General features: G+C 37.9%; 3 protein-coding genes across 7 annotated transcripts in view; 1 reads left to right on the forward strand and 2 right to left on the reverse strand.

Moving 5' to 3' along the window:
* Positions 1 to 9,003: 9,003 nt before the first annotated feature.
* On the forward strand, positions 9,004 to 52,333 carry SATL1 (spermidine/spermine N1-acetyl transferase like 1). Of its 3 annotated transcripts, none has more exons than XR_014076005.1 (6): positions 9,004 to 9,866; positions 13,910 to 13,961; positions 36,456 to 36,536; positions 37,193 to 37,299; positions 37,889 to 37,929; positions 38,567 to 38,872. XR_014076005.1 is itself a non-coding variant. In XM_081566543.1 (6 exons), the coding sequence occupies exons 2-5, from the start codon at positions 13,931 to 13,933 to the stop codon at positions 38,732 to 38,734; spliced, it is 321 nt and encodes a 106-aa protein (XP_081422669.1). In that variant the 5' UTR covers positions 9,026 to 9,866; positions 13,910 to 13,930; the 3' UTR covers positions 38,735 to 38,737; positions 50,699 to 52,333. The 3 variants fall into 3 exon arrangements, 2 of the variants coding, with proteins under 2 accessions (XP_081422669.1, XP_081422668.1); XM_081566543.1 differs by lacking the exon at positions 37,193 to 37,299 and adding an exon at positions 50,699 to 52,333 and having other exon boundaries at positions 9,026 to 9,866; positions 38,567 to 38,737; XM_081566542.1 differs by lacking the exon at positions 37,193 to 37,299 and having other exon boundaries at positions 9,026 to 9,866.
* APOOL (apolipoprotein O like) lies at positions 44,711 to 133,673 on the reverse strand. The gene is made up of 9 exons (XM_081566541.1): positions 133,633 to 133,673; positions 97,026 to 97,130; positions 71,190 to 71,309; positions 65,678 to 65,732; positions 63,911 to 64,009; positions 57,800 to 57,891; positions 56,122 to 56,235; positions 55,827 to 55,938; positions 44,711 to 45,225 (listed from the first exon to the last, which is right to left on the reverse strand). The coding sequence occupies exons 1-9, from the start codon at positions 133,645 to 133,647 to the stop codon at positions 45,137 to 45,139; spliced, it is 801 nt and encodes a 266-aa protein (XP_081422667.1). The 5' UTR covers positions 133,648 to 133,673; the 3' UTR covers positions 44,711 to 45,136.
* A 14,665-nt stretch (positions 133,674 to 148,338) lies between these two features.
* LOC145536754 (uncharacterized) overlaps positions 148,339 to 288,358 on the reverse strand; it is a 507,944-nt gene continuing 367,924 nt past the window's right edge. For 2 of the 3 annotated variants that reach the window (XM_081566545.1, XM_081566544.1), the window contains 7 exons: positions 244,796 to 244,879; positions 196,097 to 196,218; positions 194,181 to 195,673; positions 165,391 to 165,480; positions 155,486 to 158,112; positions 152,293 to 152,375; positions 148,339 to 148,912 (listed from right to left, as the gene is read on the reverse strand). In XM_081566545.1, the coding sequence (XP_081422671.1) occupies positions 152,298 to 152,375; positions 155,486 to 158,112; positions 165,391 to 165,480; positions 194,181 to 195,673; positions 196,097 to 196,218; positions 244,796 to 244,879 (4,494 nt within the window). In that variant the 3' untranslated portion in view covers positions 148,339 to 148,912; positions 152,293 to 152,297. The remainder of the gene's footprint in view (positions 148,913 to 152,292; positions 152,376 to 155,485; positions 158,113 to 165,390; positions 165,481 to 194,180; positions 195,674 to 196,096; positions 196,219 to 244,795; positions 244,880 to 288,358) is intronic. The other variant, XM_081566546.1, reaches the window with a different exon arrangement.

Below are 288,358 nucleotides of genomic sequence, written 5' to 3' on the forward strand. Positions count from 1 at the left end.
CAAACGCTGGGGGCAGCTGGTTACACTTCAAGGAATCTTGAAGGAAAGAATCCCAAGACAGCAAATTTTTTGAGCTATTTCATATCCTAAAAGATGATGCTGTGAAAGTGCTGCACTCACTATGCCAGCAAATTTGGAAAACTCAGCAGTGGCCACAGGACTGGAAAATGTCAGTTTTCATTTCAGTCCAAAAGAAGGATAATGCCTGATGCTAGGAAAGATTGAAAGCATGAGGAGAAGGGGACGATGGAGGATAAGATGGTTGGATGGTATCACTGACTCAATGGACATGAATTTGAGCAAGCTCCAGAGTTCGTGACGTACAGGGAAGCCTGGCATGCTTCAGTACAGTTCAGTTCAGTCACTCAGTCTTGCCTGACTCTTTGCAACTCCATGGACTACAGCACACCAGGCTTCCATGTCCATCACCAACTCCCGAAGCTGGCTCAAACCCATGTCCATCGAGGCACTGATGCCATCCCCAACCATTTCAACCTCCTTCATCCCCTTCTCCTGCCTTCAATCTTTTCTAGAATCTGGGTATTTTCCAATGAGTCAGTCCTTCACATCAGGTGGCTAAAGTATTGGAGCTTCAGCTTCAGCATCAGTCCTTCCAATGAATATTCAGGACTGATTTCCTTTAGGATTGACTGGTTGGATCTCCTTGCAGTCCAAGGGACTCTCAAGAGTCTTCTCCAACACCACAGTTCAAAATCATCAGTTCTTCCGTGCTCAGCTTTCTTTATAGTCCAACTCTCACATCCATACATGACTACTGGAAAAACCATAGCTTTGGCTAGACAGACCTTTTTTGGCAAAGTAACGTCTCTGCTTTTTAGTATGCTGTCCAGGTTGGTACAGCTTTTCTTCCAAGGAGCAAGCGTCTTTAAATTTTATAGCTGTAGCCACCATCTGCAGTGTTTTTGGAGCCCAAGAAAATAAAGTCTCTCACTGTTTCCATTGTTTCTGCAACTATTTGCCATGGAGTGATGGAACCAAATGCCATGATCTTAGTTTCTTTTTGAATGCTGAGTTTTAAGCCAACTTTTTTTACTCTCTTCTTTCACTTTCATCAAGAAGCTCTTTAGCTCCTCTTCACTTTCTGTCATAAGGGTGGTGTCATCTGCATATCTGAGGTTATTGATATTTCTCCCAGCAATCTTGATTCCAGTTTGTGCTTCCTCCAGCCTGGCATTTTGCATGATGTACTCTGCATATAAGTTAAATAAGCAAGGTGACAATATACAGCCTTGATATACTCCTTTCCCAATTTGGAAGCAGTCTGTTTTTCCATGTTCGGTTCTAACTGTTGCTTCTTGACCTGCATACAGATTTCTCAGGAGGTAGGTAAAGTGGTCTTGTAGTCCCATCTCTTGAAGAATTTTCCAGTTTGTTATGGTCTACACAGTCTAAGGCTTTGGCATAATCAATAAAGCAGAAGTATATGTTTTTCTGGGACTCTCTTGGTTTTTTGATGATCCAACGGATGTTGGCAATTTGATCTCTTGTTCCTCTGCCTTTTCTAAATCAAGCTTGAGCATTTGGAAGTTTGTGGTTCATGTAATGTTGAAGCATGACTTGGAGAATTTTGAGGGCCACTTTGCTAATGTGTGAAATGAGTGCAATTGGGCATTACTTTGAACATTCTTTTGCATTGCCCTTCTTTGGGATAGAATGAAAACTGACCTTTTCCAGTCCTGTGGCCACTGCTGAGTTTTCCAGATTTGTTGGCATATTGAATACAGCACTTTCACAGCATCATCTTTTAGGATTTGAAATAGCTCAACTGGAATTCCATCCCCTCCACTAGCTTTGTTCGTAGTGATGCTTTCTAAGGCCCACTTGACTTCACATTCCAGGATGTCTGGCTCTAGGTGAGTGATCACACCATCGTGATTATCTGGATCATGAAGATCTTTTTTGTACAGTTCTTCTGTGTATTCCTGCCACCTCTTCTTAATATCTTCTGCTTCTATTAGGTCCATACCATTTCTTTCCTTTATTGTGCCTGTCTTTGCATGAAATATTCCCTTGGTATCTCTAATTTTCTTGAAGAGATCTCTAGTCTTTCCCACTCTGTTGTTTTCCTCTATTTCTTTGCACTGATCACTGGGAAAGCTTTCTTATCTCTCCTTGCTATTCTTTGGATCTCTGCATTCAAACGGGTATATCTTTCCTTTTCTCCTTTGCTTTTGCTTCTCTTCTTTTCACAGCTGTGTGTAAGGACTGCTCAGACAACCATTTTGCCTTTTTGCATTTCTTTTTCTTGGGGATGGTCTTGATCACTGCCTCCCATACAATGTCATGAATCTCCATGCGTAGTTCTTCAGGCACTCTGTCTATCAGATTTAATCTCTTGAATCTATTTTTCACTTACACTGTAGAGTCGTAAGGGATTTGATTTAGGTCATACCTGAATGGTCTAGTGGTTTTCCCTAAATTCTTCTATTTAAGTCTGATTTTGGCAATAAGCAGTTCATGATCTGAGCCACAGTCAGCTCCCAGTATTGTTTTTTCTTTTTGACTGTATAGAGCTTCTCCATCTTCGGCTTCAAAGATATATAATCAGTCTGATTTCAGTATTGAACATCTGGTAATGTCCATGTGTAGTCTTCTCTTCTGTTGTTGAGAGACGGTGTTTGCTATGACCAGTGCATTCTCTTGGCTAAACTCTGTTAGCCTTTGGCCTGCTTCATTCTGTACTTCAAGGCCAAATTTGCCTGTTACTCCAGGTAATTGTTGACTTCCTGCTTTTGCATTCCAGTCCTGTATAATGAAAAGGACATTTTTTTGGGTGTTAGTTCTAGAAGTTCTTTTAGGTCTTCATAGAACCATTCAACTTCAGCTTCTTCAGCATTACTGGTCATGGAATAGATTTGGATTACTGTAATACTGAATGGTTTGCCTTGGAAATGAACAGAGATCATTCTGTCATTTTGAGATTGCATCCAAGTACTGCATTTTGGACTCTTGTTGACTATTATGGCTCCTCCATTTCCTCTAAGGGATTCCTGCCCACAGTAGTAGATATAATGGTCATCTGGGTTAAATTCACCCATTCCAATCCGTTGTAGTTCGCTGATTTCTAAAATGTAGATGTTCACTCTTGCCATCTCCTGTTTGACCACTTCCATTTTGCCTCGATTCATGGACCTAACTTTCCAGGTTATTATGCAATATTGCTCTTTACAGCATTGGTCTTTACTTCCATCACCAGTCACATCCACAGCTGGGTATTCTGTCATTTCAGAAAAGTCATAATGAGAACTGGGTTTTCCTTATTTTGTCTGGACTTTCACTTGTGTGACTTAAATTACTTAACATCTCTGAATCTCAGTTCCTTTACCTGAAAAATGAACATAATAATATTATCTACCTCACTGGGTAAGGTAATCCTCACTTATTGTGAGGATTAAAAGAGTAAATTGTCCCTTAGAACCGTGACTACCACCACAGGAAGCATTCATAAAATTTTAGCTTTCATTATTACAGGTTGATCAGGATCAGGAATGTATCTGTATCTAATTTGTGTTAGGTTTGGCACAGTTTTGTGATGTGACTTTTATTTATCTGTCATGCTAAGAAGATGGGCTCTCTAGGTTCCATTTATAGCTAGTATGAGCCAAATGGTGATTTTACTCTTTAGTTCTATTCAAACATTATGTCTACAGAATGGACCTTGAACTTTGTCCCCATTCTGGCATGTATTAGATTTGGGAAAATTAATCTTTCTAAGTTTCAGTTTCTTTATTGGTAAAATGAGGACTGATAAAATGGTTGCTTTGATGATTTTTTTTTAAGGTTTCAATGTTTTTATCTTTTTAAATTTTAAATTAATTAATTTATTTAAATTGGAGGCTAATTACTTCACAATATTGTAGTGGTTTTTGCCATACATTGATATGAATCAGCCATGGGTCTACATATGTTCCCCATCTTGAAACCCCCTCCCACCTTCCTCCCCATCCCATCCCTCAGGGTCATCCCAGTGCATCAGCCCTGAGCACCCTGCATCAAAGCTGGACTGGCGATCAGTTTCAAATAAGATAATATACATGTTTCAATTCTATTCTCTCAAATCACCCCATCCTTGCCTTCTCCCACAGATTCCATAAGTCTGTTCTTTACATCTGTGTCTCTTTTGCTGTCTCGCATATAGTGTCATTCTTACTATCTTTCTAAATTCCATATATATGCGTTAGTATACTGTATTGGTGTTTTTCTTTCTGACTTACTTCACTCTGTATAATAGGCTCCAGTTTCATCCATCTCATTAGAAGTGATTCAAATGTATTCTTTTTAATGGCTGAGTAAGATTCTATTGTGTATATGTACCACAGCTTTCTTATCCATTCATCTGCCAATGGACATCTAGGTTGCTTCCATGTGCTGGCTATTGTAAACAGTGCTGTGATAAACATTGGGGTATATGTGTCTCTTTCAATTCTGATTTCCTTGGTGTGTATATCCATCAGTGGGATTTCTGGGTCATATGGCTGTTCTATTTCCAGTTTTTTAAGGAATCTCCACACTGTTCTACATAGTGGCTGTACTAGTTTGCATTCCCATCAACAGTGTAAGAGTGTTCCCTTTTCTCCACACCCTCTCCAGCATTTATTGTTTGTAGAGTTTTGGAGAGCAGCCATTCTGACTGGCGTAAGATGGTATCTCATTGTGGGTTTGATTCACATTTCTCTGATAATGAGTGATGTTGAGCATCTTTTCACGTGTTTGTTAACCATCTGTATGTCTTCTTTGGAGAAATGTCTGTTTAGTTTTTTGGCCCATTTTTTGATTGGGTCGTTTATTTCCATTACTCTGGGAGGTGGGTCATAGAGGATCCTCCTGTGATTTATGTCAGAGAGTGTTTTGCGTATGTTTTCCTCTAGAAGTTTTATATTTTCTTGTCTTACGTTTAGATTTTTAATCCATTTTGAGTTTATTTTTGTGTATGGTGTTAGAAAGTGTTCTAGTTTCATTCTTTTACAAGTGGTTGACCACTTTTCCCAGCACCACTTGTTAAAGAGATTGTCTTTTCTCCATTGTATATGCTTGCCTCCTTTGTCAAAGATAAGGTGTCCATAGGTGCATGGGCTTATCTCTGGGCTTTCTATTTTGTTCCAGTGATTTATATGTCTGTCTTTGTGCCAATACCATATTGTCTTTATGACTCTAGCTTTGTAGTAGAGCCTGAAGTCAGGCAGGTTGATTCCTCCAGTTCCATTCTTCTTTCTCAAGATTGCTTTGGCTATTTGAGGTTTTTTGTTTTTTGTTCTAGTTCTGTGAAAAATACCATTGGTAGCTTGATAGGGATTGCATTGAATCTATAGATTGCTTTGGGTAGTATACTCATTTTCACTATATTGATTCTTCTGATCCATGAACACGGTATATTTATCCATCTATTTGTGTCATCTTTGATTTTTTCATCAGCCTCAAAACTTCTCCATCCATACAGCTCCGATGATAAAACTTCTAGGTTAATGGTAAAAAGATTCTCCACAGTGAGGGGCACCCAGAGAGGTTCACAGAGTTACATGGAGACAAGAAGAGGGAGGAGGGAGATAGCAGTGACCAGGTGGAGAAGAGGGGGAATCAAAAAGGGCGAGAGCAATCTAGCCAGTAATCAATTCCCTTGTGCTCTCTGCCGTCTGGAACACTCAGAGAGGTTCATGGAGTTACATAGAGAAGAGAAGAGGGAGGAAGGAGATAGAAGTGACCAGGAGGAGAACAGGGGGAGTCAAAAGGAGAGAGACAGATATAGCCAGTAATCAGTTCCCTAAGTATTCTCCACAGCCCAGAATACCCAAAGAGAGTCACAGAGTTAGGTAAAGAAGAGAAGGGGGAGGGAGGAGATAGAGGTGACCTGGAGGAGAAAAAGGAGAGTCAAAATGTGAGAGAGCAATCAAGCCAGTAATCACACTACTAAGTAAAAATGGGTACTGAAGATTGGATTCTTAAAGGTACAAAACTGATAACAAATACCAAAAATCAAAGATTAAAAATCTAGAGGTTAGATTCTCAAAAATACAATATTAAAAAGAAACAAAACAAAATCACAAAAATTATAAAATATATATATATATATATGAAATTTGCTTTAAAAATAAGGTCTTTTTTGGCAAGGTAATTGTAGCTTATAAAATGAAAATTAAAGGAATAGTAAAAATCTTAAAAATAAAAAAATTTAAAATTAAAAAATGATAATAGTAAAATATATCTAAGAATTTCTCTGGAGCTGTTGAGGGCAGTGTGAGGTCAGTTCAGTTTCAGATTGTTTCTTGTTCCAGCTTATACCTCTTCTCAAGGTCTATAGGCCCCTTCCAATGCTTAGTCAATGTTAACTACAGGGTTTTAATCTGTTGCACCTGTCACTTCCAGAGCAGTTCCCTCTTCTCTGTTTATTTTGGCTTCCTCTGTTTGCAAGTCTCTTCGGTGTCTAATTTCCGCCCTGACACAAGGGGGCGAAGACGGTCGCTTATTTAGGCTCACTTGTTCAGTTGTGCTGTGGGGAACGAGGAACACTGCAAACAAATATTACTGGTGTGTGTGGGGATTGCTCACAATGTCTGAGCCACAGTGGGTTTCCCCCAGCTCATGGTGTGTGTGCTTTTCCGGTCTACACTGCTCAGGCTCCAGGTTGTTCTGCAGGGGAACTGTCTAAAGCGGGCCCTGGGTTGTGTGCACTTCCCAGGTCTAAGCCACTCAGGTTCCAGTTCTCAGGTACTCCACAAAGGCCCAGACTCGATTGGGTCTGCATTATGTCCCCTTCCCAGGTCTGAGCAGCTCAGGCAATCAGGTGCTTGGTGAGCACACTCTCCCAGGTCGGCAGTGTGTCTTATCACCTCCCCTGTTCCAGCCCCTCAGTTTCCTGGGTGCACTGCGAGAGCCCCATCTCAGGTGCGCTGTGTGTCTCCTCTGGGGAGCTGATCTCTGACTGCTACCCTCCTGGTGATGTCAACCTTCCAGGATCCCAGGAAGACTTGGTTAGCAACCGGGAGCCTGCTCACGGTTTGGTGGAGGGTGCCATCTCTGGGGCCGAGATTGCTCCTCGCCTTCCGGCCCTGGCTGCCACCCACCTGCCTCTCTGCCTCCACCGGGGGGATAGGCCTGTCCCCAGCTGGCTAGCTCACCTCTGTATTTGCTCAGTCCTTTGTTCTGTGAGCAGGCCCGGCAGTTCCTTAGGTTAGAGCTTTTTACGGGAAAGTTCTCTCTCTCTGTCTTTTTTTTCTTCTCTCTCAGGCTATCCCACAGTTTAGGTTGCTATCTCCTGTTAGCTCCTTCAGATTTTCCTCAGAGAATTCAGGCCTGGTCCTTACCCTAAGCATGCAGCCCGTGCCTCCCTGTTCAGCCCCCACTCGCTGCATTAGAGGTGAGTGTCTGGGCTACTTCTCTGCTCACGGTTGCAGTTAGGCGAGTAATCTGTGGGTTTGTTTTTTTTATTCTTTCCTCCCGTTATGTTGCCCTGTGAGATTCCAAAACTCCCCACAGACCTACCAGTGAGAGGGTTTCCTGATGTGTGGAAACTTCTCCTTCACGACTCCTTCCCTGGTACGGGTTTCTGTCAGTAACTCTTTTGTCTCTCTTTATATCTTTTATATTTTGTCCTACCTCCTTTCGAACAGAATGGGCTGCCTTTCTGGGTGCCTGGTGTCCTCTGCCAGCATTCAGAAATTGTTTTGTGGAATTTTCTCAGCGTTCAAATGATCTTTTGATGAATTTGTGGGGGAGAAGGTGATCTCCCTGTCCTATTCCTCTGCCATCTTGGGACCGCCCCCCCTGCTTTGATGATTAAATGAAGTAATGCATACATAGAGACCTATTAGCAAACTGTGAGACTTCACATTTTCAACCAACATTTTCTGGTATGTTTTAAAAAAAAATACAAGACACTCCATCTACAGCAATATTAGCACCAGCACATAATAAATGTTATTAAGGAAGTTATCCAACAGATAAAAAGATAGGAGAAGGAATTCTATGGGGGGAGATGGGGTGAAAGGACAACATACCTGATCTCACATATATGGGGGGGTGGGTGGAGATAAGTATAGTGTATATAACGGGCAGGATAATATGATGGTAAAAATCCTGGAATTGGAATCAGATAGACCTGGGTCTGAATTCAGGCCCTTTGCCAACTGTTCAGATCTTGGTTAGGTTACCAAATCTTTTGAATCAATTTCCTTAGAATTGGGGATAATAGGATAATAAGGTTGTTGGATCGAATGTGAAAATGTAAACAAATGTTCCCACTGAACATAACTCAAAAAATAACATAATTCGGAAAATAACTCAAAAAGTAGTAGCCACAGATATTCTTAATTATTTGTAAAGAAATATTTTCTTCATTAGGGACTTGAACACCTCTCTGCTGCTGCTGCTAAGTCGCTTCAGTCGTGTCCGACTCTGTGCGACCCCATAGACGGCAGCCCACCAGGCTCCCCCGTCCCTGGGATTCTCCATGCAAGAACACTGGAGTGGCTTGCCATTGCCTTCTCCAATGCATGAAAGTGAAGCTGCTCAGTCGTGTCTGACTCTTAGCGACCCCATGGACTGTAGCCTATCAGGCTCCTCCGTCCATGGGATTCTCCAGGCAAGAGTACTGGAGTGGCTTGCCATTGCCTTCTCTGGAACACCTCTCTAGGAGAATGCTTTTAAACATTCTACTGTCTATGGTGTGGGGAAAAGATAATAAGTAGAAGTCAGAACAGAAATAGGAAGTGAATTATTTCAGGGCTGGAGCATGGGGAAAGCAGAAAGGTTTAGGGCAAATATCTTTAAATTGGTTGGTTGAAACAGTGGGCACTGAGGGTGAGTGTCAAACATATGCTCTGAGATTCCTTCTAGCTTTTTGTTTCAGCCTTGTTGCTCTTGGGAGGAGGAAATAAAGTGGTCAAGCAGGCCCTGCCCCACCCCTCCCTCACCACTTGGGGGAGCACCTACACATGTAAATAAGGGCATTGTGACTTCATCGCTGTGAGGCAGTGACCAGTGCAAGGTGGTGTGGCAGTAGTAGTTTCCCAGGGTCATTTTCTTTTGCCCCTCACTTCCAGCCCGTTGGCAGGGAAAGGCCAGATGACAACCTGAAACCCAGATAAGCATACAGCTGTGATAGCTGGTGGGGTCAACTCCAGCAAATCAGAGGCATCAATAATCTTCTTTAGATAGCACTCCTTTATTTTCCCATTCTCATCTTGATAGAGGGATATCTTGAAGAACGAATCAAGTTGAGACAAAACAGAAACATCCTACAGCCTCCCACCACAGCACTGTAGTTAAGGGCTCCTATTACATCAAGGCACTTAGTCATTGGCCAACCAGTCCTCTGCCAACCCACAATCCATCAACTAGTCATAAGCCAACTAGCCCTCAGCCAACAAGACATGAATCGACTGGGTATGAATCAATCAAGCCTACCAGACATGAACCAGCCAGGCACGAGCTTACTTGGTATGAAGCAACTAGACGTGAACCAACCAAGCACAAGCTTACCTGACACTAACCAACTGGGTCAACTAGGCATGAGGCAACCAGGCCTGTGCCAAATAAGCATGAGGCAATCTGGCACATGGCAAGCAGTCCTGAGCCAATCAGGCATGAAGCAAACAGGCATGAGCCAATCAAATACAAGCCAATCAGGCACAAGTCAGCCAGGACTGAGTCAACTGCAACCAGGCCCAAGCCAATCAATCATGAGTCAACTAGGCCCGAGCCAATCAGGCAGGAGCCAACTAGGAATGAGGCAGCCAAGCTTGAGGCAACCAGGCAGGAGCCAATCAAGCATGAGGCAACCAAGTGTGGCTTCTTTTTGAGTAAGACCTGCGGAGGCTCAAGACTGCCTGGAAATCCTGCGTCTAATTAAAGTAAGCTGCTTTCTCTTCATTCCAGGGAGCTTCATGGCATTAGTTTAAGGCTGAGGGTATGGAAGGCATATTCTGTCTGAATCCTAGCTCTGTTAATTATGGCTCATTTATATAAATTTTTGAAAGTTACTTAAGCTCTATAAGCTTCTGTTTCCGCACCGAAAATCAAGATCATAATACTATCTATTCACAAGATTGTTGTAATGATTCAGAATATAAAATGATTACATATTAATGGCTTGACTTATAGTAGAGGGCTTAAAAAATCAAGGGGGAACCAATTCATGGATATTTCAGGGACCTAATGTGTTGTTCCTCCTGGGGAAATTTTAACTTTAAAAAAGGATCTTCAATAAAAGGAATGCTTAACTCACATGAATGAACTGTCAGTGATAGAATTTCAAGCTAATAATAGCTAAGATTTTAGGATAGGGCATCTTTGTTTGAAGACCACACCTACTTGTGGAATCTTATGATTAACTATCCAGAAACAATATTTGTCCACAACAGTTTTTCTGTATAATTTCAGACTGTTGTTTGTCTACTGAAGCCCATCCACAGATATTGTCCCAGGAGCGGGGTTAAAAATTTCTGATTTAAAAATTCATTTTAACGGTTTTCCTGGAAATCATCCCAGTGCAGTAAAAGGGACAAACAATTAGCCATAGCTACTGTGCTGGAGCTCTGTGGCACTCAAGGCAATCATTTATGTGATACACAACCTAAACAATTCCATATAAAAGCCCATATAAAAGCAGTTGATTAGATTTTTTTAAAGGAGTAAATATGTGGCTAGAACAAGGCACCCTTATAAAATATTTTTGTAGTGGAACTGTTTCCATCTAATATATAATTTAAATTAGGCCAAGCCTCTGTTCCCTTGGATCAGAGAATGTGTTTTCATGGACAAAATAAAATACCAGAAGTTTTCAAGTGAAATCTGTCTGTCAAAATGATGCTAGGCCTGGTTACAGATCTGTAAGAACTGGGTTATCTATCCTTCCATGCCTTCCATTCTATTCTATCACCCAAAGTTCCAACATCATTTCTCTAACTGGCATTAATCCACATGACTAGGTAATCAATCAAAATACTATGCCCAACATGTTAATTATTCTAGAACCATATTTTTCCAGGTAGAAAATAATTTTAAAGTTTTTTTAGCTTAGTATCTGACATTCAGTTGGCAGTTAATAAATTTATTATTGAAAAACAATGAATCTTTCTATCCATGAAACTTACCTTCCTTATCTTTACACACAGGGCCCGTTGTTATCACCAAGGGAAAAACATATCACTAGATTTTCTGACTTTAGTGAACCTGTATCTGTGAAGTTCCTAACCACATTTACTTTTGAATTTTCCTCTTGTGCCTGAATAAACACTATAGGTTTCCTGGAAATAATTTTAATGAATATTCACGTAAAAAATAATAGAAAATATAAATTACTCTGCACCACAGACATGAATATGATTAATTTGCTTTTAGGTGATCTTCTCTAATACATATATGTCTATTCATCCTAACTCCTGTTCATTGCTAAGTTTGCAAGGCATTCTCTTTGTAAATGAATTTATGAGAGTTTGGCATCATAACAACTCATTCCTTAACTGAGAGTTTTGCAGGTTTTACTTACTGTCCTGCCAAGACTCTTTTTAAAACTCTTCCAAGCATCCTCTGTATGCATCTGTTTTATCCTATTAATCACCACACCACAGCGTTATTTGGTGATCTAGCCACTTTATGGCTAGGCAGCCATAACTTCCTGCTTATCAGACTTTCCATTTAAAGCCTTTTTTATGGTGGTTCTCAAAGTGTGGTTTTTGGACCACTGGTGATCCATAAGAAGGACTGTGTACTGTTAATATCTGATTTTTGTTTATTATGCAAACATTGAGTATGTACTAGGGGAAGGCCATGTGCTAAGTACTATAAAGGATGTTCCTGTTCTTTAATCACTATCATGTCCAACTCTTTTGTGATCCCATGGACTGTAGGCTCCTCTGTCCATGGGGTTCTCCAGGCAAGAATATTGGAGTGGGCTGCAGTTTCCGTCTCCAGGGGATCTTACTGATGTAGGTATCAATCCTGTGTCTCCTGCATTGGCAGGTGGATTCTTTACCACTGAGCCACCTGGGAAGCTCCACTATAAAGGATACCAGATTATTAAACTATAGTTGCTGCCCTCAAAGAGCTTACAGTATCTTAGGGAAGGTGCTCAAAACAGCAGCCAAAATGCTCAAACTTCATTGGGCTCTGGTTGCACTGAGAATAAAATCCAAATTTCTTAGCAATGCTTTATATAATCTGGCCCTTGCTGTCTTCCTTATGTATTTTAAAGGCTTTTTCCATTATAAATTTAATGCAATTCCAGTCAAAAATCTCCAAGAAGAATAAATGTGTGACCATTTCTAGAAAAATTCCAAAAAGAAGAGTGATGAGGGGAGGTGTTTCCTACCATATACTATAAAGCTGTAAGTAATTAAAATACTATGGTAATCTATTACCATAGATGCGGAGATAGATCACTGGAACAGAATGGAGAGTCTAGAAGTTCTCTTAGGTATATATGTGAATATAGTACATAATAGGGCCTCCCTGGTGCCTTAGCAGTAAAGAATTTGCCTGTCAATGCAGGAGATGTGGGCTTGATCCCTGGGTTGGGAAGATTCCCTGGAGAAGGAAATAACAACCCACTTCAGTATTCTTGCCTGGGAAATCCTATGGACTGAGGAGCCTGGTTGGGCTACAGTCTGTGGGGTCACAAAAGAGTTGGAAACCACTTAGCGACTAAACAAGAACAATCATGGTACATAATAAAGTGGGCATTTCAATTCAGTTAATAAAAGATGGGTTATTAAATAAACAGTGCTGGGATAATGGGGAAAAAGACAAAGGTGAAATTCCACCTTCTTACACACAGTTAAAACCAAATTAATCAATTATTAATATAAAGAACTTAAAACAGATTAGTGGTTCCTAGAGGTGGGAGGTGGGGGTGGGGGAGATGGCTGAAGGTAGTTAAAGGGTAAAGACTTCCAGGTATATGATAAATAAGCTCTGGGGAATGTCATGTACAGTATAGTGGCTATAGTTAACAAAGAAGCCCATAGTTAACAAAACTGAAAGTTTTGAAAGTTATTTGAAAGTTATTAAGAAAGTAGATCTTAAAATTTTCATCACAAGAAATAAATTGTAACTATATGACATCATTAATGTTAACTAAACTTATTGTGGTAATCATTTCACAATGTATACATACATCAAATCATTATGTTGTGCACCTTGGACTAATACAATGTTATATGTCAATTATATCTCAAAAAAACTGGAAAAAATTAAAAAAAATTAAGAAAGAAACAAAAGTGACTATTTTTATAATTCCAAAGTGGGGATAGCCTTTCCAAACATGAGATCCAAACTGTGAAAAATTAATTTGAATGTGTAGAAAAAAATGATATTAAAAAGCCAAATAAATTCTAAAGTTAAACTGGAAAGAGCACATAATAAGCAAATACAACAGACTTCTCTGTAAAGTCTGTGAACTTTATAATACGTAGACTTTGTGACGTCTACCTTGAATACTCAGAAAACCTTTTAGCTTTACTTCCTGATTTCATTGTATTCAAGGCTAGTTACCTAGATAGTTACCTAGTTACCTAGATAGACCTTCATAGGAGTGATGTATTGACATAGTTTATCTCTCTATATATTTATTCTCTTGTTGCATATGCTATTTTGGATTTTAAGTTTCTAAATGACTGGAGAGAGTCTGACTCACTTTCAATACTACCCACGACATCGTATGTTAATAAATACTCAATAAAAACTTCATGCTTATCATCTTAAGAATTTGTTACTAGGAATCCCCTCGTAGTCTGCTGGTTAGGACTTGGCGCTTTTACTGCCATGACCCGGGTTCAATCCCTGTTTGGGGAACTAAAAGATCCTGCAAGGTGTGCAGCATGGCCAAAATTTTTTTTTAAAAAATTAAAGAATGTTTTACTAAAGCATAAACTGAAAGTTTTCTCTACTTTGACAGGAATTGGCTGCCTGTGAAAACATGCTAGATGCAGTGAAGTTAACATCAAAGGGTAAGATGTTTCATGGTATTTTCAGAGCTAGAAAAAGAAACATGGCATAATGTATGCACAAAGCATCACTTATACCTAGATATGTGGATGCTGCTGTCCTTGGTGCACAAATAAACTGTCATTAATAGTATCTATATGTACAGGGCAAAAATTTGTACGAAATGCTATTAATAGTTTTGTCAGTGCAGCAGTATATTATATTTTCCCCATTTTTAAAGTATGAAATTGATAGTTAAGTCATCTTTATAGCAGCAATGAACTTCAACTAATTTTCAATATATAAAATGAGAAGTGTACTTGATCAAAGACAGTATAATTTAATGCCCAATATGTTAGAAGCAGCCTGATAGGATGAAATGGATAAAAACAAAATGACTTAAAACTATTTTCATGCATCGAACATGGAATGGTGTTCTGTTTCACATATGATAATATACATGTTTCAATGCTATTCTCCCAGAACGTCCCACCCTCACCTTCTCCCTCAGAGTCCATAAAACTGTTCTATGCATCTGTGTCTCTTATTCTGTCTCGCATATAGGGTTATCGTTACCATCTTTCAAATTCCATATATATATGCATTAGTATACTGTATTGTTGTTTTTCTTTCTGGCTTACTTCACTCTGTATAATGGGCTCCAGTTTTGATACATGAGACAAGGGCTCAGGGCCGGGGCAATGGGATGACCCAGAGGGATGGGATGGGGAGGGAGGTGGGTGGGGGGTCCAGGAAGGGGAACACATGTAAATCCATGGCTGATTCATGTCAATGTATGGCAAAAATTATTACAATATTGTAAAGTAATTAGCCCCCAACTAAAATAAATAAATTTATTAAAAAAAAATTAAAGGAAAAAAATTATAACAGAAGAGAAGGTGGTGATGGTACATATATAGCCCATTTTTCAATAAAGTTGACATTTTCTAATGTAAAAAAAAAAGTGTCTGGCACCCTTGAAAGAAAAAAAAAACTATTTTCAAGGAATTTGTTACATGTTGATAGCCAGCAATATTAATAGGCTATTCAGTTCAACTGCTCAGTTGTGTTCGACGCCTTGTGACCCCATAGACTGTAGCACGCCAGGCTTCCCTGTCCATCACCAACTCCTGGAGCTTGCTCAAACTCACATCCATCGAGCCAGTGATCCCTTCCAAACCTCTTAGGCTCTATCATCCCCTTCCCTTCCTGCCTTCAATCTTTCCCAGCATCAGGTTCTTCGCATCAGGTGGCCAAAGTATTGGAGTTTCAGCTTTAGCCTCAGTCCTTCCAATGAATATTTAGGGCTGATTTCCTTTAGGATTGAATGGTTTGATCTCTTTGCAGTCCAAGGGACTCTCAAGAGTCTTCTCCAACACCACAGTTCAGAAGCATCAATTCTTCAGCACTCAGCTTTCTTTGTAGTCCAACTCTCACATTCATACATGACAACTGGAAAAACCATAGCTTTGACTAGATGGACCTTTGTTGGCAAAGTAATGTCTCTGCTTTTTAATATGCTGTCTAGGTTGGTCATAGCTTTTCTTCCAAGGAACAAGTGTTTTTTAATTTCATGGCTGCAGTTACCATGTGCAGTGATTTTGGGAACCCAAGAGAATAAAGCCTCTCACTGTTTCCATTGTTTCCCCATCTATTTGCCATGAAATAGTGGGACCAGATGCCATGATCTTCATTTTTTGAATGTTGAGTTTTAAGCCAACATTTTCACTCTCCTCTTTCACTTTCTTTTTTTTTTTTTTTATAAATTTATTTATTTTAGTTGGGGGCTAATTACTTTACAATATTGTGATAGTTTTTGCCATACATTGACATGAATCAGCCATGGGTTTACATGTGTTCCCCTTTCTGGACCCCCCACCCACCTCCCTCCCCATCCCATCCTTCTGGATCATCCCATTGTCCTGGCCCTGAGCCCTTGTCACATGCATCGAACATGGAATGGTGTTCTGTTTCACATATGATAATATACATGTTTCAATGCTATTCTCCCAGAACGTCCCACCCTCATCTTCTCCCTCAGAGTCCATAAAATTGTTCCATGAATCTGTGTCTCTTATTCTGTCTCGCATATAGGGTTATCGTTACCATCTTTCAAATTCCATATATATGCATTAGTATACTGTATTGTTGTTTTTCTTTCTGGCTTACTTCACTCTGTATAATGGGCTCCAGTTTCATCCATCTCAGTAGAACCGATTCAAATGTATTTTTTTTAATGGCTGAGTAATATTCCATCGTGTATATGTACCACAGCTTCCTTATCCATTCGTCTGCTGATGGACATCTAGGTTGCTTCCATGTCCTGGCTATTGTAAACAGTGCTGCGATGAACACTGGGGTACACGCGTCTCTTTCAATTCTGGTTTCCTCGGTGTATATGCCCAGCAGTGGGATTGCTGGGTCATATGGCAGTTCTATTCCCAGTTTTTTAAGGAATCTCCACACTGTTCTCCATAGTGGCTGTACTAGTTTGCATTCCCACCAACAGTGTAAGAGGGTTCCCTTTTCTCCACACCCTCTCCAGCATTTATTGCTTGTAGACTTTTGGATAGCAGCCATTCAGACTGGTGTGAAATGATACCTCATTGTGGTTTTGATTTGCATTTCTCTAATAATGAGTGATGTTGAGCATCTTTTCATGTGTTTGTTAGCCATCTGCATGTCCTCTTTGGAGAAATGTCTGTTTAGTTCTTTGGCCCATTTTTTGATTGGGTCGTTTATTTTTCTGGAATTCAGCTGCAGAAGTTGCTTGTATATTTTTGAGATTAATTGTTTGTCTGTTGCTTCATTTGCTATTATTTTCTCCCATTCTGAAGGCTGTCTTTTCACCTTGCTTATAGTTTCTTTTGTTGTGCAAAAGCTTTTAATTTTAATTAGGTCCCATTTGTTTATTTTTGCTTTTATTTCCAATATTCTGGGAGGTGGGTCATGGAGGATCCTGCTGTGATTTATGTCGGAGAGTGTTTTGCCTATGTTTTCCTCTAGGAGTTTTATTGTTTCTGGTCTTACATTTAGATCTTTAATCCATTTTGAGTTTATTTTTGTGTACGGTGTTAGGAAGTGTTCTAGTTTCATTCTTCTACAAGTGGTTGACCAGTTTTCCCAGCACCACTTGTTAAAGAGATTGTCTTTTCTCCATTGTATATTCTTGCCTCCTTTGTCGAAGATAAGGTGTCCATATGTGCGTGGGTTTATCTCTGGGCTTTCTATTTTGTTCCATTGATGTATATTTCTATCTTTGTGCCAGTACCATACTGTCTTGATGACTGTGGCTTTGTAGTAGAGCCTGAAGTCAGGCGGGTTGATTCTTCCAGTTCCATTCTTCTTCCTCAAGATTGCTTTGGCTATTCGAGGTTTCTTATATTTCCATACAAATTGTGAGATGATTTGTTCTAGTTCTGTGAAAAATACCATTGGTAGCTTGATAGGGATTGCATTGAATCTATAGATTGCTTTGGGTAGTATACTCATTTTCACTATATTAATTCTTCCAATCCATGAACACGGTATATTTCTCCATCTGTTTGTGTCCTCTTTGATTTCTTTCATCAGTGTTTTATAGTTTTCTATATATAAGTCTTTTGTTTCTTTAGGTAGATATATTCCTATGTATTTTATTCTTTTTGATGCAATGGTGAATGGTATTGTTTCCTTAATTTCGCTTTCTGTTTTCTCAATATTGGAGTATAGGAATGCAAGGGATTTCTGTGTGTTAATTTTATATCCTGCAACTTTACTATATTCATTGATCAACTCTAGTAATTTTCTAGTAGAGTCTTTAGGGTTTTCTATGTAGAGGATCATGTCATCTGCAAACAGTGAGAGTTTTACTTCTTCTTTTCCTATCTGTATTCCTTTTATTTCTTTTTCAGCTCTGATTGCTGTGGCCAAAACTTCCAAAACTATGTTGAATAGTAGTGGTGAAAGTGGGCATCCTTGCCTTGTTCCTGACTTTAGGGGAAATGCTTTCAATTTTTCACCATTGAGGATAATGTTTGCTGTGGGTTTGTCATATATAGCTTTTATTATGTTGAGATATGTTCCTTCTATTCCTGCTTTCTGGAGGGTTTTAATCATAAATGGATGCTGAATTTTGTCAAAGGCTTTTTCTGCATCTATTGAGATAACCATATGGTTTTTTTCTTTCAATTTTTTAATGTGGTGTATTACATTGATTGATTTGCGGATGTTAAAAAAACCTTGCATTCCTGGGATAAAGCCCACTTGGTCATGATGTATGATCTTTTTAATATGATGTTGGATTCTGTTTGCTAGAATTTTAGTAAGGATTTTTGCATCTATGTTCATCAGTGATATTGGCCTGTAGTTTTCCTTTTTTGTGACATCTTTGTCTGGTTTTGGAATTAGGGTGATGGTGGCCTCATAGAATGAGTTTGGAAGTTTACCATCTTCTGCAATTTTCTGGAAGAGTTTGAGTAGGATAGGTGTTAGCTCTTCTCTAAATTTTTGGTAGAATTCCGCTGTGAAGCCGTCTGGTCCTGGGCTTTTGTTTGCTGGAAGATTTCTGATTACAGTTTCCATTTCCGTGCTTGTGATGGGTCTGTTAAGATCCTCTATTTCTTCATGGTTCAGTTTTGGAAAGTTATACTTTTCTAAGAATTTGTCCATTTCTTCCAAGTTGTCCATTTTATTGGCATATAGCTGTTGGTAGTAGTCTCTTATGATCCTTTGTATTTCTGTGGAGTCTGTTGTGATCTCTCCATTTTCATTTCTAATTTTGTTGATCTGATTCTTCTCCCTTTGTTTCTTGATGAGTCTGGCTAATGGCTTATCAATTTTGTTTATCTTCTCGAAAAACCAGCTTTTAGTTTTGTTGATTTTTGCTATGGTCTCTTTTGTTTCTTTTGCATTTATTTCTGCCCTAATTTTTAAGATTTCTTTCCTTCTACTGACCCTGGGATTTTTCATTTCTTCCTTCTCTAGTTGCTTTAGGTGTAGAGTTAGTTGATTTATTTGATTTTTTTCTTGTTTCTTGAGGTACGCCTGTATTGCTATGAACCTTCCCCTTAGTATTGCTTTTACAGTGTCCCATAGGTTTTGGGTTGTTGTGTTTTCATTTTCATTCGTTTCTATGCATAATTTGATTTCTTTTTTGATTTCTTCTGTGATTTGTTGGTTATTCAGAAGCGTGTTGTTTAGCCTCCATATGTTGGAACTTTTAATAGTTTTTTTCCTGTAATTGAGGTCTAATCTTAATGCATTGTAGTCAGAGAAGATGGCTGGGATGATTTCAATTTTTTTGAATTTACCAAGGCTAGATTTATGGCCCAGGATGTGATCTATCCTGGAGAAAGTTCCATGTGCACTTGAGAAAAAGGTAAAATTGATTGTTTTGGGGTGGAAACTCCTGTAAATATCAATTAAATCTAATTTGTCTATTGTATCATTTAAAGTTTGTGTTTCCTTGTTAATTTTCTGTTTAGTTGATCTATCCATATGCGTGAGTGGAGTATTAAAGTCTCCCACTATTATTGTGTTATTGTTAATTTCCCCTTTCATACTTGTTAGTATTTGCCTTATATATTGTGGTGCTCCTATGTTGGGTGCATATATATTTATGATTGTTACGTCTTCTTCTTGAATTGATCCTTTGATCTTTATGTAGTGTCCTTCTTTGTCCCTTTTCACAGCCTTTATTTTGAGGTCTATTTTATCTGAAATGAGTATTGCGACTCCTGCTTTCTTTTGGTCTCCGTTTGCATGGAATATGTTTTTCCATCCTTTCACTTTCAGCCTGTGTGTGTCTCTAGTTTTGAGGTGGGTCTCTTGTAGACAGCATATATAGGGGTCTTGTTTTTGTATCCATTCAGCAACCCTTTGTCTTTTGGTTGGGGCATTCAACCCATTTACATTTAAGGTAATTATTGATAAGTATGATCCCGTTGCCATTTACTTTGTTGTTTTGAGTTCGTGTTGAAACATCCTTTCTGTGTTTCCTGTTTAGAGAAGATCCTTTAGCATTTGCTGGAGAGCTGGTTTGGTGGTGCTGAATTCCCTCAGCTCTTTCTTGTCTGTAAAGCTTTTGAATTCTCCTTCATATCTGAATGAGATCCTTGCTGGGTACAGTAATCTGGGTTGTAGATTATTCTCTTTCATTACTTTAAGTATGTCCTGCCATTCCCTTCTAGCCTGAAGGGTTTCTATTGAAAGATCAGCTGTTATCCTTATGGGGATCCCCTTGTGTGTTATTTGTTGTTTTTCCCTTGCTGCTTTTAATATTTGTTCTTTGTGTTTGATCTTTGTTAATTTGATTAATATGTGTCTTGGGGTGTTTCGCCTTGGGTTTATCCTGTTTGGAACTCTCTGGGTTTCTTGGACTTCTGTGACTATTTCTTTCCTCAATTTAGGGAAATTCTCAACTATTATCTCCTCGAGTATTTTTTTATGGCCTTTCCTTTTATCTTCTTCTTCTGGGACTCCTATGATTCGAATGTTGGGGCGTTTCATATTGTCCCAGAGGTCTCGGAGGTTTTCCTCATTTCTTTTGATTCTTTTTTCTTTTTTCCTCTCTGCTTCGTTTATTTCCATCATTCTTTCTTCTACCTCACTTATCCTATCTTCTGCCTCCGTTATTCTACTGTTGGTTCCCTCCAGAGTGTCTTTTATCTCCTTTATTTCATTATTCATTCTATATTGATTCCTTTTTATTTCTTCTAAGTCCTTGATAAACATTTCTTGCATCTTCTCAATCTTTGTCTCCAGGCTATTTATCTGTAACTCCATTTTGCTTTCAAGATTTTGGATCATTTTTATTATCCTTATTCTAAATTCTTTTTCAGATAGATTCCCTATCTCCTCCTCTTTTGTTTGGCTTTGTGGGCATTTCTCATTTTCCTTTACTTGCTGAGTATTTCTCTGCCTTTTCATCTTGTTTAGATTGCTGTGTTAGGCGTGGCCCTTCTGTATTCTGGTAGTATGAAGTTCCTCTTTGTTGTGGAGGTTCCTCACTGCGGTTGGGGTTGGACAGGTGGCTTGTCAAGGCTTCCTGGTTGGGGGAGCTTGTGTCGGTGTTCTGGTGGGTGGAGCTGGATTTCTGCTCTCTAGAGTGCAATGGAGTGACCAGTATTAATTTTTGAGATGTCTATGGATTTGGTGTGCCTCTGGGCAGCCTGTATATTGATGCTCAGGTCTATGTTCCTGCGTTGCTGGAGAATTTGCGTGGTATGTCTTGCTCTGGAACTTATTGTCTCTTGGGTGGAGCTTGGTTTCAGTGAATTTATGGAGGCTATTGGATGGTCTCTTATTAATTAATGTTTCCCCTGGCTTTCAGTCTTATTCTTGCAGTAACCTGAAGACTTCTCCTTCCATACAGCCTCAATAATAAAACTTTTAGGTTAATGGTGGAAAGATTCTCCACAGTGAGTGATACCCAGAAAGGTTCACTGAGTTACATGGAGAGATGAGGTGGGGGGGTGGGTTGAGGTGACCAGGAAGGGAAGAGGGGAATTCAAATGTGGAGAGAGCAATCTAGCCAGTAAGCACTTCCCTCTGTGCTTTCCACAGTTTGGAACCCTCAGAGTGATTCACAGAGATATATAGAGAGGGGGGAGGAAGGTAACAGAGGTGAGCATGAGTAGAAAGGGAGGAATTAAGAGGGGAGAGAGAGATCTGGGCAGTATCCTGTTCCTGAAGTGTTCTCCGGTACCCAGAACACCCTCAGAGATTCACAGAATTGGGTTTAGAAGAGAAGGAGGAGGGTGGGAGATAGAGGTTCCCTGAGGGAGAAGAAAGAGCATCAATAGGGGGAGAGAGTGATCAGGCCAGTGATCACACTCCTGAGTAAAAATGGGTCCTAAAGATTGGGTTCTTAAATGTACAAAGTTGATATCAAATATGTAAAACAAAGATTAAAAATCTAGAGTAGAGGTTAGACTCTTATAAAACTTACATTCTAAAAAAAAAAAGAAAAGAAAAGAAAAAAAGGAAACAGTGTAAAAAGAAAAAAAAACAGTAAAACAGTAAAAAAATGTAGAACAGGAAAAAAACTTAAAAAAAAAGAAAACACAAAAGGTATAAGATATATGTATGTAGTTTGCTTCAAAAATAGGGTTTTTTTTTTTTTGCAAGTTAATAGTGGGTTATGAAAATGAAAGTTAAAGGTGTAATAGAGGACTTGAAGAAAAAGGAAAGAAGAGAAAAAAAAAATTTTTTTTTTAATTAAAAAAAAAAAATTAAAAAAAAAAATTAAAAAAAAAAATAGTAAAAAATATATATATCCCGGACTTTCTCTGGAGCTGTTGTGAGCAGTGTGGGATCTGCTCAGGTTTAGATAGATCCTTATTCCTGCTTATACTTTTCAAGATCAATAGGTCCTTTTCAATGCAGTCGGTATTAACTACAGGGATCTTAATCTGTTGGCCTGTCCCTTCCAAAGCGCTTCCCTCTGTTTATTTGGCTTCTGTTTGGAGATCTCTTCAGTATCTAATTTCCGCCCTGCAACAAAGCGGTGGAGGTGATCTCTTTAGGTTCGCTTGTTCAATCGTGCTGTGGGGAGGAAGGAACACTGCAATTCTGGCGTGTGTGGTAAGCTCGCAGTGTCTCGGCCGCACTGGGTTCGCCCCCGCTCACGGCGTGTGTGCTTTCCTCGTCTACCCTGCTCAGGCTTCAGGTTACTCGGCCAGGGAGCGGGCCCTGAGCTGCGTGCACTTCCCAGGTCTAAGCCGCTCAGGTTCAGGCTCCCGGTTACTCCACAAAGGCGCAGACTCGGTTTCGCCCGCGGCTTGTGCCGTTCCCGGTCGGAGCTGCCCAGGCGGCCAGGAGTTTGGCGAGGGCGCTCTCCCCTGTTGGGGTGGTGCGGCTTATCACCTCCCTGGTCCCCACCTCGGTTTACGGGCGCGCCCGGCTCCGGTGTGCTTTGTGTCGGTTCTGGGGAGCTGGTCTCTGGCTGCGACCCTCCCGGCGGCTGTCGACCCTCCGGGATCTCAGGCAGTCTCTGCTTAGAAACTGGGAGCCTGTTTGCAGTTTGGTAGGGGGTGCCCTCTCTGGAGCTGAGTTTGCCCCTTTCCGGCTCTGGCGGGCCCCGCCTGCCCGTTGTGTCCGGCGGGGGATGGGGCGGTCCGCAGCCGGCTAGCTCTCCTCTGGTATCGCTCAGTCCTTTGTTCTGTGAGCGGGCTGGCAGTGCCTTAGAGTTGGGCTTTTCGCGGGATAGTTCTCTCTCTCTCTCTCTCTCTCGCTGTCCCACAGTTTAGGTTACTATCTCACGTTAGCTCCCTCAGATTGCCCTCGGGGCACTCGGGCCAGGTCCTTACCCTAGGCAATGCCGCCCGCTCCTCTCCGTTCAGCCCCCACTTGCTGGTGGCGGATGATGCGAGCGTCTGGGGTTCTTTGCTGGGAGTTGCTTTAGGCACGTAATCTGTGGATTTTATTTATTTTTTCCTCCCAGTTACGTTGCCCTCCGAGATAAAAAATCCTCCCCCACACCCGCCAGTGAGAGGGTTTCCTGGTGCTTGGAAATTCCTCCTCTTTTACGACTCCCTCCCCGGGACGGGTCTCCGTCCCTAACTCTTTTGTCTCTCTTTTTATCTTTTATAATTTCTCCTACCTCTTTTGAAGATAATGCGCAGTTTTTGTGGAAGCCTGACGTCCTCAGCCAGCCTTCAGAAGTAGTTTTGTGAAGTTTGGTCAGCGTTCAGATGTTCTTTCGATAAATTTGTGGAGGAGAGAGTGGTCTCCCTGTCCTATTCCTCCGCCATCTTAGCCAAAAACCTCCTCTTTCACTTTCGTCAAGAGGCTCTTTAGTTCCTCTTTGATTTCTGCCATTACGGTGGTGTCATCTGCATATCTGAGGTTATTGACATTTTTCCTGGCAATCTTGATTCCAGACTGTGCTTCATCCAGCTTGGCATTTCACATTATGTACTCTGCATATAAGTTAAATAAGCAGGGTGACAATATATAGCCTTGACGTCCTCCTTTCCCGTTTTAGAACCGTTTTGTTGTTCCATGTCCAGTTCTAACTGTTGCTTCTTGACCTGCATACAGATTTCTCAGAAGGAAGGTAAGGTGGTCTGGTATTCCAACCCCTTGAAGAATTTTCCACAGTTTGTTGCGATCCACACAGTCACAGGCTTTGGCATAGTCAATGAAGCAGAAGTAGATGTTTTTCTGGAACTCTCTTGCTTCTTTGATGATCTAGTGGATGTTGTCAATTTATCTCTGGCTCCTCTGCCTTTTCTAAATCCAGCTTGAGCATCTGGAAGTTCACAGTTCACATACTGTTGAAGCCTGGCTTAGAGAATTTTGAGCATTACTTTACTAGGGCGTGAGATGAGTGCAATTGTGCAGTAGTTTGAACATTCTTTGGCATTGGCTTTCTTTGGGATTGGAATGTAAACTGACCTTTCCTAGTCCTGTGGCCACTGCTGAGTTTTCCAAATTTGCTGGCATATTGAGTGCAGCACTTTCACAGCATTGTCAGTAGACGGTTAACTTTAAGGAATCCAATATGTTGTACTTTTCTTCCTTTGTGTGCCACTTCTCAAGGATTCTCTGTTCCTTATCAGTTCCTATTCTGGAACGAGTAGAACTGAACGCAGTTCTCAGGACTGAGATCATGGGAAAGGGTATCTACTTGGATTCCTTTCAGTTACTCCCTTCCGTGATTTCTTTCAGCATCAGTGACCTTGTATGTATTAGACTATTCATTGTGTTGCAATTAACAGCATTTCAGTCTGTGTAATCATTTCACCAAAGATACATAAACCTGCATTTCTGCTAATAAAACACCCTTGCTCCACTAGAGACCTGGGTCCCCCATGTCCTTCTTTCTGTCTCTCTTTCTTTTCGTCAACTCCAGTCCACCTGATCCTGGTCTGATAAGAAGACCACACAGCATCATCTTTTAGGATTTGAATAGCTCAACTGGAATTCCGTCACCTCCACTAGCTTTGTTCGTAGTGATGCTTCCTAAGGCCCACTTGACTTCACATTCAAGGATGTCTGGCTCTAGTTGAGTGATCACAGCGTCGTGATTATCTGGGTCATGAAGATCTTTTTTGTACAGTTCTTCTGTGTATTCTTGCCACCTCTTCTTAATATCTTCTGCTTCTTTTAGGTCCATACCATTTATGTCATTTATAGTGCCCATCTTTGCATGAAATATTCCCTTGGTATCTCTAATTTTCTTGAAGAGATCTCTAGTCTTTCCCATTCTATTGTTTTCCTCTATTTCCTTGCTTTGATTACTGAGGAAGACTTTCTTATCTCTCCTTGCTATTTTTTTGGAACTCTGCATCCTAATGAGTATCTCTTTCCTTTTCTCCTTTGCCTTTAGCTTCTCTTCTTTGCACAGCTATTTTTAAGGCCTCCTCAGACAACCATTTTGCTTTTTTGCATTTCTTTTTCTTGGGGATGGCCTTGATCCTGGCCTCCTGTACAATGTCACGAACTTCCGTCCATAGCTCTTCAGACACTCTATCTATCAGATCTAATCCCTTGAATCTATTTTTCACTTTCACTGTATAATCGTAAGGGATTTGGTTTAGTTCATACCTGAATGGTCTAGTGGTTTTCTCTACTTTCTTCAATTTAAGTCTGAATTTGCAATAAAGAGTTCATGATTTTAGCCACAGTCAGCTCCCTGTCTTGTTTTTGCTGACTGTATAGAGCTTCTCCATCTTTGCCTGCAAAGAATGTAATCAATCTGATTTTGATGATGACCATCTGGTGATGTCCATGTGTTGCGCTGTCTCCTATGTTGTTGGAAGAGGGTGTTTGCTATGCCCAGTGTGTTCTCTTGGCAAAACTCTATTAACCTTGCTCCACTTCATTTTGTAGTCCAAGGCTAAATTTGCCTGTTACTCCAGGTATCTCTTGACTTCCTACTTTTGCATTCCAGTCCCCTATAATGTAAAGGACATCTTTTTTTGGGTGTTAGTTCTAGAATGTCTTGTAGGTCTTCATAGAATCTACAAGATGATGAATTGCAATATTTTAGGCAGGGAATGAGAGAAGAGATGAAATGATTAAAGTGTACAGTCCCTGACTTTACTTATGGTATGACTTAAAGATTTTTGGACTTTATAATGGTTCAAAAGCTGTACACATTCAATAGAAACTGTACCTCATATTTTGAAGTTTGCCCTTTGCCTGGGCTAGCTATATCCATAGGATGCTCTCTTATGATGCTAGGCAGAAGCAGTGAGCTGCAGCTCCTTGTCAGCGATGTGATCATGAGGGTAAATAACTGATACATTTACAACCATTCTGTACCCATACAACCATTCTGTTTTCACTCAGTATTCAATAAATTACATGAGATATTCAACATCTTATTATAAAATAGGCTTTGTGTTAGATAATTTTGCCCCACTCTTCTTCAGTGGCACTAGTGGTAAAGAACCTGCCTGGAAATGCAGGAAATAATGAGATGTGGGTTCAATCCCTGGGTCAGGAAGATCCTCTGGAGGAGGGCATGGCAACCCACTCCAGTATTGTTGCCTGGAGAATCCCATGGACAGAGGAGCCTAGCAGGGCGCAGTCCATAGGGTCGCAAAGAGTTGGACCCAACTGAAACGACTTAGCATGCAGGCTAATCTAAGTGCTCTCAGCAGGTTTAAGGTAGTGAAGTGAAAGTCACTCAGTCATGTCCGACTCTTTGCGACCCCATGGACTATACAATCCATGGGATTCTCCAGGCAAGAATACTGGAGTTAGCTGTTTCCTTCTCCAAGGGATCTTCCCAACCCAGGGATCAAACCCAGGTCTCCCGCATTGCAGGCAGATTTTTTATCAGCTGAGCCACCAGGGAAGGCCAAGAATACTGGAGTGGGTAACCTATCAATTTTCCAGTGGATCTTCCTAACCCAGGAATCGAAGCGGAGTCTGCTGCATTGCAGGCGGACTCTTTACCAGCTGAGCTACCAGGGAAGCCCCAGGTTTAAGGTAGGTTTAGGTTTAGGCTAAACTATGATACTTAATAGTTTGGGTATATTAAATGCATTTTTGATTTATGACATTTTCCCCTTATGATGGGTTTATCAGGATGTAACCCCATCTTAGGTCAAGTGAAGTCTTGACCTAAGTAAAATTACACACTTGGAATTCCAAATGAATTTGATTATCAGCTTCATCACTCCTGTGAAAGAATATGTTAGAATTTTTATTGGGGTGGCAGTGAATCTTCAGATCACTTTGGATAATGTTGACATCTTAACAATATTAAGTCTTATCTATGAACACAGGATAACTTTTAATTTTTTTAGGTCTTTAATTTCTTTCAGCAATGTTTTATAGTTTTTTGTATGTATTTCACCTCTTTGGGTAGATTTATTCCTAGGCATTTAGTTATTTTTTAGGGGCGGTTGTAAATGGAATTGCTTTTTAAATTTACTTTTTGGTTTGTTCTTTGCTGGTGTATAGCAATACAACTGATTTTTGTTTGTTGATCTTGTAGCCTGCAATTTTGCTGAATTTGTGTTAGCAGCTTTCTTTTGGATTCTTTGGGATTGTCTATCAATAGGCTTATGTCATCAGAAAATAAGGGCTTCCCAGGTGGTGGTAGTGAAAAAGAACTTGCCTGCCAATGCAGGAAACATGAGATGATCCCTTGGAAGAAGGCGTGGCAAACCACTCCAGTATTCTTGTCTGGATAGAGATCATTTTACCTTTTTCTTTCTAATTTGGATGGCTTTTATTTCATTTTCTTGTATAATAGCTCTAGCTATAACTTCTAGTACAATGTTAAATAGCAGTGTTGAGAGTGGGCATCCTGTCAGTTGCCTTTTCTGTAACAATTGAGATGGTCCTGTGCTCTTTCCCCCCCTTTGTTCTGTTAACACAATTGATTTCCTTATATTGAACCATCCTTTCATTCCTAGGATGAGTCACACTTGGTCATAGTGAATGATTCTATTAATATGCTGTTGGGTTCAATTTGCTATTAATATTTTGTTGAGTATTTTTGCATCTGTATTAATAAGGGATATTGTTCTTTAATTTTCTTGTGAGTCTTTTTCTGTATTTGGTATCAGAATAATGCTGACTTCATAAAATGAGTTAGAAGAAGTTCCCTCCTCTTCAATTTTTTGGGAAGAGTTTGAGAAGGATTGGTGTTAATTCCTTAAATGTTTGGTAGAATTCCCCAGTGAAACCATCTGGTGGTCCCTGACTTCTTTGTTGGGAGATTTTTTATTATTATTATTGATTCAAACTCTTGTTATAGGGCTGCTTAGATTTTATTTCTTCTTGAATTTGTAAGTTTCAAGGAATCTGTTCATTTCTTTTTGGCTATCTATTCACAGTATTTATAATCCTTTTTATCTCTGTAAGGTGAGTGGATTTTAATTACTTGGCATCTTTTTTTTTTTCCTCTTTGTCAGTCTACCTATAAATTTGATGACCTTTTCAAATAACCAATTTTTGGTTCCATTGATTTTCTATATTGTATTTCTATCTTCTATTTAGCTTAATCTCCTTTCGAATGTTTATTGCCTTCTTTCTGCTAGGTTCAGGTTCCTAAGGTGTTAGATTAAATTATTGCTTGAGGACTTTCTTTTCTTTTTTTTTAATGTTGGCATTTCCAACTATAAGTTCCCCTCTGAGCACTTCTTTCACTGCATCTCATAAGTTTTATATGTTGTGTTTTCCTTCTCATTCATCTTTTTTTTCTAATTTCTCTTTTTACCTCTACTTTGAGCCATTAGTTGTTTGAGTGCATTGTTTAATTTCCACATATTTGTGAATTTCCTAGTTTCCTTCTGTTGATTTCTGGTTTCAATCTATTGTGATTGGAAAAGATACTCTGTATAGTTTTGATCTTTCAAAATGTATTAACACTTGCTTTTTGGCCTAACATGTGGTCTATCCTAGAGAAAGTTCAAGAAAAATGTGTATTATGTTTTTGGGTGGGGTGCACTATTTCTGTTAGGGGTCCAGTTGTTCTATAGTTTTGTTCATATAATCTAGCAGTATTAATGTATTTATCATTGTTCTGGTTGTTCAGTACATTATTGAAATTGATGTCATGAAGTTCCCTACTATTATTTTAGAGCAGTCTCTATCTTCAATTCTGTCAATATTTGCTTCATATATTTGAGAGCTCTGATGTTTGGTGCATAAATGTTTATAAATGTTATATCTTCTTGCTGAATTGAACTTTCTATCACTATTTAATATCCTTCTCTCCTGTAACAGTTTTCTACTTAAAGTCTATTTTGTGTTATATTAGTACAGCCACCCCAGCTTTCTTTTGGTTACTATTTGCATGAAATGTCTTTTTCCATCATTTCACTATCAACCTTCTTGTGTTTATTAAAATTGTTTTTCTTTTAAATAATTATTTTAATTGGTGGATAATTACTTTACAATATTGTGATGGCTTATGCCATATATCAACATGAATCAGCCATAGTCATATATGTGACCCCTCCCTCTTGAATCCTTCAAGATTCACTCCGCGCTCCTCACCCCATCCCTCCAGGTTATCACAGAGCACCAGCTTTGGGTTCCCTGCATAGAGCCTATTATACAGAGTGAAGTAAGTCAGAAAGACAAATATTGCCTATTAATGCATATACATGGAATCTAGAAATTTATTTTTAATTGGAGGATAATTGCTGTACAATATTGTGTTGATTTCTGCCATAAAACAACAGCAATCAATACTATATATTCTTGTTTTTTTTAAATCTAAAGTGAGTCTCTCTTATAAGGGTTTCCCTGGTGGCCCAGTTGGTAAAGAGTCTGCCTGCATTGTGGGAGAGCTGGGTTCGATCCCTGGGTCGGGAACATCCCCTGGAGAAGGAAATGGCAACCCACTACAGTATTCATACTACAGAAGCAAGGCGGCTGCGACGGCTCGGCGCAGAAGCGTGGCCGAGAGGAGCTAGGCCGGGCCGGGGGCCGGGGGCCGCAACCGAGAGGGGCTAGGCCGGGCCGGGGGCCGGGGCGGTGGCCGAGAGGGGCTAGGCCGGGCTGGGGGCCGGGGGCCGGGGGCCGGGGGCCGGGGGCGGCAACCGAGAGGGGCTAGGCCGGGCCGGGGGCTGGGGGCGGCGGCCGACAGGGGCTAGGCAGGGCCGGGGCCCGGGGGCCGGGGGCAGTGGCCGAGAGGGGCTAGGCCGGGCCGGGGGCCGGGGGCCGGGGGCGGCGGCCGAGAGGGGCTAGGCTGGGCCGGGGGCCGGGGGCCGGGGGCCAGGGACCGGGAGCCGGGGGCAGCAGCCGACAGGGGCTAGGCCAGGCCAGGGCCCGGGGGCCGGGGGCGGCGGCTGAGAGGGGCTAGGCCTGGCCAGGGGCCAGGGGCAGCAGCCGACAGGGTCTAGGCCGGGCCGGGGGCCGGGGGCCGGGGGCCGGGGGCCTGGAGCCGGGGGCGGCAACTGAGAGGGGCTAGGCCGGACCGGGGGCCGGGGGCCGGGAGCGGCGGCCGACAGGGGCTAAGCCAGGCCAGGGCCCGGGGGCCGGGGGCGGCGGCCGAGAGGGGCTAGGCCGGGCCGGGGGCTGGGAGCTGGGGGCGGCGGCCGAGAGGACCTAGGCCGGGCCGGGGCCCGGGGGCCGGGGGTGGCAGCCGAGAGGGGCTAGGCCGGGCCGGGGGCCGGGGGCGGCGGCCGACAGGGGCTAGGCCGGGCCGGGGGCCGGGGGCGGCGGCCGACAGGGCCTAGGCCGGGCCGGGGGCCGGGGGCGGCGGCCGAGAGGGGCTAGGCCGGGCCGGGGCCCGGGGGCCGGGGGCAGCGGACGAGAGGGGCTAGGCCGGGCAGGGGGCCGGGGGCGGCGGCCGACAGGGGCTAGGCCGGGCCGGGGGCTGGGGCTGGGGCCGGCGGCGGCGGTGGCGGCGGCAAGAGGAATTACCCAAGGCCCAAGGTAAGAGAAACCCAAGTAAGACGCTAAGTGTTGCGAGAGGGCATCAGAGGGCAGACACACTAAAACTAAAATTACAGAAAACTAGCTAATCTGATCACACGGACCACAGCCTTGTCTATCTCAATGAAACTAAGCCATGCCGTGTGGGGCCACCCAAGAAGGATGGGTCATGGTGGAGAGGTCTGACAGATTATGGTCCACTGGAGAAAGGCATGGCAAACCACTTCAGTATTCTTGCCTTGAGAACCCCATGAACAGTATGAAAAGGCAAAAGGATAGGACACTGAAAGATGAACTCCCCAGGTCAGTAGGTGCCCAATATGCTAATGGAGATCAATGGAGAAATAACTCCAGAAAGAATGATGGGATGGAGCCAAAGCAAAAACGATACCCAACTGTGGATGTGACTGGTGATAGAAGCAAAGTCCGATGCTGTAAAGAGCAATATTGCATAGGAACCTGGAATGTTAGGTCCATGAATCAAGGCAAACTGGAAGTGGTCAAACAGGAGATGGCAAGAGTGAACGTCGACATTCTAGGAAACAGCGAACTAAGATGGACTGGAATGGGTGAATTTAACTCAGATGACCATTATATCTACTACTGTGGGCAAGAATCCCTTAGAAGAAATGGAGTAGCCATCATGGTCAACAAAAGAGTCCGAAATGCAGTACTTGGATGCAATCTCAAAAACGACAGAATGATCTATGTTCGTTTCCAAGGCAAACCATTCAATATCACGGTAATCCAATTCTATGCCCCGACCAGTAACGCCGAAGAAGCTGAGTTGAACGGTTCTATGAAGACCTACAAGACCTTCTAGAACTAACACCCAAAAAAGATGTCCTTTTCATTATAGGGGACTGGAATGCAAAAGTAGGAAGTCAAGAAACACCTGGCGTAACAGGCAAGTTTGGCCTTGGAGTACAGAATGAAGCAGGGCAAAGGCTAATAGAGTTTTGCCACGAGAACACACTGGTGATAGCAAACACCTTATTCCAACAACACAAGAGAAGACTCTACACGTGGACGTCACCAGATGGTCAACACCAAAATCAGATTGATTATATTCTTTGCAGCCAAAGATGGAGAAACTCTATACAGTCAGCAAAAACAAGACCAGGAGCAGACTGTGGCTCAGATCATGAACTGCTTATTGCCAAATTCAGACTTAAATTGAAGAAAGTAGGGAAAACCACTAGACCATTCAGGTATGACCTAGATCAAATCCCTTATGAGTATACAGTGGAAGTGACAAATAGATTTAAGGGACTAGATCTGATAGACAGAGTGCCTGATGAACTATGGACAGAGGTTCGTGACATTGTACAGGAGACAGGGATCAAGAAAATCCCCATGGAAAACAAATGAAAAAAAGCAAAATGGCTGTCTGAGGAGGCCTTACAGATAGCTGGGAAGAGAAGAGAAGCAAAAAGCAAAGGAGAAAAGGAAAGATATTCTCATCTGAATGCAGAGTTCCAAAGAATAGCAAGGAGATATAAGAAAGCCTTCCTCAGCGATCAGTGCAAACAAATAGAGGAAAACAACAGATTGGGAAAGGCTAGAGACCTCTTCAAGAAAATTAGAGATACCAAAGGAACATTTCATGCAATGATAGGCTCGATAAAGGACAGAAATGGTATGGACCTAACAGAAGCAGAAGATATTAAGAAGAGTTGGCAAGAATACACAGAAGAACTATACAAAAAAGATCTTCATGACCCAGATAATCACGATGGTGTGATCACTCACCTAGAGCCAGACATCCTGGAATGTGAAGTTAAGTGGGCCTTAGAAAGCATCAGTACGAACAAAGCTAGTGGAGGTGATGGAATTCCAGTTGAGCTATTTCAAATCCTGAAAGATGATGCTGTGAAAGTGCTGCACTCGATATGCCAGCAAATTTGGAAAACTCAGCAGTGGCCACAGGACTGGAAAAGGTCAGTTTTCGTTCCAATACCAAAGAAAGGCAATGCCAAAGAATGCTCAAACTACCACACAATTGCACTCATCTCACATGCTAGTAAAGTAATGCTCAAAATTCTCCAAGCCAGGCTTCAGCAATACGTGAACCGTGAACTTCCAGATGTTCAAGCTGGTTTTAGAAAAGGCAGAGGAACCAGAGATCAAATTGCCAATATCCGCTGGATCATCAAAAAAGCAAGAGAGTTCCAGAAAAACATCTATTTCTGCTTTATTGACTAAGCTAAAGCCTTTGACTGTGTGGATCACAATAAACTGTGGAAAATTCTGAAAGAGATGGGAATACCAGACCATCTGACTTGTCTCTTGAGAAACCTGTATGCAGGTCAGGAAGCAACAGTTAGAACTGGACATGGAACAACAGACTGGTTCCTAATAGGAAAAGGAGTACGTCAAGGCTGTATATTGTCACCCTGCTTATTTAACTTATATGCAGAGTACATCATGGGAAACGCTGGGCTGGAAGAAACACAAGCTGGAATCAAGATTGCCGGGAGAAATATCAATAACCTCAGATATGCGGATGACACCACCCTTATGGCAGAAAGTGAAGAAGAACTAAAGAGCCTCTTGATGAAGGTGAAGGAGGAGAGTGAAAAAGTTGGCTTAAAGCTCAACATTCAGAAAACTAAGAACATGGCATCTGGTCCCATCACTCCATGGGAAATAGATGGGGAAACAGTGGAAACAGTATCAGACTTTATGTTTGGGGGCTCCAGAATCACTGCTGATGGTTACTGCAACCATGAAATTAAAAGACGCTTACTCCTTGGAAGGAAGGTAATGGCCAACCTAGATAGCATGTTTAAAAGCAGAGACATTACTTTGCCAACAAAAGTCCGTCTAGTCAAGGCTATGGTTTTTCCAGTAATCATGTATGGATGTGAGAGTTGGACGGTGAAGAAAGCTGAGCGCTGCAGAATTGATGCTTTTGAACTGTGATGTTGGAGAAGACTCTTGAGAGTCCCTTGGACTGCAAGGAGATCCAATCAATCCATCCTAAAAGAGATCAATCCTGGGTGTTCATTGGAAGGTCTGATGTTGAAGCTGAAACTCCAATACTTTGGCCACCTCATGCGAAGTGTTGACTCATTGGAAAAGACCCTAATGCTGGGTACGATTGGGGGCGGGAGGAGAAGGGGACGACAGAGGATGAGATGGTTGGATGGCATCACCGACTCGATGAACATGGGTTTGGGTAGACTCCGGGAGTTGGTGATGGACAGAGAGGCCCGGCGTGTTGCAGTTCATGGGGTCGCAGAGAGTCGGACACGACTGAGCGACTGAACTGAACTCAACTGAACAGTATTCTTGCCTGGAGAATTCCATGGACAGAGGAGCCTGGTGGGCTACAGTCCATGGGGTCACAAAGAGTTGGAAATGACCTTTTTAAGAGTCAGAGTCTCTTATAGATAGCATATAGTTGGATCATGCTTTTTTTTTTTTTAATCCATTCTGCTAATCTCTGTCTTTTGATTAGGGCATTGAATCCACTTATATTTAAAGTAATTACCGACAAGGAGGGACTTCTGACATTTCCCCATTTGTTTTCTATATAGTTTTTTGTCCTTCATTTCCACATTTCTACCTTCTTTTTATTTTTGCAGTAAAATGTTTCGATTCCCTTCTCATCTCCTTAGGTATATATTCTATAGATATTTTCTTTGATGTTATCATGGGGATTACATTTATTAGGTTAGCCAAAAATATTTGTTCAGGTTTTATGGACAAACCCAAATGAACTTTTGGCCAGATCAATAACATCCAAAAGTTGTAATAGTAAAATTTGAATTCACATTAGCTTAATGTCAATAGCATACAAAAACTCTTCCCTTATGTATCTCCATTCGCCCTTTTTACGTTATTGATGTCACAGATTACATCTTTATACATTTTTTTTCCAACAACAAACATTAATGACTAATTTTATGCACTTGTCTTTTAAATCATGTAGAAAATAAAAAGTAGAACTATAAATAAATTTAAAGTAACACTAGTTTTTTATAACTTCCCATATATTTACCTTTAACTAGGCACCATTACCTTTATTTCTTCATATGGATTTGAGTTATCACCTATTTTCCTTCCATTTCAACCTGAAGGACTCCTTTTAGCATTTTGTGCAGGGCAGGCCTAGTGATAATGAATTTCCTCAGCTTCTTTTTTTTTGAGTTTGGGGGTGAACTGGGGATATGTTAATTTCTCCATCATTTTTGAAGGATTTTTTGGTGGATATAGAATTCTTGGTTAAGTTTCTGCACTCTTCCTCTCCTGCCCTGTCCCCTGTACTGGCTGCCAAGGTTTCTGATGAGAAATCAGATGATAATCCTATTGAGGATCCACTGTATGTGACAAGTTATTTCTGTCTTGCTGCTTTCAAGATTTTCTCTTTAATTATGTGTCTTGGTATTGATCTTTTGGGGCTTATACTACTTGGAGTTGAACTTGGATTTGTAAAATTATGTATTGCATCCAATTTGGGAAGTTTTCAGTCATTATTCAAATATTCTTTTCCCCTTACTTTCTCTCTTCTCCTTCTGAGAGTCCCATAATACATATGTTGGTCTGCTTGATGGTGTTCCACAGACACCTTAGGCTTTTAACTTTTCTTCATCTTTTTTTGTTCCTCAAACTTGATAATTTTAATTATCCTGTCTTTAAGTTCACTGATTCTTTTTTCAGCTTGCTTAGAAATTTGGATTTTGAACCCCTGCAGTGCACTTTTATTATACTTTACAGCTTCAGAATTTTTTTTGGTGGGGATTATTTTTTATAATTTGTTTCTTTATTGGTATTTCTACTTTGTTTATACATCTTTTTCCTGTGTGCATGTCTCTCTTTAGCTCTTTGAGCACATTTAAGACGGTTGTTTAAAGGTGTTTGTTGATGATGGAGTGGGTGGGGATAGTTGGAAGCCACCACTAGGCTGATGGCTGAATTTCGCCAAAATTAACTGCAATTTACCAGCCAAGCTGTCCTCTGGTATGTTTTTATTGTTGTGATTTACTTTGTTCCTTTGAATGGGCTATACTTTCCAATTTCTTTGTATGCCTTGTGATTTTTTGTTGTTGAAAACTGGACATTTTAATCTTATGATTAACTGTTTTTCTTTTTATTATTATAGGGTGCCTGTGTCAGAGATCAGAGTTAAATATTTAAAGGTGTTTTAAGGTCTTTTCTAAATCTGTGTCTTTCCTTGGTCATGCATGGTGGCTTTCTAGATTTTCCTGTATACATGGTTGTTTCTAAATGTCTAACAAAACTGGTGTGACTCTTTTGAATCTCCTGAAAGCCGCTTTAGTTGGCGGAGGTTGGGAAAATGGCAGCCAACCTCCAAGTCCTCACCTCAGCATTCAGAGTAGCAATCTGCTCCAGCAATTCAGATTGCTGTCCCTACAGTTGTCTGCCATGAGACAAGGTAGGAGATGATGGGGGGGGGGGGGCTGTGCTTGGAAGCCACCACTAGGCTGATGGCTGAATTTCACCAAAATTAACTGCAATTTATCAGTCAAGCTGTCCTCTGGAAGCTGCAAGTACAGGTATTCAAATAAACTCTAGTTCCAAAATATTCACTTCAGGCAGTTTATGCCTGTACAATTGTTGTACAGGTGAAGAAAGGAATTCTGGCATTGCTACTTCCACTATCTTCCTTCTCTTTACTCTAAACTTTCTAATATATTTTATGTGAATTGATATTTCAGATTTACTAAGGGATGGCTTTGGGGACAATCCCTTTTTCTACTGTCTGATTGCAGAAGTACACAATCATCAAAAACCATCAGGTAAAATAAACGTCCATTTTTCAATTTAATCAGGAGTATATTTTCTCTACCCTGAAAACAAAGTACAGTTTGATAGCATACAATTACTCTTAAGCCAAGGAGACAAGTGTAAGTACATAAACTAAGTCTTGCTTTCTGAAAGAGAAAATGTGTGGTATGCATTTATGTTGGACTTTCCAGGTGGCACTAGTGGTAAAGAACCAGCCTGCCAATGCATGAGACATGAGAAACGGGTTCAATCCCTGGGTCAGGAAGGTCCTCTGGAGAAGGATATGGCAACCCACTCCAGTATTCTTGCCTGGAGAATCCCATGGACAGAGGAGCCTGGTGGGCTACAGTCCATGGGGTCACAAAAAGTCGGACAAAACTGAAGTGACTTAGCATACAGCACACATGCATTTATGTTTGTATATGCATAGAAAAAAATTAGGAAGAATATACTCCATGCTGTTAAAAGATGAGTTATCTCTTAAATGTTGTATTAAAAGGACTTAAACCTTCTTTATTATACATTTCTGTATTATTTAAAATTTTGTCCAGCAAGCTTTTATTACTTTAATAGATAAAAATAAACACAAAGATATCCATTTTGGAGGAAAGAACATTGTAAGATTCAATGTATTAACTTCTTTATACCCTCTCTTTCCTCTTCCTAGGTAAAGTGACTGTTGGATTTGCCATGTACTACTTTACATACGACCCCTGGATTGGCAAGTTACTTTACCTAGAGGACTTTTATGTCATACAAGCTTAGCGAGGTCAGGTAACACATAGTATTACTTATATTTTAAAAATTAAAATGGTAATATTTTAAGGAGTTTTAGTATAAATATGGTGTTTAAGTTAGTTTATGTAACTAATTTCTATTTCATGAGACTGATCACTATCCTAGTTATCCTTGCATATGGTGTAGTGAAGACTCAATCATAGATTAGAAAAGATTTATTAGTTCCCATCAAGGCTTGAGTAAGCCAAGTTATCAAAGCTATACTTTTATTTTTTTGTTTTGTTTCTTTTTTTAAAGCTATACTTTTATCTCTAAAACATGTTTTTACATTTTGTGTTGTTTTGTCTAAAATGAATAAGAAGTATATTCTGTGATAAGATGATAGTGACAAGGACTCATTTCCTCTTCACTGCCCTTTAAAATAAATCCAAAGTCTTTTCCATTACCTTTGGAACCACATTCCAATTTGGAAAAAGAGATAGGAAAAACATTCATGAGCTGAATTTCAACACAAGCTATTATGAATATGTAACAACCAGATAACAGGGTTTAAACTAAAGCAAACAAATTGTTAAGTGGAATTTTTCAACTTATGTTTTTTCATTTTGCATTATCTATTTAAAAGGTCTAGGTATTGGAGCTGAAATGCTGAAGAGGCTAAGTCAGGTATACATTACAGTTAGTATTGTTATTCTATATGTTATCCTGTTCTTCATCAAATGTTATTATTTAACATTGCATAAATTAGATACTTTAACATCGGAACATAATCTCAAAATATACTTAATTTTTTATTCCAATTAAACTGGTTTTCAAATTAGATATTCATACAGGTCTTATCTGACTTATGTTTAAAAGCTGATATAATCCACAACCACATTATATACCTTTTTGCTACAAAGGAGAAGCAAGCAAAAGGGAGATTAGAAGGCAATTTACCCATAAAATGTGTCTACAGTGTGAATATGAGAACAGTATAAAAAGATTCTTTTGCATTTTGGAAATACATATAGGTAAACTTTTTCTGTAGAATAAAGAAAAAAACTGAATTAGATTTATAGAAAAACCAATGAGTAGATTTTGCAAGTGTGTTTTGGACTTCTAAAGAAAGGGTTTTAAAACTCAACAGGACTTTTTTTCTTTTTACAGATTTAGAGAACTCCAAGAGATAACTATTGCATTATTATTTGGAAGTATTTTACACACACACAGTGCCTTGCATAGAGTAGATCTTCCATAAAATAAATGTGATAATGAATATTATACTTTCAAATAAAAGTAATGTCTGTTTGTTTTTAAACAGATAGCCATCAGAAGCCAGTGTAACTGCATGCACTTTCTTGTCGTCATTTGGAACCAGGCTTCTATCGACTACTACACTCGAGGGGCTTTAGACCTTTCCTCCGAGGAGGGCTGGCATCTGTTCAGGTTTAACAGAGAAGAATTCATGGACATGGCAGGGGAAGAGTGAAAGGTGACTTATTACTTGTCCCAATATAGGCTCCAACGTCTGAATGTAACAACTTGTCCCAATATAGGCTCCAACATCTGAATGTCGCCTGAGTCCAACAGCAGTCTGACTGTCGTATAATACAGCAAGTTAACAAACTCTGGTTTCAGCAGATCTTTGAAACAGATTTTGTAGATACAACTTGCCGTTATCCATATTGACACACTAATGGTTAGTAGCAGAGCTGATAACCCAAAAGAGCAGATAATTCAAAAATAACTTATACTTGGCTTTAGGATATTTATTTTTTTACTTACTGTATCCTATGAAATTTCAAATGCATATATTTTCATATTGTAACACATCTGAAATTTGGATAAGTATTATGATCAACTGGCAGCACTTTTCCCTTAGAGGTCTTGGATTTGATGAAATATTGTACATTTGATCACAAACAGATCTGAGGTAAAAAAAAAAAAGTATAAAATACTAAAGCTAAATTATGAAAAGCTTACCTATGAATAACTAGTAAATGAACTGCTTTCCCACCTTGAGCAGATCAAGGACCACTGACTTGACTTCATCTCGGAACTACATTCCATCTCTGTCTTTATCTTGGAACTAAATTCCATCTATGAGAAACCAACTTTTGTTGTACCTATCTTAGGGAAGATATTACATAGTACACTGTATCTGTGTATGTTTCTATCCTTTCTAGTAGGATATAAACCTTTTGATAGAATTATAATTATTTTTTCACCCTATATTACAACCAGCATGTGAGTTCCTACTACGTACCAGGTATTATGGATATAAAAACTATGAAGTGAAAGTGAAAGTCGCTCAGTTGTATCCACCTCTTTGCAACCTTATGGACTGTAGCCCGTTAGGCTCCTCTGACTGTGGAATTCTCCAGGCAAGAATACTGGAGTGGGCAAGTTGCCATGCCCTTCTCCAGGGGATCTTCCCGACCCAGAGATCGAACACAGGTCTCCTGCATTGCAGGCCTATCCTTTACCATTTAAGCTACCTGGGGAGCCCATTAAAAAAGTTATACAAAGATGATTCAGTTATACCACAAGGAGCCTTGTAAATGAAAAAAAAAATACTAATCTAGTTTTAGTTTTACAATAAATTATGTGGGCTATCACAGCCATAAATACCAAATGTAAGGGAATGTACAGGAGAGTATCTAAATCCTACCTTGGGGAACTGAGAAAGGGTGGGTTTGAAGAATAAGTAGGAAGCTGGAATGAAGCATAACGAGACAAAAGCAATTCTGAGACATTAGCATAGGCAGAGAAATAGGTAATAAAAGAGCAAAGCATGTTTACAAAGCAAGTGGTGTTATAGATAACATACTGGGCAGGCCAAAAAGTTTGTTCAAGTTTTTCTGTACAGTGTTATGGAAAAACTCAAATGAACTTTTTGGCCAACCCAATATAATATACTTGATAGTAGGGTGGGTGGGGAGAGGGAAGGAAGGATTAAAGTTTAGCTGGGATCATATATGAAGGCCTGGTATGTCATGCTAATGGGTCTTGATTTGATTCTGTAGACAATGTTGAGTCACTGAAGATCTCAGGAAGACAACTATGTCATAATAATCTGATAGATGGGTTATAATAGGGTAGCAGACACTATATATTAACTTAAACTCAACACCATTCCAGATCCCTTACCACTTGCGTTTCTCTTCATAGACAAAAATGTAATTTGTCAATTTTAAATTTGACTTACAAGACAAATTCTGGTTAAGATATAGACAGAAGTCTTTTGAGAGGGGTTCTAAGAAATCATTTAATTCTCTGATAATAGGGAGTCAGAAGCATCTGGTAGTTTTTTTGTAACCCCTTTTCCTACTTTGAATGCGTGTGTGTTCCCCAGAGGTATAGGAGCCATTCTGTGATCTTGAGGTGACAAATCAACATGCTAAAGAGTAGAGTAGAAAGATATATATGTCTAGATCCTTGATGACACCAATGAGTCACTATACAAACTCTGTACTGACCAATTCCAGACTTTAAATAGACTCATTTATTTAAGCTGCTACTGCTAAGTCGCTTCAGTCATGTCCCACTCTGTGCGACCCCGTAGACGGCAGCCCATCAGGGTCCGCCATCCCTGTGATTCTCCAGGCAAGAATACTGGAGTGGGTTGCCATTGCCTTCTCCATTTATTTAAGCAGCTACAGTTAACTGGTTTGCTGTTACTTATAAGCAGAATGCAATGTTAAGTGACAGAAAGCAAGACTGATGGCAAGCAGATTAACCAGAAGCATATGTAATAATCCAGGAAAGTGATGATGAAGACATGAATGAGAGTAAGGATTAGAGAAAGTAGAATCGATCTGAGAAACACAGAAGTGAGAGAGATGTACAGACAATTTAGTTTTAGGTCTTTTGATATTGGGGCTTCCCAGGTGGCTCAGTGGTAAAGAATTCGCATGCCAATGTAGAAGATGCAGGTAGACCTGGGTTCAATCCACTGGAGGAGGGAATGGCAACCCACTCCAGTATTCATGCCTGAAGAATCCCATGGACAGAAGAGCCTGGCCTCCTGAGAACCTTATATGCAGGTTAAGAAGCAACATGGAAAAACATACTGGTTCCAAATTGGGAAAAGAGTATGTCAAGGCTATATATTGTCACCTTGCTTATTTAACTTATGTGCAGAGTACATCATGCGAAATGCCAGGCTAGATGAATAAGCTAGAATCAAGATTGCAAGGAGAAATATCAATAACCTCAGATATGCAGATGACACCACCCTAATGGCAGAAAGCCAAGAGGAACTAAACAGCATCTTGATGAAGGTGAAAGAGGATAATGAAAGAGCTGGCTTAAACCCAGATCATGGCATCTGGTCCCATAAGTTCATGGCAAATATATGGGGAAACAATGGAAACAATGACAGACTTTGTTTTCTTGGGCTCCAAAATCACTGCAGCCATGAAATTAAAAGATGCTTGCTCCTTGGAAGAAAAGCTATGATCAACTTGTGCTGTGCCATCATTAGCCACTCAGTCATGTCCAACTGTTTGCAACTCCATGGACTGTAGCCTTCCAGCCTCCTCTGTCCATGGGGATTCTCCAGGCAAGAATATTGGAGTGGGTTGCCATGCCCTCCTCCATGGGATCTTCCCAACCCAGGGATCGAGCCCAGGCTTCTCGAATTGCAGATGGATCTTGTCTATTAAAAAGCAGAGACATCACTTTGCTGACAAAGGTCCATCTAGTCAAAGCTATGGATTTTCCAGTAGTCATATATAGATGTGAGTTGGACTATAAAGAAGACTGAGTGCCAAAGAATTGATGCTTTCGAACTGTGGTGATGGAGAAGACTCTTGAGAGTCCCTTGGATTGCAAGGAGATCCAACCAGTCAATCCTAAAGGAAATCAATCCTGAATGTTCACTGGAAAGACTAATTCTGAAGCTCCAATACTTTTGCCACCTGATGCGAAGAGCCAACTCATTAGACAAGATGCTGATGCTGGAAAGATTGAAGGCAGAAAGAGAAAGGGACGACAGAAGATGAGATGGCTGGATGGCATCACTGACTCAATGGACATGAGTTTGAGCAGGCTCTGGGAGATGGTGAAGGACAAGGAGGCCTGGAGTACTGCGGTCCATGGGGTCACAAAGAGTTGGACACGACTAAGTGACTGAACAACTATTGATATTGAGAAATTCTATGGGATATACCGGAGAAGGCAATGGCATCCCACTCCAGTACTCTTGCCTGGAAAATCCCATGGACGGAGAAGCCTGGTAGGCTACAGTCCATGGGGTCGATAAGAGTCGGATATGACTGAGCAACTTCACTTTCACATTTCCCTTTCATGCACTGGAGAAGGAAATGGCAACCCACTCCAGTATTCTTGCCTGGAAAATCCTAGGGATGGTGGAGCCTGGTGGGCTGCCATCTATGGGGTCGCACAGAGTTGGACACGACTGAAGCGACTTAGCAGCAGCAGCAGCAGCATGTGATATACAGCGCTTTCCAGGTAGTGCTAGTGGTAAAAGAACCTGCCTGCCAATGCAGGAGACGTAAGAGATGTGGGTTCGATCCTTGGGTTGGGAAGAATCCCTGGAGGAGGGCCTGGCAACTCGCTCCAGTATTCTTGCCAGGAGAACCCCAGGGTTTCTGGAGAATCCCTGTGGGCTACAGTCCATAGGGTCACAAAGAGTCAGACATAACTGAAGCAACTTAGCACACATGCACATATTGGATATAAGATAGATATGACTAATAATTAGAAAGATAGGTACACACTTCTGGAGAAATATGGAAGATGGAAATATAAATAATAAGGACATATAAATGATGCTTGAAGTCAGTGAAGTATGTTGAATGGAAATGAGAGAGCATAAAATGAAAAAAGACAAGAAATGTAAACTGAGGAGCCTTAGCATGTAAGGGATTCAGAGCAAGAGGAGCAGGAATGACACTAGAAAGAGGACTGAATTTCAGGAGGGAGTAGTTAAGAGTCAATCATTACAGAAAATTCAAGTAGGTACAGAGGAAGAGATTATTAGATAGCATCACTAACTCAGTGAACATGAATTTGAGCAAACTCCAGGAGATAGTGAAGGACATGGAGACCTGGTGTGCTACAGTCTATGGGGTCACAAAGAGTCAGACATAACTTAGCGACTGAACAACAACAACATAGAGGCTAAGGTGTAGCAAGTTATAGAGGAATTGAAAGTGAGGACATAAGAAAGTGACATTAATTACTGTCTTATGAAGTCTGAAAATCATAGGAAGGAGAAAGAAAAGATAGCTCAAGAGGAAGAGGGAGTTAGGGAAAGGTTTTTGCTACTGTTGTTTTTGGATAAAGAGGATTTGAAGCTGTTAGAGACTGAGGAAAAGAAATCAGTGAAAAGAGAAACAAAAGAGTGAAAGTTAAAAAGGATGGAATATGGTACTAGAAAAGATGGGAAGGAGATCAGGAACACAAATAGAAGCATTAGCTTTAAAAAAAGGGGGGACTGCCATATGACCCAGCAATCCCACTGCTGGGCATACACACCGAGGAAACCAGAATTGAAAGAGACACATGTACCCCAATGTTCATCGCAGCACTGTTTACAATAGCCAGGACATGGAAGCAACCTAGATGTCCATCAGCAGACGAATGGATAAGGAAGCTGTGGTACATATACACAATGGAATATTACTCAGCCATTAAAAAAATAAATTTGAATCGGTTCTATTGAGATGGATAAAACTGGAGCCCATAATACAGAGTGAAGTAAGCCAGAAAGAAAAACACCAATACAGTATACTAATGCATATATATGGAATTTGAAAGATGGTAACGATAACCCTATATTCGAGACAGAATAAGAGACACAGATGCATAGAACAGTCTTATGGACTCTGAGGGAGAAGGTGAGGGTAGAACGTTCTGGGAAAATGGCACTGAAACATGTATATTATCATATGTGAAACAGAACACCATTCCAGGTTCAATGCATGAGACAAATGCTCAGGGCTGGGGCAATGGGATGACCCACAGGGATGGGATGGGGAGGGAGGAGGGAGGGGGGTCCAGAATGGGGAACACATGTAAACCCATGGCTGATTCATGTCAATGTACGGCAAAAACTACTACAATATTGTAAAGTAAAAAAAAAATTAAAAAAAAATAAAAAATAAAAAAAAAATAAAAAAGGGGGATGCATGGCTGAAAAGAAGTAAGTCTTGAAGATAGATGGGAAGAAGTTGGGAAAGACTATGTCTAATAACTTATTTTTTCCTCTGTGTAATAGGAGAAATAGTCATCTTTGGCAGGTATAGGAGGCTTCAGAATAAGGTCTGTAAAACCTCTCCTGGAGACGAGAATAGGAAACTACCCAGGAATCAGTAGAAGGAATGCTAAGCAGCACTGAGGGGTCCCATGTAGCACATGGTCCTCTCAAACAGACTTATTTTTGGACATCTAAGAGGAGTTAGCATTAATTAAACAAAGAGACAAAGCCAAGCCCATGTCATAAAATATGTATATTTTATTACATCTCTGGGAAATGCAAAACAAACAGGGGGGAGGGAACACATCCTTCCACACACCATTCTAATTTAGCTGATAATAATTCAGAAAAGCTACAGCAAATATATATGTGTATATCTATATATATTTATATATACACACATATTTATTTTTTTATAAACACCCTTAAAGTCACCAAATGCATCCTAATACTTCTACCTCTGCCTCCTCATCGATCATTTAATGTTGTTTGGATTGTATTCAGTTTGTGTTTTAGTCACTTATGTGATTTGTCAAACTGTACATTAGAAGATGTAAGGGGAAAACTTGGTTTAATTTATACCCTATGCATCAGTTACCCATTACATGATTTTTTTCACCATTATTTGAAACTTCACACATCTTGTAGTTCTCTATGCAGACTATTTCAGCTTCTAGTGCTGTACATATCTATATCTTCTGGATGGGACTGCCCGTGATCCATGAGCTTTGGGTCAGGCATAAACTGTGTAGCACCTGATAAAGTATTAAAATGAAAAAAAAATTAGTCATTCATTTAACAAACTTCTTGTTGATATGGGGGACACATCAATGAGCAAAACAGATAAAAATCTCCACCAACATGGACCTATCATTCAAGTTGGGTGAAAGAGACAATAAGTTAAGTAAATGGTATGTCAGATGGTGGTATGCAGAAAAATAAAACAGGGTGGAGAGGCATATGGAGAGATTGGGTGACCTGCAATTTTAAACAAGGTGGCCAGGGAAAGAAAGCCTTCTATATTTGAGCAAAGAACTGAAGTTGGTGCAGGTATGAGCCCTGTAGCTATTTGAGGGAAATGCCTTACCGGAGGAGCTGATGGTAAGTGTATCAGACCTTAGGCATGTCTGAGGAGCCATAAAATGGCCAATATGGCTGGAGCAGAGTTAGCAAGATGTGCTGATGGTGGATGCAATGAGAGTGACAGAAGTCACAATCAGAAAACAGTGGAATGCTAGGCCACACAAGGTCATGGGAAAGTTATTCTCTTTTATTCTAAGAGATGAGAAGTCACTGGACAGTTTTGAGCAGAAGTGTAACGTGATATTATGTTTTTTAAAAGATTACTCTTGGCTATGGGTAGAAGAGAGTGTAGGGAAACAAGCATAGAAGTAGGGACCAGTTAGGAAGCTATTATAGCAGAGAAGACTGCAGTACCCCAGGAGGGAGATGATAATGGCTTTTATTAGGGCAGTGGAGGTGGTGAAAAGGTATTGAATTCTGGATAACTTAAGGACAGGATTTCCAAAATGGATTCGGTATGTTGTCTGAGTGAGACTCTTTAATTTGAGAAACTAAAGAATGGAGTTGACATTTACTGAGATGGGGGAAATGTAGAAACATGTTTTGTTGTTGTCATTCAGTCGCTCAGTCATCTCTGACTCTTTGCAACCCCATGGACTGTAGCCCACCAGGTTCCTCTGTCCATGGAATTTCTCAGGCAAGAATACTGGAGTAGGTTACCATTTCCTACTCCAGGGCATCTCCCCACATCAGGAATTGAACTTGCATCTCTTGCATTGGCAGGCAGATTCTTGACCACTGAGTCACCAGGGAAGCCGCAGAAGCATGTTTGGGAGAAGGTAAATGAAGTGTTAAGTTTTGGGTGCGCTATATTTGAATTGCTAACTAGATCTTTCTTCATGGCAAATAGATGGGGAAACAATGGAAACAGTGACAGACTTTGTTTTCTTGGGCTCCAAAATCACTACAGCCATGAAATTAAAAGACGCTTGCTCCTTGGAAGAAAAGCTATGACCAACCCAGACAGCATATTAAAAGCAGAGACATTACTTTACCAACAAAGGTGCATCTAGTCAAAGCTATGGTTTTTCCAGCAGTAATGTATGGAATACTAGAAAAGAAAGGCAATGCCAAAGAATGCTCAAAATTGTCCAAGCCAGGCTTCAGCAGTACATGAACTGTGAACTTCCAGATGTTCAGGCTGGTTTTAGAAAAGGCAGAGGAACCGGAGATCAAATTGGCAATATCTGCTGGATCAGCGAAAAAGCAAGAGAGTTCCAGAAAAACATTTATTTCTGCTTTATTGACTATGCCAAAGCCTTTGACTGTGTGGATCACAATAAACTGTGGAAAATTCTGAAAGAGACGGGAATACCAGACCACCTGACCTGCCTCTTGAGAAACCTGAATGCAGGTCAGGAAGCAACAGTTAGAACTGGACATGGAACAACAGAATGGTTCCAAATAGGAAAAGGAGTACATCAAGGCTGTATATTGTCATCCTGCTTATTTAACTTCTATGCAGAGTACATCATGAGAAACGCTGGGCTGGAAGAAGCACAAGCTGGAATCAAGATTACTGGGAGAAATATCAATAACCTCAGATATGCAGATGACACGACCCTTATGGCAGAAAGTGAAGAAGAACTAAAGAGCCTCTTGATGAAAGTGAGAGAGGAGAGTGAAAAAGTTGGCTTAAAGCTCAACATTCAGAAAACTAAGATCATGGCATCTGGTCCCATCACTTCATGGGATATAGATGGGAAAACAATGGAAACAGTGTCAGACTTTATTTTGGGGGGCTCCAAAATCACTGCAGATGGTGAAGGCAGCCATGAAATTAAACTTTCCTTGGAAGGAAAGTTATGACCAACCTATATAGTATATTAAAAAGCAGAGACATTACTTTGCCAACAAAGGTCCATCTAGCCAAGGCTACGGTTTTTCCAGGAGTCATGTATGGATGTGAGAGTTGGACTGTGAAGAAAGCTGAGTGCCGAAGAATTGATGCTTTTGAACTGTGGTGTTGGAGAAGACTCTTGAGAGTCCCTTGGACTGCAAGGAGATACAACCAGTCCATCCTAAAGGAGATCCGTCCTGGTCGTTCATTGGAAGGACTGATGCTGAAGCTGAAACTCCAATACTTTGGCCACCTGATGTGAAGAACTGACTCATTTGAAAAGACCTTGATGCTGGGAAAGATTGAAGGCGGGAGAAGAAGAGGACGACAGAGGATGAGATGGTTGGATGGCATCACCGATGTGATGGAGTTTGAGTAGGCTCTGAGAGTTGGTGATGGGCAGGGAGGCCTAGTGTGGTACAGTTCATGGGGTTGCAGAGTTGGACACGACTGAGTGACTGAACTGAATTTACTGAACTAGATATCTGAATACAAATACTGAGTAAGCAGTTAGAAATGTGAATCTAGAGTTTAGGAGTCGCCTGGGCTGGTTTATAAATTTTATGTTCTTAGGCTATAAATAGCATCTAAAACTATGGGACCGTATGAGGTCATCCAGAACATCAGAAAATGTCCAAGGAATGAGCCCTTTGGATACTCCAACTTTTTGAGGTTAAGAATATTAGGAGAATATAGGAGAGAAGACAGCGAAGAAACAGCCAGTCAGTGAAGTAAGAGAACCAAGAGTAAGTGATATCCCACAGGCCAAGTAAAGAGACTGTTTCAGGGAGGAAGGAGTAATCATTTCTGTTAGAAGTTACTGATGGATTACATAAGATAGAGATTGGGAATGGAACCTGGATTTGGCAGTGTGTGGATCAATGGTGATCTTGATAAGCTGACTGTGTACCAGGCAAGATGCCACATTATTTTCACGCATTATCTCAGAATACCACCGTGAGATAGATGACATTTTTATATTATCCATGTTTTACAGATAAGGACATTTTAATGTAGAGAGGTTAACAAACCTGACCAGTGTCATCCAGGTGATAAGTAGTGGAGCCAGGACTGAATCCAGTTTTGTCTGACTCCCAATACAACAACCCTGGCTCTTCTGTAAAATGGGGGTTAGAGTAGTCACAAATGTCACAAAATGTCACAAAACCCTGTCTCTTCTGTAAAATGGGGGTTAGAGTAGTCACAAAATGTCACAAAATTATTTTTAGTATTCAACATAATAATATATACAAAGTGGTACATATAATACCCTGTGTATGTTTAAGTAGGTAAGAAGAATTTTTATATTTATTTTGTGACATACACTAAATATATTTTTTCACATTTTTTTTAATTTTAAATACTTTTCAAATTCTGATTTATTTTGAAATGATTTTTTTTACATTTGAGAGACATACCTTTTTGCCACAGAGGAATTTAGTTTCTAGTTAAAAATGAGAAATAGATTTACATACAATTATTTATTTTACGCCTACCTTTTCAGAAATAGTTTTTGTTTTATAAACTGGTATAGATCTATATGTAACTTCACCACTAAGTATATTTTAAAAACAGCCAGATCTTAAATAATTGCTACCCATGACAAGAATACAGTTCTCCATAGACTTTTAACCTGGAATCCTTTTAGAGGAGGGGAGTCTGTGATAGAATTCATGTGATCTATGAACTTGGATAGGGGAAATTTGTCTTTGTTTTCATTAACCTCTGACTGAAAATGAATGTCTTCTTCAATAATGAATGCAGGCAACAAACCACAATACTATACTCTTAACAGTACCTTAGACTGTCACTAATAGAAACCATAGATATTTTCATATCACACTGCAGTTGCAGATATCTTGAAACATTTATACTTACTACTACTTCAAAATTATACCCTTCATCAGATATGTTGTTAAATACTGTTGATTAATACAATTAGGGAAGCTCATACATTACTGTGTATTTTGTTTATACATTTTAAAACATTCTGAGATGGGGTCTATAGTATAAGTAGGTTAAGAAACAGTGGTTCTGACTGCTCCTTTTCGAAATGCATCTTTCTGGTGGAAGTTTTTGGTCAGTACAAGTGAAAAATGTACTAAGAAATAGTTTTATCAAATAGACATACTATAGTAAGCATTGACAAATACTTATTTTATGTAAGTCTGAATGTGTTTAATTTGCTTAACAATGTCCATCAACTGACTAAGTTTTCTAACACTTCTACTAACTTTCTTAATTTATATTCTTGTCCAAAATCTGGTCAAATAGTCAGCTCACCTAAATTTGAAAGGCTCTGTTGCCTTTAGATCTCCATCTCTCAAAATTTGTTGAAAGGCTTCAGATTTTTTGTTTATTCATAGTTTATGTCAGTCATTATTAACTAGAGGAATGTGCATACAGAATTCCCTGTGGAGCTTTTCCTATAATCCACCTGCTTGGAGGCCTCACCTCTGGAAATTTTAATTTACAATTCTTATGTAGTGAATTTTAGAAAAAAAAAAAAACCTCAATAAATTGTGATGTGGATGCCTCTGGCTTAGAACCACTTAGCCTAGGTCATTTGATTTCTTCCTTTTTAAAAAGAGTTTGTCTCATGCTTTTCTGAGTAATTAAAGATTATATCTTTCTTCAGAAATTTCTTCATCCAGTTTGATAAAAGGCTCTCTGTCCTCCCAAAGAATTAGCAGTCATAAAACTTCTTGAATCTCATTCCTCTAATCATTAAAATGTTTTTCTTTGTACTTTATCATATTTTAAATCTCTAATGAAAAACTATTTATGCTTAGCTTTTTTAGTTGACTTTAAAAAAAGCTGCTGTTACAGCAAACAGGTAAAGAATAAAGATGTTTATAAAACAGCAATGAATTATTGTCTCAAATAGCCAGTAGGTGTTAATCTGTTCACTGATAATTTAGTTCACGCCTTGTCTCATTTATATTTTAAGCAAGTTAGGTATCAAAAATAGGACAGATCACTAATAAATTGCTGAGTAAAGTTATGAATATTAGAGATTTTATTATTGTTTCTTCAGTATAAAGTTGGGATGATATTCAGTATTCAGCTGTCTCAGTAACTGAAATACTTAAACATATTAATCATTGCAAAGTGTGTTCTCCCACTGATCTATTCTTTCCATTCTTTTTTCTCTCTGGCTTCAGTTTGTCTTTTTTATCCTATATTTGAGTTCATTATTTCTGTCCTCTTTTTGTATACAATCTGCTATTAAACCCATCCAATGGGTTCATAATTTCAGGTACGGTATTTTTCACATCTAGAATATTCACTTGATTTTTTCACAGGTTCCAACTGGCTGTGAAATTTTCCATCCTTTCATCCATTTTGTTCATCATATTTTCCATTTGATATATTAGTCATAGTTATTTTAAAGTGCTTTTCTGCAATCAATGCAAAGAAATAGAGGAAAAGAACAGAATGGGAAAGACTAGAGATCTCTTCAAGAAAATTAGAGATACCAGGGGGACATTTCATGCAAAGATGGGCTTGATAAAGGACAGAAATGGTATGGACCTAACAGAAGCAGAAGATATTAAGAGGAGGTGGCAAGAATACACAGAAGAACTGTACAAAAAAGATCTTCACGACCCAGATAATCACGATGGTGTGATCACTCACCTAGAGCCAGACATCCTGGAATGTGAAGTCAAGTGGGCCTTAGAAAGCATCACTGTGAACAAAGCTAGTGGAGGTGATGGAATTCCAGTTGAGCTATTTCAAATCCTGAAAAATGATGCTGTGAAAGTGCTGCACTCAATATGCTAGCAAATCTGGAAAACTCAGCAGTGGCCACAGGACATGAAAAGGTTAGTTTTCATTCCAATCCCAAAGGAAGGCAATGAAAAAGAATGCTCAAACTACCGCACAATTGCACTCATCTCACATGCTAGTAAAGTAATGCTCAAAATTCTCCAAGCCAGGCTTCAGTAATATGTGAACCGTGAACTGCCAGATGTTCAAGCTGGTTTTAGAAAAGGCAGAGGAACCGGAGATCAAATTGCCAACATCCGCTGGATCATTGAAAAAGCAAGAGAGTTCCAGAAAAACATCTATTTTTGCTTTATTGACTACACCAAAGCCTTTGACTGTGTGGATCACAATAAACTGTGGAAAATTCTGAAAGAGATGGGAATACCAGACCACCTGACCTGCCTCTTGAGAAACCTGTATGCAGGTAAGGAAGCAACAGTTAGAACTGGACATGGAAAACAGACTGGTTCCAAATAGGAAAAGGAGTACGTCAAGGCTGTATATTGTCACCCTGCTTATTTAACTTCTATGCAGAGTACATCATGAGAAACGCTGGGCTGGAAGAAGCACAAGCTGGAATCAAGACTGCTGGGAGAAATATCAGTAATCTCAGATATGCAGATGACACCATCCTTATGGCAGAAAGTGAAGAAGAACTAAAGAGTCTCTTGATGAAAGTGAAAGAGGAGAGTGAAAAAGTTGGCTTAAAGCTCAACATTCAGAAAACTAAGATCATGGTATCTGGTCCCATCACTTCATGGGAAATAGATGGGGAAACAGTGTCAGACTTTATGTTTTGGGGCTCCAAAATCACTGCCAGTGGTGATTGCAGCCATGAAATTAAAAGACGCTTACTCTTTGGAAGGAAAGTTATGACCAACCTAGATAGCATATTTAAAAGCAGAGACATTACTTTGCCAACAAAGTCCGTCTAGTCAAGGCTATGGTTTTTCCAGTAGTCATGTATGGATTTGAGAGCTGGATGGTAAAGAAAGCTGAGTTCCGAAGAATTGATGCTTTTGAACTGTGGTGTTGGAGAAGACTGTTGAGAGTCCCTTGGACTGCAAGGAGATCCAACCAGTCCATCCTAAAGGAGATCAGCCCTGGGTGCTCATTGGAAGGACTGATGTTGAAGCTGAAACTCCAATACTTTGGCCACCTCATGCAAAGAGTTGACTCATTGGAAAAGACCCTAATGCTGGGAAGGATTGGGGGCAGGAGGAGAAGGGGACGACAGTGGATGAGATGGCTGGATGGCATCACCGACTCAATGGGCATGGGTTTGGGTAGACTCCGGGTGTTGGTGATGGACAGGGAGGCCTGGCGTGCTGTGATTCATGAGGTCGCTAAGTGTCGGACATGACTGAGCGAATGAACTGGACTGAACTGCTAACTTCAATATTTAAATCACCTGTGGGTCTGCTGTAATTTTTTTTTTCTCTTTTCTTAGTCACATCTTCCTGTCTCTTTGCATGACTAGTATTTTATTTGTAGGAATTCCCTGTAGCTCAAATGGTAAATAATCTGCCTGCAATTCAGGAAACCAGGGTTCGATCCCTGGTCTGGAAGATCCTCTGGAGAAGGGAACAGCAATCCACTCCAGTATTCTTGCCTGGAGAATCCCATGGACAGAAAAGCCCGGCAGGATACAGTCCATGGGGTTGCAAAGAGTTGGACACGACTGAGCGACTAATACACGTTTTATTTGCATGGTGGACACTGTGTAAAAAAGAAATGTAGAAGCTCCAGATGATATCATCTGCCAGAGTGGGGACTCTTTTCCTTTCTTGGGGAGGGGTAAAGTATTGATACTTATCATCACTCCAATCAGGCACTGAGCTGAGTTGCAGTTTATAGAAGAGTTGGTCAACCCTGTTCCTCAGGTATGGTACTCTCTAGCTTCTGATTGACAGCTTGAGTTTCTGTCTCCCTCTCACTAAAAGACTGTAGGAAATTTTGTTTTGCCTTTCAGGATTTTGATTTTGGATATTTAGTGTCATGACCCATATAATAATCTGGGAAATATCATGAGAGGAACATGAGTCATGTATGTATGGCTCACCTCTTCCCTCTAAAATAGGAATCGGCAAATTTATTTGCAAAGGACCAAAGTAAACATTTAAACTTTGTAAACCATAAGGTCTCCATCACAACCACTCAACTCTGCCATTTTAGGGTGACGGCAGACACAGACAATACATGAATAAGTGTGGCTGTGTTCCAATAAAACTTTATTTATTTATGGATACTAAAATTTGAATTTCATACAATTTTCACTTGTCATGAAACATTTTTCTTCTGATTTTTTATAACTATTTAAATTACATAGGAACCATTCTTGGCTTGTGGAATGTGCAAAAATAGTTAGTGAGCCAGATTTAGCACAAGGTCCATAGTTTGCCAACCTCTATTTGAGAGGGACATTAATCTTGTGAGACTGTGAGAGATTTCATTCTGCTTTCATCAGATTTTGAAGAGGTCCATGTCACCAAATTTCCAAATTTGTGATTCCCAAAATAACAGTTGTCACCATAAATGTATATGGATGATAGAGGGCAATCGAACTCACACTCTGAGTCACAATATATTGTTGGACAGTATACACAATCTATTCTGTATGGTGAGAAGTGGTGGCCAGGGACGCGCTCCCCCGCTAAGTAATGTGCTCCCAAAGTGTGCTCAATGACAAATTTGTTTATTGGCAAAATGGATAATTACTCTAGGCCAATGATAATGATATCTTGTAACACTCATTGAGAATTTAGTATGTGCTTGACATTGTACTTTTCGCTTTACATGCAATATCTCATTTAGTCCTCATAACAATCATGTCAAAAAGATACTATTATTGACTCTCTTTTATAGATGAAGAGACTGAGGCTTGGGGTATTAGATAACTTGCCCCAGGCAATAGAACTAGTAAATGTTGGATTTAAGATTAAGATTCACATTCTATCTTAAAACCTATGCTCATGATCACTGGAGAAGGCAATGGCAACCCACTCCAGTACTCTTGCCTGGAAAATCCCATGGACAGAGGAGCCTGATAGGCTGCAGTCCATGGGGTTGCAAAGAGTTGGACATGACTGAGTGACTTCACTTTCACTTTTCACTTTCATGCATTGGAGAAGGAAACGGCAACCCACTCCAGTGTTCTTGCTTGGAGAATCCCAGGGACAGGGGAGCCTGGTGGGCTGCCGTCTATGGGGTCGTACAGAGTCGGACACGACTGAAGCGACTTAGCAGCAGCAGCAGCAGTATGATCACTACTGGTTTTCACATAATGGACTTTTGGGATTGCATATGAAATGTGGAAATAATGAGTCTCAATTCTGGGTCTACTATATAATCAACCCTGAATGATATATGATAAGGATGAATAGTACTGAGTATCTCTCTCCTCTACATGTCTCCTTAGAATGCTTTTCATATGCCACATTACCTATGATAGGCAGGCAAAAGGTTCCAGAATACAGATGTGAGAAGAAAAGACATTGGCTAGGGATGGTCTGGTCCCATTGTTAAGCTGTAACATCTCCACAAAGATCCCTGGAGTTGACAGGCATTTAGAGAAATGACCAGATATATTATATACTTGAGGGAATATGGTCAACTGTGGATTATTCAGAGAGTCTAAAACCTGTATAACTTATCTTGATTAGAAAAGAGAGGTGACAGGAAAATAGTAAAACTCAAATCAGGTTTGTTACTCAGTGAGAGCTTTTATAAAGATTAAGTGACAGGGGAGGAGACTAAAATCTCCTCAGAGGAAATTAGAGACTAAAATCTTGTTTTAAATTAGATAATCTATATGCAAAGGAGGAGCTAGGATTTCAGTGTCAGGAGTATCTAGACTATAAACATAACTCTATTTGTAAACTATAATTTTGGGCAAGTTACTTAAGCTCCCTGAACCTCAGTCTATTCATCATAAAATAATTATAATTACATACACACCAGAGTTTTTTATTTTGCTTTTTGGGAGAGGATTGAATAACACATTTATAGCTCTTTGCCCCATGGCAGTTGCTCAGTAAAGGGCAGATATTTTCATTATTCTCTAATTCTCTACCTCTGAGGTGGTTCTATTTCCTTTGTAATAAGATGACTTGATGCATAGTATCATTTACTTAGTACAAATAAACCTACATAAGCCAATGACTGGTGAGTTTATGTGAATATACTATTGAAATGATATCTGTTTCTTTTTGATCACAGTAAAACCATGGTAGTATTTGTTTAGAAAGTATAACTGTCACATTTTGATCTCGCATAGTTGCCTGTATCTAATACTAGCAAAGATATTAGTATTATAATTTGTGCTATTTTTACTATTTTATGCTGGAAGTTTTCCTAGTATCTAAACTAAATAAAACTGACAGTGAAAGCAAAGACGGATGGGGATAGAACAAGAAATGGAAACCTGGTATTTCTTCTATGTAGATGTGACATATTGTTATAGCCTGTAAACTAGAAGAATCCAGAAAGACACATTTTCCTCTACCTGATTGAGAACCTCATAACCTAAAAAGATACACAGACTACAGATATGAGAAGGACAAAACATTTATGAAAACACATAAATAAATTCAAACTAATTATAATACTATAAAGTTATTTAAGAAAATAATAAATTTAAAAAATGAATTATTCCAAACAAACCTGATATAGATTTGGTCTTTGTTTCAGAGCTGAGTTCTGTTGGCAAAGGCACTGAATGTTTCAGGTTGTGAATTGTTTCTGCAGGTGTTTCTATTTCATCAGCGCTTCCTAGCTGTTTACCAAAAAGATTTTTCTTTCATAAGTAAATCATTTTAGTAAAAGAATAAAATATCCTAAAAAATTATAGCATGCAAGGTAGTATATTCCTTCATCTCTTTTCATTCCATCCTTGACCTCTGTCTAGGATATCCACCTAAACAAAACAGTCTATGTTTTTAGTCCATTTAAACTCTACCTTAGTTTTTTCTTTATGTTCAGGAAGTGACTCTTTTTTGTTGTTTTTTGTCCACAGTGATTTAACTGCTTCATACATTTGCTGGCTTGTAGCATATGCCTTTTTCCCAGCTACCTAATTAAAACAAAAAGTGAGTCAAATAATATAAATTTTTAAAAGTTAAAATAACAAATATTAAAAAATTTATGTCTGGTATTTTATATGAAAAACCAGGTCAGAATCAACAGTAAAGCTATAAGTCTCTAGATCATGATAACACAAAGCCTCATTTACTATATCTTATGCAAAAAATTATTTGCCTCACGATACATATTATTTTGAGGTGTGATTTTTTTAAAAAGCTTAACAACATGTCACAGAGATGTTTCCATATCAGTTTATATACCAGAAGATCTGCTTCTAATAGCTGCACAGTCTGTATTCTATAATGAACACATCATAATTCATTTAACAAATCCCCTATTGATGGGCATATGAGCATTATGATTTGTTTAACAAATCCCTTGATGATGGGCATCCTTTTTTTCTTTTGGCAATTATAACCACGCTGTAATTAGCACCCTTCCACAAATAACTGGGATCATATACCCTTGTTGTTATTCCTTGGGTATATCATTAAAGATGATATACATTTTAAGTTTTGATACTATTGCCACATTGCCTTCAGAAATTCAGCACTATACTGTAGCAATTTACACTCCCACCAAGAGTATATAACTATTTTCCAAACCAATTTCTCAGCAGCAATGTTATGAATCTTTTAAATCTTTGTCAAATGGAAAGGCTGAAAGCCAATATCTAAATGATCTTTTAAAATTGCATTTATTTGGTTGCTGATGAAGTTAAGCATGTTTAATACATTAGGCCATCTACATTTTTTATTTTGTGGACTGTTTGTTCATATACTTTCTTCATTTTCTTAGAGGGCATTGATTGTTTTCCTACTGATTTATAGAAGCTTTTAATATATAGAATGATATTATTTAGTCCTGTATTATATATGTGCAAGTAACTTTCCCAGTTTTTCATTTATCCTTTATCTTTGTATATGGCATACCATGATCAACAGAAATGTATGACTTTGATGTAGTATAATACATTAATTTTTTTTCTTTGATGGCTTCTGGCTTGTGTTTTAAGAAGGCCTTTCCTATCTCAAGATTATACAAAAATACCTTTCTGCTCTTCTAATATTTTATAGCATTATATTTTCTCATTATATCTTTATTCCACCTGCAATATTTTTGCATGATATTTGGTAAAGGTCGAAGTATTTTTCTGAAATGTCAATTATTCCAACACATTTCTTGAATAGTCCACCTCTTCTTTACACACTTATCTGAAATGCCACTTGTAGCTTAATTCTCAAACCAGCATTTATATTGTTGAATTATATTTTAACAAATTAATCCTATTTATTTGTGATAATCATGTAATTAACAATGGCATTAACAAGCTGAGATGCTAATGTGATTTTGCCAACAGAGTTGACATTTTGCCAACAGATTTAATACCAACTATATTTCCCTGAAAATTAAATGTTACAGGTACTGTGTGACATTTAAATATTGTCACACTGAGAATTTAAACAAATACTGAAATGAAGCTATCACTGAAAAAGAGTATTGTAAAGTTAAAAAAAAGAAAATAAACTATTAAAAAAAAAAAAAGAGCTTACCTTTGCAATTATTACTGATTGGACGGGGTAGCAAACAGTTGCTCCCAAAGTGGCCAATCCCAATGGATAAGCAATTCTCTTAAACCGAGAACCTGTAACATTCAAACAAACTATTAAACTCCAAACAGATGTTGCCATAGACTTGATGCTTTTATAACTTTAATGTTCTCTTTGTTCCCCTTTAAGCCATCATCCTATGCTAAGTTATTTTTTAGGTAAAAATACCAATCAAGATGAGAGGTAAAATGTCCTTAAGTATTACAGTTCATTTAATATCCCTTAGCTGTCATGTTCAATTTAAGAAAAGTATTCTCAATCTAACATTGATAATTACCTACACAAAGGGGGTTGATGATTATATTCTTTTTAAAAGCTAGACATTTTTTCATGTCCTAAGAAACCCAGAGTTGTAGCCACAGTCTTTCCAAGTTTGTAACACCATGTTAAACTGATATGGACTCTTTTCAGATAACTTTTTTTTTTTAACTAAGTCTCTAGAAAGCTGAAATGATACAACTAACTAATAAAGTTAAAGATTTTAAGAGGTACATAACTCCTTCATGTCACTGCTTTAGAATACTGACGTAATAATAATTGCAAGTAACTTGTAATAATTAATTCATTTCCACTACTGCCTTAATTAAGCATATAGGAGTCATTTTGAAACTTTGTTTAAAAGAGCAAAATTCTTCATAAAAAAATCTTCCAAATAGAACCTCACTAGGAACTTCATATATAAAATCTATAGACTTGAAGTTACTCTAGTTAGCCTGAGGAAGCAAAGCTCATTATCAAGCCCTACCTACATGGCTTTTCTGGTATTCCCATACTACCCCTGAACACTTTCATGGAACCCTAGATTCTACAGAATAGTTTGAAACCCACTACTCTAAGCCATAGCTTAGTTCAAACAGACTGTTAGTTCAAGATAGTATGTACCTTAAATGCTTGTCTGGGTACCCTTGACTCTAAATATGATCTGGGAAATTATTATAGATGATGGGATTTCTATTATGGTAAGTACCTTTATTCTCTGGAATAGAATTTCAACTCAATTTAAAAATGAGACAGTTTATCTGGTATATCAGTGAAATATACCAGTTTATCTGGTATATCAGAAAAATATACCAGGCAACTTGACAGTTTAGGGAAGATAAAACAAGATGTATTTCTCTATCTGATTTTGACTATTAGTAATGAGGCCTTCTACGTCATGTCTACAATAGACTGAGCATTGAGGGAGGTGGGTAGGTAAGCTGCTTCAACCTTTAGTTTTACTTTCCTTTAGATATAGACTGGTTTTGGTGATATTGGGAAAGAAGGTCTAATTATATTGAACTATGTCTTGCTCACTATTATTCTAATATCTGTAGTTTGGTTCTTGATTTTACTGACCTAATATTTCTTAATGTAGGTTTCCTTGACTCAGCCAAATTCTAATTCTGCTGCTCCTAAACTTGGAAGGTGGCAGTTTTTCCTTGATGTGTCATCTTATTTTATTTTTTATTTACTCTTTTTGTAGTTGCTATACTTTTTAAAATAATTTTAAAATTGAAGTATAACCATTTCTTTATTGATAGACATTGAATAGTATACCATTCTCTAATCAACTATCCAAATGTCTAGTGTATGAATATTGCATATGCTTGGATTTGTTCTGTTTTTTCATATGAATATATATCTATGGGAAAAAAATTGAAGTATGGTTAATTTACAATGTTGTGTTAGTTTCAGGTGTATAGCAAAGTGATCCAGCTATATATATTCTCTTTCAGATTCTTTTCCATTATTGGTTATTACAAGATATTGAATATAGTTCCCTGTGTTATATCATTGTTGTTTATCTAGTTTATATATAGTAGTGTGTACATGTTAATACCAAACTCCTAATTTCCCTCCCTCCCTCTTCCCCTTTATCCCCTTTGATAACTATAAGTTTGTTTTCTATGTCTATGATTCTATTTCTGTTTGTTAAATAAGTTCATTTATATCATTTAGATTCCACATATAAGTGATATCATATGATATTTGTCTTTCTCTTCGTCACTTACTATGATAATTTCTAGGTCCATCCATATTGCTGTAAATGGCATTATTTCATTCTTTTTTATGGCTGAGTAATAATATTCCATTTTCTCTGTGTGTATACATACACACATCACATATTCTTTATTATTTTAAATATTAAAAAGATTTGCATTCATCCTCTCTTGATATGAAAGGCCAGTTTACAAGAAAATAAATTGCATTTGTGTTCAACTGCCCTACTCCTATAAGTAGGAAATGACTCTAGACATAGTCACTAACTAGCTATGTAATATGTACTATGTAATCATTGAATGATTTCCTTTCTCTAGACCTCTATCTGTAGCATTATAGGATTACACTAAACCAACATCTTTCATACTTTTTTGACCATGACTCACACTGAAGAACAAATTTTGACCTATCTCTCTTTGTCTATTTCTATTTCTCTTTCACATACACACAAACACACACACACACACTACTGAAACAAAAGTTTCACAATATTTATCCATACTGAGTACAAACCACTCTTATATTTGCTATCCTCCTCTACTTTATTTTTGAATAAAATGCTTCCTGAGAGTCACCATATTTGTTTCACTACCTACTTATAAACTGAGCTCTGTAATTTAAAAAATACTGGGTTAGATTATTCTAGCTCTGACACTTGGAGTCATTGTGGATGACCTAAGGAACAGTTTCTCTTATAAGTGGATTATGAGAACTGAGTGATACACTGTGGCCAGTTTCCTTTAAAATTGAATTATTTGTCTTATTGTTACATATGGTGATCTTGGTTTTCAATGTCTTTCCTAACAAATAATTTATAATATGTATGCAATTAGAGGTTGCATATAGTGTTAGAATAAAAACTATGATACAAGGAGCCATTAATATTATCTATAAGGAAAGTGTTAGATCTATTGTGATAGATATATGGGCTATAGTAGAATGCTGGAATGTTCTTATAACTTACAGAGGTTTTATATCTGATTAGGTATACTTGGGTTAAGGCTACTTTAAGGACTAAAGCTGGGTAAACCAACCATAATGTATCTGATGTCAAACTCCAGGCTGGTTCAGAACTGTAGTTCAGCTGGTTTTAACCACATGTAATTTAGTTTGGAGATAATGACTGGCATTGGGAGACAGAGGATAAATGGAAGGTGCTCAAAATGGCTACTGACCAGAGAACTGACCAGCTTAGTAAGGGCTTAAGTGAGGAGGGGAGGCAGTAATTCCTATTGAGAGAGATTTTCATACCAGAGATGGAAGATGGGCAAAAACAAAATTCACCATGTGCTTATAAGAGTTATTTAATGATGTGCAGAAAAGAGTTAACATATGCCCAAGACTGCTGTTAGTAAGGTATGCTTGCAAGACTGGCCATTGGCTGGCACATGGAAACCTGACTGGTAAGTAGTTCACTACACTAACAGAAAATGTTTCCTGAATCACAAGAATGGTTCACTTCAGTTCAGTTGCTCAGTCGTGTCTAACTCTTCACAACCCCATGGACCACAGTACACCAGGCTTCCCTGTCCATCACCAACTCCCGGAGTTTACTTAAACTCATGCGCATCAAGTCAGTGATGCCATCCAACCATCTCATCCTCTGTCGTCCCCTTTTCCTCTCGCCTTCAATCTTTCCCAGCATCAGGGTCTTTTCCAATGAGTCAGTTCTTCACATCAGGTGGCCAAAGTATTGGAGTTTCAGCTTTAGCATCAGTCCTTCCAATGAATATTCAGGACTGACTTCCTTTAGGATTGACTGGTTGGGTCTCCTTTCAGTCCAAGGGACTCTTAAGAGTCTTCTCCAACACCACGATTCAAAAGCATCAATTCTTCGGCGCTCAGCTTTCTTTATAGTCCAACTCTCACAAATAACATGGTTTATACTGAACAACTATTGATACTTTCCTTCTGGGAGTCTGGAATCTTGGTACATGCCAGACAGACAGTGTTTATATGACTAGCCTACAATAATAGCCTTGGTCACTCAGTCTCTAATGAGCTTCTCTGACTGACATCTCATAAGTATTGTCACAATTCATTAGTGGAGGAATTAGGTGCATCTTATGACTTATACTAGGAGCCTGGCGTGCTACAGTCCATAGGGTCACAAAGAGTTGGACATGACTGAAGTGACTGAGCACGCACACATGACTCACATGACTCTACTGGGAGAAAACTCCTGGAAGTTTGTAATTCGTTTCCTCTAAGCTTTGCCTGATGTATCTTTTCCCTTTGTTGATTTTACTTTGCATCCTTTCAATGGAATAAATCTCAGCCATGAACATGACTATAGGTTGAATCCTCTAAGTCTTCTGAGCTAACCATCAAACCTGGGAGTGGCTGTGGGGACTCTCTCTGTACAAGTGATATAGTGAGAAGGAAGGACAAAGTTGGTAGAGATACAGAGTACAAGGATGAAAAGAAATCAAATATATTAACCCTCATGTGCTGAATTAGAGTAGTGAGTGAGTTATCTACTACAAAATCTCCAATCCCAGCTAGCTGATGTCAGTTCCAACAACCTTGATCAGGATGAGACCAAGAGGGAATAAAATTTTTCTGAGATATATCAGTATCTCTGTCTCAATTTCTTAATATAGTCCCCCAAATATGGGTGTTCACAACTAAGCAGAGAAAAGCAGTTTGAGTGGTTAGTATACATTATTATATAAATGTAAAATTTTCAAGATCTTTTTTTAATAGCTAATAATCTTGTCAAAAATAATGTTATCTAAAAGATGAAAAACAAAATGATAAATTACAATTTTAATAGGAACAGCTATATATTTTTCAAATTTTATTTTTAAAAAACTATTCAGGAAATTCAACTTTTGGGGGGGGTTAGTTCTATCCATCTTAATATATGTACAGAGTCATGAAACCACTACTACAATCAGGATATGTTCTATCACTCCTAAAAAATTATCTCATGCTATCCCTTTGTAGTCACACCTTTTCCCCACTCCTAACCCCTGTGAACCACTGACTTATTTTTTGTCACTAAAGTTTTGACTTTTTGAGAATAATATCATTATTCAAATAATCATACATTGTGCAACTTTTTAAGACTGGCTTCTTTAACTCAGATTCATCAAGACTGTTGTACGTGTCAATGGTTCATTCCTTTTGTTCCTAAGTAGTATTCCTTTGTATGAATGTGCCATAGATTAGTTCATTGTTGAAAGACATTTAGGTTGTTTGCAGCTTTCGGTGGTTATGAATGGAGTTACTATAAATACACCAGGGAAGCCTGGCATGCTGCAGCTCATGGGGTCGCAAAGAGTCAGACATGACTGGGCGAATGAACAACAACAATGGCAACTATAAATATTAGTGTACAGGTTCTCCAGAGTAAATACCCAGTGGGAATACTGGATCTCATAGTAACTACATGTTTAACTTTATGAGAAACTGTCAGGCTATTTTCCAGAATGGCTATCTCATTTTGTATTCCCACCAAAAGTGTACAAAAGTGTCAGTTGCTCTACACTCTCAACTACATTTTGTATGAGCATTCTTCTTAATTTGAGATATTCTAATAGGTATGTATTGTTATCTCACTGTATCTTTTTTAAAAAATTATTTATTTTTTAATTGAAGGATAATTGCTCTACAGAATTTTGTTGTTTTCTGTCAAACATCAACAAGAATCAGCCATAGGTGCACCCATATCCCCTCCCTCCTGAGCCTCCCTCCCATCTCCCTCCCCATCGAACCCTTCTAGATTGTTATAGAGTTCCCTGAATCATACAGCAAATTCCCACTGGCTATCTATTTAACATATGGTATTTAAGTTTCCATGTTACTCTCATCATACATCTCACTCACTGTAGTTTTAATTTGCATTTCCCTAATAACTAACTTCTTTTGGAATCACTGTATTTCTAAAAACACAAAAAAGTCTTTGTGAAAGTAAACTAAACACACGGTACTATAGAATCTAAAAAATTTTTACATTAGCCTATCCTAGTAATATTCAATAAGGGATATGAGGTTTTCCTGTAGCTGTAAAATTCAGAAATTAGTATAATAGCATTGAAAGAGGGAATATATATATTTTAACCTTACCTTTTCTTGCTGAAATGAAGCCTGCCAATCCTGAAACTGTAATCACTCCAATTTTTGGAAGAAAATCTCGAGGTGGATTCTTCAGATATACATATGCATCTCAAGAAATCAGTTAAAAATTAATATGACTAACTTACTATAATTAAGCATTCATATCAGTATGATGAAAAGTTAAGAGATTTGCTAAGATAATAGCAGATGATTTAAACATTCGCGAGAGCCAACTCATTGGAAAAGACCCTGATGCTGGGAAAGATCAAAGACAAAAGGAGAAGGGGATGAGAGGGGATGAGATGGTTGAATGGTATCACTGGCTCAATGGATGTGAGTTTGAGCAAACTCCAGGAGATACTGAAGGACAGAGGAGCCTGGCATGCTACAGTCCATGGGGTTGCAAACAGCTGGACAAGGCTTAGTGACTGAACAACAACAAAAAGAACTACACAAAATAATGATTTGAGCAGCAACTTAAAAAGCCAGTTATAATAGTTACCTGCTAGAAAATAAAAATCTTCCTTCCACAGCTTATTTAATAGCATTTGTTTTCTTAATAGAGGTGATTATTACACTTTAATGAAATATAATGCTAGAGTGCACACCTTAAGATGGATTACTATAAAGTAAATTCCTGATTGTGTATGCACAATAATGGAAATGCTTCTGGGCTTATCTATTTAAACAATGGTAGGATCAAGAAAGAATTGAAATAGATACTTTATTAAATAACTTTGAACAAGGCTCTAGGAAAACATGCAGCTACTACACTCTGCTTGTCACACTACTCCTCAGTAACCTCAGAGTAGTTGTTGCTCTCAGTTAAAACCAATGGTCAGAGTACAGACAGAAAATAGATGGAGAGTGGGTAGAGGTCCAGATTTCTTGACTTTTTTATATGTTTATATGGTTTCTGGCTCCATGCAACCCCCAAAAACACTCTTCTATCATAATTATTTAATTATTTAATGGAGTCCATTTATTTAATATTCCTAAAGGCTGATGAGGCATATAACTTGGAATTGATTGGAATTAATCTCTACACACTTTATATGATGATACATATACAGGGTATCAATATCAGCGACATTTAAAAATTTTAGCTAATTTTTCTGTCCCTACCCCCCATACACATTTATTTTGACAACTGACTTAGGCTAAGAAGGGAGCTATATCTGCTGCCAAACTCCATTATCAAATTAACAAGTCAAATACAATTGTTTTCCAACATTAGCTCAAATATTCTAGGGTGACTAATTGAAGTACCGTTTCCGAGCAATTGGTAGCAAATTACTATGTATTTTAACAGCAAACAGTACTTATTTAAACTAACTAATAATAATGGAGATAATATTTCTAGTTTATGGTTTATGAGTATGCAATATGGGTTTTGTAGCCAAAACAGTTTGAGTCCAGGTGTTGCCACTTACTAGCTATGTGACCTTGGTAATCCACTTAAACCTTCTAAACCACAGGTTCCTCATCTATAAAATGGGAGTAAGTATAATACCAACATTCACAGGTTTGCTACAAAATTAAATTAGATAAATTATGTAAAATGCTTATTATAGTGCCTCAGCATATAATTAATAATTGCTAAATAAATAATGGACACCATTGCTTTATTATTGTCATAAAGTGCTATCTGGAGTATCTTCTGAGTTGGTAAAACATGATAATGGATAACATTTCAAGTTTGTTTTCTCACATGTAAACCCTGAAAGTTAAGAAGACAATAGAACATTTCAGAATAGAGATGGTTCACTCACCTACCTTTTCCAAATTGCACTGTATCCATTATCCCATTTTTCACAAAGACATAAACACCCTAAGTAAAAAAGGGGGGAAAAGGACATCTGTATTTTTGAAGATGTTGATAATTAGATCAAATAGCCCACATCTCTGAGAGTGTATGAAATTTCACCAAAATAAATCTAGCTTCTCTATTTATTATCTATCAGGACACTTGAACTTAGCTTCTCTTGCTTTTCATCTATTTAACATGGATAATACATGTTATTATTTTCCTCATATAAATGGGTAAAGTAATGCCTAGAAAATAATCAGAGCAGCTGACAGAAAAGTTATTACAGAAATACAAAGATTTATCATCTTATGTTATGACAGTTTAGAAAAATGAATGGAATTTTTAAAAAGCATGAAGAGAGGTACATTTCAGCTTAGAAGCAACATCTGATTAATAAACATGTAACAGCAACAACATTAATGATTTGTGGAGAAAACAACAAAAAGCCTAAACAAAGTGCTTCATCTTCTCCCTTTTTCTTAGTGTACATTCAGTTCAGTTCAGTCACTCAGTTGTGTCCGACTTTTGTGACACCATGGACTGCAGCACGCCAGGCTTCCCTGTCCATCACCAACTCCTGGAACTTACTCAAACTCATGTCCATCGAGTCAGAGATGCCATACAACATCTCATCCTCTGTTGTCCCCTTCTCCTCACTCCTTCAATCTTTCCCAGCATCAGGGTCTTTTCAAATCAGTCAGTTCTTCGCATCAGGTGGCCAAAGTATTGGAGATGCAGCTTCAGCATAAGTCCTTCCAATAAATATTCAGGACTGATTTCCTTTAAGATGGACTGGTTTGATATCCTTGCAGTCCAAGGGACTCTCAAGAGTCTTCTCCAACACCACAGTTCAAAAACATCAATTCTTTGGCGCTCAACTCTCCCATGCATACATGACTACTGGAAAAACCATAGCATTGACTATATGGACCTTGTCAGCAAAGTAATGTCTCTGCTTTTAATATGCTGTCTAGGTTTGTCATAGCTTTTCTTCCAAGGAGCAAGTGTCTTTTAATTTCATGGCTGCAGTCACCATCTGCAGTGATTTTGGAGCCCAAGAAAATAAAGTTTGTCACTGCTTCCATTGTTTCCCCGTCTATTTGCCATGAAGTGATGAGACCGAATGCCATGATCTTAGTTTTTCGAATGCTGAGTTTTATAGTGTGCATTAGAAAAATAAGACATTTATCTTACGAGAGAAATCATCCTTCACAGACTGCTGTCCATCTTGTTTTTTCAATAGGAACATAAATTCTCTGCAAATCAAGATCATATCAACCCATTGGAGAGATTAAAGCTTTAAGTCAAATTACTCCTAAATCAGAAAGAGAAATTAAGGAAACAATACCATTCACCATTGCAACAAAAAGAATAAATACTTAGGAATAAATCTACCTAAAGAAACAAAAAACTTACATATAGAAAACTATAAAACACTGATGAAAGAAATCAAAGAGGACACAAACAGATGGAGAAATATACCATGTTCATGGATTGGAAGAATTAATATAGTGAAAATGAGTATACTACCCAAAGCAATCTATAGATTCAATGCAATCCCTATCAAGCTACCAATGGTATTTTTCACAGAACTAGAACAAATCATTTCACAATTTGTATGGAAATATAAAAAACCTCGAATAGCCAAAGCAATCTTGAGAAAGAAGAATGGAACTGGAGGAATCAACCTGCCTGACTTCAGGCTCTACTACAAAGCCACAGTCATCAAGACAGTATGGTACTGGCACAAAGATAGAAATATAGATCAATGGAACAAAATAGAAAGCCCAGAGATAAATCCACGCACCTATGGACACCTTATCTTCGACAAAGGAGGCAAGAATATACAATGGAGAAAAGACAATCTCTTTAACAAGTGGTGCTGGGAAAACTGGTCAACCACTTGTAAAAGAATGAAACTAGAACCCTTTCTAACACCATACACAAAAATAAACTCAAAATGGATTAAAGATCTAAACGTAAGACCAGAAACTATAAAACTGCTAGAGGAAAACATAAGCAAAACACTCTCCGACATAAATCACAGCAGGATCCTCCATGACACACCTCCCAGAATATTGGAAATAAAAGCAAAAATAAACAAATGGGACCTAATTAAAATTGAAAGCTTTTGCACAACAAAGGAAACTATAAGCAAGGTGAAAAGACAGCCTTCAGAATGGGAGAAAATAATAGCAAACGAAGCAACAGACAAACAATTAATCTCAAAAATATACAAGCAACTCCTGCAGCTGAATTCCAGAAAAATAAACGACGCAGTCAAAAAATGGGCCAAAGAACTAAACAGACGTTTCTCCAAAGAAGACATACAGATGGCTAACAAACACATGAAAAGATGCTCAACATCACTCATTATTAGAGAAATGCAAATCAAAACCACAATGAGGTATCATTTCACACCAGTCAGAATGGCTGCTATCCAAAAGTCTACAAGAAATAAATGCTGGAGAGGGTTTGGAGAAAAGGGAACCCTCTTACACTGTTGGTGGGAATGCAAACTAGTACAGCCACTATGGAGAATACTGTGGAGATTCCTTTAAAAACTGGGAATAGAACTGCCACACGACCCAGCAATCCCACTGCTGGGCATACACACTGAGGAAACCAGAATTGAAAGAGACACATGTACCCCAATGTTCATCGCAGCACTGTTTACAATATCCAGGACATGGAAGCAACCTAGATGTCCATCAGCAGACGAATGGATAAGGAAGTTGTGGTACATATACACAATGGAATATTACTCAGCCATTAAACAGAATATATTTGAATCAGTTCTACTGAGATGGTTGAAACTGGAGGCCATTATACAGAGTGAAGTAAGCCAGAAAGAAAAACACCAATACAGTATACTAATGCATATATATGGAATTTGAAAGATGGTAACGATAACCCTATATGCGAGACAGAATAAGAGACACAGATGCATAGAACAGTCTTATGGACTCTGAGGGAGAAGGTGAGGGTGGGATGTTCTGAGCGAATAGCATTGAAACATGTATATTATCACATGTGAAACAGAACACCATTCCAGGTTCGATGCATGAGACAATGCTCAGGGCTGGGGCAGTGGGATGACCCAGAGGGATGGGATGGGGAGGGAGGTGGGAGGGGGGCTCAGGATGGGGAACACATGTAAACCCATGGCTGATTCATGTCAGTGTATGGCAAAAACCACTACAATATTGTAAAGTAATTAGCCCCCAACTAAAATAATTAAATTTATTTAAAAAAATTAAAAAAAAAATCAAATTACTCCTTTTACCTGTTTCTATTTTAATAAAACAAATATTGTTACACACATTTTTTTCAATAGGTATTATCTCAATTACATCAGAAGAAAAATGAAGGTATGGAAAAATTTACCAGTACCAATTGCCCATTGTCATGCTGTACTCTATCAATGGAACTACAAAACACAGTGTAAATATATAGTCTCCTTCTATGAACTAGATGCTATGAAATCATGGAATAAAAACAACAAAAGAAAACAACGACAACAGTAAAAGATTTTCAAAGCAAAGAAAATAGAAATAATTATATTAAATAAGAAATAAATAAGTTATTGCTATTGACAAAGAATTCGTAACTTTGTCTCAGATACTTCATGATTATCCGGTGCAGAACCTGTTCATTGTGTTTTAAAACTGTACAAACCAACAAGTACCGTAATTGCCACTGAGCTATTTCTCCTTAGGGATTGTCTCTTGAGAAAATGTTACCTTCGAATTTATAACACTTACTGACCAGTTGATTGGGAATCATGTAACTGTTGAGGAAGAAAACTAGTCACTTCTTCTGGGAAGTTTTCCTTAGCTGTGTTTAGGAATTCACTTTTACCACTGGAGGTCACTGCTACCTAAATTTCAAACACTAAGGAACAGGAATAGAAAATGAATTTGCCCTCCATTATTCTAAGTTTAATTCAGGACGGAATTTGAGTTCGAGGTAAGTTTTAGAGAGTAGATTATTTTTTAAGGGAAAATTAGAGAGGAAATGTTTACATTGAAGATGAAATGCATTTGAAAGCACCCTCCTTCAACCTATTCAGTTCAGCATATTAACAGAATAAAAAGTTATTTTGGTCTTAAATTGGGTGACGGTAACAACAGCAATTTAACGATCTCTCAGGAACAATTTCCCTCACTGAAAACAACTTTGAGAACACTATGGAAAATGAGCTCTCAAGAGATTTCAGTCTGAATCTTCCAGATGTTGACATATAGCCTCAGGGGCATGATTCAGACCCTATTAGTTAAGCTATTTATTGCTAAGACCAAACTATAGTCAAACTATTAAGAGTGTATTAAAAGTCTATCAGAATTGTTTGACAGGCATAAAATAAAACACCACATATTCATCAGATGTTTGAAATACCAGCTGAAATAACCATAGTTCACAGATTTGATATTTAAGAAGATTAGAATTTTCTTTCTAAAAAGAATGGATTAGAAACAAAAAAGGCACAAGGGTTCACAGTTGGATAGGTTAGATTTGAGGAAAAGTTGTGTGGTTATTAGGTCACAATGATTAAAATAATAGTACTGACATTATCCCTATGACATTGACACTGGAAATGTTGATGCTAGCACATATCTATGTGGATGTGATGATAATGAAACAGCAGAATGCACTAGCTTATTCCACCATTCTACTGCTGGATAGTGTTGATTCAAAGCTAAGTATTAAAATAAGGTAATTCTATTTTGCCCAATATATGACTACAGTCAGAAACGTCTTATGAACCAAACCCAAGATGTGAACATTTTGCTCAGTCAAATAAAGAACAGTGCAGAAGTAACCTCAGGACTTCATGTAAAAACTCAAGCAATGTTTTGTACATGCCGTGTGACATAAATGCTTGTTGAACTTCTTTAATCTATGTAGTAGTGGTAGAGTACATTTTATATGGCCACAAATTTTTGGCTGCTACTCATACTGAGAGATGGTATCTAATTTCTCTCCCATAAAAATTGGGTTGGCCTTAGTGACTTTATTTAACAACAAAATGTTGTACAAGTAACCTTCCTGGACATCTTAAGATAGGTAAGAAGCTTGGTGAATTGTGACTAGGGCCTCTTGTAACATTTTCTCTAGAAGCCCTGAACTGTCCATATAAGTTATCTGACTACCTGAGGCTGGGTGTAGACCAGCCTTATAGCCATCTGTGACAAGGTGCCAGCGATGAGAATGAAGCAGTCTTGGACCCTCTAGATCAGTCCATTCACCCGATGAATACCACTGAGTGACCTTTGTCAATACTATATGCAACAGAAGAATCAGCTACGTGAAGTATGATTAAATTTCTGACTCACAAAATCATGAGTTAGAATAGTTACTATTTTAAACCATTAAGTTTTGGGGCACTTTGTTACACATCAGTGGATAACTGGAGCAATTGTTATGTAAGACAAACGAGAACCCTCTGATATAAAACCACTGTCAGAATTCACTTACCTTGCACCAGCCAATATAACGACCAGTTGTAGTGCGAATGGATGCAAAGCCCATTTGTAAATGACCAGGCTGCTCTTCAACATATTTAGACTGGAGAGGTGGTGCAGTATATATGGGGAGCTAGAAGGGAAAAAATTCATGTCAAAAATATAAAATAGCTGGACTTCTTCTTCCAGCATATGGCAGAATAAGAATCCTTATCAACTTTCCTACTGAAAACAACTGAAAAATGCTGATAAAATCTATTTTGTGTGTGTGCTAGGTCACTTCAGTCACGTCCGACTCTTTGCGACCCTATGGACTATGTAGCCCGCCAGGTTCCTCCAGGCAAGAATACTGGAGTGGGTTGCCATGCCCTCCTCCAAGGGATCTTCCTGACCCAGGGATCAAATCTTCATCTCTTATGTTTCCTGCATTGGCAGGCGAGTTCTTTACCACTAACACCACCTGGGAAGACCAAAATATATTTTAAGCCATCTTAAATGCAGGAATAACCTGGTAACCTGTTTATAAAGACTATTCAAAAGCCAGACATTAAGTGAAGGCAAAAATGCAGAGATGAACAACAAAACCAGCTTTTACCTTGATGTCATTTGCTGTGAAACAGATGGTTAATGGATCAGAAAACAAAACCCAGAATGAGCTTGAGGTGGGCAATCTTACTGGAGACCCTTTAAAAACGGGCATCTCAAGGTGCTGCATCCCAAATTAAGATTGAGCTAGAAATAAACATTTCACTGCAAAGGACTGTTAGGATAACTGATTGTCTCAAAGACTGGTCACTGAGTAGAGAAGAAAGAACATTTCCTAAGAATTGGCAGTCACAAGTGAGAACTCATCAACTACAGCATAAAACTATTTTTATAATCTAAGAAATCTCAAATCAAGTATACATGTAATGTGCTCCCAGGCTGGTATCCCCCACAGATATGTAGCAGATGCAAATGAACAGATCCTCTCTGGAGGAAGCCACCCAGATCTCAAAGAATTAGACTTTAAAGGTATAAGAAATATGAAACCACAATTTTGAAAAATTTTAAAAATTCAAAGAAGCAAAATTAGGGATTCTTGCCCACAGTAGTAGATATAATGGTTATCTGAATTAAATCCACCCATTCCTGTTCATTTTAGTTCACTGATTCCTAAAATGTTGATGTTCACTCTTGCCCATCACTATTGCCATATCCTCCTTGACCATGTCCAATTTACCTTGATTCATGAACCTAACATTCCAAGTTCCTATGTACTATTTTTGTCTACAGGATCAGAATTTACTTTCAACACCATACCCATTCACACCTGAGCATCGTTTCTGCTTTAGCCCAGACAATTCATTCTTTCTAGAGCTATCTCTCTGCTCTTCCCCAGTAGCATGTTGGACACCTACCGACTTGGGGTGCTCATCGTCCAGAGTCATATATTTTTCCCTTCTCATACTGTTCATGGGTTCTCGAGGCAACAATACTGAAGTGGTTTGCCATTCCCTTCTCCAGTGGACAACATTTTGCCAGAACTCTACACCATGACCCATTCATATTTGGTGACAAGAGTCCGAAATGCAGTACATGGGTACAATCTCAAAAATGACAGAATAATCTCAGTTTGTTCACAAGGCAAACCATTCAGTATCACAGTAATCCAAATCTATGCCTCAACCACTAATGCTGAAGAAGCTGAAGTTGTATGGTTATATGAAGACCTACAAGACTTTCTAGAACTAACATCAAAAAAAAAAAAAAGATGTCCTTTTTACCGTAGGGGATTGGAATGCAAAAGTATGAAGTCAAGAGTTACCTGGATTAACAGGCAAGCTTGGCCTTGGGAGTACAAAATGAACTAGAGCAAAGGCTAATAGAGTTTTGCTACAAGAAGACAATGGTCATAGCAAACACTTCTTCAAACAACACAAGTGATGACTCTACACAGGGACATCACCCGATGGTCAATACCAAAATCAGATTATATTCTTTGAAGCCAAAGATGGAGAAGCAAAAACAAGACCAGGAGCTGACTGTGGCTCAGATCATGAGCTCCTTATTGAAAAATTCAGGCTTAAATTGAAGAAAGTGGAGAAAATCACTAGATCATTCAGGTATGACCTAAATCAAATTCATTATGATTATACAGTGGAGGTGACAAATAGATTCAAGGGATCAGATCTGATAGAGTGCTTGAAGAACTACGGATGGGGGTTTGCAACATTGTATAGGAGGTCGTGACCAAAATCATTCCACAGAAAAAGAAATGCAAGAAGGCAAAATGGTTGTCTGAGGAGGTCTTAGAAACAGCTGAGAAAAGAAGAAAAGCAGAAGGCAAATTAGAAAGGGAAAGACATACCCAACTGAATGCATAGTTCCAGAGAGTAGAAAGGAGAGGTAAGAAAGCCTTCCTAAGCCAACAATGAAAAGAAATAGAGGAAAATAAATGGGAAAGACTAGATATCTCTTTAAGAAAACTGGAGATATCAAGGGAATATTTCATGCAAAGATGGGCACTACAAAGAACAGAAATGGTAAGGACTTAACAGGAGCAGAAGAGATTAAGAAGAGGTAGCAAAAATACACAGAAGAACTATACAAAAGTCTTAAGACCTGGATAACCATGATGTTGTGGTCACTCACCTAGAGCCAGACATCCTGGAGCATGAAGTCAAGTGGGCCTTAGGAAGCATTACTACAAACAAAGCTAGTGAAGGTGATGAAATTCCAGCAGAGCTATTTAAAATCCTAAAAGATGATGCTGTTAAAGTGCTGCACTCCATATGCCAATAAATTTCAAAAACTCCTCAATGGCCATAGGACTGGAAAAGGTCTGTTTTCATCCCAATCTCAAAGACAGACAATGCCAAAGAATGTTCAAACTATAGTACAACTACATTCATTTCGCATGCTAGCAAGGTAATGCTCAAAATCCTTCAACCCAGACTTCAGCAGTACATGAACTGAAAAATTCCAGATGTACAAGCTGGATTTAGAAAAGGCAGAATTATCAGAACACAAATTGCTGACATCCGTTGGATCATAGAAAAAGCAAGAGAATTCCAGAAAAAATATCCACTTCTGCTTTATTGACTACGCCAAAGCCTTTAATTGTGTGGATCACAACTGTGGAAAATTCTTAAAGAGATGGGAATACCAGACCACCTTACTGGTCTCCTCAGAAACCTGTATGCAGGTCAAGAAGCAACAATTAGTACTGGACATAGAACATGGACTGGTTCAAAATTGGGAAAGGAGTATGTCACAGCTGTATATTGTCATACTGCTTATTTAACTTATATGTAGATTACATCATATGAAATGACAGGCTGGATGAATCACAAGCTGTAATCAAGTTTGCCAGGAGAAATATCAACAATCTCAGATATGCGGATGATACCACTCTAATGGTAGAAAGCAAAGAGGAAATAAAAAAACCTCTTGATGAGGTTCAAAGAGGATAGTTTAAAAGCTAAATTGATCCACAGATTCAATGGAAGCACTTTGAAAATTCCAATTGCCTTTTTTCCCCATAAAAAGAAAAATTTGATGCTAAAATTCATACAGATGTGAAAGGGACTCAGAATAGCCAAAACAATCTTGAAAAATAAGAAAAATGTTAGAAGACACATACTCCCCAATTTCAAAACTTGTTACAAAATAATAGTGTGTTATTGTTATAGGGATAGCCATATAGACAAATGGAGTAGAATTTTGAGTCTAGAAATGAACCCATGCATTTATGGTCAACTGATTTTCAACAAAGGAACAAAGAAAATTTAATGGAGTAAAAATAGTATTTTCTATAAATAGTACATGGACAAGTGCAAACTCACAACAAGACAAAGTTGGATCCTTATCTCAGGCCACAGACAAAAAATTAATGCAAAATGGATCACGTAAATAACTATAAGAGCTAAAACTATAAAACTCTTAAAAGAAAATATAAAGGTGAATCTCCATGACTTTGGGTTAAGAAATGATTTCTTATATACAACATTAGAAGCACTAGCAACAAAACTAAAAAAATAAAAATAAGTTGGACTTTATTATAATTAAAAACTTGTGTTGCAAATGATATCATCAATATAGTAAAAGGACAAACCATAGACGATACTTACAAATCATGTGTCTCATAAAGAACTTGTATCTAGAATATATAATCTATATATATTCTGAACTTGCAATTCAGCAATAAAAAGGCTAATTACCCAATTTAAGAAATGACAAAGAATCTGAATAGACAAGTCTTCAAAGATGTACAAATTATCAGCAAGCAGATGAAAAAAGGCTTGACATTATTACTTATTACAGAAAAGGAAATTAAATCCCTAATGAAGTATCATTTCATACCCACTAGGATGGCTACAATCAAAAAAAGCATACAATAACAAGGACTGGTAAATATGTGGGAAAACTGGAACCTTCATACACTGCTGGTGAGAAGATAAAATGTGTAGCTGCTTTGGAAAACAGCCTGGCACTTCCTCAAAAAGTGAAAGCTGAGTTACTATATGGACCAGAAATTCCACTCCTAGGTCTATACCCAAGAGAAATGAAAACAAACGTTGACACAAAATTTATACACCAAAGGTCAGAGCAGCATCAGCCATAATAGCCCCAAAGTGGAAATAACCCAAATATCTATCAGCTGATACATGGATAAATATTTGCTGTATTTACAGAATGAACTATTACTCATCAATAAAAAGAAACTATATAATGATACATTCTATAACATGGATGAAACTTGAAAACATTTTGGTAATTGAAAGAAGCCAGTAACAAAAGGTCGTGTATTATGTGATTCTGTTTATATGACATGTCTAGCATCGGCATTTTCATAAGGAAAGTAGATCAGTGGTTACCAGGGGCTTGGGAAACAGTAGAATTGAAGTGATGATAATGGGTATGGGCTTTCTTTTTGTAGTGATGAATTTTTCTCCTAAAATTAGCAGTAAGGGGATTTCCAAGATGGCAGAGAAGTAGGAGGATGTGAAGTTCATCTCCCTCTACAAACACATCAAGAATACATCTACATATGGAACAGTTCTCACAGAGCACCTGCTGAACACTAGCAGAGGACCTTGGACACCTAAAGGACAAGAAAAATCCCCACGTAACTGGGCAGGACAAAAGAAAGAAGAGAAAAGGAAGAGAGGAAGCAGGGTGGGACCTGAGTCCCTGGTGGGGAGCTGGAGGTTAGAAGAGGCTCCCACATGTGGGGAAGCCCCTTTATCAGCAAGAATATCAGATGGGACAGAAGGGGAGATTTGGGGTCTTGGAGGAGAGGCCAGCAATTGGTCAGTGGCAGGGAGGACAGAGGGAGACCTACAGAGGGTTTGTCCCACAGCATTGTGCACCTCAGTCTGAGATGGGTGTCCTGGGGCTAGGTTCTGTAACGTGGGGTTTGGAGAGCAGACCAAAGGAGGATACTGCTGCTGGCTATGAGAAGACAGCATGAGGGGATGAGAGTGAGGAGCTCTGAAACCTGGAATGCCTGTGGAGGAAGCCCTGACCACTATAGAAGCAAAGTGCCACTGTTGAGTGACGCAGAAAGAGAGGGGCCACCATTCCAGCCTTTCTCCTCACACATGCACATGATGAACCATGTCTCCACAGGTACTAGGGAGGGCTCCTGCAAGAGAAAGCTCATATACCCCTGCCACTATCCTCCACTACCTCCCTCACCTTCCCACTTGGGCAACATGCAAGCTCTGACCGCTGCCAGACCAGCTAGTTCATTCCAATCGCTACCCCAGAACCTTCCCACCTGGGGAGCCTGCTCGCCCTGATTGCCACCTCAGCTCCTTCCTGCCTGATGGGCTCATGTTTTCTGGTAACCTCTGGAGCAGACACTGGTGGGGCTGAAACCACAGCTGGACCCCAGGGGCTGTGTAATTAAGGAAGAAGAGCTGAAATCTCTCTTTGTGGCGGAATGAACCACAGAGTTACACCTCTGCTAATGGTTTCTTATATTCAGCTACTACGAACTGTCTTAAATTACAATGAGTGCTTCTACAGCTGGGATGGGTCTGACTTTAGCAGCTTCAGACTTTATAGGCATGTACATGCAGGGGTTGGGGCAGGCCAGAGCCTGAGCTGCCTCCACAGCTTTCAGTGACTCCAGGTGTGCAACTACTGCAGTCCTGGGACCTGACCTCAGTGGATCTGCACAGGTGGTCTGGTGAAAAAAACACCTGAGAGTCACCAGGGCCAATTGCTGTCATACCCACAGTTAAGGTGGGGCCGAGAGCAGCACCAACAACAGTGTACTTTGTGAGCCAACACAACGGGCAAAAGGGGACACAACAGAGCACACTGACAAGTGAATAGCTCCAAAGGAAGAATACTCAGTGGCTTCTCTCCCAGCAGGAGTGCTTCAATCCCACCTATATTGTACCATAGATCAGAAACACAGCTAAAAAACAGATCTGGGGGCCTCTATTCCAACAAATAGGGAGCAGACCTCACACCTGACCAAGCAGTGACAACCAAACAGCAAAGAGGAGGCCCAGCTCAATATCCAGTCCCTACAACATCAGTCAAACCCTCTATCAAGGGAATAGCAGCAACAGCAGCAGCAGGACAAACCTCATCCACCAAGAGGAAGACTCCAGAAGCAAGAGGAACTACAATCCTGCAGCCTATGGAAAGACCACAAACAGATTAAGTTTGACAAAATGAGACAATAAAGAAGTATGTCGCAGATGAAGGAGCAAGATAAAAACTTACAAGAACAGCTACATGAAGAGGAGATAGGCAATCTACCTGAAAAAGAACTCAAAGAGTAATGATAGTAAGATGATCCACAATCAGAAAAGGAAATGGAGGTACAGATTGAGAAGAAACAAGAAATGTTTAACAAAGACTTAGAAGAACTAAAGAGGAAACAAACAAGAGATGAACCACACAAGAACCGAAATAAAAAATACACTAGAGGGAATCAAAAGCAGAATCACTGAGGCAGAAGAACAGATAAATGAGCTGGAAGACAAAATGGTGGAAATCACTGCCACAGAACAGAATAAAGAAAAAAGAATGAATATAAATGAGGACAGTCTCAGAGACTTCTGAGACATTAAATACACCAACATTTGAATTATAGGGGTCCCAGAAGAAGGAGAAAAAAAGGGCCTGAGAAAATATTTGAAGAGATTTTATAGGAAAACTCCCATACCACAGGAAAAGAAATAGTCAACCAGGTCCAGGAAGGCAGGAGTCCCATCCAGGATAAACCCAAGGAGGAAATGCCAAGACACATATTAATCAAATGAAAAAAATTAAATACAAAGAAAAAATATTAAAAGCTGTAAGGGAAAAGCAACAAATAATATATAAGAGAACTCTCATAAGGCTATCAGCTGATTTTTCAGCAGAAACTCTGCAGTCCAGAAGGAATGGCAGGATATATTTAAAGTAATAAAAGGGGAAAAAAACCTACAACCAAGAATATTCTACCCAGCAAGGCTCTCATTCAGATTTGAGAAAGCAAAAGCTTTACAGGCAAGCAAAAGCTAAGAGAAGTCAGCACCACCAAACCATCTATACAACAAATGCTAAAGGAACTTATCTAGGCAAGAAAAGAAAAGATGCTACAACTAGAAACAAGAAAATTACAAATAGGAAAGCTCACTGGTAAGGGCAAACATACAGTAAAAATAGGAAATCATTCATACAAAAATATGGTATCAAAAGAAGCAACCATGAGAAGTGGAGTACAAATGAAGGAAAAGAAAATTGCATTTGAAATTAAGAGACCAGCAACTTAAAATAACCTATATATAGACTGCTTTATCAAAACCTCATGGGAAATACAAACCCCAAAACTACAACAGATACACACAAAAAAGCAAAGCAACCCAAACACAATACTACAGATGGTAATCAAATCACAAGAGAGGAAAACAAAAGAGGAAGGGAAGAAAAAAGACCTACAAAAACAACCCCAAAACAATTAAGAAAATGGCAATAGGAACCTACATATCAATAATTACCTTAAATGGAGATGGATTAAATGCTCCAAGCAAAAAGACATAGACTGGTTGAATGGATACAAAAATAAGACCCGTATATAGCTGTCTACAAGAGACCAACTTCAGACTTAGGGACATACACACATTGAAAGTGAGGGGATGGAGAAAGACATTCATTCCACACAAATGGAAATCAAAATAAAGCTGGAGTACAATACTTATGGAGAAGGAAATGGCAACTCACTCCAGTATTCTTGCCTGGAAAATCCCATGGACAGAGGAGCCTGGCATGCCACAGTCCATGGGGTTGCAGAGAGTTGGACATGACTGAAGCGACTCAGCAGCAGCAGCAGCAGCAATACTCATACCAGATAAAACAGACTTCAAAGACTGTTACAAGAGACAGGAATGATTGTACATAATGATCAAGGAATCAACACAAGAAGAAGATATAACAACTGTAAATATATATGCATCCAACATAGGTGCATCTCAATATATAAGGCAAAGGCTAACAGCCATTTGAGGGGAAATAACAGTAATAAAACAATAGTGGGGGACTTTAAAACCCCACTTACACCAATGGAAAGATCATCCAGACAAAAAATTAATAAGAAAACACAAGCCTTAAATGACACATTAAACCATGACATGCCATCCAAAAGCAGCAAAATACATTTTTTTCTCAAGTGCACATAGAACATTCTATGGGATATATCACATCTTGGGTCACAAATCAAGCCTTGGTAAATTTAAGAAATACAAATAGGATCAAGCGTCTTTTCTGACCACAACACTATGAGATTAGAAATCAATTATAGAAAAAACTGTAAAGAAACAAACATGTAAAGGCTGAATAACCAATAAAAACTGAAGAAATCAAACAGGAAATAAAAAAATACCTAGACAAATGACAACAAAACACCACAATCCAAAACCTATGGGACTCAGCAAAAGTAGTTCTGACAAGGGATTAATCTCCAAAATATATAAACAGCTCATGAAGCTCAATATACAAAAAACAAAAAATCAAAAATGGGCAGAAGATCTAAATAGACATTTCTTCAACAAAGACATACAGATGGCTAAAAACCACATGACAAGATGCTCAGCATCACTAATTATTAGAGAACTGCAAATCAAAACTACAATGGAGTATCCTCACGTCAGAATGGCCATCAACAAAACGTCTATAAACAATAAATGCTAGAGAGGGTGTGAGAGAGAAAAGGCAACCCTACTATACTGTTCTTGGGAGTACAAACTGGTACAGCCACTATGGAGAACAGTATGGAGGTTCCTTAAAAAAATAGGAGTAAATCTACCATATGACCCAGCAATTCTACTACTTGGCATATATCTCAAGAAAACCATAATTTGAAAAGATATGCACCCCAATATTCATTGCATTGCTATTTACAATACCCAGGACATGGAAGCAACCTAAATGACCATCAACAGAGGAACAGATAAAGAAAATGTGAAATATTACTCAGCCATAAAAAGAATGAAATAATACCAATTACAGCGACATGGATGGACCTAGAGATTGTCATACTGAGGTGAAGTAAAAGGGAAAGTGAAAAGTTGCTCAGTTGTGTCCAACTCTTTGTGATCTCATGGACTATACAGTCCATGGAATTCTCTAGACCAGAATACTGGAGTGGGTAGCCTTTCCCTTCTCCAGGGGATCTTCCCAACCCAGTGATCGAACCCAGGTCTCCTGCATTGCACGCAGATTCTTTACCAACTGAGCCACAAGGGAAGCCCAAGAATACTGGAGTAAGCAGCCTTTTCCTTCGCCAGTGGATCTTCCTGACCCAGGAATCGAACTGGGGTCTCCTGCATTGCAGATGGATTCTTTACCAACTGAGCTATCAGGGAAGTCCAAGATGAAGTAGTAGAAAGACAAATATATGATATCACTTATATGTGGAATCTAAATAAGGGTACAAATGAGCTTATCTACAGAACAGAAATAGAATTACAGATATAGAAAACAAACTGATGGTTACAGAGGGGGAGGGGGAGGAATAAATCAAGAGATTAGGATTTACATATACACAATGTACGTGCGTGCATGTGTGCTAAGTTGTTTCAGTCATGTCCAACTCTTCGCAACCCCATGAACTGTAGCCCACCAGGCTCCTCTGCCCATGGGATTCTCCAGCCAAGAATACTGGAATGGGGTGCCATGCCCTCCTCCAGGGCATCTTCCCAACCTAGGGATCAAACCTACCTCTCTTATGTCTCCTGCATTGAAAGATGGGTTCTTTACCACTAGTGCTACCTGGGAAGCCCACATATACACGTTACTATATGTAAAATAGATAACTAATAAGGACCTGCTGTATACTGCTGGGAACTCTGGCCTATATGGGGAAAAAAATCTAAAAAAGAGTTGATATATGTATATATATATAACTGATTCACTTTACTGTACATATGAAACTAACACATTGTAAATCAACTATATTCCAATAAAAATTAAAAAAATAAAATTAGCATTAAATCTAAATATACTAAAACCCAATTATTTCTAAAAAATAACTGAAACATGAATAAATGCTTATGACTTTTGATTAGGCAAAAATTTCTAGACATGACATCAAAATCATAACCCATAAATTCAAGAATTGACAAATTAGATTTTATAAAAATTAAAATCTTCTCTTCCTCAAAAGACACTGTTAAAATGAGGTAGTGTGTGCAGAACAATGACCCCCACCCAAAAACATGTCTTAATCCTTGGAAGCCATGAATATGTTACGTTACAATAAATGAGAGTTAAGGTTGCATATATAATTAACATTAATCAGTTGACCTTAAGATAGATTTTCCTGGATTATCTGGGTGGGTTCAAAGTAATCCTAAGACATTAGAAATAGAAGGGGCGCTTGGAAGGGTAATGCCAGAGGAAGATGTGACTGTAGAAGAATGGTCAGAGCGCTGTGACACGAGAATGACTTACACTAGTTTTCCTAACTTTGAAAATGAATGAAATGGGCTATAAGCCAAGGAAAGTGGTCCAGTCTCTAAAGCTGAAAAAAAGAAGAAAACAGATTCTCTCAAGAGCCTCCAGAAACAAATGAAACCCTGCCAACACCTTGACTTTTGCCCAGTATACTTGTGTTAGAATTCTAGCTTAATAAAAACTATAAGATAATAAAATTGTGCTGTGTAAAATCACTAATTTCCTGGTAGTCTGTTACAGAAGCAATGAAAAAGTAATATAAAAAGAAGAGATAAGTCACAGTTTAGGAGAAAATATTTGCAAATCACATACCTGATATAGGGCTGAAAGTCCAGAATATATAAAAATTTTTTAAGCTCAATAATAGCAAACTAAACAAATAACCTAATAAAAATGGGCCAAACATTTTAAAAGATTATTCACCAAAGAAGAATGGCAAATAAACACATGAAAAGATGCTCAAGATACTAGTTATTAGAAAAATACAAGTGCAATGTTATACCTGTATATAACCACTAGAATAACTAATATATAAAATGATGTTCAACTTCATTAATAACATGGAAATGCAAATGAAAACCACAGTGAGATAGCATTTCAATTCCACCTATTTGGCAAAGTCTGACAATATCAAGTTGACAAGAATGTGGAGCAACCTTGAACTGGGCTATATACACACAACGAAATATTATAAATTAGGGGAAAATACATACATTATAGCTACATGGAAAAATCTAGATGAGTCTCAAATGTTGAGCATAAAAAAGTATTTGTAGAGCAAAGGAGGAAAAATGAAGAAAATTATATGCAGGTATATTTCCATCAACATATAGTTCAAAAACTTATAAAACCAAAAACACTGTTTAGTAATATGGACATACAAGGTAAAGTTAAAAAGTAAAGAAAGGAAGCAGTAATCAAAATTCAGGATAGGGTAATGGTTATCTCCATATGGATAGGGAATGCGATAAGAACAAAGGGATTTTATTTTGTTTTTCCTTTAAACTAGATGGTAGGTATATGGTTGTTCATCATGTTATTATTTTTATACCTTTCATAAACTTATTAAATAGTCTTTTAATTCTAATCCATATTCAATAAAAACAAATATAAAACTTAAAAGAATTATGAAAACTTAATGAGGTAAGGACTTAGTCCCTTCAAAAATACATATTACCTGCTTTATATTCAGGGTGTATCATCTTTCCCTAAGATTTGAGAAAGACATATTTGGGAAGAATCAAGTTTAGCAATCAACAGCAAGGGAACTAGATTATTAATAACTTTAGATCTGATCTTCAACCAGCAACAAATATGAGACAGTTTAGGTTTGGTAAAACTTTACAAGTAATGGGTCACAAAATTCTTGTTTTACCATTAGACAGATCACCCTTTGCTACCTATACCAGGATTAAAATGTTTCTCTTTTCAGGCTAATGCTTGAAAATTAAATTCACTACATTAGCAACTATGTGTAATTAGGAAGGTCAGAGGTGCATATTTTATATTAAGGGAGTGTACCATGCATAAAAATCAGGTACACAACAGGTAAGGAAGTTCCTCAGCTCCCAAGAAAGGAAGAATATATGTGGATGTATGGGTGTTAAAACAGATAAAATTATTTACTTACATGTTTATTTTTTTAACATGTACATGTTTCTTTTTACACTCCCCAATTCAAACTTTATGAGTCATAAAGTGTTCTTGTTCTCTCTTGTATCCTAATCAAAACTTGCTGATTTTTCATTTATACCCCAGTGTAAATTAGATCAACAGTTTAAAGAACAGGTTTGCTTTTTGTGGTCTATTGTAAGCAAAATTTTGAATATGCACTTTCCTAGGAAGAACATTCAAAGTTTTCATCAGATTCTCAAAGGAGTCAAAATGGGTAAAATCAGTGCTTTAAACTATTTTCCTTCTTAGATATGGGCATTCAAGCATACTTGAAAGGTTTATGATAAAAGTACTTCTTGAAATGATAAACAAAATTGACAAACTCTTAGCTAGACTAACTAGTAAAAAAAAAAAAAGAGAGAGTAGATTCAAATAAAATTAGAAATGAAAGACCAGACATTATAATTGGTGCCTCAGAAATAAAAAGGATCATAAAAGACTATCATGAATAAGTACATGCCAACAAATTGGATAACTTAGAAGAAATCAATAAATTTCTAGAAACATACAACCTACCAAGAAGAAATGCAAAGTCTAAAGAGACCAGTTAGGAGATTGAATCAGTAATCAAAATCCCCTCAACAAAGAACCCGGGATGAGATGGCTTCACAGGTAAATTAAAAATTCAAATACCAGTTCTTCTTGAACTCTCCCCCAGAACGGAAGAAGGAATACTCCTAAACTCATTTGATTGTATCACTCTGATCAAAAACAGACACAGAAACTATAGGAAAATAAAACCACAAACCAGTATCCCTAGTGAAGTGAAAGTGAAAGTTGCTCAGTTATGTCTGACTCTTGCGACCCCATGGACTATACAGGCCATGGAGTTCTCCAGGCCAAAATACTGGAGTGGGTAATCTTTCTCTTCTCCAGGGGATCATCCCAACCCAGGGACTGAACCCAGGTCTCCTGCACTACAGGCAGATTCTTTACCAGCTGAGCCACAAGGGAAGCCCATCCTTAGTAAACACAGACGCAAAAATTTTCAATAAAGTAACAGCAAACTAAATTCAACAGCATATTAAAAGGACTATACAACAGGAACAAGTGGACTGTATCCCTGGAACGCAAGGATGATTCACCATGTGCATATCAACGTGATACACCACATTAACAGAATAAAAGATAAAACCCATATTTGTGATCATCTCAATAGATGCAGAAAAAGTATTTTACGAAACTCAAAATCCATTCATGAGAGAAAGCTCTCAACAAAATAGGTATAGAAGGAACTTAACTCAATAAACATTATATATGAAAAGCCCATGGTTAACATCAACTGGAAAAAAAACTGAAAAATTATTCTCTTAAGTCCACTCAAGTCAGGGATACCCACATTCAAAACTTCTATTTAATACAATATTAGAAGTCCTAGCTAGAACAACTAGACAAGAAAAAGAAATTAAAAAAATTCAAATCAGAAAGGAAGAAATTAAGGATCTACACAAGACAATGATGTATGATGAAAACTCAAAAGAACGAACAAAACTTATGAGAATTAATAAACAAAGTCATTAAACTTCCAAATATAAAATCAACATACAAAAAATCAGTGGTGTTTCTACACATTAATGGTGAACTATCCAAAAAAAAATTAAGAAATTAACTCCATTTCCAATAGCAATAAAAAGAATAAAATAGTCAAGAATAAACTCAACCAGAGGTGAAAGACTTGGACATTGAAAATTATTAAAAAAAAAAACTGATGGAGGAAATTAAAGAAGACATAAAAAAGGAAAGATATCCCACATCCATGGATTGGAAGAATTAATATTGCTAAAATGTCCATGCTGCCCAAAGTGATGTATAGATTAAATGCAACTATTAAAATCCCAATGGCATTCTTTACAGAAACAGAAAAAAAAAGTCCTAAATTTCAAATGAAAAAAAAAAAAGAAACCCTGAATAGAAAAGCAAGTCTTGAGCAAGAACAAAGCTGGAGGTATCACACTTTCTGATTTCAAAACCATTACCAAGAAAAAGAAATGCAACAAGGCAAAGTGGTTGTCTGAGGAGGTCTTACAAATAGCTGAGAAAGGAAGAGAAGCAAAAGGCAAATAAGAAATGGAAACATGTACACATCTGAATGCAGAAGCAACAGTTAGAACTGGACATAGAACACGGACTGGTTCAAAACTGGGAAAGGAGTATGTCAAGGCCGTATATTGTAATCTTGCTTATTTAACCTATATGCAGAGTACATCATGCAAAACGCTGGGCTGGATGAAGCACAAGCTGGAATCAAGATTGCTGGGAGAAATATCAATAATCTCAAATATGCAGATGACATCATGCTAATGGCAGAAATCTATGCAGATGGTGACTGCAGCCATGAAATTAAAAGACGTTTGATCTTTGGAAGAAAAGCTATGACAAACCTAGACAGTATATTAAAAACTAGAGATATTACTTTGCCAACAAAGGGCTGTATAGTCAAAGCCATGGTTTTTCCAGTAGTCATGCACAGATGTGAGAGCTGGACCATAAAGAAGGCTGAGTGCTAAAGAACTGATGCTTTCCAACTGTGGTGCTGGAGATTCTTGAGAGTCCCTTGGACAGCAAGGAGATCAAACCAGTCAATGCTAAAGAAAATCAATCCTGAATATTCATTGGAAGGACTGATGCTGAAGCTCCAACTCCAATACTTTGGCCACCTGATGCGAATAGTTGACTCATTGGAAAAGACTCTAATGCTGGGAAAGATTGAGGGCAGGAGGAGAAGGGGGCAACAGAGGATGAGATGGTTGGATGGCATCATTAACTCAATGGAAATGAGTTTGAGCATACTCCAGGAGATAGTGAAAGACTGGAAAGCCTGGTGTGCTGCAGTCCATAGGATCACAAAAAGTAGGGTATGAGTGAGTGACTGACCAACAACAACAAATCACACTTTCTGATTTCAAAATATATTACAAAGTTATAGTAATCTAAATATTATTATATCAGCATAAAACAGGCATATAGACCAATGTAACAGAACAGACTACACAGAAATAAATATATGCCTTTATGGCCAATCTTGATCTTTGACAAGGGTGATAAAGACAGTGGGAAAAGGATAGTCATTTCAATAAATGGTGTTGGGGGGCTTCACTGGTGGATCAGTGGTGAAGAATCTGCCTGCCAAGGTGGGAGACACAGGTTCAACCCCTGATCCAGGAAGATCCCACATGCCACAGTGCAACTAAGCCTGTGTGCCACAACTACTGAGCCTGTGCTCTAGAGCCTGGGAACCACAACTATGAGCCCACACGCCACAACTACTGAAATCTGTGCACTGTAGAGCCCATAATCTGCAACAAGAGAAACCACTGTAATGTGAAGTTCACAACTAAAGAGTGGTCCCTGCTCACCGCAACTAGTGAAAGCCCACACCCATGGAATGAAGACTCAGCACAGCCAAAAATAAATAAATAAATAAAAATATTTTTAAAAAATGGTGTTGGGAGAACTGGGTATCTAGATGCAGAAGAATGAAATTGGACCCTAATTTCACATATCATACCATATACAAAGATCAACTCAAAATACATGAAGCATGGCTCTCAAAGCCAGTGCACTGGGACAACCCAGAGGGATGAGATGGGGAGGGGGGTGGGAGGGAAGCTCACAGTGGGGAGACACATGTACACCCATGGCTTATTCATGTCAATGTATGGCAAAACCCACAATATTGTAAAGTAATTAGCTTCCAATTAAAATAAATAAATTAATTTTTAAAAAAAGGAAAACATATTGAAGACTTAAATGTAAAATTACTAAAAAAAAAAAAAGGCACAGGGTAAAAGCTTCCTGACACTGGTCTTAGCAATGCCCAAAAGCACAAACATAAGCAAAAATAAACAAGTGAAACAACATTAAACTAAAAAGCCTCCGTATAGCAAAGGAAAAAATTAACAGGGAAAACCTAAAGAAAGGGAGAAAATATTTGCAAAACTTATATCTGATAAAGGTTAATATCCCAAACATATAAGTAACTCATATAACTTAATACCAAAAAATAACTGATTAAAAACATGGGCATGCCAGAGGCAGAGAGGCAGGTGTGTGACAGCCAGACCAGAAGGCAAGGGGCAATCTCAGCCCCAGAGACTGGCATCCCCCACCAAACTGTGAGTAGGCTCCCAGTTGCTAACCAAGTCTTCTTGGGATCCTGGACGGTTGACATCTGCCAGGAGGGTCACAGCCTGAGATCAGCTCCCCAGGGAAGACACACAGCACACCTCAGACAATGTTCTTGTGGCACACCTGGGAAACATCGAATAGCCAAAGCAATCTTGAGAAAGAAGAATGGAACTGGAGGAATCAACCTGCCTGACTTCACACTATACTACAAAGCTACAGTCATCAAGACAGTATGGTACTGGCACAAAGACAGAAATATAGATCAGTGGAATAAAATAGAAATCCTAGAGATAAATCCATGCACCTATGGATACCTTATCTGTGACAAAGGAGGCAAAAATATACAATGGAGAAAAGACAATCTCTTTAACAAGTGGCACTGGGAAAACTGGTCAACCACTTGTAAAATAATGAAACTAGAACACTTTCTAATGCCATAGACAAAAATAAACTCAAAATGAATTAAAAATCTAAATGTAAGGCCAGAAACTATGAAACTCCTAGAGGAAAACACAGGCAAAACACTCTCTGACATAAATCACAGCAGGATCCTCTGTGACCCACCTCCCAGGGTAATGGAAATAAAAGCAAAAATAAACAAATGGGACCTAATTAAACTTAAAAGCTTTTGCACAACGAAGGAAACTATTAGCAAGGTGAAGAGAGAGCCTTCAGAATGGGAGAAAATAATAGAAAATGAAGCAACTGACAAAGAATTAATCTCAAAAATATACAAACAGCTCATGCAGCTCAATACCAGAAAAATAAATGACTCAATCAAAAAATGGGCCAAAGAACTAAACATACATTTCCAAAGAAGACATACAGATGGCTAACAAACACATGAAAAGATGCTCAACATCAGTCTTTATCAGAGAAATGCAAATCAAAACCACAATGTGGTAGTACCATTTCATGCCGGTCAGAATGGCTGCTATCAAAAAGTCTACAAACAATAAATGCTGGAGAGGTTGTGGAGAAAAGGGAACCATCTTACACTGTTGGGAATGCAAACTAGTGCAGCCACTATGGAGAACAGTGTGGAGATTCCTTAAAAAACTGAAAATAGAACTGCCATACGACCCAGCAATCCCACTGCTGAGCATACACACCAAGGAAACCAGAATTGAAAGAGACACATGTACCCCAATGTTCATCGTAGCACTGTTTACAATAGTACAGTAGCTAGGACATGGAAGCAACCTAGATGTCCATCGGCAGACAAATGGATAAGCAAGCTGTGGTATGTATACACAATGGAATATTACTCAGCTATTAAAAGCAACACATTTGAATCACTTCTAATGAGGTGGATGAAACTGGACACTAGTATATAGAGTGAAGTAAGTAAGAAAGAAAACACCATGTATATTAACAGATAAATATGGAATTTAGTAAGATGGTAATGATAACCCTATATTGGAGACAGCAAAAGAGACACAGATATAAAGAACAGACTTTTGGACTCTGTGGGAGAAGGCGAGGTTGGGATGATTTGAGAGAATAGCATTGAAACAAGTATATTACCATATGTGAAACAGATCACCAGTCCAGGTTCAATGCATGAGACAGGGCACTCAAGGCTGGTGCACTGGGACAACCCTGAGGGATGGGATGGGGAGGGAGGTGGGAGGGGGCTTCAGGATGGGGGAAACATGTTCACCCGTGGCTGATTTATGTCAGTGTATGGCAAAAGCCACTACAAAATTGTAAAGTAATTAGCCTCCAATTAAATAAATAAATAAAAACATGGGCAAAGAATTTTAATAGACATTTCTCAAAAGAAGACATACAAATGTCCAACAGGTATATGAAAAGGTGTTCAGCACCCATAATCATCAGGGAGGTGCAAATCAAAACCACAATGATATACCATGTCAAAACTGTCAGCATGGCAAAAGTCAAGAGATAACAAGTGTTGGCATGAATTTGGACTTAACGGATCCCTTAAACACTGCTGGTAGGAATGTATATTTGTATAGCTATAATGGAAAACAAAATGGAGGTTTCTCAAAAAGTCAAAAACAGATCTACCATATGATCTGCAATCTAACTTCTGTAACTATATCCAAAGAAAATGAAATCTGGATCTTGAAGAGATATTTGTACCTCCCATGTTCACTGCAGCATTATTCAAAGAGCCAGATATGAAAACAACCTAAAAGTCAATCAGCAGATGAGTGGATAAAGAAAATCTGGTGTATTATGAGTGTGTGTGATACTGAATACTGCAAATTTCATGGCTTAAAAATGTATACATACATGTGTGTGCATGAATAGAATATTAGGGTATCCCTCATTTTTGACAACATGCCTGATCCTAGAGGACATTATGCTAAGAGAACTAAGGGAGACACAGAAAGAGAAATATCACAATCTCATTTATATGTAGAATCTAAAATAGACTCAAAACCAGAGGTAGAATAGTTATTACCAGTGTGGGGTGAGGTAGAGGGAAAATGGGGAGGTGTTGGTCCAAAAGAGCACAAAGTTTCAGTTATGCAAGAAGAACAAGTTCTAGAGATCCAATGTATATCATAGTGACTACAGTTAATAATGATGTAGTCTATATTTAAAATTTGCTAAGAGGGTAGATCTTAAATGTTCTCACCACATGCACACACAAGGAAAATGGTAACTATATAAGATGACAGATGTTAATTAGCTTGACTGTGCTCATTTCACAATGTATACATATGTCAAAAAATCAAGCTGTATACTTTAAATTTAAGAAGGCTTTCTTACTTATCCTTGCTATTCTCTGGGACTCTGTATTCAGTTGGGTATATCTTTTCCTTTCTCCTTTGCCTTTCAATTCTCTTCCTTCCTCAGCTACTTGCAAAGCCTTCTCAGACAACCCCTTTACCTTCTTGCATTTCTTTTTCTTTGGGATGGTTTTGGTCACTGCCTCCTGTACAATGTTCTGAACCTCCGTCCCTAGTTCCTCAAGCACTCTATCAAATCTAATAAAGACAGAAATGGTATGGATCTAACAGAAAAAAAAAAAAGTGAAGTCGCTCAGTTGTGTCTGACTCTTTGTAACCCCATAGACTGTAGCCTGCCAGGCTCCTCCTTCCATGGGATTTTCCAGGCAAGAATATTGGTGTGGGTTGCCATTTCCTTCTCCAGGGGATCTTCCTGATCCAGGAATCGAACCCAGGTCTCCCACACTGAAGGCAGACTCTTAACCATCTGAGCCACCAGGGAAGCCCATGAGAAGATATTAAGAAGAGGTGGCAAGAAAACACAGAGGAACTATGAAAAAAAGGTCTAATGACCAAGATAACCACAATGGTGTGGTCACTCACCTAGAGCCAGACATCCTGCAATTTGAAGTCAAGTGGGCCTTGAGAAGCATTACTATCAACAAAGCTAGTGGTGGTGATGGAATTTCAGCTGAGCTATTTAAAGTCCTAAAAGATGATGCTGTTGTAGTGCTGCACTCAATATGTCAGCAAATTTGGAAAACTCAGCAGTGGCCACAGGAATGGAAAAGGTCAGTTTTCATTCCAATCCCAAAGAAGGGCAATGCCAAAGCATGTTCAAACTACAGTGAATCTTCAGTCATTTGACATACTAGTAAGGTTATTTTCAAAATCCTACAAGCTAGGCTTTAGCAGTATGTGAGCCAAGAAATTCCAGATGTACGCACTGGGCTTCAAAGAGGCAGAGGAACCAGAGATCAACTTTCCAGCATTTCTTTTATTTCTTTTTGTTCTTTGATTGCCATGGCTAGGATTTCCAAAACTCTGCTGAATAGTAGAGGTGAGAGTGGGCACCCTTGTCTTGTTCCTGATTTTAGAGGATATGCTTTCAATTTTTCACCGTTGAGGGTAATGTTTACTGTGGGTTTGACATAGATGGCTTTTATTATTCTGAGGTATGTTCCTTTTACGCCTGCTTTCTGGAGAGTTTTTCTTTTATCATAAATGGGTGTTGAATTTTGTCAAAGTCTTTCTCTGCATCTGTTGAGATAATCATATGGTTTTTAATCATTCAGTTTGTTAATATGATGCATCACATTGATTGATTTGCAAATATTGAAGAATCTTGCATCCCTGGAATAAAGCCCACTTGGCCATGATGTATGATCTTTTTAATATGTTGCTGGATTCTGTTCCCTAGAATTTTGTTGAAGATTTTTGCATCTATGTTCATCAGTGATATTGGCCTGTAGTTTTGGTTTTTTGTGGCATCTTTGTCTGGTTTTGGTATTAGGGTGCTGGTGGCCTCATAGAATGAGCTTGGGTGTTTGTCTTCCTCTGCAATTTTCTGGTAGAGTTTAAAACTGGTGTTAGCTCTTCTCTAAAATTTTGGTAGAATTCACCTATGAAGCCATCTGGTCCCGGGCTTTTGGTTGTTGGAAGATTTTTGATTACAGTTTCAATGTCCATGCTTGTGATGGGTCTGTTAAGATTTTCTATTTCTTCCTGGTTCAGTTTTGGAAGGTTCTACTTTTCTACTAATTTGTCCATATCTTCCAAGTTGTCCATTTTATGGGCATATAATTGCTCATACTAGTCCCTTATGATCCTTTGTATTTCTCTGTTGTCTGTCTGTTGTGATTTCTCCATTTTCATTTCTAATTTTATTGATTTGATTCTCCCCTTTTTTTCTTGTTGAGTCTGGCTAATGGTTTGTCTATTTTATGTATTGTCTCAAAGAACCAGTTTTTAGTTTTGTTGATTTTTGCTATAGCCTCCTTCATTTCTTTTTCAGTTATTTCTGCTCTGATTTTCATTATTTCTTTCCTTCTGTTAACTTTGGGGTTTTTCTGTTCTTTTTCTAGCTGCTTTAGGTGTAAAAGTTCAGTTGTTTATTTGATGTTTCTCTTGTTTCTTGAGGTAGGGTTGTATTGCCAAGAATCCCCTCTTAGCACTGCTTTTACTGAATCCCATAAGTTTTGGGTTGTCGTGTTTTCATTATCACTTGTTTCTATGCATATTTTGATTTCCTTTTTGATTTCTTCCATGATCTGTTAGACATTAAGAAGCATGTTGTTTAGCCTCCATCTGTTTGTGTATTTTTATAGTTTTTTTTTCTATAGTTCATATGATCTTACCATTCTGTTATCAGAAAACATGCTTAAAATGATTTCATTTTTTTTACAATTTACCAAGGGTAAATTTGTGGCCCAGGACATGCTCTATCCTGGAGAATGTTCCGCGTGCACTTGAGAAAAAGGGGAAATCCATTGTTTTGGGGTGGAATGCCCTGTATATATCAATTAGATCTAACTGGTCCATTGTATCATTTAAAGGTCTGTTTCCTTGCTAATTTTCTCTTTTGTTGATCTATCCACAGGTGTGAGTGGGGTATTAAAGTCCCCCAGTATTAGTGTGTTATTGCTAATATCGCCTTTCATAGATGTTAGCATTTCCCTTACATATTGAGGTGATCCTATGTTGGGTGCATATATACTTACAATCGTTATATCTTCTTGGATTGATCCCATGATCACTATGTAGTGTCCTTCTTTGTCACTTCTACATAGAAAACACTAACAATACCACCAGAAAATTACTACAGCTAATCAAAGAATGTAGTAAAGTTGCAGGATATAAAATTAATACAAAAAAACCCCTTGCATTCCTATACACTAACAATGAAAAAACAGAAAGAGAAATTAAGGAAACAATCCCACTCACCATGGCAATGAAAAGAATAAAATACTTAGGAATAAATTCACCAAAAGAAACAAAAGACCTATATATAGAAAACTATGAAACACTGATGAAAGAAATCAAAGAGGACACAAACAGATGGAGAAATATACCATGTTCATAGATTGGAAGAATCAACATAGTGAAAATGAGTATACTACCCAAAGAAATCTAAAGATTCAATGCAATCCCTATCAAGTTACCAGTGGTATTTTTCACAGAACTAGAACAAATAATTTCACAATTTGTATGGAAATACAAAAAACCTCAAATAAGCAAAGCAATCTTGAGAAAGAAGAATGGAACTGGAGGAATCAACCTGCCTGACTTCAGACTATACTACAAAGTTACAGTTATCAAGACAGTACGGTACTTGAACAAAGACAGAAATATAGATCAGTGGAACAAAATAGAAATCCCAGAGATAAATCCATGCACCTATGGACACCTTGTCTTTGACAAAGGAGGCAAAACTATACAAAGGAGAAAAGAAAATCTCTTTAACAAATCGTGCAGGGAAAACTGGTCAACTCTGTGTAAAAGAATGCAGCTAGAACACTTTCTAATGCCATACACAAAAATAAACTCAAAATGGATTAAAGATGTAAATGTAAGAGCAGAAACTATAAAACTCCTAGAGGAAAACATAGGCAGAACACTCTCTGACATAAATCACAGAAAGATCCTTTATGACCCACCTCCCAGAGAAATGGAAACAAAAAATAAATAAATAAACAAATGGGACCTAACTAAACTTAAAAGCTTTGGGGCAATGAAGGAAACTAGAAGCAAGGTGAAAAAGCAGCCTTCATAATGGGAGAAAATAATAGAAAATGTAAAAACTAGCAAAGAATTAATCTCCAAAATAACAAGCAGTCCATGCAGCCCAATACCAGAAAAATGCACAATCCAATCAAAAAGTGGACAAAAGAACTAAACAGACATTTCTCCAAAGAAGACATACATATGGCAATGTGGGAGACCTGGGTTCGATCCCTAGGTTGGGAAGATCCCCAGAGAAGGGAAAGGCTACCCACTCCAGTATTCTGGCCTGGAAAATTCCATGGATTGCATAGTCCATGGGCTCACAGAGATGGACATGACTGAGCGACTTCCACATACATACATATGTGGATAGTCCCTAGCACTTAGCTGGCAACTTTGTTTAATAAGTAATTCAATTGGATTCTGTTTAAAATGTACTGGGGAACACAATAAATGCCAAGATATCTTGTTCATTCCATAACACAGTAAAGAGCACAGATTTATTTTAAAATTCAGAAATATGTAAATTAAGCTATTAGGGAAAAATGCCAGTTTCCTATTATCCAACCTAGATTTTAAGCTTTCCAAAGATAGAAGTGCCGAGGTAGGGTTAAAAACATCATCTCACTAAGATTAATAAAAAGGAGAAAAAAATACTGAGTCAGCAAGTATACAGGAGAGTAAATCTATTCTAGACTGCTAATGAAAATTAATAAAACTTTACCCAGTGCTTTGTATATGCCTCACATGTATATAAGAGGATCTCAGGAAATATCAGAGAAGGCAATGGCACCCCACTCCAGTACTCTTGCCTGGAAAATCCCATGGACGGAGAAGCCTGGTAGGCTACAGTCCATGGGGTCGCTAAGAGTCAGACACGACTGAGCGACTTCACCTTCACTTTTCCCTTTCATGCACTGGAGAAAGAAATGGCAACCCACTCCAGTATTCTTGCCTGGAGAATCCTAGGGACGGCAGAGCCTGGTGAGCTGCCGTCTATGGGGTTGCACAGAGTCGGACATGACTGAAGCGACTTAGCATAGCATAGCATAGCAGGAAATATATTTTTTTTAATGAATAAGTAAATACTACCTTTATACATGTCGGTTTGGCAACTTACTGATATTTTTCATGCTTTCTCACCTACAATTCCATTTCTAGAGATTTATTCTAAGGAAACAGTTACATATTGTACATAAAGATTCAGGTACAAAGTGTTTTGACAAAGTACTGATTACATTAGCAAAATAATTGGAAATACACTAAATTTCCAGAATATATGAAAAATATACATTTGATAACGATGTATTCATACAATTCTGTCCAATGCCATCCAACAGTTAGTGACGGGGTCAAGATTCAGATTTAGGCCTGTTTCCCTCCAGTATATATTTCTAAGCATGCAGATATATCTTAAGGGTAACTTGAGGCTAGAAAAGATGAAAAGTACCATGCTGAAGAGAATGAGTTACTACAATGAGACATTAAAAGGCTGGCATGATAGACTAGATTAATTAGATGTAAGTTAAAAAGACATAAATGTACTTGTAACTAAGTCTAAAATGTATATATGCATAAGTACAAACTGGGAAAAGACATTGCTTACTAGTAGCCTATATTAAAAAGTTTAATGAATTTTAGAGAACTGCATGTTCACTATGTCATGGTCAAAAGCTGATTTTAATCAAGGTTGATTGTGATGACCCAAAACAAAAATAAATATAAAAACAAATGTGATCTTAGACTGACACACCAGGGAAGCCTAGGCAGCATTAAAACAGAAATAAATTATCGTGAACAAGAGAAGTCAGAGTCTGACTCTATCTTGCAGTATTCAAAATACTTACACCAGAAACACCAGAAAAACCAGAAAAACACCAGAAAAACACCAGAAAAAACAAATCCTGAACATGTTTGGCAGAAAAAGATCGTGAAAGTGAAGGAACTCAAAGCTTTGATCCAAGAGTAATTGTTAAATTACTAATATGTTTACCCAGGAAACAAAACTAAATAAAGTGAATGGACATCTGAAGAGTTGTTTTGTGGAAGAGAGATGGGAATTGTTCTGGATGGCATCAATGCAAGAGATACAGGGCCAATAGGTAGAACTTATGATTATGAGACAGGTTTGTGTTTGATGAAAGAAAGGACCTTAAATTGAATGAGAGCTGCCAGAAAATGGAATGGACTGCTTTAAGTTCCTTTATCCAGAGTTTTATTCACGTTGATGAAAACAGCCAGTTAGTGTGCCTATTGTAGAGGGGATTACAATACTATAGAGAAGGCTGAATTAGAAAACATCTAAGATTGCTTTCAAAACTGAGATCTTAATAAATTTCTTAAACTAAAGCTTCCAAATATCATGTGCACCTGTATAATTTTTTCCAGAAACAAAAATTAGACTGCTTACAAGAACTAAAACCCTATACTACTCATCGATTATTCATTAAGAAAAATCACAAATTGTTTTTCATTGGAGTTAGTATTTTAGATGTTTGGGCTAAAAATAATACAATATTTACTTTGAGACATCTTGTAACTATTTCTCTCAACTTAAAAGACATGCCTAACAAATACTTCAAAGACATTTTTGATGAACAGAGTTAACAAACAAACCTCACAGTTTTTACATCATATTTATGTCATACAAAATTCACAAACTTTTGTAGGCAAGTTACCTGCTCTGGTTTCACTAGCTGCTTTTTGGACTCCTCTTCTTTGGCCGCATGCACACTTATAGATCCATATATTAGACCTGCTGGCATGGTTGTCAGCTTTCCCATCTGAGAAAATATATCAAAATGTATTTTTAATTGAAATGCTTTCCACCCTCTATTTCCTGATAAATTTCGGGGAGGTACATTTGACGAACACTATGGGTTTCATTTAAATGTATTAAAAACTCAAGCATTCCAAACAATTCATACCTTTTTAGGATATAATTCCTAAAATTCTCCTCTCATGCTAGATGGTAGAGTATTATTTTCACCAATTTGCTAACTACTTACTTCATATGGAATATAGTGATATAATAATTAGCAGGAAGAAGTGAATATAAAATTTAATGAGTGAAGTAAGATAGATTATGATATTCACTCAGTTCACAAATATTAACTGAGCAATTACTATATGCCAGACCCATTGGAAACAAAACAACAATTCTTGCTTTCATGGAGCTGACATTCTAGTGGAGTAAGAGACAGAAGATATACACAAAACATAAATTATATGGTATATTACAATTGATAATGCTAAGGAGAAAGTAAAGGGTAAGGGTGATCTGGAGTACTAGGTGATTCAGGTTGTATCTTGAAACTAAATTTATAATCACATTATTTATAAAAATAACTTCCTACCATTACAAATCTTATGTCCCTAACTAATACATTCCTTTTTAGCTATTATATTTAATGCCTGATCTAAAGCCAAAAGTGACCTTTGTTTTTGATATAACTTGATTTAAATTAAGAATGCAGGAAAACTACTGGCTCTAAGAACAAAGTGCTCCAGTGTTTATCCAGTATCAAAATAATTCCCAAAGATTATACATTCAACAAGGCCAAATGAAAAACTTTCCAGGGAACAACTATTTTAAGAGCTTTATTCTTTAGACTGGAAAGGAGGGCCTGCTGAAATTGACAAAAGACACCCACAGGGAAAAGGTTTCTCTGGCTTACACATAAGTGGAATTTTTCAAGAACCGGAAGAAACACCAGCCAAAGGATTCCAAATGTTCTCGGATAGCAGTGATAGTAACTGCATTTCATTTCTGACATAGTTTTCCATAATTTCTGGGCAGAATAAGGGAAACTACAGGTACTAGTAAAGCAATTTCCTGTTTAGGCATGACTCTGATTTAGATTGAGACTCCAAATATATACAGTAAAATGAAGACTCAACACTAATAAAGAGAAATTGTGTTCACTGTTTTTCTACCTTCCACCTTTCCTCTAGTACATATGTCAGCATCACAGAACAATTTATCTAGCCCTGGCTTCCCAAAATACATCACTTTTGATTTCTTATACATAGTTGGTATTCACTAATGAAATAACAAGATTTCCACTCAATATATAATGTCAGGTATGAAAAAAATATATATTAAAACTGATGCTGGCAAGAATATTCTCCTATGTACCTGAAAAAACATTTTAATAAAGCTCTGAAGTGATTATTTGAAGCATGTCAATTCTTACAATATTTTAAAGCTATTTTTAAAATACCTGATTAGACCTTACTTCCTAGATAGAAGAAAAATATTTTTGAATATTGCTAATACCTGAAAAAAATTTCAACAATCTGTGTTCTCAGAGTATAGTCATTTTACTTCACATAATGGAAAAATAACATGTAGACTATAAAATAATTTCATAGGTATTACTTAATAATTATAATCCAGTGCTACAGAGTGTGGACTAATTAAACTAGTCCTAAACTTTTCCATATTTCAGTCTAGGAACTTGGGGCATAAGCCACTAATTAGTCCACAGAAGAGAACATTCTTGCCAGCATCAGTTTTAATATATATATTTTTTAAGTTAGGGCTTCCCTTACAGCACAGTTGGTAAAGAATCTGCCTGAAATGCAGGAGACCCCGGTTCAATTCCTGGGTCATGAAGATCTGCTAGAGAAGGGATAGGCTACCCACTCCAGTATTCTTGGGCTTCCCTTGTGGCTCAGCTGGTAAAGAATCCGCCTGCAATGAGGGAGACCTGGGTTTGATTCCTGGGTTGGAAAGATTCCCTGGAGAAGAGAAAGGCTACCCACTCCAGTATTCTGGCGTGGAGAATTCCATGGACTGTATAGTCCATGGAGTCGCAAAGAGTTGGACACGACTGAGTGACTTTCACTTTCACTAAAAAGTTAAAACAGTAGTATAACCTTGAAAAATGCCTAAGTATTGATATCTTTGCTACATTTTCTACTTTGTAGGGCAGAGTCCATCCACCTTGACTTTCAGTGATAAAGCTGTATGGCATAATGGCAAAAATATAAGCTCACAAGTTGCACAGACTTGGTTTTGAACTCAAGTTGTGGAGCTTACTGTCTACGTCTGGGCAAGTTACTTAAGCTCTTAAGAGTTATGCTGCCCAATATGGTAATTACTAGCTGCACTGTTGTTCAGTTACTAAGTCATGTCTGACTCTTTGCAACTTCAGCACTCCAGGCTTCCCTGTCCTTTATTATCTCCCGGAGTTTGCTCAAACTCATGTCCATTGAGTCAATGATGCCATCCAACCATCTCATCCTCTGTGGCCCCCTTCTCCTTTTGCCCTTAATCTTTCCCAACATCAGGGTCTTCTCCAATGAGTCGGCTCTTCACATCAGGCGGCCAAAGTATTGGGGCTTCAGCTTTAGCATCAGTCCTTCCCATGAATATTTAAGGCTGATTTCCTTTAAGACTGACAGGTTTAATCTCCTTGCAGGCCAAGGGACTTTCAAGAGTTTAATCCCAGGTCTGTTCTTAAACAACTATGTAATCTCTAGTTAAGTCACAGGCTTATATTTCTTTATTTGTAAAAATATCTTGTGCAGATAACCTCTGAGGGCCTTAGAGCTGCACTCTCTAATAGGGTAGCCAATATCCACATGTTGTTTAAAATTATATCTCAATTAATGAAAATTTAAAAATTAAATTTTAATCAAAATTAAAAATTCAGTTCCTTCATCCCCTAGCCACAATTCAAGGCCTCAATAGATACATATGACTCTAGTGGCCACCAACTGGACAGCACAGAAACAGAACATTCCTACCATAGGGGAAAGTTTTATTGGATGGCACTGCCTTACAGCTCCAACCTTTAGGATTTTCTTATAATTCTATCAAAAAAGAGATTAAGATTTTGATGAGATATATACACTCCTATGTTTATCACAGCATTATTCACAATGGCCAAGATATGGAAACAACCCAAAAGTCCATCCACAGATAAATGGATTAAATAGATGTGGTACACATACATGTGCATGAGTGCCTGTGTACTAAATTGCTTCGATCATGTAACCAGAGGGTTACTCTTTGTAACCCTATGGACTGTAGCCCCCCAGGCTCCTCTGTCCATGGGATTCTCCATGCAAGAATATTGGATTGGGTTGCCATGCTCTTCTTCAGGGGATTTTCCCAACCTAGGGATCAAACCTGGGTCTCTTATGTCTCCTGCATTGGCAGGCAGGTTCTTTACTACTACCACCACTTGAGAAGCCCATATAAAATGGAATATTATTCAGCCACAATAAAGGAGGATATAATACCATTTGTGATATGGATGGACTTGGAGCATATTATACTAAGCCATATAAGTCAGAGAAAGGCAAGTACTGGAGAATGTCACTTACATGTGAAATCTAAAAAAGTCAAACCTGTAAAAACCAGATAGTAAAATGATGGTTACTAAGGGTTGTGGGGGAGGGGAGTAAGATTGATGGGGTTTAAGGGTACAAACTTGTATGTAGTAAATAAGCCATAGAGATCTAATGCACAATACAGACAATGTTGTACTATAATTATATAATTTGATAAATATTATATAACAGCAGTCACATTACAACATATACATATATAAAAGCAACATGCAATACACCTTAAACTTACACATTACATATCAAATTTATTCAATAAGAAACAATGATTTCTGCTTTCAAATATACCAGTTTTAATTCTAAATCCATCTATTCAGGGCATATATGCTAACCTGAAAACAGCAGAAGAAAGAACTGGACACTATTTACACCACTGCAGAAGAATATAATGCCATTATATTTTTAAGAAAGTAAAATATGAAAATGAGAAATTTTATCCTGTTATAGGAATGATGGTTTAAATCTATAAATCAGAAAACAATCCCATAAAATCATGAAAACAAACCTATAAAACAGCTGACCCTGGAACAGTGGAGGGCTTAGGGATGCTGACCCTCCTTGCAGTCAAAAATTCATATATAGCTTTACAGTTGGCTTTCTAAATCTGTGGCTCCACACCCACAGATTCAACCAAACTGGGATCATGTAGTACTGCAGTAAGAATTTAGTGAAAAGAATCTGCATATAAGTGGACCTGTGCAGTTCAAACTCATGTTGTTCAAGGGTCCACTGTATTCATTGTACTTGCATCTTCCCATTTTTCACACAAATAGTAGTCAAACCACTGTGCTAGATACTAGAAAAATAAACATAAAACTGATATGCCCCTACTTCCCAAGCCCCGTCTCCAAGGGAATTTACCATCACTTTTCTATCCTTGTCTCTGTTCACTACTCTCCCTCAGGAATTCTTTGATGTAGTTAAGCTCAACTGGTTGCTTATTTCCACATCATAACCCTCAGGAATACCCTCTCTACTATACCGGCCATTCTTAAGAACTACTTAGATATAGTACTCTTCATGTGGTCTTTCCTACCCCTCTAATTAGATTATATTTTATATATACATTTATGTGTATATAATTATTTCTAATTAGAAATAGTTAACCAAATCCAGGAAGCACAGAGAGTCCCAGGCAGGATAAACCCAAAGAGGAACATACTGAGACACATAGTAATCAAACTGACAAAAATTAAAGACAAACATAAAATATTAAAAGCAACAAAGGAAAAACAACAAATAACATACAAGGGAATTCCCATCAGGCTATCAGCTAATTTCTCAACAGAAACTCTACAAGCCACAAGGGAATGGCATGATATATTTAAAGTGATGAAAGGGAAGAACCTACAACCAAGAATACTCTACCCAGCAAGACTCTCCTTCAGATTTGATGGAGAAATCAAAAACTTTCCAGACAAGCAAAAGTTAGGAGAATTCAGCACCACCAAACCAACTTTACAACAAATGCTAAAGGAACTTCTCTAGGTAGGAATTAAGAGAAGGAAAAGACCTACCTACACAAAATAAACCCAAAACAATTAAGAAAACAGTAATAGGATCATGTGCTGTGCTGTGCTTAGTCACTCAGTCGTGTCTGACTCTTTGCGACCCCATGGGCTGCAGCCCACCAGGCTCCTCTGTCCATGGGATTCTCTAGGCAAGAATACTGGAGCGGGTTGCCATGCCCTCCCTAGGGGATCTTCCCAACCCAGGGATCAAACCCAGGTCTCCCACATTGCAGGCAGATTCTTTACCATCTGAGCCACCAGGGAAGCCCAATAGGATTATATGTATCAATAATTACCTTAAACGTAAATGGATTAAATGTACCAACCAAAAGACAGACTGGCTGAGCAGATGAAAACATGTACATGTATGAAAATATGTTCACCCCACTTACCACATCACTCTGCTTGACCCCCCAAATTGCATGTAATTATTTTATATTGTTAGGTTAATCATGTTCCTATTATAGCGTGCATTTATAATTATCTTTTTTTTTTTGGTCTGGCTATTGATCGTGAAAACCAATAAACATCTTTCACTATTATGATTATGTAACTATTCCTAACTTAAAACAAGTGTACCATGATTGGTCAACAGAAAAATAACAGAATTCTGTATCACAAAAACTACCATTTAATAGAAAAACCTATAATCACTTTTTAAAATCCAGATGCATATCAGAATTATCTTGGAATTTTTTGAAAAATTCAAATACCCAGTTATTGCTTTCTTTTTTCCACCAGAGCTCCATATATGATTCTAGTTAGCATTCATGTTTAAAAACAACTGAACTATATGAGGACCTTTTACTTTTATCTAGTTAAATGGCAAACCACTCCAGTATTCTTGCCTGGAGAATCCCAGGGACAGAGGAGCCTGGTGGGCTGCCGTCTATGGGGTCACACAGAGTCGGACAAGACTGAAGCGACTTAGAAGCAGCAGCAGCAGTTTGCTTCACTTTTTCTATTTCACATTCAGTGCTCCCATTTCATTTAGTTTGTTTTCAATTTTTCCAACTTTTTTTGGATGTTATTTCTCAAGCCTTCATCAAGTGTAGTAGAAAAGCTCTTGTATACACATAGAAGAATAATATGTGTAATAGATATATTAGAATACTTATGAGTTTTTGCTTAACTAAAAAATGTATAACATTTGATTCCACTTGTTTGACTTATTATGAATAGAAGGTAAGATTTCTAATTTTAAGAAATAGATATGCAACAAGAAACAAAGGTTTACTGTATAGCATAGGGAACTATAGTAAATAGCCTGAAATAACCTGTAATGGAAAATAATTTAAAAACTAATATAAATGCATATATAACTGAATCACAAAACAAAAGAATTCTACTTTTTGAAATTTAGTAATGTTTATATTTTTGCCAGTTTTTCTAAATGTCCTATGGACATCTTATAACAACGTATGAGACACAAAATCTATTTGTTTAGGATGTAAGATTAATATAAATTAATATAAATAGAAATCTATTACATTTAAATTATTAATGACATCACTCAAGATGCTCCTATTCTTATTTTTTCTGTACTTGATAAAATATTCTCAGAGAAATGTGAATATGTCTCACTATGATTATACATATTTTTCTTTCCTCTTATATTTTTCTGATTTTGCTTTATGTATCTTTGTTTCTTTGTTGTTAGGTGTCTAATAGTTTATAATGTCTATCTTCTTTGTGAACTGTACCTTTTATCATTAAAAATATTCATCTTTTTTCATTTAAAAGTAAATAAATTAATTTAAAAAAAAGAATAACAGCTAGAGCATATTAAAACTAGCAAAGTTAAATAATGAAGATACCGAATGATAAAGAATAGGTTAAACTCTCTCTGGTTTAAGATGAATTGGAAGTACATGGTACACTTCAGTTCTAATCTTCATCAAAATTAAAATTCCAGTACTTAAAAAGTCCAATCTTAAATTAGCCAGAACAAATAACTGCCCACCTCAGTGTGGCTTGGATAGATTTTTTTTTAACTGTAGTATTAACTTGTAGAACATTATGTTAAAGCATTTCAAGCACCAAGTGCGTTAATTATGATGTACTAAAGAACTAAATTATTTTAAAATTTATGAACACTCAGTTATTGTGAGGTAATTATTACTAAATCCTAAAGGAATCAATCCTAAAAAAAATCAGTCCTGAATATTCATTGGAAGGACTGATGCTGAAGCTCCAATACTTTGGCCACCTGATGCAAAGAACTGACTCATTGGAAAAAACTCTGATGCTGGGAAAGTTTGAAGGCAGGAGGAGAAGGGGACGACAGAGGATGATATGGTTGGATGGCATCACCAATTCGATGGACATGAGTTTGAGCAAGCTCCGGGAATTGGTGATGGACAGGGAAGCCTGGCGTGCTGCAGTCCATGGGGTCACAAAGTGACACACGACTGAGCGACTGAACTGAATTATTACTAACACCTGAAAGTGTCAAAAGTTGATCTTAGATAAGTAAAAACTAAAGTAGAAGATTAAAAATAAGAACAGGGAATGTAGCAGTTACATAAACATTTTAAATATCCTCCAGAAATAGAAATGCAGATTGGCATAATTCAATTTTATTCAGTTTATGGTAATCAGAGTTAGAAAAATACTAACTTACTGTCAAAACCAGTAATTAAGTTTTCAAAAACATCTAACAGCTCCCTTTCACAATACATATTTACAAGCATGTGTATATCAAAGAAACTAGGCTGTATCTACCTTATAGTGTTGTAGGAAAGGAATATTGAGGGCATTCTATTTACTTGAGAAAATGATAATACTCCAGTAAGAGATGATTTTCAAGGTGTTGTCAATTTAGTGTTCAGTTGCTACTAAATTTCAAAATAGGATTAAATAAACTATACAGAAAATGAAGTGAATCTTTCTAAAATACTGCTTTGTTTTCCTGGCTCAACAAACAAGCCATCTTAGTTTCTCCCTCTGTATATATCCTCTGGGGTTAGCAGACATTTGGTCTTGTTCAAAATGTCTATAAGACGTTTGGCCACATCAAAGAGTCTTTGATATTTGGTCCTATCCAAAACTACTTGACACAGATCAAATATGCTCATGGATGTTTTAGACAGGACCAAATTTCAAGGATCTTTTGGTGTTATTCAAATGTCTCATTAACCAATTGTCTTATGGACCAAATGCGTTGTTTGTTAGGCCCTCTGGCTCTAACCAAATTCATCTTCCTAGGCCAAAACAGGTCAAGTACATTCCTTCCTCAGTGCCCTCACTAATTTCATTTTCTCTGCTAGAATGTCTATCCCTCTCCTAAACCAAACAGTGACTGGCACATAGTAGGTACTCAAAAAATATCTGTAGAATGAATACACTTGCCCAAACCCTGCCTTTCCTTGAAGGTTTAGCTCAAGTCCTACTAGCTCACTCATAGCCATCTTTCTAAATTCATAAAGCTCTTATTAGTGTGAAACACTAATCTGGAATTAAACAAACATAATGTTACGTTGCTATTTACCCTTAAATATATATATAGCCTATTTTTTCTACTAAAATGTAGGTTCCTAGTAAGTAGTCTTATGCCTCTTTGCATTCACAGGGCTCTGTGGGGCTAAGGATCTGAAAAAAGTTATAAAATAATTCACATGTTTATATAGGGCAGTATACATAGGTAATCTAGCAAGTTCTACTATGTAACATTTATTGACTACCTATGTGCCAATCATTTGTGAAGGGAAATGATAACTAAAGGTCCTTAAAGCTAATCTGAAATTGTAAGACTGAGTCAATGGTCTGAGTTTTCTGAGAATTCAATGAAAATTATGCATTATGGTCTCTCCAAATGTAGTTATTCTCAAAATTTTGCATATGCTTGCAGGCTCTGCCATACTCTCTGATGCATTTGGGGACCCAATTAATTCAGCCCCACCACAACTAAAATTTTTCACAAATACATTTTATCCTAATTCAAGTATAAATGCCTCAGAGAAATTTTCTTATTAACAATTCTCACAAAAATGTTTAAAGAATCAAATACTACAATAGATGAAAATTTTATAAACTGTTTAGTGTTAGATAAATGGAAGGAAGTATTCTTATACCACATTTCTTGACTAAATTTCAACCTTCTGAAGACTATATCTAATGAACAAGACTGATTCCTTCTTACTAGAAACAACATTCTACTTTGCATGTGCCATGCTAAAGCTTCTTCATGAAATTAATGTAATTATTATATCAAATATCTTAAAATATAATACTCTCTAAGTTGATGCATTTTTAGCTACAATGGTCAATAATACCTTGCTTAAGTAATATCTTAGGGAAAAATATACCTTTATATGATAATTACTTAATTTTTAAAAGGCTTCATTTTTTGGGGTCAAAAGATTCAGAAATGGAGGGAGTTGGAAAGGTATGAAAACAAGTATTCCTCTTAGTGTAAGGCTGGTGCCTGAGGAGCTGTTCACAAGGAAAATCTCATCAGCACAAGGAAGTCTATGATTTGCGACTTAGCGACTAAACCACCACCACCACCACACTTTGGTAGGGAAAAGAGGAAAGTTATAGTCTGCCATCCCTGGTAAAGGAAAAAAGTAGCTTACCCATCTCCAATTGCTCCTAATTTTTGCTCTTTCTTCTCCTCACCTCTTTCCCCCACCTTTTTTTCCCCCAGCAACTATCTATTCTACTTATTTTTCTTTTCTACTATTTCTACTTTTAAAAAAAGTATTTATTTAGGTTGCTCTGGGTCTTCATTGTTATGCACAGGCTTTCTCTAGTTGCGGTGAGCAGGGGCTATGGTTCATTGTGGTGTGTGGGCTTCTCATTGTGGTGGCATCTCTTGGGAACACAGGCTCTAGGTGTGTGGGCTTCAGTAGTCATAGCATGTGGGCTCAGTAGTTTGGTACATGGCATAAGGGATCTTCCCGGACCAGGGATTGAACCCGAGTGCCCTGTATTAGCAGGTGGATTTTTAACCATGGGACCAGCAGGGAAGTCCTTGTTTCACTTATTTTTCAATTCTTATTTTACCTCCATTTCCTACTTTTCCATCTTTCTCCCTTTCCTTTGTAGATCTCCATGGCTAATAGCTTGCCTTATCAGCAGAGGAGAGAAGACTGTGACTTTCTGGGTGATTTCCTTCATCCACAGAGCTAAAGTACAAACACACAGGCATAAATATACAACTGATGAAGTTTAGCCTCTTTTGAAATATTAGTTAGGAGACAGGAAGAACATAACTTGGCCTGAAAAATCAAGCACTGCTTCGAGAAAAACTACAGATTATTGAAACCAATATAAAATGGCAAGAGAGACTGGTTTCAAAATATTGTGCTGTGTTTCAGCACCTTCTTTGTAGTAGAATTTCAGTCTCAGAATACAAAGGGACCTTACTGGTCTTATGGTTCAGTCATTCCTCTGACAACAGAATCCCTCCTATAACACACTACCAAGTGACCCTCGAGTGTATGTATGACCCCCTTCAGTAATGGGAATCTCCAGTAACAGATCATTCTATCTTTTTATAGCTCTATGAGAAAATTTTTCCAAAGACAGAACTGAAACATGCAATTTTCACTGGTCCTGATTACACTCTTTTGGGTCATGGAGCAGAGGTCCAGTCACTCTTGCCAATGAAAGCATATTATAATTCTCCATTACTAACTTGTGTGTCCCCTATATTACTTTTTCAAGATTAATAAATTTTATGACAATGGCAAGTACACTAACTCCTCTTCTGCTTTAACAGAGATATTACCATATCTTTTTTTCTGACTAAAATTGAAACAAGAAAAGGTGCTAATGCTTCATTATGTAGCTATTGTATAAGAACTATTTCTTGAGAGCAAGATAAAAGTCTTTACACAAGACTTTTTCTGTTTTAAAGTAATCACCAGTGAGTCACTAACAGGTCTATATATATCATGGTGCTTATTTTCTTAAAAAAATAATGAGTGGGTGAATCATCTCTAAGAGAATAAGCCATTATTAAATCTACTGAGAATAAACTCTATCAGCTACAGCATTACTTATTATACTGGTACATGGAAAGCAGATACTTTGCTGAAATAGGAAATTTTAAAACTTTGCCTGCATTTTTTCAAAACACTTGTACGGAAGAACAAATAAACTATGAAAACGTAACTGTACAATTTGGGCCTTCCATGTCAGCATTTCAAACAGTCTATTTCAAAGGGTTGAAATGCTTAGATCAAAAATAAAGAAGCTGTGAAAAAGCTATAGGGGTAAAACAGCCACAAACTATAAAGGCTTTATTTAGCATCTCAATCTTCAAAGGTTTGAGACTCTAGTATGCCTTAATTTACACTCTTATCAGTTAAGTTTTTAATAGATGATCAATGAAAATGGTAACCTCATTTCCACTCTACTAGAATTCTACCAAGAGAATCCTTAAATTTGGGTTATTCTTAAAGAAACCTTTCTTAATGCATGTTTCACTTTATAGTTTTTGAGTAAACAATCTCAGCAATAACCTCTGCATTTAAATTACACATAAATGGTATGGTAACCAAATAAACACATTGTATTTTACACTTTTAAAGATGATTTCTCTCATTAAAATATAATGAATAACCATCAAGGGTCTGAAACAAATGAAAATAATTCTAAAAAGAAACAAGGATACCCAGGTTTGATACCTGCGTCGGGAGGATCCCCTGGAGAAGGAAATGGCAACCGACTCCAGTATTCTTGCCTGGAAAATCCCATGGATGGAGGAACCTGACAGGCTAAAGTCCACGGGGTTGCAAAGAGTCAGACACGACTGAGGGATTTTACTTCAAGAAGAAACAAGGCTATAAATATGTACTCATTTTAATAAAAACTGAATATATAACACAACAAATTCCTATTCTACTTGTTTGAGACTGTTGTTGTTCACTGTCACGAAAAACAAGTTACCACCCTACTGTCATGAAGGAGGTGTGACTTAAACTGGGACCTGAGTGTCAAAAGAAATGTAGCATTATAACAGGTGCTGGGAATATAAAGATTCTTTTAAATACTATTAAAAAACAACAGCAGCTAGAAATTACTGAATATTTGCTATAGCCCAGGGATAGTATTGTGCACAATACATATTATCTTTGTAGTGTTCCCTAGTATAAAATGCGATGGAATAAGTACTATTCTTACCCTAATTGTTCAGATAAGAAAACGGAGGTTTAGATAGGTTGATCTGACCAAAGTTATACAGCATGTGGAGCACGGAAACTCTCACACAAGTCCAAGGAGATTTGCATATGATTGTTCAAAACAGCATTATCTGTAACAGAAAAAGGTGTGGGGGAAGTCACCACAACATTCATTAAAAGAATAGAGAAGGGGAGCGGGACTGAGATGGCGGAGGAATAGGATGGGGAGACCACTATCTCCTCCACAAATTTATTGAAAGAACATCTGAACGCTGAGCAAACTTCACAAAACAACTTCTGAACGCTGGCAGAGGACATCAGGCATCCAGAAAAAGAGCACATTATCGTCGAAAGGAGGTAGGACAAAATATAAAAGATAAAAAGAGAGACAAAAGAGTTAGGGACAGAGACCCGTCCCGGGGAGGGAGTCGTGAAAGAGGAGAAGTTTCCAAACACCAGGAAACCCTCTCACTGGCGGGTTTGGGGAAAGATTTCGAATCTCGGAGGGCAACATAACCGAGAGAAAAAATAAATAAAACCCACAGATTATGTGCCTAAAGGCAACTCCCAGCAAAGAACCCCAGACGCTTGCATCTGCCACCAGCAAGTGGAGGCTGAACGGAGAGGAGCGGGCGGCACTGCTCAGGGTAAGGACTGGGCCGAATGCCCCGAGGGCAATCTGAGGGAGCTAACGTGAGATAGCAACCTAAACTGTGGGAGAGCCAGAGAGAGAGAACTATCCCGCGAAAAGCCCAAATCTATGGCACTGCTGGCCCGCTCACAGAACAAAGGACTCAGCAATACCAGAGGAGAGCTAGCTGGCTGCGGACCGCCCCGGCTGCGGATCCGCTGCCGGACACAGCGGGCAGGCGGGGCCAGCCAGAGCTGGAAAGGGGCAACCACGGCCCCAGAGAGGGCACCCCCTACAAAACTGCAAACAGGCTTCCAGTTTCTAAGCAAAGACTTCCTGAGATCCCGGAGGGTCGACAGCCACCAGGACGGTCGCAGCCAGACACCAGCTCCCCAGAAATAACACAAAGCACACTGGAGCCGGGCGTGCCCGTAAACTAAGGTGGGGACCAGGGAGGTGATAACCTGCACCGCCCGAACAGGGGAAAGTGTGCTCGCCAAACTCCTGGCTGCCTGAGCTGCTCTGACCGGGAATGGCACAAATCGTGGGCCCAACCAAGTCTGCGCCTTTGTGGAGTACCCGGGAACCTAAACCTGAGCGGCTTAGACCTGGGAAGTGCACGCATCTCAGGGCCCACTCCCCGGCAGAGTAACCTGAAGCCTGAGCAGGGTGGACTGGGAAAGCACACACGCTGTGAGCGGGGGCAAACCCAGTGTGGCTGAGACACTGCGAGCTCTCCACACACATGCCAGTGATATTGGTTTGCAGTGTTCCTCCCTCCCCACAGCAGGACTGAACAAGCGAACCTAAAGAGACCACCTCCGCCCCTTTGTGGCAGGGTGGAAATTAGACACTGAAGAGACCTGCAAACAGAAGCCAAATAAACAGAGGGAAGCGCTTTGGAAGGGACAGGTCAACAGATTAAAATCCCTGTAGTTATCACCGACTGCATTGAAAGGGGCCTATAGATCTTGAAAAGTATAAGCAGGAACAAGGATCTATCTGAAACTGAACAGACCCCACAGTGCTCACAACAGCTCCAGAGAAAGTTCTGGATATATTTTTACTATTATCATTTTTTTTTCTTTTTAATTAAAAAATTTTTTTTTTTACTTTTTTCTTTAAGTCTTCTACTACACCTTTAATTTTCATTTTTATACCCCACTATTACCTTGCAAAAAAAAAAAACCCTATTTTTAAAGCAAACGGCATACATATATTTTATACTTTTTGTGATTTTGTTCTCTTTTTTCTTCTTTTTATATTGTATTTTTTTAAGAGTCTAACCCCTACTCTAGATTTTTAATCTTTGTTTTACATATTTGATATCAATTTTGTACATTTAAGAACCCTGTCTTTAGTACCCATTCTTACTCAGGAGTGGGATTACTGGCTTGATTACTCTCTCCCCCTACTGACGCTCTGTCTTCACCCCCAGGGAACCTCTATCTCCCACCCTCCTCCTTCTCTTCCCAACCCAATTCTGTGAATCTCTGAGGGTGTTCTGGGCACTGGAGAACACTTCAGTAACAGAATACTGCCTAGATCTCTTTCTCCCCTCTTGATTCCTCCCTTTCTACTCATGCTCACCTCTATTACCTTCCTCACCCCTCTCTATGTATCTCTGTGAACCTCTTTGAGGGTTCCAGACTGTGGAGAGCACAGATGGAAGTGCTTAGTAGCTAGACTGCTCTCTCCACGTTTGAGTCCCCCTCTTCTCCTCCTGGTCACCTCAACCCCCCCCCCACCTCTCCATGTAACTCAGTGAACCTCTCTGGGTATCCCTCACTGTGGAGAATCTTTTCACCATTAACCTAAAAGTTTTATTATCAATGCTGTATGAATGGAGAAGTCTTGAGGCTACTGCAAGAATAAGACTAAAAGCCAGAGGAAACATTAATTAATAAGAGATCATCCAAAAGTCTCCACATATACACTGAAACCAAGCTCCACCCAAGAGCCAATAAGTTCCAGAGCAAGAAATACCATGCAAATTCTCCAGCAACACAGGAACATAGCCCTGAGCATCAATATACAGGCTGCCCAGAGGCATACCAAATCCATAGACATCTCAAAACTCAATACTAAACACTCCATTGCACTCTAGAGAGAAGAGATCCAGCTCCACCCACCAGAACACCGACACAAGCTCCCCCAACCAGGAAAGCTTGACAAGCCACCTGTCCAACCCCACCCACAGTGAGGAATCTCCACAATAAAGAGGAACTTCAATCTACCGGAATACAGAAAGGCCACGCCAAACACAGCAATCTAAACAAGATGAAAAGGCAGAGAAATACTCAGCAAGTAAAGGAAAATGAGAAATCCCCACCAAACCAAACAAAAGAGGAGGAGATAGGGAATCTATCTGAAAAAGAATTTAGAATGATGATAATAAAAATGATCCAAACTGTTTCAAACAAAATGGAGTTACAGATAAATAGCCTGGAGACAAGGATTGAGAAGATGCAAGAAATGTTTATCAAGGACCTAGAAAAAATAAAAAGGAGTCAATATATAATGAATAATGAAATAAAGGAGATAAAAGACACTCTGGAGGGAACCAACAGTAGAATAACGGAGACAGAAGATAGGATAAGTGAGGTAGAAGATAGAATGGTGGAAATAAACGAAGCAGAGAGACAAAAAGAAACAAGAATCAAAAGAAATGAGGAAAACCTCAGGGACCTCTTGGACAATATGAAATGCCCCAACATTCGAATCATAGGAGTCCCAGAAGAAGAAGATAAAAGGAAAGGCCATGAAAAAATATTCGAGGAGATAATAGTTGAAAATTTCCCTAAAATGGGGAAGGAAATAGTCACAGAAGTCCAAGAAACCTAGAGAGTCCCAAACAGGATAAATACAAGGCGAAATACCCCAAGACACATATTAATCAAATTAACAAAGATCAAACACAAAGAACAAATATTAAAAGCAGCAAGGGAAAAACAACAAATAACACACAAGGGGATCCCCATAAAGATAACAGCTGATCTTTCAATAGAAACTCTTCAGGCTAGAAGGGAATGGCAGGACATACTTAAAGTAATGAAAGAGAATAATCTACAACCCAGATTACTGTACCCAGCAAGGATCTCATTCAGATATGAAGGAGAATTCAAAAGCTTTACAGACAAGCAAGAGCTGAGGGAATTCAGCACCACCAAACCAGCTCTCTAACAAATGTTAAAGGATCTTCTCTAAACAGGAAACACAGAAAGGATGTTTAACCACGAACTCAAAACAACAAAGTAAATGGCAACGGGACCATACTTATATTGTAAAGCAATTAGCCCCCAACTAAAATAAATAAATTTATTAAAAAAAATAAAATAAAAGGACAATAAGACAAAAACCAACAAGTGATAGAGATGCAGAAAGATTATCTGACAAAGACTTTAAAGCAACTATCAGAAAACGTTTCAACAAGCAATTATAAACAATTGAAGCAAATTGAAAAATGGAAAGTCTCAGCAAAGAAACACAAATTCTTGGCAGATGAATATAAGATATGAAGAAAAATCAAATGGAAAATTTAGGCCTGAACAATACAATAACTGAAACAAAAAACTCAATGGGTAAGCTCAAAGAACCCAAAGATGTTCATACCAAGACACATCATAGTTGAACTTTTAAAAACTAAAGAAAAAGAAAAAATATTGAAAACAATGAAAGAGAAACAACATCTAAACTACAGGGGGAAAATGATTCAAATAACAGCAGATATCTCCTCAGAAACCACACAGTCACAAAGAAAGTGTCACAACATTTCTCAAGTGGTGAAAGAAATGAACTGTTAGCCTGTATTTCTATATCTAGAAAAGATTTCCATTAAGAATAAGGAGGAAAGAAAACTACAAGAATTTTTGACCAGCACACCAATCCTAAAAGAAGAAAGAAATGATGTGTTACCAAAAGTTGAGCTTCTCTATATACCAGTGAAAACTGAATCTCAGAGACAGAGTTTTGGGAGAAATAGAAAAGGATTGATGCCGAGCAGGACTCTGTGGAGCTCATGGACACTGAGGCCTCATTCTCCCTCATTTCTTGTAGGCAAGACCCCAGCCTCCATGACCTTCTGTGAGTTAAAATAGGAAAAGCAGCAACAAAACCACCTGAGGCAAGATTAAAGGGACCAGAGCAGCTCATCGATTAGGAGACCTGGCCACCTGAGTCCTGCACACATCCTGATCTTGTCAGCTTGTGTGCTAAGTCACTTCAGTTCTGTCTGACTCTTTGAGGCTCTGTATATTATAGCCTGTCAGGCTCCTCTGTCCAAGGGATTCTCCAGGCAAGAATACTGGAATGGATTGCCAGGCCCTCCTCCAGGGGATCTCCCCAAACCACGGATTGAACCTGGATCTCTTATATCTCCAGCATTGGAAGGCAGGTTCTTTACCACTAGCACCACCTAGGAAGCACAAGCTGGAATCAAGATTGCCAGGAGAAATATCAATAACCTCAGATATGCAGATGACATCACCCTCATGGCAGAAAGTGAAGAAGAACTCAAGAGCCTCATGATGAAAGTGAAAGAGGAGAGTGAAAAAGTTGGCTTAAAGCTCAACATTCAGAAAACTAAGATCATGACATCTGGTCCCATCACTTCCAGCAAATAGATGGGGAAACAGTAGAAAAAGTGTCAGACTTTATTTTTTGGGGATCCAAAATCACTGCAGATGGTGACTACAACCACGAAATTAAAAGACGCTTGCTACTTGAAAGAAAAGTTGACCAACCTAGACAGCATATTAAAAAGCAGAGACATTACTTTGCCAACAAAGTTCCATTTAGTCAAGGGTATGGTTTTTTCAGTGGTCATGTATGGATGGGAGAGTTGGACTACAAAGAAAGCTGAGAGCTGAAGACTTGATGCTTTTGAACTGTAGTGTTGGAGAAGACTCTTGAGAGTCCCTTGTACTGCAAGGAGATCCAACCAGTTCATCCTAAAGGAAATCAGTCCTGATTATTCATTGGAAGGACTGATGCTGAAGCAGAAACTCCATTACTTTGGGCACCTGATGCAAAGAACTAACTCATTTGAAAAGACCCTGATGCTGGAAAAGATTGAAGGTGGGAGGAAAAGGGGATAATAGAGGATGAGATGGTTAGATAGCATCACCAACTCAAAGGACATGAGTTTGAGTAAACTCTGGGAGTCAGTGATAGACAGGGAGGCCTGGCATGCTGCAGTCCATGGTTCACAAAGAGTCAGACAGGACTGAGTGAACTGACTGACCTGAACTGAACCATCTAGGAAGCCCATAATCTTGTCAGCAACTCCACCCTTTTGAAATTCTAAAGAAGAAAGACTGTTACTGCCTTGATCCTTATCACATACCCCTGTCTGATTCCTCCCTATTCACCAGGGAGGGGTGTATAGTTCTTGAGACATTAGCCTACAGTGTTCCCCCTTTGCCTGGCAAGGTAATAAAGCCACTCTTTCCTTCTCCTCCATAACTCTGTCTCCGTATTATTGTTTGGCACACATTACTGATGCACAAGGAGCAGCGGCTGCACTTTGCTGGAACAGCCTTGAAGAGATACACCACATCCAAGTTAAGAGAAAACCAAGTAAGATGGTAGGCACTGAGAGAGGGCATCAGAGGGCAGATAGACTGAAACCACAATCACAGACAACAAGCCAATCTGTTTACATGGACCACAGCCTTGTCTAACTCAATGAAACTAAACCATGCCCTGTGGGGCCACCCCAGGTGGACGGGCCATGGTGGAGAAGTCTGACAGAATGTGGTCCACTGGAGAAGGGAATGGCAAACCACTTCAGTATTCTTGCCTTGAGAACCCCATGAAAAGTATTAAAAGGGAAAAAGATAGGACAGTGAAAGATGAACTCCCACGGTCAGTAGGTGCCCAATATGTTAATGGAGATCAGTGGAGAAATAACTACAGAAAGAAGGAAGGGATGGACTCAAAACAAAAACAACACCCAGTTGTGGATGGGACGGGTGATAGAAGCAACGTTTGATGCTGTAAAGAGCAATATTGCATAGGAACCTGGACTGTTAGGTCCATGAATCAAGGCAAATTGGAAGTGGTCAAACAGGAGATTACAAGAGTGAACATCAACATTCTACGAATCAGCGAACTAAGATGGACTGGAATGGGAGAATTTAACTCAGATGACCAGTACATCTACTACTGTGGGCAGGAATCCCTTAGAAGAAATGGAGTAGCCATCATAGTCAACAAAAGAGTCTGAAATGCAGTACTTGGATGCAATCTCAAAAACGACACAATGATCTCTGTTCGTTTCCAAGGCAAATCATTCAATATCACAGTAATCCAAGTCTATGCCCCAACCAGCAATGCTGAAGAAGGTGAGGTTGAACGGTTCTATGAAAACCTAAAAGACCTTCTAGAACTAACACCCGAAAAACCTGTCATTTTCATTATATGGGACTGGAATGCAAAAGTAGGAAGTCAAGAAACACCTGGAGTAACAGGCAAATTTGGCCTTGAAGTACAGAATGAAGCAGGGCAAAGGCTAATAGAGTTCTGCCAAGAGAACACACTGGTCATAACAAACACCCTCTTCCAACAACATAAGAGAAGATTTTACACATGGACACCACAAGATGGTCAGCACCGAAATCAGAGTGATTATATTCTCTGCAGCCAAATATGAAGAGCTCTATACAGTCAGCAAAAATGAGACCGGGAGCTGACTGTGGCTCAGATCATGAACTCCTTATTGTCAAATTCAGAATAAAATTGAAGAAAGTGGGGAAAACCACTAGATCATTCAGGTATGACCTAAACCAAATCCCTTATGATTACACAGTGGAAGTGAGAAAGAGATTTAAGGGACTAGATCTGATAGACAGAGTGCCTGATGAACTATGGACAGAGGTTCATGACACTGTACAGGAGACAGGGATCAAGACCATCCCCGTGGAAAAGAAATGCAAAAAAGCAAAATGGCTGTCTAAGGAGGCCTTACAAATAGCTGTGAAAAGAAGAGAAGTGAAAAGCAAAGGAGAAAAGGAAAGATATACCCATTTGAATGCAGAGTTCCAAAGAACAGCAAGGAGAGATAAGAAAGCCTTCCTCAGCGATCAATGCAAAGAAATAGAGGGAAAGAACAGAATGGGAAAGACTAGATATCTCTTCAAGAAAATTAGAGATAGCAAGGGAAAATTTCATGCAAAGATGGGCTCGATAAAGGACAGACATGGTATGGACCTAACAGAAGCAGAAGATATTAAAAAGAGGTGGCAAGAATACACAGAAGAACTGTACAAAAAAGATCTTCATGACCCAGATAATCACGATGGTGTGATCACTCTCACCTAGAGCCAGACATCCTGGAACGTGAAGTCAAGTGGGCCTTAGAAAGCATCACTGTGAACAAAGCGAGTGGAGGTGATGGAACTCCAGTTGAGCTATTTCAAATCCTGAAAGACGATGCTGTGAAAGTGCTGCACTCAATATGGCAGCAAATGTGGAAAACTCGGCAGTGGCCACAATACTAGGAAAGGTCAGTTTTCATCCCAATCCCAAAGAAAGGCAATGTCAAAGAATGCTCAAACTACCACACAATTGCACTCATCTCACACACTAGTAAAGTAATGCTCAAAATTCTCCAAGCCAGGCTTCAGCAATACGTGAACCGTGAACTTCCAGATGTTCAAGCTGGTTTTAGAAAAGGCAGAGGTACCACAGATCAAATAGCCAACATCCGCTGGATCAGCAAAAAAGCAAGAGAGTTCCAGAAAAACATTTATTTCTGCTTTATTGACTATGCCAAAGCCTTTGACTGTGTGATTCACAATAAACTGTGGAAAATTCTGAAAGAGATGGGAATACAAGACCACCTGACCTGCCTCTTGAGAAACCTGTATGAAGGTCAGGAAGCAACAGTTAGAACTGGACATGGAACAGACTGATTCCAAATATGAAAAGGAGTACGTCAAGGCTATATACTGTCACCTTGCTTATTTAACTTATATGCAGAGTACATCATGAGAAACGCTGGGCTGGAAGAAGCACAAGCTGGAATTAAGATTGCCAGCAGAAGTATCAATAACCTCAGATATGCAGATGACACCACCCTTGTGGCAGAAAGTGAAGAAGAACTAAAAGCCTCTTGATGAAAGTGAGAGAGGAGAGTGAAAAAGTTGGCTTAAAGCTCAACATTCAGAAAACAAAGATTATTGCATCTGGTCCCATCATTTCATGGGAAATACATGGAGAAACAGTGGGAACAGTGTCAGACTTTATTTTTTGGGGCTCCAAAATCACTTCAGATGGTGATTGCAGCCATGAAATTAAAAGATGCTTACTCCTTGGAAGGCAAGTTATGACCAACCTAGATAGCATATTAAAAAGCAGAGACATTACTTTGCCAACAAAGGTCCATCTACTCAAGGTTATGGTTTTTCCAGTAGTCATGTATGGATGTGAGAGTTGGACTGTGAAGAAAGCTGAGCACCGAACAACTGATGCTTTTGAACTGTGGTGTTGGAGAAGACTTTTGAGAGTCCCTTGGACTGCAAGGAGATCCAACCAGTCCATCCCAGAGGAGATCAGTCCTGGGTATTCACCGGAAGGACTGATATTGAAGCTGAAACTCCAATACTTTGGCCACCTGATTCAAAGAGTTGACTCACTGGAAAAGACCCTAATGCTGGGAAGGATTGGGGGCAGGAGGAGAAGGGGAGGACAGCAGATCAGATGGCTGGATGGCATCACCGACTCGATGGACATGAGTTTGGGTAAACTCCGGGAGTTGGTGATGGACAAGGAGGCCTGGCATGCTGCGATTCATGAGGTCGCAAGAGTCGGGGATTACTGAGAGACTGAACTGAACTGAAGTGAACTGTTGCACAGAGAGCCAAGATTTTGGCAACAGGATGACTTTATAACTTTGTCAGGCAAATGGGGAAACAGTGGGCTCCTGCCTTTAAAAACTATGTTCCCCATGCCCAGAGGATTTGATGAAGGGTTTCATAGTAATGGTTCAAGGGGCAAGGGAGGGTAGGGCCAGCACTCCTTTAAACTCCTCTCAGATGGTCTCCAAACAAACTGGACAGTGACTGCAGTTATGAAGTTAAAAGTTGCTTTCTCTTTGGATGAAAAGCTATTACAAACCTAGACAGCATATTAAGAAGTGGAGACAATACTTTGCTGACAAAGGTCCATATACTCAAAGCTATGGTTTTTCTAGTAGTCATGTATGGATGTGAGGGTTGGAACATAGAGAAGGCTGAGCACAAAAGAATTGATACTTTTGAACTGTAGTGCTGTGGAAGACTTTTGAGAGTCCCTTGGACAGCAAAGGGATGAAACCAGTGAATCCTAAAGGAAATCAGTCCTGAATATTCATTGGAAGGACTGATGCTGAAACTGAAGCTCCAATACTTTGGCCACCTGATGTGAACAGTTGACTCATTGGAGAAGACCCTGATGCTGGGAAAGATTGAAGGCAAGAAGAGAAAGGGATGACAGAGGATGAGACGGTTGGATGGCATCACCGACTCAATGGATATGAGCTTGAGCAAGCTCAGGGAGTTGGTAAAGGACAGGGATGCCTAGTGTGCTACAGTTCATGGGGTAGCAAAGAGTTGGACACGACTCAGCAACTGATCATGCACACGTGCATAGGTGGATTTGGCAGTTGGTGAAAACTGGAAGATACCATACACACTAATTTCCCATCACTAGCTCCTTCTCCATTGAGAAGGTTCAGGAAGCCAATTGGTGAAAATTACAGTCCCATATTCCCTCATGTCTCTATGCTGCTAAGGAGTTGTTCTGATACTCACAGTACCTGATTGGCACACCATAAAATATCTACTGAATACAAGAAAAAGCATTAAAGGAGGAAGAGAAGAACAAAAATAGACATGAGACATAGAAAATGAAAGCAAAATCACAAAAATAAATCTAATTGCATCAATAATTACATTAAATCTGAGTGAGTTAAACAATTCAATCAAAAGACAAAGTTTGTCAGATTTTATTAAAAAAAAATCCAAGTATACCCTCTCCAAAGAAAACATATTTTAGATACAAAGATACATTTAGGTTAAAAATAAAAGCCTAGAGATTTCCCTGGTGGCCCAGTAGTAAGAGGGAGGGGACATATGTATACCTATGTCTGATTTTGTTGAGGTTTGACAGAAAACAACAAAATTCTGTAAAGCAATTATCCTTCAATTACAAAATAAGTAAATAAAAATAAATAAAATTTTAAAAAAGCATTAAAAAAAAAAAGACTCTACCCTCCAATGCAGGGTACAAGGGTTCAATCCCTGGTCAGGGAACTAAGATCCCACATGCTATGGGGCAACTAAACCAACAAGCTTCGACTAGAGAGCCCACACACCACAACTGCTGAGCCCATGCACTCTGGGGCCCAAGCCACAAATAGAAGCCCACATGTTACAGTGAAAGATTCTGTGTGCCACAACTAAGACCCAATCAGCCAAATAAATAAATAACTAATTTTTAAAAAGTAAACGCATATAAAATGATACACCAGGAAAATAGCCACCATGATTTGACTTTGAGGCAAAAATTGTTACTAGAGCTAAAGAGACATATTATGATGGTAAAATAGTAAATCTACCTGAAACATACATCATCACAATTATAAACATATATGCACCTAACAATAGAACCACAAAATACTTGAAACAAAAACTGACACAAAACACAGAAAGGAAAAATAGAACAGAAAGCAAAGAACAAAGAAAACAGAAGGGAAAAATTAGACAATGTAATAATAACAGAAATTTCAATGTCTTATTTTAATAATGAATTCAAGTAGGCAGAAAATCAGCAATTCAGAAGATCTGAACAATAAAAACTAAGTAGACCTAACAGACTTCCACAGCACACTTCTATCCTACAACAGCAGAATATACATTCTTAAGTGCATACGGAACATTCTCCAGGATAGACCATACAGTAGGCATAGAACAGGTCTCAAAAGATGTTAAATTATACAAAGAAAATACAGTCTCTAACTACAACAGAATTAAATTAGAAAAGAACAACATAAAGATCTAAAAAATGCACAAGTATGTCAAAAATAATTGAAAACAAAAACCGACTAAACACTCCTAAATACCAACAGGCCAAAGAAAAAAAATCACAAGTAAAATCAGATAACACTTTGAGTTGAATGAATATGAAAACAAGAGACCAAAATTTACGTATGCAGTAAAAGCAATATTGAAAGGGAAATTTATATATAGCTATAAATGCTAGAAAAACAATACCTCAAAACAACAATCTAATAATTTATCTTAGGAAAGTAGAAAAGAAAACTTAACCCCAAAGCAAATAGAAGGAAGGAAGGAAGGAAGATTAGAGTGTAAATGAAATAGAGGAAAGAAAATCAACCCAGAAAAATCAACACAACCAAAAGTCACTTCTTTGAAATGAGCAACAAAATTGACAAGCCTTTCAACAAGGTGAGAAAAGGCTCAAATTACTAAAATTAGTCATGAAAGTTGTTGTTGTTGTTTAGTTGCTCAGTCGTGTCCAACTCTTTTGCAACCCCATGGATTGTAGGCCACCAGGCTCCTCTGTCCATGGGATTCCCCAGGCAAGAATACTGGAGTGGGTTATCATTTCCTTCTCCAGGGGATCTTCCAGACCCAGGGATCAAACCTATGTCTCCTGAATTGGCAGGCAGATTCTTCCCTGCTGAACCACCAGGAAAGCCGATTAATGAATGAGAGGACATCACATATTGATCTTACAGGAAAAACATTTTAAGTTAATATTATGAACAACTGTACAACAACAAATTAGATAACTTAGAAGAAATGAACAAATTCTTAGAAAGACACAAATTACCAAAAAAATGAAAGAAGAAATGTAAAATGTGAATATGTAACTAATATGAGGGGAAGTGTTGCCTCCTGTGCTATTTTTTGGACAAGTATTTGAAAGACTGATGTTAATTCTTCTTTAAAGATTAGGCAGAAATATTAATTAATAATAAAAAATCTTCCTATTAGGAAAGCCCAGGTGTAGACTGCTTCATGGGTCAGTTGCATTCAGTTCACTCAGTCATGCGTGACTTTTTGCAACCCCATGTACTGCAGCACGCCAGGCTTCCCTGTCCATCACCAACTCCTGGATCTTGCTCAAACTCATGTCCATCAAGTCAGTGATGCCATCCAACCATCTCATCATCTGTTGTCTCCTTCTCCTCCTGCCTTCAATCTTTCCCAGCATCAGGGTCTTTTCCAATGAGTCAGTTATTCGCATCAGGGGGCCAAAGAATTGGAGCTTCAGCTTCAGCATCAGTCCTTCCAATGAATATTCAGGACTGATTTCCTTTAGGATGGACTGGCTGGATCTCCTTGCAGTCCAAGGGACTCTCAAGAGTCTTCTCCAACACCACAGTTCAAAAGCATCCATTTTTCGGCGCTCAGCTTTCTTTATGGTCCAACTCTCACATTCATACATGACTACTGGAAAAACCATAGCTTTGACTAGACAGATCTTTGTTGGCAAAGTAATGTCTCTGCTTTTTAATATGCTGTCTAGGTTGGTCATAGCTTCATGGGTAAATTCTACCTAATGTTTAAAGAAGAAAAGAGCAGAGGAGGCAACACTTTCCCTCTCATTTGGTGTCCTGGCACCAAAATCAAAGACGTCACAAGAAAACTACAGAACAACATTGCTTATAAATATAGATTAAAAATCAAGTAAATAATAAAACTGAATATGGACACATATAAAGAGACCTATGCATCTGACCAAGTGGGATATGTATCAAGAATGCAAGGTTATCTAGAGGGGTTGGATGGGGTGGGAGGTTGGGGGGAGGGCACAGAGGGAGGGAACATAGGTATACCTGTCTATGGTGGATTTATGTTGATGTATGGCAGGAACAAACACAACATTGTATATCAATTACAAATAAATTAAAAATAAATTTAATTAAAAATAAGTTAAAAATAAATAAATTTTCTCCAATTAAAAATAAATAAATTTTAAAAAAGAATGCAAGGTTAGTTAACAAATGAAAATTAATCAATGTATCATGTTAATAAAATAATGGACAATAAAACAAATGACCATATCAACAGGCAGAGAAAAACCATTTGAGTTTATTGACTATGCCAAAGCCTTTGACTGTGTGGATCACAATAAACTGGAAAATTCTGAAAGAGATGGGAATATCAGACCACCTGACCTGCCTTTTGAGAAACCTGTATGCAGGTCAGGAAGCAACAGTTAGAACTGGACATGGAACAACAGACTGATTCCATATAGGAAAAGGAGTACATCAAGGCTGTATATTGTCACCCTGCTTATTTAACTTACATGCAGAGTACATCATGAGAAACGCTGGGCTGGAAGAAGCACAAGCCAGAATCAAGACTGCTGGGAGAAATATCAATAACCTCAGATATGCAGATGACACCACCGTTATGGAAGAAAGCGAAGAACTAAAAAGCCTCTTGATGAAAGTGAGAGAGGAGAGTGAAAAAGTTGGCTTAAAGCTCAAGATTCAGAAAACTAAGATCATGGCATCTGGTCCCATCACTTCATGGGAAATAGATGGGGAAACGGTGGAAACAGTGTCAGACTTTATTTTTTTGGGCTCCAAAATCACTGCTGATGGTGATTGCAGCCATGAAATTAAAAGACGCTTACTCTTTGGAAGGAAAGTTATGACCAACCTAGATAGCATATTAAAAAGCAGAGACATTACTTTGCCAACAAAGGTCTGTCTAGTCAAGGCTATGGTTTTTCCAGTAGTCATGTATGGATGTGAGAGTTGGACTGTGAAGAAAGCTGAGCACCGCAGAATTGATGCTTTTGAACTGTGGTTTTGGAGAAGACTCTTGAGAGTCCCTTGGAATGCAAGGAGATTCAACCAGTCTATCCTAGAAGAGATCAGTCCTGGGTGTTCACTGGAAGGACTGATGTTGAAGCTGAAACTCCAATACTTTGGCCACCTCATCCAAAGAGTTGACTCACTGGAAAAGACCCTAATGCTGGGAAGGATTGGGGGCAGGAGGAGAAGGGGATGACAGAGGATGAGATGGCTGGATGGCATCACCAACTCGATGGACATGAGTTTGGGTAAACTCCGAGAGTTGGTGATGGACAGGGAGGCCTGACGTGCTGCGATTCATGGGGTCACAAAGAGTTGGACACGACTGAGAGACTGAACTGAGTTCTTTTCCATGTTTTTCAAAAGCCACTCAACAAATAAGGAGTAGAAAAGAACTTTGTTAACCCAGTGAAGGGTGCCTATAAAATCCCACAGCTAACAATTTCATGATGCGTAGCTGAAAGCTATGATCAGAAACAAGAACAGAACGTCTACTGTCACTACTTCTATTCAACACTCCACTGGAAGTTACAGCCAGGGCAATAAGACAATAAAAAGAAATAAAAGGCATGTAGTTTAGAAAAGAAGTAAAACTATCTCTATACACGGCATGATTTTGTATGTAGAAAATCGTAAGAAATATACTCATACCTACATGTACATGAATGCACTCAACTATTCAAGATAATAAATGAATTCAGCAAGGCTGCAAGGTACACAGGATACAAATCTATATACCAAGTTACACTTATTCCTATTTGCCTGTAATGAATAATATGAAAATGAAATTACAAAAACAATTTCATTAACAAGAACATTAAAAGAATAAAATAGGAATAAATTTAATACAGCGCTAAATTTGCAAGTCTTGCAAAATAAGTACAAGACTCTCTAGGCTGAAAACTACAAAATATTGTTGAAAAAAATTAAAGACCTAAATCAACTGAAAGACATCCCAAATTCATGGATTGTCAGACTCAGGACTGTCAAGATAGCAATACTCTCCAAAGTGATCTACTGATTCAATGCAATCACTATCAAAATTCCAAATGCCCTTTTATTCAAATTGATATGCTGATTATAATATTCATATGGAAATGCAAGGAACCTAGAAAAGTCAAACATCTTGAGAAGAAAGATAAAGACTGGAATTCTCATCACAAGGAAATTTTTTCTATTTCTTTAATTTTTTATCTAAAGGAGATGATACATGTTCACTAAAGTTACTATGATAATCATTTCAGGTTGTAAGTCAAATTATTCTCTACAACTTAAACTTATGCAGTTCTGCATGTCAGTTACATCTCAATAAAACTGGAAGAAAAAGAACTTTTAAGGTCACTCATGAAAGACAAGAAAGACTGAGGAAATATTCCAGATTAAAGCAGATCAAAAAGGAACGATAAGGAAATGTCATGCATGATTCTGGATTTGGATCCTGGCCTCTGGGCTTCCATGGTGGCTTAGATGGTAAAGAATCTGCCTGCAATGCGGGAAACGTGGGTTCGATCCCTGGGTCAGGAAGATTCCCTGGAGAAGGGAATGGCTACCCATCCAGTATTCTTGCCTGGAGAATAGCATGGACAGAGGAGCCTAGTGGGCCACAGTCCATAGGGTCGCAAAGAGTCGGACACAATTAGTGACTAACACACTAGAAAAGAAAAGGAGACATTGTGCAGTGGGTGAAATTTGAATGGCATCTATGGATTGGATGGTAGCATTCTATCAGTGTTACATCTCAGATTGGGAGGCTTGTACAAAGGTTAAAGAACAGTATGTACTTCTGAGGAAATACACGGTGAAATATCCATGGGTGAAATAGCAACATGTCTGCAACTTGCTCTCAGACTGATCAGAAAAGGAAAAATTTTTTTTAAAAAAAGGAAAAATTATAATAGAGGTGAAAGGGTGAAAATAGCAAAAGTTAACAACTGTAGGATCTGATTTAAGATGAGTTCTTTGTACTCTTCTTTCAGCTTTTCTGTAAATTTGAAATTATTTCACAATGCTGCTGCTGCTAAGTCGCTTCAGTCGTGTCCGACTCTGTGCGACCCCATGGACGGCAGCCCACCAGGCTCCGCCGTCCCTGGGATTCTCCAAGCAAGAATACTGGAGTGGATTGCCATTTCCTTCTCCAGCGCATGAAAGGGAAAAGTGAAAGTGAAGTCGCTCAGTCGTGTCTGACTCTTAGCGACCCCATGGACTGTAGCCTACCAGGCTTCTCCGTCCATGGGATTTTCCAGGCAAGAGTACTGGAGTGGGGTGCCATTGCCTTCTCCGTATTTCACAATAAATAATACTAAAAAAAAGGCCAAATTTAGAAGACTCACATTTTCCCATTTCAAACTTAATAAAAAAGCTATAGCAAAGAAGACAGTATAATACTGGCACGGAGACAGAATACAGATCAATGGAATAGAATTGAGAGTTCAAAAATAAACCCTTATGTTTAGGGTCAATTAAGTTTTGATAAACGTGCCAAAACAATTTAATGGGAGGATGAATTGTCCCTGCCACTGCATAGCTCTGTGAATTTTTGTCATAGGAGCTCTACTGTGAATTTTGTCACAGGGACCAAAATTGCAATTTTTGCAATAGGCAGAAATATACATATAAAAATACATTCCAAAGTTAAATGCAAATATTGGTTTTCAATTATTTATGCTGTTCCTTTCCGTCCATTAGTACTGATGAGTGAATAGATATAATGTTACTTTATCTGCCTACAAAATTAAGTTCTGTTTAACTCTACTGGCTCTTTCATGATAAACACAAGGATTTGTATTTCAATTAAACTAAGGTGGAGTAAATATTTTACTTTAACCATATTTTGATCAGTACCAAGATATGCCAAAAACAAATTATAAAATTATTCACCTAGTAAAGTAATATGAGTCATTCTTGTGGTAGAGGAAAAGAATAAGAAATCTAGGCAGGGGTGTATAATACTCTTACAGGAAGAGACAGCAAATATTTAAAATAAAAAATACAATCTACCACCACTTAGCAACTAGAAGTTCTTAACCCATGGCAAGTGTTTAATCCATACTTGAACGAACTAAAATAAACAATTATGAAGCAGCCTTATATTCTGTAGGCATTTAAACTATTTCCTCCTCTTTTCTCCCATAGTAACTTTTAGATATCTTTTATTTTGAGTAGAATTTGTGCTTATTTATCAGTTTTGGTTAGTAGAGTCCATTCCTTGAGGACAATACTTTGGTCTTGCTCTTCTTTGTCCTCCTGCTTTTAAAATTGATTGATTAATTAATTTATTTCCTTTAATCATGAAATTTCACTCTAATTTACCCATCATAGGTAGGTAGGTATTTTAATGTGTTTAATGATTAGGTTATCTTTTTGTTTGCATTTTTAAAAAATGCATATTGTAGTAACGTGTACATATATTTTTAATTGTTGGCTTCCTAGGTGGTGCAGTGGTAAAGAATCTGCCTGCCAGTGCAGGAGATGCAAGAGACAAAGGTTTGATCCCTGAGTCAGGAAGATCTCCTGGAGTAGTAAATAGCAACCCACTCCAGTATTCCTGCCTGGGAAATCCCATGCATGGAAAGAGGAGCCTGGCATGCTCCATAGGGTTGCAAAAAGACACAGTTGAGCACAGACACACATTTTTCATTATTACATATCTCATTTTTTTCTCACTTTTTTAAATAAAATAAATGGTGTATTACAGTTATTTTGTTTCTTACCCTTTTTCATAAAACATAGCCATTTGTGTTCATACAACCCATTTCTTCCAGCTGATGTATGGTGTATATCCACCACATTTCACTGACCACTGTCAGTGATAGACAACTACATTGCCTCAAACTCCCCATCACCATAAAAAAACACTGTGAGGAATATTACTCTATAAGTGTCCTCATGAACTTGTATATCTTTGTGATATACACTCAAGAATAGAACTGCCATGCCATAGGATATGTATATATACTTAATTTCACTGAATAAATCCCTACCAACTTAACTAGAATTCTGTTTTTCTCTAGCTTAATAAAGTGTTACCTCATTGCTCTAATATGCAGTTATCCTCTAATTGTTTTACGCATCTCTTCATGTGTTTATTAATTTTAGTTTTTCTCTTTAGTTTTTCTCTTCTTATTCATATTTTGCTGATCTTGTATCTCCAATGTTTATCACCATCTCCTACACATTATAGGCATTAAGATTTCTTTGTCAATGAATGTATAAAAGAATAAGAATGTATGAAAGTATAAAGTATCCAGAAGACTCGTTAACAGTATGGGTGTAGAGGATAATTTAAGATGACCCCAAGCTTAGAAGCTCATGTTCTTAAATGAAATAAGGAATACAGAAGAAAAGTCAAATTTGGCAAAGAGAAAGGAAGTTTGCCCTTGTTGAATTTGATGCACCTAAAGATATCAAGTATGAATTTGGAAATATGAATGAAAGAGGTGAACTACAGAGCCAGACTAAGTAGGGGATATGGCAGTAGCAGTTAGCCTAGTGATATGAGAAGTTCCTGGTGAGTCTCAGAATGACTGAGAGAAAAGATCCAAAAACAGCCAGGCCAAATCTACATTAAGTATGCAATTCATGACTTAGCTTAGAGTACTAATATCGATCAAGTCTATATAATAGACGGAGAAGGCAATGGCACCCCACTCCAGTACTCTTGCCTGGAAAATCCCATGGACAGAGGAGCCTGGTAGGCTACAGTCGATGGGGTCGCTAAGAGTCAGACACGACTGAGTGACTTCACTTTCATTTTTCCCTTTCACGCACTGGAGAAGGAAATGGCAACCCACTCCAGTATTCTTGCCTGGAGAATCCCAGGGACGGCGGAGCCTGGTGGGCGCCTTCTATGGGGTCGCACAGAGTCGGACACGACTAAAGCAACTTAGCAGCAGCAGCAGCTATATAACAGATGGTCTCATTCAGGGAGATTATAGAAATGGGTTACTTTTTACCCCTAATGTGTTCAAATTGTACTAAACAAATTTTATTACCCACTATAGATTGCTATTACACTGGTTGTCTCAATGGTCTTTTTTTTGTCCATGGGCAACCAATTTTCCAATTTAAATTATAAGACCTTAATAAGTTAGCTTTTAAAAACAACTCTAAATATATTCCACTATATTTTCAACAACCTTATTACTTACTTCTGGAAAGTATTCAAAAGTACATCGTACCAGAAAAAGCATGAACACCAAAAGTACCCATCCATTCATTGCCTTGCCCCTTCTAAGAAGCCCTGGAACACAGGTCACCATGCTATGAACAACAGGACTGATAAAGTGGCCAAAACCGACTGGACTAGGATTGGTACCTGAACCAAAGACAGCCAACAAGAAACTGCCTTGCCAAAAGGCCTGATGTGCAATTTCTGCCTAAGAAGCGTACTTTGCAGAGGTTTGTGCCTAGCCAACCTGATCAGATCCTGTCTCTAGGAAAGTCTGAATATGAAACACACAGAGTTAGCAGAAGCAGAATAATCATGAGAATGACTACCAGCGTTGATACAGTATCCTGAATGGTTCTACTTGCAATCTGTTTAGCTGGTGAGACAGTTTCCTAGGCATTCTTCCTAACGTAAATATCTTTTCATTAACCTACTATTTAAGATAACTTGATCTTGCATCTGTTCTTTATAACCTGAAAAAGCCTAATACTCTTTTTCTCTAACCTGTATGAAAGCCATAAATTCCCTCCTAAACCAGTGGTTCTTGAACCTAGCAACACAGCAGAATCATTGGTGGAGTTTTAAAATATTAAAATGTCCCATCTGGGATAGGGTTCAGGCATCAGTACTTTTTTCCAGAATATCCCATAGCAATAAGAATGAATGAATTAGCATACATGTTTAATGGCTGAATCTCAAAAATATAATATTGGGTGAAAGAAGCCAGATACAACAAAGTAAATACTGCATAACTCTATTTACATAAAGTTAAAAAATAGGCAAGATTAATCTATGGTGGAGGAAGAGAAAAGGGGAAAGTTTCTGGGCTGCTGGTAATGTTCTTTTTTTCTTTTAATTTGGGTGCTGGTTGAACAAGTATGTTTATCTTTTGACAATTTACTAAGCTGCTTGTGATTTGTGTACTTAATTGTATGCATGCTACACTTCAACTGAAACCAAGTTTCCATCAAGGAAAGAAGTTCTCCTTTGAGGTTCATACCACCCACCTATTCATCCTTAGCACCTGTTTCCTGGCCACTTCATCACATCGAAGATTTAGGATCCTGGTCAATAGCCTTCTTCTACACTTTGTCTGCTGTGCTAAGTCACTTCAGCTGTGTCTAACTCTTTGCAAAGCTATGAACTATAGCCCACCAGGTGTCTCTGTCCATGGGGTTCTCCAAGCAAGAATACTGGAGTGGGTTGCCATTTCTTCGTCCAGAGGATCTTCCTGACCCAGGGATCGAACACTCGTTTCTTACTTCTTCTGCATTGGCAGGAAGGTTCTTTACCACTAGTGCCACCTGGGAAGCCCTCTTCTATACTTTAAATTCTGCCATAACTCTGAGTGACTTTAATGTCCATGTGACTGAACCACTCAAAAGCCTCACCTTGCTGTTCTTTGACTTCACCTTCTTAGAGCTTTCACTCCACTGCAGTTACACACTCCATGAGTACACCCTGAATTTACCATTTTCTGGAACTTGTTAACAGCTTAAATTATAAACTCAAAAAACTTTTCTCTGACTACAACCTCCTATTTCAGCTTTGATTTCCTTACTGTCCTACTCCTGTTCTTTGAGCCAATAATATTATCTACCATAGAAAACTTTTCGTGAGAATTAAGTGAAATAATGTCATCAACAGCATAATACAATGTCTCACACACAGGAAATGCCCAGTACATGGTAGCCATATTTCAATATTATGTATTCTATTATAAATAAAAATTTTCAAATTTTCTCCAAATTCACTTAACTTTTGGCATTAATGAAATCTGGCTTTTGACACTATATTTCTCCTATCCTTTTAAATGAAAGCCAGTCCTCCAGCTATTCTCTCTGATTCAAGAAGTCAGGAGGAAAGATCAGTATAGACCTTGTTCTCAAGGCTAATTCCACATCAGTATTCTATCATCATTTGCTCAAAAAGCTCTTATCTTTCAAAATGCATGTAAATCATTTTCAGAGTTATCTACCAACATTCAGGACTCCTTTCTACATTATCCCTTATTATTAAACTCTTTTTCTAAGCCTCAGTTTTTTCATATGTAAAATGGGGATATTACCCCATTTCTTAGGGTCATCAAGAAGATTCAACTTAAATAATACATGTAAAGCAGCTGGTCAAAGTAGGTGCTAAATGAATGCCAGTTTCCCACCCCTTATCCTTTCCCTCAGTTCAGTTCAGTCTGTCAGTCATGCCCAATTCTTTGAAACTCCATGGACTGCAGCACGCCAGGCTTCCCTGTCCATCACCAACTCCCAGAGCTTGCTCAAACTCATGTTCATCGAGTCAGTGATGCCATCCAACCATCTCATCCTCTGTTGTCCCCTTCTCCTCCTGCCTTCAATCTCTCCCAGCATCAGGGTCTTTTCCAATGAGTCAGTTCTTCACATCAGATGGCCAAAGTATTGGAGCTTCAGCTTCAGCATCAGTCTTCCCAATGAATATTCAGGACTGATTTCCTTTAGGAAATCCTTTCCCTAACCCCTTATAATCTGGGGATTCCCCAGTGGCTCAGCAGTAAAGAACCCACCTGCCAATGCAGGAGATGTAAGAGACACAGGTTCCATCCCTGGGTTGGGAAGATCCCCTGGAGGAGGGCATGACAACCCACTCCAGTATTCTTGCCTGGAGAATCCCATGTGCAGAGGAGCCTGGCGGTCTACAGTCCATAGGGTTGCAAAGAGTCAGACATGACTGAAGCAACTGAGCACAACACAACTCAACCCTTTACAATCTAGGTTCTCACTCTACCACTTTACCTCACTTCAGCTCTTATTAGCATTATGACTTTGGGGAACTTAATTGAATTTTCTTAACCTTAGTTTTTCATTTGTAAAATGGTGATCATAGTATCTTCAACATAAAGGTGTCTTGATAATTAAGTGAAATAACATACACAAAGTATTTTAGCATGGTGCCTAGCTTTGTAGTAAGCACTTAATAAATGGCAGCTACCAATGACTTCTTACTGGCCAAATCAAAAAACTGTTCAACTGTCTCCTTCTGTAGGCTTCGGTGACAACATACTTTTCAGGTTTGCTTTTTAACCATTGACCACTCATTCTCTCTCTGTACTTCCTCCATGAAGTCTTTCTTTTTTCTCTTCAACCAGGTGTGAGCTCTCTTCTGAACCCTCAGATCACTTTTTACTTCTCCTGAGGCAAGGCACTTCCTCTACTCTGAATCATTATCATTTTTTATACAATGCTTAACTTAATTTCTTTTATCTCCATTGCCTGGCACTTATTTATTCATGCAGAATTTATTGAGTACCTAATATAAGTCATATTGTGCTTAGTACTAAGGATACAAAAATTAACATATAATTACTGCTCTCAAGTAGCTTATCGTTTAGGAGGGTAGAATAGACAGTAAATAGTCTGTTACTCGCAGTCCAAAGGTAAAAATATGCCCAGGGTCCTCTGGGAGCACAAAGGCAAGTTACTTAAATCAGACTGGGGAGATCTGGGACCCTATCTTGGAAAAGACATTTTGCATTTAGCATATGAGGAGTCAGTACACAAATCACTGCTAAATAAATCAGGAACTAACTACATGAGGATGGTAAAGGGCACTTCAGGCCCAGAGAAAGAGTGGGGGAAAAGTACAGATGTTAGGAGAGTTCCTGAAAGATAGAAAAAGAAGCTGGAAAGCCAAGGCAGGCTGGGCTGTTCTAGACACATAAGAGTCTGACCTGACCCCAGAGGACAGATGATGGAGTGCCAATAAAGATTTTTAAGTAGTGGAGGGGCATAATCAGATTGGTATTTTAGTACTCTGGCAGTGCAGGGGAAAATGAATTCCATGAGAGCCAGGAAGCGAGTCCAGTTAGACGGGTGTTGTGATAATTCAAATAAATTATGAATGCAGAAATGAAGTGAGAACGGCTTATCAAGCCCGATACAGAACCTGAATTATTCATATTTGTATCTCCTGCAAGCAGTGCATTTTACACTTACAACCTGCTACAAATATCTACCCATAGATATTTGTCTACTCATAGGTATTTGTCGACTACTGTTACTGAAACTTACTTAGGGAACTGCAGTTGGCAGCCAGTTGGGTCACTTCCTGTACAGATCCCTAAGTAAAAGAATCATTTCGCATTCCAGAACTCAAAACAAACAGGCTGGTTATTCAAACCCGTAGAGTAACAGCAGTGAATACAAACCTGCGCACTGCGGAGAGACCTCTTTATCCTGGTCTATTTTACTAGAAATAATTTTCGAACGAAGTCCTTCAAAGGGTCGTGAGGCCCCGCCCTATGCACCCAGACAAACGCCCAGGCTTCTTTTCTCTTTGTTTCAGCTCAAGACATAAGTCTGTTTGCCGCTCGTCGCCCAGCTGGCCATTTTCACCCAGCAGTTTCCCAGTTTTCACCCCACCGCAGTATAAAGTCAACAGCAGGGAACTGAGGAGAGTACAGTTCCAGGCTGAGGAAACTCTAAAAGGGAAGAGGCAGGAGTCTTGAGGCTTCAAACGGGTTAAAGATTCCCTGACCTTGCCAGTTCTCTCGCAACCTCATCTCCATCTCGCCTCTTGCTGTGGGACTCATTTCTGAAGTTAGGAGGACCCCTTCTATGGTTATTAGAGTGCTATCAGCACTCCAGAAACTAAGCAAGGTATTTTTTTTTTTCACTTACCCTAAGAGCTGCCATAGCTGTGACCGCCTCCGCCCAAGTCCTCGCACGGAGAGCAGAAAGGGACAAAACAGTTCAACTAGATTCCGCTTACACTAGCCTCAGCGAGTCCCGCCCCTCGCCGGCTGGCTCCGCCCTTTCTCCGCCCTTCTAGTGCTGCTCTGGGAAGCTGCAGCAGTTTGTCCTCTCTGGGGAGAAATGATTTAACTTTGTGATTGATTGTCGCTGTCCCTGATAACACCTTTCAGAATATACTGTCCATAGTCCATTTGAAAGTTACTTTTCTGTGTGCAGACATTCTCATTATGTTAGTTGTTTCTGGGATATGTGATTTTTCTAGCTGAGGACTTAAAATCCAAGTTCAGCTGCCTTAATAAATAGTGATAGTGAAAGTCGCTCAGTCGTAACCACCTCTTTGCCACCTCATGGACTATACAGTCCATGGAATTCTCCAGGCCAGAATATTGGAGTACGTAGCCGTTCCTTTCTCCGGGAGATCTCAACCCAGAGATCGAACTCAGGTCTCCCTCATTGCAGGCGGATTTGTTACCCTGTGAGCCACCAGGGAAGCCTGGGCAAGTTCATACAGTCTAAGACTGTGTGACTAAGCGCCTACCATGTTCCAGGAATTTGTTCAAAGTAGAGAATAATGTAATGCCTTCCCTCATGGAGCTTACGACTCCAGGAAGAAGAGAGAAACAGACAAATGTTACAAAATGCCAAGTGCTATGAAGGAAAATAAAAACAGTATGGGGATGGGGTGTGAATTTACTGATTTCAATACATTAGGGAAAGGCATTCTGATAAGGTGACATTTGAGAAAAGTCCTGAAGGAATTTAGGGAAGAACCTTCCATGCAGAAGCAGCAGCAATTAAAGAAAAGCCAATGTGTTGGAAGTGGCTACATCTGATGGCATTGACTTAATTTAAGGTGAGAAGAAAAGTATGTACAACTTTTAAAATTTACTCCAAGGCATATGGTAAACCTCAGTGACTTTTGATAGCCATACTAAAGAAAGCAAAGTCCCTTTACATCACATGGTCAAAAAAGCTGAGATTTTTAAAAGCTAAACTCAAAGACTGATTTTTTGGGTTTCTAAAATTACTTCGGTTGAATTTATACCTAACCTTGATAGGTCATTTATGTAAAAATTTACAGCTTTGAGCAAGAGAGACATTTTCTCCTGATATTTTTCAGGGGGCTATCTGGGAGGATCTGGAAGGCTAAGAGCATTCAAAATCTCTGTACCTTTCTCTCTGAACTACTCATAATTCCTGATACCAATTTCTGTATTGGTTAGCATTCTTTGCTGACAAGCAACAAAGCCCAGCTCTGGATGATATAAGCAAAAATGGAACTTATTTTAGACAAATTACTGAATCAAAAGTAAAGCTAAATAACTAGAAATTTAAAATGTCAGGAACCAAGATAGCAATGAGAATCTAAATAGGAAGAACTAATTGACAATCAGCTCCAGGCTTTACTGTCTAAAAGCATGTGTTCCAACAATTTTTAATTATTACAAAGTCTGCTTATTGGGCTCCACTCCATCTATATCCATCTGCTTATATCTTCTATAAATCTTAGTTGTAAGCTACAGTTGTTAGCAATTTTAGCTAACATTAATAAATATAAAATAATTTTGAAAGATATTAACCAATAAGCCAAATTAAGAGAAATTCTGGAGACATAGGATCAGAAACATGAGCAGGGATCAGTGAAGGCTAGAATGCAGGCAACACAGTTAGGGTTGTTCCACAGAATAAGTATGCATGTCCTTTTCATCACAGAGGATTGGAATGCAAAAGTAGGAAGTCAAGAGATATCTGGAGTAACAGGCAAGTTTGGCCTTGGAGTACAAAATGAAGCAGGGCAAAGAGAATGCACTGGTCATAGCAAATACAGTCTACCAAAAATGTAAGAGATGACTCTGTGCATAGACGTCACCAAATGGTCAAAACCAAAATCAGACTGACTAGACTCTCTGCAGCCAAAGATGGAGAAGCTTTATACTGTCAGCGAAAACAAGGTATGGAGATGACTATGGCTAAGATGATGAGGTCTTTATTGCAAAATTCAGGCTGAAATTGAAGAAAGTAGGGAAAACTAATAGACCATTCACGTATGACTTAATCAAACCCCTTATGATAATACATTGGAGGTGACAAATAGATTCAAGGGATTAGATCTGGTAGACAGAGTGCTTGAAGAACTATGGACGTAGGCTTATTACATTGTACAGGAGGTGGTGACCAAAACTATGCCAAAGAAAAAGAAATGCAACTAGGCAGAGTGTTTGTTTGAGGAGGTCTTACAAACAGCTGAAAAAAGAAGAGAAACAAAAGGCAAAGGAGAAAGGAGAAGATAAACCTAACTGGATGCAGAGTTCCAGAGAATAGCAAGGAGAGATAAGAAAGCTTTCTTAAGTGAACAATGCAAAGAAATAGAGGAAAACAACAGAATGAGAAAGACTATAGATCTCTTTAAGAAAGTTGGAGATGCCAACAGAACATTTCATGCAAAGATGGGCACAATAAAGGAAAGAGATGGCAAGGACCTAACACAAGCAGACGAGATTAGGAAGAGGTGGCAGGAATACACAGAGGCACTATACAAAAAAGATCTTCATGACACAGATAACCCTAGAGCCAGAGATCCTGGAGTATGAAGTCAAGTGGGCCGTAGGAAGCATCACTATGAACAAAGCTAGTGGAGGTAATGGAATTCCAGCAGAGTTATTTCAGATCCTAAAAGATGATGCTGCTAATGTGCTGCACTCAATATGCCAGCAAATTTGGAAAACTCAGCAGTGGCCACATAACTGGAAAAGGTCAGTTTTCATTCCAATCTCAAAGAAAGGCGATGCCAAAAAAATGTTGAAACTACCATGCAGTTGTGCTCATTTCACATACTAGCAAGGTAATGTTCAAAATTCTTCAAGCTAGGCTTCAGCAGTATATGAACCGAGAACTTCCAGATGTACAAGCTGGATTTAGAAAAGGCAGAGGAACCAGATCAAGTTGCCAACAGCCGTTGGATCATCGAAAAAGCAAGAGAGTTCCAGAAAAGCATCTACTTCTGCTTTATTGGCTACACCAAAGCCTTCAACTGTGTGGATCACAACAAACTGTGGAAAATTCTTAAAGAGATGGAAATACCAGACCATCTTAGCTGTCTCCTGTGAAAATTGTATGCAGGTCAAGAAGCAACAGAACTGGACATGGAACAACAGACTGGTTCAAAATTGGGAAAGGAGAACATCAAGGCTGTAATCCTGTCACCTTGCTTGTGTCACTTATATGAAGAGTACACCATGTGAAATGCTGGGCTGGATGAATCACAAGCTGGAATCAAGATTGTCAGGCGAAATATCAACAACCTCACATATGCAGATGATACCACTCTAATGGCAGAAAGCAAAGAGGAACTAAAGAGCCTCTTGATGAAAGTGAAAGAGGGGAGTGAAAACGCTGGCTTAAAGCAATATTCAAAAAACAAAGATCATGGCACCCAGTCCCATCATTTCATGGCAAACATATGGGGGAAAAGTGGAAACAATGACAGATTTTATTTTCTTGGGCTCCAAAATCACTGCAGATGGTGACTGCACTCATGAAATTAAGAGGTTTGCTCCTTGGAAGAAAACCTATGAGATACCTAGACAGCATATTAAAAAAAAGCAGAGACATCACTTTGCTGACAAAGGTCCATATGGTCAAAGCTATGGTTTTTCCTGTAGTCATGTATAGATGCGAGAGTTGGACTATAAAATAGGCTGAGTGACTTCCCTCCTTACCTCTCTCTCTGTCTTTGTAATGACCATTGTAACAGATGTGAAAAGATCATCTCATTGTGATTTTGCATTTGTCTGGTGATTTTTGATGTTGAGCACTTTTCATATACTTGTTGGCCATTAATATGTTCTCTTTGGAGAACTGTCTATTTAGGTCCTTTGCCCATTTTAAATCTGCACATTTTGGGGGGCTATTGAATTATAGAATTCCTCATGCTTTTTGGAAATTAACCCTTTTCAGATATGTGGTTTGCAAATATTTTCTCCCATTCCATGGATTATCTGACAACAACAGCACAGACAACAAAAGTAAAAATGAACAAGTGAGACTACAATCATTTAAGCTTTTAAAGTTGAAATATAACCTGTTTGTAGAAAAGTGTATAAACTGGAATTATTATAGAGTATACCCATTCAAGTAACTGCACACAGATCAAGAAATAGAATATTTTCAGCACTCAAGATGCCTTTCTTGTGCTTTCTCTCAGTCAGTACCTACCATCACCTTCAAAGATAACCGCTACAGTGTCTTTTAGCACTATATGTTAGTTTTTATCATGTTTGAACCTTATGTAAGTGGAATCATACTGTAGGTCCTCTTTGTGCTTGACTTCTTTTCTCACATGTTAAAATCTATTCATGTTATACTTTTATGGGCATTTGAGCTGTTTCCAGTTACTCAATATTGTGAATAATGTTGCTATAAACATTTTTGCACATGTCTTTTGATGCATGCACAGGATTCATGTACAAGACGTATTTGGTTCAGTTGAGTATCTCCTTAGCCTGTGTTCCTCAGAACATTGAGCCTGAGATAAAGTATATGTACTGTTACTTTATTAGGGAGCACATTCCCATGGCGATTAAGTCTCAGAAGAAGTGAGTCAACAAAAGGGTGTGTTCCCTGGGCCTACCACAATTTGGAGTGAAAACAACTGACTACTCAATATCACAATCTCTTCTTTGAGAGGCTGTATTGATTGTCACAAGACAGTCTGACAGTGAGAAGAAAGGGAAGATTATTTATTCAGTGGTTCCCCTCGTGCTCATGCTCAGTTGCTCAATAACAGATTGTCCCAGAGTGAATTCAATGGGAGTCCATATCACTTCAGTTCAGTTCAGTCACTCAGTCTTGTCCAACTCTTTGTGACCCCATGGACTGCAGCATGCCAGGCTTCCTTGTCTATCACCAACTCCTGGAACTTGCTCAAACTCATATTCATAGAGTCAGTAACGACATCCAACCATCTCATCCTGTGTTGTCCCTTTCTCCTCCTGCCTTCAATCTTTCCCAGCATCAGGGTCTTTTCAGTGAGTCAGTTCTTCACATCAGATGGCCAAAGTATTGGAGTTTCAGCTTCAGCATCAGTCCTTCCAATGAGTATTCAGGACTGATTTCCTTTAGAATTGACTAGTTGGATCTCCTTGTAGTCCAAGGGACTCTCAAGAGTCTTCTCCAACACCACAGTTCAAAAGCATCAATTCTTCGGTGCTCAGCTTTCTCTATGGTCCAACTCTCACATCCATACATGACTACTGGAAAAATCATAGCTTTGAATAGACAGATCTTTGTTGGCAAAGTAATGTCTCTGCTTTTTAATATGTTGTCTAGGTTGGTCATAGCTTTTCTTCCAAGGAGCAAGCATCTTTTAATTTCATGGCTGCAGTCACCATCTGCAGTGATTTTGTGCCCCCCAAAATAAAGTCTGTCACTGTTTCCATGGTTTCCCCATCTATTTGCCATGAACTGATGGGACCGGATGCCATGATCTTAGTTTTTTGAATGTTGAGTTTTAACCTAGCTTTTTCACTCCCCTCTTTCACTTTCATCAAGAAGCTCTGTACTTATTCTTCGCTTTCTGCCATAACGGTGGTGTCATCTGCATATCTGAGGTTATTGATATTTTTCCCAGCAATCTTGAGTCCAGCTTGTGCTTCACCCAGGATGGCATTTTGCATGATGTACTCTGCATATAAGTTAAATAAGCAGAGTGACAATATACAGCTTTGATATACTCCTTTCCCAATTTGGAACCAGTCTGTTGTACCATGTACCTTTCTAACTGTTGCTTCTTGACCTGCATACAGATTTCTCAGGAGGCAGGTCAGGTGGTATGGTATTCCCATCTCTTGAAGAATTTCCATAGTTTGCTGTGATCCACACCGTCAAAGGCTTTGGCATAATCAATAAAGCAGAAGTAGATGATTTTCTGGAACTCTTTTGGTTTTTCTATGATCCAACAGATGTTGGGATTTTGATCTCTGGTTCCTCTGCCTTTTCTAAATCCAGCTTGAACATCTGGAAATTCATGGTCCACATACTGTTGAACCCTGGCTTGGAGAATTTTGAGCATTACTTTACTAGCATGTGAGATGAGTGCAATTGTGCGGTACTTTGAACATACTTTGGCATTGCCCTCCTTTGGGATGGGAATGAAAACTGATCTTTGCCAGTCCTGTGACCATTGCTGAGTTTTCCACGTTTGCTGGCATATTGAGTGCAGCACTTTCACTGCATCATCTTTCAGGATTTGAAATAGCTCAACTGGAATTCCATCACCTCCACTGGCTTTGTTCATAGTGATGCTTCCTAAGGCCCACTTGACTTCACATTCCAGGATGTCTGGCTCTAGGTGAGTGATCACACCATCATGGTTATCTGGGTCATGAAGATCTTTTTTGTATAGTTCTTCTGTGTTCTTGCCACCTCTTCTTAATATCTTTTGCTTCTGTTATATCTATACTGTTTTTGTCCTTTATTGTGCCCATTTTTGCATGAAATGTTCCCTTGGTATCACTAATTTTCTTGAAGCGATCTCTAGTCTTTGCCATTCTATCTTTTTTTTTATTTATTTAAAAAAATATTTATTTATCTTTTAACGGAAGAATAGTTGCTTTACAGAATTTTGTTCTTTCCTGTCAAACCTCAACATGAATCAGCCATATGTATACATATATCCCCTCCCTTTTGAACCTTCCTCCCATTTCCCTCTCCATCCCACCCCTCTAGATTGATACAGAGCCCCTGTTTGAGTTTCCTGAGTCATACAGCAAATTCCCGTTGGCTATCTGTTTTACAATATGGTAATGTAAGTTTCCATGTTACTCCTTCTATATATCTCACCCTCTCCTCCCCTCTATTCCTTTGTATTGATCACTGAGGAAGTCTTTCTTATCTCTCTTTGCTATTCTTTGGAACTCTACATTCAAATGGGTATATCTTTCCTTTTCTCCTTTGCCTTTAGCTTCTCTTCCTTTCTCTGCTATTTGTAAGGCCTCCTCAGAGAATTATTTTGCCTTTTTGCATTTGTTTTTCTTGAGGATGGTCTTGGTCTCTGCCTCCTGTACAATGTCACAAACCTCCGTCTATCATTCTTCAGGCACACTGCCTATCAGATCTAATCCCTTCAATATATTTCTCATTTTCACTGTATAATTGTAAGGAATTTGATTCAGGTCATACCTGAATGGTTTAGTGGTTTTCCCTATTTTCTTCAATTTAAGTCTGAATTTTGCAGTAAAGAGTTCATGATCTGAGCCACAGTCAGCTCCCCGTCTTGTTTTTGCCGACTGTATAGACCTTCTCGATCTTTGGCTGCAAGGAATATAATCAATCTGATTTCCGTATTGACCATTTGGTGATTTCCATGTGTAGAGTCTTCTCTTGTGTTGTTGGAAGAGGGTGTTTGCTATGACCAGCGCATTCCCTTGGCAAAACTCTGTTAGCCTTTGCCCTGATTCATTTTGTACTCCAAGGCCAAATTTGCCTGTTACTCCCGGTGTTTCTTGACTTCCTACTTTTTCATTCCAGTCCCCTATGATGAAAAGGATATCTTTTTTGGGTATTAGTTCTAGAAGGTCTTGTAGGTCTTCATAGAATCATTCAACTTTAGCTTCTTCAGCATTACTGGTCGGGGCATAGAGTTGGATTACTGTGTTATTGAATGGTTTGCCTTGGAAACATACAGAGATCATTCTGTCATTTTAGAGATTGCACCCAAGAACTGCTTTTCAGACTTTTGTTGACTATGAGGGCTCCTCCATTTCTTCTAAGGGATTCTTGCCCAAAGTATTATATATAATGGTCATCTGAATTAAATTCTCCCATTCCAGTTCATTATAGTTCACTGATTCCTAAAATGTTGATGTTCACTCTTGCCATCTCCTGTTTGAGTACTTCTAATTTACCTTGATTCATGGACCTAACATTCCAGGTTCCTAAGCAATGCTGCTCTCTACAGCATTGGACTTTACTTCAATCACCAGTTACATCCAAAATTGGGTGTCGTTTCACTTTGGCTCCCTCTCTTCATTCTTTCTGGGTTCATTTCGCCACTCTTCTCCAATAGCATACTGGGCACCTACTGACCAGGGGAGTTCATCTTTCAGTGTCACGTCTTTTTGCCTTTTCATACAGTTCATGCCGTTCTCAAGGCAAGAATACTGAAGTGGTTTGCCATTCCCTTCTCCAGTGGACCAGATTTTGTCAGAACTCTCCAGCATGACCTATCCGTCTTGGATGGCCCTACACGGCATGGCTCATAGTTTCATTGTGTTAGACAATGCTGTGGCCCATGTGATCAGTTTGATTAGTTTTCTGTGATTGTGGTATTCATTCTGCCTGCCATCTGATGGATAAGGGCAAGAGGCTTATGGAAGCTTCCTGATGGGAGGGACTGACTGTGGAGGAAACTGGGTCTTCTTATGATGGGCAGGGCCATGTTTAATCCAATTTTCTGTTGATGGGCTGGGATGTGCTCCCTCCCTGTTGTTTGACTTGAGACCAAACTATGGTGGAGATAATGAAGATAATGGCGACCTCATTCAAAAGGTCCTGTGCATGCACTGCCGCACTCAGTGCCTCCGACCCTGCAGCAGGCCACCACCAACTCACGCCTCTGCTGGGGACTCCTGGACACTCATAGGCAAGTCTGGGTCAGTCTCTTGTGGGGTCACTACTCCTTTGTCCTGGGTCCTAATGCGCACAAGGTTTTGTTTGTGCCCTACAAAAGTCTGTTTCCCCCTCCAGTGTAAGTTCTGTAATCAAATCCCACTGCCGCCAAAGTCAAATTCCCTGGGGGTTCTCAGTCCCTTTGCCAGATCCCCAGGTTGGGAAATATGTTGTGGGTTCTAGAACTTTCTTAACAGTGTGAGAATTTCTTTGGTATAATTGTTCTGCAGTTTGTGGGTCGTCTGCTCGGTGGCTATATGGTAGGGTTCATGGTGACCTCCTCCAAGAGGGCTTATGCCACTGTCTGTGTGACCCAGGTCTGCTGCATCCAGAGCCCCTGCCCCTTTGATAGACCACTGCTGACCTGTACCTCCATAGGAGACTCAAACACAGGTCTGGCTCAGTCTCTGTGGGGGGGTCTCTGAGTCCTGATGTCCAAGACAAAAGATGGCAGAGTTGAAGGAGAAGTGCTCATCTTCTCCTGAAAGAAGTCCAAAATTACAACTCGCTGCTGAACAACCATAGACAGGAGAATGTTGGATCTCACCAAAAAAAAAAAAAAAAAAAAAAGATACCCCATGTCCAAGGGCAAAGGAAAAGCTCCAGTAAGATGGTAGGAGGGGGAAAATCACATGTAGAATCAAATCCCATACCCACCAGAGGAGGCTCGGAGGGCTCAAACAAAGTCTTGTGTGCACCAGGACCCAGAGACCTCAACTTTAATAGATATAGTCAAAAAATTTTCCAAAGTGATTATACTAGTTTACAGTTTCATCAGTAGTGTTTGAAGGTTCCAGTTGCTCAACAACTTCATCAACAATTGGCGTTGTCTTTTTCACAATAACCATTCTGATAGGTGTTTAGTGGTATCTCATTCAAGTTTTTAATTGCATTTCTCTGATGTCTAATGAAAGTGATCACCATTTTATATTTCAATTGGCCATTTTGATGTTATTTTTCATAAAGTGCTTATTCAAGCTTTTAATCCATTTTTTTCTATTCTGTTGTCCATTTTTCTTATTTATTTGTAGGTATTCTTCATAAGACTGTATACAAGTACTTTGCTAGTAATATGTGTTTTTAATATTTTCTCCCACACGGTAGCTCACCTTTTTATCCCATCAATGGTGTTCACACCACCCTACTGGACCTTGACCTGAGACATCTAGACTCCAGAATTGGTAGAAAATATATTTCTGTTGTTTAAGCCACCCAGACTGTAGTATTTGGTTGTGGAAACCTAAGCAGACTAGTACATTATCCTTCTTATATATTACTTGCTTCCATTTGCTAATATTTTCTTTAGGATTTGTACATTCATGTCAGTTCAGTTCAGTCCCTCAGTCGTGTCCGACTCTTTGCGACCTCATGAACTGCAGCACGCCAGGCCTCCGTGTCCATCACCAACTCCCAGAGTTTGCCCAAACTCATGTCCATTGAGTCGGTGATGTCATCCAACCATCTCATCCTTTGTCATCCCCTTCTCCTCCTGTCCTCAATCTTTCCCAGCATCAGGGTCTTTTCAAATGAGTCAGCTCTTCGCATCAGGTGGCCAAAATATTGGAGTTTCAGCTTCAACATCAGTCCTTCCAATGAACACCCAGGACTGATCTCATTTAGGATGGACTGGTTGGATCTCTTGCAGTCCAAGGGACTCTCAAGAGTGTTCTCCAACACCACAGTTCAAAAGCATCAATTCTTTTTTTTTTTTAATAAATTTATTTATTTTAGTTGGGGGCTAATTACAATATTGTAATAGTTTTTGCCATACATTGACGTGAATCAGCCATGGGTTTACATGTGTTCCCCTTCCTGGACCCCCCACCCACCTCCCTCCCCATCCCATCCTTCTGGATCATCCCATTGCCCCGGCCCTGAGCCCTTGTCACATGCATCGAACATGGAATGGTGTTCTGTTTCACATATGATAATATACATGTTTCAATGCTATTCTCCCAGAACGTCCCACCCTCACCTTCTCCCTCAGAGTCCATAAAATTGTTCCATGCATCTGTGTCTCTTATTCTGTCTCGCATATAGGGTTATCGTTACCATCTTTCAAATTCCATATATATGCATTAGTATACTGTATTGTTGTTTTTCTTTCTGGCTTACTTCACTCTGTATAATGGGCTCCAGTTTCATCCATCTCAGTAGAACCAAAAGCATCAATTCTTATGTGCTCAGCTTTCTTTATAGTCCAACTCTCACATCCATACATGACCACTGGAAAAACCATAGCCTTGACTACATGGACCTTTGTTGACAAAATAATGTCTCTGCTTTTTAATATGCTGTCTAGGTTGGTCATAACTTTCCTTCCAAGGAGTAAGCGTCTTTTAATTTCATGGCTGCAATCACCATCTGCAGTAACTTTGGAGCACCCCCCCCCCAAATAAAGTGTGACACTGTTTCCACTGTTTCTCCATCTATTTCCCATGAAGTGATGGGATCGGATATCATGATCTTAGTTTTCTGAATGTTGAGCTTTAAGCCAACTTTTTCACTCTCTTTCACTTTCATCAAGAGGCTCTTTAGTTCTTCACTTTCTGCCATAAGGATGGTGTCATCTGCATATCTGAGGTTATTGCTATTTCTCCCAGCAATCTTGATTCCAGCTTGTGCTTCATCCAGCCCAGCATTTCTCATGATGTACTCTGCATATAAGTTAAATAAGCAGGGTGACAATATACAGCCTTGATGTACTCCTTTTCCTATTTGGAACCAGTCTGTTGTTCCATGTCTAGTTCTAACTATTGCTTCCTGACCTGCATACAGGTTTCTCAAGAGTCAGGTCAGGTGGTCTGGTATTCCCATCTCTTTCAGAATTTCCCACAGTTTATTGTGATCCACACAGTCAAAGGCTTTGACATAGTCAATGAAGCAGAAATAGATGTTTTTCTGGGACTCTCTTGCTTTTTTGATGATCCAGCGGATATTGGCAATTTGATCTATGGTTCCTCTGCCTTTTCTAAAACCAGCTTGAACATCTGGAAGTTCACGGTTCACGTATTGCTGAAGCCTGGCTTGGAGAATTTTGAGCATTACTTTACTAGCGTGTGAGATGAGTGCAATTGTGTGGTAGTTTGAGCATTCTTTGGCATTGCCTTTCTTTGGTATTGAAATGAAAACTGACCTTTTCCAGTCCTGTGGCACAGGAGTGGCCGAGAGGAGCTACCCTATGTCCAAGGTCAGGAGTGGCAGCTCCGCTTTGCTAGAACGGCCGTGAAGAGATACCCCACGTCCAAGGTAAGAGAAACCCAAGTAAGATGTTAGGCGCTGAGAGAGGGCATCAGAGGGCAGACGGACTGAAACCACAATCACAGACAACTAGCCAATCTGATTACATGGACCACAACCTTGTCTAACTCAGAATATGTAGAAATCTCCTAATACTCAACAACAAAAAATCAAATAACTTGGTTCAAAACAGGGCAATGGACTTCAATAGACATTTCTCCAAAGAAGATAGAAAATAGCCAATAAGTGCATGAAAAGATACTCAGTATCACTAATCATTAGGAAAATGCAAATCAAAACTACAATTAGACTCCATCTCACACTTGTATGTAGGTAGGAAGCCACTAACCAAAAAAATCCAGAATATAAGTGTTGTCCAGGATGTGTAGAAAGTTGGTATCCTTGTGCACTACTGATGGTAATATAGAATGGTATAGATGTTGTGGAAAACAATACAACAGTTCCTCAAAAAATTAAAAATAAAATTACCACATGATGAAGCAATTCTGCTTCTGGGTATATACTCAAAAGAAATAAAAACAGGGTCTTAAAGAAATATTTGTAGATCTATGTTCATAGAAGCATTATTCACTGAAGTTAAAATGTGAAAGTAACCCAAGTGTCTACTGTTGGATGACTAGATAAGTAAAATGCAGTATATACATAGAATGGAATATCACTCAGCCTTAGAAAGTGAGGAAATCCTAATATATGCTGCAACATGGAAGAAATTTGAGGACATTATTCTAAGTGAAAGAAGCCCGTCACAAACTGTATCATTCCATTATATAAGGTACTTAGGGTAGTCAAAATCATAAATATAGAAAGTAGAAAGTGGTTGTCAGGGGTTAAGGAAGGGGGGAATGGGGAGTTGTTGTTTAATGGGTAAGAGTTTCAGTTTTATAAGATGAAAACAGTTATGGAGGTAGATAGTGGTGATGGTTGTGAATGTATTTAATGCCACTAATCTATACATTTAAAATGATTAATATGGTAAATTTTATGTTATGTGTATTTCACCACAATAAAAAATGAAGAAAAAGGTAATTTATTTTTTAGGTAATTTATGACTATTCAGACAAAGCACAGAAATCTATAAAGATTGATTACATCCATAGTAATTTTTTATGTAAAAATATAATTTATTATTTTCTTCTTGAGCTTTTTGTTTTTAAATTAACATAAACACAATGTCAGAGCTCTGAATATCAAATAAATAGAATTTCTGTTATGAACATTCTCTTTGTGCCATGGATTACTTTCTGGAACCCATCACTGCCATAAAAGTGTTCTAGTTTCATGTTCTTCCAATTATAATATCTGTAGCTTTGGACAACATATTTCTTTTTGAAGCCTTTATTTCCATATTTTTATGTACTATATGTGATGATGACTTTAAATAGTAATTGTTAAGATTAAATATTGTGATAATACTTCATGAAATGGTTAACCTTATATGTATATGAGGAATTCCTAACATTGTGTGCTTTTTATATCTTCTACATCTAGGGTATATTAAAGGTCACAGCTTATCTTAGATGAATTTTCAATATCATCACCCAAATGTTACTCAGGAATCTCCATCTTAATTCAAAACTATGATATCACCTCACACCTCCTTCCCCCTTCTCATTCTTCTCTAATTCCCAATTTGCTTAATGGCACCATTATCTTCCCATGTTGGAAAGTTGAAAAATAAAGTAAACTTCACAGTAAACTTCCTCTTACATCAAATAATCCAGTAGTTCCAACTGTTTTGTTATAATAGCTCTCAAATATGTTCTCTCTTATCCATTCTTACTACTTACAGATTTATTTCAAGTCCTTTTGAATTAGAGTCTGGACTATCATGCAGGTGTGCTTTATTATCATTCCCTTATGCCTTCTCCTTAAATCCATCCTCCATACCACCATCCAGAGAAGGCGATGGCACCCCACTCCAGTATTCTTGCCTGGAAAATCCCATGGATGGAGGAGCCTGGTAGGCTGCAGTCCATGGGGTCGCGAAGAGTCGGACACGACTGAGTGACTTCACTTTCACTTTCCACTTTCATGCATTGGAGAAGGAAATGGCAACCCACTCCAGTATTCTTGCCTGGAGAATCCCAGGGACGGGGGAGCCTGGTGGGCTGCCGTCTATGGGGTCGCACAGAGTTGGACATGACTGAAGCGACTTAGCAGCAGCAGCAGCATACCACCATCAGCGTTATTCCTCTAAATTAGATCATATTGCCACTATACTTAAATCTTTTAAGGGTTACCTATTACCTCTGGAGTGAAATCTAGATTTCCTACTGTGACAAAGTTCCTGGTTATTTTTCCAATCTCATTTCTCATCAGTCCCTGATCACACCATGGACTATAATGCACGCTAAGTACAGGCAGTTCCCCAAATGTGATCTTTCTCAGCTGACCTGAAGAACAGAAACTTGGGAATGGGAGGATCAATACTGTTTATAGAAGTGTGAAGCTTTGTGGATAAGGTAGGTCTTGAATTGAGGAAATGTACCCAAAACAATATGGGGCCTGTATATATAAGAAAAACTGTAGGGAAAAAGTGAGGAGACTCATCTAGTTGGAACAGAGGGTTGGATTTAAGCAATAAAAAATAAGCATACATAGAGAGTGGTGATAAATTGATAAAGGGCATATATTATCAGTTATCCTAGGTTAACAAAATTGAATGAGAAAATAGCAAGTTAAGCAAACACTGAACAATACTGATGAGTCTCAACTATTTTAATTTTGTTTACCACACTCATAAAACTATAACAATAATAAACAACAGTAACAATAAAATACTGATTGATTGTGGGTGGTATAAAACATACAGTGGTCATTACAATGTTAAAAGCATCTATCGTAAGATTTGTCAAAAGTTAAGATCATCTTCTGGAGAAGGAAACTTACACAAAAGATGGAAAGAATTTCTGGTTGAAAAATCTAACTGCACTTTTGAGTCATTAACAATACAAAATATTTGTATAGGATTGCTTGAAAGGACCGTTTCCTTATTCTAGAGTCTGCCAGAAGCAAAGAAGATGAATGGGGCAATTGTCACAATATAGTTTGAAGCAACATTATTGGCCCCAAAGACAATAAAGACATGGTAATGTAATGGGAAGGGGGATGTGAGAAAGAACATATAATAAATACTGCTCATGGAACTGCAATTTTTGAAGTTATTTGCTCATATCCTCAAAACCTTTTTTGCTGTGTCCTTGTCTTTTCCATCTCAACGTATTCTTTTCATTAATCAAGGGCCGAGGTTTTCTCTGCTACCTGTCTGGAGGTTGAGCTGCAACAATAGGGTAAAAAACAAACAAACACAAAAAACTTGGGAGTTAAAACTGGTAATGAAAGAAAAAATATTTTTATCTTTAGACTACTTTAAGCAATTATTTAAAGAAAATATTGGGTATCATGAGCCTTGAAAGCTTCAAACCCATGCCCAAGAAACTACTGTGATGACTTTACAATTATAGGCATAATATTACATCTTAAAATACTAAAATAGAACCACATTAACGCTCATTTTGTAACCTAGATGTCTGCTAATATTAGGTTAACACAATATTTACTATACTTGATACTTTTAATTACATATAATTAAAATATAAATATATATATAATTAACTCTAAATTTTTAATTTTAGGCTCTGATTCTTTTTCGTTTAGTAGCTATATGATCATAAAAACTACTTCAGTACATAATGACCCAGTTTCCTCATCTGTAAAGTAGGGATAATAGGGAAAATTACGTAATATCATGGGGCTGTTAGGATTAAATAAGCTAATACATATGAAACTCAAGAATGCATTTCAGATAGTGCTATTAAATGTTGGTTATTAAATAGCTGTCTGAAGATTTACCTTAAATTTTATGTATTTTCCAATTTCAATACTGATGTTTCTCCAATATTTTATGTCATATCATATTCTGTTTATAAACTATAGTCAAGAGTAGTATGAAGTCATGAAACTAATCATATTGAGAATTGGAATTTTTCTGAACTTTTGCTCAAAATTCTCACAATTAACAAATCTTAGTCAACTTTTTTCAGATTCAGAATATTTTGAAAGTATTTAGAAATGACCTTTTAAAGGCCTAGAACAATTCTTTGCTTGTCTGATTATCTACTATTATGCAGTTAGGTTGCATGAAATGTGCTTCTTGGCTGTAACCCATGGACATTGGCAGTATAGCATTTATGAGATGAAATAAAATAATGCTAGTGCTGGTTTCTTCTGTTGTTTACACTTCACTTATTACTTGACTAACCATATTTTATTCAGGATCTACCAAAACAGCAAGCGTGAGTAAATATAGATTGTTCCCAATTTATAAATAAAAGTTGTATTCCAGAAATTCATTTGTAATTTAATCATTTGTAATAAAATTATTTTCTTATTAAAGTCAACCTAGACGCCCATCAGCAGATGAATGGTTAAAGAAGCTGTGGTACATATACACAATGGAATATTACTCAGCCATTAAAAATAATACATTCGAATCAGTTCTAATGAGGTGGATGAAACTGGAGCCTATCATACAGAGTGAAGTAAGCCAGAAAGAAAAACACCAATACAGTATACTAGCACATATATATGGTATTTAGTCAATCGGTAAAGATAACCCTGTATGCGAGACATCAAAAGAGACACAGATAAACAAAACAGTATTATGGATTCTATGGGAGAGGGTGAGGGCGGGATGATATGGGAGAATGGCATGGAAGCATGTAAATTATCATATGTGAGGCGAATCGCCAGTCCAGGGTCAATGCACGATACAGGGTGCTTGGGGATGGTGCACCGGGATGGCCTGGAGGGATGGGATGGGGAGGGAGGTGGAAGGGGGTTTCTGGAGGGGGAAAGCATGTATACCCATGGTGGATTCATGTCAATGTATGGCAGAACAAATACAATGTTTTAAAGTTAAAAAATAGAAAATAAACTAATTAAAAAAAAAAGTCACCGTAAAAACTCAGATGGCAACGGCCCTTAAAGTAACAGAAAAGCAGAGGAAGTTATATGTGGGGGGTGGGGGTGGGGTGTGTTTGTGTATAGACTTTCTGTGAGATACAGGTAAAAAGGAGGTGATCAGGGATATATTAGGAGGTCAAGCTTCCAGAGTCAGCAGCTATTCAGTAGAGTTGGCTCAGAAAAGCTTGATAGAATAGTTACTTCCTGAGTGGAGTAAGAAGGTCAGGGAGATAGAGTGACCTCAGAAAAGGAAAAACATAAGCTAGCAGTAAATAAGCGAGTGTCTGTTAAAATAGTATGCTTATATTTTTGGTAGTTACAACTTTGAAAAGTCTGCAATTGTGTTGTGTGTATGTGATGAGATAAGGGAAGATCAGGAATACAAAGAAAAATATTTCTTTTACAAATGAACCTAGATTAGCCAGAACATATTGGGATTCAGCGATGTGATAAAACAAAGTAAGGATTACTGTGATCATGTTTATTATTCCACAATATCGCTCTTTCTCCATATAACATTATCCTTTGCCTTCTCCTCCAATATACTGCTTTCTTACTGCTGCCTTCTTATCCCCACTCTTCATTTTATTGAGGAACTGTACTACACTGGATAAACAGGTTTTATCCTTTAAACATCCACTTAATGAACCTAGGTAGCTTTAGAAGTAAATTGGTTGACTTGATTCATGAGAGATTTCATACTTTGCTTGTTTAATCATTTCACATTTATTGTCTTTGACATCCAAACTCAGGCTTTAAAACTTTGGAAAATGTAGTCTATTACTTGTCCCTCTAGGTAGAAAATGTAATAAATTTAGACACAGCTGCCTTAGTTTTTTCAAACTGGAACACATGGCAGATTATACAGATTCTGCAGTTGTCAAGTGCACACTTATATCACTGCAGCAAACATTTTTGAAATTTAAAATTCCAGTGAAATCTTTTTGATTACAAAATGCCTCTTTTGTCAATTATTTAAGATATATGATGCTGAATAACATACTGTCTTTAAGTTCTCCCAGTTTAGTCCTTACCAATATTTGGACTCAAGTTGATGTGGTCTGGCTTTCTCTATGTGTCTAGATATAATGCATCATTGATCCCATTGCTATATTTGAGGGGGCTGGACAAAATAACTTGAGCCATTAGGGAAAATATATATTCTGAAATTCCTACAGAAAGGTTATTGGCAAATTTTCTGCAACAGAGGCAGTAACAAAGTGCTCTTTACTTTGAGCTTGAGGCAACTGGTTCTCCTTTGGATTGCTCACCAGAGTCACGGTAGGTTTTATGGCTGGCTCAGAAAACTACACAATAGTGCAGATAAAGGAAAGAGGCTGGATTCAATCTGAAACCTTAATCTTTAGCTGATTAACGATCATTTTCTCCCAAATTATTCAGAGAGCAGCAAGTCACATTGTCAGCAGAACGGACATTGTTGATTTGTTCAATATTATTTTGTTATATTCAATTTGAGATCTTTTACTGATTCATCCCAAAAGGAGTTGACTCTATCACAACTGAACACTTTGAGGACCCTATCCTATCTGATAAGGAATCCAGCAATAAGAAACCATGGAAGCACTTTAGTATTATGAAGAAATATTATCAAATTGATGTATAAGAGAGTGACTTTATGAAAAAGTTTGGTGCACAGATGGCCTCCTTAAAGTAGCTTAGCAATTAACAGACCTTGATTAAGTTGCCAGTATCTTTGGGTAGGAGATGATTTGGCTGTATCTTAGACGGAAAATCCCCACAAAACATGTCTTCCACTGTAACAAAACACAACAAATTCCTAAAAAGCTAGGAATGGAAAAATAGTTTATTTGCATGTAAATATATTTAATTAAGAAGCTATTAGGCAGGATATTGCTTTGATTATTTATAATATGTGGGTACTATATTTATCTGCCTAAAGGATTGGCTTAACTAAAATTTATTTCAATAAATATTAATCAGATGAATTAAACTTATTCATGTGCATTCCTGGCTATATAAATGGGAAGGAAATAATATACTAAGTAGATCTTTTTGAATTGAAAGTATGAAAAATTTTGGCCACTTCTGTCAATCTTTCTTTTGAAGACATACTGCAAATTAAGCCTTTCTTGAACAAAGACTTCCTCAAATACTCATGATACTTATAAACAAAAGCATTTTTGTGGTTATTTTTTGAAGTATTTACTAATTGAAGAGAACTTTGGTGCAAAAAAGCATAACATATTTGATTGGTATTTTCAGACACCTGCTGCTAGGAAGGTCTAAATAACTCCATATTCACACAACTCTCATTATAATAGACTGTACTATGTGAAAATGTTTTCTTCAGTGTCACTACTAACTCATCTTCGTACTTTAAAAAATCTACCATAAATTAGAAGTGTCATTGCTTTGAATGACCTTAATGCAACTCTTCTCCTGTACATTTGGACCTGTCAAGGACTTAAGTTAATTAAATCCTTGAGCAAATTTTATTAATAAATCAAAGCTATTTTCATAGTTTAAGAAAGGTAGACTACTAATTTTATCTTTTCTATGGAATCAAATTGTTTCTGCAGAATTGTAACTAGATAACTGATTAAATGACTGCAGACTCTGAGTAACATAGTTCTAATATCACTATCCATGGAATCAATGATAAACTTCACAAAAAGAAAGACAAATTTCAGGAGTTACGATTTTGGTTGTTTCTGAAAAGTGCAACCCAGAATAATAGTTCACATGTACATATCTACAACTATTTCAATACATTGGTGACATGTTGTGATCTAAGCATCCAAAATGTTTCTAACCATTCTGGAAACTCAGTAAGATGCTGTTTTATTTGTCTTCATATAGTTTCTCCCTTCAAACATCCACTTGTTTTCCTGTTAAGAAAAGTAGGCTTCAAGAACTTTAAAGGGCACTATTTTTTTTCATTTAGTCTGTATGTTTTTAAAGCATTCTGCACTATTTAATTATCAAAAGCTTAATGAAGGAATGAATGAAGATGGTATGAATGGCTTGACTATATTCTGATGCTGAGCTGGCTGTTTGGTTCACTTATAATTGGTAAATAAAAACGTTTTTTTCTTTAAAGTGAGTTTCTCTCACTTCTTAAATTGTTTGAGTGGGGAAAGCACTTTTGTTATCCCCATTATAGTTGTTTGTGAGGTAAGTATGGACAAGCATGTAACAAACCAGGAATATGCGAAAATATCAAAGCTCTAAGGAAAGACAATCACCTATTTTTTCCAGAAAAATACTTCGTTAGTGAAGGCATGCAAAATACATAGTTTCTCAAGCTACTGATGAATGTATTGTGAAGTCTGTTTATCTTCAATGCAAATAAAGTGGTTGCATATATTTCCATTATATAGCCATAGTCAAAAGGTTGGAATGTATGTGCCCACAGCATAGTATTTATGGTAGTCTATTAAGAACTACTTTTTATTATTATGGTTTTGGGGAATCAAATATCCTCCATTAAAAATTTGATTTTTTGTGTATAGCTTTCACCCAAAACCAACATATTTTACATATCCCAATTTAGGAAACAGCTGTTAGATACAATGATTTGAACTGCAAAATGTTAGCTACCTTCCTTAACTAGTAAGCTAAAACTTATAATCAGATTTTCATTTAGCTAAAACATCAAAGCCATAAATAAAGCATATTTAAATGTTTTCATACTGCTGTAAAATTTCATTTGTGAAAAACACCTGGGGAAAACATCTCTTTCTTTCTCTAACATTAAGTCTTGTATCTGAGCAATATTATTTTTATTAGTTATCATTGGCCAACATTACCCTTATGTTTACCTATAGAGAAGCTATATATTCATACTAAGCAATCACAACTATTTCCTTGGAGGTGTGTTCTCTTGGGAAAATCACAAAATTTTCCTCTATTAAAGTACAGGAGCATTAAGAAGATAGTGATTTTGTATTTTCATTTTGATTATAAGAATATATGCCTTATTTGAATATACAGTTAGATTCACTGACACATCCTAATAGAAAACAGTTATTTCAAGTTGCATACTTATGAACACAGATACAACAATCCAAATTAAGTATATTTGTTCGTTATGTCTAATGAAGTATAACAAGTCTAAAATTCAATGCATACTAAATTATGTCTCAATGACAACATTTTTGTTTCATCAAAAAGAATATTACTTGCTGCTGGTAAAAACAGTTTCTCAAACAGCAATCTTTGTGTATGCAATTCAGAGTGCTAGAAGAAACATTTGATAAAGACTTATTAAAATATATTAGTTTTACTTATTTTCAGGGGAAACAAGATAAAGTAAATTTTAAGTCAAAAGTATCAAAGGTTTGGGGTTTTTTGCTCCCCAATATCATTTCAACTAATTAATTTAAATTTTATTTATTTAAGTGGGAGATTAGAATATCGTGACTATTTCTGAACAACCTTCTTCATAAAATGGGATTTTTGAGAGATAGTTGTTTTAAAATGTCTTGACCCATGGTATTTAAAGTTCATTTAACTATATTTTCTCTCCGCACATATAAGGAAAGAACCAACACCAGGCCATGTACAGGTAGCCATGTAAATGTGAGAGGAAGTAGGTAAAACATTACTAGATTTAGATAGTATGTTATGCAACCCCTGATAAAGTGGTAGATTAACCAGTCACAGTGCAATCAAGGCCATTTTGATATTTGTCAGTTGTTTAGCAGCTAGATCTTTTAAATGGAAAACCATGTTGTTGGCTACAGGGTCAAAGGAGAAGTAATACTGGGCACATTGTCTCCTGTTTTCCATGGTTTGAATATCCAAGTAAATAAAAATAGCGTTTTTAAAATCCTGTTCCAATGTAACCCTCTGAATTGTAGGAAATGTAGAAAAAATAAAATCTACATTTGTATAAACTTACCTTAAAAAATTGATTCATAGCACCTGATGGCATGGCAAACTTCACAACATCTGGTGGTTCAGCTTCTACTATAATATCAAAACTAGGGAGTGGAATATTTGAATTGGAGTGAAAGTTTAAGCTGGCAAGTTCCTTGATAACAATGGGATTCTGGACCTCAGAGAAATCTTTTAGAAAGCCAGATTCCTTGGCATCAAGGACATCTTTGAACTCAGTGGCATGCTTAAATCTAACAGAATCCATGGGGCCAGGATAATCTTTGAAACAGGCACCAAATTTGTAGTCATCAAACATTTTATAACTCCTATCAAGCTTATGTGGATCAGAAAATTTAGAGGTGGTCAACTTTTCAGGAGTAGAAATAGAGTTAGTGCCAGCAACAAAAATTGAGGAGTTACTATAAACAATATTAGGAATAGAGGAACTGGAATTGATTTCCAATTTGGTCTCAGAGAGATTATTAGCATTGCTGGTACTAGTAGAATTATGATGAGTATTTATGATATGATAATTGGGGTTGATGACAAAGTTGGAGCCAATGATATGAGTAAATCTGGGCTCATGGTTAGTGTCTGAGGCGCAGTTGGTATAAGTAGGGCTAATAGCACCAGTGCAACTAGTGGTGTAACTGGTGTCAGTGACACTGACAGTGCTAGAAGTAGAGCTGGGACTGGCAGCATAGCTATTTCTGGCAATATAGTTGGGGTTATCTACAAAATTAGAACCTACTGCATGGGTAAATCCTGGGACATATTCAAGGTCTGAACCACAGTTTGAAATAGCTGCATAGTTGTGGCCAACAGCACTGATGGATTTTGTTTCATAGACGGAGTTAGCATCCTTGTTAGGACTGAAAGCAATATTGTGACTAGTAGCATTACTAAGCCTGGCATTGTAGCTAGAATCAGGGTCTTTTTCAAGGCCAGAGCTATTATTATTGGGACCAGGACTATTATTGTTGAGGCCAGGGTTATTGTTGTTTAGGACAGGGCTATTATTGGGTCTAAGGCCATTAATGTTGGGGCCAGAGACACTGATGCTGGGTCCAGGGCTGAAGGGACACAGTCTGGTATTTTGGGGTCCAGAGCCATTGTTCTGGAGGCCAGATTCATTAATGTTAGGGCTAGGTGCATTGTTGGGGCCAACTGCATTGTTGAGGCCAACGATACTGCATGAACCAATGCTGAAGCCAGCACCCTTGCAGGAACCAGAAGTGCAGTCTGGGTCAGCTCCATTTTGGAGTCCAGAGGTGTAGTTGGGATTAGAGTCATTATTGGAGTCAGCAGTACACTCCTGATAAACATCATTATCTAGGACAAAGACATTTTGTGAATTGTCGGTGTGTTTGTCTTCCTCAAAATCAGTGTTACATTTGGAGTTAGCATCATTGTTAGTGGCATTATCAATGGTAGAGTCAGGTTCACTGTTGGATTCAGTTCCACTGTTAGAGTCACCATCACTGTTAGAATCAGCTCCACTTGTAGAGTCAGCATCACCACTGGGATCAGATTCATTGCTTGTGTGTGCATCATTTTCAGCATTACTATCTTTTGGATCAGTGTTATCAGGGTCAGACTTATCTTTGGGATCTTTCCTGTCTTTGCTATTGCTTTCATCTTCAGGGTCTGTTTCATTTTCTGGCTCTTTCTCATCTTCAGAGTCTGTCTCATCTTCATGGTGTGCCTCATCTTTAAAAAGAGGATTGTCTTTGGCCTTATCTTTGAGATTGCCAGTATTGACCAGTTTAGTCTCATCATCAGGATTGGCCTCATTTTCAAATTTGGCAGTAAGTTTAAACTTACCCTCGCTTTCAAGGCCAGCAATGCTGCTGGTGTTGATGACATTGCCTGGGCCAGGGGTACTATGGTGGCTGATATTATTTTGAGGATTCATTGGAAAGGTATGAGTAACAGTAGAGCCCATGAGATTCTGGAGAGCTGAGTAACTTTCACAGTGTAAAAAAGAAGTTGAGCCCAAAGAATATTTATAATCCTCCCAGTGGAAAGGGCAGTGGATGCCCACAGGATGCTCAGGATCCAAGGATTGAGATAAAGGGCTGTTACGAGAAGTCTTGTGGTGTCTAATAGATCTGGAACTCAGAGAATATTCAGAATCCAAGGGAACTTGGAGATGTAAAGGACAGTCAGGGTCTGAATCATCATCAAAATTAATGACACACTTATGAAAAGAAAAATTATTGATTTGTACAAAACATTTAGAACATATAAGAGCTCCAGTGTCTAAAGTGTATGTGTTATTTCTGTGAGTCTTGGGGCATACAGCAAACCAAGGGCTCATGGAAGTAGGGTGGCAGACAGGCACTAAAAATTCAGAGGTGTAACCCTGAGGATTTAGGAAATGACTAGGACTCATTTGAGACCTGGAACTCTGAAATCTCTGTTGGTATCTATAGTCTGTGTAACAACTCTTACAGAGAGAAATTTTGTGGCTGGCATTTCTGTGATGCTTGTTATCCATGAAAGTATTTGGGTTTGAAAACAGGTTGTGGCTGCGCTTTTCCATTAACTTTTGCTGTGAGTCTTGCTTATCACTCAGAGTTGGTGATATCTCTTTGAATCTTACAGTCTTGTCATCACTTGGGTATCTCACAAGCTGAATTCTGGATACTGCTCGAGAGAGAAGACTAAAATATGAGCAAGAACAATGAAAAAAAATTGACTTTGACAAACACAATACACATCACACACACACAAATCTGTGCAAAGGAAAAGATACCATTTCCTTCAATAGGTTTTTACTATTGGATATTTCAAAAGGAAGCCATGATCTTACAGTTTCTGCTCAAACAGGTGTCATATTGAGCTTATTAAGACACAAAAATGAAACATGGTCATTTATCTCAGATTTTATTCTCTTCAGATTCAGGGAGCTTAATCTTTAGTTTAAATAGGAATTCATTGGCATTAATTGGCCAAAATAAAACTTGCTTTTCACATATTGGATATTGCATATCTATATTAATTTTATTTTGCTTTTAGAAATATTGAGTTGACTGAAACTTTGGGCTTTTCCATAAGATGTTATGAATGAATTTTTTGGCCATTCTAATACTGGCAATTTATTCTTTTCTGGAATATAATCCCTATAATTTATACAATCTCCATGTTTTGGAACAAAAATTTCTTTGGGCTTGATATGTCAAAATGGCAAAATTTCCTGATAGTAAATGTATTATCAAGGATCAGTTTTATTTAGCTGTCAAGAACTCACTGGCCTATGATTCTGGAAATTTAGATATTTACCTATATCTCAGCTTTAAAATTAAAGTTCAGTAAATGTATGGAATAACTTTGTTTTTCAGGTGCACAGGCAGAAATAAAGTAAAAATCATTATGATTTAATTTTAAAACAGAAGATCTCTTTCCACCATTGCCTTAGGTCCTAAGAACATTTTCCCCATGTTTTGGCATCAAACACTGCATCATATTTGGGGAGGAGTCAAAGAACGCTGAGTAGTAGCTTCCATTTAGAAATCGACAGTGACTTTTTATACAGAAGGAGATGTGTCTTCTCATCCAATTTCTCTTAAGGCCATATAGAATCCTTAAGATAAATTTTTAATTATATACTCATAATCTTTAGGTATTTATAAAAGAGAAAAATTTAAGTAGGTCCATTCTGAAAAGTATTCATTGAATATATACATATATATATATGTATATATTCAATTTTATAGATAAATGATTTGGTCTACTATGAAACATTTAAAATGTATAGCCTTCATAAAAAAAGGAATTCATATTCTTATAAATACAGGCAGTCATTATGTTGCCCTCAGAGCATTCAATGGTGCATGCATAATGTAAAATAATGTGGACTTGGTAGTACCTATTTCTATGCTTTATAGTAAATACTCAAAGCATGACTATAAATTTATTAACTCAAGCTGAGTGCCAGCAAATACTGAAAGGAGAGGGGTAACTAGTATTTTCAGTGGCTCCTTTCTTCAACAGTATGTACTATATATTTTATTCATACAGTGCTATTATTATAAATTTATGACAAAGGCTTATACCCTGACAAAAACAAAAGAGTGATGTAATTTGGCTACTTGTTAGACTTTCTCACATTCAAGATAATAGGGAATATAAAACAGTTATAAGCAATATGGAAAAAAAATGCAAGTATATGGTATTGAAGGTGTACACAGTTCTTAAACTCAATGAAATACATCATTAGAAAAAAAGGCCCATCATGTATGAGTTTGTATTATCAAACTGGATAGTATCTTGTAATTAGGAATCAGGCATAACAATAAGAGTAAGATAAAAATGAGGCATGTGAAACGAATCGCCAGTCCAGGTTCAATGCATGATACAGTGTGCTCGGGGCTGGTGCACTGGGATGACCTGGAGGGATGGGATGGGGAGGGAGGTGGAAGGGGGGTTCTGGAAGGGGCAAACATGTACACCCACGGTGGATTCATGTCAATGTATGGCAAAACAAATACAATATTGTAAAGTCAAAAAATAGAAAATAAACTAATTAAAAAAAAATGAGGCAGCAGTACACAGGCTGCCCCACAGAGACAGAGAATCTAAATTATAAACAAGAAAGCAGCTCTCATTTAATAATCTTAAAGATGTATCTCTGATGTCCAGAAGCAAATGAATGCATTCATATGCAAAAGATGAAACAGAACATCTACGTCTGTGCTTGCTAAGTTGCAACAGTTACGTCTGACTCATTGGGACCCTATGGAATGTAGCTTGCCAGACTCCTCTGTCCATAGAATTCTCCAGGAAAGAATACTGGAGTGGGTTGCCATTCCCCTCTCCAGGGGATCTTCAAGACCCAGGAATGTAACTTGTATCTCTAATGTCTCCTGCATTGGCAGGAGGGTTCCTTACCACTAGCGCCACATGGGGAGCCCAGAACATCTATAATAACCAATTTATTTCTACATGATGATCAGTACCCACAGAGTTTGCTGTGGCTACAAGCTACAAGGCTTTTCATTATAGGGGACTAGAATGCAAAATTAGGAAGTCAAGAAATACCTGGAGAAACAGGCAAACTTGGCCTTGGAGTACAGAATGAATGAAGCAGGGCAAAGGCTAACAGAGTTTTGCTAAGAGACTGCACTGTTCATAGCAAACACCCTTGTCCAACAACACAAGAGAAGACTCTACACATGGACATCAACAGATGGTCAATACCGAAATCAGATTGATTATATTCTTTGCAGCCAAAGATGGAGAAGCTCTATTCAGTCAGCAAAAACAAGACCAGGAGCTGACTGTGGCTCAGATCATGAACTCCTTATTGCCAAATTCAGACTGAAATTGAAGAAAATAGGGAAAACCACTAGACCATTCAGGTATGACCTAAGTCAAATCCCTTATGACTATACAGTGGAAGTTATGAATAGATTCAAGGGATTAGATCTGATAGACAGAGTGCCTGAAGAACTACGGACAGAGGTTCATGACACTATACAGGAGGCAGGGATCAAGACCATCCCCAAGAAAAAGAAATGCAAAAAAGAAAAATGGTTGTCTGAGGAGGCCTTACAAATAGCTGTGAAAAGAAGAGAAGCAAAAGGCAAAGGAGAAAAGGAAAGATATACCCATCTGAATGCAGAGTTCCAAAGAATAGCAAGGAAAGATAAGAAAGCCTTTCTCAGTGATCAATGCAAAGAAATAGAGGAAAACAACAGAATGGGAAAGACTAGAGATCTCGTCAAGAAAATTAGAGATACCAAGGTAACATTTCATGCAAAGATGGGCTCAATAAAGGACAGAAATGATACGGACCTAACAGAAGCAGTATATATTAAGAAGAGGTGGCAAGAATACTCAGAAGAACTATACAAAAAAGTTCCTCATGACCCAGATAATCACAATAGTGTGATCACTCACCTAGAGCCAGACATCCTGGAATGCCAAGTGGGCCTTAGGAAGGATCACTATGAACAAAGCTAGTGGAGGTGATGAGATTCCAGTTGAGCCATTTCAAATCCTAAAAGATGATGCTGTGAAAGTGTTTCACTCAATATGCCAGTAAATTTGGAAAACGCAGCAGTGGCCACAGGACTGGAAAAGGTCAGTTTTCATTCCAATCCCAAAGTAGGGCAATGCAAAAGAATGTTCAAACTACCACACAATTGCACTCATCTCACACGCTAGCAAAGTAATGCTCAAACTTCTCCAAGCCAGGCTTCAACAGTATGTGAACTGTGAACTTCCAGATGTTCAAGCTGGATTTAGAAAAGGCAGAGGAAGCAGAGATCATATTGCCGACATCCGTTGGATCATAGAAAAAGCAAGAGAGTTCCAGAAAAACATCTACTGCTGCTTTATTGACTATGCCAAAGCCTTTGACTGTGTGGATCACAAGAAATTGTGGGAAATTCTTAAAGAGATGGGAATACCAGCCCACCTGATCAGCCTCCTGAGAAATCTGTATGAAGTCAAGAAGCAACAGTTAGAACTGGACATGGAACAACAGACTGGTTTCAAATCGAGAAAGGAGTACCTCAAGGCTGTATATTGTCACTCTGCTTATTTAACTTATATGCAGATTACATCATGAGAAATGCATATGATGCATCATATACATATGATATGAATCTTACGGTAACCACAAACTAAACCCCTAAAATAGATACACACACATAAAAAGAAAAAGGAATCCAAATATAACAACAATCATCAAATTCCAAGGGCAGAGAGCAAAAGAAGAAAAAAAGGAGAAAAGGATTGCAAAACAAACCCCAAACAATTAAGAATATGGCAACAAGTACACACCTACAAATAAATAAAGGTACATAACCTACATGCTCCATTCAAAAGATGTAGAGTGGTTGGAATGAATAAAAAACAAAGCCCACCTACACACTCCCTACTACAGACTCACTTTAGATCTAAAACACACAGAGTGAAAGTGAGGAAATGGAAAACGCCTCCATGTAAATAGAAATGAAAAAAAAATAAAGCTGGGGTAGCAATGTTTACACTATACAAAATAGATTTAAAACAAAGATGTAATAAGAATGAACGAAGGATATTACATAATGATAAAGGGATCAATCCCACAAGAAGGTACCACAATATTAAATATATATGTACTAAAACACAGGAGCACCTAAATACATATAGCAAATATTAATAAAAATGAAAGGAGAAATTGACACTAACAAAATAGTAGTGGGGAATTTTAGCACCCCAATTACATCAAAAGACAGATTATCCATTATCTAGATAGAAAATCAACAGAAAACACTGGCCTTAAATGACACATTGTTGTTGTTATTGGTTTTTAGTCACTAAGTTATTTCTGACTCTTGCAACCCCATGGACTGTAGCCCGCCAGGCTCCTCTGTCCATGGGATTCTCCAGGCAAGAATACTAGAGTGGGTCACCATTTCCTTCTCCAGGGGATCTTCCCAACTCAGGGAGCAAATCCACATCTCCTGCATTGGCAGGTGGATTCTTTGCCACTGAGCCACCAGGGAAGCCCAATTTGGTAACATGTCTGTCTAAACCATTTGTCCATTTTAAATTTAGTTTTTTTATTTTCTTATTATTGAGTTTTGAGTATTCTTTTTATATTCTAGATATGGTGCTTTACCAGATATATGAGTTGAAAATCCTTTTGATAGTGTATAGCATCCTTTCATTCCTTTACAAGATTTTGGAAAATTGAACTTTTAAATTTTGTTGAAGTCCAATTTTTATCAAATGTTTCTTATATGGATAATGCTCTTCTTGTAGTAAATGATAAATCTTCATCCAACTCAAGGTCACAAAGATTTTCTTCATCTAGTAGTATATGTTTTTAGGATTTATATTTAGTTCTATTTTCCATTTGAGTTAATTTTGTATATGATACAAGAAATGAATTAAAATTAACATTTTTTCTTTTGCACTTTGATATCTAATTTTCCCAACAACATTTGGTGAAGAGAATAGCCTTTCTTCATATCAGGTCTTCCCTGATAGCTCAGTTGGTAAAGAATTCACCTTCAATGCAGGAGACCCAGGTTCAGTCCCTGGGTTGGGAAGATCTCCCGGAGGACAGAATGGCTACCCAATCCAGTATTCTTGCTGGGAGAATTCCATGGACTGGGGAGCCTGGCAAGCTACAGTCCATGGGGTCTCAAAAGAGTCAGACATGACTTAGTGACTTTCACTTTCAAAGAAATAAAACCATGGGTCTCTGGCCAACTGATTTTTGACAAGGATGCCAAGACCATTCCATGGGAAATAATAGTCTCTTCAAGTGATATTGGGTCAACTGGACATCCACATGCAAAAGAATTGATCCCTAACATGACACCATACACAAAAAGTAATTCAAAATGGATCAAACTACCAAATTTAAGAATTAAAATTATAGTATTCTTAAAAAATGTGTAAATCTTCACAATCTTGGATTTGGCAAGTGATTCTTATACATGACATCTATATTATGAGTAGAATAAAGACAGGTAATTTTGATGTCAACAAAATTTTAAAAATGTGTGCTTCAAAGGACACCATGAATAAAATGAAGAGACAATCCACAGAATGGAATAAAATATTTGTAAATCATATATATGATAAAAATATGTTTTTAGGATATATAGAAACTCATAACTCAATAACAAATATATATATATATATATATATATGTAAAAAAATAGGATCCTAGTAGACATTTATCCAAGAAAGATATACAGTGGCCAAAAAGTACATAAAAAAGATGCTCAACATCATTAGTCATCAAGGAAATAGATGTCAAAACAATTAATTTAATATTATTTCATAACCACCAGGATGGCTATACAGAAGTCAAATAGTGACAAGTGTTAAGGAGGATGTGGAGAAATAGGAATCCTCATACACTGCAGGTGGGAATATAAAATTATGCAGTCACTTTGGGAAACAGTCTGCAGTTCTTCAAACAATTAAACATCAATGATGCAGCAACCCCATTCCTAGGTATATATCCAAGAGAAATGGAAATATACCTCTATGTATACAAATGTTCATAGCATCATTATTCATAATAAGCAAAATGTTTAACTAACTCATACATCCACCAACTGACAAATATCTAAACACAATGCAGTATATCCATACAATGGAATATTACTCAGTCATGAAAAGAATGAAGTACTGATATATGCTACAATATAGATTAACCTTGAAAGCATTATACAAATTAAATGAATATAGTTACAAAAGCCTATGTATTATATGATTCTGTTCATATGAAATGTCCAGGATAGAGAAATCTATAGATACTTAAGTAGATTAGTGGTTTCTTAAGACTAGAGAGAAAATTATACAGTCACTTTGGAAAAAAGACTGCAGTTCTTCAATTTTGGGCAGTTGAAGGAGTAAGCAGGTGATAACCACAGAATACAGTGATAACTTCTATGGTGATAAAAATTATCCAAAACAGTTATTATTGTTGTACATATCTATCTGTACTTAAAACCATTACTTGTGTAGCTTAATGAGTAAATTATATTTCAATAAAGCTGTTAAAAAATACCCTGGGCAAAAAACACCCTGGGCACTGATAACTCTAGTGAGTTTTCCTGGTAGACAACATTTCATACATGTCATCATAGTTTTTGGTGTATAAATTAGATGAGTCTTATGTGACTCCAATGGGAGTGGACTTTAGAACCTTGTATTAATACTTAGTTTCCACTAGACTTCAAACCATATGCCTTTTCCTTTTATTAATTTAATTTTATTTTGTATCCTTTCTTTGTAATAAATCATAGCTTTGAGTATTATTATGTGCTGAGTTCAGTGAAGCCTCCTAGAGTATTATTGGACTTGGATAATGTCTTAGAGATCCCAAATACAAGAAGTCGGGCTTAAAATTTTCTAAATATTGAATACAATATATAAAATCCTTTGGCAATTTCTATTGAAAATACTCACCTTTGTTATCAATTTGTTGCACAGAGTGTTGTTCTTCAGTTTCCTTTCTTTGGCTATGTGGAGGTGATAGAAAAATAGGCCTCCAAAAACCTATGAACATATTAAATAGACTCAATTATTTTCTAATTCCTAAAAAGTAAGATTATAGAAGGTAAAACTTTATATTATATGATTCTGAAGTGAAAAAACATTTCTGATAATACTATTTTTCTTCAAATATATCTATTAGTAATGGTGATCCAATTTTCATGCAGTTTATTAAAGTAATATTGAAAATGAACTTAACAATATTCTAGTATATATTGGTGATATTTTTACCCCATATAAATATTCAATAGATTCTCAGTTAACTCTCTTAAAGAATTAGTAGTTAGTTCTTGTCATAATTAATGAAATATTGGCTATAAAATTGGCTAATTAGCACCCATAGGATGAATTCAAAACACAAAAAGTGACAAGTGTTGGTGAGGATGTGGAGAAATTAGACCCTTATGAACTGTGGGTGGGCAGGTAAAATGGTACAGTAATTATAAAAAACAGTATGGCAGTTCGTCAAAAAATTAAAATTAGAATTACTTTACATACCACAATTCTACTTCTGAGTACATACCCAAAAGAATTGAAAGGAAAATCTCCAAGATATATTTTTACAGCCTTGTTTGGCATTACTCACACTAGCCAAAATGTGGAAGTTACCCAAATGTCCATCAACAGCTAACAGACAAGCAAATTGTGGTATATCCAACATTCTTTAGCCTTAAAAAGCGAGAAAATTATGACACATGCAACAATATGGATCAATCTCAAGGACCTTATGCTAACTGAAAGAAGCCACGCACAAAAAAGACAACTACTGCATTTGAGATTAATATTTATATGAGATACTTAGACTAGTCAAAATTACAGAGACAAAGAGTATGATGGTAGTTGGCAGGGATTGGGTGAAGTGGGGAAGGGGGAAGGTTATTTTTTGATAGGGACAGAGTTTTAGTTTTGTAACTTTTAAATTAATTAAATTCTTAAAAGAGACAGGAGTACCAGACCACCTTACATGTCTCCTGAGAAACCTGTATGCAGGTTAAGAAGCAATAGTTAAAATCACACATGGAACAACCAACTGGTTCAAAATTAGGAAAGAAGTATGACAAGACTGTATCTTGTTACCCTGTTTATTTAACTTATATGCATAGTACATCATGCAAAATGCCAGACTGGATGAATCAGAAGCAGGAATCCAGATAGCTGGGAGAAATAGCAACAACTGCTATGATACGTTCAGATATGCAGGTGATACCAATCTAATGGCAGAAAGTGAAGAGGAACTAAAGAGCCTCTTGAGAGTGAAAGAGGAGAGTGAAAAAGGCTTGAAACTCAACATTCAAAAAACTAAGATCATGGCATCCAGTCCCACTACTTCATGGCAAATAGAAGGGGGAAAAGTGGCAGCGGTGACAGATTTTATTTTCTTGGGCTCCCAAATCACTGTAGATTGTGACTGCAGCCATGAAATTAAAAGATACTTACTCCTTGGAGGTAAACTATGACACGCCTAGACAGCATATTGGACTTCTCAGGTGGCACTGGTGGTAAAGACTCAGCCTGCCAATGCAGGAGACACAAGATACACAGGTTCAATTCCTGGGTGGGGAATATCTCCCAGAGTAGGAAATGGCAACTCACTCCAGCATTCTGCCTATAAGATTCCATGGGCAGAGGAGCCTGGTGGGCTACAGTCTACGTGGCCACAGAGAGTAGGACATAACTAAGCACAGTCAGACAGCATATTAAAAAGCAGAGACATCACTTTACTGACAAAGGTCCATATAGTGAAGCTATGTTTTTTCTAGCAGTCATGTACGGATGTGACAGTTGGATCATAAAGAAGGCTGGGTGTGGAAGAAGTGATGCTTTTAAATTGTGGTGTTAGAGAAGACTCTTGAGAGTCCCTTGGATGGTAAGGAGATCAAATCTGTCAATCCTAAAGGAAATCAGTCCTGAATGCTCATTGGAAGGACTGTTCCTGACGCTCCTATACTTTGGCCACCTGATGTGAACATCTGACACATTGGGAAAGACCCTGATGCTGGGAAAGATTGAAGGCAAAAGGAGAATGGGGCAGCAGAGGATAAGATGGTTAGACAGCATCACCAACTCAGTGGACATGAATTTGAGCAAACTCTGGAAGACACTGGAGAACAGAGGAGCCTGGCATGCTACAGTTCATGGCATCACAAAGAGTCAGAAACGACTTAAGAGACTAAAAACAACAACAAAATTAAAAGTTTTGGAGATTGGTTGCAGAAAAATGTGAAGGCACTTACTACTGAACTGTACACTTAAAAATTGTAGATATCGTAACTTTTATGTTATGTATATTTTACTACAGTTTTTTTAATGCCTAACAAGAGGCTGTGGAGGAGGAGCAAGGACTATGTGTTCATGTCAGACATAATGGGGACTGCAGTTCAATGATCCTAAAATGATAGTACTTGGTGTAAAAATTTAAAGTGCAACATAAATTCTAAACATCACTATGACTTATTAGCAAAGTTAAGAAAGTGAGTTAATATTATCAGTGAGTTGCAGACTGTTCTCAGGAAATGCATTTTGTAAAAAAGATAAACTAAAGTTTTTGCAACCAACTGTTCTTTGATTAAGAAAATAAATCATTATAATTTAGGGTCCACAGTCTCAAGAGCAAATAGACTTAATTCTGGGTCTGGGAGATTTAGCAAGGGCTTTCCTGGTGGCTCAGTGGTAAAAGAATTCTGCCAGTGTAGGAGATGTGGGTTTGATCCCTGGGTTTGGAAGATCCCCTGGAGGAGGGCATAGCAACCCACTCCAGTATTCTTACCTGGAGAATCCCATGGAAGTCCATAGGGTCGCAAAGAGTCAGACACGACTGAAGAGACATAGCATGCACACAAGCTGACTTTGCTTATTTGGGAGTGAACATGAGATGAGCAGCCAACAGAGAACTTTTTATTTACCTATGACCTTCACTTTTATTTCTGGGATTTCTTTTTATCACATTTAGCTTATCAGTTTATATTTTCAATATGTAACACCAGAAGATGGGTGAAAGCGGCTAGAAAAATTTTGATTTTATCTACCTGTGGATTGACCAATGCATGTTTTATATTAAGGATCGATAAATTAGATAATTCTAGTCCAACTATTTGGACTGTAATTTAAACAAATATTTAAAATGCGTCAAAATCTTAGAAAAATCTGAAAAAGTAATCTATTACTTTCATGTGTAATAATATTCTCATCTCAATTAGATTAGAAACTTTATGAAGCTATGGCCATGGTCAAGATAACACTAGACTAGGATTTTCTATGCTGTAGCTTAGCCACTAATTACCTACATGACATTTAGTGAAGTAATCTAAGCCTCAGTTTCCTTGTTTTTGAAGCAAGTACAATAAGTTATACTGTAATAGCAATCTCAGAAGGAGAGAAGTGAGCAATCTTAAAGAGAGATCTCAGTTCCCTGCCCAGGAATTAAACCTGGGTAACCCAGATGAAGACCAGGAGTCTTCACCACTAGACCCCAGGGGCTAGAGGCTAGAAGCAAAGTAGCCCTGGCTCTTGCCCCTCTTTAAAAGCAAGAATGTTTCAAGGAAGCAAAAACTGTAAAAATAGGTACAAAATTTATTAGTAGAGACTCAGCATGATGTATGAGAGAGCACACAGGAAAACAGTTTGTTTACCTAATTCAGAAGCAGGGCAGAGATATACACCCAGAGAGAAAGGGTAGGGGCATCCTCTCTAATGAGGAGGAGTGCAGTAAGTCAGAAACCAGGCAGAAACACAGTGGGAGAGAAGTGAGGGCATCCTTAGTGAGGAGGAGCATAAGTCAGAAACTAGGCAGAGACACAGCAGGAGAGGAGTACAGGCATCCTAAGTGAGGAGGAATGTGGTAAGGAGGTAATGTAAATCACTTATAGAGGACAGTCCTTCCTGGTCTTTGTTTATGTTTGGCCAATTATCTTGTTTCTTTCTACACACCTGACTGGTCCATGGACCCTCCCCAAGATGCTTGTGCAATTGTTTTGTGAGACGGATACCACCATAGAGGCCTATGGGTGCATGTCCACACTTATTAAGGGATGGGGTCCCCTCCTTTTTTGATCCCCAAGAAGCCTTCCTGCACATGTGAAGACAGGGAAGCCCTCCTTGATCTCAGGAGTGGGCATTTTATCCTCTTGCTTTAGCAGAGCTCAGCTTTTGCCACCAGCTTTGTCCTTGCAGTGTCTGGGTGAGAAACAAAGGTTCAGTTTTACTCCACCTGATAAATACCAAGTGTCTAGTTCAGAGGCTCACTGTGTCCTATCTCATTAGTTCTTTCTAAATTAGAGAACATGAGGTAAAGCAAGGGTTGAGATACCAGTAACATAATTAAACTGATTAAGAACTGCAAGGGGATCCAACCAGTCCATCCTAAAGGAAATCAGTCCTGCATATTCATTGGAAGGACTGATGCTGAAGCTGAAACTCCAATACTTTGGCCACCTGATTCAAATAACTGACTCAGTTGAAAAGACCCTGATGCTGGGAAAGATTGAAGGCAGGAGGAGAAGGGGACAATAAGGGGTGAGATGATTGGATGGCATCACCGACTCGATGGACATAAGTTTGAGCAAGCTCTGGGAGATGGTGATGCACAGGGAAGCCTGGTGTGCTTCAGTCCATGGGGTCACAAAGAGTTGGACACAACTGAGTGACTGAACTGAACTGAACTAAAGAACTCGGGCTCTGGAGTCAGATAAACCTAGGGTCAGGGTCCAGGGTAAGTCACTTGAACACGTTAGCTTCACTTTTCTCACTGTAAAACTGGGATAGTACATATCTTTGGAGAAAGGAATGGCTACCCACTCCAGTATTCTGGCCTGGAGAATTCCATGGATAGAGGAACCTGGCGAGCTGCAGTTCATGGGGTCACAAAGAGATGGACATGACTGAGCAACTAACACTAACACAACTGAGTGATTTTCAGCTTCAGTTTTCACATATCTCTTAGAGCTGAAAGATAGTATGTCTTTAACAGCAAAGACTTGGGAACATGGATTCACATCCTGACTCATTTATTGTGTTAGCTTGGTTACATAACTTCCTTGTGGCTCAGATTCTTCATTGGTAAAATAGATATAATACTGCCTACTTCCTAGGGTTATTGTGAGGTTTTACAGAATTAATACACATAAAAGTAGTGAATTAGTATTAATTAATTAGTACTAATTAATTGGTGCTAACAAATTAGTATATGTAAACTGCAGGGAAGGATTCCAGGTGGTGCAGTAGCAAAGAATCTGCCTACCAATTCAGGAGATGCAAGAGATGTGAATTCAATCCTTGGGTTGGGAAGATTCCACTGGAGAAGGAAATGGAAACCCACTCTAGTATTCTTGCTTGGAAAATTCCATGGGCAGAGGAGCCTGGTTGGTTATAGTCCACGGGGTTGCAAAGAGTCAAATGCAACTGAGCACACATGCAAAATGCATCCTGGCTGTGCAATATAAAGTTCAGCTATTATCAGTAAAGGGAGATAACAATGGTAAATGGGATTAGATGTAATAATTCATGTGATTTGTGTAGCACAGCAGTTCATACTCTGTATCAGATGCTATTATTATTTTTAAACTAATGGTATTTGAAAGAGTGAAAGGTGCTATATAAATTTAAATTATAAATTTATGTATTTATTATAATTTATGTTGAACATCCTGGAGAGGGAAATGGCAACCCACTCCAGTATTCTTGCCTGGAAAATCCCATGGACGGAGGAGCCTGGTAGGCTACAGTCCATGGGGTCACAAAGAGTCAGACAACTGAGTGACTTCACTTTAGCTTTATGTTGAGCATATAGTAGGCATTTGACTGACAAAATGTTACAAAGTACATTAATAACAGTGCAGTTAAGTCCCTAAGAAGTAGTTATGATATTTCACTGGACTTTTATCAGATGATGATTAAAAATGTTAAAAACTGAAGGTGGATGACAAATGTTCATCTTTATACCCTCCATGGTGATTAATAAGACTATCAGAGGGTAGCTAGGGGCTTCCTAGGTGACTCAGTGGTAAGAAATCCACCTGCCAATGCAGCAGATGTGGGTTTGATCCCTGAGTCAGGAAGATACCCTGGAGGAAGAAATGAAAACCCACTCCAGTATTCTTGTTTGGAAAACTGTATGGACAGGGGTGGTCCTAATATGGCAGAGAAATAGTATAGGGAGACCACTTTCTCCCCCACAAATTCACTGAAATATCATTTGAATGATGAGCAAATTCCACAAAACAACTTCTGAATGCTGGCAGAGGACACCAGGCACCCAGAAAAGCAGCTCATTCTCTTTGAAAGGAGATAGGACAAAATGTAAAAGATAAAAAGAGAGACAAAAGAATTAGGGAAGGAAACCCGTCCTGGGGAGGGAGTCGTGAAGGAGGAGATGTTTCCAAACACCAGGACACCCTCTCAAAGGTGGGTCCATGGGGAGTTTTGGAATCTCAGAGGGAAACATATCCAGGAGGGGAAAAAAAAAAAAAAACACCCCACAGATTACACGCCTAACCACAACTCCAAGTGGAGAGGTAGCCCAGATGCTCACATCTGACAGTAGCGAGCAGGGGCTGAACAGGGAGGCACGAGCTGCATGTTTAGGGTAAGGACTGGGCCTGAATGCTCTGAGGACAATCTGAGGGAGCTAACATGAGATAGCAACCGAAACTGTGGGATAGCCAGAGAGAGAGAGGTAAATAAAAGAGGGAGAGAGAGAGAGAACTTTCCCGTGAAAAGCTTGAAGGCACATTCTGGTCTGATCACAGAACAAAGGATTGAGCGAATACCAGAGGAGAGCTAGCCAGATGCAGACCAGCCCCTCCTCATGACAGAGGCAGAGAGGCAGGCGGGCGACAGCCAGAGCCAGGAGGCAAGGGTCAATCTCAGCCCCAGAGACGGCAACCTACACCAAACTGTAAGCAGGCTCCCAGTTTCTACCCAAGTCTTCCTGGGATCCTGGACGGTTGACATCCGCCAGGAGGGTCACAGTCAGAGATCAGCTCCCGAGAGGAGACACATGGCACACCTGAGACAGTGCTGTATCTGCACACCCAGGAAACCAAGGGGCTGGGACCGGGGAGGTGATACGATGCACTACACACCTGGGAGAGCGTGCTCACCAAGCACGTGGTCACCTGAGCTGCTCGGACCTGGGAAGGGCACAAAATGCAGGCCCAACAGAGTCTGTGTCTTTGTGGAGTACCCAAGAACCTGAACCTGAGTGGCTTAGACCTGGGAAGTGCATGCAACCCAGGGCCTGCATTACATAGTTCCCCTGCAGAGCAACCTGGAGCCTGAGCAGTGTAGACTGGGAAAGCACACATACCGTGAGCAGGGGCAAACCCAGTGTGGCTCAGACATTGCGAGCACTCCCCACACACGCCAGTGATATTTGTTTGCAGTGTTCCTCCCTCCCCAAAGCACAACTGAACAAGTGAGCCTAAATAAGTGACCAACTTTGCTCACTTGTGTCAAGGCTGAAATTAGACACTGAAGAGACTTGCAAACAGAGGAAGCCAAAATGAACAAAGAAGACGGAACCGCTTTGGAAGTGACAGGTGCAACAGATTAAAACCCTATAGTTAGCACTGACTACATTGGAAGGGGCCTATAGACCTTGAGAAGAAGTATACGCTGGAACAAGGAACTATCTGAAACTGAACTGACCCCACATGCCCTCAACAAGATATAGTTTACTATTATCATTTTAAATTTTTAAATTGTTTATTTTTAAATTCTTTATTACTTCTTTAATTTTCATTTTTATAACCTACAATTACCTTGCAAAAAAAGACCCTATTTTTAAAGGAAACTTCATATATATACATATTTATAATTTTTGTGATTCTGTTTCATTTTTTTAATATCGTATTTTTGAGAGTCTAACCTCTACTCTAGATTTTTAATCTTTGCTTTTTGGTATTTGTTATCAATTCTGTACTTTTAAGAATCCAATCTTCAGTACCCATTTTTACTTAGGAGTGTGATTGCTAGCTTGATTGCTCTGTCCCCCTTTACTCTCCTTTTTCTTGCCCAGGTCACCTATATCTCCACCTTTCCCCTTCTCTTCTCTACCCAACTCTGTGAATCTCTTTGGGAGAACACTTAGGGAACTGATTACTGGCTAGATCTGCCTCTCTCCTTTTGACTGCCCCTCTTCTCCTCCTGGTTACCTCTATTTCCTTCCTCATTCTTCTCTTCTCTATATAACTCCATGAACCTCTCTGAGTGTTCCAGACTGTGGAGAGCACATAGGGAATTGATTGCTGGCTCGATTGCTCTCTCCCCTTTTGATTCTCCCTCTTCTCCTCCTGGTCACCTCTATCTCCTTCCTCCATCGTCTCTTCTCTATGTAGCTCTGTGAACCTCGTGGGGTGTCCCTCACTGTGGAGAATCTTTTCCCCATTAATCTAGATGTTTTATCATCAGTGCTGTATGGATGGAGAAGTCTTGAGGCTACTGTAAGAATAAAACTGAAAGGCAGAGGCAAGAGGCTTAAATCCAAATCTTGAGACCACCAGAAAATTCCTGACTAGAAGAAACATTAATCGACATGAGCTCACCAAAAAGCCTCCATACCTACACTGAAAACAAGCTCCACCCAAGAGCTAACAAGTTCCAGAGCAAAACATACCACACTAATTCTCCAGCAATGCAGGAACATGACCCTGAGCATTAAAATACAGGCGGCCAAAAGTCACACCAAACCCACAGACATCTCAAAACTCACTAGTGGATACTTCATTGAATTCCAGAGAGAAGAGATCCAGCTCCACCCACCAGAACACCGACAAAAGCTCCCCTAACCAGGAAACCTTGACAAGCCACTCATCCAACCCAACCCACAGGGAAGAACCTCCACAATAAAGAGGAACCACAAACTTCCAGCATACAGAAAGGCCACCCCAAACACAGCAATGTAAGCAAGATGAAAAGGCAGAGATTATTCAGCAGGTAAAGAAACATGATAAATGCTCACAAAACCAAACAAAAGATGAGGAGGTAGGGAGTCTACCTGAAAAAGAATTCAGAATAATAGTAGTAAAAATGATCCAAAATGGAATTACAGATAAATAGTCTGGAGATAAGCATTGAGAAGATGAAAGAAATGTTTATCAAGGACCTAGAAGAAAGAAAAAAGAGTCAATCAATAATGAATAATGCAATGACTGAGATCAAAAACACTCTGGAGGGAACCAACAGTAGAATAACTGAGACAGAACAGGATAGGTGAGGTGGAAATAGAATGGTGAAAATAAATTGAAGCAGAGAGAAAAAAAGAAAAAAGAATTGAAAGAAATGAGGAGAACCTCAGAGACCTCTGGGGCAATGTCAAATGCCCCATCATTTGAATCACAGGAGCTCCAGAAGAAGAAGACAAAAAGAAAGGACATGAGAAAATACTTGAGAAGGTAATAGCTAAAAACGTCCCTAATTTGGGGAAGGAAATAGCCACTCAAGTCCAAGAAACCCAGAGAATCCAAAACAGGATAAAACCAAGGCAAAACGTCCCAAGACACATATTAATCAAATTAACGGAGATCAAACACAATGAACAAATATTAAAAGCAGCAAGGGAAAAACAACAAATAACACACAAGGGGATTCCCATAAAGATAACAGCTGATCTTTCAGGAGAAACTCTTCAGGCCAGAAGGGAATGGCAGGACATACTTAAAGGGATGAAAGAGAAAAACCTACAAGTCAGATTACTGTACCCAGCAAGGATCTCATTCAAATATGAAGGAGAATCAAAAGCTTTAGAGAAAAGCAAAAGCTGAGAGAATTCAGCACCACCAAACCACTTCTTCAACAAATGCTAAAGGATCTTCTCTACACAGGAAACACAGAAAAGGCTTACAAACTCAAACCCAAAACAACAAAATAAAGGGCAACGAAATCATACTTATCAATAATTACCTTAAATGTAAATGGGTTGAATGCCCCAACTAAAAGGCAAAGACTGGCTGAATGGATACAAAAACAAGACCCCTATATATGCTGTCTACAAGAGACCCACCTCAAAACAAGGAACACATACAGACTGAAAGTGAAGGGCTGGAAAAAGATATTTCAGGCAAATGGTGACCAAAAGAAAGCAGGAATAGCAATACTCATATCAGATAAAATAGACTTTGAAAAAAAAGCCATGAAAAGAGACAAAGAAGGACACTACATCATGATAAAAGGATCAATCCAAGAAGAAGATAAAACAATTATAAATATATATGCACCCAACATAGGAGCATCACACTATGTAAGGCAAATGCTAACAAGTATGAAGGGAAATTAACAGTAACACAATAATACTGGGAGACTTTAACACCCCACTCACACCTATGGGTAGATCAACTACACAGAAAATTAGCAAGGAAACATAAACTTTAAATGATACAATGGGCAGTTAGACATAATTGATATCTATAGGACATTTCACCCCAAAACAAGGAATTTCACCTTTTTCTCAAGTGCATATGGAACTTTCTCCCGGATAGATCACATCCTGGGCCATAAATCTAGCCTTGGTAAATTCAAAAAAGTTGAAATCATTCCAAGCATCTTTTCTGATCACAATGTGGTAAGATTAGAAATACAAACATATATAGGCTAAACAACATGCTTCTGCTGCTGCTGATGCTGCTAAGTTGCTTCAGTCGTGTCTGACTCTGTGCGACCCCATGGACGGCAGCTCACCAGGCTCTGCCGTCCCTAGGATTCTCCAGGCAAGAATACTGGAGTGGGTTGCCACTTCCTTCTCCAGTGCATGAAAGGGAAAAGTGAAAGTGAAGTTGCTTAGTCGTGTCCGACTCTTAGTGAGCCCATGGACTACAGCCATCAAATAAATAACCTAACTCTACACCTAAATCAACTAGAAAAAGAAGAAATGAAGAACCCCAGGGTTACTAGAAGGAACAAAATAGTAAAAAATTAGGGCAGAAATAAATGAAAAAGAAACAAAGGAGAATAGCAAAAATCAACAAAGCTAAAAGCTGGTTCTTTGAGAAAATAAATAAAATAGAAAATCCATTAGCCAGACTCATCAAGCAAAAAAGGGAGAAGAATCAAATCAACAAAATTAGAAAGGAAAATGGAGAGATCATAACAGACAACACAGAAATACAAAGAGAAAATACAAATACAAAGAGAAAATCATAAGAGACTAGTATCAGCAACTATAAGTCAATAAAATAGACAACTTGGAAGAAATGGACAAATTCTTAGAAAAGTATAACCTTCCAAAACTGAACCAGGAAGAAACAGAAAGTCTTAACAGACCCATCACAAGCATGAAAATCGAAACTGTAACCAGAAATCATCCAACAAACAAAAGCCCAGGATCAGATGGCTTCACAGCTAAATTCTACCAAAAATTTAGAGAAGAGCTAGCACCTATCCTACTCAAACTCTTCCAGAAAATTGCAGAGGAAGGTAACTTTCAACCTCATTCTATGAGGTCACTTTCACCCTAATACCAAAACTTGACAACGATGCCACAAAAAAGAAAACTACTGGCCAATATCAATGATGAACAAAGATAAAAAAATCCTTAACAAAATTCTCGCAAACAGAATCCAACAACATATTAAAAAGAACATACATCATGACCAAGTGGGCTTTATCCCAGCAATGCAAGGATACTTCAATATTTGCAAACCAATCAATGTGATACACCATATTAACAAATTGAAAGATAAAAACCATATGATTATCTCAATAGATGCAGAAAAAGCCTTTGACAAAATTCAACATCCATTTATGATAAAAACCCTCCAAAAAGCAGGAATAGAAGGAACATACCTCAACATAATAAAAGCCATATATGATAAACCCACAGCAAACATTATCCTCAATGGTGAAAATTGAAAGCAGTTCCCCTAAAGTCAGGAAAAAGACAAGGGTGCCCACTCTCACCACTACTATTCAACACAGTTTTGGAAGTTTTTGCCACAGCAATCAGAGAAGAAAAGCAAATAAAAGGAATCCAGATTGGAAAAGAAGAAGCAAAACTCTGACTGTTTGCAGATGACATGTTCCGCTACATAGAAAACCCTAAAGACTCCACCAGAAAATTACTAGAGCTAATCAATTAATATAGTAAAGTTGAAAGATATAAAATTAACACACAGGAATCCCCTGCATTCCTATACACTAACAATGAGAAAACAGAAAGAGAAATTAAGGAAATAATTACATTCACCATTGCAACGAAAAGAATAAAATACTTAGGAATAAATCTACCTAAAGAAACAAAAGACCTATATATAGAAAAGTATAAAACACTGATGAAAGAAATCAAAGAGGACACAAATAGATGGAGAAATACACCATGTTCATGGATTGGAAGAATCAGTCTAGTGAAAATGAGTATACTACTCAAAGCAATCTATAGATTCAATGCAATCCCTATCAAGCTACCAATGGTATTTTTCACAGAACTAGAACAAATAATTTCACAATTTGTATGGAAATACAAAAAACCTCGAATAGCCAAAGCAATCTTGAGAAAGAAAAATGGAACCGGAGAAATCAACCTGCCTGACTTGAGACTATACTACAAAGCTAGAGTCATCAAGACATTATGGTACTGGAACAAAGACAGCAATATAGATCAATGGAACAAAATAGAAACTCCAGAGATAAATCCACACACCTAAGGACAACTTATCTTTGACAAAGGAGGCAAGGATATACAATGGAGAAAAGACAATCTCTTTCACAAGTGGTGCTGGGAAAACTGATCAACCACTTGTAAAAGAATGAGACTAGAACAATCTCTAACACCATACACAAAAATAAACTCAAAATGGATTACAGATCTAAATATAAGACCAGAAACTATAAAACCCCTAGGGGAAAACTTAGGCAAAACACTCTCTGACATTAATCACAGCAGGATCCTCTATGACCCACCTCTCAGAGTAATGGAAATAAAAGCAAAAATAAACTTAAACTTAAAAGCTTTTGCACAATGAAGGACACTATAAGCATGGTGAAAAGATAGCCTTCAGAATGGGAGATAATAATAGGAAATGAAGCAACTTACAAATAATTAATCTCCAAATTATACAAGCAGATCGTATAGCTCAATTCCAGAAAAATAAACGACCCAATCAAAAAATGGGCCAAAGAACTAAACAGACATTTCTCCAAAGAAGACATACAGATGGCTAACAAACACATGAAAAGATGCTCAACATCACTCATTATCAGAGAAATGCAAATCAAAACCACCTTGAGGTACCATCTCACCCCGGTCTGAGCAGCTGCTATCTAAAACTCGACAAACAATAAATGCTGGAGAGGGTGTGGAGAAAAGGGAACCCTCTTACACTCTTGGTGGGAATGGAAACTAGTACAGTCACTATGTAGAACAGTGTGGAGATTCCTTAAAAAACTAGAAATAGAACTGGCATATGATCCAGCAATCCCAATGCTGGGCATACACACCGAGGAAACCAGAATTGAAAGAGATACATGTACCTTAATGTTCATCGCAGCACTGTTTATAATAGCCAGGACATGGAAGAAACCTAGATGTCCATTGGCAGGTGAATGGATAAGAAAGCTATGGTACATATACACAATGGAACATTATTCAGCTATTAAAAAGAATTCATTTGAATCAGTTCTAATGAGGTGGATGAAACTGGAGCCTATTATACAGAGTGAAGTAAGTCAGAAAGCAAAACACCAATACAGTACATTAACGCATATACATGGAATTTAGAAAGATGGTAACGATAAGCCTATATGAGAGATAGGAAAAGAGACACAGATGTAGCGAACAGACTTTTAGACTCTGTGGGAGAAGGTGAGGGTGGGATGATTTGAGAGAATAGGTTTGAAACCTGTATATTATCATCTGTGAAACAGATCGCCAGTCCAGGTTAGATGCATGAGACAGGGTGCTCAGGGCTGGTACACTAGGATGACCCAGAGCGATGGGATGGGTAGGGAGGTGGGAAGGGGGTTCGGGATGGGTAACACATGTACACCCATAGCTGATTCATGTCTATGTATGGCAAAATTACTACAATATTGTAAATTAATTAGCCTCCAATTAAAATAAATACATTAATTTAAAAATTTTCATCAACAGAGGAGCCTGGCAGGCTATAGTTCACGGAGTCACAAAGAGTGAGATATGACTGAACAACCGAACACACACACACACACACACACACACACACAGAATGGATAGCTAATATTACTTCATTAGAACAGAATGGTATGGGGCTAGGAGAGAACTAACTTAGTGTTACTAAATTCAAATCCAGTGGAAAGAAACTTTAAGAATTTTCCCCCTTTCCTCATAAAAGGTAGCATGCCTTTCTCACTACCATACCAATACACTGCTTTATAAGACAAAATCAGAATTTTCTCACATTAATTATTCCCAATGGATTTGCTTTTTTAACTAGAAATCAGAGTTTTCCTCAGAGAATATAAATGACCCAATGAACAGTTTCCTCTCATTGTTGAAATAAATATTTCAGTTATTCCAGCTGAATTAATATCCTCAAGATAAATATGCCTGTCTGACAAGAAGGACAACCGCTGGATAATATTTTGTGTTAGCAAATTCCCCAAAATATATACTGTATTTTTAATTGGATCCAATAGCCTACCCTACTGAAAAGAATATGACATGGAAAAATCAATTTTATATAGGAAAAATGTTAAAACTTGTGGGAAAATAGCATATTAAAATAGGAAATATCTGGTCTGGAGGAAGTCAAGATGGTAGAGGAATAGCAGGACATGGAGTTTATCTCACCCAACAAATCCATCAAGAATACATCTACACATGGGACAGTTCTCACAGAGCACTGACTGAACACTAGTAGAAGACCTCGAACACCAAAAAAGAGAAGAAAAATCCCCTAGATAACTGAGTAGGATGAATGAAAGAAGGGAAAAGGAAGAGGACAGGAAGAAGGACAGGACCTGCATCACTGGCAGGGAAGTTAAAGGAGAGGAGTGGTTCTTGCATCTGAGGAAGTTCCCTCCCTGGTGAGGAGATTGGTTGGGAGAGAAGGGGAGCTTCAGGAGCTACTGGAGGATAGTGCAGATAGGACAGAGACCTATGCAGATGGACTGTGTCCCAAACTGAGACATGTGTCCACTGGTGAGCATGGGGGCTGGGTATTGTAACATGAGGTTTGGAAAGCAAACTAGGGGAGAGGACTGATGTTGGCTGTAAGGAGACAGTGTAAGGGGACAGGAGTGAGTAAACCTGTAACCGGGATTGCTTCTGGAGGAAACCCATCTGCCATAGAAGTGAAGCTGCCCCTGCCTTCCTGGGCACTAGGAAAGGCTGCAGACAGGGCTGGCCCTCTCGAGCCTATGGCAGCCAGCTTCTCCACATGCACCACTGCCACCAAGGCCAGTTCTTCTGTACCTGTGGCTGGGCACTAGGGAGGGTTCCCACTGGAGCCAGCTCTATCACACCAGCTGGCTCCTCTACATACCCCATCATTGCCAGGGCCAGCTCTCCTGGGTCCAGGGCCAGACACTAGGAAAGGCCCCTACTGGGTGCCTGTTCTCTCGCACCCATGATCACTGGCTACTCCATGTGCTCTGTCCTCACTGGGGATGCTGTGACCCTGAATGCCATCACCTCTGTGCCCCCTCCTTGCCAGAACAGACTCGTGTGCTCCAGGGTAGCCTCTGGAGAAAACCTCTGTAGGTGGACCACATGCAGAGGTTGGGCTTTGGGGCCATGCAACTAAGGAAAGCTGAAACTTCTCGCAGCTACACAAACTACAAACTGACATCTCTGCAACTGACCTTGTAAACTCAGTGCCTATAGAACATCTTAATGGATAATGAGTGGTCCCACAACCAAGACAGGTCTAGCTTTAACAGCTATAGACTTTATGGATACATAAATGTGGGGGTTGTGCCAAGCTAGAGTATGAACTGCCACAATAGCATCCATGATAGGTTCTGATCCATGACTACAGTAATCTTGGCACCTGACTTCAGTAGATCTATGTTCGCGGCCTGGTGAAAACAATATCTGAGAGATTGCTGTTGTTGTTCAGTTGCTTAGTCGTGTCTGCCTTGTTCAACTCCATGGACTGCAGCACGCAGACTTCCCTGTCCATCACTATTTCCCAGAGCCTGCTCAAACTCATGTCCATCAAGTCAGTAATGTCATCCAACCACCTTACCCCTTGTTGTCCCCTTCTCCTCCTGCCTTCAATCTTTCCCAGAATCAGGCTCTTTCCCAATGAGTCAGTTCTTCGCATCAGGTGGCAAAGTTTCAACTTCAGCATCAGTCCTTCCAATGAATATTCCGGACTGATTTCCTTTACAATTGACTGGTTGGATCTCTTTGCAGTCCCAGGGACTCTCAAGAGTCTTCTCCAACACCACAGTTCAAAAGCATCAATTCTTCAGTGCTCAGCTTTCTTTATGGTCCAACTCTCACATCCATACATGACTACTGGAAAAACCATAGCTTTGACTATACAGATCTTTGTTGGCAATAATGTCTCTGCTTTTTAATATGCTATCTAGGTTGGTCATAGCTTTTCTTCCAAGGAGCAAGTGTCTTTTAACTTCATGGCTGCAGTCACCATCAGCAGTGATTTTGGAACCCAAGAAAATAATGCCTCCACTGTTTCCACTGTCTCCTCATCTATTTGCCGTGAGGTGATGGGACTGGATGTCATGATACTAGCTTTTTGAATGTTGAGGTTTAAACTAGCTTTTTCACTCTCCTCTTTCACCTTCATCAAGAGGCTCTTTAGTTTCTCTTCACTTCTGCCATAAGGGTGGTGTCATCTGCATATCTGGGGTTATTGATATTTCTCCCGGCAATCTTGATTCCAGTGTGTGCTTCATCCATCCTGACACTTTGCATGATGTAGTCTGCATATAAGTTAAATAAGCAGGGTGACAATATACAGCCTTGATGTACTCCTTACCCAATTTTAAAGCAGTCCAATGTTCCATGCCTGGTTGTAACTTTTGCTTCTTGACCTGCATACAGATTTCTGTATGCATCCATGAGGCAGGTAAAGTGGTCTGCTATGCTCATCTCTTTAAGAATTTTCCATAGTTTGTTGTGATCCACACAGTCAAGGCTTTATTGTAGTCAATGGAGCAGAAATAGATGTTTTTCTGGAATTCTCTTGCTTTTTCTATGATCCAACAGATGCTGGCAATTTGATCTCTGGTTCCTCTGCCTTTTCTAAATCCATCTTGAACCAGGACCAATTGCTGGCATGCCCACAGTAAAAGTGGAGTTGAGAGCAGTGCCAACAACAGTGTAATATGAGCGTTCACGCTACAGATGAAAGGTGACACACAATAGAGACCATCCACAGGTGAACAGGTCCAGAGGAGAAATAGTGATTTCCATTCCAGTGGTAGTGCTCCAGTCCTATTTACCTTGAACTCAGATCAGAAACAGCTAAGAAAGAGATCTAGGGCCTTCTACTCCAACAACTAGTGAGCAGACCCCACCTCAGATAGGGCAGTGACAACCATAGAGCAAACAGAAGGCCCTGCTTAATACCCACTTTGGGTTTTGTCCACCACAGTATCAATCAGTTTCTATAAAGAAAATAATGGCCAGCATACACTGAGGAAAGAGGTGACAGGCATCTATACTAAAAACAATTCTCCTACCCCAAAATATTAAATTCACACAGGCTATGTAGGGATGTTCTTACATTAAAAAACTCCCCAAAGCAGTCTGAGGGTCTGTTATTGAGAGAAAGAATCTGCAGAGCATTTTTCCTTGAAGGCCAGCAGGGCTTGAGTGCAGCAGCTCTACAGGGCTGGGGGAAACAGAGACTCCATTCTTGGAGGTCACATAAGGTCTCACACTCACTGGCACCCATCACAAAGTAGTACTTCTATAGGAACCTGTGCTATACCTACCTAGGGGTCTTGGAGGGTCTCCTGGGGAGGTGAAGGTCAATTATAACTCACTGTGAGAGCAAGGACACTGATGGAAGAATCCCCAGGAAATATAATTTTGAGTGAACTCTCACAGAAGTTCAAATTTCAGCACCAAGTCCTGATACCACACAACAACCTGCAGGCTCCAACCACCAGGATAGGAAAGCCTCAAGTCAAACAACCACCAGGATAGGAATACAAACTCAACCACTGGAAGACAGGCTACCTAAAGACATACTGAGCTCACAGTCACCGCAAAACACATCCCTCGACATGACCCTGTACATCAAATGGACAAGACCCAGCTCCATGCACCAGAGAGTAGGAACCACTCCCTTCTAACAGGAAGCCTATACAAGCCCCTGGACCTAACTCACCCACCAGGGAGCAGACACCAGAAGTATAATGAACTACAATCCTGTAGCCTATGGAAAGGAGACACAAACAGAATGAATTAAAAGAGAAATGTGTTGCAGATGAAGGAACAAGATAAAAACCCAAAAGCAACTAAGTGAGTTGGAAATAAGCAATCTATCTGAAAAGGAACTCAGAGTAATGATAATAAAGTTGATCTAAAATCTCGGAAAAAGAATAGAGGCTCAGATTGACTAGGTATAAGAAATGTTTAGCAAGGTACTAGAATTTTTAAAGAAAAAACAAAAGAGATGAACAATACAATGACAGAAGTGAAAAATGCACTAGAAGGAATCAATAGCAGAATAACTGACGCAGAAGAATGAACAGATGAGCTGGAAGACACAGTGGGGGAAATAACAGTCACAGAACAGAATAAAGAATGAAAAGCAATGAAGACAGTTTCAGAGAACCCTGTGGCAATATTAAACACACCAACATTCACATTATAGGGGTCCCATAAGGAGAAGGGAAAGAGAAAGTGCCTAAGAAAATATTTGAAGATATTATATATGAAAACTTCCTTAACATGGGAAAGGAAACACTCACTCAAATATAGGAAGTGCAGAGATTCTCATATAGGAAAAAACCAAGGAAGAACACGCCAAGACACATATTAATCAAATTAAAGAAAAAGAAAAAAATATTAAAAGCAACAAGGAAAAGGTAACAAATAACATAGAAAGGAATCACCATAATGTTATTAGATGATTTTTCAACAGAAACTTTGCAGTCAGATGGGAGTGACACAATATGTTTAAAGTGAGGAAAGGGAAAAACCTACAATAAATAATATTATACCCAGAAAGACCCTCATTTAGATTCTATGGAGAAGTCAAAGCTTTACAGACAAGGAAAAGCTAAGAGAAAATTCAGAACCACCAAACTACCTTTACAACAAATGCTAAAACAAACTTTTCTAGGTGGGAGGGAGACCAGCAACTTAAAACAACAACCTTGTATACTGCTATATCAAAACCTCATGGGAAGAGCACACCCAGAATCTACAATAGATACACACACACACAAAAAAAGAAATAAGCAACTCAAACAATATTTTTACTAAATATGGTCATCAAATCACAAGAGAAGAGAACAAAAGAGGAAGGGATACAAAATGCCCACCCCAATAAATTCAAAACAATTAAGAAAATGGCAATAGGAACATACATATCAATAATTACCTTAAATGTAAATGGATTAAGTGCTCCAACCAAAAGACATAGAGTAACTGAATGGATACAAAAACAGCAACAACAGTGTATATGTTTTCTACAAGAGACACACTTCATGTAGTGGTACATACAGGCTGAAAGTGAGGAGATGGAAAAAGACATTCCATGTGAATGGAAATAAAAGAAAAACTGGAGTAGCTATGCTCATATCAGACAAAATAGACTTTAAAATAAGGACTATTATAAGAGACAAAGAAGGACACCACATAATGATCAAGGGATCAATCCTGGAAGAAGATATAACAATTGTAAATATATATACATCCATCATAGGAGTACCTCAATATATAAGGGAAATGCTAATAGCCATCAATGGGGAAACAAACAGTAACACAATAACAGTGGAGGACTTTAATACCCCACTTACACCAATGGACAGATAATCCACAAAGAAAGTTAATAAGGAACACAAGTCTTTAATGACACATTAGACCAGATAGACTTAATTGATATCAATAGAACATTTCATCCAAAAGCAGCAGAATAGATGTTCTTCTCAAGTGCACATGGAACATTCCCCAGGATAGAACATATCTTGGATCACAAATCAATCTTGGCAAATTAAGAAAACTGAATTTGCATCAAGCATCTTTTCTGACCACAACACTATGAGATTAGAAATCAGTTATAAGGAAAAACTGTAAAAACACAAACACATGTAGGGTAAACAATATGTTAGTAAACAATCAATGGGTCACAGAAGAAATCAAAGAGGAAATCACAAAGTACCTAGAGACATATGACAACATAATCATGATGATCCCAAACCTATGGGATACAGCAAAAGCATTTGTAAGAGGGAAGTTTATAGCAATAGAATCTTACCTCAGGAAACAAGAAAAATTTCAAATAAACATGACCTTGCACCTAAAACAACTAGAGAAAGAAGAAAAAACAAAACCTATCTTCAAAAAAAAGCATCCCAGAATGTGTTAACCTCCTAAATATACAAAGAACTCATGCAGCTCCATATGAAAAAAAAAAACAAAAAACGAACAACCCAATCAAAAAATGGATGGAAGAGCTAAATAGACATTTGCCAAAGAAGACATACAGAGGACCAAGAAGCACATGAAAAGATCACTCAATAATTATCAGAGAAATGAAAAGAATGGAGGGGATAAATGTATACCTATGGCCTATTCATATTGAGGTAGGCAAAACCATCACAATATTGTAATTATCCTCCAATTAAAATAAATAAATTAATTTAAAAATAAAAAAATGTTAAAACTACAATGAGGTATCATCTCCCACTGATCAGAATAACTGTCATCAAAAAATCTACAAACAATAAATGCTGGACAGAGTGGGGAGAAAAGGAAACCCTCCTACACTGTTGGCAGCAATGTAAACTGGTAGATCCTGTGTGGAGAAAAGTTGGAGGTTCCGTATAAAACTAAAAATACAGCTACAATATGATCAAGCAATCACACTCCTTGGCATATAGCTGGAGAAAACCATAATTCTACAGTATAAATGCACCCCGATATTCATTGCAGCACTATTCACAAGAGTCAGGACATGGAAGCAACATAAATATCCATCAGTAGAGGAATAGATAAAGAAGATGTGGTGTGGAAGTGGAATATTAATCAGGCTAAAAAAGAATGAAATGATGCCATTTGCGATGACATGGATGGGCCTAGAAATTGTCATACTGAATGAAGTCAAACAGAGGAAGACAAATATCATATGCCATGGTTTACATCTAGAATCTAAAAAAACTGTAAAAATGAACCTCTTTACAAAACAGAAATAGAGTCACAAATGTAGTAAACAAACTTATGGTTACCAAGGGGGAAAACAGGGCACAGATACATTGGGAGATTGTGACTGAAACATATGTACGATATATAAAACAGATAAATACTAAGAAAATCCTCTGGTGGCTTCCCAGGTGGCTCAGATGGTAAAGAAACTGCCTGCAATGAAGGAGACCCAGATTTGATCCCTAGGTCAGGAAGATACCCTGGAGAAGGGAATGACTACTCAATCCAGTGTTCTTGCCAAGAGAAATCCATGGACAGAGGAGTCTGTTAGGCCACAGTCCATGGGGTCACAAAGAATCAGACATGACTGAGCAACTAACATTTTGACTTTCCCTAAGAATCTACTGTATTGCACAGAGAACGCTACTAAATTCTCTATAATGACCTACATGGGAACAGAATATAAAAAAGGGTGGATATATGTGTATGTAACACTGATTCACTTCACTGTACAGTAGAAACTAAAACAACATTTTAACTCAAATATACTGCAATAAGCATTAATTTAAAAAATAAAATTATCCATCTCAGTAGAACCGATTCAAATGTATTTTTTTTAATGGCTGAGTAATACTCCATTGTGTATATGTACCACAGCTTCCTTATCCATTCGTCTGCTGATGGACACCTAGGTTGTTTCCATGTCCTGGCTATTGTAAACAGTGCTGCGATGAACATTGGGTTACAAGAAAAACAACAATACAGTATACTAATGCATATATATGGAATTTGAAAGATGGCAACGATAACCCTATATGCGAGACAGAATAAGAGACACAGATGCATAGAACAATTTTATGGACTCTGAGGGAGAAGGTGAGGGTGGGACGTTCTGGGAGAATAGCATTGAAACATGTATATTATCATATGTGAAACAGAACACCATTCCATGTTCGATGCATGAGACAAGGGCTCAGGGCCGGGGCAATGGGAAGACCCAGAGGGATGGGATGGGGAGGGAGGTGGGTGGGGGGTCCAGGAAGGGGAACACATGTAAACCCATGGCTGATTCATGTCAATGTATGGCAAAAACTATTACAATATTGTAAAGTAATTAGCCCCCAACTAAAATAAATAAATTTATAAAAAAAAATAAATAAAAAAAATAAAATAAAATTATAAATATTGAACTTACATTAAGTATATACTATTTAAAACACAGTGTTGCTAAAAATTCACTTGAGTTTATTTAGACATAGAATTCCTTCCTATAATTTCAGAGGGAAACTTTCTTAAAAATGTTTAGGGGCAAGAGACTCCCATAGAGAATAAACCCAAAGAGAAACATGCCAAGATGCATATTAATCAAACTAACAAAGATTAAACACAAAGAACAAATATTAAAAGCAGCTTATCTCAAGAAACAAGAGAAACACCAAATGAACAATCTAACCTTAAATCTAAAGCAACTAGAAAATGAAGCACAAAAATCTCCACAAAAAAAGCACAAAAAAAGTTAGTAGAAGGAAAGAAATCATAAAGTTCACAGCAGAAATAAACGAAAAACAATAACAAACACAAAAGAAAAAATAAATAAAACTAAAAACTGATTCTTTAAGAAGATAAACAAAATTGACACACCTTTAACCAGACTCATTAAGGAAAAAGGGAGAAGACCCAAATCAATAAAATTAGAAATGAAAAAGGAGACGTTACAACGGACAACACAGAAATACTAAAATCATAAAAAAAAAAAAAAAACAACTACTACCAGCAACTATATGCCAATAATATGGACAACCTAGATGAAATGCACAACTTTTTAGAAAAGTACGACCTTTCAAAACTGGACCAGGAAGAAGTAGAAAATACAACCAGGTCAATCACAAGAACAAAAATTGAACCTTTAATCAAAAATCTTCCAAACAAAAGCCCAGGGCCAGATGGCTTCACAGGTGAATTTTACCAAATGTTTAGAGAACAGCTAATACCTATCCTGTTTCTAGTCTTCCAGAAAATGGCAAAGGAAGGAAAACTCCTACACTCATTATACTTGGCCACTGTCACCCTGATATCAAAACCAGACACAGGTACCACAAAAGAGAGAAAATTACAGACCAATATCACTGATGAACAAAGATGCAAAAATCCTCAACAAAATTCTAGCAAATAGAACCCAAGAACACATTTAAAGGATCATACATCATTATCAAGTGGACTTTCCCACAGGGAAGCAAGGATTCTTCAATATATACAAATGAAACATGGTGGTACACCATATTAACAAATTGAAAGATAAAAACTATATGATCATTTCAATATATGCAGAGAAAGCTTTTGACAAAATTCAATACCAATTTATGACTAAAAAACAAAAATCTCCATAAAGTAGGCATAGAAGGAACCTACCTCAACATAATAAAGGCCATATATGATAAACCCACAGCAAACATTATTCTCAACAGTGAAAAACTGAAATTATTTCCTCTAATATCAGGAACAAGACAAGGGTGCCCACTCTAATCACTATTATTCAATGTAATTTTTGAAGTCCTAGCCAAAGTAATCAGAGAAGAAAAAGAAATAAAAGGAATCCATATTGGAAAAGAAGAAGTAAAACTCTAGGTTTGCAGATGCATGCATGTATGCTCAGTTGCTCAGTCCTGTCAGATTCTTTGTGATACCACAGATGATAGCCTGCCAGGCTTCTCTGTCCATGGAATTTCAGGCAGTAATACTTGAGTAGGTTGCAATTTCCTACTACAGGAGATCTTCCTGACTCAAGGATCGAACCCATGTCTCCTGCATTTCCTACATTGGCACGTGAATTCTTTAACACTGAGGCACCTGGGAAGCCCTGTTTGCAGATGATATGATACTAGAGAAAAAACCCTAAAGATTGCACCACAAAATTACTAGAGCTAATCAATGAATGTAGTAAAGTGGCAGGATATAAAATTAATACACAGAATTCCCTTGCATTCCTAGATAGTAACAATGAAAAATCAGAAAGAGAAATTAAACAAACAATCTCATTCACCATTGCAACAAAAATTAAAATACTAGGAATAAGTCTACCTGAAGGGACAAAAGACCTGTATGCAGACAACTGTAAGACACTGATGGAAGAAATTAAATATGACACAAACAGATGGAGAAATATACTATGTTCTTGGATTGGAAGAATCAATATTGTGAAAATGACTATACTATCCAAAGCAATCTACAGATCCAATGCAATCCCTATCAAACTACAAGTGGTATTTTTAACAGAACTATAACAACAAATTCCACAATTTGTATGGAAACACGAAAGACCATGGATAGCCAAAGGAATCTTGAGAAAGAAAAATGGGGCTGGAGGAATCAATCTTCCTGACGTAGACTACACTACAGTGCTACAGTCATCAAGACAGTATGGTACTGGCACAAAAATAGAAATATAGACCAATGGAATGAGATAGAAAGCCCAGAGATAAGCCCACACCAGTGGGCACCTTATCTTTGACAAAAGAGCTGAGAATATACAACGGAGAAAAGACCTCCTTTCCAATAAGTGTTGCTGGGAAAACTGAAACTAGAACACTTCCTAACACCATACACAAAAATAAACTCAAAATGGATTAAAGACTTAAATGTAAGGCCAGAAACTATAAAGCTCTTAGAGAAAGTTACAGACAGTACATTCCGACATAAATCAAAGCAAGATCCTCTTTGACTTACCTCCTAAAGTAATGGAAATAAAAACAAACAAATTAGATTTAAAAGCTTTTTCACAGAAAAGGAAACAATAAACAAGATTAAAAAACAAACCTCAGGATGGGAGAAATTAATTTCAAACAAAAAAACTGACAAAAGATTATTCTCAAAAATATATAAGCAGCTCATACAGCTCAATATCAAAAAAACAAATAGCCCAATCAAAAAATTAGAAGACCTAAAGACATTTCCTCAAAGAAGACACACAGATGACCAATAGACACATGAAAAGATGCTCAACATCTCTAATTATTAGAGAAATGCAAATCAAAACTGCCATGAGATTATGTCACACCATTCAAAAGGCCATCATCAAACAAAATCTATAAACACTAAATGCTAGAGAGGATATGGACAAAAGGGAACACTCTTGCACTGTTGGTGGGAATATAAATTGATACAGCCACTATGGAGAACAGTATGGAGATTCTCTAAAAAGCCAGGATTAAAACTACCATATGACCCAGCAATCCCACGACTGGGCATATAGCCTGTTGTTATTCAGTCACTAAGTCATGGTCAACTGTTTGTGAACCCATGAACTGCAGCAGGTCAAGCTCCTCTGTCCTTCACTATCTCCCTGTGTTTACTCAATCTCTTTGTCAATGATGTCATCCAACCATCTTATCCTCTGACCCCACCTTCTCCCGTTGCCACCATCAGGGTCTTTCCAAATGAGTCAGCCCTTTGTATCAGGTAGCCAAAGTACTAGAGCTTCAGCTTCAGCATTAGTCCTTCCAATGAATACTCAGGGTTGGTTTTCTTTAGGACTGACTGGTTTGATTTCTTTGCTGTCCAGGGGACTCTCAAGAATCTTCTCCAGCACCACAGTTTGAAAGAATTAATTCTTCATCCTTCAGCCTTCTTTATGGTACAACTCTCACATTCGTACATGATTACTGGAAAAAACCTAGTTTTGACTACACAAATCTTTTTCAGCAAGGTGATGTCTCTGCTTTCTAATACACTGTCTAGGTTTGTCATAGCTTTTCCAAGGAACAAGCATCTTTTATTTTTGTGGCTGCAGTCACTGTCCACAGGGATTTTGGATTCCAAGAAAATAAAATCTGTTACTGTTTCTACTTTTTCCCCATTTATTTGCCATGAAGTGATGGGACCAGATGGACTTTCCAGGTGGTGCTAGTGGTAAAGAATCTGCCTGCCAATGCAGGAGATGTGAGACGTGGGTTTGATCCATGGGTCAGGAAGATAGAGGGCATGGCAATCTATTCCAGTATTCTTGCCTGGAGAATCCCACAGAAAGAGGAGCCTGGCAGGCTAAAGTCCAAAGAGTTGTATAGAGTCAGCCACAACTGAAGCGACTTAGCACACACACACAATGGGACCAGATGCCAAAGACCAGCTGTGGGACAACCAGTGCACTGGGCATGTTGTCCAGTTATGTGGAGCAGCTGCAGGGCATGTTCCTGATAGTCAGAGCCTGAAAAACTGGAGGTCCACTGGAGAAGAATGGCAAACCACTTCAGTATTCTTGCCTTGAGAACTCCATGAATGTAATGAAAAGGGTTTATATGTTGAAAAAAATCATAATTGAAAAAGGCCCATGTACCCCAATGTTCATAGCAGCACTTTTTACATAGATAGGACATGAAAGCAACTTATATGTTCATTGATAGATGAATGGATAAAGAATTTGTGGTATATATATTCAATGCAATATTACTCAGACATAAAAAAGAACATATTTGAGTCAGTTCTAGTGAGGTGGATGAACCTAGAGCTTGTCATACAGAGTGAAGTAAGTCAGAAAGAGAAAAACCAAATATGGTATATTAATGCATATATAAGGAACCTAGAATAATGGCACTGATGAACCTATTTGCAGAGAAGGAATGGAGACGCATATGTAGAGAATGAACCTGTGGACACAGTGGTGAAGGAAAGAGTAGGATGGATAGAGAAAGTAGCATAGACATATATACACTACCATGTGTAAAATAGATAGCTGGTGAGAATTTTCTGTTTAACACAGGGAGTCCAGCTATGCACTCTGTGGTGATCTAGAGGGGTGGGATGAGGGAGCAGAGAGAGACTGAAGAGGAAGGTGATATAAATATAATTTGGCTTATTTGTGGTGTTGTACAGCAGAAACCATCACAACATTGTAAAGCAATTTTCCTCCAATTAAAAATAAATTAAAAAAATAAAATCCCGTTAAAACACAATAAATGAGGTCTAAAAATTCAATCACATAAAATTTAAATTATACTATTAGGAATTTTGATGACAAGCAATATTTTTTAGTCATTTTTTATTGTCACAAAAGATAAAAATTTTAAAAAATGAATTGTTATACTGCAGACAAGTAAATAAAAAGTCCTCAAGGATCAGGGATCATTCACTTCCTAACAGAATCTCTCTCCATCATGAAGGAGAAACTTTAACTCATTTATCTTTTCTTGAGAATGCTGGACTGGCATACAGGAGCTGGGAGCTAATGTCAATCATCATATACTGCTTTCTGTTTTCCTAGCATTTCAGTGTAAGCATCAAATTAATTTTATATCCAAATCATGGGCATCAGTATAAAACTATCACCAATTTATTTTCTTAGAGCAATCCTTTAAAGTGGAATAAACTCTTGGTTTTCCTTCCTTTTATCTGAGGAAATATAATGACAATGTGTGTGTGCATGCTCAGTCACTTCAGGTGTGTCCAACTCTTTGTGACTCTATGGACTGTAGCCTGCCATGCTTATCTGTCCATGGCATTCCTCAGGCAAGAATAGTGGAGTGGGTTGCCATGCCCTCCTCCACAGGATCTTCTTGACCCAGGGATTCAACACAAGTCTCCTGTGTTTCCTGTATTGGAGGCGGATTCTTTACCTTTTGAGCCACCTGGGAAGCTCTATAATAATATACAGTAGGAAACCCCTCAGACATGGCTGAAGAAGTGTATTGATAAAGCAAATGCTGCAAAATCAGTAAAAGAAAGTAAAGAATTTCTTCTGCTGCTAATATTGGGTTTGTAATTTGAGTGCAATGATATTTTCTCTTAAATAAAAGTACTTAAATAACCTCAAAAAATGTTTGGGGACAAATTCTTTGTTTTCATTTCACATGTTTTCACACTCAATAGAAAATGACTAATATGATGAAAAATATCTATGAGATGATAATAGTTTCTTTATCATAATAAGCATACCTTAATAAAATGGCTTAGGAAATGGAGAATTATAACGATTTAGTGTGATAAAGTAAGTATGACTAACAAGGTAAATGCCAACTATTAAAATTTATGAAGCTTTAATAATAACTTTGAGAGAGGAAGCATGATACATTGAATATTTATATAGTTAGGCTTTCCTTTACACAGTAACTAATAATTGGAAAAAGTTAATGAATAATCTTTATTCACTCATTCTAGATTCATGGTAACTAAATTCAGCATGCTGTTCCCTAGGCTAGAATAACCATTTTTGTTAATGATTCTTTAATTTTCCTTCTTTTAATATAGCATGATAAAATTGATAACTAAAGACAGATGATTTGCCTAATTTTCCAAAGTGAATTGAAAATCTGGGATTAAGATGCCGTTTCTCTGAATTTCTGTGAAATAATCTCAGGCCCAAATCTGTTAAAGCAACAGCCATTTTGTTAGTGTCATCATGTTATTAATTAAACTTGAAAACAAGCTAGTTTCAAAAGCCAGACACATTTAAGCTTACCCTGAGGACGGTTAGCTTTTCTGCGAGCACCAAGCCGTTGTGCTTCATCTTCTGAGTCAAGGTCGTGTCTTTCATTGTCAGATACAATCTTGTGTTCTTTTTCACCATCAGACTTTATGAGGTATTTCTCCCTTTCTTCATCCATTTGAAATCTCTCATGTTCAGAGTGCAACAGAGACTGTTCCATCTCCATCATGTGTATATGTCTTTCACTTTCAAATTCATTTTGGTATCTTTCGTTTTCAAAGTCTGTTCTATGTTTTTCAGAATCAGAGTCTATTTGATGTCTTTCAAACTTATCCCAGTGCTTTTGAAGGTCATCTTGACATCTTCCAGAGCTACCCTGAAGTCTTGAAGATCTGTGTTGGTATTTTCCAGAGCTGTCCCAGCATCTACTACAGTCAAAGTTCAACTGTTGTCTTTCAGAGCCAGTCAGGTATCTTTCAGATTCATACCTGAGGCCCATCAAGAATCGTTCCAAGTCAGAGGCTCTTTGGCAATTTTCAGCCTTCATTATGGGATTCACTGAATCAGAGTTCATATCCAGGCTTTCAGAATCCAAGTCCATTGTGTGTCTTACAGACCAAGAATCTACATAGTGCCTCTCAGTTTCAGTGCTCAACTGGGAGGTGTTAGCATTCATGAGGCATTGCACAGAGGCTGAGGCTAGCTCATATCTTCTTGAGTCTGAGTCCATCCTACATGGTTCAAAGTCAGAGTCCATTATATGTCTCTCAGATCTAATCTTCTCCTGGTGTTTTCCTTCCCCCATCAGATATATCCCAGATGCAGAGTCTGAGTCTATTGCATCCCTTTCCATGTATGAGTCCACCACATATCTCTCAGATGCAGAGATTAGCCAGTGTTGTTCAGTCTCCATTAATCTTTTTTCAGACTCCATGAAGCGTTTTATAGAATCTGAGGCCATTTGGCATTTTTGTGCCTTCAGCAGGTATTTCACAGATGAAGAAGCCATGGAGTATTTTTTTGAGTCTGAGTCTATCCTGGGTCTTTCATTGTCAGAAGCCATCACATATTTTTCAGATTCAGAGTCTGCCAAGCTTTTTTCTGAATCTGGGTCCATACAGTGTTTCAGAGAGTCAAATTCCAGCTGGAATCGTTCAACTCCAATTAGGTGTTGCTCTAGGTTTGTTGCCATCTGGAGTTTTTCTGCTTCTAGCAGGTGTTTCTGAGAGTCTGGGTCCATGGGACATTTTTCTGAATCTGAGTCCATTCCCCATGTTACTGAGTCAGAATCTTTTGAGTGCTGTTCTAAGTCAGAGTCCATACCAATGCCTCTGTCAGAGTCAGAATCAATCACACAGCTTCCAGAGCCAGAAGTCAGCAGAGGGGCATCACTTTCAATTATAGTTAGGTCTTGGAGATTTTTATAGTCAAAATAACTGGTTGAATTGTCAGAAACTTTTGTATCAGAAATTTCTGTTTCAGATGTGCTTCCTTCATTGTGTGGCATGACAACTGCTCCTTCATTACTTAAAGAAAAGACAAATATGAATATTTAAAACATATTCATCAAATGTCGGCAGATACATTATTTCTCTGATGAAAAGTCTTCTATAGGAGAATATTATAAAGTGCATATTCCTATCATGCTTTAGAAAGCATGTGACATCATTATGTTTCTTGTGAACAAATCAGAAGAAAATCAGTGTAGGTAGATTTTACATTCACTTGCATTTACCTTAATATTAACTGTTTTTCAGTGCACCTGAAAGTACTCACCTGAATATGATACTTCTTTGCAATGTACTATTTTCTTGTTATTATCCAGTCAGTGCATCATTATTTTGAAAACTGAATATTACGCTAAAATGTGGTAGAAAAAATTACTATTTCTATATTCTACTCCAAGTTAAGATTACATGTATATAGATTTGATTATCAGTGAAACTTACCTTGGAGTGCAGAGCCTTTCTAGAGAAAAATATTCAAATCTTTTGGGTACTGTTTCATTTGGAAGGAGCACATCTTGAAGGGGAAATACACGTTCAATAGGTGAATTAGTTGCAGTTATTGGCTGCAAAGCAAAATAAATCATAAACAAAGTTACAATTTCTTAGTTACATTTAACATGAAACATAGCACATTTAGGTATTTTGATGGTGGGAAGGGTATCACTTCATTATCTGTACTTGTGTTTAAGGAAAAGTTATAATGAGAACACTTTTCAAAACAAAACTTCAGAAATAGCATTTAATTATAAAAGAAAATATGATAGCACATTGTGAGACATCTTTCTAGCCTCTACTATTCCATAAACTAATGGCCATCCCTAAATGCCTCATTGGTGCTATGTTGCCTTGAAGTAACTGGTGTTTGACCCAAATTGGGGCAATAAGATTCTTTTTCCTGCAGAGTTAGAGTTAGGATTCAGAATAGTTCTTTTTTTCCCCCTGCTGGTTGCTTGAAATAAGGACAGGCAATCATGGGCAGTATGAAGAAGTAATGTTTGGTATATGCCTAGAGAAGTAAAAAAAACAAAACAAAACAAAAAACAACAATGTAGAGAGTGTAAATAATAAAATATCAATACATTAAGGAAGTAGAAACAAGGGATCATATGCCTCTAGAGAAACAGATGGATATATTTCCTACCTGAGCTCCTAATTCCAGTTCCTACTAAGTATTAACTTTACTTTCTGCCCTTGAGCTCTCTAAGGTAATCAAGATCCTTGACTTAATGTTTTTACTATGCTTCCTTTTATAAAAAAATATAATTTATTTATTTTAATTGGAGGTTAATTACTTTACAATAATGTAGTGGTTTTGGCCATACATTGACATGAATCAGTCATGGTTGTACATGTGTCCTCCATCCCAAATTCCCCACCCACCTCCCTCCCCATCCCATCCCATCAGGCTGTCCCAGTATACTGGCTTTGAGTGCCCTGTTTCATGCATTGATCTTAGACCGGGGATCTATTTCACATATGGTAATATACATGTTTCAGTGTTATTTGCTCAAATCATCCCACCCTCGCCTTCTCCCACAGAGTCCAAAAGTCTTCGTTACATCTGTGTCTCTTTTGCTGTCTTGCATATAGGGTCATCGTTACCATCGTTCTAAATTCCGTATATATATGCATTAATATACTATACTGGTGTTTTTCTTTCTGACTTATTTCACTCTGTATAATAGGCTCCAGTTTCATCCACCTCATTAGAACTGATTCAAATGCATCCTTTATAACAGCTGAGTAATATTCCATTGTGTATATGAACGTCAGCTTTCTTATCCATTCATCTGCCAATGGACATCTAGGTTGCTTCCATGTCCTGGCTATTGTAAACAGTGCTGTGATGAACATTGGGATACATGTGTCTCTTTCAATTCTGGTTTCCTTGGTGTGTATGCCCAGCAGTGGGATTGCTAAAATCCTATGGACAGAGGAGCCTGGTAGGCTGCAGTCCATGGGTTCGCTAAGGGTCGGACATGACTGAGCGACTTCACTTTCACTTTTCACTTTCATGCATTGGAGAAGGAAATGGCAACCCACTCCAGTGTTCTTGCCTGGAGAATCCCAGGGACGGGGGAGCCTGGTGGGCTGCCGTCTGTGGGGTTGCACAGAGTCGGACACGACTGAAGTGACTTACCAGCATGACAGTTCTATTTCCAGTTTTTTAAGGAATCTCCACACTGTTCTCCACAGTGGCTGTACTAGTTTGCATTCCCATCAACAGTGCCCTCTCTGGCATTTATTGTTTGTGGATTTTTTGATAGCAGCCATTCGGACTGGCGTGAGATGGTACCTCATTGTGGTTTTGATTTGCATTTCTCTGATAATGAGTGATTTTGAGCATCTTTTCATGTGTTTGTTAGCCATCCGTATGTCTTCTTTGGAGAAATGTCTGTTTAGTTCTTTGGCCCACTTTTTGTTCAAGCCAATATGAGTGGGGATCTGTTCCTTGAGAGAATAGCATTGAAACATATACATTACCATATGTAAAATAGATGACAAGTGTAAGTTCAATGCATGAAGCAGGGCACCCAAAGCTGGTACCCTGGGACAATCCAGTGGGGTAGGGTGAGGAGGGAGGTGGGGGATTCAGGATGGGGGGTTCACATGTATACCTGCGGCTGATTCATGGTGATGTATGGCAAAAACCATCACAATATCATGAAGTAACTATCCTCCAATTAAAATTAATTGATTTAAAAAAAGAATTCTGGCAGAAGAAAACAAAACAACGAAAAGGTCCTTCATAAGACCTCAAAACTGCTGTTAATATATAACTGTTAACCTCAAAGTAGAACATACATAATAAGTGAGACTTAGGTGAAGAAGTAGTTCAAGAAAAGGAAAAGGAAGAGTTGAAAAATAATCAAAATGAATTTTATCTATGTAAAGAGATATATTCCATCTTCAACAAAACTTGAGTAAAAAATAATGGATTTAAACTGTAACATGTTATTTAAATAAAATATAAAAAAAAATACTCAAGTTTGAACATACTATAGAATTAATTATAATAAAATTTTTGGAATCTCCTGTCCAAGTAAATAATTGTGAGGCTCAAATGAGATAGTATCTAAGAGAAAACTCTAATTCAAAATAAAAGATAAAAACAAATAATGTAAATTATTAACAGATATTAAAAAGAAGGGTAATTTTATTTATAAAGCAAAAGTATGAGAAATATTGAAACTTCCACATCTTAGGTGAGGTATATAGCAGACAATTTTCATGTGCTTTTAAATACTGATGTATAAGTACAAATACTCAGAAATACTTTGACTCGTATTCTCAAATCATAGTAATGGATTTCCATTATGACTGCTCTGTCACTAGTTTTCATTATTTTGAAAGTCAAGACAAAAAGGGTGAGGGAAAGTACAGCAAATTTTATTCAATTACATGCTGGAATCAAGATTGCTGGGAGAAATATCAATAACCTCAGATATGCAGATGACACCACCCTTATGGCAGAAAGTGAAGAAGAACTAAAGAGCCTCTTGATGAAAGTGAAAGAGGAGAGTGAAAAAGTTGGCTTAAAGCTCAACATTCAGGAAACTAAGATCATGGTCTCCAGTCCCACCACTTCATGGCAGATAGATGGAAACAGTGGCTGACTTTGTTTTTCTGGGATCCAAAATCACTGCAGATGGTGACTTCAGCAATGAAATTAAAAGACGCTTACTCCTTGGAAGGAAAGTTATGACCAACCTAGACAGCATATTAAAAAGCAGAGACATTACTTTGCCAACAAAGGTCCGTCTAGTCAAGGCTATGGTTTTTCCAGTAGTCATGTATGGATGTGAGAGTTGGACTATAAAGAAAGCTGAGCACCGAAGAATTGATGCTTTTGAACTGTGGTGTTGGAGAAGACTCTTGAGAGTCCCTTGGACTGCAAGGAGATCAAACCAGTTCATCCTAAAGGAGATCAGTCCTGAGTGTTCATTGGAAGGACTGATGTTGAAGCTGAAACTCCAATACTCTGGCCACCTGATGCAAAGAGCTGACTCATTTGAGAAGACCCTGATGCTGGGAAAGATTGAGGGCAGGAGGAGAAGGGGACAACAGAGGATGAGATGGTTGGATGGCATCACTGACTCGGTGGACATGAGTTTGGGTAAACTCTGCGAGCTGGTGATGGACAGGGAGGCCTGGTGTGCTGTGGTTCATGGGGTCACAAAAAGTCGGACAGGATTGAGTGACTGAACTGACTGACTGACTGAAATTTAAACAAATAATATCTGCCTTCATAGGTTGATAAATAACATCTTTTCATGTATATGATTTATTAGTATGCCTAGTCTCCTGAGGAACTATACACATCATGCTCTTTCCAAAAGAACATTCTACTATGTTAAAGAAAAATCTAGCAGAAAATATCTAAAATGACCTATATTATACTCCATATATAGTGTTTTCCCTCCAAAATCAGTTTTTTAAGTAAAAATCATCATTGTTAATCTTTAATAAAATGACATGAAAAAATCATAATCTGTGATATGCACAGTATTAAGGATTTTAGGACTTAAGTAAGGAGTTTAAAGGGAATAGGGAGAGAGCATGGCAAGGAACCCCTTTATTTTTTAAAGGAAATAAGGCCCACTCTTCATGAAATTTGACTCTTCGATGGTCTGTTTGCAAAGTAGCTCCATCATTGTACATTGTACATTTCACTAGAGGCTTACTTTGGGAAAGCATAACTACTAAGATTTCCCAATTACAATTTAAAGTCAAGGAAAGAAGTCATAATATCCAAGTATTTTCAACAGGCACCCTAAGTCTAGCCCAGTTTAAGATGACATGAGCAAGATGAGGGACTAACAAACTATGCCCATGGGTCAAATCTAGCCCACCATGTTTTTGTATGGCCTAAGAGCAAAAGAAATTTTTCACATTTTATATAAAAAAGTAAAATGTAAAGTCCATTATTTCATCAGTGAGAATAATTTTTTCAATAGTTGAGAACATTGTGTATTTGACCTGGTAAACAACAGATATTTAAGGTTTAGTCTTTTACAGAAAAAGTTTGCCCTTCTCTGGACTAGATGATTTCCAAGGACTTTTCTGATTCAGAGTCCAAGAGCCTATGCTTTTAAGCAAAATAAAAGTGTTAGCAATAAGAATACTAACAGAATTATGGAAAAGAATACACACAGAATTTTAACAAGTAGTTAGAAAATAATAAAGGAACCAGTCAGAACTGAAGAGAGAGAGAAAGGGGTCAAAATATATTTGGTGAAATTAGAGCTGAAAAGTTCCCAAACCTGAAAGAGGAAACATATATCTAGGTACAGAAAGAACAGATGGTCCCAAACATAATGAACACATACCAAGACATAACACAACCAAAATGGCAAAAGTTAAAGATTAAGAGATAATTTTGAAGGCATCTAGAGAAAAATAAAGTCATATACAAAGTAATCCACATATGGTTATCAGTTGCTTTTTTTGCAGAAATTTTGGAGGACAGAAGGGAATGGCATGATACATTCAAAGTGTGGAAAGAGAAAAAAATGCAACCCAGGATAATCTATCTAGCAAGATTATCATTTATATTTGAAAGAGAGATAAAGAACTTATAGAATAAGCAAAAAACTAAAAGACATCATCAATAAAGAATGACAGAATAAATATGAAGATGTAAAATATGACACCAAAAACATGTAGGATGAAATAAAAATGTATATCGTTCAGAGTGCTTGAACTTAAATGGCTACTAATTTAAAACATGGAAATATAGTTATATTGTTGTTTAGTTGCTAAGTCATGCCCAACTCTTTTGTGACCTCATGGACTGTAGCTTACCAGGCTCCTCTGTCCATGGGATTTCCCAAGCAAGAATACTGAAGTGGGTTGCCGTTTCCTTCTCCAGGGGATCTTCTCAACTAGGGATTGAATCCATGTCTCCTGCACAGGCAGGTGGATTCTTTACCACTGAGCCACCAGGAAAGGCATAGATATACTAATAGGTCAATATATATGAGCCTCATGGTAACTACATATCAAAAACACAAAAACTAAAGAGAAAGAAACACAAGCCTACCACTAAAGAAAATCTTCAAGGGAAGAAAATAAAACCACAAGGGAAGAAAATAAAAGGAGACAAAAAGAACAGAGATGAACTACAAAAGCAAACAAAAACACAAGTAACAAAATGACAAAAATTACATGCCTATCAATAATCACTTTAAATGTCAATAGAATAAATGTTCTAAACAAAATATATAGGATGAATGATTGGATAAAAAACAAAGATCAACCAATATGCAGCTCCCAAGAGACTCACTTCAGAGCTAAAGTCACACACAGACTGAAAGTGAGGGGATGGAAAAAGATATTTTATGAAAATGGAAGTGATAAGAAAATAGGACCTATTTTGTCTCGATTAGACAAAATAGAGTTTAAAACAAAGTCTACATAAAGAAGGGTATTATATAATGATAAAAAGATCAACACAAGAAGAGGATGTAACAGTCATTAACACATATGCAACTAATATAAGAAAACCTAAATATATAAGGTAAATATTAACAGATATAAAGGGAAATTTGACAATAATACAAAAATAGTAGGGAACTTTAACATCCCATTTATAACAATGGACAGATTATCCTGACAGAAAATAAGGAAATAATAGCCTTAAATGACCAGTGTGTTCTCTTGGCAAAACTTTATTAGCCTTTGCCCTGCTTCATTCTGTACTCCAAGGCCAAATTTGCCTGTTATTCCAGGTATTTCTTAAATTCCTACTTTTGCATTTCAGTCCCATATAAAGAAAAGGACATCTTTTATGGGTGTTAGTTCTAGAAGGTCTTGTAGGTCTTCATAGAACCATTCAACTTCAGATTCTTCAGCATTGCTAGTCGGGGAATAGACTTGTATTACTGTGATATTGAATGGTTTGTCTTGGAAACGAATAGAAATCATTCTATCACTTTTGAGATTGCATCCAAGTACTGCATTTCATACTCTTTTGTTGACTCTGATGGTTACTCTATTTCTTCTGTACAGAGAAGCTCTATATAGTCAGCAAAAATAAGATTGGGAGCTGATTGCGGCTTAGATCATGATATCCTTATTGCCAAATTCAGACTGAAATTGAAGAAAGTAGGGAAAACCACTAGATCATTCAGATATGACCTAAATCAAATCCCTTACGATTATACAGTGGAAGTGACAAACAGATTCAAGGGATTAGATCTGATAGACAGAGTGCCTAAAGAACTACGGATGTAGGTTCATGACACTGTACAGGAGGCAGGGATCAAGACCATTCCCAAGAAAAAGAAATACAAAAAAGAAAAATGATTGTCTGATACATCTTTCCTTTTCTCCTTTTCCTGTTGCTTCTCTTCTTTTCACAGAAGGCCTCCAAAACAAATACAATATTGTAAAGTTAAAAAATAGACAAACTAATTTAAAGTAAAAGAAAAAATTAAAAATAAAGGAAAGATATACCCATATGAATGCAGAGTTCCAAAGAATAGTAAGGAGAGATAAGAAAGCCTTCCTCAGTGATCAATGCAAAGAAATAGAGGAAAACAATAGAATGGGAAAGACTAGAGATCTCTTCAAGAAAATTAGAGATACCAAGGGAACATTTCATGCAAAGATGGGCACAATAAAGGACACAAATGGTATGGACCTAATAGAAGCAGAAGATATTAAGAAGAGGTGGAAAGAATACACAGAAGAACTATACAAAAAAGCTCATCATGACCCAGATAATCACAATGGTGTGATCACTCACCTAGAGCCAGACATCCTGGAATGCAAAGTGAAGTGGACCTTAGGAAGCATTACTACGAACAAAGCTAACGGAGGTGAACAAATTCCAGTTGAGCTATTTCAAATCCTGAAAGATGATGCTGTGAAGGTTCTGCCCTCAATACACCAACAAATTTGGAAAACTCAGCAGTGGCCACAGGACTGGAAAAGATCAGTTTTCATTCCAATCCCAAAGAAAGGCAATGCCAAAAAATGTTCAAACTACAGCACAATTGCACTCATCTCACACACTAGCAAAGTAATGCTCAAAATTCTTCAAGCCAGGGTTCAACAGTACGTGACCTGTTAACTTCCTGATGTTCATGCTGGATTTAGAAAAGGCAGATAAACTAGAGATCAAATCGCCAACATCCATTGGATCATCAAAAAAGCAAGAGAGTTCCAGAAAAACACCTACTTCTGCTTTATTGACTAAGCCAAAGCCTTTGGTACCAGATCACAGTTGGATCACAACAAACTGTGGAAATTGCTCAAGAAATGGGAATAACAGACCACCTGACCTGCCTCCTGAGAAATCTGTATGCAGGTCAGGAAGCAACAGTTAGAACTGGACATGGAACAACAGAGTGGTTCCAAATTGGGAAAGGAGTACATCAAGGCTGTATATTGTCATATTGCTTATTTAACTTACATGCAGAGTACATCATGAGAAATGCTGGGCTGGATGAACCACAAGCTGGAATCAGGATTGCTGGGAGAAATATCAATAGCCTCAGATAAGCAAATGACATCATCCTTATGGATGAAAGTGAAAAAGAACTAAAGAGCCTCTTGAAGAAACTGAAATAGAGTGAAAAAGTTGGCTTAAAACTCAACATTCAGAAAACTAAGATCATGGAATCTGGTCCCATCACTTTATGGCAAATAGATGGGGAAGCAATGGAAACAGTGAGAGACTTTATTTTTTTGGGCTCCAAAATCACTGCAGATGGTGACAGCAGCCACGAAATTGAAAGACGCTTGCTCCTTGGAAGAAAAGTTATGACCAACCTAGATAGCATATTAAAAAGCAGAGACACTACTTTGCCAACAAAGGTCTATATATTCAAAGCTATGGTTTTTCCAGTAGTCATGTATGGATGTGAGAGTTGGACTATAAAGAAAGCTCAGAGCTGAAGAATTGATGCTTTTGAACTGTGGTGTTGGAGAAGACTCTTGAGAGTCCCTTGGACTGCAATGAGATCCAACCAGTCCATCCTAAAGGAAATCAGTCCTGAATATTCATGCGAAGGACTGAGGCTGAAGCTGAAACTCAAATACTTTGGCCACCTGATGCAAGGAACTGACTCGTTTGAAAAGACCCTCATGCTGGGAAAGTTGAAGGTGGTAGGAGAAGGGGACGTCAGACCATGAGATGGTTGGATGGCATCACTGACTCAATGGACATGAGTTTGAATAAATTCCTGGAGTTGGTGATGGACAGAGAGGCCTGGCGTGCTGCAGTCCATGGGGTGGAAAAGAGTCAGACATGACTGAGCTACTGAACTTAACTGAGCCTTAAATGATACATTAGATCAGTTGTATCAGATATTTATTTTCTACAGGATATTCCATCTCAAAATAGCAGAATATAAATTCTTTTCAAGTGTACATAAAATGTTCATCAGGATAGATGTCATGCTTAGCAACAAAAGAAATATCAACAAGGTCAAGAGGACAGACGTTATATCAAGTTTAGTTTTTCCAACCACAATGGTATGAAACTAGAAATTAATTACAGGAACAAAACTGGAAAAAACAAAACCATGGAGACTAAACATGCTACTAAAATAACAGTTTGTTAATTATGAAATCAAAGTTGATTTCAGAAAATACCTCAAGACAAATGAAAAAGGAAAAACATCTCCAAAATTTATGTGATGCAACAAAAGAAATTCTAAGGGGGAAATTCATAGTGATACAGGCCTACCTCAAGAAATAAGGAAAATCTCAAACAGCTTAACAAACCACCTAAAGGAATTAGAAAAAAGAAAAACAAAATGCAAAGTCAGCAGAAAGAAGAAAACAATAAAGATCAGAGAGGAAATAATAAAATAGAAAAATAATAGAACCAAAGAACAATGAAACCATTAGATCTTTTTAAAAAATAACAAAAGTGACAAACCCTTAGCTAGTCATCTGAAGAAGAGAGAGCAGTAAAATAATCCAGATAAGAAATAAATAAGAATAAGTAAATACTAATACCACAGATGTATAAAAACTCATAAGAGAGTACTGTGAATGGTTATATGCCAACACATTGGACAAACTAGAAGAAATGGAGAAATTTCTAGAATTATACAACCTGAGAAGACTGAGTCAAGAAGAAACAGACTGTTAACTAGTAGTCGTACTGGATTCGTAATATATAGTTCCATCAGAAAAAAGTTAAGGACTGAGCAGCTTCAGAGAGGAACTCTACCAAACATAAAAGGAAACACTGATATCTTTCTTCAAGCCATTCCAAAAAACTGAAGTGGCATAAACACTCCCAAATTCACTTTATGAAGCCACCATTGCCCTGCTATCAAAACAAGAAAAAGACACTAGAAAAAAAAAAAGAAAATGACAGGTCAATGCCTTTGATGAATACAAATGAAAGAACCTTAAAAATATTAGCAAACTGAATCCAAAAATATATAAAATGATCATATATCATAATCAAGTTGCATTAATTTCAGAGTCACAAGGATAGCTCAACATTTGTAAATCAAACAATGTGATACAGTACTTTAACAAATTGAAGAATAAAAATCCTATGGTCATCTCAATAGATGTCAAAAAAGCTTTTGACAAAGTTCAACATTGATATATGATAAAAACTCTCATTAATGTTGGTACTGGTAATATGATAAAAACACTCATTAATGTCTCAGCCCAAAAGGCCATTTATGAAACACCTATATCTAATATCATACTCAACGGTGAAAAGATCTCATCATTTCCTATAAAATAAGGTAAAAGATAAGGATGCTGGCATTTTCATGTAACATATTATCAGAAATCTCAGCTACAGCAGTCAGATAAGAAAAAGCAATAAAATACATCCAAATTGGAAAGGAATAAGTAAAACTGTCATTATTTTCAGATAACATGATACTATATACAGAAAACTCTAAAATCTCCACCAAAACCCTATCGAAACTAATAAATGAATCCAGTAATGCTACAGGATACATGATTAATATACAATATTTGTTGCTTTTCTATCACTAATAATGAACTATCAGAAAGATAATTCAAGAAAATAATCCCTTTTACAACTGCATCAAAAATGATAAAAAATAAACTAGGAATAAACTTAATCAAGGAAGTGAAAGACATATACTCTGAAAACTATAAAATATTTATGAAAGAAACTGAATATGATACATGCAAATGGAAAGATATCATATATTCATGGATTAGAAGAATTAATATTGTTAAAATGGCCATAGTACACAAAGTAATCTACACAAATAATGCAATCTCTACATTTTTTTCCCCACAGAACTAGAACAAATAGTTACTAAAATTTGTATAGATCACAAATGATCCCAAATAGTCAAAGGAATCTTGAGAAAAAGGAACAAAGTTGGGGAGATATCATGCTCTCTGACTTCAGATTATAATACAAAGCTACAGTAATCAAAATAATATCATACTGACACAAAAACATACACATAGATCAATGGAACAGAATAGACCACCTAGAAATGAACCCATGAACTTACAGTCAAATAATATGACAAAGGAAGGAAGGCTATACAATGGGAAAAGATAGTCTTTTCAATAAGTGTTTCTGGGAACAGTGGACAGGTCTGTGCAAAAGAATGAAATTAGAACATTTTTTCACACTATATACAAAAATAAAATTGAAATGAATTTGAAAAGAATACAGTGTCAGTGTTGGTTAGGATGAGAAGAAAATGAAACAGTAGTAAACTGTTGGTGAGAATGTAAATTGGTGCAGTCACTATGGAAAATAGAATGGATGCTATTCCAAAACTAAAATAGAACTATCATGTACTAAGTCGCTTCAGTTGTTTCTGACTCTTTGTGACCCTATGGACTAGAGCCTGACAGGCTCCTTGGCCCATGGGGTTCTCCAGGCAAGAATACTGGAGTGGGTTGCCATGCTCTCCTCCAGGGGATCTTCCCAATTCAGGGATCAAACCCAAGTCTCTTATGTCACCTGCATTGGCAGGCAAGTTCTTTACCACAGATGCCACCTGAGAAACCCCAGAACTATCATATGATCTAGCAATTCTGTTTCTGAGTTTACATTAAAGAAAACTCACAGTATTTACCCAAGAGGTTCAGAGTATTTAACCAGCAGGTTTTATGACTTATCCTAGGAATACGTCCCAAAGGAGCAGGCCAAGACTGGGGAGAGACTCTGGGTCTTTCTATTGCTAGAACTTTTACAAAAAGACAAAGGTTCTAGTATAGCAGCTGGTCTGGCTCCAAGAGAAACGTTCTCCAAGTGGGCTCTGTTTGCCTTTCTGTTTCAGAAAATGATTTTTAGCCAATTCAGTCGTTCACCTGAGTGTACCAGAACTTACTGAACATCTAACATACACTTTTTGGGTTGGGTAGCTATGGAGATAAAGATGCCCAAATGCAGTTCCTACCTCAATGATATTAAGCTTGGGAAGGGGATAAGATTAAAAAAAAAAAAAAAAAAAAGAAAACAAAGACACTAATTCAAAAAGACAGTGTACCCAAATGTTCACAGCATCATCATTTAAAATAGCCAAGATACAGAAGTAACAGATGAATCAAAAAAGATGTGAGATTATATACATATATAATTACATATATGTAAATATATATACATATACATCATATACACATATACATGTGTATATGAAGTATATGTGTGTGTATATATATATAATTAATATGTGGGCTTCCTTGATGGCTCAGTGCAGGTTTGACTCTGGGTTAGGAAGATCCCCTGAAGAAGGAAATGGCAACCCATTCCAGCATTCTTGTCTGGGAAATCCCATGGGCAGAGGAGCTTGGCAGGTGACAGTTCATGGGGTCGCAAGAGTCAGACACAACTTACTGACTAAAGAACAACATAATTAATATATACATTCATAACATGTATATACTGCTGCAGCTAAGTCGCTTCAGTCGTGTCCGACTCTGTGCGACCCCATAGACAGCAGCCCACCAGGCTCCCCTGTCCCTGGGATTCTCCAGGCAAGAACACTGGAGTGGGTTGCCACTTCCTTCTCCAATGCATGAAAGGAAAAGTGAAAGTGAAGTCACTCAGTCGTGTCCATCTGTTAGCGACCCCATGCACTACAGCCTACCAGGCTCCTCCATCCATGGGATTTTCCAGACGAGAGTACTGGAGTGGGTTGCAATTGCCTTCTCCATGTATATACATGTATATGATTATACATGTATATAATCATATCTTCTTTATCTGATAATATATACATATATGCATAGTGGAATATTATATAAAATTATATATTTATTATATATATATATATAAAATCTAATATCTTCATCTGAGACACATGCACTTCTCTTATCCTCACATATATATAATGAAATTTTACTTTGTCTTAAAAACAACTGAAATATTGCCATTTGCAACAATGTGAATGAATCTAAAGTATATTATGCTAGTAAAAAAAAGTCACAGAGGGAGAAATATGCTGTATATTATCACTTATAACTGGACTCTAACAAATCAAACAAATAAATGAATATATGAAAACAGAAACAGATGCACAGATGTATAGAACAGACTAGTGCTTATCAGTGGGTAGTAGGAAGTGGGTAGAGCTAGTGGGCAGGGGATGAAGATGCAGGAAATATTAAATATAAAATAAATAAGCTACAAGGATATATTGTACAGAACATGAAATATAGATATCATTTTACTATAATTTTAAATGGAATATAATCTATAAAAATATTGAATCACCTGAAACTAATAAATTTAAAATCAACCATACTTCAATTAAAAAAAAAGAATAAAGAAGAAAGATGGACTTTCTCCAATGAAGAGAAATGAAAAGACTTTTTGCAAACAAGTCTACTCAAAAAATGTCTAAAACTATCTCTTAAGGGCAAGTATCTAATCAAATGAAAAAATAGAGGATTCAAATGAACAAAATAAAAATGAAATTGGAGACATTTACAAATGATAGCACAATAATACAAAGGATTATAGGAGACCACTATAAACAACTATATTCCAACAAATTTTACAACCTAGAATAAATAAATTCCTAAAAAAAAAAAATACGACCACCAAGACTAAGTCATGAAAACTGAAAATATGAAAAAGACCAATAACAATTAAGAAAATTTAAACAGTAGTCATAAACATCCTAGCATGGAGGACCCCAGGACCAAATGGCTTCACTTATGATTTCTCCCAAACACTCAAAGAAGAATTAATATCAATCAAACTTTTCCAAAGGGATTCTCAGGTGGTGCTAGTGGTAAAGAATCTGCTTGCCAATGAAGGAGACATAAGAGATGAGGGTTTGATCCCTGGGTTGGAAAGACCCCTTGGAGGAGGGCATGGCAATTCACTCCAGTATTCGTGCCTGGAGAGTCCCATGGCAGAGGAGCCAGGCAGGCTACAGTCTATTGGGTCACAAAGAGACAGACATGATGGAACTGATTAGCATGTATGCATGTAAACTCTACCAAAATATTGAATGGGAATATACTCTACCAAACTGAATTTACAATGTCAGCATTACACTGATATAAAAACCAGAGAAGGACACTACAGAAAATAAAATTATAGGTCAATATTCCTGATGAAAATAGATATAAAAATTCTCAACAGAATCTTAGCAAACTGATCCCAACAGTACATTAAAAAGATCATATATCATGAAAAAAATGGTATTTACTCTAAGGATGTAAAGAGAGTTCAACAGTCACAGATCATTAACAACACAGAAGGATAAAAATTAGGCTTTTGTCAATAGATAGAGAAAAAGCATTTAATAAGATTCAAAATTCTTTCATGACAAAAATTCTCAAATTGGATATAAAGGAAAATATATGCAAATAACAAAGGCCACATATGATAAGCCCACAACTAGCATCATACTCAATGGTGAAAAGATTACGTCTCTTTCTCTAAGACCAGGAACAAGATAAGAGTGCCAACCCTTGCACTTCATTCAACATACTACTAGAAGGCCTAACCAGAGAAATGAGGCAAGAAAAATAGAAAAGGTATCTGAATCAGAACAGAAAAAATAAAATCGTCTCTATTTGTAGATGGCAGCCCACTCCAGTACTCTTGCCTGGAAAATCCCATGGACGGAGGAGCCTGGTAAGCTACAGTCCATGGGGTCGCTAAGTGTCGGACACGACTGAGCGACTTCACTTTCACTTTCACTATTATTATTTACAATAAACCATGAAGAGTTCATCCAAAAATTATTAGAATTAGTAAATCTTTCAATAATGTTCAGTTCAGTTGCTCAGTTGTGTCTGACTCTTTGCGACCCCATGGACTGCAGCATGCCAGGCTTCCCTGTCCATCACCAACTCCTGGAGCCTTCTCAAACTCATGTCCATTGAGTCAGTGATGCCATCCAACCATCTCATCCTCTGTCATCCCCTTCTCCTACCACCTTCAATCTTTCTCAGCATCACGGTCTTTTCAAATCAGTCAGTTCTTCGCATCAGGCGGCCAAAGTATTGGAGTTTCAGCGTCAGTCTCCCAATGAATATTCAGGACTGATTTCCTTTAGGACTGAGTGGTTGGATCTCCTTGCAGTCCAAGGGACTCTCAAGAATCTTCTCCGACATCACAGTTCAAAAGCATCAATTCTTTGGCGCTCAGTTTTCTTTATAGTCCAACTCTCATATCCATACCAATAATGTTACAGAGCACAAAATTACCATACAAAAATCTGTGCATTTCTACATATATATAAATGAATTATTAGAAAGAGAAATTAAGAAAACAATCCTAATATAAGAATAAAATATTTTGGAATATGTTTAACCAAAGAGGTGAATGATCTGTACATTGAAAACTATAAGATGTTGATGAAAGAAAGTGAAGAAGACATAAATAAATGAAATGCTATTCCTTGCTCATGGATTGGAAGAATTAATATCATTAAGAGTAGGACACAACTGAAGCGACTGAGCATGCACACATGCAACAACAACATATGTGTGTGTATGTATATATATATATAATTTTTATTGATTGTGATACTTTTGAGAACTCTAATACAACAGCTGACTTTTAAGGTTGAATGTTATATCCTTTCACTATGATCAAAAACAAGAGAATTACAACTGATTTTGCCATTCTCTTGAACACTGAACTAACCAGGGAAGATTTTAACCAGGGAAACTAGGAAAAAATGAAACAAAAACATCCATACTTAAAAAAGATAAAACTACCTTTGCTTATAAAGGACACGACCTTTTATACAGAAATTTCAATGGAATCCACCCAAAAAAAGCTATTAAAGCTATAAATTAGTTAAAAAAAATTCAAGGTTACAAGATAAACATAATAAATCAACTTTATTTGTATACATTGACCATGAATAATCTGATCATTAAAATAAGAAATAATCCATTAATCATAGCAGTGACAATAATAATAAAACACTTAGAAATGAATTCAATAAAATGGCCCAATACATGTAACTCCAAAAACCACAGAATATAGTTATAAGAAATTAAACTAACTAAATCTAATTAAAAGACATCTGCTGCTCACAGATCTTACTATTGGGCTGGCCAAAAGTTTCCTTCATTTTCCTTCAGTTTTTAAGTAAATATAGAAGAAAATTTTTTTTCATTTTCATCAAGAACATTATTCAACAACTGTTTTGTTCCACCATCTTTTGGCATTTTTTCAGAAAACTTCATAATTTCATTTTCACAAAACTTTAGATGTTTTTGAGCAAAGAACCATCCCAGGTGTGTTCTACAGTATTCCAGGGAATGAAAATTTCTTTCATCAAGAGAATTTTATAAAGACCAAAATAAATGGAAATTCGAAGTTCCAGTGTCCAATGTATATGGCAGATGAATTACAACTTCCCATTGAAGCTATAACAGTTTTTGCCTGGTCATCAAAAAAAGCAGAAACAAAAAAACACGTAGTCTTGTGTTATCCTGATGGAAGATTATGCATTTTCTATTGACTAATTCTGGACGCTTTTGACTGAGTACTGCTTTCAGTTGGTCTGACTGAGAGTAGTACTAGTTGGAATGAATCATTTGGTTTTCAGAGGAAGCTCATAATAGATTACTCATTTCCAATCTCACCATATACACATCACCTTTTTTGGATGAAGACTAGCCATTGGTATGGTTGGTGGTGGTTCATTTCACTTTCCCCACGATCTCTTCCATTCCCTGTTATTATACAGTATTCACTTTTCATCACCTGTCACAATTTGTTTTAAAAATGGAACGTTTTCATTACATTTCAATAGAGAAACGCATGCAGAAATACGGTCATGCAGGTCTTTTTTGCTTAACTAATGTGGAACTCAAACATCAAAGCAATTAACATAACTAAGCTGGTGCAAATAATTTTCAATGCTTGATTTGGATATTTTGAGTATGTCGGCTCTCTCCTATATGGTATAACTGTGACTTTTTTCAGTTAATGTCTCGATGTGATTCCTATCAACTTCAACTGTTCTAGTTGACCATGGAGCATCGTCCAGTAAGAAATTATCAGCAAAAACTTCATCAACCACTTTTGACATGTTTGATCAGTTCACAGCACTTTCTCCATACACTGCACAAATCTGTTTTTGCATTTCCATTGTGTTTTTACTTTTCTTGAAATGATAAAGCATAATAAGTCAAAAATGTCACTTTTTCTTCCATCATCAATATTTAAATGGCTATAAAAATTCACCAATTTTTGTAATTTTTTAAATGCACACTGATAGGACAGCTGTCCTGATACAATCTAACAAAATTGTTTAAAATGAAGTTAAGTACAGCTGAGCACTACTAGAGCCCTATTAAGGGGAAAAAAATGAACAAACTTTTTGGCCAACCCAATATTTCAAGATGTTAATGTGTCTGAAACTGTTCTACAGAGTAAATACAATCCCTATCCAGTGATAAAAATCTAACAAAATTGTCTCAAATGAAGTTAAAGATAGCTGAGCACTACTAGAGCCATCTTAAGGAAAAAATTGAACAAACTTTTTGGCCAACCCAATATTTTAAGATGTTAATATGTCTGAAACTGGTCTACAGAGTAAATGCAATCCCTATCCAAATATCAGGTGGCTTTTTTGTTTTAGAAGTTGTCAGGATGATCCTAAAACTCACATGTAAATGAAGGGGACTCAGAATGGCAAAAGTAAAATCATGAGAAAGAAGAACAAATTTGAAAGTCTGCTGCTGCTGCTAAGTCGCTCCAGTTGTGCCCGACTCTGTGCGACCCCATAGACGGCAGCCCACCAGGCTCCTCTGTCCCCGGGATTCTCCAGGCAAGAATACTGGAGTGGGTTGCCGTTTCCTTCTCCAGCGCATGAAAGGGAAAAGTGAAAGTGAAGTTGCTCAGTCGTGTCCGACTCCCAGCGACCCCATGGACTGTACCCTACCAGGCTCCTCCGTCCATGGGAGTTTCCAGGCAAGAGTACTGGAGTGGGGTGCCATTGAAAGTCTAGTACCTTCTAATTTTGAAAGTTACTATAAAGTTATAGTTATCAAGACAAGATAATATTTTATTGGAATAAAGATAGATATATGTCTGTTTGATTACCATGTGTTTCCATGTGTTCCTTCTTGAGTTTATCCTACCTGGGACTCTCTGTACTTGCTGGACATGGTTGATTGTTTCCTTTTTCATGTTATATAAGATTTCAGCTATTATCTTTTCAAAAATTTTCTTGGGTCCTTTCTCTATCTTCTCCTTCTGAGACCCCTATAACGTGAATGTTGGTGCATTGAATGTTGTCCCAGTGGGGTCTTAGGCTGTCTTCATTTCTTCTTTTTTTTCTGTATGTTGCTTTGCTACAGTGATTCCACCATTTTGTCTTCCAGATCACTCATCCAATCCTCTGCCTCAGTTATGCTATTGATTCCTCTAGTGTATTATTTGTTTCTGTTTGTTTGTTCTTTAGTTCTTCTAGGTCTTTGGTAAACATTTCTTGTATCTTCTCAATTCATTTTCTGAGATCCTGGATAATCTTGATTATCATCAATCTGAATTTTTTCTGAAAGGTTGTCTAACTCCACTTCATTTAGTTGTTTCTCTGGGGTTTTATCTTGCTCCTTCATTTGGCACTTAGTCCTCTATCTTTCCACTTTGATTAACTTTCTGTGATTGTGGTTTTTGTTCTGGAGGCTGCAGGATTGTAGTTCTTCTTGTTTCTTCTGTCTGTTCTCTAGTAAATGAGGCTAAGAGGGTTCTGTAAGGGTCCTGATGGGAGGGATAGGTGGTGGGAAAAACTGGGTCTTGCCCTGGTGGGCAGAACTGTGCAAAGAAAAAAATATTAAAAAGCCACAAGAGAAAAACAACCAATAACATACAAGGTAACTCCCATAAGGTTATCAGATAATCTCTCAACAGAAATTCTATAAGCCAGAAGGGAATGGCATAATATATTTAAAGTGATGAAAGAGAAGAACCTACAGCCAAGAATACCCAGCAAGCCTCTTGTTAAGATTTTGGAGAAATCGGAAGCTTTACAGACAAGCAAAAGTTAAAGAGAATTCAACACCACCAAACCAGCTTGACAACAAATGCTAAAGGAACTTCTCTAGGCAGGCAACACAAGAGAAGGAAAAGACCTAAAAATAATTAGCCCAAAACAATTAAGAAATTGGTAATAGGATCATACATATTGATAATTACCTTAAATGTAAGTGGATAAAATGCCCCGACCAAAAGAAATAGACTGGCTGGGTGGATACAAACACAAACTGGTTTATATACTATCTACAAGAGACCCACCTCACACTTACAGACTGAAAGTAAGGGGATGGGACAAGGTATTTCACACAAATGGAAATTGAAGGAAAGCTGCAGTAGCAATACTCACATCAGACAAAACAGACTTTAAAACAAAGACTGTTATAAGAGACAAAGAAGGACACTACACAATGATCAAGGGTTCAATCCAAGAAGAAATTATAAAAATTATAAATATATATGCATCTAACACAGGAGCACCTCAATATGTAAGGCAAACATTAACAACCATAAAGGGAGAAATAGACAGTAACACAATAATAGTGGAGGACTTAAACTCCCCACATTCACAAATGGACAGAACATCTTGACAGAAATTTTATGAGGAAATACAGGCCTTGAATGACACCTTACACCAAATGGACTTAACTGATATTCATAGATCATTTATCCAAAAATGGCATCCTACACATTCTTCTGAAACACATACAGAACATTCTCCAGGATTTACCACATGCTGGGCGACAAGGTGAACCTTTGTAAATTTAAGAAAATTGAAATGCTATCAAGCATCTTTTCTGATCACAATGCTATGAGATTAGAAATATACTACAATAAAAAAAACATATAAAACATAAACACATGGCAGCTAAACAATATGTTACTAAACAACCAGTGGATCACTCAAGAAATCAAAGAGGACATTAAAAAATACCTAGAGATGAATGGAAATGAAAGCAAAACAGTCCAAAGCTTATGGGATACAGCAAAACCGGTTCCAAGAGAGAAGTTTATACCAATACAATCTTACATCAAGAAAGAAGAGAAAACTCAAATAAATAATGTATCCTTACATCTGAAAAAACAAGAGAAAGAAGAAAAAACAAAACCTAAAGTTAGTAGAAGGAAGGAAATCATAAAGATTAGAGCAGAAATAAATGAAATAGAGACAAAACAATTGCAAAGATCAATGAAACTAAAAGCTGGTTCTTTTAAAAGATCAACAACAATGAAAAACTTTACCCAGATTCATCAAACAAAAAAGGGAAAGGACTCAAATCAATAAAATTATAAAGGAAAAAGGAGGAGGCACAACAGACAATGAAAAGGATCATAAGAGACTACTATGAGCAAATGTATGCCAATAAAAGGACAAACTGGAAAAAACAGACAAATTCTTAGAAAGGCACAGTCTTTTAAGACTGAACAAGGAAGAAACAGAAAATATGAATAGGCCAATCACAAGCCCTGAAATTGAAACTATGATAAAAAAAAACTTCCAAGAAATTTTCTGTATGACTCAGGGAACTCAAACAGGGGCTCTCTGATAATCTAGAAGGTGGGATTCAGAGGGAGATGGGAGAGAGGTTGGGAGGGAGGGGACATGGGGGTACCTATTGCTGATTCTTGTTTAGGTATGACAGAAAACGACAAAATACTGTAAAGGAATTATCCTTCAATTAAAAATAAAAGTGGTGAAAAAACCTCCCAACAAACAGAAGTCCAGGACCTGTGGCTTCACAGTGAAATTCTATCAAACATTTAGAAAAGAGTTAACAGTTGCCCTTCTGAAACTTTTCCAAAAAATTGCAGAGAAAGAAAATTTCCAAACACACTCTGTAAGGAAACCATCACTCTGATACCAAAACCAGACAAAGATACCACACACACACAAATTATAGGTCAGTATCATTGATGAATATAGATGCAAAAACCCTCAAAAAATACAAACAATCCAAATTCAACAACACATTAAAATGATCATACACCATCATCAAGTGGTATTCACCTCAGTGACACAAGGATTTTTCAACATCCACAAATCAATAAATGTGATACACCAAGCCAACAAATTGAAGAATGAAAATCATATGATCATCTCTATAGATGCAGAAAAATCTTCTGGCAAAATTCAGCAGCCATTTATGATTAAAAAAAATATCTCTCTAGAAAGTGGGCATAGAGGGAACATACTTGCACATAATAAAGGTCGTATATTACAAACCTACAGCTAACATCAAACTCAATAGAGAAAAAGTGAAGGCATTTCCTCTAAGATCTGGAACAAGAGAAGGTTGTCCATTCTTGCCACTTCTATTCAACATAGTTTGGGAAGTTATATCTACAGAAATCAGAGAACAAAAAGAAGTAATGGGAATCAAAATTGGAAAACAATATTACTGCTGCAGATGACATGACCCTATACATAGAAGATCCTAAAGATGCTACCAGAAAACTACTAAAACTCATCAGTGAATTTGGTAAAGTTGTAGGCTACAAAATCGATACACAGAAATCTGTTGCATTTTTATATACTAACAATGAAAGATCAGAAAGAGAAATTCAAGAAACAATTCCATTTATCATTGCATCAAAAAGAATAAAATACTGAGGAAGAAGTCTAACTAAGGAGATAAAAGACCCGTATTCTGAAAACTATGTGATGCTGATGAAAGAAATTGAAGATACAATCAGATGGAAAGACATGCTCATGATTGGAAGAATCAATATTGTGAAAACAAATATACCACTGAAGGCAGTCTACGAATTCAATGCAATCCCTATCAAATTACCAATGACAGTTTTCACAGAACTAGATCAAAAACTTTAAAATTTGTATAGAGACACAAAGGACCCCAAATAGCCAAAGCAATGTTGAGAAAGAAAAAATGGAGCTTGGGATTCAGGCTCCCTGACTTTAGACTATAATACAAAGCTACAGTCATCAAAACAGTATGGTACTGGCATAAAAATAGATGTAAAGATCAATGGAACAGGATAGAAAATCCAGAAAGAAACCCATGCACTTGTAGTCAGTATATATTTGACAAAGGAGGGAAGACTATACAATGCTGCAAAGACAGTCTCTTCAACAAGTGGGGTTGGGAAAACTGGACAGTTTCTGCTTCACTGGCTATGCTAAAGTCTTGACGGTGTAGATCACTACAAACAACAGAAAATTCTTAAGGACATGGGAATACCAGACCATTTTACCTACCTTCTGTGAAACCTGTATGCAGGTCAAGAAGTAATAATTAAATCAGATGTGGAACAACAAATTGGTTCAAAATTGGGAAAGGAGTATATCAAGGCTGTATACTGTCACTGTCACCCAGCTTATTTAACTTATATGCCGAGTACATCATACAAAATGCTGGGCTGGATGAAGCACAAGCTGGAATCGAGAATGCCAGGATCATGGCAACCAGTCCCATCACTTCATGGCAAACAGATGGGGAAACAATGGAAACAGACATTATTTTCTTGGGCTCCAAAATCACTGCAGAAGGTGATTGCAGCCATGAAATTAAAAGAGGCTTGCTCCTTGGAAGAATAGCTATGACAAAAGTAGACAGCGTATTAAAAAGCAGAGACATTATTTTGCCAAGAAAGGACTGTATGGTCAAAACTATGGTTTTTCGAATAGTCATGTATGGATGTGAGATTTGGACCGTAAAGAAGGCTGAGAACCAAAGAATTGATGCTTTTGAACTGTGGTGTTAGAGAAGACTCTTGAGAGTAACTTGGACTGCAAAGAGATCAAACCAGTCAATCCTAAAGGAAATCAGTCCTGAATATTTATTGGAAGGACTGATGCTGAAGCTAAAGCTCCAATACTTTGGCCACCTGATGCGAAGAGCCAACTCACTGGAAAAGACCCTGATACTGGGAAAGATTGAAGACAGGCAAAGAAGGGAATGACAGAGGATAAGTTGGTTGGATGGCATCACCAACTCAATGGACATGAGTTTGAGTAAGCTCCAGGAGATGGTGAAGGACAGGGTAGCCTGGTGTGCTGCAGTCCATGGGGGTTGCAAAGAGTCAGAAATGACTAAGTGACTGAACAACAACATGCCGAAAAATGAAATTAGATCATTGTTTAACACCATACACAAAAATGAACTGAACATGGTTTAAAGAGTTAATGTGAGACTGGAAACAATAAAACTCTCAGAGGAAAATATAAGAAGAACACCCTCTGACATAAATCACAGTAAAATGACATTTTTGATCCGTCTCCTAGAATAATGGATAACAAACGAAAATAAAAAATTGAAACTACTTAAACTCAAAAGCGTTTGCATAGCAAAAGAAATAATATACAAAACAAAAAGACAACCTACAGATTGGCATAAAATATTTGCAAATGATGTGATTGAGAAGGGATTAGTCTCTAAAACTTGCAAACAGCTAATGATGCTTAACAGCATCAAAACAGACAACCCAATCAACAAATGGGCAGAACACTCAAATAGACACGTCTCCAGAGAAGACATACAGATAGCCAAGAGGCACATGAAAAGATGTTCAACACTGCTAATCAGTAGAGAAATGCAAACCAAAACTACAATGAGATATTACCGCATATCAGCCAGAACGGCCATCATCAAAAATCCATAAATGAGAAATGCTGGAGAGGGTGTGGAAAGAATGCAACCCTCCCAAACTGTTGGTGGGAATGTAGATTGGTAGAGCCACTATGGAGAATAGTATGGATGTTCCTTAAAAAAAAAAAAAAAAAGACTTACCATATGACATTGCAATACCACTTCTGGGAAATATCCAGAGAAAAACACGATCCAAAAGGTTACATGCACCCCAATCTTCATTGTAGCACTGTTTACAACAGCCAACACACACAACCAACCTAAATGTCCATCGATAGAGGAATGGATATATAAGATGTGGTGCATATACACAATGAAATATTACTCATCCATTAAAAAAATGAAACTATGATACCTGGAGAAACATGGAAGGACCTAGAGGCTGTCATACTGAGTGAAGTAAAACAGACAAAGGATGAGAAATACTGTATGACATCCCTTATGTGGAATCTAAAATGAAATGATACAAAAAACTTATTCCAAAAGAGAAAGAGACTCACAAACTTAGAGAACGACCTTATGGCTGCTATGGAAAAGTGTGGGGTGAAGGGATGGTTAGGGAGTTTGAGATCGACATGTATGCTGCTGCTATATTTGAAATGGGGGAACACATGTAAACCAAAGGCTGATTCATGTCAATGTATGGCAAAAACCACTACAATACTGTAAAGTAATTAGCCTCCAACAAAAATAAATAAATTAATTAAAAAATTAAAATGGATAACTCACCAGGGCCTACTATATAGCACATAGAACTCTGTTCAATATTATGTGTCAGCCTGCATCTGAGGGGAGTTTTGGGGAGAATGGATATATGTGTATGTATGGCTGAATCTGGGATTTCCCTGGTGGCTCAGTGGTAAAGAATCCACTCGCCAAAGCAGGAGACACAAGTTATATCCCTGGGTCAGGAATATTCCCTGGAGAAGGAAACAGCAACCAACTCCAGTATTCTTGCCTGGGAAATCCCATGGACAGAGGAGTTCATGGGGTCTCAAAAGAATCGAACATGATTTAGCATCTGAATAATAACAGCACCATGGCTGACTCCCTTCGTTGTTCACTGGAAAATATCACTATATTGTTAAACAGATACTGTCCAATCAGTTCAGTTCAGTTGCTCAGTCGTGTCTGATTCATTGGGACCCCATGAACCACAGCACGCCAGGCCTCCCTGTCCATCACCAACTCCCAGAGTCCACCCAAACCCATGTCCATTTGGTCGGTGATGCCATCCAACCATCTCATCCTCTGTTGTCCACGTCTCCTCCTGCCCTCAATCTTTTCCAGCAACAAGGTCTTTTCCAATGAGTCAGCTCTTCGCATCAGGTGGCCAAAGTGATGGAATTTCAGCGTCAACATCAGTCTTTCCAATGAACACCCAGGAATGATCTCCTTTAGGATGGACTGGTTGCATCTCCTTGCAGTCCAAGGGACTCTCAAGAGTCTTCTCCAACACCACAGTTCAGAAGCATCAATTCTTCGGCACTCAGCTTTCTTTATAGTCCAAGTCTCACATCCATACATGACCACAGGAAAAACCATAGTCTTGACTAGACGGACCTTTGTTGAAAAAGTAATGTCTCTGCTTTTTAATATGCCATCTAGGTGGATCATAACTTTCCTTCCAAGGAGTAAGCATCTTTTAATTTCATGGCTGCAATCACCATCTGCAGTGATTTTGGAGCCCAGAAAAATAACGTCTGACACTGCTTCCACTGTTTCTCCATCTATTTGCCATGAAGTGATGGGATCGGATGCCACGATCTTAGTTTTCTGAACGTTGAGCTTTAAGCCAACTTTTTCACTCTATTTCAGTTTCTTCAAGAGGCTCTTTAGTTCTTCTTCACTTTCTGCCATAAGGGTGGTGTCATCTGCATATCTGAGGTTATTGATATTTCTCCTGGCAATCTTGATTCCAGCTTGTGCTTCCTCCAGCCCAGCGTTTCTCATGATGTACTCTGCATATAAGTTAAATAAGCAGGGTGACAATATACAGCCTTGACGTACTCCTTTTCCTATTAGGAACCAGTCTGTTGTTCCATGTCCAGTTCTAACTGTTGCTTCCTGACCTGCATACAGGTTTCTCAAGAGACAAGTCAGATGGTCTGGTATTCCCATCTCTTTCAGAATTTTCCACAGTTTATTGTGATCCACACAGTCAAAGGCTTTGGCATAGTCAATAAAGCAGAAATAGATGTTTTTCTGGAACTCTCTTGCTTTTTCACTGATCCAGTGGATGTTGGCAATTTGATCTCTGGTTCCTCTGCGTTTTCTAAAACCAGCTTGAACATATGGAATTTCATGGTTCACATATTGCTGAAGCCTGGCTTGGGGAATTTTGAGCATTACTTTACTAGCGTGTGAGATGACTGCAATTGTGTGGTAGTTTGAGCATTCTTCGGCATTGCCTTTCTTTGGGATTGGAATGAAAACTGACCTTTTGCAGTCCTGTGGCCACTGCTGAGTTTGCCAAATTTGCTGACGTATTGAGTGCAGCACTGTCACAGCATCACCTTTCAAGATTTGAAATAGCTCAACTGGAATTCCATCACCTCCACTAGCTTTGTTCGTAGTGATTCTTCCTAAGGCCCACTTGACTTCATATTCCAGGATGTCTGGCTCTAGGTGAGTGTGAGTGATCACACCATCGTGATTATCTGGGTTGTGAAGATCTTTTTTTGTACAGTTCTTCTGTGTATTCTTGCCACCTTTTCTTTACATCTTCTGCTTCTGTTAGGTCCATAAAATTTCTGTCCTTTATTGAGCTCAACTTTGCATGAATTGTTCCCTTTGTATCTCTAATTTTCTTGAAGAGATCTCTAGTCTTTCCCATTCTATTGTTTTCCTCTATTTCTTTGCATTGATTGCTGAGGAAGGCTTTCTTATCTCTCCTTGCTATTCTTTGGGACTCTGCATTCAAATGGGTATATCTTTCCTTCTCTCCTTTGTTTTTCTCTTCTCTTCTTTTCACAGCTATTTGTAAGGCCTCCTCAGACAGCCATTTTGCTTTTTTGCATTTCTTTTTCTTGGGGATGGTCTTGATTCCTGTCTCCTGTACAATGGCACATCCTCTGTCCATAGTTCATCAAGCACTCTGTCTATCAGATCTAGTCCCTTAAATCTATTTCTCATTTCCACTGTATAGTTATAAGGGATTTGATTTAGGTGTTACCTGAATGGTCTAGTGGTTGTCTCCACTTTCTTCAATTTCATTCTGAATTTGGCAATAAGGAGTTCATGATCTGAGCCACAGTCAGCTCCCGGTCTTGTTTTTGCTGACTGTATAGAGCTTCTCCATCTTTGACTGCAAAGAATATAATCAATCTGATTTCAGTGTTGACCATCTGGTGATGTCCATGTGTAGAGTCTTCTCTTGTGTTGTTGGAAGAGGGTGTTTGCTAGAGCCAGTGCGTTCTCTTGGCAGAACTCTATTAGCCTTTTCCCTGCTTCATTGGCTAGTTGTCTGTGATTGTGGTTTCAGTCTGTCTGCCCTCTGATGCCCTCTCTCAGCGCCTAATGTCTTACCTGTGTTTCTCTTACCTCTTTCTTCTCGTAGTAGCCAATACAAAATAAAAAGTTTAAACTAAGAATAAAAACAAATGGCATCATGGAATTTTCGCATGACCATTAATTAAATTTATATTCATCTTTTCTAAGCACTAGAATATTTTCCAAATAAAAGAGAAAAGTACATATCACATCAAAATCAAAATTAATTCACAGTGTTTAGTTCACCTTTATCAAGAAGTTCAATCGTAGTTTGGCTTACAAATTCCTTTTCAGCATGGATTCAACCTGCAGTGTCCATGTGCCCAATTTGTGCTTTCTGATGCTAGTATTTAGAACTCTATCCTGAGTATACAAAATATGAAAGAAGAACTAAATTTACTGATTTTTGAGGGTGCTTATCATAATAAGTGACAGTGACAGGCTTTATTTTCTTGGGCTCCAAAGTCACTGTGGATGGTAACTGAAGCCACAAAATTAAAAGGGGCTTGCTCCTCGGAAGAAAGCTGTGACAAACCTAGATAGAGTATTAAAATGCAGAGACATCACTTTGTTGACAAAGGTCCATATAGTCAAAGCTACAGTTTTCCCAATAGTCATGTATGGATATAAATGTTGGGCTACAAAGAAAGTTGAGCACTGAAGAAGTGATGCTTTTGAACTGTGGTGTTGGAGAAGACTCTTGGGAGTCCCTTCGACTGTAAGGAGATCAAACCAGTCAATCCTAAAGGAAATCAGTCCCGAATATTCATTGGAACAAATGACACTGAAGCTGAAGCTCTAATACATTGGCCACCTGATGAAAAAAGTCAGCTCACTGGAAAAGAGCCTGTTGCTGGGAAAGATTGAGGGCAAGAGGAGAAGGGGGTGACAGAGAATGAGATAGTTTAATGGTATCACTGATTCAACGGACACGAGTTTAAGCAAAGTCTGGGAAATAGTGAAAGACAGGGAAGCCTGGCGTTCTGCAGTTCATGGGCTCACAGGGTCCGACATGACTTAGTGACTGAACAACAACAATGACAATCTTAATAATTACCCAACTCATAAGTAAGTAAGTGTTAGTCGCTCAGCCGTGCACGATCTTTGCGACCCCATGGCCTGTAGCCCACCAGGCTCCTCTGTCCATGAGATTTTCCAGGCAGGGATACTGGAGTGGGTTGCCATTTCCTTCTCCAGGGGATTTTCCCAACCCAGGGATCAAACCTGGGTCTCCTGCACTGCAGGCAGATTCTTTATGGACCCAACTCATAAGGGTGTTATTGAAATCCAGCTGTCCCAAGTAGCTTATCTTGCTGGACTGTGGAAAGGATGATTTCAGCTTGGAAAAGCAGAAGGACTGAAGCAGAAAAGCCTGTGGATTGCTTATATGCAAGTGATTTTCCACATTCTAAAAAAGAAAACACCCCATTTAGTCCAAATTAACTCCTTTCATTAATTTCATTCTCGGATGAGTAGTGGTTATTCATTCATACTCCTCTGTTAAAATTATAAATAGGATTTCTATGACATGCTGCACATGGACCACAAACTTGCCTAACTCAATGAAACTATAAGGGTCACTCAAGACAGAGGGTCATTGTGGAGAGTTCTGACAAAATCTGGTCCACTATAGGAGGGAATGGCAAACCACTTCAGCATTTTTGCCTTGAAAACCCAACTCATTCCAGTTAATCCTCAACAGTATGTAAACCGAAAATTTCAGATATACAAGCTGTGTTGAGAAAAGACAAAGGAACCAGAGATCAAATTGCCAACATTTGTTGGATCATAGAAAAAGCTAGAGAACTCCAGAAAAACATCTACTTATGCTTTATTGACTATGCCAAAGCCTTTGACTGCAGATCACAAATAAACCATGGAAAATTCTTAAAGAGATGGGAACACCAGACAACCTTACCTATCTCCGGCAAAACCTATATTCAGGTCACGAAGCAACATTTAGAACCAGACATGGAACAATGGACTGATTCCAAATTGGAAAAAGAGTACAAGGCTGTATATTGCCACCCTGCTTAGTTTATGTGCATAGTACTCATGCAAAATGCCAGGCTGGATGAAGCATAAGCTGGAATCCAGATTGCTGGGAGAAATATCAATAACCTCAGATATGCAGGTGACACCACCCTTATGGAAGAAAGCAGGGAGGAATTAAAGAGCCTTTTGATGAAAGTGAAACAGGAGAGCGAAAGAAGTGACTTAAAATTCAACATTCAAAAAACTAAGATCATGTCATCCAGTCCCATCATTTCATAGCAAATAGATGGGGAAACAATGGAAACTGTGACAGATGTTATCTTATTAGGCTCCAAAATCACTGCAGATAGTGACTGCAGCCATGAAATTAAAAGACACCTGCTCTTTGGTAGAAAAGCTATGACCAACTTAGACCTTGTATTAAAAAGCAGAGACATTACTTTGCCAACAAAGGTCTGTCTAGTCAAAGCTACGGTTTTTCCAGTAGTCATCTATGGATGTGAGAGGTGGACCATATAGAAGGCTGAGCCCTGAAGAATTGTTGCTTTTGCAGTGTGGTGTTGGAGAAGACTCTTGAGAGTCCCTTGGACTGCAAGGATATCAAACCAGTCAATGCTAAAGGGAATCAATCCAAAACATTCATTGGAAGGACTTATTGGTGCTGAATCTCCAATATTTTGGCCACCTGATGCAAAGAGCTGACTCATTAGAAGAGACCCTGATGCTGGGAAAGACTGAAGGCAGGAGGAGAAGGGGATGACAAAGGACAAGATGGTTGGATGCCATCACTGACGCAATGGACATGAGTGTCAGGGGGTGTTTAACTTTAAGGAGTCCAATATGTTGTACTTTTTCCTTTGTGTGCCATTTCTCAAGGATTCTCTTTTCCTTATCAGTTTCTATTCTGGAACGAGTAGAACTGCACGCAGCTCTCAGGACTGAGATCATGAGAAAAGGTATCTACTTGGATTCCTTTCAGTAACTCCCTTCTGTGAGAACTGAGAGAAGGGGCATTTACTTGGATTCCTTTCAGTTATTCCCTTCCATGATTTCTTTCAGCATCAGCGACCTTGTATGTATTAGATCATCCATTATTTGTTGCAATCAACGACACTTCATCCTGTGTAATCATTTCACCAAAGATACACAAGCCTGCATTTCTGCTAATAAAATACCCTTGTTCCACTAGAGACCTGGGTCCTCCGTGTCCTTCTCTCTCTCTCTCTCTCTCTCTCTCTCTCTCTTCATCGACTCTGGTTCACCTGGTCCTGGTCTGATAAGAAGACCACAAGTGGCTCCCGAACAGGGACAAAAGGTGTTCAAGGACGGAGTGACTGAGACCCACTGAGGTCAGGAGACCCACCAAGGTCAAGAGACCCACTGAGGTCTAGTAAATGCGGGGTTATGGGATAAAAGGCTGGAAAGCCTCATCATTTTTCTACTTTACTTCATCATTTATTTAAGGTTCAAGGGCTTTCAGTTTCACGTCAACACATAGAGACATGTCTTCAAACAATAGTTAAATATAATCCCTGGTTCCCTGATGAGGACACTTTTGATTGAGAAATTTGGAACCGGGTTAAAAAAAATATTGAACAAGCCACTAAACAAAAAAACAATATTTCAATAGATTTCTGGCCCCTATGGGCTCTCATTAAAGCTGTAATTCTACCATTTCAAAGTAATCCTAGCACTTCTAATATTTGACAACAGTCAGAACACTTATTACATGAATATGAATTAGATGATGAAACTTTTCAAAAGGCCCAATTAAAACAACATAAAACATTTCAAAATTTTCCTACTAACCCTGTTCCAATTACTCCAAGTGCTCCTCCTCTTGCAATAGACACAAAGCCAAAGATCCCTTCAATTGAAACAAAATAACTCTGATGATGACTCTTTTGAGGCCCTTTTTCCATTAAAGCTAATAATACTTTTTTAGATGACAAAGATAAGCCTTCAGCTGGTCCTCACATTTATAAAAAAAAAACAAAACATAAAACTATTTACTCATTCTCCTTCACAACAGATACTCTCTGAATTGCTGGCTTTACAATCTCGAGTCTCTGAGACAGATGTTTTTTCTGCTTTTCCTATATTAAAAAATGCTAACACACAGGGGCAAATAATGCCTCAATATAAAGACATTGATTTTTCTTATGTACAACAAATAAAAAAGGCTGTAACTATGTACAGCCCTCATTCCCCTTTTACTAAAAAACTTCTAAATGCTATGACATCTTCCATTAAAACTTTTATTCCTTATGACTGGCAGATTTTAGTAAAAGCTCTCCTTAAACCGAGAAAATATCTCCAGTGGTCTATGTGGTTTCAAGATGTTGCTCGAGATTGTGCCAATCTTAATGCTCGAGCTGGCGCTCCCCAGAGTCATATCACTTTAAAAATGATAACTGAAACAAGACAATTTGAGACAATAAAAGCCCAAATACAATGCCCTCCTTTATTACATGTACAATTAAAAAAGCTGCTCTTGAGGCCTGAGATCAAATTACTCCTCAAAAAAAAACCTAAAGACAGTTACACTAAAATATTACAAAGACCTAATAAAGCCTATGCTGATTTTCTAGCAAGACTAAAAACTGCTATTTCCCACAGTATAATTGGAAAAGAAGCCAAAATACAATTTAAAAAACTACTTACATATGAAAATACAAATCAAAAATGTCAAAGAGCTATCACTCCAATATGTGAAACTAAAACTGTTATTGATTATTTGAAGCCTTGCCACAATCTCGGGTCTAAAACACAGAAAATACAACTATTAGTTAAAACAATGGCTGCTACTTTTAAAAAAAAGATATGACAGATGTTTTACATGTGGAGATAATAACCATATAAAAAAAGATTGCCCTAAAAAACACACAAAAAAAGGTTAATAAAAAGTCTCCAAAACTTTGCTCTCGCTGCCGTAGCTAAAGATTGCTTTTCTAAATATGATATTAAAAAAAACCTTAATTTGAAAAACTTCAAAAAGGGGACTCCCCGGGTCCCCTTCAACAAAAACCAGAGACAAACTCCATCCTTTCCCTCAAATCCTCAACACTCAACAATACTGCCATCGATATATCAGCCCTAAAAGATTTTCTCCTTTTCCCTCAAATAATCCCTTCTAAAATACCTACTAGACTTTTTATACCCCTACCTCCACAAACTTTCGGCATTTTATTTAGCTGATCTGACCTGACTCTTAAAAAAATCACTGTTCATCCAAAAATAATTGATTCAGATTATAAGAGAAAAATTCAACTTATGATGTCATCTCAGATACTATGACAATTTTAACAAAAAGATAAAATTGCCCAATTACTTATTTTACCTTATACTGCTATTAACTCCCTTCATGATATACAGACAGATAAATCAAACAATACCAATCAAAAACAATCTTTATGGACCTACTACATTACAACCTTATATAATAGATACACCCTTTAATCTAATAGAAAGAGATTTACTTATACAATGACAAACTCAAATATATATTTCATATTTTTCTTAGGGGCCACTGCTCGTTTAACAAATAAAACAATTATTAAAATAACCTAAAATACTGATGAGCCTATTTAGACAGAGCAGTGGCCCCTTACAAAAAAATAAAATACAGGCTGCTAAAAAACTTATAAACACACAATTAAAATTAAAACATATTGAAAAATCTCATTCCCCCTAAAACTCTCCCATTTTTGTTATAAAAAAAAAAATCTGACAAATGGCATCTCTTGACAGATCTTATAAAAGTTAATACATCCATAAAACCTATGGGTACCTTACAACCAGAAATCCCAATGCCTACTACTATTCCTCAAAACTGACATATTATTATTATCGACTTACAAGATTGCTTTTTTAGTATGCTGTTACATCCTCTAGACTGAGAGAAATTTGCTTTCTCTCTTCCTTATCTTAATCACACTGGGTCTCATAAATGATACCAATAGACTATATTGCCTCAAGGCATGATGAATTCTCCCACCATATGTCAATATTATGTAGCCAAAGCCCTAGAACCTATAAGAAAACAATTTCCTAATTTTCTTGTTATTCATTATACAGATGATATATTATTTTCAGCTCCATCTATTTTAAAAACTCAGTACATGTTCAATATAGCTCAACAATATTTAAAAGACTCTAGATTACTTACTGTCCCGAAAAAAAATTCAAACCTCCACACATTATCATTATTTAGGATTCATTATTAATAGACAATGTATTATTCCCCAAATTACACAAATTCATATTGATAAATTATCAACTTTAAATGACTTTCAAAAACTTTTAAGAGGTATTAATTAGATTAGATCTTCTTTAGACATCGCTAATTATCAACTGATTAATTTAATACTTTGAAAAGAGATTCCAATTTAAATAGCCCTCGTTCATTATCTCAAAAGACACACAAAAAAACTTTATTTAATACAAAATAAATTACAGCAACAATTTCTTACATAAATTAGACTTGATTTACCTCTAAAATTGTTTGTACTCCCTTCTCTCCATTCCCCCACAGGCCTTCTTGCTCAACTTGAACACCCAATAAAATGGATCTATACCCATTTTAGAGAGACAAAATCACTTACACCCTATGTTGATTTAATTGCTTTAATCGTTATCAATGAAAAAAAACAAAACTAAAACCTTAATTGGCTCCGATCCTCACAAAATTGTTATACCTATTAATAAATCTCAATTCAAAAATACATTAGAAACTTCCACTGATTTCCAAATAGCCTTTTTAAAATATTTTAGAAAGATTTCATTTCATTATCCTTCTAACAAACTTTGAAATTTCTTCAAAAATACTAAATTTATTATCTCCCATATCATCCACTCACAACCCATACCTCATGCTGAAATTTTCTATATAGATGAGACCAAAAACGCCAAAGCCTCATTCTGGTCTTTCAAAAAATATAAAATCTTTCATACTAAATTTCATTCTGCTCAACAAAACAAATTATATGCTCTCATTCAAGTTATTTACTTACATCCTTACCCCATTAATATAGTCTCTGATTCTTTATATTCAGTTTCTGTATTAAAAAATATAAAAACTTCCATTATTAACTCCAGTCACCCTGTAATTCAACAACTCTTTCTCAAATTATAAACTATTGTTAAAAAACACACTTCTCCCATCTATACTACTCATATTCAAACACATTCTTGCCTTCCTGGCCCTATGACTTATGGTAATAAACAAGCTGATAAACTCATTTCTTTTGCTACTCCTGAAAAACAACATGCCTTATTACATAATAATGCTGGCTCCTTACACAGGAACACTGCTATCTTCCTTATCTAATATAGACTTTACTAGATTCCAACATAAACTATTCTCTAAACCTATAACTATTGTTAATATAGCTTTATTTGTTTTAATTTTTTTTAACTCACCGCAAGGAGATATCTTAACAAGAACAGAAAAACATTTCGAGGAATCACAGGATGCCTCCCTTCCTTTGCCTATTTGGTATCAAAACGAGTTAACCCAACAATGGAAGTTTGGGAAGTTGATCTTACAGGGAAGGGGATATGCTTGTGTTTCTCCAGATGAATCCAATGAACTCATTTGGCTTCCCCTTCGGAGGATCTGCCCCAGGGGAGCCAACGACATTCAAGATAAAAAAAAAAAAAAAAATCCTCCAGAGGAGGAAATTCCAGTAGAAGCCATGGCGGCTTTAAAAATTTCCAAAAAACGCCACACTTGACGTCATCGACCTCATGATCTCCCTACTTGGAGAGAGATAAAAACGCTCACTAATCAAGCTAAAAATCTGGTTTCTCAACAGAAAATGCCTCGGAATCCAGAAAATATTTTTGTCGCTATGCTTGCTTTGCTTGCTTCTGCTTTCCCTGCTCAAGGTGAATTAATGAATCACACTTACTGGGCTTATATACCCAATCCCCCTTTACTATAGGTTGTAAAATGGACAAAAAGAGGACTAATAGTATCTACCAATGACTCAATACATATGCCTCTGCCTTGGAGCCTGGAGGGGCCCTCACACCCTGAAAAAGAAAAAAAAAACTAATTAATATTTCTCCAGGTTATGAAACGGAGAAGGCAATGGCACTCCATTCCAGTACGCTTGCCTGGAAAATACCATGGATGGAGGAGCCTGGTAGGCTGCAGTCCATGGGGTCGCGAAGAGTCGGACACGAGTGAGCAGCTTCACTTTCACGCATTGGAGAAGGAAATGGCAACCCCCTCCAGTGTTCTTGCCTGGAGAATCCCAGGGACGAGGGAGCCTGGTGGGAGGCCATCTATGGGGTCGCACAGAGTCGGACACGACTGAAGTGACTTAGCAGCAGGTTATGAAATCCTTCCTTTATATATGGGCCCAACAAAATTATGCATAAACGTTAGTCGACAAACCTGGGCTTTTGTCTTGCCTCCAAAAAAGGACTTTCGGACATTGCTTAGATTATTTACTGCCCTTACTATAAAAATCATGTCAACACCACTAAAACTCTATAAAAAAGACAAAAAATGTTATACAAAGGGTTTACTTATAAAAACTTTAATATACTCCTGTTCATTGGGACAGATGTCAAGCCAAATCAAAAAAATTGATATTGGTGGCCAATTACACCATTGTCGATTGGAGACCCCATGGTATGTGGTAATCTGACTGTTCAGATGATATTAACAACACTAAATGCGACTATGCTACTCAAGTAGCATAAAAGACTACCAATATTATGATGAAACATTACCAAGATAAGAGACTTCTTGGCTGACATGATGGTGGTATGACACCCCCTCGCTCTCAAATTGTCTTCAATAAACTGATCGGGGCAAAACAATGAGACATTTGAAAGCTTGTCACAAACACCAAAAAACTTGTAACTTACACTGGATATTTCACAGAGACTAGTCACAGTTCTAGTCATTATTTCTTTCATTATAATCAATCATATTTTATACAAGCTTGTGTTCCCCTTCCTTTTGTTGTAGCTGTAAAAAACTTATAATTTAATAAGACTTAACATTCTGTAACTTGTATAAACTGCAAACTATATACCTGTCTTAACTCTTCCATGTCTATAAAAAATGAATCCCTTCTGATTCTCCAATCTTTATGTAACCGATGGTTAGCAATAGATCTCCAAAGACCCTGAGAAGAGGGTCCCATGGCCAGACCTGATTCCCGGTTACTTACTAAATTGCTTCGATGATGTACACGATTCATTAGATAGCTAATTTTTAGTATTCTGAGATTAATAGCTACTTGTACTACTGCTTCTGTTGCCAACATTGCTTTACAAACCTCAATTCAAACACACAATTTTATCCAAAATTACACTAAAGATGCTCATACTATGTGGACCACTCAGGCTCAGATAAATAAAAACTTTCAAGATAAAATACAAGATATAAAAATGGCCCTTCAATGGATTGGAGATCAATTAATAGATTTACAAAGACAGACATTGCTAAAATGCAATTAAAATTCTACTCAGTTTTGTATTACCCCTGTCCGGTTTAACTATACTGCCTATAACAGAAAACAAATCAAATTTCATTTGCAAGTATTACATGATAATGCTTCCTTAAATGTACAATTATTACAAAAAAAAATCTTTAAAGCCTTCTCTAAAAATCTACCACCTTCTTAGAAATCAAAAACTTTAGCTAAAGAACTAGCTGATCAACTGTCTGGGCTAGACCCTCTAAGATGGTTACAAAATATTATACATAGTATTAGATCTAAAATTATAACACTAATAATAGTCCTAATGATCAGTGAAAAGAAACAGAGGAAAACAACAGATTGGGAAAGACTAGAGATCTCTTCAGAAAATTAGAGATACCAAAGGAACATTTCATGCAAAGATAGGCTCGATAAAGGACAGAAATGGTATGGAACTAACAGAAGCAGAAGATATTAAGAAGAGGTGGCAAGAATACACAGAAGAACTGTACAAAAAAGATCTTCACGACCCAGATAATCATGATGGTGTGATCACTCACCTAGAGCCAGACATCCTGGAATGTGAAGTCAAGTGGGCCTTAGAAAGCATCACTACGAACAAAGCTAGTGGAGGTGATGGAATTCCAGTTGAGCTATTTCAAATCTTCAAAGGTGATGCTGTGAAAGTGCTGCACTTGATATGCCAGTAAATTTGGCAAACTCAGCAGTGGCCACAGGACTGGAAGAGGTCAGTCTTCGTTCTAATCCCAAAGAAAGGCAATGCCAAAAAATGCTCAAACTACCGCACAATTGCACTCATCTCACACGCTAGTAAAGTAATGCTCAAAATTCTCCAAGCCAGGCTTCAGTAATACATGAACCGTGAACTTCCAGATGTTCAAGTTGGTTTTAGAAAAGGCAGAGGAACAAGAGATCAAATTGCCAATATCCGCTGGATCATCAAAAAAGCAAGAGAGTTTCAGAAAAACATCTATTTCTGCTTTATTGACTAGGCCAAAGCCTTTGACTGTGTGGATCACAATAAACTGTGGAAAATTCTGAAAGAGATGGGAATACCAGACCATCTGACCTGTCTCTTGAGAAACCTGTATGCAGGTTAGGAAGCAACAGTTAGAACTGGACATGGAACAACAGACTGGTTCCAAATAGGAAAAGGAGTACGTCAAGGCTGTATTTTGTCACCCTGCTTATTTAACTTATATGCAGAGTACATCATGAGAAACGCTGGGCTGGAAGAAACACAAGCTGGAATCAAGATTGCCAGGAGAAATATCAATAACCTCAGATATGCAGATGACACCACCCTTATGGCAGAAAGTGAAGAAGAACTAAAGAGCCTCTTGATGAAGGTGAAAGAGGAGAGTGAAAAAGTTGGCTTAAAGCTCAACATTCAGAAAACTAAGATCATGGCATCTGGTCCCATCACTTCATGGGAAATAGATGGGGAAACAGTGGAAACAGTGTTAGACTTTATTTTTGGGGGCTCCAAAATCATTGCTGATGGTGATTGCAGCCATGAAATTAAAAGACGCTTACTCCTTGGAAGGAAGGTTATGGCCAACCTAGATAGCATATTTAAAAGCAGAGACATTACTTTGCCAACAAAAGTACGTCTAGTCAAGGCTATGGTTTTTCCAGTGGTCATGTATGGATGTGAGATTTGGACGGTGAAGAAAGCTGAGCGCCGCAGAATTGATGCTTTTGAACTGTGGTGTTGGAGAAGACTCTTGAGAGTCCCTTGGACTGCAAGGAGATCCAATCAATCCATCCTAAAAGAGATCAATCCTGGGTGTTCATTGGAAGGTCTGATGTTGAAGCTGAAACTCCAATACTTTGGCCATCTCATGCGAAGGGTTGACTCATTGGAAAAGATCCTAATGCTGGGTAGGATTGGGGGCGGAAGGAGAAGGGGACGACAGAGGATGAGATGGTTGGATGGCATAACTGACTCGATCGACATGGGTTTGGGTAGACTCCGGGAGTTGGTGATGGACAGAGAGGCCTGGCGTGCTGCAATTCATGGGGTCGCAAAGAGTCGGACATGACCGAGCGACCGAACTGAACTGAACTGAATGATTATATATGTACTATACCGATGCCTTTCAACTAAGATTAATCTAACTAAACAAACTCATTTGATCAGGGCCTTTTTCTGTAAAGTATCAACAGTCAACCCCTAAAAATAATAAAAAAGGAGGAATTGTCAGGTGACATTTAACTTTAAGGAGTCCAATATGTTGCACTTTTTCCTTTGTGTGCCATTTCTCAAGGATTCTCTGCTCCTTATCAGTTCCTATTCTGGAACAAGTAGAACTGCACGCAGCTCTCAGGACTGAGATCATGAGAAAAGGTATCTACTTGGATTCCTTTCAGTAACTCCTTCCATGAGAACTGAGAGAAGGGGTATTTACTTGGATTCCTTTCAGTTACTCCCTTCCATGATTTCTTTCAGCATCAGCGACCTTGTATGTTTTAGACCATCCATTATTTGTTGCAATCAACGACACTTCATCCTGTGTAATCATTTCACCAAAGATATACAAGCCTGCATTTCTGCTAATAAAATACCCTTGCTCCACTAGAGACCTGGGTCCCCCGTGCCCTTCTTTCTCTCTCTCTCTCTTTTCATCGACTCTGGTTCACCTCGTCCCACTCTGATAAAAAGACCACAATGAGTTTAGGAAGCCCTGGGAGATGACGAAGGACAGGGAAGCCTGGCCTGTTGCAGTCCGTGGGGTTGCAAAGAGTTGGATTTGACTGAGTGACTGAACAACAACTCTACCATATAGCTAAAGCAAGTGTGTATGGAGTGGTACATTCATTGATAATCTCGTCTATGACAGTTGAATTATTACCAAGTTTTTCTGATATATATTTGTTTAATATGCTTTACTTTGAGCTCCTACATATAAATTCACTAAGTCTTTTATGATCCTTTCATTGGATATGGATTCCTTTATTTACTATAGACTTTCAGAATGTTCTCGAATTCACTTTGCAAGATATAGACTACAAACTATGGACATTCTATGTGGATTACAGGAAAATTTTCTTAATACTGATTCTGAAAAGCCTTGTCCTTATGACATTACTAACTCTTATAGACTCAGCTCATTCAAGACTTTAATTCTCAATGTACAGCAAAAATAATTAAGTTATGGGTTGAATTTTATTGGAGATAAACTGTTGTGGGTCTCAACATGGAAACCTGGTATATGCTCATGCCCACTTTGCTGGTCAACTAGTAGGTAACAAAATGCATTGCACTTAGGCTTTCCAAAGTCCTTGTAGTTTCACTTCAGTATTGCTACTTTGAGAAAAGTTTTGTAGCAGAAAATAATGTACTTATAAAAAGTACATTTTTTTTATTCAAATATTCTGGTCAATAAGATGACTTTCAGGAAATACATTTTATACATAAATATCTCTTGCATTTATATAATACTTTATAATTTTTCAAAAAATTTTCCCATAAATAACCACATTCAAGCTTGACCTCAAAATTATTAAGTAGAATAGCAATTATTATCACCATTCACTGAAGAGGTGTTTGAGAGGGAAAAATAAGATTTATATAAATGATCTGTTTTATGTAAAATGTGTTAATTTGTGATCAAGTCAGGACGATTATCCTGATCTCTTAACTCCTAATTGGCTTTTCTTTCCACTGTAATGCCTAAAGTGGTTGATAAGAATCTACTAGACTAGTGAATAAAATTGCAAACATTCATGTTTATTATGCTATAGGCATTCTCTTAGATCAGAAAGATATTTTCCCTGAAGGAGCCTAAATCTGGTTAACAAAGAGAAATAATACAATGTAATATATGAATATGGACTTCCCAGGTGGTGCAGTGGTAAAGAACACACCTGACAATGCAATAGATGCAAGTGATGCCGGTTTGATCCCTGGGTTGGGAAGATTCCCTGGAGAAGGAAATGACAACCCACTCCAGTATTCTTGCCTGGAGAATTCCATGGACAGAGGAACCTGGTGGGCTACAGTCCATGGGGTGGCAAAGAATCAGACACAACTGAGCACACAAAGTGGTACTATATATGAATATAAAGTTTTGTGACAGTTATAAGAGATGGAATGGTGAGAAAAGACCTGTTGGAAATGGTAGAGATTTGTTTTTGAGAAAGAGAATTCACATAATCAGAGATAAAAGAGTTTGACATTTTCAGAGAGATTAAGTGATTTTAGCAAAGGCAAAATGCTAAGAATACATATTGTGAATTCCAAGGAGAGTAAGAATCCCATCATGGTAGGAATAGAAAACAAAAGAAAGCAAAGCAAACAAACAAAAAAAAAACAAACAAAAATCAGTAATATGATACTGAAAAAACAGTGTGGGCATGTTGGTATATGGTTTGGATTTACTAGCAAAGGCATTTGGAGTTAATTTGCAGGTGAGTCATGAAAGGTTTTGAGTAGGATAATGATATTTTATAATGAAGTAGTATTTATACCCAGGCTTCAACAGTACATGAAACAAGAACTTCCAGATGTTCAAGCTGGACTTAGAAAAGGCAGAGGAACCAGAAATCAAATTGCCAACATCGGTTGGATCATCAAAAAAGCAAGAAAGTTTCAGAAGAAAACATCTACTTCTGCTTTACTGACTATGCAAAAGCCTTTGTGTGGATCACGACAAAATGTGGAAAATTCTGAAAGAGATAGGAATACCAGATCACCTTACCTGCCTCCTGAAAAAATCTGTATGCAGGTCAAGAAGCAACAGTTAGAACTGGACATGGAACAACAGACTGGCTTCAAATTGTGAAAGGCTGTTTATTGTTACCCTGCTTATTTAACTTATATGCAGAGTACATCATGTGAAATGTCAGGCTGGATGAAGCACAAGATGGAATCAAGATTTCTGGGAGAAATATCAATAACCTCAGATATGCAGATGAAACCACCCTTATGGCAGAAAGTGAAGAAGAACTAAAGAGCCTCTTGATGAAAGTGAAAGAGGAGAGCGAAAAAGTTGGCTTAAAACTCAACATTCAAAAAACTAAAATCATGGCATCCAGCCCCATCACTTCATGGGAAACAGATGGGGAAACAATGGAAACAGTGAGAGACTTTATTTTGGGGGCTCCAAAATCACTGCAGACGGTGACTGCAGCCATGAGATTAAAAGACGCTTGCTTCTTGGAAGAATAGCTATGACAAACTTAGGCAGCATATTAAAAAGCAGAGACATTACTTTGCCAACAAAAGTCTGTGTAGTCAAAGCTATGGTTTTTCCAGTAGTCATGTATGGATATGAGACTTGGACTATAAAGAAAGCTTAGTGCTGAAGAATTGATGCTTTTGAACTCTGGTGTTGGAGAAGACTCTTGAGAGTCCCTTGGACTGAAAGGATATCAAACCAGTCAATCCTAAAGGAAATCAGTGCTGGATATTAACTGGAAGGACTGATGCTGAAGCTCCAATCACCTGATGCGAATAACTGACTCATTGGAAAAGACCCTGATGCTGGGAAAGACTGAAGGCAGGAGGAGAAGGGGAGCACATAGGATGAGATGGTTGGATGGCATCACCGACTCAATGGACATGAGTTTGAGCAAGCTCTGGGAGTTGGTGATGGACAGGGAAGCCCGGCATGCTGCAGTTCATGGGGTCACAAAGAGTGAGACATGACTGAGCAATTGAACTGAACTGAGTATTTATAGAAAGAATAATCTCTTTGCATTGCATAAAATGGATGATCAGTTTAGAAGTTAAATGAACTTAAAAATGATCAATATTAATAAAAGTAAGAATAGTATAAAAATCTGTGAACAATTACTATGAAACTTTAAATTTATAAACACACCCCATGGCCTTGTCAACGTACCACCTTTCCAAATAACCTACAAAATTAATTGGGTATGTTCAATGTTTTGTGTAATACAACAACAGTAACAACAACAGCAATAATAAAACTTGGTTTGCTAACAAAGTATGATTCACACTCAAGGGAAAGTGTACTTTGAAAACTCAAATATGCTGTAATAAGTTACAGAAGCCTTCTTGGGAGATAAAAGGACACACATAGCTAAAGCATATAGATATACAACTAACATATGCATGGAAGAAAACTTGTCAAACTGTGGTTGATGTTTTAAATTAGAAGAAACACTTGAAAAGGCACTGGTTGATTTTGACAGATGCCTTCTGACATCTCACAAGTTGATTCTCATCACTAGTCATGTGTTATTGGTTATTTTTATATTTAATTGAAAAGTTATGCATATTTTAAGGCAAAGTAGGTAACAACAGCTTTTCAATTAGTACTACAGCGATCAATAACAATATAATGGAATGAAAGATGATGAAAAATGTTTTCATCAGGAAGAATCACAAAACCTAAAAGTAGAATTTTAGAGGTTGGTAATTTTTCATTGAACAGAATATATAAACTTTCTGATTACAAATGGCCTCTTAAAAGATGTATTTAGTATTTTACCACTGTATTTTGGCTATTCAGAAACCTAGCTAAATCTAAAATTGCCAGTAATTCCATAACCTCACCTAGGCCAATCCCTACAAACCTTTCTGTCAAGAGGACAAGGAACCAAGTGCATCTTTGTTTTGGAGGGAGCTCATTGTAGCAATTCTGTAGGCAAAAGCTAGGCAATATAGAAACAGTGTAGCATATTGCATAACAGCATGCTCTCTGGAGTCAGATTGCCTGCCATTTAATAGCTATGTGACTTTTGGCATGTTGCTTAGACTCTATGTTATCCAGTTTGTCTATAAAATGGAAAAAAAATGCATAATATATAATTTATTATCTTAGCAAAAATATTAAACAAATCATCACTTATAAAGTGATTATAATAGTATATAGCACATAGTAACTACTCCATAAGTTGTAGCTGTTATTATAATATTATTTAGACCTACATTTCTTTTTTTTAAATTAATTTATTTACTTAATTGGAGGCTAATTACTTTATAATATTGTAGTGGCTTTTACCAAACACTGACATGAATCAGCCATGGGTGTACATGTGTTCCCCATCCTGAACCCTCCTCCCACCTCCCTCCCCATGCCATCCCTCAGGGCTGTCCCAATGCACCAGCCCTGAGCATCCTGTCTCATGCATCGAACCTGGACTGGCGATCTATTTCACAGATGATAATATACATGTTTCAATGCTACTCTCTCAAATCATCCCACCCTCACCTTCTCCCACAGAGTCCAAAAGACTGTTCTTTATGTCTGTGTCTCTTCTGCTGTCTTGCACATATGGTCATCATTACCATCTTTCTAAATTCCATTATATGTGTTAATATACTGCATTGGTGTTTTTCTTTCTGGCTTACTTCACTCTGTATAATAGGCTCCAGTTTCATCCACCTCATTAGAACTGATTCAAATGCATTATTTTTAATAGCTGAGTAATATTCCATTGTGTATATGTACCACAGCTTCCTTATCCACTCGTCTGCCAATGGACATCTGGTTGCTTCCAAGTCTTGGCTATTGTAAACAGTGCTGTGATGAACATTGGGGTACACGTGTCTCTTTCAATTCCGGTTTCCTCTGTGTGTATACCCAGCAGTGGGATTGCTGGGTTGTATGGCAGTTCTATTTCCAGTTTTTAAAGGAATCTCCACACTGTTCTCCATAGTGGCTATACTAGTTTGCATTTCCACCAACAGTGTAAGAGGGTCCCCTTTTCTCCGCACCTTCTCCAGAATTTATTGTTTGTAGACTTTTGGATAGCAGCCACTTTGACCAGTGTATGATGGTACCTCTTGGGGTTTTGATTCGCATTTCTCTGATAATGAGTGATGGTGAGCATCTTTTCATGTGTTTGTTAGCCATCTGTATGTCTTCTTTGGAGAAATGTCTGTTTAGTTCTTTGGCCCATTTTTTGATTGGGTAATTTATTTTTCTGGTATTGAGCTCCATGAGCTGGTTGTATATTTTTGAGATTAATTCTTTGTCAGTTGCTTCATTTGCTATTATTTTCTCCCTTTTGGAAGGCTGTCTTTTCACCTTGCTTATACTTTCTTTCGTTGTGCAAAAGCTTTTAAGTTTAATTAGGTCCTATTTGTTTATTTTTAGACCTACATTTCATTGAGTGTTTCACTGGTAACAGAGGACAGGCCATGTAACTACACTCACAAAGCATATGGAATAGGAAGTTTCAGTGCTTCTGAAAAGTAAGATTTTTCATTGTTCTAGTGATAAATTTAGTGATTACATCAATCATATACCCTTAGGTTTACATCTCTTGTGAAGAGATTGTAAGGAGATAAATTGAGGCGTCATTATTACATACGTATGGCTTTTACTTACATTCTCATTTAGACACATATAGTTAGCAACTTCCAAGCAAAAAGCACTTCTAAAACGTGTGGAACATCCAGAACTTAAAAAAATGACTGACAGTAATACTTTCTGAATTAGATGTTAATCAGTGCCTCCTTTGGTCTTTCCTGGTGGCTCATACAATAAAGAATCTGCCTGTAATGCAGGAGACTCTGGTTCAGTCCTTGGGTGAGGAAGATCCCCTAGAGAATGGAATGGCTACCCACTCTAGTGTTCTGACCTGGAGAATTCTATGGACAGAGAAGCCTGGTGGGCTACAGTCCATGGGGTTGCAAAGAGTCAAACACAACTGAGTGATTAACACTTTTTTTTGGTCCTCATAACTTAGCTTTTAAAGATTAATAAACTAAATTAGGACTTCATCCACATTTTCTCCTTAAAGGTTGCTACTTGATACTGCATAACTCCCATTTTGCAAGAAAAATGTAGGATTTTTCTCTATCTTTCAAATATTTTATTATAACACTGATAATATGAGGTTCCTATGTACTTATAATCAACTATGTGTTTTCATTATCTAATAAATCAATATTATAATTTATATATGAAAAAATTGCCAACATTTGTTTACATGTCTCAACAGAAGAATGAGCTGGATAGATAGAATAATTTCTTATTTCTTAATATGCTATATTCTGGTTCATGTTTTGTGGGAATAGAAGTGAAGAATTTCTGCATATCATCTGTAAAGTTGCTGCTATTAAATTATCTAAACAATTTTATTTTTCTTGCACTTATATATTATTTGATGTTTCCAAAATAAATGACAGGATCCTGGTAACAGAATAACTGTATCAATGTGGTAAACTGATTTTGTGAATGTAAGAGTAGAAGTTGGAAGAATTTAATTACTTTATGATCTTTTCAGAGGGGCCAGAAACACTATAGGATATAGTGCTTGTGTATTTATGTCCCTGGAAGAGTAAATGATCCCATATAATTAGGACTGGATTATGAGGTTTCCTTTTCTTTGGCAGAAAGAATGGATTTAGCTGAATAAAAATATCAGAACCTACTGTGTTAATCAGAATTTGATTTCACTTTTGTTTTTCTATTCTCTAAACCTAGTGGATGACATAATACCTTTGGTTTACTCACACTTTTTCATGTTTTTCTGGCTTGGCCTTACTATATAGGACATTGACAACCCATTCATTCATCCATCCGTTCATCTATACCTACATACATTCAATCACATATTCATACATCAGCAAACATTACATTCCTACAATGTGAAAAGTACTATGGTATTTGCTGTAATTACAAACATCAATAATAAAAGATGGTACAGACTGGCTAGAATGCAGTGTGATGAGCTGTTTGAAAATATTATTTACAAAGTGCCACATGACCAGAAAGAAGAAGCTACTTAGCTCTACCTACAGGTGTCAGGCAAGATGTCACAGGAGAAATGACATTTGAATTAAATGTTGAAGAATACATAAGAATTAACTGGTCTGACTTACCTCACAAAGCATAATATTCCTGAGGTCTATCCACCTTGCTACAAATGGCAGAATTCATTTTTTGTAACTGAGTAATATTTCGATGTGTGCACGCACACAAAGTTAGCCAAAAAGTTCATTCAAGTTTTTCCATGTTACCAAAAGAATCTGTCTGCAATGCAGGAGACCTGGGTTTGACCCCTGGAGGAGGGCATGGCAACCCACTCCAGTATTCTTGCCTGGAGAATCCCCATGGACAGAGGAGCCTGGCAGGCTACAGTCCATGGGGTCACAAAGAGTTGGACATGACTGAGAGACTAAGCACAGCAAAAAATCTGAATGAACTTTTTGGTCAACTCAATATGTATATATCTTATCTTTATCCATTTATCAGTTGGTGGGCACTTGGGGGTTGTTTCCATGTCTTGGCTATTGTAAATAGTGCTACTATGAACAATGAGATGCATGTTTCTTTTCAAATTAGTGTATTCTTTTTTCTTTCTTTCTTTATTTTTATTTGTTTTGTCATACATTGACATGAATCCACCATGGGTGTACATGTTTTCCCCTTCCAGAACCCCCCGGGGATGATATGGGAGAACGGCATGGAAGCATGTAAATTATCATATGTGAAACGAATCGCCAGTCCAGGTTCAATGCATGATATAGTGTATTCATTTTTTATCCCATATATATACCCAGGAATGGAATTGTTGGCTTATACGGTAGCCTTATTTTTAGTTTTTTTTTTTTTTTAAGGAACCTCCATACTATTTTTAACAGTGGCTGTACCCATTTACACTCTCACCAGCAGTGTACAAGGGTTCCCTTTTCTCCATATCCTGGCTAACATTTGCTATTTGTAGATATTTTGATGATAGCCACTGACAGGTGTGAGGTGATACCTCATTATGGTTTTGGTTTGCATTCCTCTAATAATATGTGATGCTGAGCATCTTTTCATGCGTTTGTTATCCACATGTATGTCCTCTTTGGGAAAATGTCTATTCAAGTCTTCTGTCCAATTTTTCATTGGGTTGTTTGGTTTTTTGGTAATGAATTGTATAAGCTGTTTATATATTTTGGATATTAACCCCTTGTTGATCACATAATTTACAAATATTTTCTTGCATTCCGTGGGTTGTCTTTTCATTTTGTCAACGATTTCCCTTGCTCTGCAAAAGCATTTAAGTTTAATTGAGTCCCATTTGTTTATTTTTGCTTTTATTTCCTTTGCTTTAGGAGAAAGATCCTCAAAATATTGCTACGATTTATGTCAAGGAGTGCTCTTTCTAGGAGTTTTATGGTGGATGGATCTAGAGAATGTTATGCTTAGTGATAGAACTCAGGCAGAGAAAGATAAATATTGTATCATATCACTTACATGTGCAATCTTAAATGTAATACAAGTGAATGTACATAATCAGATAGAAACAGACTCTCAGATATGGAAAACAACTTAGTGGTTATCAGTGGGGAGAGGGAAAAGTGGAGGGGCACATTTGGAGTATGGGATTAAGAGATACAAACTAATATGCATAAAATGGGCAACAAGGATATATTGTATAGCACAGGGAATTATAGCCATTGTCTTTTAGTAACTTTTAATGTAGTATAATCTATAAAAGTACTGAATTACTGTGCTGCACACATGAAGCTAATATAGTGTTGTAAGTCAACTATATTTCAATAAAAAAGAATCACTCAGAGAAGGGATTGGAAGGGCATCTGAGCACTGAGAAAAATATGAACAAAAATCGTAGAGTGAGAGTTTATGAAATATTTAAGGATGTAGGAGTAGTCTGGTATGGCTAGTAGACTAGGACAAGAGGCTGTAGGGATTGAGGTTGGAAATTTGGTTGGTATCTTATTTTGGGGGGGTATTCTATTTTTAAGGGCTGTGTATATGCCATGCTAAGTAATAAGAGTTGGAAAAACCAACTGAGAATCAGAGAAGTTAGAAAAAAATAAGAAGGTTACAGAAAATATAATTGTTACATGAAGTTTCAAGGAGAGAAGAGTCAACAGGATTAAAAATTAAATATTAGCCCATGTTTATGTGGGAAGGAAGTAAAAACCACAGATAGGCATTAATAGCATTTAGGCTGTTTGTTCAATAAATTATGATTAAATAAATACTGAATTGTTCTTGTAAGATTACTGAAATGGAATCTTAAATATAGTCCATAGTAGCATGATTCTATTTGAGTTCAAATAACACTGTAATAAAATAAACTATATCTAAGTCCTTGAATTCAAACTACATATGGAATATTATTTAAGTGCTGAAGTTTCTGTATCTTTTCCCCCAATAGTTAACTTCTCAATATTCACAATGGAGAATTAAAACCTACTCACCACTGACAGATGCTGAGTTGGAGAAACATAGTTAGGTCCATATTCCATTGAGAAACCCATTGCTTCAGGCTCAGTGGCAATTGGCTAAAAGCAAAAGTGAAAATCCCATTAAATATAAAGACTAATGTGCTATAAAAAGGAAACCAAGATTGTTATAGAAGGCCCAGACATCCTTATTAGCTTTTTAATATATTTGTGAAAAAATCAGATCATAAACTGTGCACATGTACAACGATGATTATACAAACAATTAACATTTACTGAGTACTTCCTATATGTCTGGCATTATTCTATGTTAATTCTAACTGTCACAACAACTTTGAGGTAGGTACTATTCCCTAGCACATTTAACAGATGAGGAGACCAAGGCCAAAGAATTAAATTAACTTGTCCAAAGTCACACAGGTAGTAAGCAATGGAGTTGGGATTTGAACTCAAGTAGTCTGTTGCTGGAGCCCACACTTTCAACCACTAAAGAAAGTGAAAGCAAAAGTCACTCAGCCGTATCTGACACTTTGTGACCCCATGGACTATACAGTCCATGGAATTCTCCAGGCCAGAATACTGGAGTGGGTAGCCGTTCGCTTCTCCAGGGGATCTTCCCAACCCAGGGATCAAACCCAGGTTTCCTGCATTGTAGGCATATTCAATCACTAAACTAGACTAACAAATATAGAAGTTTAAATTTGTATTATAAAGATAAGAATAGATTTATTTATTTAACAATCTTAATATAACACTACATGCTAGCTTCTATTTTTAGGTCCTTATAACTATTAAATCACTTAGTAGTGTCATATTAATATTGTCTTACTTAATATGGACATTTGGAGAAGTATACTATATATAAATATGTCGGAAAATCTTAAATTTCATTCTATTCCTGGGTGGAAATGCAAGATTAATACAATTCAAAAAGTGTGTACAAGTGGAAAGAAGAACTTGTCAAAAATGGGACATTTGTATGTGTGAAAAATCAACTAGAGGGTATAGAGTTAGATTAGATTATACCTATTACCACTTCAAAGCTGAGTATATTAACAACTAACATTATATGAAAAGCCTTGACCTTAACACAGTCTGAACACATGAGTTCGTATCAGAATTAACAGCACTAAAAATGGTCAATGATAATATTATGATGCAGATAATATTTGTCTCAGGTAATTTCCAATTACCTCTTCTTTTCACTTTTTCCAGTACTAATTTCCTATGTCTTTTAGCATTTTTTTTTTGATGGATAATAGCACTTGGAGCCAGTGATTTTGAGTACTTGCTCTGATTTTATAAGCTGTGTACCTTTGGGAAAATTATACTCTTTAGAAATTAAACTCCTTAAAAATTAAACTGAATACCTTTTCCTTATTTGTAAAATGAAAGTGATAGTCGCTCAGTTGTACCTGACTCTTTGTGACTCCATGGACTGTAGCCCGCTAGGCTCCTCTGTCCATGGGATTTCCTAGGCAAGAATACTGGACTGGGTAGCCATTCCCTTCTCCAGGGGAATCTTCCTCATCCAGGGATCAAACCCAAGTCTACATTACAGGCAGATTCTTTACCATCTGAGCCATCAAGGATGCCCCTATTTGTAAAATATGGATACTATTAATATCTTCCTCACATGGCTGTTGTGGAGATTGAATGAGATAATGCAAATAAAGTGTTTTGTATGTGGGCTTCACAAACTAATACTTATCAGTATTTGTCTTCAGAATATGGAAAATATCACCAAATATCATGTGTCAAGTAATAAAAAATGTTGGTGGGGTCCTTGCTGTAAAAATTGGGGAGTAAAATTTAAACATGCTTTTGTGAATTCAAGTCCATTTTCCTTGCTGAGTGAGTACCCATGACTTTAATTAGAGTATTTCACTGAAGACTAACACAATCATAATGCATGTGTAAAAAATAATTTTAAGCTTTGTTGATTCTTTCCTACTTTGAACATTAGCTAGTATTGTGCTTTTAGCTTAGTTGTTAAAACTATCCTCAGTCATTTAGCATAATGTCAGTTAAATTCTATCATACTTGTTGAATTTAATAGTTATAGTGACTTAATATCACCTTTTAATTCTTAGCAGGGTTTCTCAAAAGAAAGTCCAAATGTGGATTGATTAGAGATAATTCGATAGGCTGAATACCCTTTAAACAGCTGAAATTAAAATTCATGGGTTATTGTTTTGACAAATAAATCTCAAAAAGTAGCATTTCAACCATAATTTTATCAAGTTTGATAAATTGAAGCCATGAACTAAAAATTGGCTAAAATATAGTGGGAGAGTTGAAGACAGAAATTCACAGTTTTACTACTCCGAGGTTGAATACTAAGAATAATACAGGTGACACTGGCCCTCAAGATGCAGGTGGATGCAAGAAAGTGACACTACCTTTAAATAGCGGAGTGGGCTACATTTTACCTTATTTCAGCTCAGTACAAAAGGGCCTTTCTGCACTTCAGTTTTCTTCTGACTTACGTTGAAATAAATAATATTGTTTTAAAATCAAATTTCAGGTCTGTGTATGAATTGGAAAAAGTCAGAAAGGATATGCAATATATGGTTAACAGTGACTACCTCTGGGGAAAGGACTTTCATTTTTTACTCCATACAACTTAAAAAATAATGTGGTAAATCAAATCATTTGAATATAAACTCCAAAGTCTAATTTTATTTGATAAGGAATAAAATAATTCATATCCAGGCTAGAAACAAAGCACTTTAAATCTTAGTGTGCCATATGCAACTGTATACTATTATATATTATATGATATATAATATTATATATTATACATGAAACCCTTTATAAGTTTCATATTATAGTATATTACCTAATATGTTTATTCCATATACTATATCATATAATACAATAGCATATACCATATAATATATATATAATTCATTTATAACTACAAAAATAAGCAGATATGTTTTTTCCCTTATAGTAGCAGCACACTTTCAAGACTATAGATTAGTGCTTAAACATTTGTGGTTTTCATTTGGTTAGCTGACAAATATTTTTTCTTAAAAAAAAAAAAGCTTTTTTCCCCCTTTGCTTTAAATCTATTATGTTAACTAATAGTGTAGTATAGTAACACCATAGTACTAACAAAAGTCAACAAAATTCAGGATTCATAATAGCTTGTTCCAAGGTTAGTTTCTAAATCTTAACAGACATGTAATATAATCAGTTACCAAAAATGTGCTTAAAGAGACAATTTTGAAATCAGTGTTGATGATATTTTAGTAAAAAGACACAGAAAACGTTTTAAAAAGAACAAGTCATTTCTTGAGACTAGGAACTAGAGAGTTTTCACAAATCAACAACTAATATTTCAAGAACAGAAAACACATGGTGTTTATTTTTGATCCTTATTCCTAGCACATAGTTCAGTTCAGTTGCTCAGTCGTGTCCAAATCTGCGACCCCATGGACTGCAGCACGCCATGCTTCCTTGTCCATCACCACCTCTCGGAGCTTGCTCAAAGTAGGGGCTCCATAAATGTTTGTTGAAATAAACTGAATAATAAAGTCAAGAACTGTAGGTACACTGGTGTAAAAGTAATTCATCATAAGAGTTAGGAATACTACAAGAACTTCTAATAATGGGAACATAAAAAAAATCTTGCAGTGAAATCTGAAAGAGAGCACCAACACCATATAGGTGCACAGAAAGTGCTAAATGTTAATATATGTGAATATGAGAATGATATCCAAAAAAAATTTAAGAGCTGACATGAGATGACAACCTAAATTTATCTCTTTGTAGATAAGAAGACATAGAGATAACATGCAAATCACTTAAGGTCATGCAGCAAAAGATATTATAAAGATCAAAATTCTAGTTACCATATATTCTGAACCAAATATGACATATGGTTTCACAAAGAGTAAATGAATACTACACAACAGATAGGATGTGTTAAGTACCAAAAAAATACCAAAACGATGTTACAGGAACCAAACTAAAGCAAATTTTTTTCAGAGAAGTGATATATTGTAGTTAAGAATTGTTATCCAGAAATTCAATCCCATTCAGATACTTTTGGCTGTGTAAATTTGAGTAAGCTATTCAATGACTGTGTATCAAGTGTTTTTGTCTATAAAAAAGGGATAATAATAGCACATGTTGATATGAATTAAATTCATTAATATATGTAAAGAATTTAGATTAGTTCTTGGTCTATGGTAAATATAGCTTGTTCTGCTACGAGGTATGTTTCTTTATTGAAAATTAGTTCATATGCAATTGACAAAAGGGCAGTAGTATCAGAATAAATCTGAAACTGTACTATATATATAATTTTCTTCAGTATGTTAATTTTTTGAAGTTATCAGAAGCAAACTTTATCACAATTAAAGAGAAAATTTTAACATTATATGAAGACACTGTGAAAGCACTACAAATCCCACAGAAGTACCTTCCTTTATTGCCAGTAGGATCTTCAAAAAAACAATAATTTTCCTCTGTGTTAAGGTACCTAGGAATCCGGAAGTGACACTTTAACTTGCATTAAAGAAAAAGAAACCTGAGTTTTTTTGTACCAGGTTCCTCTTGGTTCATAATTTTAATGTAGATAGAACCAGTACTTAAAAGTGAGTTTCTTCAAGTACGAATATCTTGAAAGAGAAACTATGAGCCCCAAGGTATAAGACTGTTAAAGATGGTGTTAATATTTTATTGGGAATATTATTGCTATTGTTGGGATTATGGTTACAAAGTACATAAACTTTTGTATGGTCTACCCCAACCTTGGCTGGGCTTAGTCGCTCAGTCATGTCTGACTATTTGCGACCCCATAGACTGTAGCCTGCCAGGCTCCTCTGTCCATGGGATACACCAGGCAAGAATACGGGAGCCGGTGGCCATTTCCTTCTCCAGGGGATCATCCCAATCCAGGATCGAACCATGATTTCCTGCATTGCAGGCAGATTCTTTACCAGCCGAGCTACCTGGGAAGTCCAACTTTCTTAAAGTTCTACAATTTTAATGAACAATTATGTGGAATATGGGAGTTTTCCTTTAGTTTTTAATAAACATCATATATACAATATTATACCAAAAATGAAGTTATTCACTTAGTTAGTTCAGTGGCTCAGTTGTGTCTAACTTTTTGTGACCCCACACCAGGTGTGAAGCATGCCAGGCTTCCCTGTCCATCACCAATTCACAGAGATGCTCAAACTCATGTCCATTGAGTCAGTGATGCCATCCAAATATCTCCTCCTCTGTCGTCCCCTTCTCCTGTCTTCAGTCTTTCCCAATATAAGGGTCTTTTCCAATGAGTCAGTTCTTCGCATCAGGTGGCCAAAGTATTGGAGCTTCAGCTTCAGCATCAGTCCTTCCAAAGAACATTCAGGACTGATTTCCTTTAGGATTGACTGGTTGGATCTCTGTGCAGTCAAAGGGACTCTCAAATGTCTTCTCCAACACCACAGTTCAAAAGCATCAATTCTTCAGTGCTCAGCTTTCTTTATAGTCCAACTCTCACAACCATACATGATTACTGGAAAAACCATAGCTTTGACTATACGGATCTTTGTTGGCAAAGTAATGTCTCTGATTTTAATATGGTGTCTAGGTTGGTCATAGCTTTTCTTCCAAATAGCAAGAGTCTTTTAATTTCAAGGCTGTAGTCACCATCTGTAGTGATTTCGGAGCCCAAAATAATGAAGCTTCTCACTGTTTCCATTGTTTCCCCATCTATTTGCCATGAAGTGATGGGACTGGATGCCATGATCTTAGTTTTCTGAATGCTGAGTTTTAGGGCAGCTTTTTCACACTCCTCTTTTACTTTCATCAAGAGGCTCTTTAGTTCATCATAACTAAAGAAGCAATCTTGATTCTAGCTTGTGCTTCATGCAGCCCACCATTTCACATGATATACTCTGCATATAAGTTAAATAAGCAGGGTGACAATATACAGACTTGTTGTAGCCCTTTCCAAATTTGGAACCAGTCAGTTGCTCCATGTCCAGTTCCAACTGTTGCTTTCGACCTGAATACAGATTTCCCAGGAGGCAGGTAAGGTGGACTGGTATTCCCATTTCTTGAAGAATTTTCCACAGGTTGTTGTCATCCACACAGTCAAACGCTTTGGCGTAATCAAGAAAGCAGAAGTAGATGTTTTTCTGGAACTCTCTTGCTTTTTCTATGATCCAACGGATGTTGGCAATTTGATTTCTGGTTCCTCTGTCTTTTCTAAATCCAGCTTGAACATCTGGAAGTTCTCTGTTCACATACTGTTGAATCCTGGTTTGGAGAACTTTCAGCGTTACTTTGCAACCATGTGAGATGAGGGCAATTGTGTGGTTGTTAGAACATTCTTTAGCATTGCCTTCCTTTGGGATTGGAATGAAAACTGACCTTTTCCAGTCCTGTGGCCACTGATGAGTTTTCCAAACTTGCTGGTAATTTGAGTGCAGCCCTTTTACAGCATCATCTTTTTGGAATTGAAATAGTTCAACTGGAATTCCATCACCTCCACTAGCTTTGTTCGTAGTGATGTTTCCTAAGGCCCACTTGATTTCGCATTCCAAGATGTCTGACTCTAGATGAGTAATCACACCATTGGTTATCTGGGTCATGAAGATCTTTTTTGCATGGTTCTTCTGTGTATTTTTGCACCTCTTCTTAATATCTTCTGCTTCTTTTAGGTCCATTCCATTTCTGTCCTTTATTGTGCCAATCCTTGCTTGAAACATTCCCTTGGTATCTCTAATTTTCTTGAAGATATCTCTAGTCTTTCCCATTCTGTTGTTTTCTCTATTTATTTGCATTGATTGCTGAGGAAAACTTTCTTATCTCTCCTTGCTATTCTTTGGAACTCTGCTTTCAAATGGGCATATATTTCTTTTTCCTTTGCCTTTAGCTTCTTTTCTCAGCTATTTGTTAGGCCTCCTCAGACAACCATTTTGATTTTTGCGTTTCTTTTTCTAGGGGATGGTCTTGATCACTGCCTCCTGTACAATGTCAAAAACCTCCATTTATAGTTCCTCAGGCACTCTGTCTATCAGATCTAATTCCTTAAATCTATTTGTCACTTCCACTGTATAAGGGATTTGATTTAGGTCACACCTGAATAGCCTAGGGATTTTCCCTAAGTTCTTCAATTTCAGTATGAAGTTTGCAATATGGAGTTCATGATCTGAGCCACAGTCAGCTCCCGGTCTTGTTTTTACTGACTGTATAAAGCTTCTTCATCTTTGGCTGCAAAAAGCATTATCAATCTGATTTTGGTATTGACCATCTGGTGATGCCCATGTGTAGAGTCATCTCTTGTGTTGTTGGAAGAGAGTCTTTGCTATGACAAGTGCCTTCTCCTGGCAAAACTCTGTTAGCTTTTTCCCTGCTTCATTTTGTATTCCAAGGCCAAATTTTCTTGGGACTCCAGGTATCTCTTGACTTCATACTTTTGCATTCCAGTCCCCTATGATGGAAAGGACATCTTTTTTGAGTGTTAGTTCTAAAAGTTCTTGTAGGTCTGCATAGAACTGTTCAACTTCAGCTTCTTCAGCATTACTGCTTGGGGGCAGAGACTTGGATTACTGTGATATTGAATCATTTGCCTTGGAATTGAACAGAGATCATTCTATCGTTTTTGAGATTGAACCCAAGTACCGCATTTCAGACTCTTCTGTTGACTAGAGAGCTACCCCATTTCTTCTGAGGGATTTTTGCCCACAGTAGTACATATAATGGTCATCTGAATTAAATTTTCCCATTCCAGTCCATTTTACTTCACTGATTCCTAAAATGTCGTTCATTTTGCCATCTGTTTGACCACTTCCAATTTACCTTGATTCATGGACTTAAAATTCCAGGTTCCTATGAAATATTTCTCTTTACAGCATCAGACTTCCATCACCAGTGACATCAACAGCTGGGTGCATTGTTTTCACTTTGGCTCTCTCTTCATTCTTCCTGGAGTTATTTCTCCACTCTTCTCCAGTAGTATATTGGGCACCTACCAACCTGGGAAGTTCATCTTTCAGCATCATATCTTTTTGCATTTTCATACTGTTCATGGGGTTCTCAAGGCAGGAATACTGAAATGGCTTGCCATTCCCTTCTCCGTGGACCACGTTTTGTCAGAACTTTCCACAACGACTCGCTGTCTTGGGTTGCCCTTCATGGTATGGCTCAAAGTTTCATTGAATTAGACAAGGCTGTGGTCCATGTGATCAGTTTGATTTGCTTTCAGTGACTGTGGTTTTCATTCTGTCTGCCCTCTGATGGAGAATGATAAGAGGATTATGGAAGCTTCTTGATGGGAGAGACTGACTGGGGGAAACTGGTTATTGTTCTGAGGGGTGGGACCATGCTCAGTAAACCTTTAGCTCAATTTTCTCTTGATGGGTGGGGCTGTGCTCCCTCCCTGTTATTTGACCTGAGACCAAACTCTGGTGGAGGTAATGAAGATAATGGTGACCTCCTTCAAAAGGTTCCATTCATGCACTGCTGCACTAGTGCCCCCAACCCTGCAGCAGGCCACTGCCAACCCATTCCTCTGCTGGAGACTCCTGGACATTCACAGGCAAGTCTGGGTCAGTCTCTTTTGGGGTCACTGCTCCTTTCTCCTGGGTCCTGGTGTGCACAAGATTTTGTTTCCTGTGTAAGTTCTATAATCAAATCCCACTGCCCTCCAAAGTCAAATTCCCTGGGGGTTCTCTATCCCTTTGCCAGATCCCCAGGTTGGGAAATTTACTGTGGGTCCTATAACTTTCCTAACAGTGAGAGAATTTATTTGGTGTAATTGTTCTACAGTTTGTGGGTCGTCTGTTCTGTGGCTCTATGGTGGGGTTAATGGTGACCTCCTCCAAGAGGGCTTATGCCACAAGCTGTGTGACCCAGGTCTGCTGCACCCAGAGTTCCTGCTGCTACGGCAGGCCGCTGCTGACTCATAGCTCCACAGGAGACACTCAAACACTCACAGACAGGTCCGGCTCAGTCTCAGTAAATGTTAGTAATTATTATTCTTGACAAAGGATAATTATGAAAAGTTTCATGGAAGATATTATTAAATGGGCTTAAAAGGATGACAAGAAATTAAAAAAAGTATAAATTACTGAGAGTAGTTTCAATCAGAAGCAGCATAAACAACAGCATAAATGGAAAAGGCAGAAGTATACTTATGGTGGTGACTTTATTTTATTTGCTAGCTGGGAAACAAAACAAAACAAAACAAAACTATGATGTATGACATTAGGAATGTTAGGTTAGTCCTGAACTGTATGACAGAAATAAACAAAGCTTCTTTTAGTCTCTTAAAAAATATAAAATATTTTCTTTTTTTTCACTTTTCAAGGTATTTTATTGGCTTACTCTAGACTCATGTAAAATTACTGTTGTTAGTGCATGCGTGCTCAGTCACTTCAGTCATGTCTGACTCTGTGATACCCTACAGACTACTGTCTGAGAGACTCATCCTATTTTATTTGCCACATCAGGACTTTCCTTGACTTCAAGATTGTCAAAATGAAAATCAGCTGTTTACTTTAAATCTTTCTGCAGATATGTAAATCATTAAACTTTGCATAATTTAGCTAAACTTAAAATACACAACTTAAGTGGGATAAAGAGACAGAAATATTGGATATTTAAATACATAAAACAAAGTTGCATAAAAAACATAAAATACAAATCAACAAATTTCCATCCCTACAATTCTAATCACAGAATTCAAGTATCAATATTTGCCTGTTCCACAATATACCTTTTCTCTTTCTAGCTTCTTAACCAGCTTTTAAATCTTGATTTTTCCTCTTGCAATTTCAGTTGGAATTTTGGTGCTGCCAATATTTCTTATGCCGATTCCCGTTCCCTCAAAAGCAATTCCAAACCTTTACTCTTCTTTTCAAGCCATTTAAACAACTCCTGTCACTCTCAATTGTAGAACATGGCCATGCTTTGTGAAGATATACCAACATAATCTTTGCTGATTCAACAGTATTTTCTACTTTGTGAAAAATATGAAAAAATACCCATATTTTGCTTAAAACCCACATTGGGGAAGTATACAAATGGGGAAGTCTATTTTGGTTGCTATTATATTATGTAAAGATTAAGTCAAAAGCTAATAGACCTGCCTTGTAAACAAACATGAAAACTCTTGAGCCATATGTGCCTATTTTCTTTCCTTCTTAACACTTCAAATATCCTACATCTATCTGTTAATCAGATTGTATGATTCCTGTAGTACTGATAAAAGAGACTTCTCTAATTTTCTTCACATTTTTATATCATTTTAAAATCCAACATTTCTAACAGCTTTATAACTGCAACTAAAAGCATTCATATTTAATGAAAGAAAGCAGCTGGTTGACACAATTTCTGCTAATGAATCTGATATAAATATTTTTTAACTTCTCAAATATCAGCCCCCTACTGTGTCCAAAAATTTATTATTACAATAAAGATAGCTTTCACTTTAAATAAGTAGAATATTAGATACCATGGGTTTAATGCTTTCAAAATCTCAAAATAGGCATGAGATTATTAAAAATATTTCCAATTTGGCTTTATACATTACCTTGGGTCTGAAATTCTCTTGTGACTTAGTTAATAATTTTGTTTTGGCATGCTACTCTTCAGTTGAAGAAGAATGTAGCTTCCCTGGTAAAGAAAGGGGTTTCCTTGGTAAAGAATCCGACTGCAGTGCAGGAGACCCCAGTTTGATTCCTGGGTGAGAAAGATCCGCGGGAGAAGGGATAGGCTACCCACTCCAGTATTCTTGGACTTCCCTTGTTACAGCTGGTAAAGAATCCACCTGCAATGTGGGATACCTGGGCTCGATCCCTTGGGAAGATTCCCTGGAGAAGGGAAAGGCTATCCACTCCAGTATTTTGGCCTGGAGAATTCCATGGACTGTATAGACCATGGGTTCGCAAAGAGTCAGACACAACTGAGTGACTTTCACTTTCACTTCTTCAGTTAATATAATTGGGAATGATATCAAGCGTGCTGCTGCTAAGTCGCTTCAGTCGTGTCCACCTCTGTGCGACCCCATAGACGGCAGCCCACCAGGCTCCTCCGTCCCTGGGATTCTCCAGGCAAGAATACTGGAGTGGGTTGCCACAAGGGTAGAGACCTACAAAAATTCCTGCTTCCAATAAAGCAATGAGGAAATTAGAAAAATGATCAGAATAATTTTTCAGAACTCTGGAAAGTAACAAAAGGTTTGCAGCAATGCTGAAGAATTTATTCAAGAAAACCGGTGGAATCTCACTAAGAATAGCAAGTTTTGTGACATTTTCACTTGCTTAGTCTCATTTCACTTGTCAATAGTAAACTAACAGTCTGAAATTATGATGGAACCCGTATCCGTAATATACTCTAACAGATTTCTAATTTTATTTAATTCTATATATTTACCTTGGAGATGTAATCAGATTTCAATTCTAGAAAAAAAATTAGAAATCAATTCCACCAAAGGCAAAAATGACTACCACCTTTGTTTTGTTATAAAACACCTGGAAAATATTTTCTCAGTATTTATGAAAGAGCATGGAGATATCAAATATCTTTAGTCACCTCTTATTCCAGTCTCAGGAAAGGAATATAACTCAGGCAAACAAGTTTTCAGTTCAGTTCAGTTGCTCACTTGTGTCCGACTCTTTGTGACCCCATGAACCACAGCACGCCAGACCTCCCTGTCCATCACCAACACCTGGAGTTTACTCAAACTCATGTCCATTGAGTTGGTGATGCCATCCAACAATCTCATCCTCTGTCTTCCCCTTCTCCTCCTGCTCTCAATCTTTCACAGCATCAGGGTATTTTGAAATGAGTCAGCTCTTCACATCAGGTGGCCAAAGTATTAGAGTTTCAGCTTCAGCATCAGTCCTTCCAATGAATATTCAGGACTGATTTCCTTTAGGATGGACAGGTTGGATCTCCTAGCAGTCCAAGGGACTCTCAAGAGTCTTCTCCAACACCACAGTTCAAAAGCATCAATTCTTCTGCTATCAGCTTTCTTTATAGTACAACTCTCACATCCATACATGACCACTGGAAAAACCATTGCCTTGACTAGACGGGCCTTTGTTGACAAAGTAATGTCTCTGCTTTTTAATATACTGTATGCTGCTGCTGCTGCTAAGTCGCTTCAGTCGTGTTCGACTCTGTGCGACCCCACAGACGGCAGCCAACCAGGCTCCCCCGTCCCTGGGATTTTCCAGGCAAGAACACTGGAGTGGGTTGCCATTTCCTTCTCCAATGCATGAAAGTGAAAAGTGAAAGTGAAGTCGCTCAGTCGTCTCCGACTCCTAGTGACCCCATGGACTGCAGCCCACCAGGCTCCTCCATCCATGGGATTTTCCAGGCAAGAGTACTGGAGTGGGGCGCCATTGCCTTCTCCGAATATACTGTCTAGGTTGGTCATAACTTTCCTTCCAAGGCGTAAGTGTCTTTTAATTTCATGGCTGCAATCACCATCAGCAGTGATTTTGGAGCCCAGAAAAATAAAGTCAGCCACTGTTTCCCCATCTATTTGGCATGAAGTGGTGGGACTAGATGCTATGATCTTAGTTTTGTGAAGGTTGACTTTGAAGCTGACTTTTTTACTCTCTTCTTTCACTTTCATCAAGAAGCTCTTTGGTTCTTCATCACTTTCTCCCATAAAGGTGGTGTCATCTGTGTATCTGAGGTTATTGATATTTCTCCTGGCAATCTTGATTCCAGCTTGTGCTTCATCCAGCCCAGGGTTTCGCATGATGTACTCTGCATATAAGTTAAATAAGCAGGGTGACAATATACAGCCTTGATATACTCCTTTTCCTATTTGGAACCAGTCTGTTGTTCCATGTCCAGTTCTAACTGCTGCTTCCTGACAGGCATACAGGTTTCTCAAGAGGCAGGTCAGGTGGTCTGGTATTTTCATTTCTTTCAGAATTTTCCACAGTTTATTGTGATCCACACAGTCAAAGGCTTTGGCATAGCCAATAAAGCACAAATAGATGTTTTCCTGGAACTCTCTTGCTTTTTCTATGATGCAGCAGATGTTAGCAATTTGATCTATGATTCCTCTGCCTTTTCTAAAACAAGCTTGAACATCTGGAAGTTCACGATTCACGTAATGCTGAAGCCTGGCTTGGAGAATTTTAAGCATTACTTTACTAGCATGTGAGATGAGTGCAATTGTGCGGTAGTTTGAGCATTCTTTGGCATTGCCTTTCTATGGGATTACAATGAAAACTGACCTTTTCCAGTCCTGTGGCCACTGCTGAGTTTGTCAAATTTGCTGACGTATTGAGTGCACCACTTTCACAGCATCATCTTTTTGGAATTGAAATAGTTCAACTGGAATTCCATCACCTCCACTAGCTTTGTTCGTAGTGAGGCTTCCTAAGGCCCATTTGACTTCACATTCCACGATGTCTGGCTCTAGGTAAGTGATCACACCATCGTGATTATCTGGGTCATGAAGATCTTTTTTGTATGGTTCTTCTGTGTATTCTCGCCACCTCTTCTTAATATCTTCTGCTTCTGTTAGGTCCATACCATTTCTGTCTTTTATTAAGCCCATCTTTGCATGAAATATTCCCTTGGTATCTCCAATTTTCTTGAAGAGATCTCTAGTCTTTCCCATTCTATTGTTTTCCTCTATTTCTTTGCAGTGATCACTGAGGAAGGCTTTCTTATCTCTCTTTGCTATTCTTTGGAACTCTGCATTCAAATGGGTATATCTTGCCTTTTCTTCTTTGTTTTTCGCTTCCCTTCTTTTCACAGCTATTTGTAAGGCCTCCTCAGACAGCCATTTTGCTTTTTTGAATTTCTTTTTCTTGGGGATGGTCTTGATTCCTGTCTGCTGTACAATATCATGAATTTAGACTGAAATTGAAGAAAGTGGAGAAAACCACTAGACCATTCCGGTATTTCCTAAATCAAATCCCTGATGACTATACAGTGGACGTGAGACATAGATTTAAGGGACTAAATCTGATAGAGCATCTGATGAACTATGGACAGATGTTCGTGACATTGTACAGGAGACAGGAATCAAGACTATCCCCAAGAAAAAGCAAAAAAGAAACTAGTTTTAAACACCCATAAAATAAATTAGCTGCCAAAGGAAAGGATAGGGCTGGAAGTTCAACACTTCTAAACTATTGTATATAAAATACAAGTAAATAAGTCAATTTGATTGAAGTCCTAAATGATAGATTAATTTGTGTTTTCAATTCTAATTGAAACTTGCAGATTTTGAATTTGAGGTGGCATGTAATTAGAGAAATGTACAAAAATTAAAATCACCATTGCTTTCTTATTTTTGCTACCCTTATACAATATCAACCCTTTCAAATATGAGAGCTCTGAATTCACTAAGTATTCAAATTAGATGTGAAAAGGGTGAAAGTGGGTTATTCGTGTCTGACTCTTTGCAACCCCATGGACTATACAGTCCATGGAATTCTCCAGGCCAGAATACTGGATTTAGTAGCCTTTCCCTTCTCCAGGGGATCTTCCCAAAACAGGGGTTGAACCCAGGTCTCCCCATTGCAGGCAGATTCTTTACCAGCTGAGCCACAAGGGAAGCCCAAGAATACTGGGGTGTAGCCTATCCCTTCTCCAGCAGATCTTCCTGACCCAGGAATTGAACCGGGGTCTCCTGCATTGAGGGCAGATTCTTTACCAATTGACCTATCAGGGGAGCTCAAAATTTGATAGTTATTATATGTAATTATTTAGTGAATTTAGTGTTTAAATGATAATTGCTTATTTTGAAGTTAGTCAAGATAATAAAAATGAAAAAAAAGTGTTTAAATGGCTTTGTCAAATAAAGAACAAACCAATCCTCATAACAGAAAATACTATAAACCAAAAATATTTAACCAAGTAGCCCATCAATAGATCAACTAATTTTAAGAAATTGATTATACAAAACTTGGAAATATACATAGAGTTTTTGGTGATGCATTTCTTTTACCAAAGTTGTTTTTACAATTCTCTTTATTATAAAAGTTCAGTATAATACTATGGGAAATGCAGTCGATAGATTACTTTAACAAAACTATTTGATCAATAAGTCTTTTTTCAAATTGAGCTCTATGTTGTTTTAAGTAGATAGATTAGCGTATGGCTTAGCCATGAAAGAAATTTGAATATAAATTCAATGATAAAAATATTCCAAAGGAAAATATATTCAGAAAAAAACTGAATTCTCAATTTTATTTTATTATGAAATTCTTTTACTCTGTTTTACCAGGAGCCAAACCAAAGAAGCTTTCTAATTCATTACTATGGAACACATACATCTTTTGTTCAATGTGATCAAATTAAGAAGGTTGTTTGAACAGAACATTTACATTGAAAAAGTCATCTAGGTCTCTACTGTTAGTTGAGAATATACTTGATTAACTTTCTTTTCCTTTACCTTCTATTCACTATAAAATGAAAATGAAAATACACAAAATGCTGGGTCGGGAAAATATAAAGTCAAGGTATAAAATATGCACATGCAGTCTAAACTCTGGGCTTCCCAGGTGGCTCAGCAGTAAAGACATTTATTCTTTGGAAGGAAAACTATAACAAACCAAAACAGTGTATAGGACTTCTTGGGTGGCGCTAGTGGAAAAAAATCTGCCTGCCAATGGAGGAGCTGCAGGAAATATGGGTTCTATCCCTGGGTCGGGAAGATGCCCTGGAGTAGGAAATGGCAACACCCTCCAGTATTCTTGCTTGGAAATCCCATGGACAGAGGAGCCTAGAGGGCTACATTCCATGGAGTCACACAGAGTCAGACATGACTGAGTGACTGAGCACACATTATCTAAACTCTAATATCCATTTAGAGTTTTGCAAACAAACTTTTTCTGATTTAATTAAGCAATGTTTAGTACATGAAAATTTCATGCTTAATTTTCAAAGGGCCAAGTTAGATATTTAGTAAATATATTAATGTGTTATAGTAACACATTTCAGATTTAATACCAAGATTTTCTCTAAATGTAGATGAAAATGTTGAAATGCCTAGCTCTCATATAACACCTGCTTAAAATTAATTTTGATTTGGCTTTTCAGGTATCTCTATGAAATAGTGCCAAAGTCAGACCTTTTTCTTATTCTTTGTGATACAAAGGAGGAATACATATTGGTCCCAAATAATAAAAAAATCCATTCTGTCTAGCTAAAGGATTACTCCCATTAGGACTTCAACATGCCATTTACACCACAGTTGAGGTTTCAATTTAGCATTTTATCATCAAAGGCAATTTCCTAGGTAAATTAATGATATTTCCATCCTTTGACAAAGATTATGTTTATGTCAACCTGCTGTGATTTTGACTCCATTCCCTCATCACAGGAGATATCTGATTATGGCTGGAGAATTTATTGTTGTCACAGCTAGAGAGATACTACTAGCATCAAATGGACAGAGGCCAGAAATGTTGCTAAACATCCAATCATCACAGACAAAATACTGCACCCCATAAACAAAGCATTATTTGGCCATAAATGTCAATTGTGGCCCTTCCCAAACAAAGCATTATATGGCCACAATATCAATTGTGCCAACCTTGAGAAACTCTCCCCTAAGCATTGTAAAATACATTTAATAGCTTATTTTATCAGAATATACAATTTTTTATTCAACCAGCCCATCCTAAAGGAGATCAGTCCTGGGTGTTCATTGGAAGGACTGATATTGAAGCTGAAACTCCAATACTTTGGTTACCTGATGTAAAGAACTGACTCATTGGAAAAGACCCTGATGCTGGGAAAGATTGAAGGTGGGAGGAAAAGGGGACAACAGAGGATGAGATAGTTGGATGGCATCACCGACTCAATGTACATGAGTTTGGGTAAGCTCCGGGAGTTGATGATGGACAGGAAAGCCTGGTGTGCTGCAGTCCATGGGGTCGCAAAGAGTCGGACATGACTGAGCGACTGAACTGAACTGAACTGATATAAATACAAGAATTTGAGGCTCATGTTTGCTCAAGGTGTCCAAGCCATTAAAAAATTATATATATAATCATATTTATATATTAGTATATAAAATATTGTGTTATATAATTTATATTATGTATAGTGTATTTATAACTATAAATTTTTTTTTGTTTTTGTTTTTTTGTTTGCTTTTGCATCTGTTTTTTTTTTTTTTTGATTGACTTTTTTTTTTTTATAAATTTATTTATTTTAGTTGGGGGCTAATTACTTTACAATATTGTAATAGTTTTTGCCATACATTGATATGAATCAGCCATGGGTTTACATGTGTTCCCCTTCCTGGACCCCCCACCCACCTCCCTCCCCATCCCATCCTTCTGGATCATCCCATTGCCCCGGCCCTGAGCCCTTGTCACATGCATCGAACATGGAATGGTGCTCTGTTTCACATATGACAATACACATGTCTCAATGCCATTCTCCGAGAACATCCCACCCTCCTCCCTCAGAGTCCATAAAATTGTTCCATGCATCTGTGTCTCTTATTCTGTCTCGCATATAGGGTTATCGTTACCATCTTTCAAATTCCATATATATGCATTAGTATACTGTATAACTATAAATTTATTTAAATAATTATAAACAAATAAGTACATATAATAAATAAAATAAACATATTATATACTTATGTAAATATTTATATATTATGAGATATTTATATATTAATATATGTATGGCTGAGTTACCTTGAATAAACTCGAGCCTCTACTTCATCTACAAAATAAAACCAAAAATATCTCCTCTACCTCACTTACAGAGTTGACGTAGATTTAATTACATAAACTGTGCTGTGCTATGCTTAGTCCCTCAGTCATATCTGACTCTTTACAACCCCATGGACTGTAGCCTGCCAGGCTCCTCTGTCCATAGGGATTCTCCAGGCAAGAATATTGGAATGGGTTGGCATGCACTCCTCCAGGGGATCATCCGAATTCAGGGATTGAAACCAGGTTTACCAGTTGAGCTACCAGGGAAAATAAATGTTAGCACATTTTGTGAATATAAAATACCAAAATGCATGAAGGCTAATGAAGGCAGTAGTGAAGAGAGACATCTAACTTACAAATTCTGAACACATTTCTAATGCCATCTCCTTAGAATTAATGCCAAAGAATATCAGGATTCGATTCAATTATTTGCCAGGATCATAAACATCATTAAAGGTAAGTTGATATTGATTAATTTAAATTATTTTAAGACACCCATACATTTTGTAATCAAATTAGAAAACATGTTTTTTGAGAAATATTTATTTGAAAATTATAGCTGATAAACATTTAAAAATTTATCAATTCTCGTCTGCTTCTTATCCTTAGTTTCCTTAAACAAATATAGTAGAGCTTTAAGAGAAGTTAAAAGGGGAAAAGCAGAATCTTTGCATTAAATCCTCAAAGGCAATATATAGAATAGTTAATTACACATGAAAACACACCCTAGGAAAACTACACTCTAAATGATCGTATGCAGTTTATAACATGCTGATTTGATATATCCTGACAAAGACTCCCCTTACCAAATTCTAATCAGCTTCATCTGAATCTACATTTAGATTTTCTCATCCTTGGACATGTCCTCAAGAGCCCAATTTTAGGAGGAATCCAGCTAACCCAGTTTAGCCAGAAAACCCTACTGTTGATATGTAATCACCTTTGATTTCTTTTTTTTTTTTTTAATAAATTTATTTATTTTAGTTGGGGGCTAATTACTTTACAATATTGTAGTAGATTTGCCATACATTGACATGAATCAGCCATGGGTTTACATGTGTTCCCCTTCCTGGACCCCCCTCCCACCTCCCTCCCTATCCCATTCCTCTGGGTCATCCCATTGCCCCAGCCCTGAGCATTTGTCTCAGGCATCGAACATGGAATGGTGTTCTGTTTCACATATGATAATATACATGTTTCATTGCTATTGTCCCAGAACGTCCCACCCTCACCTTCTCCCTCAGAGTCCATAAGACTGTTCTATGCATCTGTGTCTCTTATTCTGTCTCGCATATAGGGTTATCGTTACCATCTTTCAAATTCCATATATATGCCCTTCTCAACTCCCACCAGTCCCTAGGTAATGTCTGACCACTTTAACCGGCCTGCAGTAAGAATCCTGTAAGGATATTTTAGCAAGAATTACCTTCTCCTTAATTTTCCATCCACCAATCCCTCCCACTCTGCTCCTGGACCATAAATCCCCACTTTTCCTTGTGCTTGGAATTGAAACTCCATTGCTGCTGCTGCTGCTGCTGCTGCTAAGTCGCTTCAGTCATGTCCGACTCTGTGCGACCCCATGGACCGCAGCTCACCAGGCTCCGCCGTCCCTAGGATTCTCCAGGCAAGAATACTGGAGTGGGTTGCCATTTCCTTCTCCAGTGCATGAAAGGGAAAAGTGAAAGTGAAGTCGCTCAGTCGTGTCCGACTCTTAGCGACCCCATGGACTGTAGCCTACCAGGCTCCTCCATCCATGGGATTTTCCAGGCAAGAATACTGGAGTGGGGTGCCATTGCCTTCTCCGTCCATTGCAGTAATCACTATACCAATTGCAATAGACCTGAATAAAGTCTGCCTTAACCATTTTAACAAGTGTCAGGACTATGTTTTTCTATAGAAAACCCTTGAAGAAAGAGCAGGAGAATAAGTAGATATATAGGGGTATTTCCTTCCAAGGAGTAAGGGTCTTTTAATTCATGGCTGCAATCACAATCAGCAGTGATTTTGGAGCCCAAAAAAATAAAGTCTGACATTGTTTCCACTGTTTCCCAACCTATTTCCCATGAAGTGATGGGACCAGATGCCATGATCTTAGTTTTCTGAATGTTGAGCTTTAAGCCAACTTTTTCACTCTCCTCTTTCACTTTCATCAACAGGCTCTTTAGTTCTTCTTCACTTTCTGCCATAAGGGTGGTATCATCTGCATATCTGAGGTTATTGATATTTCTCCTGGCAATCTTGATTCCAGCTTGTGTTTCCTCCAGCCCAGCGTTTCTCATGATGTATTCTGCATATAAGTTAAATAAGCAGGGTGACAAAATACAGCCTTGACGTACTTCTTTTCCTATTTGGAACCAGTCTGTTGTTCCATGTCCAGTTCTAACTGTTGCTTCCTGACCTGCATACAGGTTTCTCAAGAGACAGGTCAGATGGTCTGGTATTCCCATCTCTTGAAGAATTTTCCACAGTTTATTGTGTTCCACACAGTCAAAGGCTTTGGCATAGTCAATAAAGCAGAAATAGATGTTTTTCTGGAACTCTCTTGCTTTTTCGATGATCCAGCAGATTTTGGCAATTTGATCTCTGGTTCCTCTGCCTTTTCTAAAAAATGCTTGAACATCTGGAAGTTCACGGTTCACATATTGCTGAAGCCTTGCTTGGAGAATTTTGAGCATTACTTTACTAGCGTGTGAGATGAGTGCAATTGTGCAGTAGTTTGAGCATTCTTTGAGCTTGCCTTTCTTTGGGATTGGAACGAAAACTGACCTTTTCCAGTCCTGTGGCCAATGCTGAGTTTTCCAAATTTGCTGGTATAATTCCTTTGGTATCTCTAATTTTCTTGAAGAGATCTCTAGTCTTTCCCAATCTGTTGTTTTCCTCTATTTCTTTGCATTGATCACTGAGGAAGGCTTTCTTATCTCTCCTTGCTATTCTTTGGAACTCTGCATTCAGATGGGAATATCTTTCCTTTTCTCCTTTGCTTTTCACTTCACTTCTCTTCCCAGCTATCTGTAAGGCCTCCTCTGATAGCCATTTTGCTTTTTTGCATTTCTTTTCCATGGGGATGGTCTTGATCCCTGTCTCCTGTACAATGTCACGAACCTCTGTCCATAGTTCATCAGGCACTCTGTCTATCAGATCTAGTCCCTTAAATCTATTTGTCACTTCCACTGTATACTCATAAGGGATTTGATCTAGGTCATACCTGAATGGACTAGTGTTTTTCCCTACTTTCTTCAATTTAAGTCTGAATTTGGCAATAAGCAGTTCATGATCTGAGCCACAGTCTGCTCCGGTCTTATTTTTGCTGACTGTATAGAGCTTCTCCATCTTTGGCTGCAAAGAATATAATCAATCTGATTTCGGTGTTGACCATCTGGTGTTGTCCACCTGTAGAGTCTTCTCTTGTGATGTTGGAAGAGGGTGTTTGCTATGACGAGTGCGTTCTCTTGGCAAAACTCTATTAGCCTTTGCCCTGCTTCATTCTATACTCCAGGGCCAAATTTGCCTGTTACGCCAGGTGTTTCCTGCGTTCCTACTTTTGCATTCCAGTCCCCTATAATGAAAAGGACATCTTTTTTGGGTGTTAGTTCTAGAATCAATCCATCCTAAAGGAGATCAATCCTGGGTGTTCATTGGAAGGACTGATGTTGGAGCTGAAACTCCAATACTTCGGCCACCTCATGCAAAGAGTTGACTCATTGGAAAAGGCCCTAATGCTGGGTAGGATTGGGGGCAGGAGGAGAAGGGGACGACAGAGGATGAGATGGTTGGATGGCATCACTGACTCGATGGACATGGGTTTGGGTAGACTCCGGCAGTTGGTGATGGACAGGGAGGCCTGGCGTGCTGCAGTTCATGGGGTCGGAAAGAGTCGGACACGACTGAGTGAATGAACTGAACTGAATCCTACACAAAAAAGCTCCCTTCAATATTGCAATGTATAAATATGTAAAATACGTTTGTACAGAATTTCAGCAGGTTGTAAGTGTTCAAGACTGAATATAATGTGCAAAGTAAAATTAAATAAAAATCAAGTAAAACTTATTCAGAACCAGTAAATAACACATTCCCTTTTATCAGTCTCTGAATACCTACAAGAAAACACAAATACTATCTTGGAGGTTTCTTAAGAATAGAAGTAATAATGAAACTGTTTGTGCAGTTTTCCATTAGAAATACCCAATTAATTTCAATTGGTTTTTGCAAAGCACTGAAATTGTGATAAAGAAAGCTGCACTTACTCTTGCAAAAACCTAGTGTCCCATATTTAAATATTAGCTATTAACTAGCTCTGTTCAGTCATAAAGAACACAACAACAGATTCTCTGAGCCCTCTTGCTCAGAATTTATTGCAAAGGTTTTTATTTTGGACAGGAATGTTAGAGGATGAATATGCCGTATCTTGGAAGGAAGGATTTTGGTAAATAGTACAATGGAATGATATTGTATTGTTTTAAATAGTGATTTTAAATTTGATACCAAATTGCTGTCTGGGTCAAGTTATTTGAATATGCTTCAGTTTCCTAACCAGTAAAATTAGGATAATAACAATGCCTATTTCAAAGATGTTTTGAATATATTTAAAAATGCTAATGCATGAAGTGCACTTAGAATGGTGCCGGGAACTTACTATAGTATGGAATATATGAGTGCTAGAATTATTACTGTGGTTGTAAGTATCGTGTCAATTTCTTGTTGGAATTAAGATACTTTAAAAACTGAATGCAAAAAACTGAAATGAAGTTTTCTAGATCCCATGGTCTCCCCAGTTCTTGGTTGTATATTGTAAAGTCCACAATGCTCCAGTATCTATTTTAATTATCTATATAACTCATTGTGCTATTTACATTTATCATTTCTTAATAATGCATTTTGTGATTCTCTGAATATGAAAATGTGGAAATCCAATCTACTTAACATTAAGCACTACTATAAATATTGCTACCTTTGAAAATACTTCCACCAAATCAAAATGTTATTCACTAGCACCTACAGAATGAGTTTCATTAATTTAGAGGAAATGTCAATAAACATTACTTATTTTGAGTAAGTACACTCATCATTCACTTTTGAGCTTTTCCTTGAATAAGAAAATTTACTGAGGGCAACCACAAGGGAAAGACGGAGAAGGAAAAGACAAACACATTCTTTCTATGAATAAACCTTATGAATTGTTAGGATGTGAACTTCATAAGTATTTTAGAGAGCATGCCAGTTTCTGTTCATTGATTTACATAGAAGAGTTCCTAATATATTATAGGTAATTAATGATCAATAAGCAAAGAATATAGAGAGGTAATGAAGTCCTTCTATAGTCATGTTGGGCCACCGATACTGTAATCACCAGAGGACATCATCAGTTAAACCAAAGAAAATAACTGAAGAGTGCTCTTTATGAAAATCCAGGATTTGGATATTTTTCTGGAAGATGCAAGGATGGAGAAATAAAGCCTATTTACAAGTAAATATATTTATCAGGAAAGGTTCTAAAAATGTAGCTTCAATAGGAAAAAACATGAACCTTAATGTTATTTTAATTATCCTTTCACTTATGATTTTCATTACATGGATACAGATACTTCTTATCTCCAGTGGAGCTTTTGCAATAAATACCATTTTTGGAAAATAAATGGATTCAAATATGGGACTAATTGCATACATGCATGCTAAGTCCCTTCAGTAATGTCTGACTCTTTGCGACACTATGGATTTTAGCCTGCCAAGCTCCTCTGTCTATGGGATTCTCCAGGCAAGTATACTGGAGGGGGTTGCTATGCCCTCCTCCAGGGGATCTACTCAATCTAGGGATTAAACCATCTTCTCTTATGTCTCCTGCATTGGCAGGTGGATTCTTTACCACTAGTGCCAGCTGGGAAGCCCATGGGACTAATTGCTCCTTGTGAATATCTGGAACTTTTAAGGCTTACTTGAATTTCCCAGAGGAGTCACTCAGAGAAGGTATATTATTGAGGGTTTTTCTGGAAGTAGCATTAAAAACAGCTGCTTTGTTATCCAAGGCTTCATTTGCCTGAGAAAAAATAGGTATATAGTAAATATAATCTACCTGCATAATTGAGAATCAGTGCACTGGTAGAACACCATTTGTATGGCATTATATGGAAGTGTTGACTAACTTTTGACATTTTATATATGGACAGCAGTTTACTGATAGAAGTCAACATTCTTCTTCACACCAGACAGTTAAAATTTCCTGCTTACACAAAGGTGGGCTCCTTTTTATCACCTCTGTTCTGCTCCCATTTTCTCTTTCCTGAGTGGTAGCATGGAAAAAGAAAAACTTGTAAATGTCCCATGAGTTGAAAAATTGAAAAGGAAAACAATCAGAGGACATTTGGGATACTGATTCATTAGGGTCAAAGAAGATGGGTCATACGCCTTCTCAATATATATGAGGTAAGTGGTACTCCGCTAGAGCCTAAGAAAAATTTCTCCAGGGGCACAAATTTAACAGATGAAATATTAATTATATCTGAATTGATTGGAGAAACACAAGTGGCAGACAGAAAAAGGTGACATTTTGTCAAAACAAAGATTGCTACAATTTGAGGATAAAAATAGCAGCTCAGAATATGTACTTCTGTAGATACAACTAAACATTTGGGGGTGGAGGCAATCTCATTAGTTATTTGCACATTAGATAAAGTCTCTATTGTGATTTTATCTTCATAGTGATTTCTTCAGAGTTAGTATCCATTCTTAAGGAAATCTCGCAAAGTGATTTTGCCATCTTTAAAAAATTATCTTCTTTTAATGAGAAGCAAACATTTGTTCTCAGTCAGGAAAAAAATTTATGTAATATGTTACTTCACCTTACCGAACCACAGGATTCTCATTCATACTATAAGTAGATTATGTTCACGGTGGTATATATGGACTCTTTCAGATTATTAGATACTAAAGAATCTATTGAGCATTTACTACGATTAGGAAATTTGATTCAATAGCACATTTGATTCTTACTCCCAATAAATCCACACACTATTTAATATATTTGATTAACCAGTATCTGTGAATACATAATGAGAATAAGGTTCTATGAACATGCTAAAATCTATTTAAACAATTTTATTATGAAAGCAAAATAAAATTATTGGATTTTATTGAACCAAAGCATATGCAAATGCATCATCAAGTGATTCTTTCAGCTGGGATGGTCCACTGCATTATTGGAGTGGGGCTATTTAAATACAGAAATTCCAGAGAGTAACTTACAGCTTCCAAAATGACAGAAGCTAACTATGTAGTAGATTATAACATGAAAGTGATTAAAACTTAGTGTACTAGGTAATCAGATTAACAGTCATTTTTGCTAACCTCTATGAGGTATTATGTCTGCAATTAAATGCAGTAGACAATGCATCAACTTTAAAGAATCTGGTGGCAATGTGGAAAACTCAGGTTTAATCCCTGGGTTGGGAAGATCCCCTGGACAAAGGAATGGCTTCCCACTCCAGTATTTTTGCCTGGAGAATTCCATGAACCGAGGAGCCTGGCAGGCTACAGTCCATGGGGTGGCAAAGAGTCAGACACGACTGAGGAACTAACGCACACATACATTGACTCAGACTGCTACTTGTAGTAACTAGCAAGATTCATTTCAATGAAATACACTGTAGGATTCAGTCTTTGAATTATAATGAAATATGTAAAAAATACTATATCATATTAAATATTTATCTTATATGCAAAACTTAATAGAACAGTTTGTGTAGGTGAAAGCAGGGTAAATAGGTACATCTGAAAACTAATCTCACAGTTTTGGAATATCTAAACCAAGTACAAGTAACAACTTTATTTAATGGATACTTAATATCATACAGGTCTAATAATACCATTGCTAGTTGGCTGACTAAGGTGTTGTTATACAAATTCCAAGACATTTCAATCAAATATGAAACATTAAAGACACATTGCTTTTGGTAAGGATTTTTATTATTGTTGTGTCTTTTCACCAAAGAAAATGAGTTATATCTTTTATGTGTATCATGCAAAATCAGAATATTTATTTTAGAAGGTCCAAGTTATGCTGAGAAATAATTGAAACAAATATAATTGGTGGTAGAGATACAGAAAGGGCTTGTAACAGAGAAATGACTGTTACATATAGTATACTTGATATGGGGATTAGTTAATATTTAAAATAGTAAAAATACTACAGGATTTTTATTACATTCTAGTCTGATTCTAGGCCTGTTAATTACCTAATTGCATTTGCTGTATTAGTAAGTTAAGAGCTTCAGAAAAGAATCTGAAAAAGAATATATATACACACACACACACACACACACACACACACACATATACACAACCAAATCACTTTGTTGTACACTTAAATTTAAAACATTGTAAATTAACTATAAAAATAAATAAATAAATAAGAAAAAATAAGCGACGAGCTTTCTGCCATTGCTAAATTTGCTTTAAGTTAAGACTAATCCTTTTTTTCAAACTAAATGAATAAACGATAGATCTGTGATTTGTATCAAGAAGAAACAGCCTTTGTATGACAAAATGACTAATCCATATAAATAGAAATAGTGTATCTTTACTTTCTTTACTGTCTGATTTTGGTGCAATCACAACTACTAAAACTAGAGGGTCAAAAGCATTTTAAAGATCATCTTCAATGATCATGCATATGTAAAATCCAAAATAATACTCTAATGTGTCTTTTCCTTGATTGATCTCAATGAAAAAAAAAAAACACAAATTTGGTCTCTGTTAACCGTATCATTGTCAGAATAAAAGACAATTAGGTAATTTAATTAGATTTTAAGGCAAGCTAGAAGTAGAAATTGAAATTCAGACACCCACATTAATGCTCTCGTAAGTATTGGGTAAAATTGTAAAGTTACTAGACAGTACACATGCAAGTGATTTAATCTGATATTTGAGAACTAAGTTTTCACATTTAGGACACTGATCAACCTTGAAGTTCATGTTGTTGTTCACTCAGCTGTGTCCAACTTTTTGCGACCCCCTGGGCTGCAGCAAGCCAGGCTTCCTGTCCTTCACAATCTCCCTGAGTTTGCTCAGACTCATGTCCATTGAACCAATGATGCTATCCAACCACCTCATCTCTCACCCCCTTTTCCTCCCGCCCTAAATCTTTGCCAGCATCAGGGCCTTTACCAATTAGTCAGCTCTTTGCATCAGGTGGCCAAAGTATTGGAGCCTCAGTTTCAGCATCAGTCCTTCCAATGCATATGCAGGACTGATTTCCTTTAGGATTGACTGGTTTGATCTCCTTTCAGTCCAAGGGACTCTCAAGAGTCTTCTCCAACACCACACTTCAAAAGCATCAATTCTTCAGCACTCAGCCTTCTTCATGGTCCAACTCTCACATCTGTACACGACTAGTGGAAAAACCATACCTGTGACTACATAGACCTTCGTTGGCAAAGTAATAGCTCTGCTTTCAAATACTCTAAGTTTGACATAGCTTTTCTTCCAAGGAGCAAGTGTCTTTTAATTTCATGGCTGCAGTCACCTTCCACAGTGATTTTGGAACCCAAGAAGATAAAGTCTGTCACTGTTTCCATGTTTTCCCCATCTATTTGCCATGAAATGATGGGACCGGATGCCATGATCTTAGTTTTTTGAATGTTGAGTTTTAAGGCTACTTTTCACTTTCCTCTTTCACCTTCATTAAGAGGCTCTTTAGTTCCTTTCACTTTCTGCCATTAGGGTTTTGTCATTTGAATATCTGAGGTTACTGATATTTCTCCAAGCAATCTTGATTCCAGCTCATGCTTTATCCAGCCAAGCATTTTGCATGACGTACTCTGCATATAAGTTAAATAAAGAGGGTGACGATATACAGCCTTGACATACTCCTTTCCCAATTTTGAACCAGCCCATTGTTACCTGCCTAATTTTAACTGTTGCTTCTTGCCCTTGTATACAGGTTTCTCAGGAGGCATATAAGGTGGTCTGGTATTCCCATCACTTTTAAGAATTTTACAGTTAGTTGTGATCTACACAGTCAAAAGATTAATGCAGTCAATGAAGCAGAAGTATACATTGTTCTGGTATTCCCTTGCTTTTTCTCTGATCCAATGGATGTTGGCAATTTGATCTCTGGTTCTTCTGCCTTTTCTAAATCTATCTTGTATATCCAGACGTTCTTGGTTCACATACTGTTGAAGCCTCAGTTCACTTCAGTCACTCAGTTGTGTCCGACTCTTTGTGACCCCATGAATTGTAGCACACCAGGCCTCCCTGTCCATCACCAACTCCTGGAGTTTACTCAAATTCATGTCCATCGAGATGGTGATGCCATACAGCCATCTCATCCTCTGTCGTCCCCTTCTCCTCCTGCCCCCAATCCTTCCCAGCATCAGGGTCTTTTTCAATGAGTCAACTCCTCACATGAGTGGCCAAAGTATTGGAGTTTCAGCTTCAACATCAGTCCTTCCAATGAACACCCAGGACTGATCTCCTTTAGGATGGACTGGTTGGATCTCCTTGCAGTCCAAGGGACTCTCAAGAGTCTTCTCCAACACCACAGTTCAAAAGCATCAATTCTTCGGCACTCAGCTTTCTTCATCGTCCAACTCTCACATCTGTACATGACCACTGGAAAAACCAGAGCCTTGACTAGACGGACCTTTGTTGGCAAAGTAATGTCTCTGCTTTTTAATATGATATCTAGGTTGGTCATAACTTTCCTTCCAAGGAGTAAGCGTCTTTTAATTTTGCCATCTGCAGTGATTTTGGAGCCCCCCAAAATAAAGTCTGACACTGTTTCCACTGTTTCCCCATCTATTTCCCATGAAGTGATGGGACCAGATGCCATGATCTTAGTTTTCTGAATGTTGAGCTTTAAGCCAACTTTTTTACTCTCGGATTTTGAGGACTACCTTGTTAGCATGTGAAATAAGTGTACTTGTGCAGTTGTTTGAACATTCTTTGGCATTACATTTCTTGAGACTGGCATGAATACTGACCTTTTCCATGTCTGTGGCCACTGCTAAGATTGCCCAATTTGCTGGCATATTGAGTGCAGCACTTTCACAGCATCATCTTTTACGATTTGAAATAGCCCATCTTGAATTTCATCACCTCCACTAGCTTTATTTGTAGTGATGTTTCCTAAGGCCCACTTGACTTCACATTCCAGGATGTCTGGCTCTAGGTGAGTGATGACGCCATTGTGGTTATCTGGGTCAATAAGACTTCTTTTTATAGTTCTTCTCTGTATTCTTGCCACCTCTTCTTAATATATTCTGCTTCCGTTAGGTCCATATCATTTCTGTCCTTTATTGTGCTCATCTTTGCATTGTTCCCTTGGTATCTCTATAATTATTTTGAAGAGATATCTAGTCTTTCCCATTCTATTGTTTTCCTCTATTTCTTTGCAGTTCACAGTAATATTTAAAAAGGAGCCAGAAAAATTTGCAAAGAGGTTGTCCAGACGTTCACATGGGCTCATCAAGGTGGATTTTCAAAGCCTTATCTAATCTGCTACTGCCAATATATTAACAGACAGGATTGAAAGCTTTCATTGTTCCTATATTACTTTTTATTCATAGCTTTGATTATAAGCAAGACAATCTACTGCTTTATAATATGATGTAAAGCCTTTTTATAGATCACCAAAACTCCTTTCCTTTGACTAGTACAGAGAATAAAATTCCAAACAATGCATTTAATCTTCTCTGTGTCAACTACAAATTGGTACTTGCCTGTAAATTACAAGTTGGCACTTGCCAAGAGCATTTGCCAGTGACTAAACAACAGTAACAAGGGCATTTGCCATCTGCCTCTGTGGAGACTGAACCTGATGCTGCTACAACTGCTGATGTTCAACACCCCCTGAAGGACATTCAACGTGGAGAATGAGGCATTCTTTTCTCCAGGGAAATTGGTGGAATAAGTCTTCAGATAGTTAGACATTTTCAGGAACTGATTTCAAGATCCCAATCCTTGCATCTCTTCATATCTAGAAAATCAATAAATCCCTTCATGGTGACATCAGCTCCTCGTGACTAACAGAAAACATTTTGTAAAGTAAGTGCTTGATAGCACTGAACTCCTCCTTCACCAAAATCTTATATATTGACTTTTCCTCATTGCCTCTTTGAAGCAGTCTCTCAAAGATATCTGAGGTGCTGTCTCCCAGGCTGCAGTCCTCATTTTGCCTCAAATAAAACTTAAGTCACAACTCCCACGTTATGCACCTGCTTAGCTGACATTTACGATAAAACAGCCTATCCACAACCCTTCATAAAATACAAATATTTAACCAAAGTTTTAGCATTCATTTTCATATTATCTGGGCTTCTCACATGGCTCAGTGGTAAAGAATCAGCCTATCAATGAATGAGATATGGGTTCAATTCTTGGGTCTGTAAGATACACTGGAGAAGAAAATCAAAATCGAAATAGAGACACTCTACTATTCTTGCCTGGGAAATCCCATGGACAGAGGAGCGTGGGGGGCTACAGTTCATGGGGTAGCAAAGAGTCGGACATGACTGAGTGACTGAACACACACACATCATATTATTTGTGAATAGGAACAAGATAAAATGTCTTTTGATTTTAAAGGGGGGATTTACAAAGATCTAAAATGCAGTTTTCTGCTTGGAAGTTCTAGGTAAAGTCTACATGAATATTTGAAATCTAAGAGAGATCTCCTGAAATTTTATGATTGAGCTACTGGTCCTAAATAATACCAAAACAGTCTATAAATTTAGACCCAAACTCTGTCAAAATAGTTATATTGTGCCACATAAATGTTGGTTAAATTTTTGTTGTTATTCTTGATCTTCATGCTCAACTAATCATTATGGACATTATATATGTGAATCCTGTTGATTTCCACCACAAGATTGATGTGTGTATTTTTAAGCTGTCAAACAAAACATCCTAAGTTTTAATTCATTAATGGTAAATCTCCTGTATATGTTGCAGAAGTGACTGCTACTTATCAGGAATAATAATAATAATAATGATAATAAAACATTCTGTCATTAGTGCTCTAAATTGTAGCATCTGGAATAGCAAGTGGAAAGTTACCATTGGGAAATACAAACACACACACACACACACACAAAACTGAGAACAAAACAATAGCATCCAACCCCTGTGCTAAGAGACTTGAACAAATTATATCATGGCTTCTAAGAGCTTAAGCCCATGTCCCTAGTGTGGCACCAGTGTCCTTCAAAATGCCTGCCTGAAAAAGCTCAACATTGATAGAATTTTTATGGTTTGCTCCCCTGAGCCCTCTATTAGAGAATTTACTTTTAAAAGGCTGCAATTATAAATCCTTTCTCTGTCCTTTGAGCTATAAATATTCTACCACCCAGTATTCTCTTCCAAAGGACCTGGCAACCATATCCTTGAAATGCAAATATTCAAGGAGATAGCACTCACCTCCAGTCCTAGTGGAAAAGAAAGGACCTACCTCCAGTGAGACTCTTTCTCTAACTTGTACCACTTTCCGTCACAAAGATATGAAAAGTCTCTTTATCCTCTGGATAAGTGTCAATTAGCAAACACAGATGACCTAGTTATCTAGACCAAATCTTTCTTAATTTCCTTCAGCACCATTCCATTAGCACACGATAAGTATTGGGGAAAACAAAACAAAACAAAACAAAACCTCGTGCTTCTTGTTTTGGCAGAGTTAAGCTCAGTTTACATTGAAGTGTCTCCCCTACAGTAAATCTGTCTTTCAGTAAGTTCAGTCCCTTAGTCATGTCCGACTCTTTGTGACTCCAGGGACTGTAGTACACCAGGCTTCCCTGTCCATCACCAACTCCTGGAGCTTGCTCAAACTCACGTCCATCAAGTTGGTGATGCCATCCAACCATCTCATCCTCTGTTGTCCCCTTCTCCTCCTGCCTTCAATCTCTCCCAGCATCAGAGTCTTTTCCAATGAGTCAGTTCTTCACATCAGATGGCCAAAGTATTGAAGCTTCAGCTTCAGCATCAGTCCTTCCAATGAATATTCAGGACTGATTTTCTTTAGGATTAACTTGTTTGATCTCCTTCCAGCTCAAGGAACTCTCAAGAGCCTCCTCTAACACCGCACTTCAAAAGAATCAATTCTTTGGTGCTCAGCTTTCTTTATGGTCCAACTCTCACATCCACATATAACTACTGGAAAAACCATAACTTTGACTATAAGGACCTTTGTGAGCAAAGTAATGTCTCTGCTTTTTAATATGCTGTCTAGGTTGGTCATAGCTTTTCTTCCAAGGATCAAGCATCTTTTAATTTCATGGCTGGAGCCACCATCTGCAGTGATTTTGGAGCCCCCAAAATTAAAGTCTGTTACTGTTTTCATTGTTTCCCCATTTATTTGCCATGAAGTGATGGGACTGGATGAAATGATCTTAGCTTTTTGAGTGTTGAGTTTAACAACTGTCTAGCTTTCTTTCGGAGAAGGCAATGGCACCCCACTCCAGTACTCTTGCCTGGAAAATCCCATGGACGGAGGAGCCTGGTAGGCTACAGTCCATGGGGTCGCTAAGAGTCGGACACTACTGAGCGACTTCACGTTAACTTTTCCCTTTCATGCACTGGAGAAGGAAATGGCAACCCACTCCAGTATTCTTGCCTGGAGAATTCTAGGGATGGTGGAGCCTGGTGGGCTGCCGTCTATAGGGTCGCACAGAGTCGGACACAACTGAAGCGACTTAGCAGTAGCAGCTTTCTTTGTCTTTGACATTCCAACTATTTTCTTGGAACATGGCAGCTCAAAACCTAATTTCCAAATTTTCTGTTTTGAATATTTTCTCAAGAAAACAGGTCACCATTAACTTTGGTATCACTGGTATTGCCAGTAAACACTGACTTAAGTTAAAACCTTTGCACTGACAAAGATGTGTTCTGAGAATTTCAAGCATACACAGCAAAAGTGAAATGAAATTTGCTCAGTCATGTCTGACTCTTTGGGACTCCATGGACTATACAGCCCATGGAATTCTTCAGGCCAGAATACTGCAGTGGGTAGCCATTCCCTTCTCCAGGGGATCTTCCTGACCCCTAGTCTCCTGGATTACAGGTGGATTCTTTACCAGCTGAGCCCCAAGGGAAGTCCAAGAATACTGGAGTGGGTAGCCTATCCCTTCTCCAGCAGATTTTCCCAACCCAGGAGTCAAACCTGCGTCTCCTGCATTGCAGGCAGATTCTTTACCAACTGAGCTAACAGGGAAGCACACAGCAAAAGTGAAGCCTAACATAATTTTAACATATGCTACATTGCTAATGATAAATCTTGTGATTTATCTTATCTGATAATTACCTATAGCAACCTAGCTCAGTCTACTAGCAACTTCCATAATATTACATGAAATACTTATATTGGTTCAAAGCCTTTGATAGCTGAAGCTTGATATATGCAGGTTGTCTTAAAATTATGAGTATACTTAATATACTGGTAAATCCTAGGAGATTATATTTTAGGAAAATATATATTGACTGGCATGATGGGCTACAGAACAACACAGTGTGCTGAGAATGTATAATTGAGATTATAAAACTAATATATGACTACAATTTGAAATTAAAAGTTCATTTGCTTTGAAATGCCATCTGAAGTAGCTGGCCATTATACGATTTGTAGAGAAACTTCTTGATAGTATGGATTATTCACATTTTCTCCCATTTTTATCTGACCCAAAACCTGAGGGAAAAGTAGGTTTTAGGGAAAAATTAGCAGTGGATGATATTTTTAAAAATTTTTCTACTGGATATCTACATATGCAAAAAAAGAAAAAAAGGAACAAAATTCCCTCAACCTTTGTTTTTGATTCATGAAGAAAGAGAAAAAACAAATTGCATTTAACCATGTGTATGTTTTGTTTCTTTTTCTAAAGTCTAGATGTGGCTGGGAAGTGACCTAAATAAAATCAATAAAAGTATTCATTCTTAATTCTGAGACAATATGATATCTTCTAGTTTACTACTGTCCACAAAAAGTAAAATCAATATTCTCCCTTATACCAGGAAGACAGTTCCTGTTCACAACTCCCAGTTTAAGATGGCTGGGGATTATTAAGGCATCTGTTCATTTTATTTAAAATAAAATTATCTGACCAAAATAAAAGTTTTAGAATCAAATACTTAAGTGATTTACTTAGAACTTGAAGCATTTATTTAAAAATTGTCTTACAGTATGGAAATACAACTTCATTATTGAGATTTACTGCCATTTATTGGTTGTTGCTGGCAAACATTTATTAATGCCAGAGAAACAGTGGCAGTATAATAGCATTAAAAGTCAGATAAACTATCATAACTACATAGAATTTTGTCTTCTACAAACTACTACCAATTGCCCACTTTCTGAGATGAATTACTTATTTGGATCATGTACCCTTAAAATAATTCTTTCATTGTCTGTTAATGATTTTTACCATCCAAAAGAAGTCCATTAGAGATTCATTTATAGTAACCCCATGATCAAGGCATTAAAATCTGCCTTTTTTTTTCCTCCTGGTTGAAATAACAACTTTTAAAATTTCACAGTCCTTTGTTAGACAATGAAGTCCTTGAGAGACGGGGAACATTCCTATTACAAAGTGGAGTGCCTGGCACATAGTGGATACTCAAAACAGAATTATTGAAAAAATCAAGGGATCAGTCAATGAGTGAAAAAGTTGTCTTATTCATTCTCTAAAGCACACTGATTTGAGGCACAGTATTTCTTTCTTTTAGATTCACCCCATATTTTTAAATTTTATTTCTGTACAAGGTCATCATGCTTGTTTATCTAATCTAAATATTTATAGATTTACAATTTTTTCTATTTCAAAGGCAATTAAGACACACAGCTACATTTTTCTTCAGAAAGCATAGATATTTCTCTACAGTATTTGTACATTTAAAAATAAATTTTGAAAATAACTGATTTTTTAAATTTTTAGTTTAGTATGGGAAAGTATGAACATAAATAATTTGTTGTAAGCCAGAAAGAAAAACACCAATACAGAACACTAACACATATATATGGAATTTAGTAAATTGGTAAAGATAACCCTGTATGTGAGACAGCAAAATAGACACAGATATATAGAACAGTATTATGGACTCTATGGGAGAGGGCAAGGGCGGGATGATATGGGAGAATGGCATTGAAGCATGTAAATTATCATATGTGAAACAAATCACCAGTCCAGGTTCGACGCATGATACAGGGTGCTTGGGGCTGGTGCACCGGGATGACCCGGAGGGATGGGATGGCGAGGGTGGTGAGAGGGGGTTCTGGAAGGGGAACACATGTACACCCATGGTGGATTCATGTCAATGTATGGCAAAACCAATACAATATTGTAAAGTTAAAAAAATAGATAAATAAACTAATTTAAAAAAAGAGAAAAAAATAATTTCTTGTGAGGTACTATAAAAATAGCCTACAGCCTATTAAGAAGTAAAGCATTAGAATGCTTACTTGGATTTTTTTTTTAATAACAACTAATAGTACTATCTCTTGTTTTTATTGAGCACTTCCTATATGCTAAACATACATCAAATAATCCTCACAATAAATTCATTGGGTATCATTAATGCCATTATAACTCTAAGGATAATAAAAATAGTGAAAAACTTGTCCAATGTCACCTTAAAATCAAATCCCATACCCGTCAGGTGGGCAACTAACAAACTGGAGAAAAATAATACAAAAGAAGTTCTCGTACTGTCGTGAAGGCTCTAGGCTCCACATCAGACTTCTCAACCTGAGGATCTGGCAAAGGGATTGGGAATCCCCAGGAAATCTGGCTTTGACAGATACTGGAATTTGATTACAGAACTTGCACAGGACTGGGCAAAACAGAAACTCTTGTAGGGCACAAACAAAACCTTGTGTGTACCAGGACCCAGGGGAAAGGAAATGTGACCCCACAGGAGCCTGAGTCAGATCTGCCTGTGAGTGTTTGAAAGTCTGGGGAGGTGTGGGTCGGCAGTGGTCTGCTGCAGGAAGAGTGGCACCGGCAGCAGCATTCCCGGGAGGCGCGTGTTGGCATGGAGGTTATCCTTGAGGTCACCATTAGCCCTAACATTCAGTTCAGTTCAGTCACTCAGTCATGTCTGACTCTTTGCGACCCCATGGACTGCAGCACACAAGGCCTCCCTGTCCATCACCAACTCCTGAAATTTACCCAAACATATCCATTGAGTTGGTGATACGATCCAACCATTTCATCCTCTGTCTTCCCCTTCTCCTCCTGCCTTCAATCTTTCTCAGCATCAGGGTCTTTTCAAACGAGTCAGCTCTTCGCATCAGGTGGCCAAAGTATTGGAGTTTCAGCTTCTACATCAGTCCTTCCAATGAACACTCAGGACTGATCTCCTTTAGGATGGACTGGTTGGATCTCCTTGCAGTCCAAGGGACTCTCAAGAGTCTTCTCCAACACCACAGTTCAAAAGCATCAATTCTTCTGCTATCAGCTTTCTTTATAGTACAACTCTCACATCCATACATGACTACTGGAAAAACCAGGGCCTTGACTAGATGGACCTTTGTTGGCAAAGTAATGTCTCTGCTTTTTAATATGCTGTCTAGGTTGGTCATAACTTTCCTTCCAAGGAGTAAGTGTCCTTTAATTTCATGGCTGCAGTTACCACCTGCAGTGATTTTGGAGCCCCCCAAAAAGTAAAGTTAGCCACTGTTTCCCCATCTATTTGCCATGAAGTGATGGCACCAGATGCCATGATCTTAGTTTTCTGAATGTTGAGTTCTAAGCCAACTTTTTCACTCTCCTCTTTCACTTTCATCAAGCCCTAACATAGAGCCTGTAGATTCAAGGACTGGGTCGCCTCAGGGCAAAAAACTAACAGGAAGGGAGCACAGCCACACCTATCAGTGAACAATTGGATTAAAGATTTACTGAGCAGGGTCCTGCATACCAGAGAAAGGCTCAGTTTTCCCCATGGCCAGTCCTTCCCATCAGGAAGCTTGCACAAACCTCTTAACCTCATCCATCAGAGGGCAGACAGAAGAAGAAAGATCAATAATCCCACAGACTCCACAATGAAAACCATAATCACAGAAACCTAACAAAAATGATCAAATGGATAATAGCCTTGTGTAACTTAATGAAGATATAAGCCATGCTGTACAGGGGTACAAAGACAGATGGGTCAGGGTGGAGAGTTCTGACAAAACATGGTCCACTGGAGAAGGGAATGGAAAAGCACTCCAGTATTCTAGCCTCAAGAACCCCATGAACAATAAGAAAAGGAAAAAAAAAGATATGACACTGGAAGTCGAGCCCCCCAGGTTGGTAGATGTCCAATATGCTACTAGGGAAGAGTGAAGAAATAGCTCCAGAAAGAATGAAGAGGCAGGACCAAAGCAGAAAAAATGCTCAGTTGTGGATGTGTCTTGTGGTGAAACTAAAGTCTGTTGCTGTAAAGAACAATATTGATTGCATGGGAACCTGAAATTGTAAGTCCATGAATCAAGGTAAATCGGATGTGGTCAAGCAGGAGATGGCAAGTGTGAACATCAACATTTTAGGAATCAGTCAACTAAAATGGATGGGCGTGGGCGAATTTAATTCAGATGGCCATTACATTTACTACAGAGGGCAAGAATCCCTTAGGAGAAATGGAGTAGTCCTCATAGTCCACAAAAGAGTCCACAATGCATTGCATCTGTGCTAAGTCGCTTCAGTCATGTCTGACTCTTTGTGACCCTATGGACTATAGCCTGCCAGGCTCCTCTGTCCATGGGATGCTCCAGGCAAGAATGCTGGAGTGGGTTGGCATGCCCTCTTTTAGGGGATCTACCCAACCCAGGGGTCAAACCCAAGTCTCTTATGTCTCCTGCATTGACAGGCAGGTTCTTTACAACTAGCGCCACCTGGGAAGCCCCCCAAAATGCACTAGATGGGTGCAACATCAAAAATGACAAAATGATCTTGGTTTATTCCCAAGGCAAACCATTCAAAATCATGGTAATCCAAGTCTCTACCCCAATGAATAATGCCAAATAGGCTGAAGTTGAATGCTTCTATGAAGATGTAAAAGATGTCCAAGAACTAGCACCAAAAAAAAAAAAAAGAGATCTTATTTTCATCATAGAAGATTGGAATGCAAAGTAGGAAGTGAAAAGATATCTAGAATAACAGTCAAGTTTGGCCTTGGAGTACAAAATGAAACAGAGAAAAGGCTAATAGAGTTTTGCCAAGAGAACACTCTGGTCATAGCAAACACCCTCTGTCAACACCCTCTGTCAACAACACAAGAGATCACCAAATACACATAGACATCACCAAATGGTCAATCTAGAAATCAGACAGTTTATATTCTTTGCAGCTGAAGATGGAGAAGCTCTAAACAGTCAGAAAAAACAAGAGCTAGATATGACTGTGGCTCAGTTAATGGGCTCTTCGTTGAAAAATTCAAGATTAAATTGAAGAAAGTAGGGAAAACCACTAGGCCATTCAGGTATGACCTCAATCAAATCCCTTATGATTATACAGTGGAGGTAAGAATAGATTCAAGGGATTATATTTTGTAGACAGAGTGCCTGAAGAACAAAACATTGTATAAGAGGTAGTGACCAAAACCACCCCCCCCAAAGAAATGCATTTAGGCAAAGTGGTTGTCTGAGTAGGCCTTACAAATATCTGAGAAAAGAAGAGAAGCAAAAGGCAAAGGAGAAAGGGAAAGATAGAGCAAACTGAATGCTGCATTCCAGAGAATAGCAAGGAGAGATAATAAGGCCTTCTTAAGTAAACACTATGAAGAACTAGAAGAAAACAATAGAATGAAAAAGACTAAAGATCTCTTCAAGAAAATTGGAGATACCAAGGGAACACTTCATGCAAGGATGGGTACGATAAAGGACAGAAACTGTAAGGACATGAAGGAAAGATTAAGAAGAGATGGCAAAGAATACACAGAAGAATGATACAAAAAGGTCTTACGGACCAGATAACCATAAACCTAGAACCAGACATCCTGGAATGTGAAGTCAAATGAGCCTTAGGAAGCATTACTATGAACAAAATTATTGGAGGTTATGGAATTCCTACTGACTATTTCAAATCCTAAATGTTGAAGTTGTTAAAGTGCTGCACTCAATATGTCAGCAGATTTGGAAAACTCAGCAGTGGCCACATGACTGTAAAAGGTCAGCTTTCATTCCAATCCCAAGAAACACAATGCCGAAGTATATTCACTATACTGTACAATTAGTACTCAGTTCACATGCTAGCATGGTAATGCTCAAAATCCTTCAAGCTAGGCTTTAACTGTGCATGAACTGAGAACTTCCAGATGTACAAGCTGGGTTTAGAAAAAGTAGAGATACAAGAGATCAAATTGCTAACATAGGCTGGAAAATATAAAAGAGCAAGGGAATTTCAGAAAAACATCTACTTATGCTTAATTGACTACATTAAGCCTTTGACTGTGTGGATCACAACAAACTTCGGAAAATTCTTAAAGTGAAAGGAATACCAAACCACCTTATGTGCCTCCTGAGAAACCTGTATGCAAGGTCAAGAAACTGTTAGAATTAGACAGGTAACAATGGACTGGTTCAAAATTGGGAAAGGAGTACACCAAGGCTGTATAGTGTCACCCTGATAGATATTTAAATGATATTCAGAGTACATCATGTGAAATGCCAGCCTGGATGAATCACAAGTTGGAAGCAAGATTGCCAGGAGAAATATTTACAAACTCAGATATGCAGATAATACTACTCTAAAGGCAGAAAGCGAAGAAGAAGTAAAGAGCCTCTAGATGAGGGTAAAAGAGAAGAGTGAAAAAGCTGGCTTAAAACTGAACATTCAAGAAACAAAGATCATGGCATCCAGTTCCAACACCTCATGGCAAATATATGGGGGAAAAGTGGAAACAGTGACAGACTATTTTTTTAGGCTCCAAAATCACTGCAGATGGTGACTGCAGCCATGAAATTAAAAGATGATTGCTCCTTGGAAGGAAAGCTACGACGAACCTTGACAGCATATTAAAAAGCAGAGATATCACTTTGCCAACAAAGGACCTTATAGTCGAAGCTATGGTTTTTCCAGTAGTTATATATGGATGTAAGAGTTGGACCATAAAGAAGGCTGAGCACTGAAGAACTGATACTTTTGAACTTTTGGGCTGAAGACTCTTGAGAGTCCCTTGGACAGCAAGGACATCAAGCCAGTCAATCCTAAAAAATCAACCCTTAATATTAATTGGAAAGACTGATTATGAAGCTAAAGCTCCAATACTTTGGCCACCTGATGCCAAGAGTCAACTCATTGGAAAAGACCCTGATGCTGGGAAAGATTGAAGGCAGGAGGAGAAGGGGGCAACAGTGGATCAGATGATTGGATGGCACCACTGAATCAATCGACATGAGTTTGAGCAGACTCTGAGAGATAGCACAGGACAGGGAAGCATGACATTCTGCAGGTCATGCGGTCCCAAAGAGTCAGACATGACTTATAAACTGAACAACAACTTTACTGGCTTCAAGTTTTTCTATCACAATCCCTTTATTTTTACAAATGAGGATTCAAAGTTGTGCGGTTTTCACTTTAACTGACAAAGGTCACAAGGCTATTAACACACAGAACCAAGAGTACAACCTAGGTTTCATGATTCCCAGTGAAGCACTCTTTGCAGTTTGAATAATCACATTTCACATTATTCATCATTTTGGCATCTTTGTAGACTTTAGCCAAATCCCCTCTTCCTTCCTTCGGTTTATCATAATTGAGCTTTGACTTGAAGAAGAAGTCGTGGTGGAGATATAGATTGGAAGTTATTAGCATAAGAATAATAGTTAAAAACCATGGAAAAATTCCTTAAATAAAGACAGTGACTCTCAAATATTGGCCTGCATCAAAATTACCAATAATTTGTTTAAAAATGCACTTTCTTGAGCCACATCCAGAATTCTGATGAAGAAGGTGTGGGGATGCAGTTCAGGAATCTGCATTTACCAAGCGCCTCTAAGTAATTCTGATATATGCAGTAAAAAAAAAAAAAAGAAAGAAAGAAAGAAAAGAAAAAAATATCTCGGGAAACACTGAGGCAGAAGGAGCCAATAAATACAAAAACTCTCAGTACATAATAGTATGGGGAAAAAGAAACTTTTATGGAATTAAAAAATGGAAGTTAAGGGATAAGTAAGAAATAAGAGATAAGTAAAAATGAAAAGAAACAAGGTGTGGAAGGACATGAGAATATAATGGGACCACACTTAGAAGGAGAAAAATCCTTCTCTGCACCTGGATGGGAGAAAACGAGGTTGCCTGAGGATAAGAATCATTTTGACTGCAGGAAGCTGAAGAGGTTCATACTTTCTACTTTATTTTGAGGCTATGTTATATTTATATGCATGCAAATTTAAAATTCTTTTATCCTTGAGGAAAATAACCTTTTATTTTATGAAATATCCACTTTTATCTCTAGTAATGCTTTTTTGCCTTTAAAATCTACTTAGACAAATATTCCAAATTTATTTTGGTAACTGTTTGCATGTTATATATTTTTTCCATCATTTTACTTTAAAATAATGCATTTGTTTTATATTTTAGGTATGCCTTTGTAAGTAGCCTATACTTTTTTTTTTTTAAAACTAGTGTGATGTTCTTTTTCTTTCAACTGGAGCATTTAGATTTTTTTACATTTAATATTATCACTGACATATTTGGGTTTAAATCTACAATGTTATTGTACTTGTTGATTTCCATTTTTCATGCCTGTATTTTGTTCCTTTGCTTGTCTTTTCTTGATTTCTTTTGGATTATTACTTCCAGTTGTCCCCTCTAATGCTGATATTTATCCATTATTTCATTATTCTTTTAGTGGTACCACAAGCATCCATGGCTTACCAAGTTAAATTTTCACTTCTTGGATAGTGTATTGACCTTAGAATACTTTGTTTACCCCGTCCCTCCTTATTTGCCACTACTTTAACAAGGTTGCTGCTGCTGCTGCTAAGTCGCTTCAGTCATGTCCGACTCTTTGCGACCCCATAGACGGGAGCCCACCAGGCTCCCCCATCCCTGACATTCTCCAGGCAAGAACACTGGAGTGGGTTGCCATTTCCTTCTCCAAGGCATGAAAGTGAAAAGGGAAAGTGCATTTGCTCAGTCGTGTCCGACTCTTAGCAATCTCATGGACCGCAGCCCATCAGGCTCCTCCATCCACGGGATTTTCCAGGCAAGAGTACCGGAGTGGGGTGTCATTGCCTTCTCCAAGGTTAAATTCTACCTATTTAAAACTCCATGTTTTTATTATTGCAACTATTATCATTTTACCCAGCCAACAATAATCTATATTTACATACATATTTACCATTTTGTTGCTCTTCATTCTTTCCTGCATCCTTAAGCTTCCATCTCAGATTGTTTTTATTCTACCAAAGAACAGTATTTATTTGGGAGTGATAGTAACAAGAGAAGACTCTTGAGAGTCCCATGGACTTCAAGGGGATTAAGGCAGTCAATCCTAAAGGAAATCAGTCCAATATTCAGTGGAAGGACTGATGCTGAAGCTGAAACTACAATACTTTGGCCACCTGATGCGAAGAACTGACTCATTGGAAAAGATCCTCATGCTGGGAAAGATTGAAGGCAGGAGGAGAAGGGGAAGACAGAAGATGACATGGTTGGATGGCATCACTGACTCAATGCACATGAGTTTGAGCAAGGTCTGGGAGTTAGGAATGGACAGGGAAGCCTGGCGTGCTGCAGTCCACGCATTCGCAGAGATGGACATGACTGAGAGACCGAACTGAGCTGATAGTAACAAATTATCAGTTCTGTTTGTTCCATTCTCAGGCTCCAAAAAGTCTTAATTTCACTATCATCTTTGAAGAATATTTTTATGGAAAATTGAATTCTAATTTGGCAATTTCAGTACTTTCAGTTCACTTTTTCAAAATACAAATCCATTTTCTTCTGGCTTTCATTGCTTTACAGTCTAGATTTTCTTCTCCCAGATGTTAGTCTCATTTTTTTCACTGATTGTTAGTTCTCTAATGACTAACACATTTAAAAAATTTATCAAGCTTTTCTGTTTTCAGCTGAAAGGTTGACACAAACCACAAAATTCATCATTATTGGAGCTATTCCCAGGGGAATTCATAAGTGATTGGCCCAATATTTTTGCTGAAGGGGGTGGTGAAGCCATAAGCTGAGGTAAAAGAAGGCTGGAGTTGGATAGGGAAACATTTTTGGAAGTGTTGAAATTTTGGATTAGTTTTTGAGAAAAAACAGCTGACCACATGATTAAATAAATCCAACTGAATTTGACAGATAGCAGTGACAAGCAGGGATAGAGGTATAATGTATAGGTATAATGTATCTAGGCCTCAACTTCTTAATTTTAAAAATGAGCATGAAAATAGTTTCTGCCCTATCACACAGTTATTTTGAGCACCAAATGAGATGACAGTATGCATTTCAAAAGAAATGATAGATATGAAAGCAAACTAAGAGGCTGTATAAATAATGGCTATTTATATACAGGTAGATTTTAAAAAATTGAATAAAACATAGTAAATTTGAAATAATCTTTTCTTATCTAAAAGAACAAAATGTATGATACTGTATGTTCCAGGGTTTATTTTTAGGATCATGGAAAACATTTACATTTTCATTCATAGAACTGGCATTTACTGCCACATTCCCAGAGCATCAGGGGAAATATTCACAAAGGAACACTTTGAGTAGATAAGTACTGATCATATCACACTTGAAGTAAATGAAAAAGAGGGCAGAGGTAAAGTGAAATGGAATGGAAGAAACAAGGGGAGCAAGAAGACAGGCAGGTACTTTGTGAGTTCTAAATATATACTTCTTTCTTAAAATGTGAGATATTGTAAGGCATCTCTCTAATGACTCTAATTTAGTATATCTATCTCATACAGACTAGCTACTACTAGAAGCCTATTGGGTTATTAGTC

This window comes from Giraffa tippelskirchi, chromosome X, assembly GCF_054371585.1.
Source record: "Giraffa tippelskirchi isolate mGirTip1 chromosome X, T2T-mGirTip1v1.2.pri, whole genome shotgun sequence".
NCBI lineage: Eukaryota > Metazoa > Chordata > Mammalia > Artiodactyla > Giraffidae > Giraffa > Giraffa tippelskirchi.

Coding starts and splice junctions, on each gene's coding strand:
- SATL1 (XM_081566543.1), top strand. CDS start 13,931: ATGCTAGATGCAGTGAAGTTAACATCAAAGG. Junction 13,962..36,455: donor AGTGAAGTTAACATCAAAGG/GTAAGATGTTTC, acceptor TTGATATTTCAG/ATTTACTAAGGGATGGCTTT. Junction 36,537..37,888: donor CAATCATCAAAAACCATCAG/GTAAAATAAACG, acceptor TCTATTTAAAAG/GTCTAGGTATTGGAGCTGAA.
- APOOL (XM_081566541.1), bottom strand. Junction 57,892..63,910: donor CTTCATTTCAGCAAGAAAAG/GTAAGGTTAAAA, acceptor TGAATGTTACAG/GTTCTCGGTTTAAGAGAATT. Junction 56,236..57,799: donor AATCAGTAATAATTGCAAAG/GTAAGCTCTTTT, acceptor TGTTTTAATTAG/GTAGCTGGGAAAAAGGCATA.